Source organism: Sebastes umbrosus, chromosome 18 (genome assembly GCF_015220745.1).
Source record: "Sebastes umbrosus isolate fSebUmb1 chromosome 18, fSebUmb1.pri, whole genome shotgun sequence".
Taxonomy (NCBI): domain Eukaryota; kingdom Metazoa; phylum Chordata; class Actinopteri; order Perciformes; family Sebastidae; genus Sebastes; species Sebastes umbrosus.
The window spans coordinates 4,201,382-4,458,147 of record NC_051286.1 but is presented as its reverse complement, the minus strand read 5'-3'; the positions used below and the strand labels follow the sequence as shown (position 1 = coordinate 4,458,147).

The 256,766-nt window shown below is 39.2% G+C and overlaps 8 protein-coding genes and 1 long non-coding RNA gene across 13 annotated transcripts; 2 read left to right on the top strand and 7 right to left on the bottom strand.

Annotated features, from left to right (window-relative positions):
• Positions 1 to 2,257: 2,257 nt before the first annotated feature.
• hlx1 (H2.0-like homeo box 1 (Drosophila)) lies at positions 2,258 to 8,118 on the bottom strand. 3 transcript variants are annotated; one of them, XM_037751609.1, is made up of 4 exons: positions 7,482 to 8,118; positions 5,653 to 5,898; positions 5,372 to 5,556; positions 2,258 to 3,026 (listed from the first exon to the last, which is right to left on the bottom strand). In XM_037751609.1, the coding sequence occupies exons 1-4, from the start codon at positions 7,906 to 7,908 to the stop codon at positions 2,649 to 2,651; spliced, it is 1,236 nt and encodes a 411-aa protein (XP_037607537.1). In that variant the 5' UTR covers positions 7,909 to 8,118; the 3' UTR covers positions 2,258 to 2,648. The 3 variants fall into 3 exon arrangements, with proteins under 3 accessions (XP_037607537.1, XP_037607538.1, XP_037607539.1); XM_037751610.1 differs by having other exon boundaries at positions 5,713 to 5,898; positions 7,482 to 8,115; XM_037751611.1 differs by lacking the exon at positions 5,653 to 5,898 and having other exon boundaries at positions 7,482 to 8,115.
• Positions 8,119 to 21,001: 12,883 nt separating this feature from the next.
• slc35f6 (solute carrier family 35 member F6) lies at positions 21,002 to 27,733 on the bottom strand. The gene is made up of 6 exons (XM_037751409.1): positions 27,532 to 27,733; positions 25,218 to 25,290; positions 24,448 to 24,619; positions 23,939 to 24,154; positions 23,609 to 23,719; positions 21,002 to 22,486 (listed from the first exon to the last, which is right to left on the bottom strand). The coding sequence occupies exons 1-6, from the start codon at positions 27,606 to 27,608 to the stop codon at positions 21,993 to 21,995; spliced, it is 1,143 nt and encodes a 380-aa protein (XP_037607337.1). The 5' UTR covers positions 27,609 to 27,733; the 3' UTR covers positions 21,002 to 21,992.
• A 20,874-nt stretch (positions 27,734 to 48,607) lies between these two features.
• Positions 48,608 to 88,742, bottom strand: kcnk3a (potassium channel, subfamily K, member 3a). Its single transcript, XM_037750723.1, has 2 exons — positions 88,269 to 88,742; positions 48,608 to 50,702 (listed from the first exon to the last, which is right to left on the bottom strand). Exons 1-2 carry the CDS (start codon positions 88,549 to 88,551, stop codon positions 49,783 to 49,785), a joined length of 1,203 nt encoding a protein of 400 aa, XP_037606651.1. The 5' UTR covers positions 88,552 to 88,742; the 3' UTR covers positions 48,608 to 49,782.
• A 19,135-nt stretch (positions 88,743 to 107,877) lies between these two features.
• Positions 107,878 to 146,993, top strand: enpp1 (ectonucleotide pyrophosphatase/phosphodiesterase 1). The gene is made up of 23 exons (XM_037750722.1): positions 107,878 to 108,262; positions 113,891 to 113,963; positions 120,407 to 120,470; positions 122,391 to 122,488; positions 122,576 to 122,655; positions 124,436 to 124,555; positions 126,433 to 126,542; positions 126,654 to 126,719; positions 126,811 to 126,883; positions 128,199 to 128,307; positions 129,226 to 129,357; positions 129,466 to 129,497; positions 129,639 to 129,766; positions 131,522 to 131,591; positions 133,411 to 133,498; positions 135,091 to 135,275; positions 136,774 to 136,813; positions 136,891 to 137,051; positions 139,038 to 139,173; positions 140,754 to 140,828; positions 142,386 to 142,518; positions 143,965 to 144,109; positions 144,234 to 146,993. The coding sequence occupies exons 1-23, from the start codon at positions 108,137 to 108,139 to the stop codon at positions 144,384 to 144,386; spliced, it is 2,397 nt and encodes a 798-aa protein (XP_037606650.1). The 5' UTR covers positions 107,878 to 108,136; the 3' UTR covers positions 144,387 to 146,993.
• On the bottom strand, positions 117,270 to 123,427 carry LOC119476986. The gene is made up of 3 exons (XR_005204147.1): positions 123,024 to 123,427; positions 121,070 to 121,074; positions 117,270 to 117,281 (listed from the first exon to the last, which is right to left on the bottom strand). It is a non-coding gene; the product is annotated as an uncharacterized LOC119476986 (long non-coding RNA).
• A 196-nt stretch (positions 146,994 to 147,189) lies between the features above and the next one.
• sytl3 (synaptotagmin-like 3) lies at positions 147,190 to 162,606 on the top strand. 2 transcript variants are annotated; one of them, XR_005204029.1, is made up of 15 exons: positions 147,190 to 147,244; positions 151,679 to 151,953; positions 153,259 to 153,468; positions 153,717 to 153,784; positions 154,251 to 154,302; positions 154,393 to 154,456; positions 154,550 to 154,622; positions 155,061 to 155,182; positions 155,438 to 155,560; positions 156,390 to 156,562; positions 156,668 to 156,764; positions 156,851 to 157,021; positions 157,828 to 157,909; positions 160,561 to 160,705; positions 162,329 to 162,606. XR_005204029.1 is itself a non-coding variant. In XM_037749870.1 (13 exons), the coding sequence occupies exons 2-13, from the start codon at positions 151,856 to 151,858 to the stop codon at positions 157,975 to 157,977; spliced, it is 1,401 nt and encodes a 466-aa protein (XP_037605798.1). In that variant the 5' UTR covers positions 147,190 to 147,244; positions 151,679 to 151,855; the 3' UTR covers positions 157,978 to 158,225. The 2 variants fall into 2 exon arrangements, 1 of the variants encoding a protein (XP_037605798.1); XM_037749870.1 differs by lacking the exons at positions 160,561 to 160,705; positions 162,329 to 162,606 and having other exon boundaries at positions 157,828 to 158,225.
• A 2,880-nt stretch (positions 162,607 to 165,486) lies between these two features.
• On the bottom strand, positions 165,487 to 210,942 carry ezrb (ezrin b). Of its 2 annotated transcripts, XM_037750981.1 has the most exons (14): positions 210,757 to 210,942; positions 208,143 to 208,237; positions 198,034 to 198,117; positions 189,337 to 189,432; positions 186,029 to 186,303; positions 183,842 to 183,925; positions 183,599 to 183,745; positions 177,010 to 177,106; positions 176,273 to 176,436; positions 173,809 to 173,939; positions 171,361 to 171,521; positions 168,747 to 168,839; positions 168,126 to 168,383; positions 165,487 to 167,024 (listed from the first exon to the last, which is right to left on the bottom strand). In XM_037750981.1, the coding sequence occupies exons 2-14, from the start codon at positions 208,152 to 208,154 to the stop codon at positions 166,860 to 166,862; spliced, it is 1,767 nt and encodes a 588-aa protein (XP_037606909.1). In that variant the 5' UTR covers positions 208,155 to 208,237; positions 210,757 to 210,942; the 3' UTR covers positions 165,487 to 166,859. The 2 variants fall into 2 exon arrangements, with proteins under 2 accessions (XP_037606909.1, XP_037606908.1); XM_037750980.1 differs by lacking the exon at positions 210,757 to 210,942 and having other exon boundaries at positions 208,143 to 208,353.
• A 2,996-nt stretch (positions 210,943 to 213,938) lies between these two features.
• Positions 213,939 to 218,331, bottom strand: rsph3 (radial spoke head 3). Its single transcript, XM_037750086.1, has 8 exons — positions 218,140 to 218,331; positions 217,385 to 217,466; positions 217,148 to 217,289; positions 216,914 to 217,059; positions 216,430 to 216,633; positions 215,717 to 215,879; positions 215,443 to 215,529; positions 213,939 to 214,048 (listed from the first exon to the last, which is right to left on the bottom strand). Exons 1-8 carry the CDS (start codon positions 218,247 to 218,249, stop codon positions 213,987 to 213,989), a joined length of 996 nt encoding a protein of 331 aa, XP_037606014.1. The 5' UTR covers positions 218,250 to 218,331; the 3' UTR covers positions 213,939 to 213,986.
• A 4,899-nt stretch (positions 218,332 to 223,230) lies between these two features.
• Positions 223,231 to 255,118, bottom strand: tagapb (T cell activation RhoGTPase activating protein b). The gene is made up of 15 exons (XM_037751214.1): positions 255,003 to 255,118; positions 250,632 to 250,748; positions 246,224 to 246,309; positions 236,688 to 236,858; positions 232,944 to 233,108; positions 230,183 to 230,224; positions 229,472 to 229,556; positions 229,321 to 229,374; positions 228,881 to 228,950; positions 228,487 to 228,644; positions 227,444 to 227,605; positions 226,622 to 226,731; positions 226,137 to 226,323; positions 225,783 to 225,864; positions 223,231 to 225,102 (listed from the first exon to the last, which is right to left on the bottom strand). The coding sequence occupies exons 2-15, from the start codon at positions 250,704 to 250,706 to the stop codon at positions 223,982 to 223,984; spliced, it is 2,568 nt and encodes an 855-aa protein (XP_037607142.1). The 5' UTR covers positions 250,707 to 250,748; positions 255,003 to 255,118; the 3' UTR covers positions 223,231 to 223,981.
• Between the last annotated feature and the right edge of the window lie 1,648 nt (positions 255,119 to 256,766).

Genomic DNA, 256,766 nt, shown 5'->3' with positions numbered 1-256,766 from the left:
TTATTTACATTTACAAACATTTGAGTGCAGGAAGACGATCACTTGTAATAATTGTTACCCTTTTATACTTTCAGTAAATCTACATTCTTCTACTGGTGTTTAGGATACGATGTGATGGTTGTTTATTTTATGTAAACCCGATTAAAGCTGAGTGAAAGCTGCACTAAAAACTCCATCAGAGTTATTCTTTTCCATTAACAAACCTCTTGGTAGCCGAGGCAGATTGTTACAGAGTGACCTGAAAATGATGTATAATATTCTGTAGAAGTCATTGCAGCTTTTAAATACATGCATACACACACACACCTCTTCACTTACACAATCTGTATGTTGTCTGGACTGCAGCTGGGATTTATCTGAATAAATCATCATGTTTTTGCACCAGAGATACTTTTACATTGGGCAACATTATGATATTGATTGATGAGTGATCAATGAAAAGCCATCATGTGTTACTCCAGCTTCACGGGGCTCTTATAATAAAACATAATTCCTCTGACAGACACAGTAATAGACATGTAAAAGGAGGGAGTGAGTCATGACATCATGTCATTAAACATCCTTTAACAGGTTTAATTGTCCTGCACATGCATGTGTGCACGGTTTGGGTGTGTGTGTGTTGCAGCAACAGATTCCTCCTATCTGATCAATCTTGAGCAGTCACCATTGACCTCCATGATAAGGCTGATTGGGAAACGACATTTCAACACAACACTGTCCTCTCACGCCAGTCTTTCTCTGTTAGTCCTCATAAAAAGGAGCAGATCTGAAGTCTGCAGAGGGAGGATATGAGCAGCACTATAAATGGAGGAGATTGTTGATTGTATCTGCGTCTGGATACATAAAATATACTCATCCGGGTCGCCGTTGCTATCTGGAGCCAGTAAATGTATACAAACTATAAATTAGGCTTCTTCTTCTTCTTCTCTCTCTTTCTGCTGCTGCCAACATTCTCAGGAGGAATCTAGTTCACTGAGTTACATTAATGTGCTTATAGGAGAAGAAGATGTATATGTATGTTTATCTAGGAGGTACGATTTGGTCCACTCAACCTTTTAGACTGTTCGTCCGTTGAAAAAACAACTCAGTTTTTCCTGGTTTTAATTTTAATTAATTAATTAATTTCAAATATCTTGGTGAGGTATTTATTAAAGCAATATTCTGTTGTTTTTAATGCTATTAGAGAGAGTCTTGTATGCAAACTATGTTACTTCTACGTGTTTGTATTGTGGATTTAACCACCACATGTTGTACAACAACTACTGTTTCCAGTTTTCACTATATTTATATTTGTTTTATTTTTTCATTATTCATTTTGTTACATATTTATGTGCATGCAACTATTGTTTGTATTGTTGCTTAGGCTTTTATTTTTCCTACTCTATATGCAAAAGCAAATAAAAAATAAAAGCAAATAAAAATATTATTAAAAAATAAAATAAAAAATAAAAATATTTTTTAAATAAGTTGACAAAAAATAATTGACTTCTGATGAACTCTGCAAATTCCAACAATTATATAATAATAATAATTAAAATACTACTACTACTACTTATAATAATAATAATAATAATAATAATAATAATAATAATAATGCATCGTAATCCGATTTTCAAAGTAAGAAACATTTTATTTACAATATTTTCAGTGCAAATTATTATTAACAAAATAGCACAACTATATATCCGGACAAACAAATAATACATGAACACTGCTGTGATGTTTTATCACGTGAAACGAGTGGTTCATAACCTAAAAAATAAAATTCACAACCGCATTATTTCCTCCAGATGAGGAAAACATGAAGCACACTAAAACTCTTGAGAGGAAAACGACAGTAATGAGACACTGCTGGAGGAGGGGGGCCAGAAATACAATATTTTAAATAAAAAAATAGCCTGTTTTGTCATTTTAGAGCTTTAAAGAGCGCAAGAAAAAAACTTGACAATTTTTATAAAATTAACAAATTAATTAGGGCTATGTGCTGTGTGTCTGGGCGAAAATAATGTAATAACAAATAAAGGCCTTATTATTTGTTCACATTATTTTAAATCATTTTATTATTTAAAATTAAAGATTTAATAAAAACTGTCTTGTTGCTCCATTTGTTCCCAGGAATTAGACACAAAATAAAAATACAATATTTTAAATTAAAAAAATAGCCTGTTTTATCATTATAGAGCCTTAAAGAGAGCAAGAAAAAATAAAAAATAAAATTAATTAAATTAACAAATTAATTAGGACTATGTTCTGTGTGTCCAGGCTAAAATAATGTGAACAAATAACAGGGCCTACTGTCTTGATGCTCCACTTGTTCCCAGGAATTAGACACAAAATAAAAATACAATATTTTAAATTTAAAAAAATAGAAAAATTTAAAAAAAAAAATGTAATTAAATTAACAAATTAATTAGAACTATTTTCTGTGTGTCTGGGCTAAATTTAATGTGAACAAATAACATGGCCTACTGTCTTGATGCTCCACTTGTTCCCAGGAATTAGACACATACAGGCCTGACTTTATGGTGTAAATGTCTCATAGTGTTACTGAATTGAATTGAAGCTCCAGGTGCGTTTTAACATCACTGTCGTTCTTCTGTCAAAAAAAAAAAAAAAAAGAATATAATATTGTTCATAAAGTGAAGTCTTCATATGAGTATCTGAGAGGCGTCCTGCTCTGTGACTGAGGCCGCCTCCGGAGCGCTGCTCGCCGGCGTGCTGCTGCAGCCTCCTCCGGTGCTTCCTCCGGTTCCTCCTCCGGTGATGATCACGCTGGTTTTATTCGTTTGCTCACAAATGTCCAAATGTCCGTCAGAGTGTTCCTCCTCCTCCGGAGCCTCGTCGGAGTCTCCCTCGCTCCGTGCATCGCTCCACATCTCGGACTCCTCCGCCGGCTCTTTGGTCTCTCTGCTGCCAGCCTCTGAGGCGCTCTGCTCGGGCTGCGGCTCCTTCTCTTTGTCCTTCTGGGCCTGCGCCTCTTTAGAGTGTCTCCACTTCATGCGTCTGTTCTGGAACCAAACCTTCACCTGCAAAGCACAAACACACATGTTAACACCGTTAAATCAGGCTGGTTCTGTACGTAATTTAATGACACATTACTGTAGCTTGTTTGCATTACATGGATTTAATTTCTTTGCATTTTCAGGTCAAATTTGAGCAGAGTCGTATGAATAAGACAGGTCTTATTATAGGAAATGTAATATAGGAAGTATAAGTCACATTCTTTTACATATTTTGGATTTCCAAACTTTTTTCCTCTTCTTTGCCATAAGAAAAAAAAGGCTGCACTCATTATTTTACACACTTTACACATAATCCATGCATTTAATTTCCTTACATTTTCCTTGAATTTCCAGGTAAAATTTGAGCAGAGTCTTGTTAATAAAAGAGCCTAACAAAAGGCTTATATATATATTATATAATATAAATAGTCACATTCTTTTACATATTTTGCAATAAGAAAAAATATATTGCACTCATTATACTTTACACCTCTTTTGCAAGGGAGGCCAAGACAGCAGCATAAAAAAGTGTAAATAAAGTGCAAAAAATACTTGTAGATGAAATATGTTGCTACTCTGAGTATAATAAAAATTTGAAAATAATTACAAATGTAATTTTAGATAGAAAACACATGGCACCGTTAAATCAGGCTGGTTCCTCGCGTAATTTAATGACATACAATTAAAACTTACATGTGTTTAATTTCTTTAAATTTTCCTTTAATTTTCAGGTCGAATTTGAGCAGAGTGTTATGAATAACACAGACCTTATCATAGGAAATATAATATAGGAGGTATATACTTTCTTTTACATATTTTGGATATAATGCTTCCAACACTACCTTTTTCCTCTTCTTTCATTCAAATCACAATTCAAAACTCACCTTTTTAGAACTGCTTTTAATGTGTAATTAATATTATGTGTTTTATATCTTTTTTATGATGTCCTTGTTTTATGATCTTTTTATCTATGTAAAGTGTCTTTGAGTTTTTAGAAAAGCGCTATATAAATAAAATGTATTATTATTATTCTTTGCAATAAGGAAAAACAGGCTGCACTCATTATTCTGTACACACTTTACACATATAAGAGAGCTCTTTTGCAAGGGAGGCCAAGACAGCAGCATAAAAAAGTGTAAATAAAGTGCAAAAAATACTTGTAGTTGACAGGAAATATGTTGCTATCCTGAGTGTAACAATTTTTTTTTTTACAACTGTAATATTAGATAGAAGTTGTGATGAAATGAGATGATCTGTCAGTTTTCATTAAGGTTGATGTGTTGCTGGGTGACATTAATTGACTCTGACGTTGGTACAGTGTGATGAAATGTAAACAACAGCTGGGTTTCACTGAGTTGTCTCTCAGCCAATCAGGTTGCCAACTTCAATTTAAGGTCTGGATCTTTTGTCAATTATTATTATTAATAATTCATTTTAAAAATAAAGTTCTTGTCCTGAGTTTAATCTGAGGAATGCAGGTCGCAAACGTCTGAGTTTCTTGTATAAGAAAATTTAAAATTTGAGGCTTATGTGTGTTATAATAAAGCTAAATAATGTGACTGCAGCCGTCCCTCAAATATGGAGGCACACATTTTAATTTCATATAATTGCATTGGTTTGTGAGAGCCAGATCTACCGCTGAACATTGTTCACTGCAAGTTTTTCTGGGGATTTGTAGTTTTAGCAACCTGTGGCTGATTTAACACACGGTACGTATACTTTATGGGCTGCGTCAAGTATTTTTTAGAACTTGAAAGAGTCCAGACGGCAGCAATTAGACCATGTAGGGAATTAAGAATATAAAGAAAATATAATTTATAAAAGACTGAATTATTAAATATGACAAAGTCTAAACAATAAGAAAGAAAATGGAATTATTTTTGAAGGTCTAAATGGGATGTAAGGGAGCTCATGAACTCAGTATTTCTATAATCCTGACAGCGGCCCTGTGGATTTATTGATTTATTGCTCACTTGGATCCCAACAACTACTCCAACTGAGGTCCATAATCAAAGAAAATAAAACAAATTGCACTATCACACAGTAAATAATATAGCTGCATCACCACGGCATCCAACAATATTACATCAAACTTAAATCAAAACCTTAAAATATAACAATTTAAATGGGTTGACAGGTAAAAATAAAATAATCTGTTTATCTGATCATGCAAAGAAATGAAAGGAAACCTTTCTTGCTTATTTATTTTGAAGGCCTGTCTTCACTAATATCCTCTTTGGATGTTTCTTAAAACCTTTTTTCTCGATGTGATTTATGCCAAAAATAATAAAAATCATTCTTGCTAGATGTCATCCTATAGTAAGACCTGCAGTGCAGGGGGTTGACCTTTAACCTTTAAGTCCTCTCACCTGAGCGTCTGTCAGCCCGAGCATCGCAGCCAGCTGTTTTCTGTCCGGCTTGGTGACATATTTCTGTATCTCAAATCTCTTCTCCAGTCCTTTCCTCTGCAGGTTGGAGAACACCGCCCTCGACCACGACCTCTTCCTCTTGTACGTCTGTGGCATCGTGTCTTTAGTGAGGACGGCGTACGGACCTATAGAAGACACCAGGAGGACATCATGAGGTTAAACAAAAAGAGAAAAGAGAGAAGAGAAAGTAGAGGAACATCATCATTGCAGGTGTCTCACACCTCCAAAAAACAGCAGTTTCCTGTCTGTGACATCACGTCCTCCTACATGTGGGTGGCTACCTGGGAAGGTGTCCTGAAACTGATGCTGGCCTGAATGCCTGCTGCTGCTGCTGCCTAGTGAACTCATCATGGAGGACGCGTCGCTCATCCCGGGGTCTATGCAGGAGAAGTACTGGCTGGCCGGAGGCTGAATGGGGATGTGATGGATCCCTGACTGACGGTTCGAGCTAATGATGGACGTGAGATCTGTTACAGAGCGAGAGATGATGGGAAACAAAGAGTCACAACCTGGTGGGAGTGGGGGGGTCTAGTTAGATGGTCTAGTTTTTAGAGAGACCATCAGACAAAGTCAAAGCCTCAAAGTTCAAGTGTGACTGTTAAAGCTGATCCTGACCTCTGACCTCTCTGGTTAGGGCGCTAAAGAGCAGAGGATTCACACACACACACATGACCGAGACTCTTCGGGAGTAATTCTGATCCTGAGATGATGGATGGATCACTTAAAGAGAACCAACACCCATCTCAGAGACATTAAACCCATTAACTCTACTGGTAATTTCCATTTTTTTCTTTATGGGAATAAATCACACATCACTCCTGATGAGGTGGACTTCAAATTTTAGTTTAAAAAATTGTTATTGATGCGCGTTTAATGCAGAAAAGGCACCGCAATCAACAGTGGAAAAGTGCACGACAGGACAGGAAGGGATTTTAAGAATGACAAAGAAGGAAAAAGCACAATGACCCAATAAAGAAACCCACCCCCACCTATAAAAATAATAATAGCAATTACGTAAAAAAGTCAATAAATTAATAAAATTATATGTATCTAAATTAAATAAAAAAATACTAAATAAAGATCTTAAAATAAATAAATGAAAAGAAGTAAATAAAAAGAATACGTAAATAAATAAAATTATATACATCTAAATAAAATAGAAATACTAAATAAATACCTTAAAATAAATAAATTAAACCAAGTAAATAAAAACAATACGTAAATAACTAAATGTATTAAATTATATACATATAGATAAAATTTAAATACTAAATAAATACCTTAAAATAAATAAATTAAAACAAGTTAATAAAAAGAACATGTAAATAAATAAATTCCCCCACAGGGCAGCTTAAAGTGCAGCTTATGAGGCTGTTTGGGCTCATGTGAACTGCTAGTTTGCACATGATTTTGTCGTAATGGTATCATTAAGCAAGGCAGCTTTATTTGTATAGCACATTTCAGCAACAGGGCAAATTAAAGTGCTTTACATAAACATTTAAGAACATTGCAACAAAGTGCAAAAGAACATTAAGACATAATTAAAACAATTATAAAAACATTAAAGATTAGAAAATAAAAACAAGCTAAAAAAGCCAGGATAGAAGCTAAAATAGAATATAACACACAAGAGCAAAAGCTCTAGTGCTGTATATAAGATCATTATCTGGTTTAATAAAAGGCAGCAGCAAACAAAAAAAAAGAACATAAAACACTATTTATTGTTTTTCTTTTAAAACCCACTTTTATGAAATGGCTTTTCAATCAGCTGAATTATAGGGTTTTGTATATGCTTGTGTGCTGATGTGTATATATGTGCATATGTAACTGTATGGATATGTATATGCTTGTTTCTTTATTTTCCCATTCTATTGTTTTTTATTTAATTATTTATGTTTCAGTGTATTCTATTGTACATTATGTGAATTTCAAATAAACTTATTATTATTATTATTATTATTATTTGGACTGACATGACAGGAAGCTTCTCTATAAATAAACTTGTTTTGGTTAATTGAGTGCAGTAACAGTAAAACAGATTTTCTCTCACCTCTTAGTGATGACTTCTCTTTGCCTTTTGGATCAAAGTCTGTCGACAATATCCGATCGATTCCGAACTTGAGGTCTTTGCTGGAGGGTGGAGGAGCTTGCTGGGAGTTGAACGCGGTGGTTCTGGAGACAGATGTCAGCTGTAGTCCGTGTCTGCTGTACGGAGCGACGGGAGAAGGACGCAGTGGAGAGGAGCCATGCTGCTGGTGGTGGTTTGGGTGCTGGTTCTGGTGCTGGTTCTGCTGGTGGTGTCCTCCCATGTGCACCATGAGCGCAGACGACCCCGGGATGTTCTCCGCATCTCCAGCCTGCAGGATGTCCGCGATGCAGAAGGAGGGTTTCTTCATGGAGTCCACAGAGAAGCCGCAGTACGCGGACCAGAGGCTGAAGTTTGACGCGTAAAACGGGTTGAGTCCGGCTGTGTACATCCTGCAGCCTCTCTGTCTGTCTCTCTGTGTGTGTTATTGTTTCTCAGAGGAGAGTACAGGCATGTACAGAGAGCAGGGATGGTGTGTTTTAGTGGTGGAGAGATGAGATGACCGTCCTCTGTGCGTCGGTGCCAAAATCTCTCTCCAAACTCTGCAATCCAAACTCTTCAGTTCCACTCTGAAGTTCCTCCACTGACTCTGATGATTGGTCGCTCTGAGAGCCAATGGAGGGTTTTAATACACTCACATCACCGCCCTTAGAGATGAGGAGGATGTGTAACCAACACGCACACACATGCACGCACGCACGCACACACACACACACACACACACACACACACACACACACACACACACACACACACACACACACATACACACAGACACAAACAAACAAACAAACAAACAAACACACAGACACACAGACACACACGTACACACTCACACACTCACACACACACACACACACACACACAGACACACACAGACACAAACAAACAAACAAACAAACAAACACACTCACTCACTCACACAAACACACAAACACACAGACACACACAGACACACACGTACACACTCACACACACACGTAGACACTCAAACACGCACACACACACGCACACGCGTACACACACGCACACACACACACACACACACACACACACACACAATGAAAATAAGTAAGTAAAAAGAATATGTAAATGAATAAATAAATAAAATTATATATATCTAAATAAAATAAAAAAGACTAAATAAATACCTTAGAATGAATAAATGAAAATAAGTAGATAAAAAGAATACGTAAATAAAAAATAAATAAATAAAATTATATACATCTTAATAAAATACCTTAAAATAAATAAATAAAATTAAGTAAATAAAAATACGTAATATGTAAATAAATAAATATATAAATAAATTAATAAATACAATTAAAGTAGAGTACGTATATTTTCAAGAAAGTCGGTTTTCAATACAATATATATCTATATTTCCCTGCACACACGCACACACACACACACATGACCGAGTCTCTTCGGAGCAGTTCTGATCCTGAGATGATGGATGGATCACTTAAAGAGAACCAACACCCATCACCCATCACAAAGACATTAAACCCATTAACTCTACTGGTAATTTCCATTTTTTTCTTTATGGGAATAAATCACACATCACTCCAGATGAGGTGGACAAAAATTCTTATTGATGCGCGTTTAATGCAGAAAAGGCACCGCAATCAACAGTGGAAAAGTACACGACAGGACAGGAAGGGATTTTAAGAATGACGAAGAAGGAAAAAGCACAATGACCCAATAAAACAACCCCCCCACCTATAAAAATAAAAACAATGAAAGAAAGAGATTTAAAAAAAGTAAATAAATAAATTAAATTATGTGTATCTAAATTAAATAAAAATAAAAAATAAAGACCTTAAAATAAATAAATAAAAACAAGTACATAAAAAGAATACGTGAATAAATAGATTAAATGATATACATCTAAATAAAATAGAAATACTAAATAAATACCTTAAAATTAGTAAATAAACAGAATACGTAAATAAAAAAAATGTATGAATTAATTAAATTATATACATCTAAATAAAATAAGAGTACTGAATAAATACATTAAAATAAATAAATGAAAATAAGTAAAGAAAAAGAATATGTAAATAAATAAATAAATAAAATTATATACATCTAAATAAAATACAAAAGACTAAATAAATACCTTAAACTGAATAAATTAAAATAAGTAAATAAAAAGAGTATGTAAATAAATAAATAAAATTATATACATCTAAATAAAATAAAAAATACTAAATAAATACCTTAAAATTAGTAATAAAAATAATAAGTAAATAAATAAAAAAAAATTAAAGTATAGTAGTAAATAATAGTAAAGTTTTCAACACAATAAATATCTATGTTTCCCTGCAAAAAAATAAAGGAAAAAAAAATCTAATTGAAAACCATGCCATTTATATAAAAAGGAAAATCAGAATAACCCACATGTAATAATGAAGTGTACAGCATGGAGGTGTAAGCACATGACCCCGGGCTCAGGAGAGGCTCTATGAGCTCCTCTCATCCTGTTGTTGATGGGCTGTGATTCGTGTTAAATGAGCGGATATTCCTGCTAGATTCGCCCCAGAAATAGAAGCTGCTTTAGTATTTTAGGATACAGCAGAAATCCTTATTTCTTCCGGAGCGGAGGGGAGAAGGGGGGCACTTCTATAATGACTGTTAGAACTTCCCTTTTTCAATATTTGTGCAACTTTATCTCGACCTGCAAGTTGCACGGTGACGCAGATCCGTCCTCATGCTCATAATAAACAGAGGAAACCGATTCTCCCTCCGAGAGGCAAAACACAATTAACTTCAGAGGCCGTGAGGCCCCTTTAACAGTCACACCGTTGGGTCCTGGCCAACCACTGAAATTGTAGGAATAAAAAAGTATTATTCCTGCAGATTTAACATGTTGTCTTTTCTTTACCTAAAACAACATATTTTAAATATTTGCAAGTATATCTGTGTGAGGTTTCATGACCCACTCCATAGGCTATAACACAGATGTTATCCTGCAAAAATGAAGCAAACATTGCATTGTTTCTTGCTGTAAAAGGGTGCAATTCCTCTACTTATATTTCTAATTTTATAATCTACATTAAAATTAAAATAATTACAAAGTAATATTTAAAAATAAAGAGAGCTGAGTGTTTCTACAGTTTGTACAGATTATTTATTTTTCAAAACTGCAGACATACAGACGATGCAGAAGGTACTTGTTGAATTTACACCACCTACTACAGAGACAGTTTGTACCAGAAGTCATGCAATAATCCTGCAGTCTGATTGTTTTAATTTCCTTGTATTTACATTATATATATATGAGTGTTTTAATGCACCCACCACTTGACTTTATGCATGCTCCTAAGAGGGAAAGAGCCACGACATAAACATGAACCTGCAGCACAGAGTTGAGTTTATATTGATGCAGAGTCGTTTACTGCAGAAGTCTGAAAATATCCTCAACATTTGATCCATAAATCACCTGTAATATGTCTTTTTCAGCCAGAGCGCTGCTGGATGCTATTTTAAATATTTGCAAGAATATCTGCAGCTTTAATAATAAAGGTTTTTTATTTAAATGATTTGTTGTTTGTTGTTTTTTTTCTTCTTCCTGTGTGTTTTTGTTTTTTTTCTTTTCTTTTTCTGTAGCTGATTGACAATTTTGTATTGATTAGTACATGGACATTTATTATTATTTTCTTTTATTCTATTGGTGATCTATTAATCTGTAACCCCACCCTATATAATTATGCTTAAATAGCAATAAAAAAATGTATCACAAAAAAAAAAGAATATCTGCAGCTTTAATAATCATGTTAAGCTCATGCACTTCCTATATTTTTCTACATGTCAATAAAAATGAACTCTTTCTCCTCCTATCATGCTGTTTCTCTCCCTCCTCTCCCTCCTCCTCCTCCTCCTCTCTCTCTCCTGAGTTTGAACAATGGCTTCTGAAGCCAGCATGCCTTCATTTAAGTCTTGATTCATGCGTCCGGAAGCCAGGATGACCCTGGCTGCCTCCTATCATGCTGTTTTCGAGTGACACTTTTCCGGGTTAAATTTAGAAATGGAGATTTTAACGTTTGCCCTCCATCACGCAGTCAAAACAATCCAGGGAAGAGGATGAAGAGGATGTGGAGGCCGCAGCAGCACGCCTCAAGTTATTTCAGGTGCTGCTGATGAGCTTTTTACAGTGGGAAGCAGTGTTAGAAAACACATACTAAAACACACACACACACACACACACACTGGCAGGCCTCAGATCAGCCTTTACTGTACACACACACCAGTCTGGAGTCATTTTAGACTCAAGGTTGGACTTTCTCAGCTGCAGTATTAATATAAATCAACAGTTCAGGAGAGTATTTGCAATCATAAACCAAAGATAAATATGTTTTATTGCTGTTTTGGGAAATTTAATTGTGTATTTTGTCTTGAATAAATTGTGGAAATTGTGTTTTACTGTAGAAAAAAAGAAAGAAATGCATGCTGCACAACACAAGAGCCAAATATGTATTAAGATCTTTTAAAAACATGAATAAGTTTGCTATGAATTCTTGAGGAATTATGATTGAATGCATATGTTAATGCTAGAGGGGATGCTAATACAGAAAGAAAGACATCAGAGAAGCAGACATGTCATAATTTCCTTAAACTCCCTGCAGCTTTTTGTGCCAAAAAGAAACATCAAACTACTTGATTTTGAGAGGATTTAAACAATATAACATATTGATTTAGTGTAAAGTTTCATGAGCCACAACACAGATTTTATCCTGACAAAAATGAAGCAAACATTGTGTTGTTTCCTGATGTAAAAGGTGCAATTCCTCTACTTATATTTCTAATTTTCTAATTTACATTAAAAATAGTTACTAATATTTCAAAAGAAAGAGAGCTGAGTGTTTCTACAGTTTGGACAGATGATTTCTTTTTCAAGATCGAAGACAGAAGGTTCTTGTACTCATGAAAACATCTGAATCACAGAGACAGTTTGTACCAGAAGCCGTGCAATAATCCTGCAGTCTGATTGTTTTAATTTCCTTGTATTTATATTATATATGTATGAGTGTTTTAATGCACCACCACTTGACTTTATGCATGCTCTTCAGAGGGAAAGAGCCACGACATAAACATGAACCTGCAGCACAAAGTTGAGTTTATATGGATGCAGAATCGTTTACTGCAGAAGTCTGAAAATATTCTCAACATTTGATCCATAAATTCCTTGTAAAAACTGAAATATGTCTTTTTCAGCCAGCGCGCTGCTGGATGCTATTATTCACCTTTATTTCCCCCCTTTTCCCTCCGTGGAGCTGTATAAATGATGGCAGGTGGGATTACTGCCAGTGCCAGCGGCTCCTGTCTCTGGTTAAAACGGGACTGTGAGGACTCCAGACTACAATCTGTCTTCAACAATAGAAAAACTCACAGTCGTAAAATCCTTTAAGTTGTGTTTTTCTGAAGTAGTTTGGAGACAGAATATCGTCACTGACATAAAGGCTGTTGACCACCATCGTAGATAAACACAGTCATGCTTTATAATCCAGTGGTGGAAAAATACATTTACTCAAGTTTACTACTTAAATACAAGGAGTATTTCTATTTGATTTATATAAAAAGCATGATAATGAATTGTTAAAGATTAAAGAAACCACGTCCACATTTCCACACTGAACTTCTAGTTTGTAACAGTTTTAGGCCCAAAGAGGTAAAATGATCCAATATTTTGCAGAAAAGCAAAGATTAGAGTAAAGTGCAACGTATTTTTCTTTTTTCCTATCACATTTAATCATCTCACGACCTCCCAGATTTATCTTGAAACCTGCTAGAGGGACCTCACACCTACAATATAAGCTGTGGAAAAACAAAATTTTGGCGAGGAAAAACTGTCATGGCCGTTTTCAAAGGGGTCCCTTGACCTCTGACCTCAAGATATGTGAATGAAAATGGGTTCTGTGGGTACCCACGAGTCTCCCCTTTACAGACATGCCCACTTTATGATAATCACATGCAGTTTGGGGCAAGTCATAGTCAAGTCAGCACACTGACACACTGACAGCTGTTGTTGCCTGTTGGGCTGCAGTTTGCCATGTTATGATTTGAGCATATTGTTTTATGCTAAATGCAGTACCTGTGAGGGTTTCTGGACAATATCTGTCATTGTTTTGTGTTGTTAATTGACTTCCAATAAAAGCAGCATATTTCCCCACTCCCATGTTGATAAGAGTATTAAATACTTGACAAATCTCCCTTTAAGGTACATTTTGAACAGATAAAACATGTGCAATTAATCGCAATTCAATATTATAATCGATTGACAACCCTAATTAAAACATTTGTATTTATATCTGGGACTTTAACCTTTCATTTCCTGTTCGTTAGAATATTGTAACATAAATTGTGTCAGAGAAATACGGCGGAGAGTGAAAAGTGTACCAACCAATCCCCTATTTTACTTCGATAGGCTACTTTAAAAGTACACTTTGCTGATTATACTTCTGTACTGTGTTTTATATTGTTGTAATGTACTTTTACTTAAATAAACCACCTTTTGCAATCTCTTAAAATCTAGAGTTTAATAAAGACCAAAACATGTTTGTTGTGAGAGAGAACTAACGGCGGTACCTGTTAAAACATGATAAAAATGACTAAATTCAGCTGGAACACTAATGACTGATTAATCAGCTCTACGTTTTCAGAGTTTTTATGAGTCACATGCCCACCGTGGATGAAAACAAAGGCGTGCTGCTGCTGTGCACCGCCGGCTACCTGGCGTTTAAAGCGTCTGACGGAGCCCATTGTTGTGGCCTGATTGCTCGCTGTGTGTTTTTCAGGAAGCGTTATCAGGCGGAGGAAGACTGAATGAGCGCCGCGGCCCCGTAGCTCTGCTGGATCAGAGGCTGCAGCCACCGGACAGAATGAAATGATTTCCATTATTACACCCAGAGTTATTGCTCCCCCTCTGGAAGACTCCAGCTCCGAGCCAAGATTACTATTTCTGGCAATGTTTGCCTCAGGAAGGAACTTTCGCAGATTTAATGGGACCTGGGCCATTGTACACAGCCTTCTGTATGGCTCCCCGCCAGCATTTACACAGAAGAAGAAGAAGAAGGAAAAGAACTGAGGGATGTGTATGAAGTCCAAACAAGACCGTCTCCGTTTATGTGATCCTTCAAACACTGAAGTCTCTCTGAGGTGGAGATCAACTCACAGGAGTTTTAATTTGCATGTCAGAGGTTAAAGGTCAATCGTCCTGTGAGCTGCTTTGTGCGTTTTGTATGAAACACGACTGTCTTTATGTTCTGAGCAGTAAAACATCATCTTTGCTCACCATTATCCTAGACAATGGTGGAAGAAGTATTCACATCTTCTACTTAATAAAAGTATCAATACCACAAAGTAAAAACACTCTATTGCTGAAGTAAAAGTACAGAAGTATTATCAGCAAAATGCACGTTAAGTATCAAAAGTACAACTAGTCATTATGCAGAAAATGGCCCCTGTGAGTCTTATATTATTATATATTTTTAGTATTTAATCAACATTACAGTCACATTAATATGAAAGTAGCATTTTACTGTTGAAGTTAGACGAGGTGGAGCTAATTTAAACTACTTTTTAGACCTACAATCTTATATTTAAGCTGTAAAAATGCATGCATTTTGTGTTTAAGTTGAAATTACGTGTTTCTATGTAGGATAAGAGTGGTAAGAAAAGGATAAAATAGAGTTATTTTAAATAAAAAATAAAATAAGAAATTAGAGAGGAGAGATTTAAAAAGCTATATACAATATATACGTTACAAGACACTGGAGTATATAAGTGAAATGTGCATATATGAGTGCAAGAAAAGTTAAATTTTAATATATAAAAGCAACCAAAGCTGTGAAATTGTGTAGTAAAGTATTAGAAAGTAAAATTTTTCCATCTGTAATAGAGTATAAGTATAAAGTACCATGTAATAGTAAAGTATAAATACTCAAAGTAATCTCTTGTTGCATATTAAACACATATTGTTTCAATAATATCATCAGGTTGTGATCAGGCTGTTAAACATTGATGAACATGTGAAGTCAGTAAATGTACGAGCAGCTCCCCCCAGTGACTAAACGTTCTCTCTTCTGGTTCTCGACTTATTTTTTTTTATACTACAAATAAATCTACAATTAAACAAAAAATGAATTAAATAACTTTATATAAGTACTCAGTATTCAGACCCTTTACTTAAAGGTCCCATATCGTGCTCATTTTCAGGTTCATACTTGTATTTTGTGTTTCAACTAGAACATGTTTACATGCTGTAATGTTCAAAAAACCCTTTATTTTCCTGTCTGCCTGAATATACCTGTATTCACCCTCAGTCTGAAACGCTCCGTTTTAGCGCATTTCGACGGAATTGCAACAGAATCGCGTTGCTAGGCAACAGCTTGGGTCCATGTGTACTTCCTGTCAGCTGATGACATTCACATACACTGCAACCAGGGATAAACTGGGACACATTAGAATGTTTATGTTTAAAATTGTGTAAAGGGTCTAAATATTGTATATTTGTGACATCACAAATGGACAGAAATCCTGACAGCTTGTTTCAAATGCAGAGTTTCTGAATACGGGCTGTGTGTATTTCCCTGTGGAATGAGCGTTTCGATACTTTCACAGTATTTATATAGGACTTAAGCCTGCTTTATAATAACAAAACATGAAAATCTCACTTTTTTTTATTAAATGGGACCTTTAAAGTTTAATTAATTTGCCAAATAAGAGACAACAAGCACAATAAAGAAAGTGTAAGATGAATTTGACAGATAACATTATTTATTTTTTCTAATTTTCTACAGATAGCGCGTCATATTGAACTCTTTTGGCCACGATAATCATGTAGTGAGAATCTGATATTGTGACAGCTCTAAGTGGAGTAAAATGAAATAGTACAAAAAGTAAACTATTTCCCTCTGAGATGTGGAGGGGTAGAAGTATAAAGTGGCATAAAATGGAAACACTTAAGTATAAGTAATTGTACTTACATTCCACGACTGCTTGTGTTTCTGTTTTCAGTCCATGTTGAGCGACGGCAGCAGCTGCACACAGACAAATAATCAGTTAGCAAACATTGAGCTTCAAATGTGATCACAGGAAGATAAAATGTAGCTCACAGTTATTATTATTATTATTATTATTACAGCCTGGAACTCCTCACATCTATCTACAGTTTTCAAGTTTTAATATGTTGATTTTTTAATGAAATTACATCTTTCTGCCGGCTGTAAATACGTTTCACTAAGTCAAAGTGGATTTACAGAAACACATATGATGAGCTTTAAAATCTGGAGAGGTTATTATTATAATAACCAGTGGTGGGAAGTAACTAAGTACATTTACTCAAGTACTGTACTTGAGTGCAATTTATTTACTTTACTTATTTCCATTTTCTGCTGCTTTATACTTCTACTCCTCTACATTTATTTGATACCTTTAGTTACTTTGCGGATAGAGATTAATAATACAAATTCTAATCAACAAATAAATTATGATAATTATTATAGGTTAAGATAAAACTTTATTGATCCCCTTGGGGGGTAAATTCACAAGCTATCCAATAATACATGTATATAAAATAATTAAAATTAGCTCCATCTTTACCAGCTGCATCATTATAGTGATGTAGAAATGAATTAGTAATTAAATAATTATTTTTAATTTTAATTTAATTTAATTTTAATTATTATTATTTTTTAATTATAATTAAATAATATAATAAATATTATTCTGAAATGGGCCATTCTGCATAAGGAGTACTTTCACTTTTAGTAGGCTTACCTTAAATATATTTTGATGCTAATACTTTTAGATTTTGAATGCAGGACTTTGACTTCTAACAGAGTACTGTGGTATTACTAGGCTACTGTTAGGTCTACTTAAGAAGGCGAATTAGATCTGAGTACTTTCTCCACCACTGCTAATAACCCACTGATAACATAAATGAGAGGCTAGAACTTCAAAATAAGGACCAATATTGCAGTATGGACTTATTAAAATAGACTCTGATGATGATGATGAGTGAATGGCTGCCTTGTGTTTCCTTTTGTGGTGTCGTACTCTCTGCTGCAGTCCCAGTTTAAAGCATTAAGTGGTCATTATCTGGACACTGAATAGAGACTGGATAGAGACTGTAGAGACACACTGGAGAAACAGACTGATCCCTCTCACCCCGGCCTGCCCTCCGCTGTAAACAAACTAAAGGAGCCGCTTTAATGGAGGCTTTTAAATATGATGGTGCCTCGGTGCCTTTGAGCAAAAACCTGGTGTTTACACGAGGACAGATTAAAGTCGCCTCTTGTGCGGCGGGTTCAGGGCCCTTCTACAGCTCCAGTGTGCAAATGTACACACGGTTAAATCACAGATACTGTAAGCTAAATAGTGAAGGAGGAGAGAGAGACTAATGGAAACACAAAAGGTCATAATAACAAACCATTATAGGCCTGCTGCTGCTGCTGCTGCTGCTGCTGCTGCTGCTGGAGGAGCACAAACCCTGCAAAAGAAACACACAATTATGTCAGATATATTTGAAAGAGACTTTTTTTTTTATTAAGTGAGCATGCATAGTTCCAATTTCTTTTGTTTTGAATTAAATTTCCTGGTTAAAAAATGTCTTTATGCAGAAATAAATGTGCAAAAGCTGCAAAAAAATGTGTAAATTTGTGAGCATGCAGAATTAAAGTGACTAAATGTTTCAGGTGATGCATTTAAGGACAGTCATCAGGCTGCAGAAGTCTGAAGCAGAACAGAGAAACTCACCCTGCAGCTTTACTGGTTCACATCATCACTCTGCAGCAGCAGCAGCAGTAGAGGTGGAAAAACACGATTCATCAGCCGAGAACAAACTCCAAACAGCAGCAGGTCTGAAGGTGCAGAGCAGAGAGGTTTAATCTCCTGAAAACGTGACAGAAGTTATAGAAAATATGCAGATTATATTCAAGAAAACATCATTATTGTGTATTAAATTAAAAAAATATATATGCACAGGGATTGTTAAATAGATCAAAATAGAACAAAAGTGAATGTGACTTCCTTTAAGGGCCCTATCTATCTATCTATCTATCTATCTATCTATCTATCTATCTATCTATCTGTTTTAGTATTTCACAGGCTTATTTTCTGCTCTGGTATTTGACAGCATTTGTCTCAGGGGACTCGGCTACAGATCACATCGGGGGACAAATTTGTCCAGAAAACAGCTACTGGAACTGTTTTTCCACGCTGTCCCAGGAGCCTCTTCTGTCCTGCTCTGACTTATTTTATTTTAGTATAGATAGATAGATAGATAGATAGTAACTTTATTGATCCCGAGGGAAACTCAAGTTTCCAGCATCACAGTTCCATAGTGCAAAAACATGTTAGTAAAAAGACACGTCACAAGTTAGTAATACAGAGAATAAAAACATATACCAGATATAGAAATACCAGGAGATGAAGAAAACTGATAAAAATTAATATAGTGCAGAAAGTGATATAGTGCTGGATAATAAATTATAGGAGATATAGATTTTAAGAAATGTTAAATATGGAATATAATGCGATATAAGAACTGAGGTAGAGAGTATTTAAAAAAAAAAAAAAATAGACTAAAGTGCAGAATAAAGCTGTACATTGTTTGAAGAATACCATAATATATATAAAATAAAATAAATAAAATTAATTGTTCCTAAAAGAAAAAAAAAGGTATTCTAACTATATAATATTTCTATATGGTTATAATAAGTTTGTGGTAAGTGACCTAACGGAAAGTTACAGTAATATAATTTGTACTATAACTCTAAATTGCAATGTTCCTATAATATGATAATAATATATATAATATATCCTAGAAGATATTGTCTCAACATATTTTTTTTTGTGTAGTTTAAGTTATTCAGAGCTGCAGATATTCAGCTTCCAGAGGGTTGTGCATCACTAAAAATCCTACAGCGTATTCATAGCCATTTAAATATATATCTTTATCTAAACATACAATGGCATCATTCTGCTTTATAACCATAATAATACTGTTTACAACAAGATTCAAGATGTTTATTGTCACGCCGGTTGTACAGGTAAAAACGTGTGACATACTTTTTGCTGGGAAGCTCCATTAAAATAATAAATTATATTACATTTACATTACAATTATAAAAGGAAATACTTTATACAAGGGCATATTAAGAACATATGTATTAAGAATATATACAGTATAAGATATATTTTAATATAACATAACATAACATAACATAATGTAATGGTATTTTTCCTTCAGTACACTGACAAGGTAACAGCAGCAGATAAACTGCGACAATACAGCCTATGGTTTTTAGAAAATTGCTGCCATCTAGTGGTCAGGTTGTGTTTTACTGTGACACACAATGTGTTTATGTGTGTGCACGAAGATTTAGGATTGAAAACATAAAGAAGTGCAACAAAAAAATAAAAAAATAATTAAAAATAATATTAAATAAAATGAAACAAAATGAACCCACGATGTTTCTCTTCCAGCCGACAGCCACACTGATTATTGAATTTAAATGATTAGTCAACCAAGTGAGATATTACATGAGATTATATAGTAAACCATTAAAATAGACACTCTTCACATCCGACCTATCAAATAAAAAACAAACTGATAATTTAGGATTTTGTTTCAAAGTCAACAATCATCTGCAGATGTTTTTACCTGCAGTGACATTAACGTCTTGATCTGCATGTTCATGTGTTTTTGGTCAATTAACACGTTTCCTTCGCTTCCTGCTTGTTCCTGGAGCTGCGACGGGGGTCGTGTTTTGAGATCTCTGGGGAATCCTGCGTTTAACCTTTGACCTCCATTAAAGCACCGGGCCTTTAGGTCTTCAGGGAGGAAGTTACTCAGGAAGTGAAGGCAGGTGTCAGCTGCTGGTGTTGGGACGTTGGGACTGGTGACACTGGAAACTTTACTGGCTTAGCTGGTAGTTTTCTGCTGCTGAACGTCATATTTTCATTTTATTGGAGCCAGTGAAGCTGCAAGGAAAAGAAATTTAAAGTCTAAGGTTATGTATATTTATCATCTATGCATTTAAAAACATTAATTTAAAGTGTTCATTATATCATCATTCCGTTCCTTTTTCATCCACTGATGAAAAACCGGATCCATCCAAACTGTATTAAGAAGCAAACAAGTAACAAATGGTTATTTTCATTATAAATTAATATGTTGAACATTTTTCAATGAACAGATTAATCGTTTAGTATAAAAAAATGTCAGAAAATAGTAAAAAAACAAATGACCATTGCAAGTTCTGAAGGCCCACGATGACGTCTTCAAATATTGTTTTGTGCAACCAACAGTCCAAAACTCAAATATTTATAATTAACGACGTTATAAAGTGGAAAAAAGCAGCAAAATATTCACATTTCAGAAGCTGGAAACAGAAAATATTTGCCATATTTGCTTCAGTTAACAACTGTGGCGATAAAACGAGATTAACTTGCAGCACAAAACATGATGTAAAACTTTGAGGGTTGTTTCAGAAGTGTATTTTCTTATTAAAAAACATCTCTTTTTTTGTCATTACATTACATCCCATCACATCCATGACCAGCATCCTGCAGGTCAACACAGAGCCTGCACGAGTAAAAATACTAATCCACCATTTAACAAGTGTGATTTAATGACAGTTCCCTTTTTTTCCTTAGTGTACATTTCACCTTTAAACTACTAAATAGAGAAACTGGATTTACGATAAGAAGTGCAAATCACTTTTCATACATGCCCACCTGTACAAATAAAACTGACACAAATTTAAAGTCTCCGAGAGCAAATATACAAACGTCTTCTTTTAAAACTGAGATTAAGAACATGACTCTGCAGTTTGATTAAATGTTGAACTGCCGTAACGTTGACGTTCAGTGAAAAAACACTTTGGCACAATCACACTGCACAGTCAGAAACATTTAAAACAATCAGTAACCCCGTTCTTAAAATCTTCATCGTAAACAAACCATTTAAGAAAATCTGCATAAAACTTAAAAAGCGATGTTGACATTAATTTTCATTATTGTGTGACAGTATTATTTTTCATAAACCCGTGCTATAGTGGTGTAAAAAGAAAAATCAAGTCAGTTTAAGTTTGTTTTTTAAGAATAAAAAATATGTGAGAGCGTCAGGAGCAACTGGCTATAAACTGTTTTTGTTTTGTTTCAGAAGGAAACAACTAAACTGTCCATTTCTAACTCTTCTAATCCTTTAATAAAGCCATACAGTGATATAAAAGCTCCTTCAGACAGCCCTCTCTGCCGTGCAGAAATGTACAGTTTGTACAAATTTGGGAACTTATTTGCGTTCTTGCCCAGAGTTAGATTAAAAGATTTATACAACTTGTGCGTTAAATGATTCCTTTAAAAGAGCTTCCACACTCCCATGTATTATAACGTTGTGTGAGGTCAGTTAAAATCTGAACACATATTTAAAAAGAGACTCAATGACAGGTTCAGTGTCTTTTGTCAGTCCTAGCTGTCGTCGGCGTTCTGCACGCTGCCGTCGCCCAGCAGCCTCTCTCTCTCTCCCGGACTGTTCCCATCCACCTCATCGGTGTTCACCAGCGCGGCGCAGCACGGTATCCTGGCCAGCAGGGGGCGGTGCAGTCCGTTGTAGAGTGCCGTGCCCACCAGCAGCACCAGGAAGCCCAGAACCTGCAGCCCTTGGAAGTGCTCCCAGCCCAGCGCCAGGCTCACCACCCAGATGACCAGCGTGCGCAGGCTGTCCAGCACCATGCGCGTGGTGGCGCTGATCTCTTTGGTGACGCTGATCCCGGCGAAGTTGAAGAAGGCGATGCTGACCGTGTTGCCCAGCAGGGCCAGCAGGATGAGAGGCTCGTGCCCGATCTGGCAGAAGGCCTCCAGCGCGTCCTCCAGGACCTGCCGAGGGTTGTCACTGAAGTCGCCCACGTGGATGAAATACATCGGGATGAGGAGCAGCGACAGGACGACGAACCCGAAGAAACCTGGGAATAGAGGACAGAATTTAATACGACATATAACAACCTTTTAACTTGTGAAAATCAAGTCTTCCGTGTGTGACCAGTCCAACCAAACAGTGATTTACCTTGCTGTATTTGAAGAAGTAAAACTATCCAGTTATTCACAAGACGGGTTTGATGAGTTTGAAGTGTGTTTCAATGATCAGCGAGGTAAAATGACTGTTTCTGTCAGTGGAGTCTGGTGGCTTTGAGGAGCGTCTGTTTCTGTTCACGTCTAATTCCATGAATTAAGGGCTTATTTTGACCAAACTGCTGCGTTTGAATGAAGTACGTGTGATGTTAGTGGTTTTTTTTGTCCACTGATAATGTAAAATATTGATTTTAGCAGCTTTAACAATTAGAATTTTAGGTTTTAACTCTTTGTACCCTGTGGATAGAGTCCCTCTGTGTTTGTCCCTCAGTACTTCTCCTACTTTATTCTTTTAAATATAGCCTAAAGGGTCAGTGTAACTTTTGGACATTTGCATTTCCTTTCACAAAAGGATATTAAAACACAAAAAAAGAGTGGTTATTTGTCTTTCATTTTAAAATACAAATTGAAATACAATATCATCATAGGCGCTCTTACGCAACTTCCGGTCGCAGAATATGAAAAAGAAAACATGCATTTTTTCGTTTCTGTCTTCTAGTGATTTTATTTTATGTTTTTAGAAATAAAAAATTAAAATCAATTTTAATTTTAAAATGAAAATCAAATAACCACTCATTCTTTGTATTTTAATATCCTTTTGTGAAAGGAAAATCAAATGACCAAAAGATACACTGACCCTTAAGTGCACCTAATGTCACCGTCACAAGAATATCTAAAACTCAATACTCTATTATTGATCTTCCTTCCTCATACAAGACGACTGGGATCTGTTCAGGAAACAATGATAAAACTGCTGTTGTTGTTATTTGACCTTTGACCTTTGTATTCCTCGTTGGAAACTCAGGACTTTGGCTCATTCTACTTGAACACTTCTCCCCTCCTTTAGTGGGTTTGTGGTTCATGACTAAAACCAGAGTTTTAGGTCTAAATGTTCCTTTTGGTGTCCCTAAAACAAATGTTGATATGTGACAGGTGCAGATGAACAACTGCTGTACCTTCAGTGCCAACGGCCTTGAGAGGATGGACGTCATGTTTGTAGACAAACTTTTCCTCCAGGACCATCTGCACTGCAACGATGATCTGAGCCATGATGATCAGGAGGTCGCCTGCAGAACACAAGAGAGAACTGGTGTTTAATTTACTGCTTTTAGGAAGATAAAATACAGTGGACATTTTCAGTGTATTTTCATATTGTACTCTACTGTATCATAAGAAAACATTTAACCATATAAGGGCGACACTTTGTTGAATTTTCCTGCAACACAGTGGATTGAACACAGAGTCGATTACTGCTGGATATAAAGCACATAATAAATCCAGCTCACCTGTGATGACGTCGCTGAGTTTGTGCGAGTCGTCTCTGTGCCCGCTGAAGAAGTCGGAGAGGCCCACGATCACCAGGCCCAGGATGGTGGTGAAGATGCCGAGCCACTGGCTGGGCTCCAGGCGTCGCCCCAGGAACGCCACGGAGAGCAGACCCGTGAAGATGATGACGGCTCCGCGCAGCATCTGGAAGCTGGAGGCGCTGGTCATGCTGAGAGCTGCAAACCACAAAGTCGATTTTGTACATTTATCATCTAGAAATACACGCTTTCGTTTCCATGATCCTGCTCAATAAAGCTGCATAACACACACAAGTGACCCTGACAAAAAGCAACATGATCTTTGACTCTATTATCTCTTTTCCTGACGAAAGGACTCTTCAAACACAAGTAGATAATTCTGTTTGGCCAGCGGGACTTAAGTCGTCACATTTGACCTTTGAAGGGCCGAATAGATCTGGAATAAAACAAGCTTGTGGAGCGAAGGCAGTAGATACTAAAAGGTCACTTACCAACATACATGAGGGAGGTGGCGGTCATGTCACACATGGCGGGTGGGAAGAAGAGCAGAGGGTTGAAGCTCCGGCCCGGGTTCATCTTGGGTTCAGGCCTTCGTCTGTCGTAGCAGAGTAAGATGTAGAAGACCGCGATGCAGCTGAACTCGCCCAGAAACATTCCCACCGCCTGGACACGGAGGAAGACACAGATTATAATCTACTTTTTCATTTTGGAAACAGCAGAAAATAATTATTTTCTATTTCTATCTCGATTCTGATTGGTCCATCACAGAGTTCTACGGTCTGTTATTTCTTTATAGCAGACCGTTGCTATGTATAACAGACCGTTGCTATGTATAACAGACCGTTGCTATGGGCGCAGTTCTGATGTCAGACTCTGGCGGACCGTTTTTGTGTCAAATTATTGATTTCTTCAGTGAGTAGCCGTGTAATAAGCGAGATAACGTACAGCTAGGGGGTCATTGTTGTGAAAGAACTCCCTGTTTATTGTGTGTCGCCCTGTTGGGGTTTATTTCACAACAATGACCGGCTCGCTGTACATTATCCCGCTTATTACACGGCTACTTACTTAAAAAAAATCTATAATTTTACACAAAAACAGTCCGCCAGAGTCCGACATCAGAACTGCGCCCATAGCAACAGTCTGTTATACATAGCAACGGTCTGTTATACATAGCAACGGTCCGTTATAAAGAAATAACAGACCGTAGAACGACAATTAAGATGTGCAATTCAATACGGTCACTTGGAGTTCATTACTTTACCTGGACAAATGGGTGAGCAAATGCACGTTCCGTGTCGTCATGGCAACCCTTCGCTTTGAACAAGTCAGCCCATCTGTCGGACAAAAGAAAACGTTATTACAACTTAATTATTGATATTTTACACAACCAAATATACACAGGAAACACCAAGATACAACAGGGGTTTGGTATACAGCTAGAGCTGCAAAGATTAGTCGATTAATCTGCAACTATTTTGATAATTTATTCATTTTGTTTTTTAATTGATAAACTTTTACTGGCTTCAGCTTCTCAAATGTGAAGACTCGCTGCCTCTCTCTGTCAGATATAATATTAAACTGATTATGTTTGGGGTTTTTGGATCTGAATGTAATTTATAGGCTGTGGGAAATTATAACATACAACATCATTTCCAACTATTTTCTGACATTTTATAAACAAACTGATTAATCGAGAACAACTTTGTGTGTCTAGAACTGAGATTTGTTTGTTTCTCATTTTAGATTCTTTCATATTAGGAAGATATTCAGTTTCCTGTCATAGAGGAGTAAAGAAACCAGAAAATATTCACATTTAAGAAGCTGCAATCAGAGAATTTTTGACTTTTTTTTCTTAAAAAATTACAGATTAATCAAAATAGTTGGCGATTAATTTAATAGTTGACAACTAATCGATTAATCGTTGCAGCTCTACTTCATATTACACCTGCGTTTGACCAACAACCAGCTGATTAATACAGAAGATTTCTGCATTTAAAGTTCATTTGTTTCACTGTGCCCTCACATAAAACACTGCAGACTACAGTCAGAGATAGTGATTTGATGAAGTTACTCGTGAAGTTAATAAAACACTGACTTTTACAGTCAGAGGAAGCATGACCAGCATGTGAGCGTCCCGTCTGTCTGCTTCAAAACGCAACACAAGGGAATGTGGTGATGACTCGGCACTTTCTACAAACGCAATCACGTCTGAACTCATCAATACAAGAAGGAAGGAAACTTGATCCAGATCTGCTAAAGACTGGGTTAAATGTCTTCTTATGGTTGCATGTCTGCATGAAAGGGAAGAGGGAACTTAAACCAAAACTATCAACCTACATGTTGTATCATCTGATCTGAAGTCAGTGACGCTGTGACGAGGCCGGCGTCAGGTGACTGTAGAGAAACCTCACCTGTTTAGTTGCTGACATTCGTCTCTGAGCAACGTGACACACGCTCCGTCTGACACTTTGGCACTCAGACTGTGATTCATTCAACATTTTTGTTAAGCTGACAAAACCAACAAAAGGACAAAGAAGTGAGTGTCAGGCAGCACCGAGCTGACATCACACATTATTGGAGGGGAAGTTAAAAAAAAAAAAAGCTGACTTTCTTGTTTCACTAAAACAACACACTTCCTATCGTGACGATAATGAGAGGACTTAAATGTATTAATAAATCATTCATCTACCAAGAAAAAAAATACCAAATGATCTGTCCAGCTTCTCAAATGTGAGGATTTTTACAGATTTACAGAATTGTAATTGTAATATCTTTAGGCTTTGGACAGTTGGTCGATCAAAACAAGTGATTTTAAGACATTAAAAGGGAATTTTTCACTATTTTTGGATGGATTTAAGACCAAAATGTTAATTAATTAATTGAAAAAATAATCTGCAGACCTGAAATGATTGGTGGATTCATCAATTTTGATAATCAATTAATGTTTTATGCCATTTATCAAGTGAAAATGCAAAACATTCACTGTTTCCAGCTTCTCATGTGTGATGATTTTCTGCTTTTGCCTGTTTTAACTCACTGTAAACTGAATATCTTTGGATTTTGGACTATTAGTTGGACAAAAAAAGCTATTTGAAGTTATAATAAGCTCTTTTTTTTTACTATTTGCTGTTGTTTTTAACACCAAATGATAGTGAAAGTAACAACTCTAAAGTAAATAACAGCTAATTTGCATTCACCTGAGACCTAAACATGGTTTCCTGAGTGCATGTTGTGTGAAATGCATGTTTATTAAACACATATAGCTCCTAATAACAACATTATACAATCACAGAGAGTTTATTTAGATAATTGTTGTTATTTGACTTCACATAAACCTCTTTAACTCACACACACGCACACACACGCACACACACACACACACACACACACACACACACACACACACACACACACACACACACACACACACACACACACACACACACACACACACACACACACACACACACACACACACACACACACACACACCAGCTGGATAAGGATGTTTATATATTAGCTGCTTGTGAAGCCAACATGCTAACAATAGGTAAAACATGATTAAATGTACTCACTTTGCAGATAAAGTGTTGATAGATCCAGTTGTTAGCATCAGTCCCGCAAGGAACAGCTGGTATTTAGTCCAGGCCATGCTGCACGGGACAAACTAAACCGGTTAAAAGACCACAGAGCTGTTTGTTTGAGGAGAACTCCCAGGTTGTTATTCATACACTTGCTTCTCCGTGCTATCTGACTGCCAGTAAACGCCACATGACCTGCTCACAGTCAGCTGACCTGCTGCGCAAACTACACGCTGCCTTCAGGGCTGTCGGAAATTATGCAATCGACCAAATGTGCAAATTCAGCAAATCCCTTGAATTTATTTTTTTAAGGTTCAACACAATATATAAGACATTTTTTTCTAATCAAATCACATTATCATTTTTATTTTTTCATTTCATTATTATTTTTCATTATTATTTTATATATTATATATATAATTTTTTAATTTATTTTAATTTTAATTTTTTAATTTTTTTAATTAATTAATTAATTATTTTGTATTATTTATTTTTATTTTTATTTTTATTATTTTTAATTAATTAATTAATTAATTAATTAAAAAACAATGTATTTTTTTTTTAATATATATATATATATTATATAAATATAATTTTTTCATTATTATTTTTATTATTATTATTTCATTATTATTATCCTATTATTATTATTATTATTATTATAATTAACCTGCAGATTATTTTTTCAATTAATTGATTAACCGTTTGGTCTTTAATACATCTGAAAGCAGTGAAAGATTCCCCTTTCATGCCTTTAAATTACTTGTTTTGATCAACCAACTGTCCAAAACTCAAAGATATTGAATTTGCAATGATTTAAAATGGAGTAAAACAGAAAAAAATGTTGAAGCTTTCAACACAATATATAAGAGAGAGTATTTTCTAATCAATCACATAATCAAAATTTTACATTCATAAATGTAAATTGAACCATTTAAATAAAAGGAAGTATAAAAAATAGGAGCAGTATATACAGTATTGACAATAAACAGACTATTAACACATTTGCACAAGTGGAAAATGATATTGCACAGTGAGAATGAATGAAATTCCACCTTCTGTCAGTGTTGTTACAACATATATTATGTGTTACATGGTTTGTTATGTCATTATTTCCCACCAATATAGCCTTCTTAAATACATGTTGTTATTTCAGCAGATAAATAAAAGGATAGTTTACGAGGGGACCTTGAAGGCAGCATAGTAGCATCATAGACAACCAGCAGGGGGCATTAAAGACCACACAGACCATCCAGCACTAGAGAGTGGGACCACAGGAAAACTTCCCCTCTGTGGCCTCACAAAGCTTAAAATTAGAACATGCAGTCCACTTTTCATGAGGATGCTGTCCCTCAGAGCTGATGATGTCAATTATAGGCTCTTCAAAAACCTACAAATGAAGGGTCAATATAAAAATAAATAAACCTGATTTCAAGGGATGTGCAGGTTAATCATATAGATGAAAAGATATTAAAAAATGAACTGCAATTTAGTGATACCTGCACTGTAATTACCTTTTAATCCTCTGTTGCAATGCACACAACAAAGGTGGAGGAAATTAACATTTTTCTTTGCAGAAGAAATGAAGCTTATTATGAGCTATTCTGTATGTTACAAGGTGTTACAGGGAGTTATTTTTCTTCCTTCCAGACAGTAATGAGATCAACGAGTCTCTGTGAGACTCTTTGTGAAACATCTCATCTCTCTCCTCTCACTGCACACAGAAGTAAAAACCACTTAACATGTATCCATCATAACTCTGTTAAAGTGCTGTTATGAATGCAGAAACATCTTCTTCTTACTGCAGTAGATTTTTTCTGCATGTGTGTCTCAAAGGATGAACTTATAATGAAGATACCTGAGAATTAGACTGCAGGATAAATGTATTGCAGCAGAACAGCAGCAAAGCTTAAAGAACTTTAGGCCTATAGAGTATCTATAGGCTACTACAAGGGATGCAAAATGATGAAATCAAACGTATAACACTATATTATTTTGTCTAAAGCTCCAGATATTGCTATAAATCTGCAGACTTTATTCTCTGGGTGTAGTGGCTTTAAATGTTTTACTCACATTTTATGGGACTTGTAGGCTCTTGGTTGTTTGTGACTGATGCTGATGAGCAAGGTGAAACTCAAATTAAACAAAAGAAAGCAAATAAATTCCCCCAAAACCAAATAAAACAAATAAATCAAATAAATCAATCCATTTCGGTTTCTTCCACACACACCTGTGGGTTAATTCATTTGGGCGGAGCAAAAAAAGGGTCACATGTACCTATTATATATTCCTTTTGTGTTAAACTACAAGACAACCACTAGGTGGTAACAATAACCTATTTTTTAAAAACTATTATTTACTCCCTTTGTAGCTGTGGAGGACAGAATGTGCCAAAATCAAAAATAAATATATAAATTAGTTGATAAATAAATACATAAATATTATATTAAATGTAGCAATAAATATTAAAAATAAATGTAGACATTAATTGATTAATTGGTATTTTTTGCTTCTTTATTTATTTACCATCATATTAATTCCTCTATCTATCTATTTATGATACTATTTATTTATATATTCACTTTTCAATGTATTAATTTATTTTTGCATTTTTTTTTAATTTAATTTTAATTTTACTTTTAAATCTATTTCTTAATTATTAAATTGTATGAACCTGAATAGCAAATTTAATGGAAATGTAATCAGATTAGGAGCGATCATGTGCGCAAAGTTGATTTTTTTTACCTGAAAGTGGCCCAAAAAAAATGATGTTACTGTAATAAAGAAAAAAGGATTCATACTCTGCATTAATATGCTTGTTATATTTGTATACTTTTTGTTAACAATTTGAAATTTTTGTTTGAGATTCAGCCTCTAAAACAACCTAAGAACTAATAGAACAATGGCCAAACATCAGGGAGAAGAAAACACTGAATTTGTAAAAAAAAGAAAAAGAAGTAAATAAATACATAATACAGACATTTGTCTTAAAACTTCCTAAAAATAACAGGAAAACTCATCTCTGATTTAATATCCACAAGAAATAATCTGCTAAAAATTCATCCAAAACGCTCGTTTTGCACAAACTTCCTGCAGTTACTGCGTTCATTATTTGAGTTAATTGCACAGTTAATCAGTTGTTCTGCACTGTTATTGTTACACATTGAATATAATATGAAATATCCATAAAATATGTCACTTAGTCAGGGTTCATCAGTTTACTCAATGATAGAAAAGGGATCCCTTCTATACTCTCATTATCAATACTTCTGTGGTATCGTACAGATGGAAGTATAAGGTGAGAATCAGCTACAATAATGTTTCATTAAATGCACTGCAGGATGCTAAACATCATCTTCAGTGAGCCTGTAATTCTTCAAATGTGCCCTTGAAGAGTCACAACATCTGTGGCAGCCATGAAATAAATATGAGTGTGCAGGAGCATCATCATTTCACGCTGAATGGCCCGGAAACATTTGACTGACAGCCAACCTCCAGTGGTGTGAAGTTGGACCTGCGGGAGGGAAAAGGTGACGGACCGGCACTTCATGTACACGCAGCTCATCTGATGGCAGGGTCAGCTGAGCAGAGCGAGGCGGGTCACAGCTTGTTAAAAAGCTTCATGTGAGAACTGTTCACCTCTCTGACCGCAGGATTATTCACGTTGACCGCTCAGCGATGCTCACCTGTGCATCCTCTACATAGATATCACTGGTGACCCCGTGACTCCGTGCTGTTACATAACATGTGCATCTGCTCTGTGCACAGCAAATGTTCACATCAAAGATCACCTGCAGCCAAATGTACTCAGCAATGTAATTCTCTGACATAATCTAATTACCTTTCATTACTTCTGACTGATTTGAAGTCACAATATTCAGATCTGTGATGCTATTCTGAACATTTACGGGGTTTTACTCTTGCACACTTTAATGAATTGCTGTCAGTTGAACAGCCTGCAGACTAAAACACCACAGATAATGTAAAGTGAAAACAAAAACAAGCCAAGATGACCGGCAAGCTAGCTGGTTGCTATGCCAGCTAGCTCGACTCACCTTGGTTCAGATGAACTCACCTGTTCTCTGTTCGCTCCTCGTTGGTCGACGGTGGAAATTCAGAAATTCGCAAGTTGAAATCGGCACGAAACAAAAAACGAGTTTTGTGATTGCAGCATTTGGAATTTTTTGTTTTCTTGTTTGGAGTGTACAAATGAAATCACACATATTCATCACACACACACACACACACACACCTGAGTGATGTTCCTCGGTCAGGCTTCTAACCGCGGTCCCCACGTTGCCAGTTTGTGTCCTTAACCATTGGACCACCTTCAGCGTCGCTCAACACAAAGAAAGAGAAAGATCAGACTGAAGCTGCAGAAACTTCACAAAAGGACACAAAATGACTACAAAGAGACACAAAATGACTAGAAAGAGACACGAAAAGACTACAAAGAGACTCAAAAAGACTACAAAGAGACACAAAACAACTACAAAGAGACACAAAACAACTACAAAGAGACACAAAAAGACTACAAAGAGACACAAAAAGACTACAAAGACACAAAATGACTACAAAGAGACACGAAAAGACTACAAAGAGAAACGAAAAGACTACAAAAGATACTCAAAAAGACTACAAAGAGACTCAAAAAGACTACAAAGAGAAACGAAAAGACTACAAAGAGACTCAAAAAGACTACAAAGAGACTCAAAAAGACTACAAAGAGAAACGAAAAGACTACAAAGAGACACAAAACAACTACAAAGAGACACAAAAAGACTACAAAGAGACTAAAATTACTACAAAGAGACACAAAGCAACTACAAAGAGACTCAAAAAGACTACAAAGAGACACAAAACAACTACAAAAGAGACACAAAACAACTATAAAGAAACACAAAAAGACTAAAAAAGAGACTAAAATGACTACAAAGAGACACAAAGCAACTACAAAGAGACTCAAAAAGACTACAAAGAGACACAAAATGACTACATAGGGACTCAAAATGACTACATAGGGACTCAAAATGACTACATAGGGACTCAAAATGACTACAAAGAGACCCATTAATGACCAAAAATGTAGAATGCACTGCAGTTCCTTTGGCTATATTACCAGTGATTTGCAGCTCTCATCATAAAGTCTGTATATGATTCACTACAGTATTAACACACTTCTGAGGTCTTTACATTAATATTGAGTGAATAAGAAACGTGCAATCCCCAGGTGGGTTTCTCTTCTGTCCTCCTCTATACTGAAACTTCTCAAAGGGACAAAACTACTTGATTATTCCTCTAAAGCCACGTGTGTTTGATGTCCTCTTCAGGCCGCGCAAAGACTTTTACTGCAACCGGTTCCAGCTACGAGCACACCAAGCACGGCTGGAGAGAGCGGTTGCGTAACCGATGACAGCCCTCAGCGGCTGATGCATAATCACGGCGGTGACAGCCACTGTCCTGGTGTGTTGCTGATACAGTGGATAATAGTTAAGAGAGGAGACGAGTGGACAGGGGAGACAGCGGGATCGCAGGTCAAACGCGTCTGCGTCAGAGATTTTGTCATATTTTATAATACACAGCATATCCAATTTGTTTTATTACCATTCTGCAAAGCCAACAGAAAAGTTGCTGTGTGAAATAAAAGGTTGCAGTTTGTGTCACAGATGGAAAAAACATGCAGTTAATCTGAAGATTTTAATTCATTTTCTTGCCACAGACACTGATTGTGAAGCCCTTCCTGCAATGATTCTCATCTGGTAGTTGTATTCAGAAGTACTCAGTATTCAGACCCTTTACTTAAAGGTCCCATATCGTGCTCATTTTCAGTTTCATACTTGTATTTTGTGTTTCTACTAGAACATGTTTACACGCTGTAATGTTAAAAAAACACATAATTTTCCTCATACTGTCTGCCTGAATATACCTGTATTTACCCCTCTGTCTGAAATGCTCTGTTTTAGTGCATTTCAATGGAATGGCAACGGAATTGCGTTGCCTGGCAACAGTTTGGGTCCATGTTTTACTTCCTGTCAGCTGATGTTATTTACATACACTGCAACAGGAAATACACTGGGACACATTTAGAATGTTTACGTTTAAAACCGTGTAATGGTGTAAATATTGTATATTTGTGACATCACAAATGGACAGAAATCCTAACAGCTTTTTTCAAACGCGCAATTTCTGAATACGGGCTGTGTGTATTTCTCAGTTTTTTGAGCGTTTTGATAGTTTAACAGGATTTATATATAGCACTTATACCTGCTTTAGAATGTAAAATACATGAAAATCTCGCTTTTTACAATATGGGACCTTTAAGTAAAGTTAATTCTTTAATAAAGTTGATTGCCTTAAATCCGTGTGCTCCAGCGTGCTTTAGACCTGCTCTCTGAAGTCTCTCCTGTTACATGCCCTACTTTTATTTGGCACCTTTCTAAAAGCTCTGTAGATGTATATATATTATTTTTTATAAATATTTGTCTAAATAAAAATGTTAAGTACTGTACTTGAGTAAATGTACTTAGTTACATTCCACCACTGGTTGTATTTTTCTTTTAATTCAACATTAAACACATTAGTTTCTGTTCAGGATTTGGTGACGCTATAAATTAAAGAATCCTCCTATCGTTGAATGTTTGTAAAACACCACTAAAATCTGACTGGTCCTGGTTTTTTGGAGGCAGATTTACGGTCCAGTGGTTTCCGTCTCATCCTCACACAAGGAGAACCTGTCCTTGTGTTACTGTGGCCAAATATGGACTCAGGCTCCTGACCTCACTCGTGTTGCTGCGAGCTCTGCTCTGTCCTGGAACAATGGTGAATAATATCTCAATCATTTGAATTTCAATCCCCACGAAAAAATATGTATATATAGTTTGGTTACAGATTTGCTATCCTAATTTGACCTTCATTCCTGAATTAACTGCTGTCCTATAATCTCCTGTCCTTTCCACCGACACGCGAGAATTTCCGAAATGGAAAGAATGATATTTAGACAATAGCTCTGCCTGGAAGTCTTGCTTTGTGTCTGCAGAGTTCATGGTTACTGTTGTTTATTCTCTTCTGGTATAAACAATATATATATATATAAATATATAAACAATACCAGTAATGGTGAGCCACTTTCTCAACAGGAAAGGCCGGTCACAGGGTGAATGGAAACACCTGGAAGCGATCGCACGAACTATACAACAGATTCAGATATTTCATAAATTATGATGCAACTACAACTCAACAGGGGTACGTGGAAAGCTCAACTCCAGCTAAGCTTACAAAAAATTATAATTAGGGTTTGATTTAAAAAAGTAATTTGCATATTTGCTGTCATTGGATTGCTTATCGGATCGCTATATATATAAAAAAGTGTAACTGAAAGCATGCAGATGAAGGCAGGTTTACAGTATAATCTGTAATATGCAGGTGAAGGTCACATGATCAGCTCCTCTATCACCTGCAGAGTCAGTTGAACAGCCTGCAGATTAAAACAGTAATGTAAAGTGATAACAAGAACAAGCCAAAACGCCTGTCAAGCTAGCTAACTCAACCCACCTGTGCTCACCTGGACTCACCTGTTCTCTGTTCCCTCCTCGCTAGTTGATAGTGGAAATTTGAAAATTCTCAAGTTGATGACAAACGAGTTCTGTGATCACAGTGTTTGAAATGTTGTTTGGAGTGTACAAATGAAACCGAGACACTACAACACGCTTTAAACAAATCCAACCCGTGACGGGAGACTTTGACCAATCACAGGTCAGTTCACTGAGAGAGCGTTCCTATTGGCTGAGCTCCGGTCATGTGACCAGAACTTGGCGTTCCTTCAGCAGATTTCACACAAACGTTCTCATTTTACATCTAAACCGTGCACTACGAGATGATTCTGAAAACATCTGAGGAGAGAAATATGCATTAACGTAACATAATATTGATTCATATTTGATCAGCGCTGCCTAGTTTCACCGTTTGGTCGGAGTTCAGAGTGATTGACAGCTGGCTGTCATAGACGGCAGATGGACAGCAGACCTCAGATCAGCTCTTACTGCTTGTTTTTCTCCGGTCTGTGAAATCTTGCAGATGCCGTTAGGAGCACTGGAGGACGCAGAGGCACATGATTTTTTTTTAAATACCGACCAGTAAAACGTGTGTGTGATTGTTCTTGCTCATGGTTTCTTTAGACATTAGCATATTGCATATTGCTCTTATCGGACACAACCACACCGATCCTAACGGTTAATTAACTTCTTTGCTCTTAATCAATACGGCTCTCCAGTGACCTGAGGGCCGGAGGGTTGAGATGATTAATGACATTATATAAGATCATCAGAATCACATTAACACATACAGTAAAGGCATGAATGTGAAACCTTCAGGTGCTTTAGTGCCGTTGATGTGGTGGTGAAGTTCAACAGCAGCACAAACACAAAGCTCTGTATGCATCTTTAATGGAGCCTTTATTATATTATTACTATATCAATATTTTATGGTTAAAGTGGTTTTGTTCTTGTTCTGTGAGAAATATTGTTGGGTATGATAATAATGATTTAGAGGACAATCACAAACTGATTATCAGTAATATCATCATTAATCCCTCTACACATCTCACCGTCCAGACTGTCACATTGCTGTGTGTGTGTGTGTGTGTGTGTGTGTGTGTGTGTGTGTTTCACAACAATCACTTCGGCTCATATCTGGGCTGATTATCTAACCGTCGAAGGAGCTTGGCGACATTGCCGGGGTGTGCGGGGGTACGCGGGGGCCTGGCAAATTTTCCTGCAGATCTTCTTGGAGGACACCTAATCACAAGTGACACGGGAGCAGCACTGCAGATTTGACGTTAATCCATGCTGAAGTCAGAAACATTTCCAAGGCTCTCAGCGCTTCTTTCTAGATAAAAGGGCACAATTGAAATTGTGCCATGAAGCCTGCGATGTGATACCTATTTCAATCATTTACTCACACCGTAGGCCAAGGAGTAAGAAAACCTGGACTATAAGCATCCAAGTAATTTACTGTCAAGCTTTGAGATCTGACGAAACACACGGCAGCTTGAATAGAAGCTTGTTCTCTTACAATATGAAGTATTAACATCCTAAAGATGCCCTTTCCTCACCTGAATCTCCTCTTTACTTCTAAAATTTGTATGCACATAATAACGAGACAGGTGGCAAGGATGTTAGGGGGGAAAGAAGAAGAATGAAACTAAAACACAATGACCTATTTCTTATTTATCCGTCAAAGCAGAGTGGAGGCTCCGAGGTTGACGTGTAATATGACAAGACGCTTCCTGGAGCTCTATCTACTCTTCTCTGAAACAGGGTGTTGCTTTTTCAGGTTTCAACTCAATGCACCGCGACGATGGAGAGAGAAAAAGTCTCTACAGGAATAGGTAGGAAGAACATTAAATATATTACAGTAAGACTGGATGGAAATAAAAGATGGAAAAGAAAGATATTTGATGATGATTTGAGTCTCTTTATAGTCATATTGAGTCTCTTTGTAGTAATTTTGTGTCTATTTGTGGTCATTTTGAGTCTCTTTTTGTAGTTGTTTTAAGTCTCTTTGTGGTCATTTTGTGTCTCTTTGTGTCTCTTTTTAGTCATTTTATGTTTTCTTTGTAGTCATTTTGAGTCATTTTGAGTCTATGTAGTTGTTTTGAGTGTTGTTGTAGTTGCTTTGTGTCTCGTTGTAGTAATTTTGAGTCTCTTTGTAGTTGCTTTGTGTCTCTTTGTGGTAATTTTGTGTCTCTTTGTAGTTGATTTGTGTCTCTTTGAGGTAATTTTGTGTCTCTTTGTAGTCCTTTTGAATGTCTTTGTAGTTATTTTGAGTCTCTTTGTAGCTGTTCTGTATCTTTGTAGTTCCTTTGTGTCTCTTTGTAGTTGATTTGTGTCTCTTTGAATTCATTTTGTGTCTCTTTGTAGTTCCTTTGTGTCTCTTTGTAATCATTTTGAGTCTCTTTTGTAGCTGTTCTGTATCTTTGTAGTTCCTTTGTGTCTCTTTGTAGTTGATTTGTGTCTCTTTGAATTCATTTTGTGTCTCTTTGTAGTTCCTTTGTGTCTCTTTGTAATCATTTTGTGTCGCTGTGTAGTTGCTTTTAGGCTCTTTGTAGTCATTTTATGTGTCTTTGTAGTCATTATGAGTCTCTTCGTTGCTTTGTGTCTCTTTGGTGTTCTTTGTGACGTTGAAGAAAGAAAAAGTCTCTGAAGGAATAGGTAAGAAGAAGATTAAATATATTACAGTAAAACTGGATGTAAATAAAAGATGGAAAAGAAAGATATATGATGATATAAAACATAGTGAACCATTTGAATTCTACCTGAACAACCTCGATCCTGAATGGAGATATGAAATGACTGTAAGGCTGGTGAACTCTACTTTACTGTGAGATTGTGTTACAGTAATGCAGCACGTACGTCTCTTCTGATTGTCCCTCTGCAGAGCAGCTCTATCAAATCAACCTGGCAAACCTCCCCATTAGTGGTGTATTACCTCTGATCAGACACAGACCAGCTGATGATCCAACACCAGATAATCAGCACATCAAGACCTGTACGTACGTATATATTTCCACAGCTCTTCACCACCAGGTTTGATCTGCTGGGACAAAGGATGTCTTACTTGGCAGCACATTTACAGACAACACGTTTATAGATAAATAAAAGATTATTGAAAAAGGAGAAAGGAGAGCAGCAGCAGCACACCTTTAACAGTTTTACAATTGGTTGTTTCCTAGTGTGATGATGATTTCAGTCTCTTCATAGTCATTTTGAGTCTCTTTGTAGTTGATTTGTGTCTCTGTAGTCATTTTGTGTCTCTTTGTAGTTGCTTTGTGTCTCTTTGTGTCTCTGTAGTCATTTTATGTTTTCTTTGTAGTCATTTTGAGTGTCTTTGTAGTTGTTTTGTGTCTCTTTGTAGTTGCTTTGTGTCTCTTTGTAGTCATTTTGAGTGTCTTTGTAGTTGTTTTGTGTCTCTTTGTAGTTGCTTTGTGTCTCTTTGTTGTCATTTTGAGTGTCGTTGTAGTTGTTTTGTGTCTCTGTGTAGTCATTTTGTGTCTCTCTGTAGTTGTTTTGTGTCTCTCTGTAGTCATTTTGAGTCTCTTTGTAGTTGCTTTGTGTCTCTTTGTGGTCATTTTGTGTCTCTTTGTAGTTGATTTGTGTCTCTTTGTAGTCATTTTGAGTGTCTTTGTAGTTGCTTTGTGTCCCTTTGTGGTCATTTTGTATCTTTTTGTAGTTGCTTTGTGTCTCTTTGTGGTCATTTTGTAGTTGATTTGTGTCTCTTTGTAGTTGCTTTGTGTCTCTTTGTGGTAATTTTGTAGTTGATTTGTGTCTCTTTGTAGTTATTTTGGGTGTCTTTATAGTTGCTTTGTGTCTCTTTGTGGTCATTTTGTATCTTTTTGTGGTCATTTTGTGTCTCTTTGTAGTTACTTTGTGTCTCCTTGTGGTCATTTTGTATCTTTTTGTGGTCATTTTGTGTCTCTTTGTAGTTACTTTGTGTCTCTTTGTGGTCATTTTGTATCTTTTTGTGGTCATTTTGTGTCTCTTTGTAGTTACTTTGTGTCTCCTTGTGGTCATTTTGTATCTTTTTGTGGTCATTTTGTGTCTCTTTGTAGTTACTTTGTGTCTCTTTGTGGTCATTTTGTATCTTTTTGTGGTCATTTTGTGTCTCTTTGTAGTTACTTTGTGTCTCCTTGTGGTCATTTTGTATCTTTTTGTGGTCATTTTGTGTCTCTTTGTAGTTACTTTGTGTCTCTTTGTGGTCATTTTGTATCTTTTTGTGGTCATTTTGTGTCTCTTTGTAGTTACTTTGTGTCTCCTTGTGGTAATTTTGTGTGTCTTTGTAGTCCTGACACGTTTATAGTATAAATAAAAGATTATTGAAAAAGGAGAAAGGAGAGCAGCAGCACACCTTTAACAGTTTTACGATTGGTTGTTTCCTGGTGTATAGACACTTTTAGTGTTTTGAGAAATTTAAATAATTTGCAGTTGCATTAATTTTTAAAGACTTTCCAGGACTGACTCGCCGACACTAACACGGGCACATAAAGTCAGTGAGGGAATGAATTATATATTCCATAGAAAGTTCAAGAGTTCAGATAGTGCTTTACTATATAAAGACCAGCGTATGTCACTGACTGTTGTGTCTTAAAATATAAAATATGTTTAATAAAATGTATTGCTGCTCTGGGAAATGTAGTTATGTAATTTTGTGATCTCCTTGTGCACATTCTACATTTACTGCATCACTAGCAGAAGGTATATTAGATGTATTAGAGCAGTGGTTCCCAAACTGTTTGGCCTTTGACCCTTTAAAACAACGTCTACTTGCGACCCCTTGTCACTGTTTGTCGGTGTTACACCGAAATCTGTGACCGCAGAGGAACCAGCAACATGAGGTCAACATTTCTGACGGCTGTTGTCAGAAATTGTGACCCCACTGTGCCTATCTTTTGCTTTTCTTTTAGAGTTTAGAGTGAATATATTTTAAAGTAAAAACAGGTAACAGTGGGCTCACATTTCCTGATGACAGCTGTCAAAAATGGTGACCTCATATGTTGCTGGTTCCTCTGCGTTCACAGATTTAGGTGTAACACCGGTTAAATCTGAACCACAGATTGTTTTGTGACACAGAACCATCTGAGACGCCGTCATTAGAAACTGTTTGGAAAAGGGCAGGCACTTTCAAACAATACTTAGCAGGTGATTGGAGGAACTACCTGTCAATCAAAGAGAAGAGCGAAAACATCTTTTCCATCATGAAAAAACATCAGTGCCGTTCTTTGCTCTTCTTTCACTGAAGAAATACTCTCCAGTTCTGATATAACTGATGCTATTGCAGCTACGCTTAACTCTTCAGGAGCCGCCATCGTTGTTTAGAACGAATAGTCACCTCTCTGTCGTCGCGTCTCTAAGCCGCGCCTGTATCTGCCAGTAGCTCCTCACAGGACGCTGATTGGTACGTGCTCTGGCTTGCCGCCCACAAACGTATTACTTGAGGCCTGACAAGGTGCAATTCTTGCGTGATCTCGTGACATCGCGATAATTCAGCTTCTGTGCAAGGTAAGGTTATGACCAGTTCAACCAAAGACAGATTTTTCCCCCCATTGTTTTATTTGGATTATTTCTAGAGGTAAAATTATCCACCAAAAAAAAAGAGGAAAGTCTGAAAATATAAACATAATGAATGAAGCAGAAATATGTTTGTGTGTTAATCTTTCTTACCCTATTCACCTGTAGTGTCTCCCCTTAAAGGGACTATTTGTATCTTTCAGAAATGCTTCTTAACAGCGACACCTGTGGCCGTGAAATCAACGAAAGTCAGCTTCGGGCTCGTGCCTGTGCTCGCTCTAAATAGACATGAACGAGCATCGCTGAACACAGTGAGGCGACACACGTCAGCTAAAAGCACAATGTCACTCTATATTTCAGCTGCTTGGCAGTAATGTTAGCTGACCAGAGGAAGGTCTCTCCATGAATCAATGCTGATACTGTGTTTGCTTCTCCGGGGCTCTGCAGCAAAAAACTCGTCTCCCTCCGCCCGCAGCCGGAGTGAACAGGGAGATACCGGCACCCGGTCGGTAACAAGATGATAACGTGTCTGTCTGGAGAGCTCCGTCACTTCCCAAGACACGGGAAACCTCTGTTGGTCTAATGAAGCTGCAGCATTTATTTCTGCACAAACGTCCACTGTACATTCACTAGATATTCTCAGAGCTAAACTAACTCTTCTGCAGTGTGGAGTGAGCGCGCGTTCACGTCTAGAGGTGGAGCGAGTATGCGAGAACGCGCGCGCTGTCTGAGTGAAGGCAAGCAGGCAGAGGAGGAGACTACAGCGGCCACACGCGAGCGCATATGTGAGCGCGCATGTGTCCCGACCCGGTACATTTATACGCTTAGAAAGTTACAAACAGTGCCTTTAAAGGAAATCAAACATAGTGATATGAAATGATCTTCTGGCTCAGAGAATGTGACTTATAAAAAGGACACCAGTAACAGCACAAGTGAAATAAATCGTACATTTTCTGTATCAAACATCAACTCATCAATCAAAATAAAACAATCTTCTGTATAACAGCAGCTGCTTCATGTTGTCACAGACTGGAGATCACAGTTCTTTACAGTTCGTCTGCTGCACATCAGCGATTTGCAGTGAAATCAGTAACATGGCTCCGGGTCTGACTCGGCTCTGCTCTCTCTAGTGTTCCCGCTTGTTCCCGTCTCAGCTGACGGCATCAACTGATCAGAAGAACATCTCGCCAAGTGCCAACAGCTTGTTTGGCCACAAAGCCGGCTTCATGTCTGAAGCCATGCGAGCAGAATGATTACAGAGGAGATGGGAGGTGGAGAGGAGGAGGAGGAGGCTGCAGAGCCGGAGGTCACAGTTATGTAACACCACTAATGTCAGACCATCACATAAGATGAGACCCTCCCCAGCATCTCTGTTGCTGGATGCCATTTTCTCTCTACGTCAGTGAAAATAATCAGCCGATCTGAAACGTGGAAGCCGGCCGCTGTTGATTCAGGTGTAAACTGAAGACTGAACTGGGTCAATGTGTTCTGACTTTTATGGAAATGTTTTTAATATTTAAAGAGCGCCATTAAATCCCATCCATCATATGTGTAGCGCACTATTTATGATTGATTTATAACGGCAAAAGTGAAGCATGTTTTCTGCATGTGGATTCCTCTTGTGATTGTGCTCACATTTCACAAATAACACAAAAACAGAAGAAGAAATCAGAGTTAAATAGGAGAGAAGGAGTCATTATGACAAACATCTGCTGACAGAGAGAGAAAAGCTCCAGGTGTTACTGCGAGAAAAGTGTCAATCTTTCTTAAATCTTGGTCTTTAAATGTCACCAACTAGGAGAGAAATGAGCCCCGCTGAGAATACGTGTACAAATGTTGACTCATATTTGTCTCACTAAAAAAAACACCCACTTCTCTTCTAACATCACATATTGTTATATATTTATTTCAGTTGTAATGGATGGATTGATTAACTGCTTTATTTAGGACTCAATTATTTGATTTCATTCTTAGAAATCATGTTTTGGAGACATAAATCCTTTATCATCCTTTTCCAGTGAAGTCGTCTGAACTGAATAGAATTGAAATTCAAAGAGAGACAACAAAGAGTTAAAGGGACGGTATGTATGTTTTTACATGTATATGTATGTTTCTTATTGCCAATGTGTGAACAGGTTGTTACCTAACCTAAAAAATGAGACCTTCTGCAACTTTCTGGGTTTCTTTTATCAGCTTGTAGATTGATTTTATTGTGAAGAATGCAGGACGTTTGTGACGTCATGCACGCTCATGGTTGCATTTACTTTCAGCTCCGCTTCAGGGCTAACAGTGTGCAACGATAGCTAACGTTTGGTTAAAAATGGAGTCCGCTAACGCCAACAAACGACCAGCCGCCACCACAACTCAGACTCCAACGCAAACTCTATGGAAGCACAAAAAACCCCCCAAAGTTTTATCCAGTGAAGCACAACAGGAATGTGACCGACGTCGGGTGAAAACAAGTGTTGGGCGTTCGATTCATGGAGCGACTCTCGTTTGGTTTTCGGGTATCAAAACGGACCCCAAGAGGACACTGACTGTCGTTGACTTAACGGCCACAGGTGTCACTGTTAACAAGCAATTTCTGATTCTCACATCTAGCCCCTTTAAGGAGCTTTTTGGCTTTCTGGTGAGACAGTAAATGTTCAGTGAGATCGCAGCAGCTACTGAACATCAGGAACAGAAAATATTCATGTCCTGGCATTTTAAAGCATAAGGCATTTGCATGTGACTTATAAGCTGCTGTTTCGCGGGTCAAGGATGAATCTTAAAGATAAAATAAATAAATTAAAATGTAAATGTAAACAAGGACCTGGTTCATGCTGCGAGGAAGGCCTGTGGCCGAAACATATCTGCAGTGATATTACAAGAAGATGAAGCTCTACGGGGTTTGACTGCTTCGATAGAGCGCCACGCCTTTTCTACTTTTCAACTGGTTTGTCTCACAAATGCTGTGATGTTTATGTGAAACAGAGAAGAATTGTAAGGAAGAAAAAGTACAATAAAGAGAATAATTTTTTTTTTTTTAAATGCATAAAACGTTCTAGATAAAGACACAGATAAAGCTAAATTCACATTTTACGGATTGGGCTTGACGTGTGAAATCTTGTTCTTTTTTTTTTCATGAATGGCGACAATTTGTGTGACATTTAAGTTTTTCTTTGCTGTCAATCTCAAGAAAGCACATTTTGACATGTCAGTAAGTAATACACACCATCTTGCTTTCTTCAGGAGAGATGGTTTTCAGCACATTAAAAGGCATTTCCTCTCTGTGTGATTAACAACAGAGAGCGTAGAAGTTCATTAACGGCCTGTTCCTCTCCCCGTGAGATAAAGGTCCTGGCAGTATTTCCAGTTTCCTGTGAAAAATGAGGTTTAATTCAACGCGATGGGACCGAGGTTTCAAAAAGAAGTGAATACTGGAAAATGAGGTTTAATTCAACGCGATAGGACCGAGGTTTTGAGAAGAAGTGAATACTGGACATTCAGAGGTGGAGGCTCCGGAGAGATTAGAAACCAAACCACCGCCATCCTCTCCACTTTCATTTATTCCTGTGAATATGCTCCGCTACCTCTGAAAAGGAACTCATCCAGAGATTATTCCGAGGAATAATGACTGCGTTTTTCTACAAGTTGCCAATCTCAGTAGACAAAAGAGTGACAGGAAAAGCCTGAAGGAAATAAAAAAGGAAGATGTGGTTGTGTGTTTGCGAATGTTGAAGAAAAATGATGACGGAGAATTCAAACAGATAACTCAAAACGCCCAGTTTATGAGGACTGTTTCTTCTCCTCCCTTTTAACCTTCTTGTTGAGTTACAAACACTCGAGTGGCTTCTTCTCTCAAAATCAATGCCTTGATTTGACAGCACGCTCATGACTCAGAGTTCGACTTTAACAAGGTAAAGATCCAGCTGGTTTCTGGGTGCTAGAGATAGAGGCTTTTTGAGTGTGATTAACACTCTGCTCTATATAACTACTGTCTAATTACACTGGAAAACATTCAGTCTATGTGACCTTGCATATTGTTTTTCCACTCATCCGTCACCTCTAAAAATCTTTACTTTGATCTGAAAAGTCTTACATAAGAAGAGAGGCAATATATCTTTGCATTATATATTCCTTTTGTCCTCTCTTGGTGTTTGTACGTTAAGTTAAAAAGGGTTTAACATAAGCATCACTTCAGATTGAATACTTCCCCACTTTATTTTGTAATGCCTGGCCGTCCAAGCATGAAGAACTGCAGCCTGTCAGATGTTATTTGTGTCCTTAAACTCATAGATCCATGCATTTTCTGTACTTTACACAGCTCTAAAAGAAGCGCTCATCAGGGGCTTTTATACAAGACTGAGAGTGACGTCTTCACAAGTGTTTGGATGGCACTGCACACAGAACCAAAAAGACTGAATGCATCAGAGGACCGGAGCTACAGAGGACAGGATGTTCTCAGTATCCTTACAGGGAATTTGGTAAAGAAGGAGAAGCTTTCACTGAATTACACAAAAATGATTCTGTGAATGTTGTTAAAGTTGTCTGTTTTAGGCAAAAAGCTTAAATATGCCAGTTTCTTCACTAGAATTATATGATGATTATTATGATTATTTGGTGGCAAAAACTTCCTTACGAGATAGGATTGCACTGGGCTGTTCTCATACATCGTTCGTAGCTATGTCTACGAAAAGTAATGTACTGTAATTCGTATATACCCCCAAAAAACGACTTGCTTGTAATCCAAGTATTTGTCGTTTAAAGAGCAACAAATGTCGTGTATGGAGGAGATCTGGGTAGATTGGTGGGTCAAAAAGCACCAGACTTTCACAGGGGAGACCGGTGTTTGTACCCCGTGTGAAACCAGTTGTGTGAAGTTGTTTTGTTTGTGTTCAGTTTCACATTTGAACGTGTTGCTTTTAAGTTTCGCTTTCACTTTTACAACATAGGTGTAGTAGACCCCTACTGAGCCACATCTATGATGCTTATATCGACTGATAAAGCCCATTTAATGAGCTGATAACAGTCAAATCGGGTGGTAGCATCCAGGAGTGTCTTCTTTGGTCATATACAGTATGTTCACACTTTGGGTCAGAATATGTGCCGAACAGAATATCATTGAGGTTATCTGAAGAAAAACTGGAATATACAGTTGTTGATCATCTGCATAAAATCAAACGCATAATGTTGCTGATAAGATGAAGAAAGTAGGCCTATACAGAAAATAAAATAGGGCCAAGCATGCTTCCCTGAGGAACTCCATCATCAATATCACACACAACTTTTGTACTGAACAAAACTAATCAAGCACTCAATACCAGAGATATCAGGTCCCAGTCTCAGGTCATTGTTTACCATATAGGTCAAACATTTATATATGATTATATTACTTGCATTTAAAGATAAAGACAAGTTCTACAACTCTAAAGCTTGTAACTCCTCCATGGTTATACTGTATGTGTGTGGTTGTCGTATACATCAGACTGACAGGTGATGTAAAGATAAAGATGAGCTGTAGAGGAACACCGTGTCTGTACGTCAGGACATCAAGATCTCAGCTGAGTGTTTCTCCTTGGAAGTGAAGTGGAAGAGTTGATGGTTTGCAGCTATAAAGGTGCGAATGTGACAGTTATATAATACATATCATAACAGGGGTGAGTAAACCGAGAGTCACCTCCTCCTAACTTTGGTTATGTAATGCGACATCGAGGCCTCGCTGAAAAATCAGTCATGATGAAAGCAGCGGTGACACAGTCACCAGAGATTTGCTGCAACGGTGTCCGAACAGGCCGCACACATGGCAGGTGTGTTACATTCTTTACATTTCATTTATACAGCATGTTTTACAAATTAGAAAGCAAGTTCCTGTGTTTTAAATGAGCATAAAAACAAAAATTATTGAAAAGAGGAAGCAGAAACAGAAACATTTCTGGCAACCAACAATGTTTTCTGAAAGATTTGACTGATCAGTGTGATCAAAATGCATGTTTTTATGAAGCGATCCTTCACCTTTAGTCTGTAGCATAATGAAAAAATATTCTTTCTTTGGTTTGTGAAAAGTTGTCTCCTGTTATGAATGAATGTCGGCTCTGTAATTGTTGTTGGAAGGCATCTCTGTTTGTCAAATATTAATTCTCTGATGGTAAAAAGGGATGAGATTGCTAATTTTACCTGCAGCCTGTAAAACATTGAGAGTTGAATATATATAGAATTATATATGCCGTATCTGCTGCATTAGATGTATTAAGAAAAATCAACTAACAGATGACGGAATGAAAAATTATTTAAAGGTCCCATATTGTAAAAAGTGAGATTTTCATGTCTTTTATATTATAAAGCAGGTTTAAGTGCTTTATAAATACCGTTAAACTATCAAAACGCTCAATATACGGAGAAATACACACAGACAATATTCAGAAATTATTCGTTTGAAACAAGCCGTCAGGATTTCTGTCCATTTGTGATGTCACAAATATACAAATTACACGGTTTTTAAACATAAACATTCTAAATGTGTCCCAGTTTATTTCCTGTTGCAGTGTATGTAAATAACATCAGCTGACAGGAAGCAAACATGGACCCAAGCTGTTGCCTAGCAACGCAATTCCGTTGCAATTCCGTTGAAATGCACTAAAACGGAGCGTTTCAGACAGAGGGGTAAATACAGGCATATTCAGGCAGACAGTATGAGGAAAATAAAGTTTTTTTTTAACATTACAGCATGTAAACATGTTCTAGTAGAAACACAAAATACAAGTATGAACCTGAAAATAAGCACGATATGGGACCTTTAAACTTATATAGAATTAATGAGTATTAAAATGATTCATTATTTTAGTGTCACCTGACTTTTCATTTAGTTTTCATCATGCCTCGACTCGATTTTATACCAACATTGCCATATTCAATACAGCTAAAGTACAGTAAGCCTTGTCACGAATAATAAGATCATAGTTATTAGACCAGTTGACACTCAAATGAATACACTGTTGTTTTAAATTAAATCATATTTTATTATGACTGAAGAAAAAAAAAAGACATACTGTAGATGTAGAGCCACACACAGAGCCGACTGCAGCCCCTCTTTCAGTTCACGAGAGACGCTGAACAACGTTGATAAGATGTTCCAGTAGAAAAAGAAAACGTGTGATGGAAATGAATGTGATATGACAATAAAATAATGATGACAGAACAAAAAACGAACGCTGCGTAAAGACCTCAGTTGGCTGAATCAAGTAAGTAAGTGCATGAGGTGCAAACTCTGAGGCCATTTATTAGTGAGGTGAACTGCTATTAGAGTTTGGAGTCACACATCTCAAACTGATAACACAAGAAATAATTAATCAGGGCGTACCAATTTACATAACAAAACATGATGTGATTCCTTTAAATAAAAAATTTAAAACAGTGCACTGAATGCCCTAAAGCATAAACAACTGTCTCCTAAGGTGCGGCAGTGAATAAGATACGACTCTCTATATGCTCTACTATCAGAATATAGTTGTGCTATATGAAAAGATATGATGAGCGACGAGAACAGAAAATAGTTTGATGTACAGGAAGTAAAGAAATGAGGTCTGAAAGGGTCGGCAGGGAGGCCTAGTGGTTAGAGACGCTGTCACAGGTTTGATCCCCACAACCAGCCGATTAGATTGTTATCAGGCTATTAAATAGGCGTTATCGGTCGCTATAATCACCATAGATGTGGGTCAGTAGGGACCTACTACGCCCAATAGTAGGTTTTATCATCTATTCACATGCTAGATCACCGAAAGAAGGTATAAAACAACAAGACAGCGACCTCTAGTGACCGTTATGACAGGAGCAGAAGCGGAAGTCAGGTGCTGTATATAGAGAGCCAAAGTCCCGCCCCTTCCAGTGGACCAATGGGACCTTATTTCGGAAACTGTAGTCAACGGCGAGAGACAAATCATTTTTTGATCCCGTTTGAGTTGTGCCACGAATCACACATATGATGTTTGTCAATTTAAAAGATCATTTTGCGAGTCAAGAAAGTTTGTTGTAAAACTGTCGAAGTATCAGACTGTGAAAATGTGTAATTAGAAAGACGACACACCCTAAAGCGCGTCTCTCTCTCTGAAGCTACAATGCCTGTGTGTTTTGCACTGGGATGAACTCACACCATCAATAAGGTCCCTATAGAAAGCATGAAACTCCTGTTTCGTTAAACTTAAAGTGGTTTTGTTACCTAAACTTAAAGAAGCTTTTTTGTTTGTGTTCAAAACATGACGTTTGACATCTTAGAACGTGTTGTTTTAACTTTCACTTTCATTTTTACAGCTTAGTAGGCATAGTAGGCCCCTACTGACCCACATCTATGGTGCTTATAGCGACCAAGAACGCCTCTTTAATGGCCTGATAACAGTCAAATCGGGTGCCACAACAGCTACAAGTGTCTCGTCCTTCAGCCAAACATTTAAGCCGAACCTGCTCAATCATTCTCGATCAAAACTGTCATTTAAGTGCCGTCGATGTGAGTTTTCTCCTGGAAGGAAAGAAACAGAACAGAAAGTTTGGCTTGAACCTGAACTTCAGTTACAGACACACAGGAGAAGACACTGAGAATATTTCTGATATCTTTCACTGAAAAAATAAGCTTTCCCAACTAGTGAAGTGTCCAAATATATATATATATATATATACTTACACACACCTTTTCATTTCACTGCAGTGAGTATAATACTTACAACCAAAGGTTCCTTTTCGGAAAAAAGTGTATTTAAGATTATTCAATAAAATATTTTGGGGTTATTATATACAATCCCTCTTAAAAACTCACAGTGTACTTTGTCCCTTTTCATATTAGGACATGAAAGTCTGTCAAATACTGAATTTAATATTATGATATTTAATATTAGAATTCAGAGGTGCAGAGAGATCTGCACACGTGTCCTCCAACAGCAACAGTTTCAGAGTTTGTGTAACGAATGCTTCTCGAACAACCATTAGCATTACTTCTCAGTGACATCAGTAACGATGTTAGTCCTTAACGGTTTGTGCTTAGCTAATGGAAGTTGGAGTCTGGAGGCTCTTCAGTGCCAGAAAGAAGCAAACATCAGGAGCACTGCGTCTCTTTAGGACTGGACTTGTGTTCCCCCCGATGTCCTCGGCTAATTTATTACCACAGAAGAAGAGCCCTCCCGTGGGATTTGACCGTAAAGCATGAAGTCCTCCAGGTTTAGATGGAGCTCCTACGTTTATTGAGTCTTCTGTAGGTGTTGATGCTGTGTAGACCCGTGGAAACGGAGCTGATGCCCGAGTGGCGCTGCAGGCTGCACACGCAGCCGTTGGAGTGCAGCGGGTTGGAAAACGCCTCTCCCTGCTCCATGTAGGTGTCTGAGGTGGAGAGGTCACGCGGGATGATCATCGGTATGGAGTATTGCAGCTTCTCCCTGCTCTTGTACCAAAGGCAGGAGCACATGGATTGGAAGTGGAGCACTTCGGCGTAAACGTTACGCAGACCCCGGCTCGCCGCCCCACCCCCGCTACCTCCGACTCCGCTCCCTCCGCCGCATCCAGTCGGCGTGGACGAGGAGGAGGCCTCGTCTATGGAGCAGTGGATGTGTCCGCCCGCCTGACCATTGTGAGCGAGGAGCGCCCTCTGCTCGGCGTCGCGCTTCTCGTCCTCGGCGTTCATGGTCATGAACCGCAGCACCGCCAAGTTGAGGAAGGCTCCGATCACCGCCAGGCCCGTCAGGATGTAGATGAAGCTGAAGGCCACGTACTCCGGCTTGGTCTGCAGGGCCTGCTTGCTCTGCAGCGCCACGTAGTCCCCGAAGCCGATGGTGGTGAGCGTGATGAAGCAGTAGTAGTACGCGTGAAAGAAGCTCCATCCCTCGAAGTGCGAGAAAGCCAGCGCCCCCATGCACAGCGTGCTCATGCAGGATATGAAGCCGAAGGTCACCATGTTGACCATGGAGACCTCAGTGCGCCTCATGCCGACGCACTTCTTCAGGCGGTGGAGCAGGAACCTGACGAAGGTGTTGATCCGCTCACCCACGCTCTGGAACATGACCAAAGTGAGAGGGATGCCCAGGAGGGCGTAAAGCATGCAGAACACCTTCCCTCCATCTGTGCTGGGGGCTGCGTGGCCGTATCCTGAGGGGAGGAAGGAGAAAGGAGCAGGGTTACTAGGGCAGAACTAATTAAATCTGCAGAGCAGAGGACAGGGGTCTGAGGAAAGAAGGCTGCAGGCGGGGAAAGATATAGTCAAACCCAAAGCAGACAGATAGATTTGTATTCTTTGAGCAGCACTTCTTATAAATTCAAAGACTCTTCATTTCACAGCGGCAATTGAAGATGAGAATGCGCAGCAGTGTGGCGGGAATGGCCAAGTATTGATGTCGCGTATGGGAGAGCGAGCCTGAATAATTCATTGACAATTGGTCTCTGCAGAGTGACTTCAGCTAATGAGTACATTTGCACCTAATTAGTCCTCTACATTTTACCAGATCAAACAAACAGAACAGTACAGGAAGCAAATATTGGTCCTTATTTTGTTTATTTAGTAAAATCACTCTTTGTCCTTTGGATTATAAACTCCCTACAGCAGAACAGAATAAGTCAGCAGTGTGGTTTGTGTTTGCTCCACTGAGTATACAAATCTCAGAGTTAATGAAGCAGCAAACATGTCATGTCAAAGTTTGAAGAAGGAGCTTTTCAGTAGTTTATTTCCCATAAAACAGACAAAGCTAATAAACCATTTACTATACAGATGTATTGTATTGTCTGTGGTTGAAACGGCCGTGTGGAGAATACTAGCGAGTGCTCACCACCAGCCAATTTCAGACACGGCATGACTCATCCCGACTCTGAGTGATTCTGTATGCACTCACACTGTAGAGCTCATGAATTTCAGGATGGATTTGAGCTTCCTTCCGGCACATTTCAGGTTAAGCGCCAACCTTTTGTCTCATAACGTCATCCCTCTCTCTCTCGCTCCTGTTGTCCCACAGGATATGGCGCCCTTGCGTGCAACATCATTACCGGCTGAGATATATATTCCCCACCATGCGGACCTGTTGCGCACATGCAGGAGCCGAGAGATGATGATGATGTCCCCGATAACAATGGGATCAGCAAATGGAAAAGGTTGACCAATAGTTTGAATGTAATTACTCGCGGGGGTTGATTTAATTCTTTTGGGCTCTGGTTTTATTGTCACGCTGATCCTGTGCGGTTGAGCCATCTGTCTGTCTGGTGCCAAATCTGTTTAAAGCGTTCCCAGTTGGGCCGCCAAGATGAGAGCCATTACAACTGATGTATCTCCTTGTGGAAGGAAAAACCTGACCCCAGCAAAGAGACGCTTCTTAGCAGCGTTGTCTATTTTTAATCTCATAACTACAAAGACATTTATCCCATTTCCTGATGACAGATGAGTACTCTATTCTGATTAGTAGTTGATTTATTATCCATTTTAGTCCATTTTACCAGAGAGACTGATTCCCTTGGTGTTTTCAACTACTACAATTGAACTCTCAGTGTTGGTCAAGTTTGCATTTCGTACTACTACGACGTGGGAAAACTGGACAATTCAACCATTTATCCATTACTTAAAGGAACAGTGTGTAACATTTCGGAACGGACAAACCAAACACTGGATCTAGACAGAGCCTTTCACGATTTTACGTTACCTGAATGCCACCGTATAGTTCTCCGACACACTTGTGAAACTGCGGTAACGTGAGCCGCAGATTGCAAAAACCGTGGTACCGCCAGCCGCCATCAGCCGTCATTATGGTGAGGATGGTCTCTGAGCGAGGCGAGCGGCGTTATCACTGTTTTGCACTTGACAGCTCACGTTACCGCAGTCTAGGAAAGGGAGGAGTGAGCGGAGGGTTACTCAGTTGGTTGCAATCTGCAACCACACCACTAGATGTCGCCAAATCCTACACTCGGCACCTTTAAGCTTTCTGTTTCATTTGTTACTTTTAGCTATCCATTAGACCATTAAGATAGTTATTTCAACTGTTTATTCAATACTTTTATCTATTTCAACCATTATATCATTAGCTAATGGCCAATCATGTATACTTTTAACTATCAATTGCAGCCATTTATTGGTTACTTTTAGCTAGTGAACCATTTATGCATTACATACCTAATTGTCCCAACGGTTTATTGATTACTTTTCAATACTTTTTTTTGTAACATTACTTTTAGCTAACTATTTCAACATCTCTTTCACTCGCTAACTAGTTTTCATAATTTCATATTCCTATTTTCTTCGAATTAGTTGAGCTACTCGTTGAGCTACTACTTTTCAATATACCATATACCAATGTGAATCACTGCCGAATGATATATGTTCAATTCTTCAACCAGTACAACAACAACAACAGCAACAACAACCAAGCACCTCTGGCCTTTATTATAACCGACCACTGGCTTGCTTTTTCTCCAGAGTGAATACGGCTAATCAGAAATGCATAAGTCTATATGGTCAGTGTGCTCCTCCACATTCCAGCTCAGGTCTGTGAATATTAATGTGTCCTATTGATCCATCATGAATATATATTAAAATCACAACTCTCTGGAGAAAATTTGCATTATTGCTTCAATTTGAGAAGGTACAACTTTCCCCTCGAGCTCCGCATCAGAAAATATTATAATCTTGAATTGCATTCACTTCAACATTGCACAAGTATTTACTTCTGACTAGACTCCGGGCTGAATCCAACAGAAATATTGTTTGATATGAAAACAAATTTGCAGCATCTTGAATTGTGTTCTTTCATTCACGTCTCATCAGGGAACTTTTGTTAACAACAAGCAGTTTTTTCAACAGTGCATGTTTTGCCCAACAAAAAAGTCCCATTCATCCGTAACAAAAAAAAATGCTTTTCATATCATATCCCATACCAAATTACAGCCCTGTTTAGTTTACATTTTGGGTTTTGAGATTAGCGTACGCTAGTATGGTTAAGTGAGGATACATTTTGGTTAAGGCCTACAAGATCTACAACTTTTCCTACAAATCACAGAAACATGATTATTTTTCTATTAGACAGACCAAAAAGATCCTGCACACTGTTGATGAAGTTTATGTACCTGATGACAACGTAACGTAACAACATAACATAACAACGTAACGTAACAACGTAACGTAACAACGTAACGCAACAACGTAACGCAACAACGTAACGCAACAACGTAACGCAACAACGTAACGCAACAATGAACGCAACAATGAACGCAACAACGTAACGCAACAACGTAACGCAACAATGAACGCAACAACGTAATGCAACAACATAATGCAACAAGGTAACAACGTAACGCAACAACGTAACGTAACAACCCTAAAAACTTAACTAGGGTAAATAAATAACCCTAAATAGCTCTTAGTGGACTTTCTTACATTACGTAACAAGCGTAAAGTCAATGTTTACTTTTGGTTTCACACAGGACACGAACTGGGTGAAAGTCCAATGTTTGACCCATCCAAAGTGGACTGTCTATCATACCACGTAAACAAAATTCAACATATAACATTCAACGTACGACATTCAACGTACGACATTCAACGTACGACATTCAACGTACGACATACGACATTCAACGTATTCGTGGTTTGCAGAGTTATAGAATTACATAGAGAAAACTGACTCAGTAATGTCAGTTACACAGCAATATCTAACTTGGGTTAGTAGCTGGTAGCTACGTTAAGCTACTGGTCATACCAGACTGAGTGAGCTTGTAGGGGCAAAACCCCAGAGTGTATTAAATTGAGCATGAGTGAGTATTATTCCCCATGAATTTAACTTTTAGATTGTTATTTCCCATTTAAAATGTTACTCTGGTCTGACTTTATGTCCAGCCCTGTAAGTAAATAAGGTAAATCCACTTATTGACCATTCATTACAGAAAGAGCAGGACAGTGTGTTCAGGTGAGCACACAGGACGAGCTGCAGGCCTGTCAGCAGCTGTCAGCAGCAGGGAGCAGCTGATCCAGACACGGGGACGACCGGAGTGACAGCGGCGCTCGTCACCAGCAGACGCAGGAGCCGGAGGCGACAAGGCCAGCGGTCCCACCGCCGTGTGAGGGAGCGGAGAGAGGCCCGCATGACAAGCTCATCCTCCCCGAGCATCACCCGATCCTCCACGGCAGTGACAAAGTTATCATGAGACAGGACGTCTCCGCGGCTTGTCCTGGCACGCAGGGGGGGAAGCCACCAGGGCCACTCGCTCTGTTTACACGGATTACAGTCATTGCCTCTGGCAGAGGAAAAAGTGCTGCCTCACTGCTATGAAAAGCGAAAAAAAAACAACCAATGGACCAAAGAGGTTTGATTGACATCTGAAGACTCTTGCAGCAGCTGAAGCATACACTGAACACATTGGCTGCAACTATTTGCACATATTTCATGGAGAGATGGGGGGGAAACACAGAGGAGACATCTGGGAAATTACAGGCTATCAAGGAAACAGTAATTCCCTCTAAAATTAGCTCAGTTTCTCAATTTGTGTATGGATTGTTGCGACATATAAAAGGAAAATCAAAGACTTTTCTGCAACCGGGGGCTTGATTGTCTCCTAACCTAATTCCTGTAATTATCGTGTGAAAGAAAATGTGAAAATTGCACAACATTGAAAGGCGATAAGAGCTTTATAAAGACTTATTAGGCAAAACTAACAAGCAGGGGAGGCTTGGGCTTAAACATGTCAGCAGAACGAACACAGGTGCAGCTTAACTCTCATCCCCCTCCTCGCTGCTGCCTCTCATTACAGAAACCATCATTTACAGCCACATAGTCATATAAGTTAAAGCCTCCAGCAACAGGCTAATTTAAACGCTTCAAAAAACTGGTGCTGGCTGTTGTTTCACCTTTTGGTCCTGTTATTGCCTCCAAAGATGTACAGTTCCTTCCTGGTGGCGTCTACCTCTAAAACACGGCATCACCCGCTGAATCCAGTGTCTTCATTAAACGGATTAATTAGGCGAGGGATAAAAACAGGCTTTGAAAATACATCAAAGAATGGCATAATGTGCCTGTTAGGGGCTCCGGTTCTCTGTCACTCAATTACATTTTCATTGATTACCAGGCACAATTTGTTCTCGCCAAACGAGATGAGGAGCTCCACCTATTCATCAAGCACATCACCTCAGCTAATGATTCTCAAAGAGGCGGCGCATTTATCAGGAATTTGTAAAAAAGAGAAAGGAAGGAGACGCTGTTGTAGGTTATGTGTGTGCAAAACAAAGAAACATCCACAGCATGCAAACAAAAAAACACAAATATAGTCTTTTCAGATGAACATGAAATATGTGCACACCAGTGGGACCGGGATTACAAATCATGTTACGCAACATGGTGTGTTGTATACATCGAACAAAGAGTCATCACAGAGTCTCTGGAGATGAGACTTCAGGATGAGGACTCGGTAACAGAAATGCTGGTGGCAGCGTTGCTCTCTGGGGTTCAGCAGTGACTGATAATGTCCTCAGACATCTCTGCACCCTGGAGACCAACCAGTACAATACACCCACCAGTATGTGTGTGTGTGTGGTGCAGGGTTTCACTCCAGACTGAGAGCCAAAGGTGAAAACAGGAGCCGACTGGAGACTGTTGTCTCTGCGTAATTGCTCAGGTATAATGATCAGATCTAATGTGGTTAATTACTTTCGGAGAAATTCACAAAGTGTTCGCTGTTGTGCATAAAAGAGACAAGGTTTGGTCTTTTTTTAAAGGGCTCTAACTAAATTGTTAATTAACAAATCATTATGTGAAGCTTTTTGACATATATATGATTTATCTTTTTAACAATCCCTCGTGTATAAATGTGTCTTTTATTATTCTGCTTCTTAACCCATTACAAACTCGTGCCGTGCAACTGACTTTAAATCTTTCCAAAGACACCAAATATATGTGCATTATGGGGATTAAATGGTGCAGCCATTGCAAACTGTGGAGTATTAAGTTTGAAAATATGTCACTCAGTGAAGAGCTGAAACAAGCTGATCAAAATATATATGATGCAACCATGTCATACTAGTTTGTCGCGAAGGAGGCTAAATAACGCTCCAAAGTTAGGCAAAATTTTGGCAAGGAAAAACTGACAAGGCCATTTTCAAAGAGGTCCCTTGACCTCTGACCTCCAGATATGTGAATGAAAATGGGTTGTATGGGTACCCACGAGTCTCTATGTTTACAGACATGCCCACTTTATGATAATCACATGCAGTTTGGGGCAAGTCATAGTCAAGTCAGCACACTGACACACTGACAGCTGTTGTTGCCTGTTGGGCTGCAGTTTGCCATGTTATGATATGAGTATATTGTTTTATGCTAAATGCAGTACCTGTGAGGGTTTCTGGACAATATCTGTCATTGTTTTGTGTTGTTAATTGATTTCCAATAATAAATATATACATACATTTGCATAAAGCAGCATATTTGTCCACTCTGAGATTATCGAGATTGTAACTTTAAATATATTTGAAAACACCACTGAAATATAGAATACACACTTTCAGGGGGAGTAATTGAAATACAAGCACAAACTGTCCTAAGAAAGTCCTCACGTCAGCAGTTAAAACCTCCTATTGAAGCTGAGTAACTGGAGTAGTTGTAATCGTTTACAGCTCTGCTAAGAGGACATGACTGTCAGCGTGTATCACGCTGGTGGTCAGTAAACAAATTCCTTCTGCACCGCTGAAGTGTGCTCAGAGGTGTTACACACAATCACAATATCCAGCCGTATATGGCGATGCTAGTTCTTCACCGTAGAGGTGGCCCCTCGCAGCCATCCCGCCGTGACGTCACTCTTATCTGCGTTTACGCCATCCCCTGAAATGCCGCGCAGATAGGGGAATGTTCTGTAAACCGTGCAAATAAACAGCACTGTCTCTGAGCAGCAGCCCACCCCGCTTCCCAGCATGCCCCTCTTCTCCACAGCTGGCCACAGACATCATTACACAACCCGACAAACTGTAACTCTTGTCCACTTGTGAGCATCGAGGATTTCCACAGATGACACCCAAAGATGTTACATCAAAAAGTCCTGTATTTCCCACGAATGATGTCCCATCTCTGTCTAAACCGCAGAGCCGCAGACCTCCATCAATTCTCCGTCACAGACACCTCAAACTCCAGACGACCCCGTCATTGTTTATTCAGGCACTCAAACACGAGCTCTGGTCCTCCCGCCTCCCTCCATTACTCCGTCCGGCTTTTGACCCCTACGGCCTCGCTGACAGCTGCTGTGTAATGTCCGTGTGTGTGTGTGAAAGCAAAGACTTCTAGGAATACGATTTATTGGAGAAAGAATATCAAGTTGAAGTCAACGAGTGCAGTCATGAATCCAGAAGGAAAAAAAGAAGCACAGTTGCCTCATTCGTGTTCAATGGATTAGAACGAAAGCATTTTCTGCTGTTTTAGTCATTTCAGTGCAGTATTATTCAGGTGCAAAGCTGAATAGCAACATATGGTAGATGTGTTAATCAAACAAGAAGTACAACTCAAAAACAACTCTTTTGTTTAACATTAGGTATCAATGCACCAGACTGTCATATCTAGCACCAGCAGCCCAGTCGTGTATGAATGATACGATAATTCACAAGACATTTAGTGTGCAATAAGAACACCGTTCTTGCTGTACTGACTGCAATGTGAATGCATCCATGTAAATATGCTACGCTCAGAGCTAGTGACGTAGAATAAAGAGTGAGACTGCCTACGGTGGGCAGGAGGGGAGGTGGATGGGTCCAACAAACACAGGTTTGAGACCGGTTCTTTGTTTTGTAAGATACATTAGTGATGTTTTTTTATTAGTTTTCTGTACTTATGTTACGTTGTTTTCGTACATGTTTTACCTCGTTTACATACTTATTTTAAGTCCAACCATGATGTTTTTCCTGAACCTAGATAAGTGGTTTTGTTGCCTATACCTAACTGCGGATGTTAGCGTAGTTTTGGTGCAAAAAATTACACATGAAAAGCCTAAAATACGTCCTCATGACAAGCAGAATATCCTTGTAATGTCGTGCTATTTATACGCCTTCCCGTGAGATTGGGTTGAGCATGACTGACATAACAGGTTGTTTGTACCATACAAATCATCCATATAACCTCTTTCTGATCTGCCAGCTCTATGGTTAAGGTTTGGTTAAGTTTATGCAACTATAACTTGGTTAAGATCAGGGAAATATTGTGGTCATAGTTAAAAGAAACCAATGTAGTCTCCCGCCCCTTGTTGACCCTACTATCTACCCAAACCTTCTCTCTTATAACAGGGTAGGTAGGTCCCTTATAACTGATGCAGAGTTTGCCCCTATTTGCTTTCTATGTGACATGAGTGATTTGCTTCGCTAGGCATTGTGGGATAGCAGGTGACGCAATCCAATGACGACACCAAAAAAAGGAAGGGTCAAAGGTTGAACATGTCTTTATGCATGTTTAACTTTTAGCAGGTGGGGATAAAGTAACTTGACCCAACAGATGGTTTGTTACACTGAACCATCTGAGACATCATTGGAAACTGTTTTGGAAAAAGGGCAGGAACCTTAAAATGATACTTGGCAGGTGATTGGATGAACCATCTGTCAATTAAACTCGGCAAGTCGGACTCGGGAGAAGAGCTTAAACATCGAGAAAAAGCCTTCAGTGCCGTTCTTTGCTCTTCTTTCAATGAAGAAATTCTCTCCAGTTCTGATATAACAGATGCTATTGCAGCTACACTCTTCAGGAGACGCCATCTCACACTCCTAAGTCACGCCTGTAGCTGCCAGTAGCTCCTCACGGGACGCCGATTGGTCCGGCTTGCTGGCCACAAACGCATTACCTGAAGCCTGACAAGATGGATTTTCGTGTGAGATGTGATAGCGCGATCTCGTGACATCGGGAGAATCCAGTAATGTTATCAATCCCGGCTCCTCCTGTATACAATGTGACAGTGTCCTTGAGCAAGACACCAAACCCCAATTGCACTAATGGTTAAGCCAGCGTCTTGCATGGTGGCTCACTGCCATCAGTGTGTGTGTGTGTGTGTGTGTGAATGGGTGGATAAGGCAAGAGTTAATTAATCGTGATTAACAATCATGTGATCAACTTAGATCAGAATACTTGCAATATTTGTTATATTCAGTACTTGTAACGATGTCAGCTGTGTCAACTCCGACATCACTTTGTTGTTGCTGTCAGCAGACTGTAAAATAGTAAGAATAATCTCCCTAATCAAACTCTCATTATCAGCCCCGACAGTGAACGACGAGCCCGTCCAGCCAGAGAGAGAAAGCGGGGGACGTATTCATCACAAGCAATCTGATGTAACACCAGAGGAGACAGCACATTGGCACAAGCGTCTGTCTGGGTTCACTTTAACTCGGTTACCCCTGTGTGGGCTCCAAATCGGGCCTGGGAGCATGTGCTCTCGTCCAGCTCGCACAGCTGCGGCCCAAAACATTAAAGCATCACACAAGCCTGAAGACCAAAGCGACCAGCGGTCAGAGAGCTGTGACTCTGCTCCCCGAGTGTACCTGTGTAATAAAAAAAACCTCTCATCCTCCCACACAATACATTCAAACGTTATCTGTAGAAGCACTTCCATCGAAATCTGTCTCTGTGGCCCAATTACAAACCACCCCCTACACCCTCTCCCTACCCACTTCCACGCCGTTTGCATGTTCGCGTGGAGGGTCCGCCATATTAAGTACCATCCCAAACCATTCACGGGGAGTGGAGGTGGGTTATATGAAACCCTCCAACAGCGAGCCTGCATCGATGCTGACTTAACCAACTGCCCTTGTGTTCGTCATGGAACACGCTCCAATGTCAGTTCTACCAGTACAAATATTTACTCGTACACCGGTCAAACTAAGACAGACATTTAATTTATTCTACTTTATTGCCATACCGATAGAATGAACTTCAAATAAATAGATTGTATCTAGGATCAAATATACCCTTGTCTAGCCTAGACAACGGTAGACATTTCAATGGATTGAAAATTGTTATCCCTATCAGGAGCTATAACTCCATATTTATTATATCTTCAACTGTGCAATAATGACTTAACAATACAATCATTTAGTGCATTAATTCAGCTGTGCAATAAGTAAGGGATAATGTACAGCCAGCCGGTCATTGTTGTGAAAGAAACCCCGACAGGGCGAAGCGGAGGAGTCTCTAATCGCCCTGAAGGGGTTTCTATCACAACAATGACCCGCTGGCTGTACATTATCCCGCTTATTACACAGCTACTTACTTAAGAAATCAATAATTTTACACAAAAACTGTCCTCCAGAGTCCGACATCAGAACCGCTCCCATAGCAACGGCCTGTTATACAAAGCAACGGTCTGCTACACATAGCAACGGTCTGTTATACATAGCAACGGTCTGCTATACATAGCAATGGTCTGCTATACATAGCAACGGCCCGCTATACATAGCAACGGCCCTTTATACATAGCAACGGTCTGTTATACATAGCAATGGTCTGTTATACATAGCAACGGTCTGTTATACATAGCAACGGTCTGCTATACATAGCAATGGTCTGCTATACATAGCAACGGTCTGCTATACATAGCAACGGTCTGTTATACATAGCAACGGTCTGCTATACATAGCAATGGTCTGCTATACATAACAATGGTCTGTTATACATAGCAACGGTCTGTTATACATAGCAACGGTCTGCTATATATAGCAACGGTCTGCTATACATAGCAATGGTCTGTTATACATAGCAACGGTCTGTTATACATAGCAACGGTCTATTATATGTTGCATCGGTCTGCTATACATAGCAACAGACTGTTATACATTGCAACGGTCTGTTATACATAGCAACGGTCTGCTATACATAGCAATGGTCTGTTATACATAGCAACGGTCTGTTATAAATAGCAATGGTCTATTATATGTTTCATCGGTCTGCTATACATAGCAACGGACTGTTATACATTGCAACGGACTGTTATACATTGCAACGGTCTGCTATAAAGAAACCGCAGAACGCAGTGTTTGACCAATCAGAATTGAGTATTCAACAACACCGTGTAATAATTTGGTTTACTCCGGCATTAACACTGCATTTATTTACACAGTACATTTAAACTAATATTCTTATTTTACACTATTCTTGCATTTTTATAAATGCATTCATTTATATTATTTGCGTAGATCCTATTTTTCAGCATTATTATTTACACTGTTGTTATTTCTTATTTATTTTTTCTAACGATTTTTCTATTTTTTATATTGTAGAACGGGAGCAAAACGTAACTCACTTCCCCCCGGGGACCAATAAAGTATTTGTGAGTCTGATATTTATTTCCTTGTCAGAGAGAGGGAAGTTTGTCCCGAAGTGGCTGCTGTATCGATACCTTTCACCTTAAAGAAGGGTTCTTCATTCAGCTGACTACAAACAGAGTTTACTCCATCACGGAGGGGATTGGAATTGGGTCTGTGTGTGTCCGACTATCTTATGTTTTCCTTTCACTGCGAGAAAAAAAAAAATCCCTATCAGGGTCTATTTCCAAAAGTACTCCGTAGGTTCCTTTTTAGGGGATATGAGAGGAAACCTTGGCAGGCCGCAGTTTTCCATGAGGTCAGTAAGCAAGGCATTCCAGGCCGAGTGTGAGATCTGTGGGAGGGTTAGCTAATTAAATAAATCACGTGATTTATGTACCTGATACACAGTTGATATGGACTTGTTTTAAAACTCACAACACAGCTGGACTAAAATGGGGTTCACATACACAGATACTGTACACAACGAGGGAGGAAGAGGAGGAGGAGGAGGAAGAGGAGGAAAGGGTAGGAGAGGACAGGAGGGATGAAATATAAAGTGAGATGAAAGGATGAGAAACAAAGCTGAAGGGATCTGAATACATAACTCAATGCTGTACTCTGTAGTAAATCTATAAAAAAAAGATCCATTAGTGAAAGCACATTCAAAGCTTTAATTTAGATGGTAGGAAGTCTTTCATTTGTAGTCATTGCTAATGTAGGATTTCTTTCCAGGCTTTTAGGAGGTCAACTCAAATGACAGACGTATCTGTTTCAAGTGCTCCATTTGGGCTTTAAAAGTGTTTTCTCTGTGTTGTGGCACGAAGAGAGACAGAGTGAAGAGAAAGCACGTAATACGATACAGGAATTTGTTTCTATAGGGAATAGATGATAAAACCCTGTAGTAAACAACTGGTAGGAGTACCAGACATACTTTCCTCTAACTGCAAAGAATGATAACAAAACGAGCAGAGATACACAGAATTATGACGTGATAGCTAAGCCAATGTTCCCTTTTAGGCCTATCTGACCACTATATCTCCATAATGAGTCAAGGCCAGTGATTCCCAACCAGACATACTTGTACCCCCGGGGGGTACGTGAAAGATTGTGGAGTAGGTCAGCTACTTAGAAAGGTTCGCACGAAAAGGCATCTAAATGCCACGATGATGCACAAGGCATTTAGCGTGAAATGAGTACGCCGTTCTTGATTTCTGCATGTCTTCTGTACGCCGTGTATCCTGTACTGACTGCAAAGTAAACACAACCGCGTATAAATGCTACGGTAAGAGTTAGTGACGTAGTATGAATAGTGAAACGCCGGATTTTTAACCAGGAGACACGTGTTCAAGACCGTTGTTGACCGTTGTTTTGTTACGTTATTTGTGACGTGTTTTCCTTAGTTTACTTACTTGTTTTGAGCTCAACTATGACGTTTTCCCTTATCCTGACCTCCTGGTTTTCTTGCCTCCTGTGGACGTTTGCGTCGTTTGACGTTTGACTCACTCAGACACATATGTCCGTGTAATGTCGTGGTATTTATAAGCCTTCCTGTGAGACCGTGGGTTGGATAAAATTACGATTTAAAAAAAAAATAAAACCACATATTAAGCTGTAACCCTTGTTACAATTATGATATTGTGAGTTAACAAGAGAGCGGAGAAACTGAAAGAGTTAGGCTATACCTAAAAGTAGGCTAGCCTTATCGTTAAATGGTTTAGAAAGCTAAAAGTAGGCTAACGGATACGTCCATGTTCTGTCACTCCAAGTGGTAGTATAGTAGCCTACTAATGCAAAATTGTCCAAACTGAACTAAATATTGAGAGTTCAATTGTTGTAAAATCCACTTTTGATAATTAATAATGTTGAATATCATTCAGTTTATTAAAATCAAGTACCAAAGAACAGATTAGGAACATGAGTGTTGATGACGGAGTTCATCTGACAGACATGAGCTGTGGGGGCACATCAGACCAAAACGTTTGGGAAGCGCTCGCCGAGTCCTAGACTACAGTGTGCATAATTAGTCACAGATGTCACTGCCGATGACGGCGCCGAGGATGACGAGGGTAATTTTCCGTGGAATATAAAAAGAGCCGAGACACACTTACATCTAGGCTATAGGAACTGGGCCAAGTGTGAATCAGGAACTCAAATTCACACACTATTAACTGCCTTTGATCCGTTTGCTCTCCAAACGGGCGGTTTTGTTTTTTTTGCACGCACGTGGCGGCGGAGAGACAGCTGATGCTGTAGCGCATATAAACAACATTTTATGGTTGTTAATCCTGACACACTGGAGGGGGGTCTCTGTGGTCCAGAAGAAATAGCATGTGGAAATAGTCCAGCTTGGTGTCATTAAAAAACAAAGCATATGTGACAAGCCTGCTATAATTTGACATGCTTATTTCGCGCCTGCCGTGTGATTTTTTGGTGATTTGGTCTGCAGATGCTTATGTTTTATTCAGTTGAATGCTATTTTTTAAAAATAGCTGCTGCTTGTCTTGCTATCTACTTCTTTTCCCACATTTATTTTCTGACTTCCCACCCTCCTCTCTCTCTAGATATGTCTCTGTCCCATCGGTCTCTCACTCAAAGAGATGTATTTGCTCTTTTTTTGTGCAGCCTCTGCAGCACAGTCACCTGCCTCTGACACCTGATTCCTCTGATGTATGCGTACACGCTCTGGCCTCGGTTCAGCTCGTTCAGCTGCTCTCAGCGAACAGATGCTGTCCTAAACTGACATGTGCTGGCCAAAGGGGAGGCACCACATAACACACACACACACACACACGCACACACACACACACACACACACACGGATCAGTTTACAAAGCAAAAAAAAGGAAGACAATATGGAAAAAAAAAAACCTGGATTAAATGAGAGGAACACGCGAAGGCACGATGATAAACATCAGTGTCTGGTTACACAAAGAGTTTTAATTGCAAAATGCGAACAGAAATTACATCCTTTACATATTGCAGTGCACTTTATATCCTTATTATCATCATTATGTTGTTGTTTTTTCACTGCAACTCAACCAGTTAATCAAACCAATTTATATATGTTTGAGGAAATTTAGAAAGAGTTACATGTTTTTTCTTTCTGTTTCAAGTGTGTAATATCTTTAATAACCAAATTTAAGGTATTCATATGAAGAAAATGTTGATTTATGTGGTGTGTTTACATTAAAAACATGACATATATTGATATATTAATGACCCATGACTGGTATACTTTTAAGGAATATTGCAACACGATCTCACTCCCAACTCGTCAAATACAGACGCTTTGTCAGTGACGCTCTAGGTTCCCCTCTAGCACCAGTTTTGGAATACAATTTCCGCTATTTACCAGTGGTCGAATCCGCGGTCTGAGAAGTGAAGCCAATGATGAAGCGCCTTAAACTTGCATTCTCTCTAACAGCCAGCAGGGGGCGACTCCTCTGGTTGCAAAAAAGAAGTCTGGTTGTATAGAAGTCTATGAGAAAATGAGCCTACTTCTCACTTGATTTATTACCTCAGTAAACATTGTAAACATGAGTTTATGGTCTCAATCGCTAGTTTCAAGTCTTCTTCAATACAGCATGATGTTCATTTAGTAAATTATGGTCCCATTTAGAGTCAAATAGACCATAAAGCAGGGGATGCTTTAAGGCGGAGCTACCTTGTGATTGACAGGTCGCTACCACGGCGTTGTCAGGTTTGTGTTTTCATCTTACAACTTTAACCCTTTCACAGTGTGTTTTCAGTTCTTGAAAGTTAATTATAACCTTTTTGGTCACCTAAAAAATGCTGAAATCGAGGCATCAAAATTGTCAGTCCACAAACCAATGGGTGACGTCATGGTGACTATATCCACTTAATACAGTCTATGCTCGTTACATGCATACAGTCCCTTTTCAAAATAAACTTCTGACGTAAGCTTGCTTAGTTCTTAGGCTTACTTCAACAAAACTTGGTTTAGGCAACACAAGTACTTGGTTAGGTTTAGGAAAAGATTGTGGTTTGGGTTAAAATAACTATGTTTGTTATGTAAATGGCGTTAGTTAAGTACGAAAGTTATGTGACAAAACTAAGGTAAAATAAGTCAGAGTTGATTTGGTTTCACATGGGACACAAACAGCAGCCTCCTGGGTGAAAGTCATGGGTTTGTTCGACCCAACCACCTACGCAGACTTACTCTTTATACCATGTCAGTTGCATCTAATAATGACGCAGATGGGTTTACATTAGAGTTAGTTGAAAGCTTCTTGCTAAAGGGGTGTCTCGGTGCGTCGGTATCAGATGCCAAGGAGGGGTTGGAAGTGAGAAGGGGTTGAGTATTGAGACATTTTGGGAAATGTCTAGCCAAGAGTAAGATGAGAAGATCGATGCCATTAGTTAATGAGAGAGTGGTATCGAGTGGAAAAGAATAAGTGTACTTCCCAAAATGTCAGGATCGACTGAAAGAATTAATTTAGCTTTTGTTTTAAATGAGTCGAGTCGAGTTGATAGTTTTACATAAATTGTTACAGAAAAGGAGGCTGACATTAAACTCTCACTGACGACACACATGCACAAACCCATATGAGGAAATGTGCACACATCAACCCTCTCACAAAGACAGAGAGTGTGTGTGTGGTCCTTTGACAATGGCTTTCTATTGGAGACATGAGTGCCCATCAACGTCCCGTCTCACAGTGTAAAGCTATCATATATCATGTCATGCATGAGGCGAATGCTGGCACCTGGCTTCATCACCAAATGCAATTAAATCAAGTAATGGATCTTATTAAGACGTTATATGAACCCTCTAAATGCACCGCATGCTCCTGAATCTCCTCTGTACGGAACAAAATGTTCTTTATTTTCTGATTATTTTATTGCTGCAAAACGGACAAAATAGCAAACAACAGAAGCTGTTTGACTTAACGCTGTTTCATAAGAGGGACTCGACTGTCTTCCACAGCATGTCTTGATTGAAATGGAGACACAAGGGGCTTCAATAGCAACATATATCTCTTTCAAGTGCAAGATTTTCTGTGCTTTTCCTTAAACTTGCATGCAGTCTTAAGTGCAATACACTGTTCGTAACTATACTTACGAAGAGTAATGCACTGTAGTTCGTATATTAACCCACATAATCAATTCATAATTCATGCAATCGTGAACCAGAAGTATAAAGAGCGACAAAGTCCGCCTAGGGAGGACGTCCGGGTGGCTGGGACTACCCATTGTTCCGAAAGCCCGTTGCTCCGAAAATGCACACTCTCCATGCAACACACAGAAGCACATGGCTCATTATTATGTAGAATGAAACCATTGGACCTTTCCCGTCTCCCGAGACAGAGTAGTGCGGGTCATGCCTTCGCAATGGTAGGAAAAATAATATCACGACTGGGAAGGTAAGATGACGTCATTTTGCATAATAATTAGCCATGTGCTTCTGTTCAGGATAACGGGCTGTTGGGACAGTTTTCGTACTATTTGTTTTCGGAATAATGGCACTGGGATGGATGAGTGGCCCTAAAAACACCAGACTTTAACCCATTAGATCGCTGTTTGTGTCCCGTGTGAAACCAGAGGTCAAAGTTGATTTATTTGTCACGTAAATTCCGTACTTAAGTTACGCTACCTCTGTAGTTATTTTTACCCAAACCACGATCTTTTCCTACATTTAATCAAGTAGTTTTTGGTATATCATGTAAATATACTGTCCGTAGCTTACAGAGACTTTTGTGTATCTGTAAGGTCAAAGTAATCTCCATAACAAGCAGTGTGTGTTCATCCCTGTTGATGTGACCTTGAAGCTGCTGTTTCTTCTGCCTTTCAGTACATGTTCTGTACATGTGAACAAACTCCCTAACGTAAGAGTGTTATAACTTTGTCCAAACTATATGACTGAATGACATATCCAGTTTTAAGTGTCGGGTCTCCTTGTCACCTTGGTGAGGTAACCGCCGCCTCGGGGCTGCCCATATGGCGCGAGCAGACAGACAGCGAGCGTGAGCTCCACCTCCGCTCAATCTGCAGCCTTCACCTACCAGACCGGGGTCACACAGTATCTGCACACCCATCCGTAGCATTTCTTTTAACCTACTTGGAGAAGTGGATGGATGGAGGTTTATTGAATCAGCAGCGTCATTGTGATTTAGATATATTTTACTTGATCATTTATTATCCTGCATCTTATACGTACTGTGGTGTCAGGGAAATGTGCGTAATTGGCTTCCGTTGCTTCAAAGGATGTCTTAATTTTTTTTTCTATTCGGTGATATTTCTTATATAGCAAACTGAGACAGTCTGGAGGATAAATTCACGATAATAAGGACATGCAAATGTCACTTCACTCGAGTTTATGTTCCAGCCTGATATTCATTAGGAGCCCAAACAGCCAGACTGTCCCACTGACTCATTAGATCATATTAACGCACTAACAATGTGTCTAATATGAGAAGATAGTGTTGAACTTGTCTCGTGGCACACAGCGGGTATTATTTGTCTATGGACATGCTGTTTGTACTTGAAGGCTACGGTGGGTTATTGGCATCTTTTCATTCTAAAACTAGACGTAAAAACGGTTTATGGTTTTCTTTCTGAAGGGTGACACGGTAACCAAAGACCATAAACAACACTAGCCATTACTTTTTAATGCTGCAATGACACCCAGCAGGTTCACTGGCGGGCTAAATGTCTTTTAGTTCAAACACCAAAGAAGGAGTTCAACAGCTCCCTGCTTTGTATTTGGATATTAGTCCAAAGAGGGAGGTGCTGCCTCATTAGTGTGGTAAAAAGAAAATACATAGGATTACTCAGAGGCTTTATCTATCAAATTTGACCAAAATTGGACAGAGGAAAAAATATCCTGTGTTTCTATAACAGTAAATAGCTCTATTCTTAGTCCGTTAAGTAATCTGCCGTTTACAGGAACAGACATCCAACAACCAACGCTGCTCAGAGATGAGTCAACTTTCTGTAGCCGAGAGGACGTTCGTCACGATGTGGACGGAAATGAAAATCATCAGTATACCCACGATCACAGATAAGAAGAATGATCCTTCACTGTTGAGTCAACATGTTCTCATCCCAACTCGTCTTGTCACACCCCCTTGGCGTCATTTTAGGATTAGATAAACAAAACCACTTAGTTAAGTTTAGGAAAGAACTACATGGTTGGACTTAAAACTGCTACGTTTGTACAGTGAAAATGACGCTGAACATTGTGAACATAGGACACGAACAGCAGTCTCCTGGATGAAAGCCTTGTGTTTATTGGACCCATCAACCAAAGGTGTCTCTTTTCGATCTTTAAACTACGTCACCGCACTCCCGGCGCACCTTCTCGGAGCGTTTACTGTTGCCGCCGATGGGTTTACATTACAGTTAATGGAAGGCGTGTTTCATACCGTCGCTAAATGGTGCCATGTGGGGCGGTAACACACGCCGACGGCCGTGACGAAGCCTCGGTATTTAACGCCCTGGGAATGAGATCGGGCTGGTTGTGTTCATTGTAACTTAATCACCGGACAAGAAGGTGGATACTGGACAATTCTGCAAGATATATATCTTAATATATTCATTGGGAACAATTCGTCCGTTCTTTCAGAGACAGTGGGGGAAAACAGTGTGTAGAGCCGCCACATTTTCACATCTCACTCGTGATTTAAGGGTTTATTTTGACCAATTTGTAGGAACAGTGGAAAGACTAACTGTAGTCCCACCACCCTGTACTATAAGGGGCAGGTGTGTTGAAGAACCAGGTGGATAAGCAGGAGTAGTGCAAAAAAAAGTGGCATTTATTAATGCAAATTTTTATGAAATAAAAGGCAAAAAATGCAATCCAGTAAAATGTAATAAAACTATATTTAAACTGAAGCAAAAAAACACCAAACATAAGAAAGTTGCAGCCTCATAGCAAGCTGCCTTTCTCCCCTCCTCTTACTCCAATGAATGGGGTTTTATCTTCTTAGCCTCACCTAACTGGAATGTACCACCTGACCAGGTACGTATAGGGTGAGCTAAACCGAGCCCGCATCCAAATCACACAGAATACTGAATATATCATTAATACAAAATCTTTTGTAAGTTACTGCTGACATCTCAATCTATCTACTGGCACCCATGCAAACCAATGAACCCACCAAATACTATAGAATATGTCATTTACAGCAGAACTATCTCACCTATCTTCCTACATTATTAACAGGCCCAGCCCGTCCCTGCTTAGAGGACATAATGAGATAAACCTGTTTGCACTTCACTTGATTGAGGTGCTGAGCAGCTGATCCAACCTCCCCATGAACCCATAAAACTAAACAAACTAAACAAGCTTGTGTCATTTATACACTTTAATTGATAATGTATCAAATAAACTGAAACATTGGACTGAAATGAATCATTAAGCAGAACACAAGAACACTGTTAATGTTAATGTTGGGGAGCAAAGAGAGAAATGCAACCTTTGAAGTCTAACTGTGTAGAAGTCTATGAGAAAATGAGCCTACTTCTCACTTGATTTATTACCTCAATAAACATTGTAAACATGAGTTTATGGTCTCAATCGCTAGTTTCAAGTCTTATTCAATACAGCATGATGTTCATTTAGTAAATTATGGTCCCATTTAGAGTCAAATAGACCATAAAGCAGGGGATGCTTTAGGGCGGGGCTACCTTGTGATTGACAGGTCGCTACCACGGCGTTGTCCGGTCTGAGAGTTGTCCGTGTTTTCGTCTTAGAACTTTAACCCTTTCACAGTGTGTTTTCAGTTCATGAAAGTTAATTTTAACATTTTGGTTGCCTAAAAAATGTCTTATTCAGTGTTCGGTTGTACTTAGCTCCACCCTCTCGTGTCACTTCTGGTTGCAAAATAACAAGATGCCGAACTCGAGGCTTCAAAATGTCATTCTACAAACCAATTGGCGACGTCACTGTGACTACGTCCATTTCTTACATACGATCTATGGTGCATAACTACTTCCTTCATTGGCACCAAATGCTGCCATTAGACGTAAATTGTGAGGTGCAGAATCTTCCGATATCGACAACATTTCTAGGAGTACTGGGCTGATTCCTTCTGGCTGATTTTCTCTATTGTGGTTCATTAAAAAAAACAGGAGAATAGCACCAGACAACAAACGTACTACTTGGTGATCGCAAACGTTTGCACGAAAAGGAATGACACGATCTGCAATGTCAACGCAACCGCTTAAATATGCTATGCTCAGAGCTAGTGACGTAGAATAAAGAGCCAGAAAGAGGCGAGGGAAGGGTCCAACAAACGCATGACTTTAAACCAGGAGACCAGCGAGAGCTGTGTTTTGTTTTGTAAATTTCGTTAGTGACGTTTGTGACATGTTTTCCATAGTTATGTTACGTTGTTTCTGTACAGATTTTACTTAGTTAAGGTACTTATTTTAAGCCCAACCATGACGTTTTTCCTAAACCTAACTAAGTAGTTTTGTTGCCTAAACCTAACTGTGGACATTACCGAAGTTTTGTTGCATGGACTACAAATGACTTGCGTAAAGCCTAAAATGCGTGATCATTACACACGCAGAATGTCCTTGTAATGTCGTGCTATCTATACGCCTTCCTATGAGACTGCGGGTTGCATTATTGGACAACACAGTTGCTTGAAATGCTCCTTTAACCAATCAGATTGCGTCAGTAGTGCAAATTGCCCTGAACAACAAATACTCCAGCACTGTTTTCCACCACACAATCAGCATGTGAAAGAGGAGCAGACACGACACGCTGACAGCTGCGATATCAGGATTATTCCACAGAAAAGAGGTTAGCAGCCTGTTGTTTTAGCCCAAGGTTCTCACAGGGCGCTTTTTTTTTTTGTATGGATATTAAATGTGTACTCATAAGCTCGCTCTCCGATAGCAGCCCTCGGGGGTAAACACGACTCACCTATCACTGTTATTGTTATTATCATTAGGCCCCAGTGTGTGACAGTCCACTTCATCCAGGTTGGCTTGTAGAGAGATTAAGCAGATGCTGGAAACAAATTGGAAAACAAATTCCCCTGGGAGACAGTATATATGCCAGGCGAGCTGGAGTCGTTTGGCACTGTCTGACCGAATCATTCCAGCGCTCTGAGCCAGTCGGAGTAGCGTGAAGCTAATACAACACACACGGGTTACCAAAGCATCCAACACGAGGAGGAGAAGGTTGGAGCCGTCAGCAGCCAGTGAGTTGTGAGAAAATCACTTCAGGTTGTTATGATAAGAGCGGCGATGAAAGCGCCCCGTTTTGTCCGTGAAGCATAAACATACAGTATTAGCTCCTCACCTCTCACCTCTCAGTGTTTAGACGCTTTCCACGTCGCCGAGGAGCCCATGCTTGATGTGGAAAGATTTTTCTTTTGGCATGTGAGGCGACTGAGGCAGCTCAGTGCTTTGGGCACATGATCAACAGTCTGAGAGAAACGTGTGTGTGAGCGCTGCGTTTCATGACATTGTGAGTTCCTGCAGGGTGAGTTTCTCTGGTGCTGGCTGTGTGACTATCTGTGTATCGGCTTTTTATAGCAGCAGAGGCTGGTTGTGGTTTTGTTTTTTGTTCCCCCTCAATGCAGCTTCAAATGGTATTTTGATTAAAGCCCCCTTCCAGTGTATTTTAGCATTTCTATGATATTTCATATTAATTGAGTCATTTCCTGACTGAGTTGATAAGGGACATTTTGTGCTCACAGTTAAAAAAAGGTTGTTGGTAAAATAGGAATATGACGTCTGACTATCGTAGAAGCTGCAGGTCAGACATCATCCTCCAAGCTGCAGGTCAGACGTCATCCTCCAATCGTTAAATCCGACAGAATTAACACAACACACTGACTGTCTCTCTCACTCGCTCTCTTCTTTACCGTCTCCTCCTGCCGGAGATAAATTAACGGAAAGGAGCCGATACCGGAGGTTTGCGGGCCTCTAACAGGTTTGAACGACGGGGAGTGCACAACTTTCAGCCCAAAAGAAAACAAGAGAAAAGTCCCGTAAGAGAAATAAACAAATCACAGGGCAGTCCGGTGCGGTGTCGGTGCTGAGAGCTGAGGCGAGAGCGGCCGGTGCTGGTGGACGGTGCACATCCAAAACGTCCCGAAACTGCATTTCAAACGGCAGCTTCTCGGCGCAGCAGTAGCCAGCCGGCGCCTCCCCAGGAGGAGACGGTGAAGAAGAGAGTGAGAGAGAGAGAGTCGTCGTGTTACGCTAATTCTTGTCTCATTTGTGTTCTGATAAACAGTAAATTAATCTAAACTGGGTTGAAAAACGATGCAATCTGGTTGCCGTGGTGATGGATTACGTCTGACTATTAACCACACCCCCATTCTCTGCTTGATAAAGAACGTTAACTTAAAAAACAGGAAGTAAAGCTGATAAATCATTTTTGTTTGTCAGGTGATCCTTTTTCAGATATTAGTTCTCAGAAACTTGGCTTATACACTGAGCTGTGTGTGTGTTGTGCTGTGGGATTATATATAATAAATCCTGTGGCTCTATACAGTCGCTCTAATGCTTATCAAAGAGAGGGTAAAAAGAGTTCAAACATACAAGGACACAGACACACACACACACCACACGCATACCAATGTACACATAATGAGCTTCTTGTTGCAGATTCCCATCAGCATCATCAGACATTTTCTCGAAGAAATAAACGCAGACAATTTGCGTCTGAGTGCGGGACATAATGTTGTGTCTCTTAAGCATCATTGAGGAAAACGTCGAGATGCTTTTGTCGGTGCCTTCTCTTTCATTTCTGCATAATTTGCCAAACACAATGAAGGTCCTTTCAGTCAGTTCACATGAAATTGCCCGCATGGGTTTGTATTAGTTTAATGCTTTCATCACAGTCGATGAACTGCAGCAGCGTGGACAATGAAAACATTTAATATCTCTGTGAAGACATAATGTTGTAAGTCCAGAATGTGTCAGCGCTATTACATGTGTGTCACGGTCTGGCTCAGTGTCCAGATGTCCTCAGGACTTTTTGTTGACTGGATTGAGTTGTTTTCTAGGTTTTGCTGTGTTTTTCCTCCTCTGTTCCTGCACTACCTTTACCCTCTTTTGTCCATCTAACACCTGCCATTAATCAGCCTCGTTAGTCCTCCCTGTTCCCAGAGTTTCCTCCAGCCAATCAGCTCGCTGCTCGTTTTCCTGATCATCCTCATTCACCTCACCTGAGCTTCTCCACCCATCTCTACACCTGCACTTCATCACCTCGTCAGATTAGCTTGTATTTAAGTCTTATAGCTTTCAGTTCAGTCTTCGTTGGAGCTTTGATTTTATTCTGTGATGTTTGGGTTTGTCTTGTCTGCACAAACTGTGAATAAAGATAAGTTTCTTCAAGTTCCTGTTGCCTGCAGGTCCACCTGCTCCACTCCTCATTAACAACTACTGACCAAGATGTTTATTCAGACATGAGACGACATGTTACATTCTTAGGGCTGCCCCCTGTTAGTCGATTAATCGGTCATTTTGGTCTTAGTTGACGAAGATTTCTTTAGTCAATTAGTCATTTTTTATACTTTTTTCATGTTGAATAACTTATTTCCAATAAACTTATGAGCACATCCCTGGTAAACACAAGATATAAAGTGGTGCTTTTGTGTGAGTCTTTGTGGAGAAACTCAGTTTCACAGATCTGTCGATTAAATCAACTAATCAATTAGTCGACAAAATCACGAGTGTTAGTCGACTAAGAATTTCTTTGTTCGAGGAAAACCCTATACATTTCCATCAGATTAACGTAAAAGGGTGCATGGTTGAGGGGGGAGAAGAGGGGCCAGTTAATAGAATGAAGCCTAACTTTCAGTGGCAAAAACCGCAACCGAAAATGGCACAAAAAGTAGTCCAAAGCTGCCAAATCAAATAAACATTATCCTATTTTGGTGGAAAACTTTCCAATGTGGCAACACTGACTGAAAGGTTTGCATGAATCCTGAACTTTCCCTGTAAAGAACTTCCCCTCTCATCTCCAAAGAGCAAAGATTCACAACAGTCAGAGCCTTGTAACCAGCATTAGTTCCTGGAATCACATCCCAGCTGAACTGTGTGCACACGGAACAAGTTTCCAATACCTTTCCTTTTCAGGTCAAGGGAAGAGAAACACGGTGACACAGCCGCACACAAGAGACCGCCCCATGACACTTTAACAGCCATAGAGGTGCATGTACTGGAAAATACAACTCTTCAGTATGAGTGGTAGAAAAGCACAGTTTGAAAGCACAATTGTCTCGTATTCACTCCTGTGTGTGTGAGTTCTTATCTTATAGGTGCAGTATTGACCTTGATGCTTTATATGACAATGCAACAATTACAGAACTCTGTGTACTGAATATATGAGAATATTTACCAAAATCTATCATAACACAGCTGAGAAGTGTCTGAGCCTACCTGGCACACAAAAAAAGATTGTGTTCTAGTAACTCAACACAGCGTTACATGGATTAATAACTAATATAATTACTGTTTTGGAAATGATAATCCCTTACACTACTCGTCACGTTACCTAGTAACGCGTTACTGCCCAACATGTGCCATGCCATTGTTCCAACAGCCCATTATTCCGAAGTCCCAATAGTCCGAAAAATGGCCCATTGGACCAGGAGCCCATTCCGATGGTCCATTATCCCGAAAAACAAACGTCCATTGTTCCGGTCTTGCAGACCAAGTCTGTTTTTTTTTTTCGTCCAAAATTGTGACACGTTTAAAAAGAAATAAATCACATTAACTCACCGTCTCCGAAACTTTCGTCCATCGTTAAAGTTTTCGGAACATGTTCTAACGATTTTCTGTGTTTTTTCACATCAGTCAAAAGGAAAAAGACGATTGTTTGATCATCCAAAATTCACTTTGTCTCCCAGCACAAAGCACTTTACGATAAAGAAATAAAAGAATACAGAGATGAACAATTTAAAGATCGATTGTTACAGCTTGGAATCGAGGATCGGTCGCAAAACACAAAAGATCAGACAGTAGTGATTGAGCTCTATGCAGCTAAACGATAGCTTATTGCTAATGTCATTCATTCATTGAGCCCCGTTTGGAACTAGCGCTATCCATTGCACCTAGGTAATTAATTCAGTTTTGTCTCGTATTGTGAATTTTCGCGAAAACGCATCCGACTCAGTGTGCAAGATTTCTCTCTGCGTAACGACACATACGAAAAATACAGACTTGGCGTGCGAAGACCTTCACATGTTGCTGGTTTTGCTCTTGTCATGGGCTTTGTAAACAACAAGAAAAATGTAGAAATAACACCTTAATTAGCTTTTAAAAGATGTAATTGTATAAATTCTCATATATTTCCTTCTATTAATTAAAGTGTTGATGGAGTTGTAACACATATTTAGCGTGTGGAGCGCTGGGACACATCTCAGTTAATCTCCAACTGGAAGAATCAGGACGTTAATGGAACGACTGTGTCCAGCCCTCACTAAAAGCTCTGGGTTGTAAAGAGCCATATAATTCAATATACAAGGAGACGAGGTTATACAGGCATTCTTCCATTCTCATTTCTGGCCAGATAAACCTCAGTTGGTCACAGTATAGCAGAGCTTTTACACGTCATTCAGTGTATATTTATACTGCGGAAGAGAATCAGAAGCAGATTCAGATCTCACTACTGTGTACTATTTTATTTGGTTAAACTCCAGTCAGCCCCCGCTGGATTATGAAGTCTAATAAATACAAAGTCATGTTTTGTTTAGTGAGTCAGGCAGGCACTCAACTTTCCATTGAGGCAGCGGAGCATAAAGCAGACGTACAATAGGTAAACATTGGCTGGTCATGTGAACGGAGCAGCGGCAGCAATGAGAGTCACTTCTGTCAACTTTCTCAGACGTTAAGAACAGCAACAAGCTCTCTCTCTCTCTCTCAGCCAATAATAGCTGTGGATGTCTCAACATCTCCCTCCGAACGCTCTCTTTGTACCCACGGTGAAGGGAAATTGGGGCCTTTGATGCTAAAATCTCAGTATTAATGTTAAGACGCTTTTAATTAAAGAGGCTGAATGGTGCAACCGCTGGAAATAACACGCAGAAATCCATTAAACACGTCGACACACGGAGGATTTGTTTTCTTTGAGTCTAATTATTTATACAACTGTTGACTTATGGATGTGTTTTACTTTCCCCAGTGGCTCTGTAATATTTACCCTATTCAATAACTTCAGCACAATAATTACAGAGATCCCATTAAAATCCACTTTATTGGGGCGCTGCCGTCTTCATTAGACTTTGTGGCTCATCACTTAGTAAACTCAGAAACTTTACTGAACTTTTAACAAAGAAATCAAGTTAAAAGTCGCATTAGCCGATAATTTCCTTTATAATTATATAAGTATACGTCTAAGTATACATAAATATATGTATATACATATATATATATATATATATATATATATATACAGTATATGCATCACGTGACAGCACTGCAGCATGTACATCTGACAGGGGTTTGTGGGGACATACGTAGGACAGAAGTTTGTGGGGACACATGTCTGACAAACGTTTGTGGAGACAAGTCTGACAGAGGTTTCCAGGTACATATGTCTGACAGATGTTTGTGGGGACATACATAGGACAGAGATTTGTGGGGACATACGTCTGACAAGGGTTTGTGAGGACATATGTAGGACAGAAGTTTGTGGAGACATAAGTCTGACAGAGGTTTCCAGGTACATATGTCTGACAGATGTTTGTAGGGACATACTTAGGACCGAGGTTTGTAGGGACAAACGTCTCACAGAAAGTTGTGGGGACATACATAGGATGGAAGATTGTGGGGACACACGTCTGACAGGGGTTTGTGGGGACATACATCTGACAAAAGTTTGTGGGGACATACGTAGTACAGATGTTTTTGGGGACATACTTAGGACAGAGGTTTGTAGGGAGAAACGTCTGACAGAGGTTTGTGGGGACATACTTAGGACAGAGGTTTGTAGGGAGAAACGTCTGACAGAGGTTTGTGGGGACATACTTAGGACAGAGGTTTTTAAGGATAAACGTCTGACAGAAAGTTGTGGGGACATACGTAGGATAGAAGTTTGTGGGGACACACGTCTGACAGGTTTGTGGGGATATACGTAGGACAGACGTTTGTGGGAAAATACGTGGGACAGACGTTTGTGGGAAAATACGTAGGACAGACGTTTGTGGGGACATACGTAGGACAGAAGAATGAGATGTTTTCATTTCGTACTCATAACGTCTTTCAATCACATTACATTCTCCATTCTGACCCGAGTTCACCCCTTCTCGTGGAAGACGAAGAAACAAAAGATCACAGCACAATGCCTTCCTTTGCATCTCAGCATCTCGACATGTCCCCGTCTCGTGTGCGTGCGAGAGGTCGGTGATCTGTGTTGTCCCTTCTGACCAGATCAAGTGGCACAAAGCTGAGGCACCCTCTTTTCTTTTACCCCCGGGACAACAGTTTGTAGAAGTCTCCCCTTTCTGTTGTTGGACACTTTGTTCTCCATGCATAAACAAGAGAATGCTTTATAGCTTATTGACTAGAAACTAGAATATATATAGATAAATAATTTGTATTTCTTTAAACCAATCACAGTGGTGTTGGGCGGCGCTGAGCACAGGATGCAGCGACGGTGTAAAATAGTGTAAAATTGTAATCTAAAATTGTAAACATATTGTCAGAGTAGCCCAGTCCTATGTAGGTCAATTACAGTCCAGGCTGAATGCACTTCCACATTCACTAATTGCCATCTGGCCTCATCACACCTAGACTGGTTTTAATGATGATAATTAAAACTTAATTTACCCCAGATAATATTTAAATAGTTTTTGGTTGTTTGGTCAGACTCAGACTCCAACACAAACTACACGGAAACACCAAAACCTCAAAGTTCTATCTAGTGAAGCCCGTCTGTTAAACAGTGTTGGCTGCGGTCGGAGGACGCGGGGGAGACCGTAGCATTGGTCTCCAGGACCGGAGTCTCTGCTGTACTCTGCTCCTCTGCCTGCCTTCACTCACACACTGCGCTCGTTCTCGTTCTTTCGCTCCACCTCTCACGTGCATGTGCACACTCCACACTGCAGAAGAGTTAGTAGCTCTGAGAATATCTAGTGAATGTACAGTGGACGTTTGTGCAGAAATAACTGCTACAGCTCCTCCAGACCAACAGAGGTTTCCCGTGTCTTGTGAAGTGACGGGGCTCCGCAGAGAGAAACGTTATCGTCTCCGACCAAAACTCCGGCGTCTCCCCTGTTTCCTCCGACCGCAGTCGGGAGGCTGAGGCAGGGAAAGCCAACACTAGGATCAGCAGTGATTCATGGAGAGACCTTCGTCTGGTCAGCTAACATTACTGCCAAGCAGCTGAAATATAGAGTGATATTGTGGTTTTAGCTGACGTGTGTCTCCTCACTGTTTTGAGCGATGCTCGTTCATGTCTATGTAGAGCGAGCACAAGCGCGAGCAACAGGATGCTGACTTTCGTTGACTAAACAGCCACAGGTGTCGCTGTTAACAAGCAATTCTGATTCTTACATAGAGTCCCTTTAATGTAACGGTCCTAAACAGCAGCGGAGGAGAAGCTGACTTAACGACACAACTGAACCTCTCTGATCTCCTCTATATGTATATATTGTGTGCAGTGACATTTACCATCATTACAGCACATTTCATAACCTCTGGGTTATTCAGGCCTACCAGCATGTCAGCTAGCTCAGAGCTGTTTTAAATTACTTCTGAAGAGGATCGCTACCTCCCTCATCCCTCCCTCGCTGACCAGCGTGTCTCACTCAGCTGCACACGTCCTGTATATCTGTCTTTGTTTTGAAGTTTGTGATCTTCTTGTAACCTCAGTGACACAAACACTAAGAGGGCAAATCAAACAAAGAGTCAATCAAACATTAGTCATCCTATCAGCTCGTTAAGTTCTCGGCGTCGGCCCCAAGGCGGCGCTGACTCAAACGACTGTCCAGTGCTCCTTCTTAAATAACGTGTTGTTAACATGCACACAGGTCATTTATTGTGACCTTAAAACCTGTTTAAAGTCTGTTGTGTAATTTCAGAAATTCAGCTCTGTTGTGTAATTTCAGAAATTACACAACAGAGCTGAATTTCTTTCCTTTCGTGATAAATTAATTTTTTTTTCAAACAGCTTTATGTCACATAACATCTCAGTGTGTCTGCATGACGAGAGAGGAGGGCACGACGCTGGGTTATGCAAGGTGGTTTTATGCAAGCACCAGGGAGAGTTACAGTTACCTTATCTCCCAAATCACTTAAAACACAGCAGCAGCAGCTACGCAGCAGCTAGGGATCAATTCCTCCCCAATTCAATTAAACTGTAAACTGAAACGGCTCTGGCTGATTATACACCATTAATTCACAATTGATTCGTCAGAGATCCAGCAGGCTGCGGGAAGCATTTGCAAGTTATTTTTTTTTACAGTTTTTGAGTTAAATACTGAGATTTGAGAGGTGCCACTGACATGCTGATATTAATATTAATATTATGAATTGGTCTTCATCATGGAGCAACATAACAAACTGCAAAGGAAACTTAAAGGTGTTATAATATTTAAAAAAAAAACAATAGCAATACATGCACAGAGCTTTTAGAAAGGTGCCGAATAAAAGTATGGCTTTACCTGAAAAAAAATATTATGATTGTGAATTAGTCACGGGTCCAAAATGAATGTTTTGTTTACATCTGTGGAACACATCTGACGTTTGGTTCCCACTTCTAACGAGGCTTGTGAGCCGACAGTAAAACAACGTTGGTATCTCTGGTATCTCGCTTTGAAGCCTCGAGTTCAGCATTTTGGCCGTCGCCTTCTTGTTTTTTTGCAACCGGAAGTGACACAAGAGGGCGGAGCTAAGTCCAACTGAATAACATTTTTAGGCGACCAATTAGCTTTCATGAACTGAAAACACACTATGAAAGAGTTAAAGTTGTAAGACCTAAAGCATCCCCTGCGTTATGGTCTATTTGACTCTAAATGGGACCATAATTTACTAAATGAACATCATGCTGTATTGAAGAAGACTTGAAACTAGAGATTGAGACCATAAACTCATGTTTACAATGTTTACTGAGGAAATAAATCAAGTGAGAAGTAGGCTCATTTTCTCATAGACTTCTATACAATCAGACTTCTTTTTGCAACCAGAAGAGTCGCCCCCTGCTGGCTGTTAGAGAGAATGCAAGTTTAAAGCATTGGCTTCACTTTCCAGACCCCGGAGGTTGGCCACTGATTTAGGCACAGTGTTGCTTTGGTAACGCTAGCATGGCAACATGCTCACAATGACAATGCTAACATGCTTAAAGGTATAATGGTGAGCACGTTTACCATCGTACTTCACAAAAATGGATATAAGCATCTCTATCGTGTCACTACTGATCACCAATATATGCTTAACATCTGTATATTTATTTGTATTGTTGCCATGCCGACGCTCCACCACCTCCCCTCTGTCTGCCTGGTGATGACGGGAGCCCGTGTGGAATAGCTGGTATAAGAGTTATATTCTTTGTGCACTCAACCACTTACTGCGCTAACCTCTTAAGCTGACTGAATAATAATGATGATACCAATGTAAGTAATTAGCATTAATAATTCAAGATCTGACCTCTAATTATGCACCGGGCAAATGAAAATGCATTCACACACCTGGTGCAAAAATCAAAGTAGAAAATAGATAAAATGATCAGATATTTTATTCATAGTGAGTCCACATATAGAAACATTAGGTGCACTGACCCAGAGAGGATTCGCTGCTCTCTTTTTCAGCGACATCCTGCTTCACATTCACACGCTAATGTGCTTCCAGCATTACATCAACTACTGATGATGCACTGCTGCTGCTAAACCAGAGCTGGAAGGGCCTCGGCTCTCTGATCCAAGCCACTTTTAATGTGATGGAGGAGCGCTGCCTACAAACCAACCAGCAGATTTCCCCCTCACACACACAGCTTTACCACCGACTGGATGCTCTCTGTTGGGATTACAGCGACTCGTACAGACTGCATGCCCTGAATGCATCTGTGTTCCCTTCCTCTCTCTACAATTACAGAGTCACAGACTACAAACGATGAGCTCTTCTATCGAAAGCACTGAGCTCATGTCTGCCGAAATCTGTAACATCAACAAAAACTATTTAACAAGAGGTGATTCACAATAATAAAAAATCCAGGATGGAATTTTCTTTTTTTAACTACAACCATATGGTGACTTTAAAGGGTCCTATCTAAAAAAAGGTTTTGTTTATGAGCGTAAGAGGAAGGTTAATGACTTCAGAGATTAGATATTAGACGAGAAGTCAGAAGTCAAAATGTAAGATTCATTCTCCACAACTTTAAAGAACTAGATCAGTTAGTAGTTAAAGGAAGGCCATAATTATAATATATATTGGGGAGGACACACATCCCCCTCAAAAACCACCTCAATATATTGATAAATTAACAAATAGATAAATGTTTGCTATGCTACAACATGTAACCACGCGCCGCTATCTGGAATAATCATTAGAAAATGCAATCATAAATAAACTAGGGCTGTCAAAGTTATAATAACGCTTTAATCACACATGTTTTTATCTGTTCAAAATGTACCTTAAAGGGAGATTTGTCAAATATTTAATACTCTTATCAACATGGGAGTGGACAAATATGCTGCTTTATGCAAATATATGTGTATATTTATTATTGGAAATCAATTAACAACACAAAACAATGACAGATATTGTGCAGAAACCCTCACAGGTACTGCATTTAGCATAAAACAATATGCTCCAATCATAACATGGCAAACTGCAGCCCAACAGGCAACAACAGCTTGTGACCCCCAAAACTGCATGTGATTATCATAAAGTGGGCACGTCTGTAAAGGGGAGACTCGTGGGTACCCATAGAACCCATTTACATTCACACATCTGGAGGTCAGAGGTCAAGGGACCCCTTTGAAAATGGACATGCCAGTTCTTCCTCGCTGAAATTTGGCGTAACTTCGTAGCGTTATTTAACCTCCTTCACAACAAGCTGGTATGACATGGTGGTTTGGTACCAATGGATTCTTTAGGTTTTCTAGTTTTGTATGATACCAGTAACTTCACTCTAGCTTTTGAGATCACTACAACCTCCGAAAGATCGATTGTGTCAATGAGTTAAAGAATATAGTGACGAATTTGCGTTATTATAGCCTTAACTTTGATTTATCAATTGTTGTTGTTTTCATATAGTATGTAATAAGAAAGTATGAATTCCCCAAATAGTCCATGAAATAAGGCATATTCCAACAACATTATTCATTGTTTATGTTCAACATTAATTATTATAAGTTATTCTCTGACGGATATCGCTGTTTGTTGTGTGTAGAGATGCGTGTGTGTATAGTAATATGGCTGGTTTTCCTATTCAAGATGATATAAGGTGATGTGCAATGGCAGTAAAAAGTGGTCAGGAACATTCATTTATGCATAAATTTGATTTATAGACTATAGACTGTGAATTGTGTCACGATGGATTGTCATTTTTAAAAAATGGGTCCCCATAAAACAGAGTCTGGGAAACGCTGCTCTACGTGGTCTAGATGACCTTGAACTGCAGCCTGGGCGGGCGATGACGTGGCAATGACAAGACGTGCACCCTGGAGATGGGTGACTGTGTTTGTACCCACGAGGAGAGACTTTTATCCACTCCCGCTTCCTCACTCAATCTCATTTAATTTTCCCCTTGTGATGTTTTTCCCTTCACCCCAACCTCCCCCGCACCCTCCCTACACTTGGTGTGTAAATGGACACCGTGCCCTCCGCTTCCCCTTTCCTCTGTGGAAAGTGATGACTGATTGCTGATTGCGGCGTCTCCTCCCTTCTTCACTTATGTTAAATTATTAGTAGAGCGTGCTGCAGCCAGATCTTGTCATGTGTCCGCTTTGTTTCCACTGGCTGTGCAGAAATATGAAAAGTGTATATTTATTCATAGCTTCCCAGGAAATGCTGTGCTCTCGTATCGACAGCCTACGTGTTGTATGAAATTCAGACTGACTTGTTGCCTCTTTTACTTGATTTTTCATACATCTTCTGTGGCACGCTGGTCCTTTGGGGATGTCCTGTGTTGGATCTGAATGTCCCGAGGCCTCATTTCTAAAATGACTTGACTAATTTTCAAAGCATATGACAGGAAATAAGAGGATCACGTCTATTCTTGTATTAGTTGGTGACATAAATAGATTTAGCCTCTTCTTTTATCATCAGAAAATGTTCAATAAACCACAGCTTTAAAATAAAAGACAAATTAAAGATGTATTGTGGCTCAGCATTTACAGCGAGTCGTGGCTACGTGATATATTGTGCGGTACAGTATCTACAGTGTTAATGTCGTGTGCCAGGAGGCCAGCGGAACAGCGAAGGGGTCTGGTGTTGTCATTAATACTTAATGGCAGGCTGAAACACGCCAATCACTGTGTTTGCAGCAGCCTCTGGGCTCACAATTACAGAATGCGGTTACAGACACCCGGGGTTGGGTTAGTGTGCAATTAGTCGCCTGCATCTGATAGGGTTACAAAGTCACAGGTCACCGCTGTGACAACTGCCCCGGTCACTAAACACAGCAGGACGACTCAGATAAGGAGGCGGTGATAAGGATGGCTTCTTAAGAAAAAGAAGATGTTAAAGCCAGACTGTGTGACTTTTATAAGAATAAAAAACACAATCTCCCTCTTGCAGATGAAAAGTTGAAATTATAAACAATAAAAAGCAACATTTCTCAACTCAAAACAATCAAGTGTTTTGCCGCTACAGCCTCACTTGGTGTGGTATGACCAGTAGCTTATGGTTGCTAATGCTAATGCTTTATGACTTGTGCTCCTGTTACACTGTGTTTTAGTACGTCACAGATCAACGTATCCTCATACAACGGTTCATATGATATCGTAGGAAAAGTTATTCCTCATTTTTCACGTGTTTTCCTAAAATGTGCAGCAACCCTTCAGCTTGTTACATGCATACAGTCTTTTCAAAATAAACTTCCGTCTTCATAGGAAACAACTTGGTGGTTAGGTTTATGGTCCTGACACACGGGGCCAGTTTGGGTCGGCCTAGTTTTTGCGGTGTGTCCCGCACCGTCTGCTCTAGTCTGCCTCGAGTTTTTTTCGGCAGATTCAGCATGTTGAATCAGCGGCGGCATCCGTCGGTTAGAGAAATCACTCTGATTGGTGGTTCAGCTTAAACGGATCAGTGCAGGAGAAGAGAAACGGAAGTGAGGAAAGCAAGCCAACGAGTCAAGTCAAGAGGAAAAAACACAGAAGGCTCTCCTCATTTTTCATCTTCATCTCATCTGATCATTCCAACACACGGATATTTTCACAGCGACATCTGGAATGAAGCTAAGTGGTGAGTGAGAGTGGTGTGAAAGTGGTCGGCAAACGCTGCTTTGCTTCATGTACGTATCATAACAACGGCTTTTATATCCGCCGTTTATATCATCTTTTTGAATGATGAATACCGACTACCGCCGTCTGTTGGTGTGGAGAGTTATTTCATCTCACACAGGCGCAGAACGTTCGTGCTAACTGGCCTTTGGCTGTCATCTTTGCGGTGTGTTCGAGTGCAACTTTTTGGCCAAGACAAAGGCGATGTGAGGCGACGCAAATGATGGCCTTCGTCGCCACTGGTTCTTGGATGTTGGGTCGGTGTGTCTGGGGCTTTAAGCAACAAAACTATGTAGTTAGGTTGAGGAAAGTGTTTTAACTTAAGTACGGAAGTTACGTGAATATACCGGTCTTCTGGGCGAAAGTCCGCTGTTTTTTGACCCACCCATCCACCCCGACCTCCTCCCTACAAGGTGTTTGTCGCTCTTTATACTTCCTGGTTCACAATTACATGGATTTAATGGGCTAAATACAAATTACAGTGCATCACTTTTCATAAGTATAGCTACGAATGATACATGAGAACAGCCTGCCCTGTTACACTGTGTTTTAGCACGTCACAGACAAACATGATGTCTTCAAAGCAACTGATTTAAGAGAAATGAAAGTAAATTCAATGCCTGTAATTTACCACTTGTGACCACAGATGTCGCTGTTGTGCAAAAGTTACATGGAGCTGCTTTAAAGGCCTCAAAAGTGACAAATTCTGAGACAAAGGTAAACAATGCATCCTTTTCTTTTTTCATCTTTCAATAATTAAAATGCCAGACTAACTTGAGCCTGGAGTTGTAGCTGTACGCAGAGTGTTGTTGAAATTAAATAAGATCATTGTGAAGGCTGTGTGATAAAGTGGGTAAAGAGCTCGGGGGCCTCGTGGTGTTGCGGGGCCTTTTGGAGCAAGGATAATGAGTAAGAGCACAACAACAGAAGAGGCAAATGAATGTCTCATAACTCAAGTTTCCTGGAGCATCGTCTCTAAAAACAACCTTCAGTTATGTGAGCAGCAGAAATTCATATTTGGAGAGAAGCTCGTCCTTAACAGTCCTTCACTTTACTGCTGCACATTTGACTTTGAAGCGACCCCCCTTCCTTCTCAATGCAATTCAATAAAATGCTGAAGAACAAAAGGCTCTGATGACAACCTGTTTGTCTGGTTGGGTTTAAATAAAGGTCTCATCTGTTCTGTGTTAACACGGCGGTATAATGGAGCTTCAAGCTGCCGACAACACCTCGTGCTGATGTGAAAAACTTCACTCAGATTATGTAAGATGATCTTCTCATTACTGGTATTTTTAATCTTCTTTGCTGTCACTATGAATCATATAATAATACTGTAAATGAGAAGTTTAAAAAGACTTTATGTTAAATCTTTTTATGTTATAAAATAAAATTGTAGGGGATTTATGGTGCACCTGTTGTACTTAATACTGAGTTATGACATTGTATGGTATTACCTCCATCTGTGGTATCATTATAACATATCATATTGTGTTATAAACCTATAAGCATGCTTTCTATGTCTTCAGCTGCTGTACTTAAGTAAGTATCTGACATACTTGTACTTTATTTGAGTATTTCCTTTTCATTCTACTTTACTTCTACACTTTTCATACATTTTGATTAATTTATCTGACAGCTACAGGTGCTGGTTTCTCTGCAGGTTTTGCACACAAAACACATGATGATCTTATAAAATAAGATGCATAGTTATAGATTAAAGTACAAAGTATATAAAACTGCAAGCGGACAAACTAAAACAGCAAAATGCTGCACATGAATTATCATTAAAACACTAATATATAATGAAGCAGATGGTGATTTCTGCACCACTGTTCACCTGTTGTAGGCTGCTTAATTCTGAGTTTATAAATAATATGACATGTTATGGTATTTCCTCCATCTGTGGTATCACTATAGCATATCATATTGTGTTATTAACCTATAAGCAAGTATCTGAGGTACTTGTACTTTGAGTGTTTCCTTTTCATTCTACTTTACTTCTACACTTTTCATACATTTTGATTCATTTATCTGACAGCTACAGGTGCTGATGATTTCTCTGCAGGTTTTGCACAAAAAACATACGATGATCTTATAGAATAAGATGCAGTTATAGATTAAAGTATATATAAAACTGCAAGGTAACAAACTACAACAGCAAAATACTACACATGATGTACCATTAAAACAATATAATATATATAAAACACTCAATGAAGCCATTTTTTCTGCATTGTACTCTGCATAAGTACTATTATTTTGTATATTTTGCTAATATAATGTTTTTTCAATGAAGGACCTTTACTTGTAATGGAGTATTTTATATTGCAGTATTGCTACTTTTACTTTAGTAAATATCTAATAATCAAAGTATTTATCTGAATGAAGCATATGGGGATTTGTGCACCACTTTTCACCTGTTGTAGGCTGCTTAATACTGTGTTATGTACCTATAAGCATGTTTTCTATGTCTTCATCTTCTGTACTGCAGTATCTGAGGTACTTTATTTGAGTATTTCCATTCCTACTTATACTTGTTATAGATTAAACTACACAGTATATAAAAATGAAGTGAAGTAGCATTAAAACAATATAATATATAACAAGAAAACTAAATGTTTTCTGCATTATGAGTACTTTTATTTTGGTATTTAAAGTAGCTGATAATGCCTTGTCAATGCATGACCTTGACCTGTCATGGAGTATTTTATATTGCAGTACTGCTACTTTTACTTGAGTGAATATCTGATAATTAAGAAAGTATTTATCTGAATGAAGCAGATGGGGATTTGTGCAGCACTGTTCACCTGTTGGGCTGCTTAATACTGAGTTTATTATTGAAATAGTAATATAATGTTCCTACAGGTGTTTATCTTAAATGTCTTGCAAGCATGCTTGGCTGACCTACAGGTTATTTCTTATGGGTTAACAGTCATGCATCTTGCCTCAAATTAAACAGAAACCAACATATAACCTAACATATCAACTTTTTTTTTTTCTGTCGCAGTAGAATAAAAGTTGCCAGTCATGATCAGTCAGTCTCTCTCTTACCTATGGTGGTGATCACAGTGATGGCGAAGTAGAAGGAGCCTGCAAACTCCCACTGCACGCCTGCTTTGTGCGGCTTCAGCTCCAGCACCACCTTCTCCAGCTGGTCGAAGTCCTCCGCGGACAGGTTGAAGGTGTGCAGCAGCTCTTCTCTCCGCAGGTCCAGCGCACTCGTCTGGCTCGTCTCCTCCCGAGACTCCAGCGCGTCGAAGATCGCAGCTCCGACTATCAGGTAGGTGAAGGTGCAGATGATGAGCGCGAGGGTCCGCACGTTCTGCCTCTTCATGGTGTGTGTGTGTGTGTGTGTGTGTGTGTGTGTGTGTGGTCAGGAGGACGCTCTGGAGGACGGAGAGCTCGGCTGGCTCCTCATGACTGAATGCTGCTGCTGCTCTGACGGAGCGGAGAGACTCTCTGATACTTTATGATCCGAGGAGCTGTTCATTCAGCACCACGCCTACCTGCTCCATCTACTCCACCTCCTCCCTCCCTCCATCACCATCACCTCCTCCCTCCTCCCTTCAGCACCACGCCTCCTCCTCCTCCCTCCACCTCCTTTACCTCCCTCCATCACCTCCCTCCTCCCTCCATCACCATCACCACCTCCCTTCATCCTCTATCCCTCCTCCCTCCATCACCTCCATCCTCTATCCCTCCTCCCTCCACCATCACCTCCCTCCTCCCTCCACCATCACCTCCTTCTTCCATCACCTCCTCCCTCCATCACCTCCTCCCTCCTCCCTTCAGCACCACGCCTCCTCCTCCCTCCACCTCCTTTACCTCCCTCCATCACCTCCCTCCTCCCTCCACCACCTCCATCCTCTATCCCTCCTCCCTCCACCTCCTTTACCTCCCTCCATCACCTCCCTCCTCCCTCCATCACCTCCATCCTCTATCCCTCCTCCCTCCACCATCACCTCCTTCTTCCATCACCTCCTCCCTCCATCACCTCCTCCCTCCTCACTTCAGCACCACGCCTCCTCCTCCTCCCTCCACCTCCTTTACCTCCCTACATCACCTCCCTCCTCCCTCCATCACCTCCCTCCTCCCTCCATCACCTCTCTCCTCCCTCCACCATCACCTCCTTCCTCCATCACCTCCTCCCTCCATCACCTCCTCCCTCCTCCTCCTCCCTCCATCACCAGTACCTCCCTCCTCTCTCCATCACCTCCTCTCTCCTCCTCCCTCCCTCCATCACCTCCCTCCTCCCTCCATCACCTCCTCCCGCCATCACCTCCCTCTCCGTCCATCAGCTCCTCCCTCCCTCCATCACCTCCCTCCCTCCATTAGCTCCTCCCTCCCTCCATCACCTCCCTCCTCCCTCCTCCCTCCATCACCTCCTCCCTCCATCACCTCCTCCTTACTGTACTTGCTGTTGAGTATTTCCATTTTTGGAGGCAACATTAAAATAATAAGAACGTTAAGACCAATAGAAAAATAAAAAGGATTTAAAAAAGGCAACTCTCAATGCGACATACATTATTAAACATACATTTTGTTTGTTTTCTATATTTTAAACATTATTTCTATATATTCTGAGCTCCATCCATACTTTTGAAAACTAAATACAAATGTATTTTATTATACAACTATCTAATGATAATTTTTTTAGCAAAAAATGGGGTTTAAAGCTACTAAAAGTTGAGAAACCCTTCTGCACTGTAGCATAAGGAGAGCTGAAACAATTAGTAGAGTTCAGTTCAGTTCAGTTCAGCTGTATTGTCCCACTGGGGGAAATCAGCCAAGCAGTCCATATAAAAACAAAACATAACAATACAAGATCTCATTAAAAATAACTTTCCCATTATTAATCAGTTCATCTGTAACTATTTTGATAATCAATGAATCATTTAAGTCATTATTCATGCCACATATTCTCCTGTTACAGCTTCTCAAACCTGAGTATTTGCTCTTTTCCTCTGTTTAATATAATTATTTATTATAAAACAAGCCATTTTAAGGTATTACCTTGAGCTTTAGGACATTGTGATGGATTTTTATCTCTATTTTCTGACTAAAACTTGGCCAAAAAAGTATCACATAGCAGGAAGGTCACTTTTTAGTGGATATAACATAAACTTTTGGAGTATAAATCCTATAAATTCCTTTGAGACTATACTGTATATGTGGGACTACACAGCAGCTTTGTTTTGGTGACCACTGAGCTAGTCGAGCGGAGCAGCTGGGGGTAGAAAGCCCCGTTCTTCATTCACATTCACTGCTGTGAGAAGGTTTTTTTTGTTTGTTCTCTCAAATGAAAGGAAACTTCTCCGTCTATGAGTGATGCTCTGAACATGACTCACCACTACATTTCTACAGAATCCAGCTGTTACTTTGGCTACGAGGAAGTCTCAAATGTCCGCTCTTTGACCTCGTCTTTTCCCTCGTGCACCACTGAGGCAATACCAGAAGCCATTCCTCAAACTTTAGTAAAAAAAAGAAAAAACCTCCGAACCTTGTTAAAATATTGTATGTTTATGTGTGTTGTATGTGTGGAGTGAGTTTAATGTGTGTTTAAGCTGAAACAGAAACACGTGATGATGATGATTTGACGCAGAGAGACAAAATGTCAAGTGAAAGTCTAACTGGGGCCAAATTTTGATGACCTTCAGTGTCACTGGTTTCCAGTCGGTGGTTCCCTGATGTGTTGTGCGACAGTGGGAGACGGAGACGCTGTTTGGCACGGACACTTTGATGACGTCGAGGCAATCCCGATCAGATTTCACGGCTTTTTATTCCCTCATTATTGCTAAACAAACGGGGTCACAGACATTTTCATAGTTTTGTTGTTGCTCTACTGAAACGTCAGATTTCATGGGTAATAAAATGTTTTTATTTTCTACTTCTGAGTGATATTTTCATCTACATCCTTACTACCTATCTATAACCGTACCTCTACCGACCTGTGATAGAAATCTCACCTGCTCTATTTTGGATTGAGAGATCCTGGCCAATCTTTCCAATCGTTCCACACTGTGATCCCGGCCCCAAAAATAGCTCTGGCTTCAATAACCAGGTCAGTCAAGTCAACTGTGACTGAGCCTGCGTAAATCCTCCCTTCACTAACGGGAGTGCTTCAAGGCCTCGGCCCCACGATCAATACATCAATTAATCCATGACACTTTGATCAAAAAGGTGGCCTTTCATAAAATGCTCTTTGGAAGGTAAAGAGGACGTTTATAAATAGCATCTATAGCATGATGGACGTATGAAGAGAACTGGGTACAGCGTTGAAGGCGGGGCCGCCGTTAATTCCTCTGAGAGTTGCTCGGTGACGCATGAAGACAAAAAAAGTTCAACTTCAGAGTATAAAGGACCCAGATCTTCCAGCGATCTTCCACATCCATTGGGCTTGTAACAGATACAGCCTGAGCAACACAACCTCCTCTCCACGCCAACCAGATAGAGCTAGAGCAACACAATGTCTTCTCCACACCAAATAGATAGAGCCAGAGCAACACGACCTCCTCTCCACGCCAAATAGATAAAGCCAAAGCAACACAACCTCCTCAATGCCAAATCGATAGAGCCAGAGTAACACAACCTTCTCTCCACACCAAATAACTAGAGCCAGAGCAACATGACCTCCTCTCCACGCCAAACAGATAGAGCCAGAGCAACACAATCTCCTCTCCCGCCAAAACAGATAGAGCAAGAGCTATACGACCTTCTCTCCACACCAAATACATAGAGCTAGAGCAACACAACCTCTCTCCACGCCAAACAGATAGAGTCAGAGCAACACGACGTCCTCTCCATGCCAAAACAGATAGAGCAAGAGCAATACGACCTTCTCTCCACACCAAATACATAGAGCTAGAGCAACACAACCTCCTCTCCACTCCAAATAGATAGAGCCAGAGCAACACGACGTCCTCTCCATGCCAAAATAGATAGAGCATGAGCAACACAACCTCCTCTCCACTCCAAATAGATAGAGCCAGAGCAACACGACGTCCTCTCCATGCCAAAATAGATAGAGCATGAGCAACACAACCTCCTCTCCACGCCAAAACAGATAGAACCAGAGCAACACGACCTCCTCTCCACCATGGAACCTAGAGAGAGGACCAGATTATAGGTTTTTAGGTCACAGCTGCTTGGTAATGTAAACGTATGTTTCCCATGGCAGTAAGCCCATTTGGACTGAATTAAATTGATAGAGAGGCTAAATCTCCTCTCTGTGTGAAAGTAGTAACAACAGTTCAAAAATATATATATATTGACGTGTGAATTAATCAAATGAAAAAATACGACTCCAGAGTGTAAAGGTCTTAAGAGGTGTTATTCTCATGAGAAACAAGTCACCCATTGCCAAGGTGGTCAAAGACAAAGGAGGAAGCTCTGTAAAGAGGAAACTGTTGGTGCTCTGTTTTGTGTTTCTCATGTTGGTTCTGTGTCTGAAAAAAAAGTGTTGGTCTCAGCTGTAGAGTCCCGCAGACCTTCGGGGCTTCAGCTGCAGGCCGCTCTGATTCTATGACTGCGTGATCACCGATACATCCTCATGAGCGTGAGCCCTTCCTGCAGCCACTGACCCATCACACAAAATTTTCCGGTGGCAGGTTCTGACCTCACGGCGGTTTTAAGCATGGGGATCCAGCCTGGACCCTCATTACTGTGATTTTTAAGAGGCTGCGAAGTCCACACGGAAGCTTTGATGTACTTTGAACCTCGTGGGTGTTCAGATTGGAGAATCCTCCGAGGGGATGAAAAAAATAATAAATAAGTATTGTTTTTATAGTTGTTTTATTCATGCTCTGGTGCTTTAAAATAGGTGCCTGAAAACTAAACATTAATTTTTAATGGCTAAAGACTGCACGCTGTAAATCACGTGACTCAGCATTTACTCATTTTAAACCCCTTTGCTATAGTTATTTGAGACTTTTCATCTGAGACCACACAAGTGAAGAAAACAGGAAGACCCAGCAGACATAATGAAGTGTCATTGTGTGTTTGTTGTACGTCTCTAAGCTGATGATTCATCGCCTCTCACATGAACAGGCCTTCGGTTTCATGACGTACTGTTCTGAAATGTGTCCTCTGCGATTTGCAAAGACATTCAGGTAATAAAGCATTCAGCGGAACACGTTAAAGAGGAGAAACAATAGATAGAGGCAGGTCACCGGGCTGGTCTAACTGAGCTGGAAGAAAAAGGTGAAAATATGCAGGTGTGTCCACAAATAATATAAATTCTCCTCTGCTGAATAATTCAGCATCTTTGAACCGATCACTGACGATTGATTCGTCCTTTTGTGACATGTTCTGTCAATCAGAAATACTAATGTAATATAAATTATGACAGTTGCTCTTATATAAAAGCATGAAGAAAGGTAAGAAAGTAGAAATAAAGGAGTATGTAACATGTACATTTTGTACATAATGCTACAAAATATAACAGAATATATGTAGAAAAATATAAACAAAAATAAGAATAAGAAATTAGAAATATGTACAAATATGTGCATCATATACAACATATAACCACAAGTAGGGCTGTCAAAGTTAAAGCGATAATAACGCATTAACGCAATTTCGGAGGTTGTAGCGGGCATTTAAAGCTAGAGTGAAGATACTGGTATCATATGAAACTATAAAAAACCTAATGAATTCATTGGTACCAATCATGTCATACTAGCTTGTGGCGAAGGAGGTTAAATAACGCTCCAAACATACGCAAAATTTTGGCGAGGAAAAACTGGCATGGCTATTTTCAAAGGGGTCCCTTGACCTTTGACCTCCAGATATGTGAATGTAAATGGGTTCTATGGGTACCCACGAGTCTCCCCTTTACAGACATGCCCACTTTACGATAATCACATGCAGTTTTGGGCAAGTCATAGTCAAGTCAGCACACTGACACACTGACAGCTGTTGTTGTCTGTTGGGCTGCAGTTTGCCATGTTATGATTTGAGCATATTTTTTTATGCTAAATGCAGTACCTGTGAGGGTTTCTGGAGCATATTACATAATGCCATGATATGAGGACATCATTAAGGCAATGCACAGGGAGACAGGGGCCGTCCAAAAGCCCCCCCCATAACCCACCCACCCCCAACCAGTCTGTACCCCGCCTCCTCCATACCAGCAAAGCATCCTGGGAGGGGTGCCCTTCAGCTGCCTACATCTCATTACACGAGGTTCAACGTGGCCTGCAGATTCCCGCTGACATTCAATTAAAGTCTTTCATTTCGCCATCATTTGCTCTGCCTCCGCGACTCCGCCGCTGTCTCCTGCTGTCGTTTGATAATTATTCTAAACATCCTTCCAATTAGAGGAGAATCTATTTTCTAGCTTCACCCCCAGTGAGTGAGATACACCTGCTCTTCAGGACGAGAGGACGGCAGACGATGACGTACTGTACTGGGAAAGTGAAGCGGTATAACCAGACTGGTCAGAAGGTTCTGGTTCACGAGTTTTCACCTTTAACCTGAAGACCTTTGGATATTTGGTTCTGGTTGAGTTGGGCCTCTGGATCATGTGACTTATGGGTCAAACCTAAAATCATTAAGCGTGAAATTGGCTAATTTCAGAATTGATTATCTTTATCTGAGAGGTTACAAATCTGTCTAATTAGGAAAATGATTGACTTGTCAGACTATGGATGCTTAACATCACAGACACAGTATCACAGTCCCGATTCCATACTGTTCCAAACATACTTTATTTACTAATCGTAGTTGCCGATTATATTGCGCCAACATCCCACGACTCCGAGGACACGCTTGTTTTCCATACAGTTAGAAGAACACGTCTATACTTCTGACCTGTCTGTCTCAGTCTCCGTCATCCCGGCTGCCTCCATTAACGCCATCCACTCTAATCAACACTGTCACATGGCTGTTGTGATATTACGTAACACTTGTCTCTCTATATGAATATTTCAGCAGTGATTACCCGCCCTGTCACCAGCTTTTCTTCCATATAGATCCACAATAGACATTGACAGCATGACCCTCATTAAACCTAAAGTGAGAAAGGTTGCGTATTGTGTTAGCTCTGAGCAATCGATTTAGCTTCACATGGATCAATGGCACTTTAAAAATACCAGGGACACATTTATAAGTCAGGAGTTTTCAAGACTCTTGATATTTTGAATTCAAAATCTAATATAGCTCAATTTAATAAAAAAAAAGAAAAAAAAAGCAGGATGGAGTGAGTGACAACCTTTTCACCATCTCATACCGAGGTTGCAGCGTTTGATCGGCGGCCCTCCTGTAATATTGATGGGTGCTAATGATTGAGAGGGTAAATTCGGGGGCTCTTGCTGCAGTCGGGCGTCCCGCTGAGTGACACATCATGACACACATGATAATGAGACACTTAACAGCTCCTTAGATCTCCAGCTGAGCTTCCCGTGGACTGGACATGAGACCGTCTGTCTGTCTGTCTGTGAGTGTCTCTCAGGTTATTATCTTTCAAACTAACAGAAATGTTTTTGTTCTTGTTTTGATGTCCCCTCAGACATTTATTGTTAAGAGGTTATCAACACAGTTTATGTAAGATTTTACATTAATTAAGGCAATAACAGACCATTTATCCTCTTTTAACCACAAGGTCGAAGTGTCCTTGAACGAGACATTGAACAGCAGCCCGCTGCTAGTCAATGTTTAGGATTTGTTAAATGCAGAGGTCAAATTTCATGTATGTATGTATATGACGATTGTAATAAAGGTAAAAGGTCCCATATTATGCTCATTTTCAGGATCAAACTTGTATGTTGTGTTTCTACTAGAATATTTTCACATGCTGTAATGTTCAAAACGCTGTCTTAAATGCTGTGTTTTAGCACATTTTGACAGAATTGCAACAAAATTGTGTCAAAATTGCAACAAAATTGCAACAAAATTGCAACAGAATTGCGTTGCTAGGCAACAGCTTGGGTCCATGTGTACTTCCTGTCAGCTGATGACATTCACATACACTGCAACCAGGAATAAACTGGGACACATTTAGAATGTTTAAGTTTAAATCCGTGTAAAGGGTCTAAATATTGTGTATTTGTGACAACACAAATGGACAGAAATCCTGACAGCTTGTTTCAAATGCAGAGTTTCTGAATGCGGGCTGTGTGTATTTCCCTGTTGATTCAGCATTTCGATACTTTCACAGTATTTATAAAGGACTTAAGCCTGCTTTATAATTAAAAAAAATTTGAAATCTCACTTTTTTATAATATGTGATGACCACTGGTGGTGGATTCTGGGGCTCCAGCCCTGAATGTCTCTCAAAAGCCCCAGTTATGGGGAGATATATAGTACATACATTTCTGATCCCACCACCATATATATATATATATATATATATATACATATATATATATACATACAGTTTAACTTGACATAATCTCCAAAGGAACAACTTTATTAAAATGAAAAAAGAGGGTGTTTTCAACATTGTGCTGAACTTCCAAAAACTGTACAGTCAGCTGTGTCACTGCTCGTTTCCACATTTTCTGTAAGATAGTCAATCATCCTCCCTCTGTGGTAGCTTCCTGTAAATGATGACAACACATCTTTCTCTTAAATCCAACAGAAAACATCTGACACAGCTTCTCTGTCTGTCTCTCACTTGCACTCAATGGCAGCAAAAACTGCTTAAAGAGGAACTGGGTGGTTAGCGTCGGCATGACAAACGAGAAGCGTGACTGCGGCCAAATGAACTTCATATACCGTCAATGTGTAACTAAAAAAGTAAAAAAATGTGATAAAATGGTAAATGCAAAATCAGTTGAGATGTCATCAAACTAAAGTGAAAACCACACAAGTTTCTCTGGAAAATCTTTTCAATATTCGCTTTGTGTTTAGAGATAAGATTTCTTATTTTTTTTCTTTTTTAACTGACCTCTGTTCCTACAGTCTCCTCTACAAAAAATAAGTTTATTCAAGTATGTATTAGTATACGTCGAGTATACGAGTATGCTTTCAGTTTACTTTGTATGTACTTTTCAGAGATATACTTAACAAAATTATACTTAAGTATACTTGGCTTATACCGACAAGTATACAGAAAAGTCTAAGTATACTTGGCTTATACTGACAAGTATACAGAAAAGTCTAAGTATACTTGGCTCATACTGACAAGTATACAGAAAAGTCTAAGTATACTGACAAGTATACAGAAAAGTCTAAGTATACTTGGCTCATACTGACAAGTATACAGAAAAGTCTAAGTATACTTGGCTCATACAGACAAGTATACAGAAAAGTCTAAGTATACTTGGCTCATACTGACAAGTATACAGAAAAGTCTAAGTATACTTGGCTCATACAGACAAGTATACAGAAAAGTCTAAGTAAACTTGGCAAGTATACACAAAAGCCCAAGTATACTGAAAGGTTTACAGAAAAGTATATTTGGCTAAGTACTATAAGTTCACTTAAAGAAAACTTACAAGTATACTTGCAGTAAAAACTATTAGTAGTTTACTGAGAGTATACTTTAAAGTGTACTTTCATAAACGAAAAAATGGGCTACACGTAAATAACTAGTAAACTAACAGTGTAACTATAAGTTCACTTGTAGTATAGTTCATATAATAGTTGCAGTACAAAATACAACTTGGATGTAGACTAGTTGTGTACTCAAAGTTTACTTAAAAGTATACTTTTATAAACTAAAAAGTGGGCGAATTTAGTCCCAAGAAGTATCCAAGTAGTACACTTACAAGTATACTAATAGTACATTGATATTAGTATACTTATTATATAAAGTATACTTTGGATAATACTTGAATTGTACTCAAGTTTACTTCATAAAATAAACTTGAAGTATGCTTCTTTTTCATAATGTCTGGATGTCAATCTTCTTGCATGTTGTTCACTTTTAGATGATCCACATACTCGGGTCATAAGGGACCGTATGAATGAGTCACACTTGCTGTCATGTTCCCCCTCATGGCAAACAAGTTCAACACGTCGCTTTTTTTAACAGCATTACCAAATATCCAGAGGTCGCATTAAAGAAACACCACGTTGAACTTTATTTCATTAATGTAGCTCCACCCGTCCTTCATTCCAGACAGTAAAACCCTCATGTGACCTTAAGGCCACCGCTGCTTTCAGACCGCTGATGCGATGGAAGAAGATGGCTTAACCCAGATTCAAGTTCAAAAGAAAGACGAATGAAGAAGATGTACTAAGAAAAAGAACACAGAGCACCACTGCAAGGTGTAAAATAAAGAGAGGGTACATGTTAGTCCTGATCAAGGTTGGCAGGCCGCATGATAGAATCTAATCCTGAGCTGAAAATGTTGCTGGAGCTGCAGACGCTGATCAGAACTCCTCCATAGATACAGTCATGTGTGGAGAGATGTGGGAACACCACTGTCTGCTAGTATCTGTCCCAAACTCTCTGTACTGTACGGACGTGGTGTTCTGCTGTTCTCTCTGCACCGAGGTACATTTACCAAAATAGATCATAAAAAAGTATACAGGTATATATGTGTGTGTGTATATATATATGTATATACTGTATATACTGTATATACAGTATATAAGCCAAGGGGCGTGACGGCAAGGCCAAGGAGCATGACGGCAGGCCAAGGGGCGTGACCGCAAGCCAAGTGGCATGACGCCAAGGCCAAGGGGCGTGACAGCAAGGGGCGTGACGCCAAGGCCAAGGGGCGTGACGGCGAGGGGCGTGACAGCAAGGGGCGTGACGCCAAGGCCAAGGGGCCTGACAGCAAGCCAAGGGGCGTGACGGCAAGCAAGTTGGGAAGAGAAGGTGTTGAAGCACCTGTGCCTATAAGTACAGCCTCAGAGCCACTAGCACGGCTGTATAGACTCGTTATAAACATGTCAGTAAACTCTAAATAACATGAAACTCAAACTCGACATTAAGCATAAAACTGAAGCATGGCAAAGGATAAAAACACGAAAAACGATATCAGAGTCCCGTTCCAATTAAACAGAGAAGCGAGGAGGCAAACTTTTAAAAGGACGCCGGTGGTTATAAAAGAGCAACTTTGGCAACATCCACAGCTTTGTCTTTTTTTAAACTGTCAGATGCCACCTCAGCATATTCACAGCATCATTAGGAGAATAAAGCACCAGAATTCACTCCCCCATCATGTTCGCAAACAGACTGATGTAGGCGTGAAAAAGCTTTTTTGGGACTTCTTTTCCCGTTATACAGAACAGTCACTGTGTAAAATATATTTATAAAACAAAACAAAACAAATCTTTGCACCTTTCAAAAAATGCTGTGAATCCTTAAAGTCAATAAATGTCAAAAACTAAAAAAAAACTCATCTAAAGTCCGTAGGTGGGCAGCAGTATTTAATGTTCCAGTTGTGGGTGAGTGCATATCAAAAGCTTTGAAAGGTGCTCATTATATCAGGACAACAACAAAAGCAAACAGACGCTCAGCTCTACTGTAAATCCTGGTTGACAGGTAGTCAGTGGCAGATATGTCTGAGGAGACTGAAGCCTTCAATATAATGTGCTGAGGATTGTGTCACGCTGAATGAATAATTCATGGCAGATTTACAAGCGCCTACAGTAAATCTCATGGGGCAGATGTGCCTATAACTGTCAGCTGATGAATTCTTTAAGCACACCTACTGCTGCTCTCCCCCGATGGGTTATTCATGAGTCGTGGCTCAGTCTGGGTTCAAGCCACTGTACGTCACTTCACATGTTGCTTTGAAGGCTTTGAATAGTTCCAACAGTGATGCTTAATTTGATTTGAGAGCTCCAGACTCAGACGGCAGACTGTAAAACTGATAAAATATTGCATCACTTGTTGCTGTCGCTGGTAAAAGAAAGGTTCTATATTATGTATTTATGATGGGTCTTCTAACTTATTCTAGTCTATACAGTAAATAATTAAACCATATAAGAAGTGGACGTCACTCATTGGTTTGTGGACTGCCGTTTTGAAGCTTTGAGTTCGTCATTTTGGCCGTTGCCAAGTGAGACGAGAGGGCAGGGCCGGCTTAATGCATAGGCCATATAGGCGGTCGCCTAGGGCGCCACCTTCTGGGGGATGCTGGTCTCCCTCTAATAATAAAATTAAATTAAATTAAATTAAATTAGAAAAATTAAAATAAAATAAAATAAAATAAAATAAAATATTTTTAAAAAAATGCCAGTGTGCGTCCTTCCTCGTTTTCTGCATTAAGGTAACAAATGAACCAATAAAGAAATACACTTTTCACCCCTGTAACTCTCTTTCTCACATCTTCCCGGGCCACTCTTATTTGTAAATAAAAGTGTAAATTGTAGTACACTGTTGTACACTTTTAAGCCAACTATATCAGGAACCAATTGTTTATTTATATTATAATAAATACAGTTATTTATGAATATAAAAATCTTGGGGTTGATACCATTTGTTACACAGATTTGGTGCTGAATTTAACCATTTTTCACCTATAGAGGATTGATAAAAATGATCAATAATCCCTCCAGAATACCACAGTAAGACACCAAGACCTTGAGGAACACCATAGAAAAAGCCATGCTGTGATTTGGTTTCAAAAACTTTTGACATTTGGAGATTTCTGCAATAATTGCATTTTTTGGCGATTGGATGGCGAGCACTTGACTGTTCTGGAAACTGCTCAGAAACCGCCTTATTATCAGTCTACCTAGGAAAGCCATCCATCCTCTGAATGCTCTAGGTCTCTAGTTTGTGGCTGTAAAGTTTCATGAGGCTGTGATTATCCTAGAGGTCACCACAGGTCATTTTATACAGTGAGGTCAAGTTTCAGTGTCTACTATGGGGACTAACATCATCACACATGAATACAGTTGGGCTCATTGGATCCACGAGAGTCTCAGCTTTACAGTGATACCCAATTTATGTAATTCCAAGACTGTTTAGGGACCCCAGTATGCAGAAATATTCAAACATGCAGTACCATTTTAGAATAGGCAAAAATAACACATTTATATGCAGAAAACCTGCATGTTTTTTGCCCCCAAAACTGCATTCACACGAATCTCCGAGGATTTTAACACGTCTCCTTTAGATGCAGAAGTGAAACCATAAATATTTTAAGATTTCCCTGGATATACATGTAAGCATGATGTACTAGTTTCAGTGATGTGCTGGAACAAGCAGATGCAGAGTATAGAGTATATATGACACAGTATATATGTCACATGCTGTGGGGAGGAAATCTAACGTTGATGCTCCTCAGGGGAGAAACTGTGTGGGGGCATTCAGAGTTCAAGGGGTTACTTTAAGGTCCAGCAGCTTGAAGCAGCTTGAAGCAGCTTGAAGCAGCTTGAAAGTCTGATAAATCATGTTTGTTCTCATATATATAGTATATTATCTATTATATTATTTCATCTTTTAGAATAGATTTTAGGTTCTTTTACTTGATTTTAAAGTTCTTCTTCATAGTTTGGGACTGGCCAGCTGAAACCTATTTATTTAATTTGGCTTATAATTAATCTATCATCAATCAGTCATTCTTTATATTATTATATATATATATTTTTTTTTTACTAATTCTCTCATTTTTATTATTCTTAATGGTCTCTGTTTTTAATTTCACAAATATATTTTAGCATCTACTGTCCTGTTATTGCCTAATTTTATTATGTATCTGCCTATGTTTGTAATGTATTGCATTTTTATTTTATTTTGTTAAACAATTTGTGCTACATCTCTTGTATAAAAAGTGCTCCATAAATAAAGTTCTTATTTTTTATTATTTTTATTTTTATTTTTATTTTCATTTTCATTCTTTTTATTATTATTATTCATATTATTATTCATATTATTATTATTATTATTATTGTTATTGTTATTATTGTTATTATTATTATTATTATTATCACTGTTATTATCAATATTAATATTACTGTTGTTGTTGTTATTATTATTATTACTTTTCTACTTGTTCTGAGGATTTTTTGCAGCTATAAAATGCACATTAATTAATCAAATCTGAGAAGACCGGAATGAAATATTTTTCTAAATTTTCCTGATTTGGACTCAAATGTAAAGTTAACTTCGGTAGGTGTGAAACATGCTCTGAAGCTCAACATGCCTTCGGTGCATCTGGCAGTGTTTCCAGGCGGCGGATTAGTCACACGCTCGTGGAAAGTGTTTCTTGAAAAGACTGTAAGAAGTCGGGGAGGAACACGTGACGAGGACAGTAAGTGCTACATGTGTAGGTCAACATTAAAGGTCATATTGTGAAGTCCAGCTGGGCTGGGGACAGCTGTAGGGAGACACACTGCTGAGAGACATGCAGTTCACTGAGCAGCACACACATAGTGTCTCACACAGTCACTGCAACCAGACACACACACACACCCTCGTAGCTTAAAAGGACAACAAGAAAAACAGGTTTATTTTCATATTCAGGCACACACAGTACAGTACACACACACATTCACAAGAAGACAAAGACGAGTTAACCCTGGGCTGTTTATGAGTGCAGGACAAGCCAAAGGTCAGAGGTCATCAATTCCAGCCACATGTGATCTCCATTATCACACCTCACATGACACAACTGGATCTGAAGGGAACCTGGACCTTACAGAGCTGACATGTGTTAAAGCTGTCAGGGATCAGGAGCAGTGTTATGTTATATTAATAGCACTTCTTTTAGCTTCATGAAAATATCTCTACTAGAGGGAAGGACGTTTAACGTTACTTTAATGGTGTCGCAACATCACCATCTTGTGGATGCTTTTTAAACTGTATTATTATGAACAGATGTTTAATGACACGTGAAATGTAATGAGTTCCTTTTACATAATCACTAATACAAACATTCCTGCAAAATAAAATATGCTTTCATTAAAGTTTCATGGTGTGGCAGACAAATAGACAGGGGGAAAAGGTGCAAAAATTAAGAACTGGCATATTTTGTGACACATTGTCATCGGATAAAAGCGACTCTCAGAGAGGGTTTGCACTGAAATTTTCACTTATAGGTAAATTTCATAACAGTTTTTCTCAGCATTGTCGTTACTGGAACGAAAAGTATTGGAGAGGATCCACAGAAAATCCAGTAGGATTATTTTAAAGAGCCAGAATTGAGTCTAATCTGAATATACATTGGCAGAACTGATCAGAAAGCAGGTTTAATTTGAACTGGTTGAATATGTGGAGCGTGGAAACCTTTTCAACAGACTATGATGCTTGTGCATGAAGCTCAAAAGCAAAGCTTTCTATAGAACTGAGTGTGCACGATAATGTCATATCACTTTCATGATAAGTGACAGGAAAGAACAAAACTTCATAAATATTCATGACTGTTGTGTCATTCAGTGAATAATGTCGCTTTCAGTGCTCTCAATGCTGTTTATGACAACTTGACATTTACCAAGGGAACAAATAACCTGTCATAAAAATGACACATAAAGCTCAAACTGGGGGTGTAAAAACTAAACTGTCATATGTGATTGATATAGTTTGGAAGCATTGTATAGAGATATGTACACTGTCTAACCCTAACCCTTACCCATACAAATGAAGCATAGCGAAAACATAAACAAAGAGCTGTGCCAAACATAAAAGGAAATGAAACAACAGAAATGAAACAAAACCAACATAAAATTAAAATAAAATAAAATAAAAATAAAAAAAACATAATAAAAAAAATAGATAATAATAATAAGAAAAGACCACGTGAGAGTATGATAATAATTTCACTCAAAAACTTTAAAGATCTTGCATACATTCATTGTTTTCATTGCTTTTTTGTTTTGTGAGGAAGAAATTGTTGACAGATATAATTCCATTTCTTTCATAAATACAAAGAAATTAGGCTTTTTTTTTGTTAAATTTACACTTGTGAATGTGGAACTTCTCAAGAATTAAAATTAAATTACTAAGAAAAAATGCAATTGACTGTCTTTGTCACTGTAACCATAGCAACCAAATATAATATTTCTATAGTACAGTGCAAAATGTTAACAAGTATAAAATCATTGACATCTTTCCACAATTCACATGTAAATTTAACAGGACCAGAATAAATGAGAGCAAGTTTCAGGATGTGATTCACAGAAGGAACAATTTACATCTATATGTCACTCTATAACTTCTGTAAGAAATGTTTCACTGGATAGAATCTGTTAATCAACTTAAATGACATCTCTTTCACCTGATTTGTTAGAAGGAACTTTTGCAGTAAGGACCAAACTTTCTTCCAGTCAATATCACTAACAAGATTAATATATATAAATATATATATAATAATAATAATAATAATAAATCAATATCACTAACAAGATTAATATATATATATATATATATATATATACATATATATATATATATATATATATATATATATAATAATAATAATAAATCAATATCACTAACAAGATTAATATATATATATATATATATATACATATATATATATATATATAATAATAATAATAAATCAATATCACTAACAAGATTAATATATATATATATATATATATACATATATATATATATATATATAATAATAATAATAAATCAATATCACTAACAAGATTAATATATATATATATATATATATATATATATATATATATATATATATATATATATATAAATGAACTATCTGTGTTGTTGACAGTTGGTCAGACAACAGAAGCTGGCGGACTCTTGACCACTAGTGAAGCTAACGGAAGATGTCGGTGTTCTTAACCTCCGGATTGCGCTCTCTCGATTGTTTGACGTGTTTTACTGTTTCCTGGCGGTTTGTATTATAAATGATTGAACGGTTAGATCGGGAAAAACCCATATTGGTTTTCTGGTGGAGAGTTAGCTGATAAAAATGTATACCAGTCTCCTTTGACTAACTCTCCTAACTAGCTGCTAACGTTATAGAAAAAGAAACAAAACAAAAACAAAGTAAGGGAATGTGTGAATACTGATAATAGTTCTAATACTGATAATAGTTCTAATACTGATAATAGTTCTAATAGTTCTAATACTGATAATAGTTCTAATACTGATAATAGTTCTAATACTGATAATAGTTCTAATACTGATAATAGTTCTAATACTGATAATAGTTCTAATAGTTCTAATAGTTCTAATACTGATAATAGTTCTAATACTGATAATAGTTCTAATAGTTCTAATAGTTCTAATACTGATAATAGTTCTAATACTGATAATAGTTCTAATAGTTCTAATAGTTCTAATACTGCTAATAGTTCTAATACTGATAATAGTTCTAATAGTTCTAATAGTTCTAATAGTTCTAATAGTTCTAATACTGATAATAGTTCTAATAGTTCTAATAGTTCTAATAGTTCTAATAGTTCTAATACTGCTAATAGTTCTAATAGTTCTAATAGTTCTAATAGTTCTAATAGTTCTAATAGTTCTAATAGTTCTAATACTGCTAATAGTTCTAATAGTTCTAATACTGCTAATAGTTCTAATAGTTCTAATAGTTCTAATAGTTCTAATAGTTCTAATAGTTCTAATACTGATAATAGTTCTAATAGTTCTAATAGTTCTAATAGTTCTAATAGTTCTAATACTGCTAATAGTTCTAATACTGCTAATAGTTCTAATAGTGCTAATAGTTCTAATAGTTCTAATAGTTCTAATACTGCTAATAGTTCTAATAGTTCTAATAGTTCTAATACTGCTAATAGTTCTAATAGTGCTAATAGTTCTAATAGTTCTAATAGTTCTAATAGTGCTAATAGTTCTAATAGTTCTAATAGTTCTAATAGTTCTAATACTGCTAATAGTTCTAATAGTGCTAATAATTCTAATAGTTCTAATAGTGCTAATACTGATAATAGTTCTAATAGTTCTAATAGTTCTAATAGTTCTAATACTGCTAATAGTTCTAATAGTTCTAATAGTTCTAATAGTTCTAATAGTTCTAATAGTTCTAATAGTTCTAATACTGCTAATAGTTCTAATAGTTCTAATAGTTCTAATAGTTCTAATAGTTCTAATAGTGCTAATAGTTCTAATACTGCTAATAGTTCTAATAGTTCTAATAGTTTTAATAGTTCTAATAGTTCTAATAGTTCTAATAGTTCTAATACTGCTAATAGTTCTAATAGTTCTAATAGTTTTAATAGTTCTAATAGTTCTAATAGTTCTAATAGTTCTAATAGTTCTAATAGTGCTAATAGTTCTAATAGTTCTAATAGTTCTAATAGTTCTAATAGTTCTAATAGTGCTAATAGTTCTAATAGTGCTAATAGTTCTAATAGTGCTAATAGTTCTAATAGTTCTAATAGTTCTAATAGTTCTAATAGCGCTAATAGTTCTAATAGGTCTAATAGATCTAATAGTTCTAATAGTGCTATAGGGGTTCTCTGTAAGGTTAAGGTCCTCAACTAACATTGAAATTTCTTTTCCTTCATATGTTTCAGAGATGAAAAGTAAAGACACAGCTCCTGATGAAAAACAGAGACATTTGCTCTTGATTTCAGGAATCTGTTTTTATGTATAAAAAACTTTATTATTATTTAATGATTATGGATTATTGATTGCCAGGTCATGTAACGGGATCTGATATAACTGTAAGAGCCAAAACATGATGCTGACATACTGAGGTTGGGATGTAATTCACTTTTAGGAACACTAGGTGGCACTGTGTTAATTGACTGACCCAGTCACAGGTATATACCCGGACAGGTAAGGAGGTGTGTTGTTGGCGTGAGGGTTTAGCCCGGAAGGGTAAAGGGTTTTGACCGCAGGGACGCTGAATTGTTTGCTGTGTTATTATTGTGTACTCGTTGCTATGGTAACTGGACTTGCTTCCTTAATACCATATTAAGAATAAATGAACTATTATTGTAAAACCAACGAGCGGACTCAGGATCAGTGTTGTTCAGCACAACAGACAACTAAAGGACCATCTACAGCGAAAAGCACCTCAGTAGCTACAGTAGTAGACTTTAGCTCCTACAATAACATTTCCCTTTGTTAGATTAGAAACATTTACAAATTTAGTGGACTACCAATAATGCAAATCATCCCAGAAAGCATTAGCAAAAATACAATCATAAAATAAATGTTCTGTAGTTTCAATGTGTTCATCACAGAGAGCAGTTATTGTGATCAAAACCAAAACGGTTTCTTAACAATTCAGCAGATAAGAGGGGTATATTATATATATTTCATTGAGAACCTTAAAGTGAACCTCCTTTGCTTTTGGTGCAATAGAAGAATTTCGATCTTAGACTCTCAGCATCTTTTTAGAGAACATTTTTAGAATTGAATTTCTGTTTGAATAGACACTAGCTGTCAATTTCAAACTATCTAATCACGCTTAATACTGTGAAACTTCCCTGTTTAAGAGTTATGTAGTTAATTCTCTAACGTTATATCAAAACTAAATATCAAATTGTGCTTTATTGTGTTTTTTTAATGGCAGTTAAAAGACTTATTGCACCACTCCAGTCTGACCACCAGATGGCAGCAGCACTCATCATCACTCTACAGTAAGTTATTATTGAAGTTCCAGCTGCTTGTCTGTTTGTTCTCATCTTGCAGCTAAGAAATTACATGTGATTAGCACTTTTGAAGCACGTATAAACATAATATGTCTATTGTCTATTTTGTTATTACACAGCTCCAACTCCTTTCTAAAGTGGCCAAACATCTGATTTACTGGTGAACAGACTCCCTGGAAAATTACACTTAAAGCCAAAATAAAATAGCAGACTGTTGAGGTCGACTCTGCTTTCTTTAATCAGCCTCTCTCTCTCTCTCTCTCTCAGATCAATCACATGCTGCTGCTGTTGCTGTAAACTTGGAGACGTTAAGAAACAAGGCGGTGCTACAATGGGAGCAGAGGGGTCATATCCTACACAGCAGTATGACGTTTACTCTCCTCAACACTGGGTGAAGCTCTGCCTGTCCCTCAGTCCCTCCTGGAAAACACTGGCAGGAGGTTGCAGCTCAGCAGCTCAGCAGCAGCAGCAGCATGGAAGTAACCAAAGGAGAGGAGCGCTCAGCTGAACAGGCTGCTTCTTTGTTTGGGTCACCAGAGCTGGAGAGTCAGAGGAGACACACTGAGAGGGGAAAGAAGAGGAAGAAAATCATTATTGTGGTATGTTCAATACAGTTAATACCTATACCTCCATGTCCTGTCTGACCACCTACATAACTCCTCTCTAACTCTACACTGAAAACTATAATTGAATGCCACTTTCACACTCTTACAGTAAAATATTACAGCTGATTCTTTTAGAAAAAGTGCTTTTTTTTAATCACAAATTGGGTTTTGCTGCAACCATATTATCGAAAACAACTTTATAAAGTCACCTAAATGTTATTTGTATCTTCAAAAGGCTTTATAGTGTTACTGTGGGACTATAAAATGTGTCTATAAACTTGAAAGCTGTCCATAAACTCAGTGACATTCTGAGTTTACAGTTTATATTTGAGCTGGAAGAATTAGTCCATCATCAACAACAACAAGAAATCATCAGAAATTATAATTGATTCATCGTTACAGTCATTTTGCAAGCAAAAATATGTATAACCTTTATTACTAGGAAGTCACATCGAGATTAAAACCTCTCTTACAAGTGAGATTTAGCCAAGACAGGCTCAAATAGCAGCTTCACATGCATAACAAGACCACAACATTGAATCACCGCAGCAACAATAGATATGACAAAGTACATTACATCATACAGTGCAAAATAGTGAATAAGTGCCACATATTCTCTGCTTCCATCTTCTGGAAATAGATGATTTGCTTCTTTTCTTTATCAAATATGATTGTAAACTGCATAACTTTGGGTTTGGGACTTTTGGTCAAACCAAACAAGACATTTAAAGATGTCACTTTGGTTTTATAGGGAAGCTTTTCTACATTTTATTTTACATTTCTTCGACTAAATGATTGCTCAATGAATCGTGAATGTATTGATAATGAAAAGGACCGTTAGTCGCGGCCCAAGTTACTGTATCTGACTTTATCATAAGGGGAAGTCATTGATCAGCAGGAACAAAAACACATAGCCTCAGGTTTACATTTCCACATTGTTTACTCTCAGTGAGATTAATCCAGAGTTGTCAAACAGTCGAGACTGTCAGTGCTGCTCGGTGTGAATGTGCAAACCAAATGTTTTCACTCCGGTGCAAAGAGACAGAGGCCAGAAGTGTCTCTGCAGGTGGAAAGATGACATGATCTACAGATATTAAGCAGGACTGAACCTTTTAAGGCCACGCTGGGGAGAGGTTGCAGGGGAGGGACACATACTGTACAGGCAGTAAACACAGAGGTGTTTTGTTGTTTTATTATTGAAGAATGTCAGCAGAAGTTTAGTTTTAGAGCTGCAACATAACGATTATTTACATTACCAACTAATCCGTTGATTATTTTCTTGATTAATTAATTAATTAATTACTTAATTGTTTGGTTTATAAAATGTCAAAAACAATGAAAAATGGCGATCACAATATCCTAGAGCACAAAGAGTTGTCCTCAAATAGTTTGCTTTGTTCGAGCAACAATTCAAAACCCCCAAATATTACATTTTATTCTAATCTAAGACCGAGAAAATTCCCATATTTGACAACCCTGAACCATCAATCATTAATCGATTATAGTATTCGATCTTTGTTTTGACATTTTTTAACCCTGCTAAGATCAGAGAATCAGTTCCCATTTGACATTATGGCACTTTAAGGTTATTTGGATAAACGTGGCCTCCATGCAGCATGTGTACAGGACATACAGTATACTGTTTATGTTGTAGTTAGTCACATTTCAAAGGCAAATACGGCTGTTTTTGGATCAAAATTAGCTGTAAATCAGTATTCTCCCTCACTGTGTCTGTCCATCTATCTGGATGAGAATCTGCCTGGACCACAGAATGAGTATTTTGGTTGTATTCCTCAGAATTGTATTCTCGTCACAGAGGAAAAGTCTCAGAAACAACAGCAGCCTTTATTGTCCACAGCTCCTTGAGGCATTGAGTCAAACCACACACACTCTACAGAAAAACTAAATCTGGGATACATTTCAGGCTTTACGTGAAGACTAAAACCATAATTGAAAGAATTAAAAAGAAAAATGTGACTTTTCGTATTCTGCCTTTACGTAGCTGTGGTCAGAGCTACGTTATAAAAAAATGTACAGTAAAAGAATTAAATAAATTATATATTCTACCTCGAAATATACCGTCAGAAATCATGACAGTAAACACACCTTTCAAACTATTTACTAGGAAACTCCAGTTTAAACCACAGACACTATAGTGTTTTCAGCTGCTGTCTGCTTGGAGCTGATTAAATACACATGTGGTAAAGTCTAGACAATAAAATACTCCGTCCTGACACACATCAGCCACCAAGCAGACAGCAACTAATAGCTGTTAGTAATATTGGTACTTATTACACTGCAGCGTTATTTAAGATCTTGCAAAAAGATGATTGCAGCATCTTTGGATTAAAGACAGAAAACAGGGCTGACATGAGGATTACTCATTAGTTTACTCATTAGTTTATGTTTCATGCTTGAGTCTACATGTAGACTTTGTTGTGCTGTCACAGTTTGACTCCCAACAGTCCAAAGGTTATTATACTGTATAGATAATACAGACAAAACTGAAAGTAGTCGTGTGTTTCAGTGTCAGACAAGAAGGTTTCCACCAGACAGACTGTTTACTTTCACAAACCACAAAGACCACGTCTCTCCCAATCCAGGTCTCTGTCTATTCTCCCTCTCTCTTCACCTATAGCTGGAGAAAATAAGTGCACGTACTCAGACAGCACGTTTTCATACCCGTCTACTAGGAATTCTTGAATCACACTAAATGGATTACTCATGGGTGATGATTCCCACATTCCTGCTTTTGAGACAGCTTTTAAAATGAATAAATTAAAGGGCACGAATGAGCACAGCATGAAAATATATATAATCTAGTGTTGAGTCAGAGGGTTGGATTTGTCTCAAAACAAAGAAAAATAAGCCACAACTTAACTTGTTCCCTGTGTATATCAACCATGGTTTAAACTTTCTCCTACAAGTGAGCTTCTGTTGGATTCATATGTATTATTTAGCTTTATTTTAAAGAGGACCTATTATGCTTATTTTCAGGTGCATACTTGTATACATTAAAACATGTTTTTTTATGTTCAAAAAAGGCTTTATGTTTCTCACATCGGCTGTGCTGCAGCTCCTCTTTTCACCCTCTGTCTGAAACGCTCTGTTTGAGCTCCTGTCCCCACCTCTTGAAAAGCCCAGTCTGCTCTGATTGGTCAGCTGGCCCACTCTATTGTGATTGGTCAACTCTTCAGACTCTGCTCCAGCTCCGCTCTAACTAGCTTTGTTAGAGGGCGTGCCAAACTAGCCGCTAGGCAGGTATTATGTATTGTGTTACTTGGTGACATCACCACTTTACAGAAGAAAAGGCGGGACTTCAAGCGAGGCGTTTCAGGCAGTTCAGCAGCAGTGTTTCAGTGGGGGAGAGTAACTACCTTTGGTGTGGACTTTGTAACTTTGCAGAACTTTTACATGCACAAAAACTATATAGCACACTAAAGGAAAGGGGGAAAGCTCAAAAGTGTAATAGGTCCTCTTTAAGTGTTAGTTTTGAAAACAGAGTAGAGATACGTTTGTTTGCACTGGAAAAAAAAAGGAGGATTTATATTCTACATTTTAATTGAAAACACAGGTGAAACGATAAGGACAGAAAATATGAATAAGCTTCACTACTATAAATCAACTTTAATGGTACCTGTGCCCTGTCAAGATTCAGTGAGATAAGATACACATTTGATGACTCCTACGAGGAAGTGGGATTCTTCATAAAAGGGTGTGCGTCAGAGAAACGTCACGATGCAATGTTTTTGTAGAATGAGAGGAGAGAAAGACGTCAATGTCATGTGATGAGGAAGCATTTACAGCTCCACTTCCAGCAGCCTTTCTGGTCGGGTCCCAGTACAGTACAGTACAGTACGTGCTCCCAAGATAAGACTGAGGGGTCACAAGATGGTTAAAGGGATAAAACACTTTTTTTAAATACCTGCTTTCAAACTCCACACTAATTAAACCGCTGCAGGCCTGGTGTGGGTGTTGCAGGGGCTTCAAAATAAGCAGCAATGATAAGACTGTTGAACACCCATCTCTCTAAAGAAACTGATTCAGACTTCTTTGAAACGCCCCTCTAATTACAAACCCGTCGCCCCCCAGAGAGCAGCCATCTCTGGGCAGATATGAGCCGAGCAGCTGATAAAGAAGCAGCTCGGTCTACGTCCTATTTTGACTTTTCAATTACAGACAGCCAAGACCAACACTTAGACAGTTGGAGATGTTGTATGGAGGAAGGTGGGAATGATTAGGTTATATAGGGCAGGGTAAAAGAAATAAATAACAGCCCACCTTCGCTCAGTGCTGCAAGATCCTTATCCCATCTTGAATAAAGTCTCACTTTGAAGTCTCTCATGAGCCTGCTTCACAGGCTTTGAGCTAAATGCCAACGTGAGCATGCTAAGATGCTCACAATGGTGATGTTTAGAGGGGTAATGTTCACCATGTTAGCCATCTCAGTTTAGCATGTTGGCATTTGCTAATTTCTAGTAAGCACACAGTACAGCTGAGGATTATGGGAATTACATTCGTTTTTTAGGTATTTGGTCATAAACCAAATTTTGTCTTGATGATGGCTCTAGATGAGAAGTTGGGGGATCACAGCAGCTATTACAATATTCAATAGTTGTCAAAACAATTCACTAAAAACACTACTGTAACTAGAGCTTCAACGATTAATCAATTAAGTTGTCAACTATTAAATGAATCAGCAACTATTTTGATAATCTATTAATCAGTTTGAGTAATTTTTTAAGAAAAAAAAAGCCCAACTTCTCTGATTCCAGCTTCTTAAATGTGAATATTTTCTGGTTTCTTTCCTCCTCTATGACAGTATACTGAATATCTTTGAGTTGTGGACAAAACAACATATTTGAGGACGTCATTTTCTGACATTTTATAGACCAAACAACTAATCGATTATTAGATAAAATAATTAAAACAATGAAAATAGTTAGCTAGAAGATGGTCCGTTGCAGCCATAATTGTAACCTCATGGTTGTGCTGAAGGAAAAGTCAGAGGATCACCAAAGTCCGTAGGATTCATCCTCTGGGGAACATGAATGTTTGTACTAAATTTCGTGGCAGTTCATCCGATAGTTTCAGTAGTTCCAAAGTGGTGGACCGATCGACCCACATTGCCTTCTCTAGAGCCAACATGGTTAGCGTGGATAGCTCTAATAAAGTTGCAGCACACTATCTGTTGTTTATGACTCCTCAGAGCGTGCTGATTTATTGCTTCTCTCGAGGAGCCAGAAGTCGGTTGCAGTATGTTTATATTATGGTCACGAGGCATGTAGCTGACACTAGAGCGTGTCTACAGCGCCAGGAGAATCCGCTTTTTGCCAAGGCCGTAATAAAATATCATCATGTTGAAATCTGATGCTTGTTTGTTCAAGTTTGGAGGTAGTTACTAACAGCTACAAGGTGAAATGGTGTCATTTGTAACAATAGCACATTGTTGATCATTATTCAACATGGAGTGTTTGACTTTTCGTTTCTTTTACCTTCTACTCACCAGAGTTAAATCTAAACACCTTCAGTCATGTTTGATCGCTCAGCTGCATGTTATTTATAAATAGTTATCTTTATTAACTTCAACTAACATCCTGACATTTGTTCTCTGGATTCTAGGTTCTCCTGCTGTGCTTACTGGTGACCATCCTGGCTCTGGCGATCGCACTGAGCAAGAGCAGTGATGTGAAAGGTAGGCACTGATGACCGTTTCACTGTCTTGATTTTACAGCTATAGCATGTTTTTGATTGTGTTTCCAGCAAAATACAGCAAGAGGAAGACTACAAGCCAGGAAGGTTTCAGTTTGTTTGCTTTTTTAAATGGTTTAGCAAATGTTTTAGAAGTTAAGAAATGCATTCAACCCACTTTTTAGACCTCAAGGATACACATTGTTTTAAAGACAGCAGTGTTCTTATGATAGGTGTGAGGTAAAATTACTATTTTTGTGAATGGAATCTGGTCCAGTGGCTTTGAAGACAATGAATACATTTGTCTGCAGCCTCTTTACCTGACAGCCCTTTCCAACGGGGAACTAAAGCTTTTATATCGCTCTCTTCAAAGCCACCAGACTACATTCACAAAAACAGGAATTTTACCTCGCAGAACACGGGAGTACAACCGCACTTCAAAAAATCTGAGCTAACCCTTTCAGTTATTTCCAAACTTAGCACAGCTAACTTTGACTCAGCTACTGCTAGCATTCACATTATTCATAACCATATTGATAAGCTGACTTTGGTAACCTACGTCACTGCTTTTTGCTAACAGCTGAGTGAGTGTTTCCATTTGGAAAAAAAAACGGCAAAGAATGCAGAAGCACCCGCCTTTCAGTTCTTGATTGTTGGTGATGTTTCTGAAGAGCACATTGCGGTTAAATGTCCCTTTACACTGTAATGTATCTTGTTGTGGTTGTATTTGTTTGACAGTTGTCTGACCGTTGTCACGGACACAAAGGGATAATAAATGAAAGAAACAAAATAACAAAAACTTGTTGATTTGATCGGGGGGCACTAGAAAGCATTTTCCAGGGGGATCATCTTATGTTTCTGAAGACAAAAACATATACTATCAAAATAATTGGAAAGATAGTCACATAAAAATATACAAATATGGGCTTTAATTTGTAAAATCTTTGAAGCGCTGCTCCAGGAAATGGAAACAAACAGTTTGAACCCCATCGCAATGCCAATTTTTGCCTTTTAAAAAATTACAACAATTCTCACAAATGTAAGATTTCATACCCAAATCTCAAAACATTCATCTGCTCTTGCTTTTACTTAAATATCACTGATACCATATTATATTTTCTGTGAGCCGCGGTCTTCACTGCACAACGCAGAGAGTGAATGAAGATACTTTAGCTGCAACAAGAGAGGCAGACAGAAATAACCACCTCAGGTTACATTTTGGAGCACTTATTCTGTAAAGGCTGGTGAAGATACAAGTTGTCAGTTGCTTTTCTGAGGCTACAAATCTGCTGTTTGGGCCACCAGAAAGTGTAGCTATAGAGTTTGCTAACTCCCTCGGAAACTCTAAACTGGAAGTATTTAGAGCAGCAGTGAAGGAGGGTCAAGTTTCCAACCAGCCAGTCGGTGACGTAGAGATACAGAGGTGAATGTGAGACTGCATTTGATTTGTTCTCAGGATATGTTTCTGTCAGGGTGGTGCGATCCAATCTTTTTTTTTTTGCCTCACTGTTGCAAAACGCGTCGGAAACACACATTTAAGCGAGACAGGAATGTTCACCCGAGCCTGGCATGTTTTCTGCAGCTATAGATTCCCTCTGGTTAGACGTGGGCAGCGGCGTCAGTGTGCTCTTTGTTGCAAACCGCCGTGCCAAAACACCCCTCTTCCATTTCTGGGGCAGCGGTGGTGACTGTGGGCTGCTGTCCCCAGCCCTGGGCGGGGTGCTCTCTCTCTCTCTCTCTCTCTCTCTCTCTCTCTCTCTGCTGTGGCATTTCCCTTTAACTTATATTTCCCACCCAGCTAACATGAAAGCCATATGGGAAGAATAAATCTTGACTCTGCACTCACCCAGACTCTTATTTTGGCACATGTATGCAGCTTTGTTGGAACCTCTACATCTTTCGTAACGCTGCTTTCTTGGTGAGGCCTTTGGAAGCAGATTAAAAGAAATAAAAATATCCCAGAACTCTACTTCCTAGAGGGCTGACAATATGTAGTATTTAATGCTGAGAGCGGGTTTTCCCGTAGATTACAGACCACAGCAACTTGTCTCCTGAGACAGAGCATCCCCGTGTTGGGTCCAAACCACACTGCTGGCCTCGAGAGGCGGTGAGGAGGGGCTTTCTCACCGACATGCTAAGACTCCCTCTGTCATGTGTCCAGTCAGCAGCAAGACTTGACAGATTATATTGGGAGGACGGTTGCTTGAGAGGTGAAAGAGGTGGTCCAAAGCTTCCTGCTTATAGAGTCGCCTTGTCTGTGGGAATGTCTTGAGCAAGATATAGTTTCTTTCCAAAAGCTTTTATTTGTCCTTGACAAATACTTGAGGATTTACTTTCAAATCACACTTTATTGCAACATCAAAAATGAGACACACTCGTCTCCTCCGGGTCATTTATTTATGTGACTTTTATCCCACTTTTCCTCACCAAAAACTCAGCATCGTCCTATGTTTACATCCCTTATTTGTGTGGACCTATTGTGCGGACCTATTGTGCTTATTTTCAGGTTTCTACTAGAACATGTTTACATGCTTTATTGTTCAAAAAACACTTTATTTTTCTCATACCGGCTGTGCTGCAGCACCTCTTTTCACCCTCTTTCTGAAATGCTCTGTTTTAGCTCCTCCGGCTTTCACACAGCATGACTGACCGGCAACAGGGGGTCACACACGATGAGATCTTTCACCGGGAGGAATCTCCGATGAGGTCTCCAAACTATGTTTTCTCACGAAAACACACACGAGAACATATTGAGGCTTATTGCTGATGTTGTTGTTGGCACATGTGTTCACAAAATATCCTTTTCCACCGGTTTCCACCCTCTTTTTTTACTATTTATTACTCTAGGTGCAACAAAAACTTTGCTCCGTGTTGCAAACACTGTTGGAAATTAACTTTTTTGTCTACCTGCCACTGTGGCTGGTCGATTCCAAAATCAACCAGCCAATCAGTAGATTACCATTGTTTTTATGGCTGCTGAGTGAAGCAAATCTTGCAACCACTTGCATATTTTACCAGCATTTGGCTGGTGGCTGGTGCTAATTTCCAACCCTGGTTGCAAATGCAACACATACAGTAGGTTCCTATTGTTACAGGCGACCCCTCCTCCCCCAGGTTTCCCCCTCAACCCGTGTTTTGCACTCTCATTGGCTGTAACTCGTGGCCGGAGTCCCCGACAGTTCCAGATATTTAGCATGCTAGATATCTGGAACGATGACTGCGAGGCATCGGCGAGCGTCGGCAAGCCTCTCGGCGACTGGTCTGGCGCTCAAGGAACTATGTTGGAGCGACGAACCAACACCGATTTGCCTCTGATCTGGGGCTTTTGTCTAGGAGCTACAAAAACTGTCGGGCAGCGGATAATCAGGGCTAAAGTCGTGTAGTGTGAACTAAGCATTACTTGGTGACATCACCACGTTACGGAAGAAGACTTCAAGCGAGGCGTTTCAGGCAGTTCAGGAGCAGTGTTTCTGTGGGGGAGATTAACTCCCTTTGGCCTGAGCTTTGGGTTTTGTAACTTTGCAGACCTTTTACATTCACAAAAAAACTATAAAACACACTGAAGGAAAGAGAAAAAGCACAACAGGTCCTCTTTAATACATCATGATACAGAGCTGTAGACAGCTTCACCCACATTCTTAGACCAGAAGGAGGAGGATGGAGGTGAAATATATAATTTAGACCTCATTCTTTGGGAATGTAAACAAAGTTTTTGCCAGCTGAAATCTAAACACACACCTCTTACTATGATGTTGCTCTGCTAGCTACCCACTAGCTAACGGTTAAGTGTGGTTTTATATGATTGGTCGGGTTAGCTAGTCACCCCAAATTGTATACATTCATGTTACCGCCCCTGAGTTTAAGATCCGAGAGGCATTTTGTTACATGTAGTGACGACCCAACAGAGATTTATCACCTGACTCTGCAGGCTGACACAGTTAGTGACTAGTAGTTGGTGAACATAGTGGAGAATTAAGCAGCCAAAGAGACAGACATTTCCTTCAGGAGTTGGTGGAGAGCTATTAGAAGTGTAAATATTGGATTTAGATTTGTCAAATGGTCAGAAACACGACTCCAAATAAATACTAATGTCCGCTGGATGTGTAAATAGGCAACTGTTTACTAAAGCGTTCACCATAACATATATTAGTTTTGTGTTTACTGCCATAAAGTGTTAAAAAAATGTATTAATGCATGTTTAAAAAATCTGTAGATGTTGTAGTTCCCTCAAATTAAGTAAATTAAATGAGTCTAATATAATGACTCTCTTATTTCAAGTGGTCTCAAATGATCACAGTTCTTTATGAAAAGCTATTTTAGTAGTTTTTTTCTCCCTGTTTTTGTTCTGATTTAAAAATGTGATGATTGAGTATTTAGTCTTTGTTCCTGGAGTCTGTCTGTGCTGTTATTCATTTAAGCCTTTACGCAACATATTCATGTGGTCCGCAGAGATGTGCTCTGTTCTAGCTTCAAAAAAACAGTGGAAAGACTTCACAAGGAAGTACACAGGGAACACTCAGTCTCTCCCGGTCTTTAGTCATCTTATGATGTCAGTGACAATGTGGCATTTCTGCACTTTCACTTCCTCTTCACTGAGATGACTCAATAATTCCATCAACTTATACATTAAAGGCCCTGGAAACATATTTTCTCAGTCAGCTCGTTGCTATGACTACGACATGTAGACAAGAACTCCTGACAAAGTTTACAAAGTGTTTTTACACGAGAGATTTTTGTCTTCGTTTTTCTCACTTGTTTGAAGTGGGCAGCACTCAGTTGGAAAAAAGGTGATGTCATGTATTTGTGTGTTTTTACTCAAAATCGGATGAGAGTTCTGTCCAGAAGGTAACACCTAAATTGCAAAACTCTCATGAGATGGTTATGGTTACGCGGGCAGCGTGTCTTGTGAGAGTTGGGGGTTATCTTCTAGACACAGCCGTGGGAGTGTTTCCTTCCATTGCCAGCACTGTCGATCAAATCGGGTCAAACCATATCTACACAGGCCTGATGAACTCTTAAAGGAACAGTGTGTAACATTTAGGGGGATCTATTAGCAGAAATGGAATATAATATTAATAAGTATGTTTTCTTTAGTGTATAATCAACTGGAAATAAGCATCGTTGTTTTTGTCACAGAGCAGGTCCTCTTTCTCCTCCGCCATGTTTCAACAGTAGCCCAGAACGGACAAACCAAACACTGGCTCTAGAGAGGGCATTTTCGCATCGGCCTTCGTAGTTCTCCTAAACGCTTGGCACATGGGAGAAGCTTCAGTTGGTTGCAATTTGCAACCTCACCGCTAGATGTTGCCAAATCCTACACTGGACCTCTAATAAATAATAAATAAGGATGTTTTTTTTCTTCTTAGCTTGCATCTTCCTGCTTGGATTTAGAAGTTTGGTCCAGTCCTTTCCAGACCCCTTTCTGACCGTGATAAAATAAGCAAGACTCTGAGGTTTAGTACGTATGTCGACTGTGGTAGCAACTGTTGCGTCAGGTATAAAAAGCAGAACACTGGCTATCCGTAGGCGTAGTCCCAGTTGTTGCCTCACACATTGCGTTAGCATTAGCAAGTCTGCCCTAAGCGCCTGCAGAAAAACGGCATCATACATGAACCAAAAATGTATTCCCTTGCAATGGATTGTTGCTTATTTGGTCATGAATATTTAATGTTATAAAGATATATTCTTATGTTGTTTGTTTTAGAGGGGACATGTCATGAAAAACTCACTTTTTCAATGCTTGTGTACATATATTTGTGTATCTAGAGTGCCTACCAACCCACAAACTGTGAAATAAGACAACCCAGTCAGTTTTTTTGTGGGCTGTCTTGATCAAAAAACATGTGATTCAACAAGTCATTCAGATTTGACTCCCCTTCCTATGTCACATGCAGGCTCATTACAATATAACGCCCATAGTTTGAGAAACTACGTTTGCAAAGGTGCGCTATATTTTTCTCGCAAGCCAATCAGAGCAGACTGGGCTTTTTCAGGACCGTCCTTAAAGAGACAGGCGCTAAAACGGAGCGTTTCAGACGTAGGGTGAATACAGGTATATTCAGACAGACAGTATGAGAAAAAGCATGTAAACATGTTCTAATAGAAATCCAAAATACAAGCATGAACCTGGTAATGAGCATGATATGTCCCCTTTAACTCTTTTGCTTTAAGTCTGTTGTTTGTTCTTTTAAGTGAAACTTAATATGCTGCCGTCTTGGCCAGCACTATCTTGCAAAAGAGATTTTGAATCTAAATGGTAAATTTCCTGGTAGTTTTCAGGGGCTTTAAAGGTTTCTCTGCACAGTCCTAACACATTTTATCTTCCAACAGTCTGGTTCTTTAGTCTGGTGTTTTGTTGGCATCAGTATTGTGTGTTACTGTAGGTCATAAAAATATACTAAATGCAACTGGAAACCTTTTTTTACTGACAACTTTCCTGTTTTCCAGCTGGAGGCGATGTCTGGCTGCAGACAGGAGGTGAAGAAATTCAAGAGTCAATGTGTCCACCTGGGTAATATAATACTCTTGTTCTGCTGGTGTAATGTGAGAACTGATGTGGTTGTAACAGAAAATAATCCCTCAAATCTCAGCTGGGCTAGTTTTGATAACCGCCTCTCCTCTCTCTCTCTCTCTCTCTACGATATCTTTCATCACGCTTCGGTGCTGAGAATGAAGCTGTAACTCCCACAGATTTCCTGAGTTGAGCCCATTGTTCCCAGTAGGGAGTTCTTAGTGGAAATAAAACTGCAACCACAGAGAAAAATAGAAAGGCTTTTCTGTCAGTGTCAGTGTGTAAATAACCCAAACACAAGATTCTTGTTTTTTATGACGGTGTTGGTTTTGTGGGGGAAAGAAAAGTAACTATCTCTATGGAAACCAGACTAATGACTCTGAGTAATCAGGCTTGTGTTGGTGAGTGTGAGTGTGTTTGCGTGCATGAGTGTGTGGTCACATGTGTGTGTGTTTCTGCTTTGGTAAGGGAGTAACCCCAGACAGAGTCATTAGACGATGGAAAAGAAAACCTGTGGCTCCAAATGAAGCTATTTTTGGCTTGAAAATATCTTAAACAAATGAATTATGTCTGCATTTTTTTTTTTATATCAAAGTCACTCGTTCTCTTGGTTTTGTTTATATTGTTTCTGTTGGCAAACCCCACTTTTATTCTGATGCGTGGTTTGGCCTTTACACGCAAAGAGGAAACTCCTCTGGAAAGTGCTGATTGAAAACATACTTTTACGTGTTCGTTTTTTAAAATAAACAGATTAATTTTGCAAGTTATCACATGAACGGTAAATGAAAAAGCAAATGGAAAAAGGAATAGCCTGTATTATATATTTATTATTATTATTTATTATCTATTTTTAAATTAGATGTTTATTAGGGTTGTCAATCGATTAAAATATTTAATCGCAAATTATTCACACATTTTTTATCTGTTCAAAATATACCTTAAAGGGAGATTTGTCAACTATTTAATACTCTTATCAACATGGGAGTGGGCAAATATGCTTGTTTTATGCAAATGTATTATATATTTACTATTGAAAATCAATTAAAAACACAAAACAATGACAATTATTGTCCAGAAACTCTCACAGATACTGCATTTGTTATTAACGTATTAACTTTGACAGCCCTAGTATTTATTGATTGTTTTATGTCTTTTTTTTTATATATAAACCCATTTTTAATTAGACCATTTTATTTACTTTATTTAGTTAATATATTTTATTAATAATTCTTATTTTTGTTCCCCATTTGAATATCAGTCAATTTATTTATTTATATATTTATTTATTTATTTATTTATTTATTTATTTATTCATTCATTCATTCATTCATTCATTCATAAAATATTTTATTATTTCCTGATTTCATAGTCCAATTAGATATAAATTAATGGAATGCTTTAAAATCATTTACATTGACACATGTTGTCCTACATTTTATTACTATACAATATATTATACAATGTATTTTTATATTAACAATATATGAGTGACTATGTGTAACATGAGAGGGATCGCTCGTAGTTTTGACCATCATTTAACGCCAGCCTGCGTTACTTGACTGGGATACTTCTGGTCGATATTCCCAGTGTTGAGTTTTAATACCCAGCCCTCTGTAGCTTAAGTTATGCAGATAATTACACTAATGTAGTGCTCCCAGAGAAAGGAGCCATGTCTCACTTTGGGGAACAACAGAAGTCTCTAGTCTCTGAGTCACTTTCCTCTTCCTGTCCTCCTCCTCAGTGTGTTTGTGTGGTCTCTGATTTCTCCTCAGTCAAAGAGCTGCTTTGTCCTCTCTCTACACTGACCTACTGTACAACACTACTGATGCCAAAGATATCCATGTCTCCTGTTGAGTAATTATTCCATTTCCCATTCACAAACCTACCTCACTGTCCACTCTTCCTCTGTGTCCCACCCAGCTTCTCCAGGCCTCCTCTCATCCTGCTGTCCTTGGACGGTTTCAGGGCCGAGTACCTGAAAGATCACAGCAGCCACATTCCTGTCATCAACAAGTTACGTAAGTCCACCGACGATGTTGACTTCGCAGCTCTTCGTGGTTTATACTGAGCATCCCGGTGTGACTGAACGTTAAACTGTGTTGCAGGAAACAACGGAACAACGACGCCACACATGAGGCCTGTTTATCCCACAAAGACTTTCCCCAACCACTACAGCATAGTGACTGTAAGTCTCCTCTGGTCAGCTCACAGAGTCACGGGTTGATTTATTGGACAGATTGTTTTGTCTGACTTGTTTTGTCAGTGGTGGAAAAAGAACTCGTAAAAGTCCTTCATTGAATACAGAAGTATTTACAGCTAAATGTACTGAGAGTAAAGTATCAAAGAGTACTCGCTCTAAAGAGAAATAGCCCCTCTGACTGATACATATATTATATACAGTATTACATAATTGGATTGGTATTTGTAGTTTAGATTGATGCAAGAATCCACAAGTAGTAGTGGTTTACTGTTGCTAATTGAGGTGGAGATAATTTGAACTACTTTATGTAAAGTCGTTTAGTCCATAGGTTCCCAACCTAGGAGTCCTGACACACCAAGGCCTCACACCGTCCACGGGCTGAGCCTCAATCAGAAGGACTCAGGCCCCCGAGCGACACCGGGCAAGCGGTCTTCCGTACGCCACATTTCCCCAATCCGCCCGTCGGACGGGGATTCGGCGCTGGGCTCTTCCCTATTCGCTCGCCGCTACTGAGGGAATCCTGGTTAGTTTCTTTTCCTCCGATTAGTAATATGCTTAAATTCAGCGGGTTGTCTCGTCTGATCTGAGGTCGTAGTCGAATGGCATATCCCGAAGGCCCCGGAGGGACGACGAGAAGGCTCGTGGCTCCCCCCGCCGAAGCGAAGGGAGGCTCACGGTTTTACTTGTCGCCGGGTACCCCGCTGTGGCGGCGATGGAGGGCCCTCGACCGAATGCGCCGCCGTCCACCCGCAGAAGGCTCCGCTTCCCCCTGAAAGGCCCTGACACACCAAGCCGACGGTCGGCATTCAGACAGCTTGGTGCATCGGTGAGCGTCTGTCAGCCTAGTTTTTGCGGTGTGTTCCGCCCCGTTGGCTCTAGTCTGCCCGTGTAGGAGGTTTTTCGGCCGATTCAGCATGTTGAATCGTCAGCACCGCCCGTCAGTGAGAGAAATCACTCCGATTGGCGCATTCAGCTTGAACGAATCAGTGCACAAAAAGAGAAACGGAAGTGAGGAAAGCAAGCCAAGCAGAATGTACAGTGCGTGCTAACTGGCCGTCGGCTATAGTCTTTGCGGCGTGTTCGGGTGCAACTTGTCGGCCAAAACAAAGGCGACGTGAGGCGACGCAACAGGCGCCCTTTGTCGACGCTAGTTCTCTGATGTCGGGTTGGTGTGTCCCCAGCTCAAGGGTCACAAGATAAATCTGGGGAGTCGTGAGATGATTAATAGGAGAGGAAAGAAATGAAAAACAAAGTTCTGCTTAGAAGTTTAGAGAAGAAATGTGTCTTTGGTGGAACTGCTTAATATGTACCTCTTGGACTCATGGATGAACTGATTTTGGTGGTCAAAGGTTAATGTTTAGCTGTCATAATATAATGGGGTAAAAAGTACAATATTTCTCACTGAAAAATACCTCAGCATTCTACTTTAGCACATACTTACTTACTTTCCACCACTGCTGTTAGTGTACCAGTTCATCAGGCAACTGTGAAACTTGGGGCTTCTCCCTCAGCGCCTCTTCTCAGGAGTATAGAGGTTACTGCGGAGGCTTAATGGCTTACATGTGCTGGTGGAGAGGAGCAGCAACAGAAGAGCTGAGGGGCTTACAGAGCGGCTTTCACCTCTCTTTGGTTGACAGCAGAACCTGCAATTAAAGTAAACTGCTGTGGTTACCATCAATATTTAGGTTAGAAAGACCGGAGAGAGGACGTAATCACTTTAAATCCCTGAAGCTCACCTTGACTCTGTGTTTTTTTTTATCTGCAGGGTCTTTATCCCGAGTCTCATGGGATTGTGGACAACAAGATGTATGACGTGAACCAAAACGCTTTATTCAGCTTGAAAACTAACGAGAAATTCAACCCAAAATGGTACCAAGGAGAGCCAGTAAGTGAATCTCAGTGAATATTAGTCCCATGGCTGTAACCTAATAACCACCACGTTGGGAGAGTTTGTTGAGCAAGACCACAGCAGTCTGAGCCAGATGGTATTGTTCTGCAACATGTGAAAGTTAACACGCCCTGATTTTGTGGAAAACCTGACATGAATCAAGAGAAGCCACTTGTCTTGTGTAAGAATTATGAAGCATTGTGCTCAGCTCCCCCCCGACGTAATGAGCTTCTTGATATAATTATGGATCGTGCCGGGGCTAAATGACAGCTTGTTTAGACGCTTTGTGGTTCCCGTTTAAACGGGAGGCCTCTTAAATCTCATTCCTCAGCTGTGTGACAGGCGGCTCCTCTTGAAAATACACTCAGCAGCAGCAGCCACATGACTTTCCAGGAAGGAAGGAGAAATAAATGACTCCTGGAATGAATTCTTTTCATAATGAACCAATACAACTAAGTGCATCTGCCAAAACCACGCGTACAAGCCTGCTGCATAAATAAAACACTTCTACCTGCAGATCAGTCTAACGGGTATCGATTTAACATCAAGATGTGCAGTTAGACTTCCATCAGTCTTCTGGGCTGTGAGGGATTACTCTTTAATCCTAATGGACTAAACACGGCTGCTGTGATGGACTGAGATGAATGAAGTATTAGTCTACTGCAGATCAGTCGGTCTGAATTATTCATGAACTCAGATCACACCCTCATCTCCTCTCCTTTTGTTTTGTCTCCTGTCTTTTCCTTTTCTCTCCTTCTGTTTCCTTTATTTTCTTCTCCTTCCATTTCCTCTCCTCTTTCTCCTCTTCTTTCCTCTCCTCTTCTCTCATCTCCTGTTTGTTTCCTCTTCTTTTCTTTTGTTTCCTCCCCTCTCATCTCCTTTCCTCTTCTCTCCTATCTTCTCCTCTTCTTTCATCTCCTCTCCTCTCCTTCTGTTTCCTCTCCTTTTCTTTTATCTCCTCCCCTCTCATATCCTTTCCCCTTCTTCTGTTTCATCTCCTCCCCTCTCCTTTTCATTCATCTCCTCTTCTCTTTTTACATCTCCTCTCATTTCCTCTCCTCTTTCTCCTCTTCTGTCCTCTCATCTTCTTTCATCTCCTTTCTTCTCCTCTTCTCTCATCTCCTCTGTTTGTTTCCTCTCCTCTTCTTTCATCTCCTCTCCTCTCATCTCCTTGTCATTTTGTCTCCTCCCCTCTCATCTCCTATCCTTTCCTCTTTCTCCTCTTCTCTCCTCTCCTCATCTTCTTTCCTCTTCTATCATCTCCTCTCTTCTCCTCTCCTCTTCTCTCTTCTCCTCTCATCTTCTTTCCTCTTCTCTCGTCTCCTCTTCTCGTCTTTCATCTCCTCTTTTTTAATCTCCTCTCCTCTTTCTACTCTTCTCTCCCCTTCTTTCATCCTTTCTCCTTTCCTCTCCTCTTCTCTTCTTATATCTCCTCTTCTCTTTTCCTTTTCAATTATTTCCTTCTTCCCTCATCTCCTCATTTTCTTTTGCCTTCTCCTCTCCTCTCCTCTCCTCTCCTCTCCTCTCCTCTCCCCCTCCTCTCCTCTCCTCTCCTCTCCTCTCCTCTCCTCTTCTCTCCTCTCCTCCTCCTCCTCTCCCCCTCCTCTCCTCTCCTCTCCTCTCCTCTCCTCTCCTCTCCTCTCCTCTCCTCCTCTCCTCTCCTCTCCTCTCCTCTCCTCTCCTCTCCTCTCCTCCTCCTCCTCTCCTCTCCTCTCCTCTCCTCCTCCTCGTCTCCTCTCCTCTCCTCTCCTCTCCTCTCCTCTCCTCTCCTCTCCTCGTCCTCCTCTCCTCTCCTCTCCTCTCCTCTCCTCTGTTCCTCCTCCTCCTCCTCCTCCTCTCCTCCTCCTCCTCCTCTCCTCTCCTCCTCCTCTCAGGTCTGGCTCACTGCGATGCGTCAGAAGCTGAAAGCAGGAACTTTCTTCTGGCCCGGCTCAGATGTACCAATCAACGGCACCTTCCCAGACTTTTACAAGCGTTTTGACAAGTAAGAGTGATGCCACTACATTACATACTTTTATGACAAGAACATTAATGGCATAATATAGTGGTGTATTAATGTGTTCATAAATTACATGGAGCCTTTTTTTGTGCACAGGACCATTACATTTGAGCAGAGACTGTCCACGGTGTTTGAATGGCTCAGTTTACCTCAGGGAGAAAGGTATCACACGTTCTTCATTATCATTAATGAATATCATGTTGTTGTGAGTCGCCTTCAAAAATCACACTGAACTGTTGTCTCGTGATTTTAGACCTGACTTCTACACTTTGTACCTGGATGAACCTGACCAATCAGGACATCGTCATGGGCCAGCGAGCTCCCAGGTTAGTCTGTCACTGAACATTAAACCTGCTATTATGAGCTGGTTAACCTTTTACACCCCATCCCTCTTCACCATAGACACGTTTTTGTCCTTTTTAGGTTGGTATAGGGGGTCTTTAGGGGGAGATAGCAGGTCAACAGTAGATTTCACATAGAAGTGGTGTACATCATCTGAAAACTGGAAACCTGGAGATTCATTTGAGATGCAGCTTGAATTAATTAATTAAAATAAATAATACTTATGTCTCATAAGTTGTTGCAGCCATTTTTGGGTTGATACACAGATTTGGTGCTAAATTTAACCATTTTTTACCACTCGAGAATTGATGAAAATGATCAAAAATCCCTCCAAAATACCACATTAAGACACCAAGACCTTGAGGAACACCACTGAAAAAAACATGCTGTGATTTGTTATCAAACACTTTTGACATTTGGAGATTTCTGCAAGAATTGCATCCTCTGAATGCTCTAGGTCTCTAGTTTGATCCATCCATCCTCTGAATGCTCTAGGTCTCTAGTTTGATCCATCCATCCTCTGAATGCTCTAGGTCTCTAGTTTGATCCATCCATCCTCTGAATGCTCTAGGTCTCTAGTTTGTGGCTGTAAAGTTTCATGAGGCTGTGATTATCCTAGAGGTCACCACAGGTCATTTTATACAGTGAAGTTTCAGTGTCTCCTATGGGGACTAATATCATCACAGATGAATACAGTTGGGCTCATTGGATCCACAAGAGTCTCAGCTTTACAGTGATACCCAATTTATGTAAGTCAAGACTGTTTAGGGACCCCAGTATGCAGAAATATTCAAATACATAATTTTAGAATAGGCAAAAATAACACATTTGTACTGCAATGCAAAAAAACTGCATGTGATTATCATAAAGTGGGCATGTCTGTAAAGGGGAGACTCGTGGGTACCCATAGAACCCATTTTCATTCACATATCTGGAGGTCAGAGGTCAAGGGACCCCTTTGAAAATGGCCATAACAGTGTTTCCCCGCCAAAATTTAGCACAACTTCATAGCGTTATTTAGCAATCTTCCCGACATGCTAGCATGACATGGTTTGTACCGATGGATTCCTTAGGTGTTCTACTTTGCTTTTACTTTTGCTGAAGCCAGTATTTCTTGAGGTGTTTACATGATTTCAGAATCAGAATCAAATAAAAACAGCAATAGCAGAACTTAAATTTGAATTTACAAATTTACGGAGGTGGATGTTAAAGATAGACGTTTGTTTAAGCTGAATATTGTTCTCCTGCTGCAGTAACACGTTAACTATGTGAAAGCTTTAAATGCTGTTGTGCCTTCAGGTCGTTCAGGCCTTGGAAAATGTGGACAAGATTGTGGGCATGCTGATGGATGGCCTGTTGGAGAGAAACCTGCACCGCTGTGCCAACATTATGATCATATCAGATCACGGTGAGATAACCACACAGCCTGGACACAGCATACTGTTTACAGTGTAATTTTACAGAACAAAAGTTCACCAAACAATCAATAATACAAAAGTAAAAGGTAAACTTTCATAAATTCTTTAAACTGTACAATGAGAGAGAAATAGACACCTTTAAGCAGTTCAGAGGAAGTGCTATTTTCTGTCCCTTCTTTGTCTTTCAATTAAAGATGTGCATTTGAATACAAACAAACATGGTGCATCCCTCCTAAACCTCTGTGGTTTCACAGTAGTAAGACATGGCATCGTTGTAGAGCCTGTGTACCACTGAGGGGGGACTTTAGAGGCTTAGTGTCATCTTCAAATGTTTGACTTGGTTGAGTCACTGCACCTGTTACAGGAGGAAACTACAGGCCCTGCCAGAGAGAAATCGGATGAAAAATGAGTCTGTTATCTGGGAGTAAACTGGGAAAAACTGTTCTCGGTTGTCTGTTAGGAGGATAGTTTGTGACAAGACATTTCTCTGGACATCTGGAGACCATATGTTTAGTCGTGTAATTAGGTATATTAAAGATCAATGCGCGGGAGTCAGTGTGGCTCAGGGCGATGCCCAACTATCTTCATCAAAGACATCATTTTGGCGTGCAGCAAGGACAAGAAACAGGATAGGAAGGATTCATCGGTGTTCACATATCACACAAGTATAAATCTATGCATGTGCTGTCAATTGTAAGGGCTGTTAAACCGTGGAAATGAAGATAAACATTAAGTTAAACAACGTCAGCATGGGACAAAAACAAGAAAAAGTATACACATAGAGTCATGGATTTAAAAAAAAGTTCATTTCATGCTATCATAGCGACATTCGTCAAGTTTTTACAAATTCAAACATTCATCTTCACCATTTATGAAACGACCTGAGGACAATTTCATATTTTCTACAGGCATGGAGGAGGCTTCGTGTGAAAAGGCAGCATATGTGTCAACCTACTTCCCCGAGGCCGACGGCTTCAGCGTCATCCAAGGCCCGGCTGCTCGCATCAGACCCACCCGCCTCCCGGAGGATTTCTTTTCCTGTGAGTTCCTGTCGATAACTTCTCCTTCATCCCAGCTTTGCAGCATCACTCAGTGTCAGTTTGTTTGTAACCAGCGTGGCTGACCTCGTCCTGTGTTTCTCTCCTCAGTCGACTACGACGGCGTGGTGAAGAACCTGTCGGTATGCGAAGTATTCCAAATGCCACTTTTGTATTGATAGGAAGAATGAGAAATTATCTGCTTGCTTGGCTTCACGTCAAACAATCCCATTCTCCCCCCGTGTGCTGTGTGTTGATTCTCCTCTGCTGTGTCTGTTCTGAAGTGCAGGATGCCTGACCAGCCAATGAGGCCGTACCTCAAAGAACACCTCCCCAAAAGGTTTCACTTTGCTAACAACAAACGCATCGAGAGAGGACACCTCTATATGAAGGAGGGGTGGCAGGCGGCGCTGTAAGTCACCGATCAGTCTTTACGTTTTCGCTGTGTTGGGTCATCAAACTGTGTCACTTATTGAGAGCAGTTATTTATTAACACCCATGTCAGTCAAACTGGTTTGGAAGTTTGCGCAAAACACTCAGTTTGAGCTTGGAAATTTATTCTTATTTTGGAAAATTCTTTTTATTCCTTTTTTTTCCAAACATTGCATAACAAACATAACAGAACATAATACAAAAAATATATCTTACATTTAGCATTTAATATGTACATATATATACACACATACACATCCTTCCTCACTCCCACACAGAGACAGGTACAGCCTTCCTCCCACCCCGAGAGTTAGAGTTATAGAAAAAGTTAAGTTACAGAAAAAAATAAAATAAATAAATGAATAAATAAAAATTAAAATATGTTTTTAAATAATTTAATTAATTAGTTAAAATTAAAGGTAATAAGTACTACAATAATATAATTCATGGTAGTAAGATAGAAACCATGAAAAAATAATAAATTAATGAATTATTTAATTGTAAAAAAAGAAAAAACAGCACATAGAAAACAATAATTAGTATTTAAATAAATACCATAGAAAGGTTAGGTTAAGTAGATTCTATGTAAGTAATCCATGGATCCCATATCCTATAGGAAAACTGTGGGCTACCTCTTTTAGCATAGCTTATTACCTCATCAATCCACTGGTTATATTAGGGGGATCCTCATGATTCCACTTAGATGCGATACATCTATTGGCAGCTGTAATTGCCAAGTAAACAAAACCGCAGTTATCTTCTGGGAGGGAAGATTCAGATCAGTCAGGTCCCCCAACATAGTAATCACAGGGGGAAGACATATTTTCCTTGATAGGACTTTCCCAAGAATGTAACCGACCTCCAGCCACCACTGTGGTGACAATAACGACGCAAATGTTTCAAATGTTTTCAGAAACATATTTCAGCGTACTGTGTTTAGCTGTCGGAGCAACGCACTACTGTCAGGATATAGTGACAGATTTATAAAAATAACTATCGATCATATTTGCTCAAAGTTACCAACTACAGCTTTAACTGAATTTTAAGAGCAGCAGTGATGTTAAACTAGCTGCACATTTAATGTAATGAAACTCTTAAAATGACGACCTGAGACTGTTTTCCTTTAGCTTAGTAAAAGACTATAACGTCTTTAAATGCAGCACTAATGTAGTTATAGTGCTTGTAATTGCATTTCACATGATTAACATGGAATACTTGAAAGAGCAGACTGACAGTATAAAGTAAGATCAGATTTAGTTTATATGTAGTGAAACATACCAGCGCTGTTACAGTAATTGGAGTTGGCCGGTCTTACTGTGTGTAGATTATAGTACAGTAGGTGTCATGGACACCAATGTGAATGTCTGGTGATAAAAAAAGAAGAAGAAGTTGTCTTTGGCCACACAGAAGTTGAAGCATTTACAGTAATTAGTGTTGGCAATCATTTATAATGAATAAGGGATGGTATGTTGGAGAGGATCTTTGATGGATAGCAACCGTGTAATCAGGGAAAATTGTTTCAGGCTGAAGAATTCAGTCCACTTCAGTTTAACGTAGTTTCAGTCGCTCTTTAGGTTTCTATAGACTTAAACTCGCCTGACCTTGAAATTGAGATTGATAGTTATTGACATATGTTTTTGTGGTGTTTTTGTGACTTCCACTCTTTATTTCTCTCTGTCTCTGTGTTTATTTTGAACACTTCTCAGATAAAAATGTGTTTCTTCTATTTTGACAGCAACAGCCAGCAAATCAAGTACTGCACCGGTGGATTCCACGGCTCAGATAACCTCTTCACCCACATGCAGGTCAGAGGAAGGAAGATGAATGTTCAAAGCAATATCCTACTTGGATAAAAAGAAACAGGATGTGTGATAACTCATTGACACATTGAGGGAGAAAGGGGGGTTAAAGGAGGCCTGATAACTCCTGAAAGCTCGGTTTAGTCTTTAACTTGTAAGATGCAGAGCTTAAAGTGGCCTCCAGAAAACCCAGATAAATTAAAGAGAAGATATTTTACTCAAAAACAAGTTTCTGCTGTAATTAACATTTTCTGGATGCTTCAAAATCAGTAGATTATAAGAAGATTGGCCGCTGTTGTCACTAGATTTAGGAGTTAATGTTTAAGTCTAAATACAAGATACATCTCTGTATTTGCCGTTATATTTTTGGGAATGAAACTAAAAAAATTAAAAGCTGCGAGCAGCGATGAACGGGCCCTCGCCCCTCCTCGCGCGTCGGGGGTACTGGTGGGACGCCAACTGACGCGGCCGGGCACGGTGAAACCGACACTCGGACGAGCGCCACGACACCTCCCACAAGACTCTACGACAAATGGTTCAGTAGTTATGAAAGTGGGCGTGGCTAACGTCTTTGGGCGGGGCTATGAGTATATTTTACATGTACATGTCCTCAGGACTGGACCACCATCATGCCTGAGAAATCTGGGGCAGATCGGACTATGTACATTTGAGTTACAACAACTTCCTGTTTAATGGCGAATGGCTCAAAATGGCCGCCACGCCACGGTCAGGTCGTTAAGTGAAAACTCACCATTTTGATACATTTTCATCCCCAAGGTCTTAAGATGGTCCTGACCAAATTTCAAGTCGATCTGATCAAATCTGTAGGAGGAGTTTGTTAAAGTACACGGCCTATAAAATGCCAAAAATGGCGAGAAAATGGGCAAAATCGCACATAAAATTCAATATGGCTGACTTCCTGTTGAGTTTTGGGCATATTTCCAAGAGGCATTTTTGTGCGTCTCCACATGTTACATCTGTCTGCCAAATTTCATACATATAGGTGAAACCGGAGCGCGGGGCTCAATTTTTTCTAATTTTCTAGGGGGCGCTAGCGAGCCATTTTGCATCAGCTAAGCCCGAGACCCTTAAAATATCAAATTTTTCACCGCATCTGATAAGTCTGCCAAGTTTAGCAACTTTTTGAGATGGCTAAGGTCGTCAAAAAGGCGATTCATTTGCATGAAAAAGAAAAAGAAAAAGTATAATCCTTACAGTTTCAATAGGGCCTTCGCTGGTCCGACGTTGTCGGTGCTCGGACCCTAATTATTAAAACAAGACTCCTGTGAAGCTCTTAAACTCTACTCGAACACAGTAAGTATACTTTTGAAGAAGATGTTGGTCTCCACCTACAACTTCTCTGCCTTGGGTTGAGTTTGTTTGATTTGGAAATGTATTTGTCTGCCCACCTTCATGTTAGTCATCACAACACGTCAGTGTATGTTTCCGGACGTGGTTTAGACTGGAATTTGACCCGCCGTAATTAGCTTACAAGGTTGCTGACTGGTCTGTGAGTAAAGAAACACACAGCAGAGAAAATAGAGTTTATTCACCTGCAAATATCCCCAAAACCCAAACAACCAACCAACCAGTCTTTCCTAGAATTGAAATCCCTAATATACATTTTCAAGGTTGTGTAAGGTCAGTTTACAGCTTTAGGTCATTTCAAATATTTACACGTGTTTGACATCTTGTTATTTACAGAGAGAGTTTAAATTAAGGTTTCCATTGCACAAACTGTTTTGTTTGCATAGTTCACTGTACTCTCTCATCTACAAATGAGTGCATGAAAGTCAGTATGTTAATGTGTGTCTACTTTTTCCAGGCGATCTTCATTGGCTACGGTCCAGCATTTAAAACGAACACTGTCGTGCCGCCTTTTGAAAACATCGAACTATATAATCTCATGTGTGGTGAGTGATCTGTACTTTATCCTCCCGTACCTGTAGCTGTAGCTTTATTCTTTTCTTTCAGTATTTACTCATGTCCTGAAGTGTTGTCATCACATGAGGTTGCCAGGCAAGAGGAGACTTCAGGAAATAGTCCTGTGCATATTCATAACTCCTGTAAAACCACAATGGATCGTTTTTACACTTTGTTTTTTTTTCAGATTAAACAAAATACGAAATGTTATTTAGTGAGTTTTAATAATCTTTACTGTCCACAAATGTGGAAATTTGCCTTCTGCTTCATAGGTTGGTTAAAACACATCATAGTAAAACACAATACATACAAACAAATAGCACAACATGCAGCACAGTACAGATAACAATAACGCACATGGACCCAGTGTGTAAAGTTAAGTTATTGCATTTAGTATGAAAGACTACTGACAAGCGGAAATGAAAAGCAGCCACAAGAAAAAATCCCCAGTTTAACCCAGGTGTTTAAACCTAAAGAGAAACACACAAAATCTGCTCACGATTACAGTAATGTCGAGTTTTAGTCAAAGTAGAACCAAGAACAGAAACTCCCCAAAATTCAGTTAATATGGTTCAATGATGGACTGTTACATATGATTTATTAAAACGAAAAAAGCCTTATATATGAATTCAATGGACATTTCCTGTCTGGTAGCACCTTAAAGCAGTAGTTCCCAAACTATTTTCCTTGAAGCCTGCCTACTTGCATCTAAGAAAAGCTGAGTCCCCCCCCACCCACCCATATTGTGTGACGTCATTACCGTTAAAAACATTATGAATCCCTCGAACAAAATCCTCAATTTGAATAAAGTGATTCAGTGTATTAAATTAGTTTTATTAAATAAACTTTCTTTAATGAATATAACTCAACAGCAACATAAAGTGATGACGTCTTGACAGATTCACTAAGCGAATGCAGATACATGATATTCATTTTAATTAATTTACTACAATAGTGTTAGAGCCAAAATAGATTTTTTGTAAGGTTTCTGACCGCAGTGAAAATGTACTTCTTGAAAGGCTAAACGCCAACAAATATGGATTGAAGCAGAATATTTTGTTTAAATAAAAACATGTAAATTATTATATTTATCTTTTTTCAATAAATTGACTATTGGACTTTACAACGCTCTGGAGTTGTTGGAAATGTTTGGATCACATGAGTCGGAAACAATCCTACGCAGCCAGCACGGAAATCTAATTCTACTAATAGTATAATACTAATAATATTAGTGTAGCCTAATCTTTATCTGCTACTGTGCAGAAATACCAGGTTTAATCAGAATGTGGCCTACTGAGTAGCAACAAAATATTTTTAAATAGTTTTATATAAAGACTTTTGTATAAATGATCCAGTAAGAGTGTTATTATGGTTTTAGTTATACATGTGCAAATCTAATTATGACAACCTCAGAGCAGACAAATCCTGAATCTCTACTGTATGATTACCCCATGGAATAAGATGTTATTATAACTGTCAGTAATGATTAATGAATTAAAGGTTGTTAAAATGTTGAATGCTGCCATGCTGTTTTCACACCGTCCAGTGTTTGTGATAACACACTCTTCTCTTCGTCCTCCAGATCTCCTAAGTATTCGTCCCGCTCCGAACAACGGGACTCACGGCAGTCTGAACCACCTCCTGAAGCGTCCCCTCCACCTGCCAGTTCACCCAGCGCAGCTCTCCCATGACACCCCCTGTGAGGCCAGTGACCCCGTCCGCGCTGACGACCTGCAGTGCTCCTGTACATCCCAGAATAAGACAGCGGTATGTGCCAACAAGTTACTGAGGTCATGGTAGTGTTTGTCTGTCTGTCGGTGAGTCCACCACTTTGGTCCCGACTGAAATATCTCAACGACTACTGGATGGATTACCATGAAATTTGGTGCAGACGTTCATGTTCCCCAGAGGATAAATACCACTTACTTTGATGATCTCCATGCTTTTCCTCTACCGCCTCCAGCAAGTCAAAGTTTTCACTTATCCAGTGTAAATATCTCAACTTCTACCAGTAGACTTTTCCTTTAGCACCACCTTGAGGTTGGCATTTGTAGTTTTGAGTAAAATGTCTCGACCACTTTTGGATCGTTTGTCAGAAATTTGTGCACAAACATTCATGATCCCTTCAGGATGAATCATAAGGATGTTAGTTTTCAATTAGTGCCTCATCAGGTCAACATCTTTATGACTAAATACCTGCAAAACTAATGACATTCCCATCAGCCTCAGCTGGATTTTGCGTTTAGTGTTAGCAAACATGCTGAAACTTAAGGCCTTCACATTTTTTACTACGATTTATTCGCACGTCAATATATTTTTGCGAACTGTTGTTTTTGTCATGAATTCTTTCACACAGAATGTGGATATTACGCAGCGAAAAAATGGACTTTTCCTTTTGGAATGAGGTTGTTTTTCTGAGCTTTCTTACCGCAAATCCGCAAAGACCACATTCACGTTGTACAGAATGAGTTGAGCTGCGGCTATTCACTCACCGGCCACTTTATTAGGCACACCTGTTCAATTGCTTGTTAACACAAATAGCTAATCAGCCAATCACATGGCAGTAACTCAATGCATTTAGGCATCTAGACGTGGTGAAGAAAACTTGCTGAAGTTCAAACCGAGCATCAGAATGGGGAAGAAAGGGGATTTAAGTGACTTTGAACGTGGCATGGTTGTTGGTGCCAGACGGGCTGGTCTGAGTATTTCAAAAACTGCTGATCTACTGGGATTTTCACGCACAACCATCTCTAGGGTTTACAGAGAATGGTCCGAACAAGAGAAAATATCTAGTGAGCGGCAGTTGTGTGGACGAAAATGCCTTGTTGATGTCAGAGGTCAGAGGAGAATGGGCAGAGTGGTTGGAGATGATAGAAAGGCAACAGTAACTCAAATAACCACTCGTTACAACCAAGGTATGCAGAATACCATCTCTGAACGCACAACGCGTCCAACCTTGAAGCAGATGGGCTACAGCAGCAGAAGAACACCCGGTACTAGCTCCGGCCACTTTATTAGGTACACCTTGTACTAATAAAGTAATAAAGTTAGAAGTCAAATTACCAGTTGATCAGAAAGTAAAAGTACAGTTATCCTCAAACTGACAAAAAGTCAGAATCAGATCTTTTCTGTTCTATAATGTGTAAAAATCCACTTGACACCAGTGCAGATACTTTGAAACTTCACAGGCTTTATACACTGAATGGTGAAAGTGTTGATTTTAATGCATTTAACACAATCATACTAACAGGAATTTCTTTTTCAGGAGGCAGATATGAACAGAGATCTCATCTCAACTAACTCCAGTGAGTATCTTTTTATTTTTCTTTACATTTCTCTGGAGAAAACTTTGTGTGACGTTTATACATTTTCCCTTCTTTAGCTGTTAAAGCCAGCTTACGTCGCCTCCACCATCCCTTTGGCACCCCTCGAGTCGTCCAACCAGACGCCAAGTTTTGTCTTCTCCACCAGTCCAGCTACCTCAGCGGATACAGCAGAGACCGCCTCATGCCCCTGTGGGTGTCGTACACCATCCAGCCTCTGGTGAGTCCGCTGCTTGGAGCCGTCTTTCATCTCTAAACATAGCCTGCACGGTTGAGTTGTCCCGGCTGTATTTCTTCTGTGGTCAGGGTATGGCAGGAGATTGTAAGAGGTTGTTTAGTATGTGAATCCCATCTCTAAGCAGCTGTTACTCATCTTCTGTGCTCATGTTGGCTCAAACACTTCTTGTCTTTCTCATTATGCGGTTGAGGTTTAGTGTAAATCATGACTTCAGGCAGAGTGTTACATTCCCGGGAGAGCTTACACTGTTGTGCTATTCTGTCTGAATGATGGAGCTAGTGAGGATTTGTTTTCATTCAGGCTTTAATCAAATACAAGCTAAATATGGTTGTCCCGTATCCTCTGTGTTCACTTTGGCTTGGAAGAATCGTGGTTTCGATTGTTTTTTTTTCATGTGTATTATGCTCAACCCACTTGTACGCCCACGGAAAACTTCAATTTCACAGCTTGTCAAAGTTAACAGCTCCATATGAAGCTAGCTTCAAGCTAGTTTGCCCACTAGAAAATCAATCCATCACTGAAAAGCGTTGAAGGCCATGCTACATTTCTATTCTTGTGCATCCAGGATGTTTGAAATATGCACAGTTTTTCATGCTATATCTTTCTGCCTGTGATAAGAGACAATACCGGCCAATCATTTCCTAATATTTTCACGTTTCCTGTAAAGATCTATATAAACTAGCGCTATCTATAGGGGGAATGGGAATGTCCTTGAAAGAAAAGCTTCATTTAAACACACGTAAATATGAATTAGTCACTGGATATCGATTTATTCACCATTGATTTAGAATTGTATGCTTGCCTGTTAACAAATTTTACATTTTTAGCCATGCTAGCAGCGTGACTCTTATTGATGGTGATATTGGTCCACCACTTTGGTCCAGAGCAGAGTTGTAGTCAAGACCACCTAAATCGACCAGAGTGTATCGAGACCGAGACAACATCAGGACTTTGATGGGTTGAGACAAAGTCATGATCAGGGTTGGAAATTAGCACCAGCCTCCAGCCAAATGCTGGTAAAATATGCAAGTTGCTGCTAGATTGTCTTCACTCACCAGCCAAAAAAACAATGGTAGTCTAGTATTGAGTGGCTGATTTTGGAATCCACCAGCCACAGTGACAGGTGGATAAAAAAGTTCATTTCCAAGTGTATCGAGACAAGACCAAGACTTGTGGGCTTTTGTTCCCAGCTTCCAAACCAGAACCAACACGGCGGCTCGTTTGGAAACTTTCTTCTCTTATATCACAAAAATGTGTTTCTGAAAACATTTTATGTGAGAAATAAGCCACGCAATTTCTGAATCTGTGTTTATTTTGGATCGACAACGGTTAGTTTAAAAGTTTCTCGGGGGTCTCCATAGGTGCCGAGTTGCACACCCGTGATTTGCATAAAGTAGCCTAGACATTAACTTAATGCAAATGAGGAGCGGCCAACGTGACATCCCGTTTCTCAAATCGCGCCGCCACGCTGCCAGAATGCATTGCACGGCTGCTTACATAGACAATGAATGGGAAGCGTGGAAAGGACGGAGGCTGTGGACATGTACCATAAGTAGTTCAGCTGACCTGCTATTCACTGAGTTAAAGACTCTCTACGTTACGCTCGCAATTAAATAGAATTAATTAACTGGAAGTTTACAAATTGAACAACGTCTATGTTTTCCCTACAATTAGCACCAAATTTCTTTCGTCCTTGCCGGGAAAGTTCTTGGAAATTATTTGGAAATTATGAGCCCTAAAATAAAGAAAATTCAGAAATAGCACATTTTATTTTAAGAAAATCTATCTATTCTTCTATGACAGGGGAGATGAGTGAGCTGAGATTATTATAATTAGAGAGCTCTCCAAACAGAAACAGAGCAATGCGCTCACTGACCCGTATACACGGGCGAAGCAAAACAAAGCCAAGTGATCTTACACAACTCTCTCTCTCCACACTGTCCACCACTGACTGATCCTCCCTCTCAGACCGGCGTCCGACCCCTGAGCCCAGCGTCGGAGGAGTGTGTTCGTGCTGACGTCCGCATCCCACCGGCCTCCAGCCAGCTGTGTCTGCGCTACAGAAACGACCCCGCTCTGTCCTTTGGCCTGCTGCATCCCCCCAGTGAGTGTGTCAGTTAGCGAGTGAGTGTGTGTGTACTGTATGTGGTGGAGGGGGTCATAGCACGCCGTCCCCAGCCGGGTGTTGAATTCAAGTTGACGTGTTTCAGAGCCACATTCTCATGTAAAAATGCACGCATGCTTTTGGTTTGCAACAGTAAAAAGGCGCTGCTAATCTAGACGCTGTAGATTCACTGTACTTCTAATGAAATTCAGGTTGCAGGTGGCTCCACAAAAGGAAGTGACAGACTGAAAGAGAGAAGAGAAAGCTCCTCAACAGCTGCCAGAAAGTTCTCACCAAAATTAGACGTTTTACTTTCCTCTTAGTGGTCGAAAGTGACACCAGACTGTGATTTGTGCTCAAGAGCTGTGACGATTAGTTGATTGGTCGATCACCTGAAACAATTTCGACAACTGATTTATCATTTAAGTCATTTTTAAAGCAAAGATGCCGCATTTTTTTCTTGTTCAAGCTTCTCTAATATGACGATTTGCATATTTTCTTAGTCTTACATCACTGTTAATTGAATGTCTTCGGGGGGTTTGGACTGTAAAAACAAGATATTTGGTGATATTACTGAGGAAAATGTGATTTCATTTTTCAATATTTTCTGACATTGTTAAACTAAATTATGAATAGATTAATTGAAAAAATAGGCACATTTATAAAATAATAATAATATAATAATAATAATAATAATCAATAATGAAAATAAGGTTAGTTGCAGCTATGGATAATAAGACTGTCAATCGATTAAAATATTTAAAAAACAAATGTATCTGTTCAAAATGTACCTTAAAGGGAGATTTATCAAGTATTTAATCCTCTTCTAAACAATGGAGTGGACAAATATGCTGCTTCATGCAAATGTATGTATATATTTATTATTGGAAATCAATTAACAACACAAAACAATGACAGATATTGATTGTTTGGAAACCCTCACAGGTACTGCATTTAGCATAAAACAATATGCTCCAATCATAACATGGCAAACTGCAGCCCAACAGACAACAACAGCTGTCAGTGTGTCAGTGTGCTGACTTGACTATGACTTGCCCCAAACTGCATGTGATTATCATAAAGTGGGCATGTCTGTAAAGGGGAGACTCGTGGGTACCCAGAGAACCCATTTACATTCACTGATCTGGAGGTCAGAGGTCAAGGGACGCCTTTGAAAATGGCCATGCCGGTTTTTCCCTTGCCAAAATTTTGAGCAAGTTTGCAGCGTTATTTATCCTCCTAGTATGACATGGTTGGTACCGATGGATTCATCAGGTTTTTAGTTTTATATGATACCAGTATCTTCACTCTATCTTTAAAACTGAGCCCGATACAACCTAAAAATCACAAGTTGCTTTAATGCGTTTAAGAAATTAGTGGCGTTATTATTGCGTTAACTTTGACAGCCCTAATAAATAACTTTACCTCTTAGTATTTAGCTCCACCAACATGTGCAGTTAGTACTTTATTCCTTCTTTTCACAGCAGACACATCAGACTTTCATAACATGCAGTTAATGTTTTGAATCCAAAACTGCAAACACATCAAATTTTTCCTCACTGCTCATTTTCTCTCTTTAGATCTGAGTGCCAACGGACCCGAGTCGGACTCTCTAATCACGAGCAACATGGCACCGATGTTCCCTGCATTTAAAGGTGAGTCAGTCTTCCAAATATGTATCGGCTCCCGGTTTTCTAGCTGCACCCAAAGCTGGAAATGTAAAAGTTAAAGTTCAAAGTGGTCAGAAGGGTTCATTTGCCAACTGAATAAAAGCTGAACAATTGAATTAACTAGTGAATTAAAGAGATACTCTGGATCAGAGAGCAGGTATTGTGGTCTGTCCGTTCTCGTGAGCCATTTCTATTGCTCAATATTATACTTTTATTCTAAAAACAAGCTATACTTTTGGTTTTTAAATACACATAACAGTAGTCCAAAGATCTAAGCTGTGATTATACGGGACTACTGTACTTTAATTTAGTTAAACTCGTTCTGTAAAGCACAATTAAAGGTTTAGTTAGAGGAACTTTCCATAGTTAATCCTCCTGCCATTTTACTGTAGGCACTGCTGCTTTCTTCACAATAAGAGTCACTTTTAAGGTGATTCACCAGGCTGTGCTCTAAAAAACAGTAGATGGGACGACACATGAAATCATTCTTTGAGTTGTAAATGATTTATGTCATGTGAAGTAGAACGGGATGAATGTGCCTTCGTGTTCTTTCGCTCATCCAGATGTGTTGCTTAATCCTGCTGATGAATAAGTCTGTACCTGCACTCTCAGCACGACTCAGCATTACAAAATCTCATGTGTCATATGAAAGATTTGGTGTAGTGACGCTGCGGCGTGCTCGGCTGCACGGATGAGCCCTGCTTGTGTTGAAACTTGTTGATTGCGTTGGGAGATTATTGATGTAATGAAAAGTTGAGAGTTTCCAAACAACACGGCTCTGGCCGGGTTTCCAGTTTTCCACTGGGGCCACCCACACTACACATGGAAACTCTCTCTCACCAGAGTGAGGTCCCATTGGAAGGTTAGTGGTGTTGTTTGTGTATGTTGGAAGCCTCTATATTAATCAGCTAACAGATGCTGCCCTCTGGTGGCACGTCACTGTGTCTGCACGTCACTGTGTCTACCTCTATGGATGAGTTAGTTTATTGACTTAAATATGACAATATATAAAACAACTAAACATGATCCAATAAAAACAAACAATACAATTCAGTCAACACATAAATAACAGTGTTGGACACTGCTTTGCATACAGTGCACTTTAAATGAATTACATTTTGGAAAATAAGCTTATTCGCTTTCTTCCTGAGAGTTTAATAAGATTAATAGCACTCTCTAATGTCTGAATATTAAATATAAAGCTACGGCCAGGAGACTGTTTGCAGGCGGTTAGCTTAGCTTAGCATAAAGACTGGAAATAGAGGGAAACAGCTAGCCTGGCTTTGTCCAAAGGTCACCAAAATCCACCTGCCAGCACCTCTAAAGCTCACTAGTTAGTTAACGCTTTATATCTCTTTTTTACAGATTGAACAAACAAGATGAATCTTATTAATTAGTGAACCTTACAGGTGCTGTAGGCGGATTATTCCTTTCAATTTGAACTTGTAATCACCGGCTTCTCTCTTTAGACTACAGTATCATCAGTTGTATTGTATCTTTGGAGAACTAAGAAGTTCTTGTGTGTGTTTTCCTGAACTGCAGATGTTTGGACCCACGTCCATGATGTCCTGCTTCCAAAATATTCACAACAGCTGAACGGAGTCAACGTCATGAGCGGCCCGATATTCGATGAAGACTTTGATGGAAACGTTGATGCTCTCATGGCAGTTTCAGGGTAAGTCAACGGCACAGGCGATTGATTAGGGCTGCACCCAACAATTAGTTACGTGAGCATTAATCTTCCTATTCATTTCTCGAGTAATTGATATAAAGAAATGTTTATATATTCAGTTTCCTATCATCAAATCCTCCCATCTGAGAAGCTTGAAACAGTGAATATTTGGCATTCAAGGTACGGTTGAAGAGTGTTGAAAGCAGATCTCAAATCAATGAAAAGCAGCCGAGCAGAAGCTCTTCTGTCCTCAAGATGTTTTAAAACCATCTTCCGTACTGCGTCCCCGTCTGCACGCTAACTGTAAGGGGTCTAATTTGTCGTTCGTGTCCGCTTTCAACATAGATACCACACACTTCTTAAGGAATGTCATCACAACTGATGGAAGAGCAACTGATCTAAAACATTGTTCTCAGTTGGATGGGCTTTCTTAGAGACAGGAATAATTACAGAGCTTTTCCAGAGAGCAGGAACCTTTTGAATAATAGGGCACCGTGCTTCCCAATGTTTTTACTTTCATAATGAATTAACGCAGTTATATTTAAATTAAAGTATTTGAATGGTAAATGGTATGCATTTATATTCACACACTTATTCATACACCATGCAAGGCGCTGGCCTGTCCTTCGGGAGCAACTTGGGGTTTGGTGTCGCCTTCAAGGACACATCTGGACGGGAGCATCAAACCTCCAACCTTGTGATTAAAACACGACGCGCTCCACCTCCTTAACCAAAGCCGCCCCATTTATACTGCTGTTACACCCCCCACACTGATCGATCTCACACTCTCAATCATCTTGTTATTGTGAGCGATGAGCTCCTACATGAACACGCAACTTTCTTTAGCAACAGTTGACTCAGAATGTGATGACAGTTGGTGAGTCGTTTCGTCACTGCGAATCAAATCAAATCTGCGAACGAGTCACATCTCCGTGTCGTCTCATACTATGGTCTCACCGGGTCTGCACACCTAATCCACGCCTGTAGCTGCCAGTAGCTCATCACATTGCGAGAATCCAGCTGCCGTGCGAGGTTAATTTGTACCACGACAGAGTGGAGAAGGAGGAATCACTGCTTTTTCTTCTTGTAAATTTCCACCAGTAGCAGGATGGGAAGTGATCTCAAAGGGAATTCAGTTGTAGTCTTGCAAATAGTGACCCTGCAAGATCCCTATTCTTTGCAAAATCTTATAGTCTAGACTAAAAACTCTGACTTATGACACATCGTCTTTACATGTGAGAGGGTATCAGACTCTAGTCTTTTTAAAAGTCTTTTCAAAGTCTCCTAGTGTTTGGTAGGGGCTTTAACATAACCTGCATGTAATGTGTTTGAGACCTGGAGTCCAGGTCCACCTCGGCTTAGGTCTTTAAAACTAAGCACACATTAAATGAGAGCTTTCTGTAAAGGAGGCAGCAGTTTCTTAAACCCTGTGACCTCATGTTTCTCCAGGCATGAGGCTCCCATCCCGACACATTTCTACATGATCCTGACCAGCTGTGGGAACTCGGCCTTCAGCCCCGTTAGCTGCGAGGGTCCCCTGCAGGCCAAGTCCTTCATCCTGCCCCACAGACCTGACCACACTGAGAGCTGTGCTGTGAGTAACACCAATGACTCCTCTCCTACTCGTCTCTACACGTCAGTGGAAACCTGCTGACAGATCCTTCAGTGGAAAAAATGATCAAACACATCATTTTCTCTTCTTTCTACTTCCTCTTCAGGACGGGTTGGACTTGGCGTGGGTGGAAGATTGGCTGCAGTTGCACACGGCGCGAGTCCGAGACATCGAGCTCCTGGCCGGACTCAGCTTCTACCACGACAGGTTATCGGTGGAAGAGACGCTACAGCTCAAGACGTTAATACAGACTGCTTAAAATCAGAGACATTATGGAATGAAGCTTTAATTTCCAAAGGAAGCCATAGTGGTCTGCACAGCAGGCCTCAGTCCGCACAGTTAGAAACGCTCCCTGTGTTCAAACACAATCGATCCCAACGTTAAGTTCCATCCAAGTTTTTTTGTCTGATGTCTGATTACCAAAAAAAAGAATAATTAGTCAATGTGTGCTAGCTGTATATTTGTTTTTGATGATGTTTTGTTGTAAATGATTTTATAAAGAAAAGAGGGCATTTTTATAAAAGAGGCTCCGCAGCTCTGAACCAAAGACGCCGTCACATCTGCTGAGTGGCTCCAAAGCATTTCCTCCGATGGGAACGAAATAAAAAGGGAAATGAAAGAATCTATTTTTACTACAGTTGCTTTTATTGCCAAGGGGGGAGTGGGGGTGCACTTCAAGAAACACATGACAATCTGGAAACAGTTGTGTCTGCTGCCACACATCTGGAGAGAAAAACACCCGACATGAGAATTTAAGAAAGCAAACAGAAGTTTCACCTGCCAGATGTTTCAGCTGCCAGATGTTTGTCATCGTTTGTTCATGGTTGTTATTTTTGTATTTTCTTTATACGGCACCAATGTTGTTTTAGTAGTTTGTAACTTTTTGGTTTGTTTAATGCCATTTTGGATCAATTTGTGTGTGTTTACTGTATGAATGGATGGATTATGAGACAGTTTGCCCCTGAGCACAGACATGTCAAAGGCCTCCCACCTCTCCTGCATAGGAGCAAGACACCCAGACTGAAAGAGACACAATGACTACGAACAGCGTCTCTGGTTCTCTTTGAAGTTCTTTGGCGCCTTTTTGTTGTCATTTTGTGTCTCTTTGTAGTCGTTTTGAGGTTGTTTTACATCCTTTTGTGGTACATTTTGCATCCGTTTGTTGTAGTTTTCTGTCTCTTTGTACCCATTTAAATATTTTTTCTGACATTTTACACCTCTGTGTTCGTTTTGTGTCTCAAAAGGCAAAAGAATGTGACTTGTTTTATAGTCATTCTGTGTCTTTCTGTGGTTGTTTTCTCTTTGAAGTTCTTAGGCGCCTTTTTGTTGTCATTTTATGTCTCTTTGTAGTCGTTTTGAGGTTGTTTTACACCTTTTTGTGGTACATTTTGCATCAGTTTGTTGTACTTTTCTGTCTCTTTGTAGCCATTTACACCCTTTTCTGTCATTTTGCTTCTCTTTGTGGTCGTTTTGTGTCTCAAAAGGCAAAATAATGTGACTCATTTTATAGTCATTTTGAATCTTTCCGTGGTTGTTTTCTCTTTGAAGTTCTTCGGAAACATTTTGTGTCTTTTTTTAGTCGTTTTGTGGTTGTTTTACGTCTCTTTGTGATCCATTTTGCATCTGTTTGTTGTCATTTTGCATCTGTTGGTTGTAGTCGTCTGTCTCTTTGTAGCCATTTATATATTTTTCTGTTATTTTGCATCTCTTCATGGTCGTTTTGCATCTCTACAGGTTAAAGAATGTGGCTCGTTTTATACTTGTTATGCATCTTTCTGTGATTGTTTTCTTTTAGAAGTTCTTTTGTTTCTTTTTATTGTCAGTTTTGTCTCTTTCTAGTCATTTTGTAGTTGTTTTATGTCTTTCTGGTCATTTTGCATCTCTTTTATTGTTGTTTTGTCTCTCTGGAGGCGCTTTGCATCCTCTTTTCAATTTGCATCTGTTCGTAGTCATTCTTTGTCTCTTTGTAGTCGTTTTGTGGTTGTTTTATGTCTCTGTGGTCATGCATCTCTTTGTTGTCATTTTATATCTCTTTGTAGTAGTTTTCTGTCTCTTTTTAACCATTTATGTCTTTTTCTGTTAATTTTGCATCCCTTCATGGTCGTTTTGCATCTCTAGAGGCAAAATAATGTGGCTTGTTTTATACTTGTTATGTATCTTTCTGTGCTTGTTTTCTCTTAGAAGTTCTTTTGCGCCTTTTTGTTGTCATTTTTTGTCTCTTTGTAATCATTATGAGGTTGTTTTACATATTTTTGTAGTCGTTTTTTATTTCCTTGTCAATTTGCATCTCTTTTTTAGTAGATTTCTGTCTCTTTGTAGCCATTTGAATCTTATCCGGGTCATTTTGCACCTCTTCATGATCGTTTTGGATCTCTTTCTTTAGTCATTTTGCACGTCTTTACTGTTGTTTGGCGTCTCTTAGAGGTGCTTCGCATCTCCTGATCTATTTGCCTGTCTTTATAGTAATTTTATGTCTGTTTGTAGACATTTACATCTTTTTCTGGTCATTTTTGCGTCTATTCATGGTCGTTTTTCTTTTAGTGACACTGCAGGTGAAGCAGAACTTGTCAGGAGCAGCTGTTGATTGAAAAACTGCAGCTGAACTTCAGTATTTTGTTCAAGCTGGAGATAAGGGGAGGCTGTCTGTGCTCAGTAGTGCGTGCATGCGTGTGTGTGTGTGTGTATGTGCAGCTGAAGTTATTTCTGGGATCAACACAATTTGTGTTCGGTAGTTTGCAGGAAATAAGAAAAGAAGTTCAACAGATTTAATCATTTCCATCATGTGTTCCAGCTTTCTTTTTTTTTTTTTTTGTATTGTCAGAAACGGTCAAATACACAATTTCATATAAAAACTCTTCTACACTGACCTCGTTACTTGTATTCTTCATTCCTAACCCATTACACCTCGACATCAGTGCTGCACAGCAACACTTTCTGTACAGTGTGAAAACAAAATGTGAGACATAACCAACTAGCAGTTGCTGTGTTTGCCCTCCCCAGATTGCAGCAGTGTGCATGCACTGAGAAAGGAAGGAAACGGCACTGTACGGTTCCCTCCGTGTATAAAATCTGCCACTTCCTCCGGCTGACCACTCTGTCAGTGCAGCGAGCCTCAAGGTAAGATCTTGCACCTTTCTGCTCTGCACCACTTTAACTCTGCAGCGACCTAGTTATCATATCTCAAACCTGAGCAGCTTTCTTGCTTTCATTATGAAGTTGTTGTAGCCAAAGTGATGTGTCAGTTGAGATTTAGCAACAAAGAGGTGGTGTTGAGTAAGTGTTTTGTAATCACAGCTCACGTTTTCATCATAGTCAAAAGAAAAATCCACACTGTTTATTACTGTAAGTCTGTGATTGCACTGTATAAGTGGAAGTTTCCTGCTCTCTGTACAGTTTAGTGTTGTTTGCTTCTCTCTTGATGTGCTGGCTGCGTGAGGTGTATTGACAGTCTGCATTCTTGTGTCACATGTTGACAAATGCAGATGTAGAAATCAATCTTTAGCCCTCTGAGACCCACAATAGACCTGTTTCTGTCTTTTTTTAGGGGGGTCTTTAGGGGGAGATAGCAGGTCAACAGTAGATGTCACATAGAAGTGGTGTACATCATCTGAAAGCTTGGAACCTAAAGATTAATTTGAGCTCAGCAACAGCCCAGCACTGTGTGTCCAAGACCTTGAGGAACACCATAGAAAAAGCCATGCTGTGATTTGGTATAAAAAACTTTTGACATTTGGAGATTTCTGCAAGAATTGCATTTTTCGGCGATTGGATGGCGAGCACTTCTGTTCTGGAAACTGCTCAGAAACCCCCTTATTGTCAATCCAGCTAGGAAAGCCATCCATCCTCTGAATGCTCTAGGTCTCTAGTTTGTGGTTGTAAAGTTTCATGAGGCTGTGATTATCCTAGAGGTCACCACAGGTCATTTTATACAGTGAGGTCAAGTTTAAAAAATTGGTCACCCTACAATGAAATGGCTACTATGGGGACTAACATCATCACACATGAATACAGTTGGACTCATTGGATCCACAAGAGTCTCATCTTTACAGTGATGCACAATTTATGTAATTCCAGGACTCCAGTATGCAGAAATATTCAAATACACTGTTTTAGCCACCATTTGTACTACATTCAAAAAAAATGTGATTATCATAAAGTGGGCATGTCTGTAAAGGGGAGACTCGTGGGTACCCATAGAACCCATTTTCATTCACATATCTGGAGGTCAGAGGTCAAGGGACCCCTTTGAAAATGGTCATGACAGTTTTTCCTCGCCAAAATTTAGCGTAACTTTGTGGTGTTATTTTTTTATTTGCCTTCCCGACAACTTTACGTGACATGGCACCAATGGATTTTCTAAGGATTTTTAGTTTCTATGATATCCGTACCTTCACTCTAGCTCTAAAACTGAACCTGCTACAGCCTTTGAAAGTGTGTAACACTTTATTATTTTTCTTTTTTTACTACCAAGTCTGGTATGAATGTCGGGGCGCTGCATACCTCTCTCAGAGCACAACAGTTAAGATTAAACATGTTTTTGTCACCAGTGAGTTTCCATGTTACTCCCACTTTGCTGTGCTTATTTTTAGCCAATGTGAAATTTTGGTGACCGTAAAGAACGGCACAGACGAGCTGTCGAAATCTATTTGGAAACCCACTGCATGGTTTTAGAAATACGCAAGATGTCAACACCATGCAGATGAATTCATTCAAGGTATTTTGAGATGCTTTCAGCTCATAGCAGCGGTTTGTGTGACCTCGTCAGGTTTTGGAAGAGGAACCCTCGTGGCGTGCGAGCGTGACCGTGACAGTCGCTGGTGTTTTTATTTGGAATTTGTGGTGATGATGAGTCTGGCTGTGAGTGCAGACGTGCTGCCAGAGCTGCCTCGAGGTATGCAGTCGCTCGCACAGGTCTTCCAGGAAACTGCGCCCTGGGTGGGAAATGTATCTGAGACCCCGTGACTGGTTTCTTTCTCACGAATTTCAGACTCCGTATTTGGGCCCCGGTGTAATCAGTCAGGTGTCCTTTACTGTCACTGCTGTGGTGGGCCGATACGAGCTCTCACCCTCTCTTCTCGGATGTTAACTCACAGTCACCACTGAACCACGGCCTGAATGACAGCCTGTGTCATTATGGTCCGTTGCATAGTAGAGCAGGGTGTGAAATGACTCGCACTGACGTGATGATGATCATTTTCTAAACGAGTAAAAACCTCCTATCAAACTGTCAAACTGAGAGCTACAGTATTGTTTCTTCAATTGAGGAATCATGATGAAACACCCCGCTGCATCACAACCTTCCTAGTAGCATAATTCACATCTTGCCTCATTTATTTTTGCAACTTGAGAGAATCCCTTCCGGCGCGGAGCACGTCAGTAGAGGACAGATAACAGCTGTGTCCCTCTGTGAGACACAAAGCCGTAATTACAGCTGACGCTGATTGTTTTCTCCGGCCTCCTGGCAGCTCTGGATAGTAACAAGGACAGGCTCTTATCTATCAACACAGGCTGGCATCCAGCTATTCAGCAGGCCTCTTCCTCTCTACTCCCCATGCCTCATTCGTCTGCTCCTGAAGAGGAAAGAAAATGAGACCCTCTATAGAGATAAATGACAGCTTAAAGGAATAGTTTGACATTTTGGGAAATTTGCTTTCTTGCCGAGAGGTAGATGAAAATATTGATACCACTCTCATAGGTAAGGTAGCTTAGCTTAGCATAAAGACTGGAAGCAGGGGGAAACAGCTAGCCTGGCTCCGTCTAAAGGTAGCAATCTGACTGCCTGCACCTCTAAAGCTCACTAATTAACACATTATATCTTAATTATATGTTTGTTTAATCTGTACAAAAGCCGAAGTGTAAAAAAAAACTTGTCTTGGTTTTATTTCTATTTCTTGGCCGGGTGCAGTGACTTTTTGGATTCTTATCAGAATAACACTAACGAGATAAAACATGCTCAGTCGTCAGAGCTAGTTTCTAGCAAGGAAGGTGAACGATTTCCTTTTGCATTCTGTCTGAAAACACCTTAAAGCTAACAAATTAACATGTTTTATCTTGTTTATGTTATTCCGATAGACTCTAAAAAGTCACTGCACCCGGCCAAGAAATAGAAATAAAACAACGACAAGTCTTTTTTACACTTCGGTTTTTGTACGGATTAAACAAACAAGATATAACGTGTTAATTAGTGAGCTTTAAGCCCCGGATAAACCAACCCGACATCAGAGGACCAGCGGCGATGAAGGCCGCCTGTTGAGTCACGTCGCCTTTGTTTTGGCCGTCAAGTTGCACTCGAACACACCGCAAAGACTACAGCCAGGATGGCGGATATACAAGCCGTTGTTGTGATACGTACATGAAACAAAGCGGCGTTTGCCAACCGTTTTCACACCACTCTCACTCGCCACTTAGCTTCATTCCACATGGCCATGTCGCTATGAAAATATCCGTGTATTGGAACGATCAGATGAAGATAAAAAATGAGAAAAGCCTGTGTTTTTCCTCTTGACTTTACTCGTTGGCTTGCTTTCCTCACGTCCGTTTCTTTTCTCGTGCACTGATTCGTTTAAGCTGAACAGCCAATCAGAGTGATTTCTCTCACAGACGAGCTCCGCCGCCGATTCAACATGCTGAATCGTCCGAAAAACCTCAGACACGGGCAGACTAGAGCCGATGATGCAGGACACACCGCAAAATTATGCCGACAGACGCTCACCGACGGTACCAAACCTTCGGACAGAGCCAGGCTAGCTGTTTCCCTCTGCTTACAGTCTTTATGCTAATCAATTTTGGTATCAATTTTCTCATCTAACCCGATAGACAAGAAAGAAAATTACCTTTTTTCCCATAATATTGCACTCTACCTCTAAAATAAAGCATTTAAGTCTGTATTTCCATTTTACAAAAACAGACCTCTAATCTTTATTTACAAAATGTTAAACTTCATGGTGATGACTTTATTTTTGAAATTCATATTTAGCCGTTTGAAAAAGATTTGAAGTCTAGTGACCTGCAAAAAAAAAAGAAAAGAAAACAGAAACTAGAACACGGACGCACGTCAGACATCAATAATGCAAGGGTTGGCATTTGGTTTGTTTTGCAGCTCTGCCATCAGTGAAGCGTCACTGCTCTTCCTGCAGCTGAGGAAGCAGCGGTGGTGGAGGTGGTGGTGGTGGTTTGCCAGAGGAGGAGTTGAATAATGATGCTGACATAGGACGGGCAAGATGACGACATGTGCAGGCTGAGAACATCAGGATTCAAATACTGTCCTAATGTAGTAGTTTGTTTCAAATCTCATCAGATCCTGTGTTGTAAAGGGTCTGAGGTTCAGTTGACTAATATTTGCGTCATCAGATTGCAGACTTATAGTTCTTCTCTGGCCTTCAGAGAAAAGAATATTAAAAGAGGGTTTTTCCACATTTTACTCATCCAAGTGAAAACCCTCTTACTATCTGCTCAGGAGGTCTATACCCGGCTCTGACGTGGATGGGGACTCCCATTTGAGATCACAATCAGGACAGTAAAATAACCTTTACTATCTCACTCTTTTTTCAGCTCCAGAGAACTAAAGAGGAGGAGGTCCAGTGAAGGGGGAGGGATTAAGAGGAGAGGAGGAGGAGACAGACAGGCATTTAAAGAGAAGACAGTGAAGCAGAGCGAGACAGAGAGAAGAGAGAAGAGAGGACCAGTCAGAGTGATACAGATGATCAAACTGGAGACTGGTATTTAAATATGGATTTAAGTTCACTTCAAGCTTTGGAGAGAGAGCGAGTCCTGGAGGTTCTTCGGAGAGACAAACAGCTGCGAATCATTGAAGAGGACAGGATAAGGTGAGTCATTTTGACCACTTTCATAGTGTGACATAAGTTTCAGTGATGCTGAAAGGAGACCGACAACAAATGAGGTTAACAGAAAGCAATCATTATGTCAGAAAAATAAGATTTTTTCCTGTTACCTAAAGCTACTTTATGTTTGTTCCTATTATTTCTTTCACTATATTTTATGCAACGATGAATCCTCTATGCACGCCAAAATTAGTCAAATTAGGTTTGACCAATTCTGCTTCCTTTAATGCAATGTTATTAGAAAACACTCCTTAGACTTTCATTGTTATGCAGATGATACCCAATTATATCTGTCGATCAAGCCGGACGACACTAACCGGTGTCCTCCGGTGCTCCTAACGGCATCTGCAAGATTTCACAGAGCGGAGGAAAACAAGCAGTCAGAGCTGATCTGGAATCTGCCATCCATGAGAGCCGGCTGTCAATCACTCGGGAACTCCGATCAAACGGTCGAACTAGGCAGCGCTGATCAAATATGAATCAATATTCTGTTACTGTGATGCCTATTTCTCACCTCAAATGTTTTCAGAATCATCTAGTAGTGCACGGTTTAGCTGTAAAATGAGAACGTTTGTGACGCTTTAGCCATGTTAAGATCAAGTTGAGGAAATGCCAAGCACCACCCACCAGTCGGAGCACAGCCAATAGGAACGCTCTCTCAATGAAATGGCCTGTGATTGGCCAAAGTTAGATTGTTTTAAAGCCTGAAAACAGAGCCATGAGGAGCTGCAGAAGTCTAGTTTTCTCTCCGAACACTTGAATTACAATATGCTGAAAGGTTATTATGGGATTTTTGCCCAATGATGCCAAAAAATGTTCTGGCTGCATACTGAAGCTTTAAAGACATAAAAACCTGGATGACCTGCAATTTCCTGAAGTTATTGTACTTAGCCCAAGAACACCTCCGAAACAAATTCTGTAAGGAGTTACTCTAGTCATCTTTGATCAGGATTTGTCCTTTAACTCCCCCATAAAACAAACTTCACGAACTGCATTCTTTCATCTACGTAACATCGCAAAAATCCGGCACATCCCGCCTCAAAACGACGCAGAAAAATGAGTCCATGAGTTTGTTACTTCTAGACTAGTTTAGACCGGATTAGAAGAATGGATGCTCATGGAGGATCTCTTGTTGGGTCTCTAGATTATAGAGTACGGTCTAGACCTGCTCTAGACCTCTGGATACCAAATCATAAAGAAATGTTTGCAGATGAACTGAAAGTAACACTTTAATGCTGACAGAAGATTTATTTGTGATGTTTGTGATCCCCTCCATCTTCTTCACCTCAGGAGGATGAAATATGAGCTCCAGGAGCTTCGGAGGAGAGGCGCAAAGAGCTTCGCCCGGCAGTACGGCGAGCGGACCTGCGCCCGCTGCCAGAGGCCGCTGGGGAAGTTCTGGAACTCGGGGGCCGTCTGCCACGGCTGCAGCCACCGCATCTGCAGCAAGTGCCGCGTGGGAGCGGCGAGCTGGAAGTGCACGGTCTGCCACGCCTACAGGTACAGTAGAGAGCCACACACACCTCAATGCACAGACACATCTGACTCAGTACAAAATGACTGTATGTATCGAGTTGACTTCATCTTAAAACTGTAATGAGATATTTCATATCAACTCTTGTTTCACCGCTTTAAACTTTAAACTTTAAACTTTAAACTTTAAACTTTCTTTAAAGCGTCTATTATCTAGATTTTAATAATATAATATGAGTGCTAATAATGTAATTGTGTGTTTTTCTTGTTCACAGGGAGGTGAAGTTCAGGTCTGGCGAGTGGTTCTTAGAGGAGAGGGCAAAGAAATTCCCAGTAACCACAGGTTTGTTTACATTACTGCATGTATTCACAATCGGTTTCCTTATTGTAGATTCATCATTATTCATTATTGATACTCCCTTGATATCATCCAGTTTAACTACATTGATTGATAAAATATGGATGAGCCGGATTGAGCTGTATGTTTGGGGCTTAAAAGCTACTGAATTATTCAGTATTCACAGAGCGGTAAAGTATTACACATACATATTATATTGTTTGTGTGGAGGTCTTGGACCAATAAGGATATTTAAATGCTCCCTTTTTGTCTTTTAATCTTTATAATATATATATAATTGCTAATTTGGCCACATAAGAGAGGATTTAATGACCGACAGGCTGTTTAAACAGTCACAGGAAGTCATATTTAGTGTCACTGTATAAACTGTCCTCTTTGACAGTGTGTCAACATGTGGCTTTCACGCTTGTGGCGCCATGTTTCATTCATTATATTTGTGTTTTGTTTGCAGACAAATACGAGATGGTTGGAGAGAAAATATTGCAGTCCTACAATGTGTTGAGGTACGAGGAATCTCAACCTGTTTATTTTCAACGTTTGAATGAAATACTTAATATATATAATAATATTTTTTCTCTCGATGTTTTTCACAGTTATATATCCATTGTGCCTCCCACTCCTCCACCCTACTCGGATCAGTTCCTGAGCAGATCTGGGGTAAAATACTGACACATATACAGCATTATTTACGTTAAAAAGTGTAAAATGAACTGTACGAACTGAGCGCCGTGTCATGTTTTTGATCTGCAGGATTGGAAAAACTCCAAAACTTTCACCAAATCTATGGAGAATCTAATGGTTTCCTTCACCAGTCATATTAAAAGTAAGTTCATGCGTCACTAAAGATGTTCTTTTTATCAGTTAAGTGGTCAACTTTTATGAGGAATTCTTTACTCAAGACCAAATTCCTGGTATCACCGGTGCGCAATTAAGTGAGATATTTTCAGAATTAGCAGCATCACTTCCTCTGGACGTTACCACAACATAATCTGATGAGCTGAATATACAAGCAGGCGCTGTAGTAACCACAAAGGAAATGTACTTGAAATAAATACCCGTCGCAGCTCATCAACCTTGCTGCACCAGCAGAAGTTGCATAAGATGATGGGCCAAGATAGCAACAGCATATTGCACGCAGCGTTTGGAGAGGAAGTGGACAAACCTTGCTCTAAATAATGTTTTGTTGTGTTTCTCTGGAAGTAAATGTTCACTTCTTTTCTCTGAGGTTTTAAACGTCTGATGTCTTTTTTTCTCAATGCAGAAATTTCCACTTCTCAGAACGATGTGCGAGGAGACTTGCTGAGCGTCAACAACAGCCGGAAGGGGTCGTGCTACAGCACCCAAAAGAGCTTCTCTGAAACTGACATCAACAAATCTAGCCATGTAAGTCAGCTGCTGATCATTCAGCTCTAGGGCTTTAAAGATGTCCACATTTACTGGCCAACAAGTCCAGATCCCTCACCTGATTCATCTGCTTTAGACTGAGTTGAGGCAAACTTTTTTCTCAATCCAAACAGGCCGATGAGTTCAATGAACGAGGCCATTAAAGGAGCTTAAAGTAATACATGACCTATACTGGTCCCTGCTGGTGCTGAGAGGGAATAACTATCAGTAAAGGAATGATTCTCCTTTTTTCAGCTCTTTAAAGGCCCAAGTCTTCCAAACCTGTTCAAGAAAAGCAAAGACAGCGACCATGAAGGCTCCTCCACCGGGGCGGAAGAAGAAACTTCCTTCGGTTCTGAGTACTCGGGAGGAAAGAGAGTAAGTAGAAGCTGATGATAAGATAAAAAACAAAAATAAAAAAAATCAAGCGACATCCTGTGACGGTTGAATTATCACACTAATAAAAACATTGTAGTATAGTGCGTCATTAAAAAGTAAAAAAAAAAAAAAAAAATACATTTATAGTATGTTATAAAAAAAGTAATAAAAAAAAGTAATAATATATTATGTCAAAAAAATAGAAATAAAAAAAATTGTAAAGTATGATGTGAAAAAGTAAAAAAAAAAAGTTTGTTTTTTTTTAAACATTATATAGTATGTCATGAAAAAGATTTTCTTAAAGTTATATAATAGTATAGTATGTTAAAAAAAGTTAAAAAAAAAAAGAAAAATTGTATAGTATATCATAAAAAAGTTTTTTTTTTAAAAGTAAAGTCAAAGTCAAGAAAAGTATAATAAAAAAAACATTGTATAGTTTGTTATAAAAAGGTTTAAAAAGTTATAGTATGTCAAAAAAATAAAAATTTAAAAAAACATAGTATGTCAAAAAAAAGTAAAAAGAAAAAACATGCCATAATATAATAAAAAAATAGAAAGTCATAGTATAGCATGTCATAAAAAAGTTAAAAAGGTTGTAATATAGTATGTAATTTTAAAAACAATTAAAAGCCAGAGTATAGTATGTCATAAAATCTTTTAAAAAGTCAGAGTATAATATGTCGTAAAAAAGTTTTAAAAAAAAGAAGTCATTTCAGGTTGCGATCATTTCAGCATCCTCACTCATAGACAAAGTCCCTACTGCTGTTAATATCCATCAGATAGTGTCTTTCTGCCCTTTAAACATAATGTAATCGTGTGACCTCCTCAGGGCAGCAACAGTAGCAGCATCAGCACCGACTGCAGCCTCTTTGAGAGCATCAGCGTAGCCGGAGAGCTGGAGCTGGCTCTGGCCTACAACACCAACACCTCTTGTCTGGAGGTCACTGTCGGCGCCTGCAGAAATCTCACCTACGGAGACGCCAAGAAGAAGAAGTGTCACCCGTAAGCATAATAATTAAAACTCTCTGCATCATGTTCAGTATGACCCCGTTTAGTTGTGTGATTCTCCTTCACAAACCTCATCATGCTGTTACTTCTTTGTCGTAGATACGTCAAACTCTACATGATGCCGGGAAAGAGCGGCAAAATGAAGACGACCGTCAAGAAAAACACGACCGATCCGGTTTATAATGAAGTCTTAAAGGTAAAAAGATACATTTTTGTTGTGACAATCAATCTGTGTCGTATCATGTTCAAATTAAACAAAGTTCTTTATGTTGTTCTTGACAGTATCGCATAGAGCGCCACCTGCTGTTTGGAAAGAGACTGCAGGCCGCTGTGTGGCATTCAGGGTCCCTGAGGAGGACGGCTTTTCTCGGCGAGGTCCTCATCCCGCTGGACGGCTGGAGATTTGAGGACAAGGACTCCCAGTGCTTCAACTGGTACCCACTTTGTCCGAAGGTAAAACAGGTTCAGATGTTCTACAGATGAGGAGAAAAGCATTTAAGGTTCTGTTGACACCCAAAGGGTTCAATATTAAAGGGATAGTAAAACCACAAGTAGTTATTTACCAAGCGACAGCCTCCACAAACTGCAGTTCTTCAAATGGCCACTAGAGACTGTCAATCCCCATTGACCCCTGTGTTAAAACCCCCGACTTTACAGCAGATATAAACATGTTTACAGTCTGGTACAAACAATAGTTTTGGTCTCTATAGCTAATTTCCTCGTTCATATGAACTGTACAGGGGGTACATTTTTATATAACTCACCGGTTTAAATTATATTAGGGCTTAAAGTTCGGCATAATTGAGGGCGTTGCCGCTTTGAGTTTGGGGCAAGTCATAGTCAAGTCAGCACACTGACACACTGACAGCTGTTGTTGCCTGTTGGGCTGCAGTTTGCCATGTTGTGATTTGAGCATATTGTTTTATGCTAAATGCAGTACCTGTGAGGGTTTCTGGACAATATCTGTCATAGTTTTGTGTTATTAATTGATTTACAATAATAAATATATACATATATTTGCATAAAGCAGCATATTTGTCCACTCCCATGTTGATAAGAGGATTAAATACTTGAAAAATCTTCCTTTAAGGTACATTTTGAACAGATAAATTTGTGATTAAAGATTTTAATTGATTGACAGAGCTACTTTTTTTTGTATAATATTGAGCACATGAGGTCTCCTTAGTTGTGTGAGGGATTGTTTTGTTTTTGATGGTGCCTGAGAGCTCATCTTCTTCTTGTATCTGTGTGTCCATCAGGCTGAGGGTCCAGCGGGCGGCGCTGTGGAGCCGGACGGAGGAGAGATGCTGGTCCGAGTGAAGTTCAGCTCCACCAGTCAGGGTGAGCTCCTGCAGCTCAGCTCCTTTAAATGTCTGCAAGAAAAAGACGCACGGCGCCAGATAATCTAATATCCACTTACTGTAATAATAATATAATAACACATTTGCATTTTCACCTGGTAAAACGTCTGTTGGTCTTAAATTTGAATCAAATTTAAAAACACTACATAATGTTTAACTTGCTTTTTTATGTATTTATTTATTTATTTTCTAATTTAATTTAACTTTCTCAAACCACACTTAAATCTTTTTGTATTGTATGTGAAATTTGGCTTTACAAATAAACTTCATTAAACTGCAAGATTTTCATCCACCAACAATGTTTTATTATTTATAAAAACAATAAAAATGCACACTAATAAGAACACCACGGCTCGTAACACACATCGGCTAGTAAATAAAAGAATACTGTAGTTTCTAGTGGTAACTATGTTACTTATAACAGCTTAGTTACTTCCCAAAATAGTAGATTATAATGTATTTTATTATTTATTGTGGTATGGTTATCATGTGCTTTAATGTCTTACAGATGTGCTGCATGCGATAAAATAAAAATAAAATCAGTGCTGGAATGTAACTAAGTACATTTATGAGGAAGTTGTACTTTACTTGAGTATTTATATTTTATTTTCCTTTATACTTTTACTCCACTCCTTTTACTTGACAGCTTTAGTTACTTTGCATATTCAGATTATTAATAGAAAACCCAGCAGTATATAAAGTACTTAAAATTAGCTCAACCTTTACCAGCTGCAACATTAAAGTGATGTACACATTAATGCATCAATCCAATAATATAATATATATATATACTATTCTGCATAATGAGTACTTCTACTTTTGATACTTAAAGTATATTTTGATGCTAATACTTTTGCACTTTTAATTAAGTAAGACTTACTTGTAACAAAGTATTTTTTCACTGTAGTATTGCTACTTTTACTGAAGTAAAATGTCTTAATATACTTCTTCCACCACTTGATTAAATATGAGCTTTTACAGATAAAAATACATTAAATTAAAGCTCACATTTTAAGTTCAATGTTACAAAGCATTCATTGAAAACCAGAGTGGAGGAAGTACTCATAGAAGATATGAGTAATTAAGTAAAAGTAGCAATACCGCTCTGCAAAAGTACTGTTAGAAAGTCCTACATTCAAGATTTCACTAAAGTATTAACAGCAAAATGTACTTAAAGTATTAAAGTAAGAGTACTTGATGGGGAGAATGTTCCCATATTACTATTACTGATTACTGCACATTTGATCTACTTTATACTGTTGAATACATTAATCTGTAGTACAGTATCATAGTTTCTAAATTGATTCATGTGTTTTGTTTAAACAGAAGTAACTCCATCTATCAGATAACTGTCGTGGAGTAAGAAGTACTCTGAAATGCAGAAGAGAAGTATAAAGTAGCATCAAATTGAAATACTCAAGTGAAGTAAAAGAACCTCAAAATTAGTACAGTACGTGTGTAATTAAATTGAAGTGCTACTTTACAAGACATTAATTGAAAACCAGTGTTGGAAGAAGTACTCCTACTACTAAAAGATATGAGTACTTAAGTAAAAGTAGCAATACCGCTCTGCAAAAGTACTGTTACAAGTAAAAGTCCTACTTTCAAGATTTCACTTAAGTAAAAGTACAAAAGTATTAACAGCAAAATGTACTTAAAGTATTAAAGTAAAACGACTTGTTTGGGAGAACGGTCCTTTCCAGAGAGTTATATCATTATACAGTACATCATATTATTGAAATACTATTACTGATTACTGCACATTATACTGTTGAATAGTTTAATCTATTGTGTAGTATCATATTTTCTAAATTGATTGTGTGTTTTGTTTGTTAAATCTTAATCTGCAAAGTAATTCCATCTGTCAGATAAATGTAGAAGAGTACAAGTATAGAGTAGCATCAAATTGAAATACTCAAGTGAAGTAAAAGTACCTCAAAATTAGTGCAAATAAAATTTAAAAATGTGTGAAATAAACCCCTTCAGGGCAGGGTTTATTTCACAACAATGACCAGTTCGCTGTACATTATCACTCACATACAGTATATCATAGTATAGGAATACTATTACTGATTACTGAATAGTTTAACTACTTTATATTGTTGAATAGTAGAATAGAGAAGTAACTCCATCTGTCAGATAAATGTAGAAGAGTACAAGTATAAAGTAGCATCAAATTGAAATACTCAAGTGAAGTAAAAGTACCTCAAAATGAGTACAGTCCGTGTGTAAATGCACTTAGTTTCTTTCCACTACTGTCGTTGTTTAAAAGGGATAAAAGGCACCTGGTTCCGGCACTAGAGGTCAGATCTCTTTTTAAACGCCTCCATGACAGTCATCTTTACAGAGGTTACCGCTGAGCCACATGGCAATGATCGACTAACTGTCCTTATCAAAAGGTGCCAAACACCTTCCCATTAATGCAAACACAGGTCAGAACACATGCGTCAGAGTGTAAATACACCTCATTGTGGCTCTGCGTGGCTCTTTGTGTGCGTGTTTCAGTGTCTGCAGGCCTGCGAGGTGTGCTGTGTGTGTTCTGGTGTGTGTGTTTACGGATATCATTAAAGAGTGTAAGTGTTTAACAGGCGTCAGGGTGTGTTTATAGAGATATTTGTGTGTTGTGTTTAGGTGTCTGACTCTGGGAGCAGAGCTCATCCAGACGACGCCCATTTCTGAGGGGTGAGACCGGGATCGGGCCGTCTCTCTGAACCCGGAGCTGTGGCCCCTCCGGCCCCTCAGAGGGACCCCTGAGGAGGGGCTCAAACTGACCCTGGTAACGTCCTCCATCACATCCTAAATAACTAATACTCTGGTTACTCTTTAACTCCGCCTATTTCACATTAATAACTACACAAACAATGAATAAGTGGCTCATAACACGCTTTAACTTAGCTGTAACTGATTATCAATGTATTTGTCAACAACTATATCTGTGGAGCATTTCTAACAGTTAATGAATGATTGAGAATCATTACTTTAGCAAATGGACAACTGATGCGCTAATGAAGGCCATGACATGCTGCTGAAAGCTCAGGGAGAAATCTAGGAAGCACATCTCTGAGTTAGAGGTTCTAAATTTCGATATCCAGAGCATTAATATAGCAGCAAACAACTATTTGCTATGTAAAGATATAGAGGAGTAACGTCTACCTGAGTTTCTCCGTGCTTTGTTGACATCGCCGGGCCGCCCATTATGTGCTTTTAGTGCATTTTCCTGCATGTGAGCGTGCCCTGTTGGCTAGCTCACGGCAGCAGCTCTGCACTGAGCTCATACAGCGATTACCGCTGATAACGACGTTCCAACCGGCGGCGTCGTCGTGGAAGTGTAGCACCCGCTCTTTGATTTAGTCGTGTCTAGAATGTAACACGCAAATTGCAAAACACTCGTGAGATGGTTAAGGTTAGGCATTGACCTTGAACAGCTAAGGTTAGGATAGGTCATCGGGCAGCGAGTCTCGTGACAGTTTTTTGCAAGTTTTTGCTAGTTTTTCGCAATTTGAGGGTTACCTTCCAGACACAACCCTCCGGTTCCCCCTCAGCTAAACACCGTTATCTCTGTCAGCACTTTTGTTGGTGTTTGCACTGTTAGCACTATTAGCTGCTAGCCGCTGACTCACCATGTTGAGAGCTGTTTAGAAGCAATAGAAATCCCGTATTTACCACCTTTTAAGAATTTTTTGTTAAACCAGCATTAACCGCTGATGAGAGCTGTGAGAGTCAACCAAAAAAATTAAAGTTAATGAGCTGAAAGATGCTGAAAAGCTCCGTAGAGATGAGAATTACAGAATTGGGTGATAATTAGAGAGTGGCATCAATCTTCTCATCTTACTCTCAACAAGTACTTCCCAGAGTATTGAACTATTCTTTTAAATAAGAGTACAGCTATGTGAATCATTTATTAACTGTTTATACACCAATTGCTTCATAGAAGTTATAATTGTCAATGAGCCTATTTCAACTTCAATTAACACACAAAATGTCCTTTTTACAACACAATAATAGTATGTTAAAACTATTATTAAGCCTCTATATACTGTTTAATAATGTAAAGTAAGTGGGGTTAAAGTGTGTTCTCAGCTGCAGCGTTCAAGACATCTTTCTAATTAGATTTCCTCCTCAAAGAGACGTCCTATCAGAGGAGTCAAGCAGCTCAACATCCATGCAAATTAAATCACTGGAAAAGAACACTGGGATGATATTTCTCACAAATTAAGTTTTCTCAGGAAGCGGTTTGACTTATTTCAGCGTTTCCTTCTGCACAATGAAGCCTTTCTTGTCTCAGCCTGAGCAGCGTGTGAAAGACATGCTCAGTCTCTGGTTTCACTGTCAGACTTCCTGTCGAAGAAGCGGTGATGATGTCACTGACCTGGAATTCTCTGTTGACCTCTTCCTCCAGGGTCACCATGGCAACCAGTGCTGGACGCCCTGACAGGTGGGAGTGATGTCAGCTTCCCGGTTTTCGCCAACGTCAGGAGAAGATGACGACATTCAACGTCTCTGCCCAACAGCAGACTCAGCACTTTAACATGTTCAACAGTGCAGTATTTATATTGTACGAACTGTGAGATAGTCGTCATTCTTTCTGTTTAAAATAGCACATACGTTTGTTAAGTAATGCTTTTTATTTATTTATCTGTCAAACTGAATCACTTTATGATTAAACATATTTATAAGTCTGGAGCTTCAACATCCCCCTTTTTTGAAACTCACTACATGATGTGCAGAAATATTACACTTTGAGCTAAAATTGTATTCAACTGTGTTGAATACTCGATTCTGATTGGTCAATCACAGCGTTCTATGGTCTGTTATTTTTTTAAAGCAGACCGTTGTATTGTATAACAAACCGTTCCTATGGGCGCTTCTGATGTAAAAAAATGTCACAAAAAAGTCAGTTTAATATCTTGAAAAAAAGTCATAGTATAGTATGTAAAAAAATCATGAAAAAAAGTCAGTATAGTATATCGAAAATGTTATGAAAAAAGTGTTCGTATAGTATGTCGAAACATTTATGAAAAAAATGTCAGTATAGTATGTCGAAAATTTCATGAAAAAAAAATTCATGAAGAAAAGTGATAGTATAGTATGTCGAAAAATTTTATGAAATTTTTTTTTATGAAAAAAAAGTCATAGTATAGTATGTAAAAAAAATCATGAAAAAAAGTCAGTATAGTATGTCGAAAATGTTATGAAATAAAGTCATAGTATAGCATGTCGAAAATTTCGTGAAAAAAAGTCATAGTATAGTATCTCGGAAATATCATGAAAAAAAATGTCATAGTATAGTATGTCGAAACATTTAATGAAAAAAAATTTCATGAAAAAAAGTCATAGTATAGCATGTCGAGAATTTCATGAACATTTTTTTTGTGAAAAAAATTATAGTATAGTATGTTGCATATTTCATGAAAAAAAATTTCATGAAAAAAAGTGATAGTATAGTATGTTGAAAATTTCATGAAGAAAAATTTCATGAAAAAAGTGATAGTATAGTATGTCGAAAATTTCATGAAATTTATTTTTATGAAAAAAAAGTCAGTATAGTATGTCGAAAATTTCATGGAAAAAAATTTCATGAAAAAAAGTGATAGTATAGTATGTTGAAAATTTCATGAAAAAAAAATCATGAAAATAATTTCATGAAAATAAATTTCATGAAAAAAATTTCATGAAAAAAAGTGATAGTCTAGTATGTCGAAAAATTGTATGAAAAAAGTCATAGCATAGTATTTCGAAAATTTCATGAAAAAAAATTTCATGAAAAAAAGTCATAGTATAGTATGTCGAAAATTTCATGAAAAACAATTTTATGAAAAAAAGTGATAGTATAGTATTTCGAAAATTTCATGAAAAAAAATTTCATGAAAAAAAGTGATAGTATAGTATGTTAAAAAATCATGAAAAAAAGTCAGTATAGTATTTCGAAAATTTCATGAAAAAAAATTTCATGAAAAAAAGTGATAGTATAGTATGTCGAAAATTTCATGGAAAAAAATTTCATGAAAAAAAGTGACAGTATAGTATGTTGAAAATTTCATGAAAAAAAAATCATGAAAATAATTTCATGAAAAAAAGTGATAGAATAGTATGTTGAAAATTTCATGAAAAAAAATTCATGAAAATAAATTTCATGAAAATAAATTTCATGAAAAAAAGTGATAGTCTAGTATGTCGAAAAATTGTATGAAAAAAGTCATAGCATAGTATTTCGAAAATTTCATGAAAAAAAATTTCATGAAAAAAAGTCATAGTATAGTATGTCGAAAATTTCATGAAAAACAATTTTATGAAAAAAAGTCATAGTATAGTATTTCGAAAATTTCATGAAAAAAAATTTCATGAAAAAAAGTGATAGTATAGTATGTCGAAAATTTCATGAATTTTTTTTTATGAAAAAAAAGTCATAGTATAGTATGTTAAAAAATCATGAAAAAAAGTCAGTATAGTATTTCGAAAATTTCATGAAAAACAATTTCATGAAAAAAAGTGATAGTATAGTATGTCGAAAATTTCATGAAATTTTTTTTATGAAAAAAAAGTCAGTATAGTATGTAAAAAAAATCAGGAAAAAAAGTCAGTATAGTATGTCGAAAATGTTATGAAAAAAAGTCATAGTATAGCATGTCGAAAATTTCGTGAAAAAAAGTCAGAGTTTAGTATCTCGAAAATGTTATGAAAAAAGTGTTCGTATAGTATGTCGAAAATTTCATGAAAAAAAAGTCATAGTATAGTGTGTCGAAACATTTATGAAAAAAAGTTATAGTATAGTATGTCAAAAATTTCATAAAAAAAAAAAAAAATTCATGAAAAAAAGTTATAGTATAGTATGTCGAAAATTTCATGAAAAAAAAATTCATGAAAAAAAGTTATAGTATAGTATGTCAAAAATTTCATGAACATTTTTTTTATGAAAAAAAAGTCATAGTATAGTATGTAAAAAAATCATGAAAAAAACTCAGTATAGTATGTCGAAAATGTTATGAAATAAAGTCATAGTATAGCATGTCGAAAATTTCGTAAAAAAAGTCATAGTATAGTATCTCGAAAATTTCGAGTCATAACAAGGAAAAAAGTCATATTACGAGAATAAAGCCATAACTTTACGAGAAAAAAGGAAAATAACTTGTAAAATTACTACTACTACTATACTACTATACATATACTGTATAAATACTAATATTATGACTTTATTCTCATAATACTACGACTTTTATTCCCGTAATATCATGACTTTATTCTCGAAATCTCAGATTTATTTTATTTCCGTCAATGTGGCCCTAATACTCCGTCGTACCGTCGTACCATAGACCTACAACAATGATAAATACAAATTTAAATGTAAACATCAAAAAACAGTTATTAATTTCTACTAATTTCTACTAATTAATCAACCTGCGGCCACCGCATGTTGCTCCGGAGCCGCAGGTTGCTGACCCCTAATATAGCCAGTATAGGATGTCGAACAATTTCATAACAAAGTCATAGGCTACATCTGAAAATCGCCTACTAGGGGTGTGTTGGTCATACAGAGTACAAAGCAAAAACACGCTGATGTTTAATCATAGATTTTTTCTTTATTGCCAATATGTTGAACACCTCATTATAAAATCCTGTTCATATACAAAGGCCAGCAGAGCTGAGCGTTTCCATTACAATGTCAGTAGATGCTACTCTAGTCCATGTCCAGAGAGAGGAGAGTGAGATGTTGGTGTTGTCCTGTCTGGGTCAGTCCATCGTGACCAAAATGAAAACTCCTCGTAACGATCACCTCAACCCTCGTTAGATTTAACACTAAGAAAGAGAACTAAAGGCTGCCGTATTATTTTGTGACTAAGCACCTTGGCTACGAAGTGAAGACCAACTGTCTGGCACTGATCCCTGCAGAGGGCCAGCCAGAGAGAAAGGCCACTTAGGAGGGTAAAAGCACTCAACACAAGCTCATCTCTCACTCAACAGCGACATGACACAGAACAGAGAAATAAAATATATTAAACCTAAAGTGTCCCAGTCAACACAGAGCTCTGAGGATAAAGACATACCTCAGCGATACTGTGAACTGCATGGCAAAAAAAACAACTAATCAAAAGTACCAAGATAGATAGCAATCTCCTTAACTGATTCAATGACATGCAGCTGGATATTTACTACAGTAAAAAATAATAATTTACAGTTAAATCTCTTTAATTTAGTAACCTAAAGGAAAACGTATGGAACATATAAGACTGCTATTATTTTGGTGAATATATAAAACCTTTTTTTAAAACATTTTAAATGTTTATTATTAGTAGATAGCAAAAATATACAAACCAAGATGAAATACCCTTTTTAATGTCCCATATACAGTATAAATATCAAACTAGGGATGATTTTTAAAACTACCATATAGCAATATTAAACATAAATGGAAGTGTTCAAATATAATGGAAAACAAAAACAAAAGTACATTTTCCTGCTTATACTGTTTTCCCCTTTCTGAGTGGTCGCTATCGACGACTAACTGTCCTTTTACTTTCCTACACGACAAATGACAGACATCAAAAAGAAGCGAGGCTTTGATTAGATATTATATGTGCACATCGTGAAATAATAATAAAATTTGGCTAGTCCCACTACTTCATCACACCTCTGGATAAAAACAATAATGATTTGGTCTGAATTTGATCAAATTACACACAATCAAATACACAAATAAGATCTGAAACACTAAGAAAGAGAGAGGTTTTGGCACTAAGTTTTTCTTCGAAGGATTTGCAAAAGCTCTGCACACTCACGACAGGAGCGTGTCCTCTCTGTAAGTGATGCTTATACTGCTCCAGTTTAGTCTGCAACTGATGTGTGTTATACATGAGTTTTTATAGCGTGTTTGTGGGTGTCCATGTGTCTGGATGTAGTGACCATTCAGAAAGGGCAAGGGGCCGAAGGCTTTTTTATAAGGCCTCAAACTCGTCGATCCTCTGCTTGGTGTTGCCCGACCTGATCTGTCGCAGGGTCTTGTATTTGTCTCGGCCGGCCCGGACGTTGTCACTGTGAAGAATATCGTTCTGGGTATTCTTGGATTCATCACGAGCCTGAGCCAGCTCTGAGGTCAGGGCCTGAGGGGACAGAGAAGAAGAGGAGGCATGAGATGAAACCTCGAACGAACCCGACAACACTGCGGCTGATACAACTCTAGCATTAAATCACACATTAGACGTGCCACTGTGTCACTGTGACGTCCCTTATTGTGTCCAAAATCACTGCCTCTTTTACTACTCCCTAGATAAAAGACACTCTGTAGTTTACTCTGTAGTGAGCAGTAGTATAGTGTATCAAAAAGGTCCTTATATATTATGTTGAAAAAGTCGTAAAAAGTCATAGTATAGTATGTCGAAAACTTTATGAAAAAAAAAAGTCATAGTATAGTATGTCAAAAATGTTATGAAAAAAAAGTCATAGTATAGTATGTCAAAAATGTTATGAAAAAAAAGTCATAGTATAGTATGTTGAAAATGTTTTGAGAAAAAAAAAGTCACAGTATAGTATGTTAAAAATTTCATGAAAAAAAATGTTTTTATAGTATGTCGAAAATTTCATTAGAAAAAAGTCATAGTATAGTATGTCGAAAATTTTATGAAAAAAAAGTCAGTCTAGTATGTTGAAAATGTTTTGAGAAAAAAAATGTCATAGTATAGTATGTCGAAAAATTCATATTATAGTATGTTGAAAAATGTATGAAAAAAAATTCATATTATAGTATGTCGAAAATTTTATTAAAAAAAGTCATAGTTTAGTATGTCGAAAATTTTATTAAAAAAAGTCATAGTTTAGTATGTCAAAAAATTTCATTAAAAAAAAAGTCATAGTATAGTATGTCGAAAGTTTTATGAAAAAAGTCATATTATAGTCTGTTGAAAAATGTATGAAAAAAAATTCATATTGTAGTATGTTGAAAATTACATTAAAAAAAGCCATAGTATAGTGTGAAATGTGTCAATTATTTGGCGGCATACTGAAAGATATCTGTCATATCACACAAAATAAATGTGAATAATGTATCTGTATCTTTAGGATGACTGACTGTGTGAGGTATCTGTATCTTTAGGATGACTGACTGTGTGAGATATCTGTATCTTTAGGATGACTGACTGTGTGAGGTATCTGTATCTTTAGGATGACTGACTGTGTGCGGTGCTCATTCAGTTTTCTTTTCTTACCTTCAGCTGTTTCTGGACGCGCTCGTTCTTCTCGTACTCAGTCAGGCGATCCTCCTCGTAGGGGTGGTCGTTGATGCCTTCAATCTGCAGGTCGGCGCTGTGGTTGCTGGCGTTCTCCTCGCTGGTGTTCTCCTCGCTGTCGCTGTTGTCGTCCAGGTTGTCGTACATGGGAGGAGGTGGAGGTGGTGGGGGCGGCGCCGTCATCACCATCTGCAGCTCCTCCTTGGTCTTCAACAGATCGTTCTGGGCCTCCTCGGCCTGTAGAGAACAATCGGTAACACACAGACAAACCTCAATAAATCCACTTGTTTGAAGGAGATGTTTTCACAGGAACATAAAATAGATAATAGAGAGGTTATTATGACCTGTTTAACTTCATAAAAACAACCAGCATGCAAATGGTTATTAAAAGGAGTGGATGTTGAAGTACAAGATTTATTGTTTTACTTTGGTTTTTTACCGTGGTAATCGATTTGGTGTAGATAATAATGGAATTACACTGGAATTGGTATTGACTAGTAAATATTGTGACACCCCTATCTACAGTACTTGTCTGCTGTGAATGACAGAAATAAGTGAATGAGCCTCAGTATAATGTAGACTGCAGGTTAAAGCTCTCACCCTGAGCTGCCATGTGTTGGCCTCCGCCTCCTTGCGTTTCTTGGCCTCCTCCAGCAGGCTGATCCTGGCTGTGTGCTCTGCCAGCTCTGCAGCCTGATACAAAACAACAGGAGAAACACAGATTTAATACATGTAGGTGGATAAAGATATACAGTAGAACCTTTATTTAATCTGGTAGTCTCAGTGAGATCAAGATCTCTTTTGCAAGAGAGACCCGCAGAGCAAAAATAAAGAAAACCAAACATAAAACATGTTGAAAATGAACAAAGAGAGAGTCCTTGTCTTCATGTAATGTAATCCTGCAAACGAAAGTGTGTTTCCATCTGCTACAGTTCTGTGAATATTAAGAGTTGGTTCATCAAGATAAACAGTTGTTGCCGCTAATTCTTCGGTCAGGTGTCATTAAACCACAGCAGAGGAAGAGGGCGCGACGAGATGGTGTAATTAAAAGAGCGGAAGTCAAACCTCAAACCAACAAAAAACGATGTGGAAAATGTGATGAAATATGGCATTTATGTTTGTTTCATGTATTAATGATATTTGTTTTGATTAGAGCATGTCTTTTTATGCTAACTGCAGTACCTGTGAGGGTTTCTGGACAATATCTGTCATTGTTTTATGTTGTTAATTGATTTCCAATAATAAATAAATACATACATTTGCATAAAGCAGCATATTTGTACACTCCCATGTTAATAAGATTATTAAATACTTGATAAATCTTCCCTTTAAGGTACATTTTGAACAGATAAAAAATGTGCGATTAACTACGGACAATCATGTGATTAATCGTGACTAAACATTTGAATCGATTGACAGCCCTAATTTAAATAATTTTAGATATGATAGTTCAGTCATCTTAACTGTAAAAGCATTAAGTTCTATCAGGAAAATGGAAATCAATAGTAGAAAGTAGAGCCTCCTGGTGAAACGGTGTTGAGGTACATTCCTTCTGACCACCACAACACTGTGAACAGTTCGTCTTTCACCAGACTGAACTCACTGGCGGCTCCATATTAAACGGTGCACCTGCTTCAGTTGTAAAGAACACACTGAGCAGACGCCAGCCTGCAGAGGAGCACTTGGCCATGAAATTGTTGTGTTAAAGGTGTTCAGCTGGAAAACTGGTCTCTCGGTGACAACACGGGCACACAGGGTGAACTATTCTAAATAAGTTACGTGTTGATAAGACGACTCCCACGTGTCTTTTTTCAGTCAGTGGAAATTGCACGGAGACTTAATCCATTGCACAAGCGTCTTAATAGGGTTTAAGTATAAAGGGTGTCACAGCAGCTGCCTGCGCGGTAAAACTGTGAATGTGAGAGAGAGAGGGAACCACAGCTTTACTGTCCCGGTAGTTAAAGTGAAAGAGGGAGAGCCGTCGTCCTGTGGGTGGTCCACAGACGAGTGGCTCAGGGGTGAGGGGGGAGCGGTTAGTCTGGAAGTAACGGGGTGTGGTCCAGCTGGACGCTACAGTACAAAGTGGTTTTGTCTGGAGCTACAGTAGCCAGGCACTGCTGAATACACCACCCTGCAATGTGCCTAGTACAGACCTGGACAAAGTACTCGCTGAACGTAGTGAGAAAAGGTTTCAATTTATCTTATCTTGCACTTTGGAGAATTTGCTGATGGACACGCAGGACTTTTAAAGAGAAAGCAATCAGACAGCTTTTTTATATCAGTTGTGACGTATAGAGTACCTGGCATGGATGCTGATTTCGATTTTCTTTTAACCCATAACCGACCCTCGTTAACTGATTATTAACCGTTAAGTGACAAGATTAGTGCGTTTCTGGCAGCGGTGTTGTTTTTAGTGCCTAACAAGCCGCCCAGCAGTAACGATAAGCCGACGCACTAACAGGTTAAATCTAGGGATACTAATTTTGAAAAAATGTTCTTAACCGATAACCGACCCTCGTTAACCGATTATTAACCGTTAACAAGATTTTTGCGTACCCGCTGCAGCGTAGGAGCACAACAGACAGCTGAGTCCCCAGTTCACCGTCCGGGAGCGTTAACTTAGCAGCCACGGTGCTGCGTTCACTGCCGCGGACATGCAGCCACCTTCCCAGTAAAAGTCTCCATCACACATTTAGTTTAGTTTAGCAGGTTGTCAGCTGTGTGTCTGCCCGGTGCAACGACACTTTAGTTCAGCGATTGTCAGACAAAACAATGTGCGTGTTTGTGCTACGTGAGCATCTGTAGCTCTGCTGGTAGCTTCGTGCTCCCTGTAGTCACACACATACGGTCTGCCAGCACGGCGTAACTTCAGCAAGTTTTCCGACAGACCGTGTGTGTGTTGTCGGTGGCGTTCTAGCTGTGAACGTAGCTGTAGCAGACCGTGTGTGTACAGTTTATTTGTCGGTGAATAAATGCTACGAAAACTCCTCCGCTCAAGCAAGCTATAGATGGGAGCCAACTTCCTGTATCTGTAACGCCGGCTCAGACTCTCTTAAGGTGGACCAGCTTTTCTCCTTAAACTGACGAGTTTTTCTCAGCTTTTTCGGTTATCGGTTAATTATTAACATCCCTAAACAGCTTTTTTTTTTATATATATATCAGTTACGCTACAAGCTATAGAGTACAGAGTATTTGAAAAGTGTAAAATACTGACCAGCTGCTCCTGACTCTTCAGTCGGTCCTCAGCATGGCGAGCGAGCTCCTCTTTATCCCGCAGGGCGTCCTGACGCTCGGCCTCCAGACGAGCTGCCTCCTCCTCGGCTCTCCTCCGCTCCTCCTCCAGCATCGTGGCTCTCTGGCACTGGTCCTCCAGCTCTGCAATGAAGACGCGTAAGAGATATGAAACAAAGCTCACAGCTACTAGCATGTAAAAGGAAAAAAACACTGATTTTACAGCTATTTCATAAAGAGATATTCCAGCTACAATTCACAACTTTACTGTATCATACATGCACTTTTTCCAAATCTAGACAACTTGTTAGTAAATACATATTTGAAATACTATCTGCTTAGTGTCTGGGCCCCTATTCTCTTATTCTAATCAGGGTGTCCCATCTCACATATCTCTATTATGTCGTATGATTGTAGTTGTATCTTAACTGTGTTGTGAATAAACTGAACTGAACTTTTTAAACCAGAACCACGAAGCTCTGGGATTTTTCTCTCTCCATTTTGGCATTCTTTGATATTTTTCTTATTGTTAATAAAGACCAAAACCAATGCAATCTCCCAACAACATGTCAATAAGTTTCTAGCACATTGGTTCCTACTGAAGACGTAAATCTTCAGACAACACAAATTTATAGTTTCATTTTTAGGCGATTTTTTTTTAAGTAATTCCTAAAAACATCTGAGCATTGTGGGTTCTAGCACACATTCATATTTTCAGTCACAAATTAATTCACATTTGATGATTCAATTCAGCTTTCATTACAATCTTTGAGCTTAACGGCATATCATTTTTGTAATACATATCAAGAATCTAATACATATAAAAAATGAATAGCTGTCACTTGTGACAATATGACGATATCAAAATGACTCTAAAATAACTGTAAAAATATATATATTAATTTTCCAAATAACCACTAAGAGCCTCAGAATATTGCTACAGAAATATTACCTAGAAGTCTATACATTAATGCTCTGCAGTAATGTAGAAACCAGAGTGCTTCTGAGAATATAAGTCCGAACACAGATAAAGTCAAATTACAATGTGTAAATAGATATGTCCAATTTAGTGCTTCTACTGCGGGATATTCCCAGTGTTAAAATAGAGATATTGCAGAATATTTTGTAGGTGAAGTTATAAAAGTAATATTATATTATTTTCATTATCGCTGTTGTCATTATTATTATTATTACAGTTTTGTTTTTTATTATTATTATTATAGTTTTGTTATTTATTCATTTATTTATTATTATTATTATTTATTATTAGAATCATTGTTTTATTTCTTTATTTTAAATATTGAGAGGTATATATATTAATTGTTTTATTCAGTATTTATATATTTTCCTTTATGTATTTAGTTATTATTATTATTTGTATTATTAATTATTATTGGAATTATTGTTTTATTTCTTTATTTTAAATATTGAGAGGTATATATATTAAATGTATTATTCAGTATATATATATTTTCCTTTATTTATTATCATCATTATTATTATTTGTATTATTATTTATTATTCGAAATATTGTTTTATTTCTTTATTTTAAATATTGAGAGGATTATGTATTAATTGTATTATTCAGTATTTATATATTTTCCTTTTTAATTATGTATTTATTTATTTATTTTTCTTATTTTTGAAGAGTGTTCTTCTCGTGTCTTTCGACATTATGTTTGTTTATATGGAAAAGAAGCATGGCAATACTATTTTTTGCTATTTTTGGAAAGAGTATGCTTCACAATAGAAACATTTGAAACGAAATGAAGATAATGTAATGAGACCGAGGATAGAGACAGTGCTCTAGTTAGATGCAAGTTTAAAAAACGTACTGGGCGATCACACTCGTTCCCATGACTGTAGACTTCCTGTTATTTGTATTATTCAGGCTGTGAAACCACAATCAGCTGTAATTTGAAGCATTCAAAAACAAACACAGGAAATCATTTGGCACTAATTTATGAGCAGGAAACGTGTTAATGATTACTAAAGAGGAAGCCACGCGGAGTCACTTAATGATCTTGTTATTATTAGCCTTGTTTCTTACTGTACAGTCCGTTATTTTGTCATCAATAAAAAAGCTTTTTTAAAGAAACGCTGCTGGTTTCTGATTTACTTCCTGTCACGAGCAGAAACAGGTAAAACTAGAAGTAAAAGAGCCTCACAGATGTTTTTTTCTGGTTTGGACAAAAAATATAATCAAACCACAAAATGAAGAAAATGACCAACCATCAAGCTTCATACTGTAAACACAGATTACGTCACCGCTAACAAGTAAATAACAGACATTGTTTCGGTTTACCATTCGTCTTCCATGTTGTTTACAAAACAAGTAACCTGCTTTCATAACCTGTCAGCCTCGTGTTCACCTCCCCGCATGTACACACACATATTCTAACTATTTTCACCCCACCGCCCGCCGCCTCACCTTTCTCTGTCTCTTTGGTCTTCTTCTCAAACTCGTAGAGCTTCATCATCAGATCCTGCTTCTCTCGCACCATCTGCTCCTTCTCCTTCTCGATGCTCTCTCTCTTCTTCTTCTCCTTCTCCAGCTGGTCCCTGCAGATAACACACAGCCGTCGTGAGCTGACATGGTTGATGTGTAGTTACGGCTGACAAACGACAGTCGGTGAGCCCACACACACACATTTGTAAACACAACACACACACACACACACACACACACACACACACACACACACACACACACACACACACACACACACACACACACACACACACACACACACACACACACACACACACACACACACACACACACACACACACACACAAGCCCAGATTCACCACATGATTATACAAGCTGCTCAATTACCACTGTTCAATAAACAAAAAATAAAACATCTCATGCATCTGGCATGGTCACATGCAGTATACTGATCTTTCATGTAAATACAATTTATCCCAAATGATGAACACTTGCAGTTTGAAATTGCACCACGTTTACAACCATGTTTTATCCTGTAAAAGCTGCAAGATGTGAATGCAGTCATCAGTAACAGGGACTCTTTAAAAGGTTTTTACCTACGTTAAAGGGACTGTTTGTAAGAATCAGAAATGCTTGTTAACAGCGACACCTGTGGTCGTTAAGTCAACGAAAGTCAGCGTCCTTTTGCTCGCGCTTGTGCTCGCTCTACATAGACATGAACGAGCATCGCTCAACACAGTGAGGAGACACACGTCAGCTAAAACCACAATATCACTCTATATTTCAGCTGCTTGGCAGTAATGTTAGCTGAACAGACGAAGGTCTCTCCATGAATCACTGCTGACTTGAGCTGCAGCAACTAATCAGTTAATCATGCACTGTCCAATCAGCCTTGTATCTACATTGATATCTGCAATAGATTTATAAAATGTAAAAAAGATTTAAAGTAAACTAAGAAAGGAAAAACTTGTCAAATATTCTGTTGGATTTGCCTCACTGTCCTATTTGTACTCCAGCTTTATTAATAATGATTCTATAACCTGTGCTGCAGTAACAACCGGATGTCTCCCTGAGGGTTTCATTATGTTTAAATGATCTGTCTTAAGGGACTCATCACCAACCATCCAGTAACTCTGTTTGGACACCAGCCCGGCCTCTGTCTCACTGTGAGCTACTGTGTGTGTGTGTGAGTGAACCCTAACTCTGTCTGCTGGTGATCTAATGGTTCACTCACTGGTATTTACTGTGTTGTCTGCTCGCCGTTACATCACCATGTTTGAACAGCTGTACGGGGCAGACAGTGGGCCGACCAGCTGTAGCTGAGCTCGGGGTCAACATCCATTCGCTTTCAGTTCAGCCAATTCAGGAAGCACATTTCCCTTACTTGAAAAAGGAACGCTGTGTTATTGCCCAATGGGAGGTTTCATTTTACATGCTGAACTGCGTGAATTGAAAGTGGCTTTGAATAGTATATCTGTCAACAGTGAAGCTGGTTCAGACATAAAAGAACAAGGTCAAACTGCCTGATTCTGCTTCATGCACTGTCTTGTGGTGTTCAGCATCATAAAACCAATATCTAAAGAAATTAACAAGTCATCTTAAAATGTTAGCGTACTGTACGTTTAAGCCCACTAAAGTGTTCTTTCCTGAGGCCAGCTCATGCTTTTAATGCTTTGCATATTTACGCTATGATAAGATGCCAGTAGCGTGACGAGGCGCTGTATGTTTGGCATTTTTTTTTCAGGTCGCCGAGAGTTGAAAAATGTTAAACTTTAGATAAAACGTGGCACTCATCACTGTCACTTTGTACCGAGCTGTCCAATCACAGGGGAGGAGGGGCGGGATAAATAGCCCACCACAAAGATGTGATCAAATGTGTTTTGTGATGAGTATTGGTCTTATTCTCTATGTTATGCTATGTTATTGTTTTTTTATTGTTTTACTGTGGACTTTATGTTGTCAGCCTAAGAAAATAGAAAGTGGCTAAAATCAGAACTTAAAGCTGAAGTAGGCGATGTCCTCCTGTGCTCCTAACGGCATCTGCAAGATTTCACAGACCGGAGGAAAACAAGCAGTAAGAGCTGATCTGAGGTCTGCTGTCCAGCTGCCGTCTATGAGAGCCGGCTGCCAATCACTCGCAAACTCCGACCAAACGGTCAAACTAGGCAGCGCTGATCAAATATGAATCAATATTATTTTACGTTAATGCTTATTTCTCTCCTCAAATGTTTTCAGAATCATCTTGTAGCGCACGGTTTAGCTGTACAATGAGAGAGGTTGTGACCCGGCAGCCATGTGAGATCAGATTGTGATGGCTTGAAGGAACGCCAAGTACCGGTCACATCATTTTGGGATAGTTTTTATGTTTTATCGAAATGGAAAACTGATTTTGGAAGTGACCAAACTACATATCACATATATGTGTTTCCAGGCGTCTGCGTACCTCTCCCTCTGTTTCTGTTGCTTCTCCTCTCGGGCCTGGGCCTTCATCTGCTGCACCTCGATCGTGTCCGGCTTGCGGCGACGCATGAACAGCTCGTGGTTGCCCATGCACAGCTGCAAGATGCGCTTGTTTATGCGCAGTCTCTTTGCGTAAAACACAAAGTCCTGAAATTTGGAGAAGAAGAAAGAAAAAGAAAGAGAGAGAGAGGGAGAGAGAGAGAGAGAGAGAGAGAGAGGAGGAAAAAGAAAGAGAAGAACAAATAAAGTGCTCAGCTGCCTGTTCATTGTGCTTTGCTGATAAAAAGGACAAAGACTCCAGTCGTGGCTCTGAGCAGGTGCAGGGAAACTTTTAATACAGATTACTGCTACAAATAGAAACTGCTCCACTTATAGTGAAAGGTAAAATAGCCTGAGCGACACAGATAAGGTATATAACTCTTAGTTGTGAGTGTTTGGGGTCCATCACTAATAGCATTGTCTGGAAAGTAGCCCTGGCTATTCTGTATGCTAGATCAGACTGAGGATATGTCTAATGGTTTTTCTCTTCGCTGCAGAGAAACATGATGCCACAGGTAAAAACGAAAGAAGAGAGCTAAAGTATAGACACACACTGCAACTTAATACGCTCATTTTATCTAACAAGAACTCTTAAACTGGAGAAGACTGTTAAGGAAAAGACGTATTTCAGGAATAGAAATGACAGCATGTGTAACAACTAAAAGCTGAAGTATTACTCACTGGAGATTTTCTGTCGATGGGCTTGATGATGAACTTCTTATCGTTAAAGGAAATGTTTCTGATCTCACTCCAGGGGAAGCCAATCTTAGGGGTCAATCTGAGGAAGTGAGCACATGAACACGAACGTTATACTGTGATACGAAACTGCTGTATGAGGGCCACGATTTAATAAAGACGTTGAATGGCACAACCAAAAACAAAAATCCTTTATAACCCTGACAGTATTTGCAATGGCACGATGTAAATGTTCATAGCTACGTCGACGACATACAACTGTACACATCACTAATGGCAGATGATCCCAACATCATTTCACAGGTTGTCCTAAAAATATTTATAAGTTTGGATGTGCAACAATTACTTGAAATTAAATGAGGACAAAACCACAATTATAGTTATTGGTGCTGATCCTAAAAGGGACAAAATTATATGTAGACTTTAAAGGCAAAAAGCTTTGGTGTAATTAATTTGTGCCCAAAGACTATATTTAGTATGATAAGGACAAATGACACAACATCTGTTCGAATTGGTCTTCGAAAAGTCTTGAAATTTGGTACAGACATACACAACAATGCAACTTTTACATTTTTTAGATCACATGAAATATCACACTTTAATTAATAAAGTAAGGATTTTTTTTAAAAATTAGGAAAAACGCTGACATTGTAAATGTTTTCCATATGAAATATGTTTTTTACACTGCATATGTGTGCATATCTTTGATATTCAACTTGTTATAAGTTCATTGATACCAAAAAATACTTGATTGTGCTCCTTGTGGTTTCTGAGATGCAGTCACACTATAAAGTATATAGTATTTATCAAACTTTCTTGTTTGCTGCTGCCTTTTATTAAACCAAATAATTATCTTATACTGCACTATAACTTTTACTCTTGTGTGTTATACTCCTTTTTAGCTTTTATTCTAGCTTTTTTTTGTATTCTAGATTTTTAGCTTGTTTTTATTTTCTAATCTTTAACGTTTTTATAACTGTTTTAATTATGTCTCAATGTTCTTTTGCACTTTGTCGCAATGTTCTTGAATGTTTGTGTAAAGCACTTTGAATGCCCTGTTGCTGAAATGTGCTATATAAATAAAGCTGCCTTGCCTTACTATATCTAGTATTTTGGCACAAGGGACTACTGTTTTTTCAGGCAGAATTGGTGTAATAGAGAAATGTAAGACTACATATTCCACCTGAGAAATCTTTTCTTTCTGATGCAAAGAAATTGATTCATGCTTTGGCTTTCTCTCTCTGGACTGTTGTTACTTTTCAAGCAAAAATGTCAAATATTATCTGGTTTCAGCTTCTCAAATGAGAGGATTTGCTGCTTTTCTTTGTCATATATGACAGCAAATTTAATATCTTTGAGTTTTGGACTGTTAGTTGGACAAAACAAGCAAATCTTTTCACTGTTTTTTTAACATTTAAAGGTGCAGTGTGTAGGATCTGGCGGCATCTAGTGGTGAGGTTGCAGATTGCAACCAACTGAAACTTCTCCCGTGTGCCGAGCGTGTAGGAGAACTACGGTGGCCGACAAGAAACATGGAAACGTGAATGACCCTCTCTAGAGCCGGTGTTTGGTTTGTCCCTTCTTGGCTACTGTAGAAACATGGCGGCCGGCTCCCTATGTAGATATAAACGGCTCATTCTAAGGTACGAAAACACGATAATTCTTATTATCAGGTGATTAAACACTAAAGAAAACATACTTATTTATATTATATTGCATTTCTGCCAATAGATCTCCCTAACTGTGACACACTGTTCCTTTAAAAACTAAAATATGAATCGATTAATCAAGAAAATACACGTCAGATTAATCGATAATGGAAATAATCATCAGTTGTAGCTCTATTTATTATAGTAACACAGATATTTAAAGTGTTATGTAGACATAATCAAACACCAAACAACTTCAGACACGTCATTCATTTCAATCAATCCCACTGCTGCATGCTTTGGTGTTATGAATAAACCTCTCAGGCTGGATTTCGGTATCCACTGTTCGAATGAGGGCTGAATCTCGGGTGTGGCTCGCTCGTTCTATTGTGCCAGACAAACTGAACGGATGCCAATCTCATTCAGCACAATTCAGAGTAGCACAGTAAACATTGACAAGCCGATAGTGTTGTAATCTAGAGAGGCAGGCATCCACCACGCAGCGAAACTACTGCTGTGAAACTGCACTGCCTAAACTGGAATTTCACTCAATTACTGACCCTGACGCATGCTTGTGGAATTGAGAGAACAATGTGGAAGTTATCTCAGCGATTGAATAATTCTCCTTGTGGTTTATTGAGCCGTGCTCTATCAGTGGATTCATGCTTGTAGAAATTATTGCTGTAGTGATGCGGTTTGTAAAATGTCGCTGACAGCTTGTAGTGATTTAAAGGAGAGTAGAGACACTGTGGTTGTTGAAGATTTCATTAGCAAGTCTCATACTAATGTATGAGAATAAACCTATTAGCATTTGATAGCAACGGCTTGTGGAACCAGTAGGTATTTTTCAGAGATGCGACAATTAATCGATTAGTTGTCAACTATTAAATTAACCAGCAACTGTTTTGATAATCAATGAATCGGTTTGAGTCATTTCTAAAGAAAAAAAGTCAAGATTCCAGCTTCTGAATGAAACACATTTTTCACTATTTTCTGACATTTTATAGACCAAACAACTCATCGATTAATCGAGAAAATAATCTACACATTAATCAACAATGAAAATAATCGTTAGTTGCTTTTAGTTGTAGGTTCCAGCTTCTCAAGTATCAGGATTTCTTGTTTTTATTTCTGTTTTATCTGATTATAAACTGAATATCTTTTGTGTTTTGGACAAAACAAGACGATTGAAGACGTCACCTCAGGCTGTAGAAATGGTTGACATACATAAGACAAATAAAAGCAGCCAATCCAAAAACATTTCAGAAGCTGAAACCTGAAAATATGACAATTAATCGATAATCAAAATAGTTGCAGATGCCGACGTGTGCCGGGATGTCAAACAAAAAACATGAGTTTGACCTATTTTTCAGTTATTTCTGCAGCCTGATACCTGATAACTTTGGCAGCTAGATACTAAAGTTACTACTGAGTTAGTATAAAATGAAAAAGAAAGAGGATATTAATTACTAATATGTTTTTGGTATATTCATTTTTAATCTGTTTTGTGTGTGTGTGTGTGTGTGTGTGTGTGTGTGTGTGTGTGTGTGTTTGAGTAGGATGGTTGCTAAGATGAAACTTTGGCTTAAAGAAACCTCTAAAAAACTTCCATAGTCCTATAAAATGAGCAGCGCCGTGGTCAGCAGAGCAGCGCTGCGGTCGAAAAGTCAAAAAATGACGTCCTCCTAATGTCTTTTCCTAACCACTTCTCCTTGACCTCGATGGAAAACGTCATGAGGTCAAGGAAAGATGAGAAGGAGACTTCATGAGGACTTAGGAAAAGACAGCCGCAGTGATGCGACGGCGGCGGGTATTAGTGACGCGCATCTGCCGTGGTAAAACTACAATGTCCCAAAGATGGACTACAAAAGGCGGTGCTTCCACCCCGTACGTTGTTTAATAGCTCCTTCAGTGACAGATTGCTTCATCCGCGGTGTGTGAAAGAGAAATACCGCAGGTCCTTCTGCTGCTGGAACACTTTACGTCAACATCTAATAAAGGATTATCTGACCTTAAAACGTGGACAACCAGTGAAAAATATCACTTCATTACCAAGGCTGGAATTGGAATAAAAAAGGAATAACCTCCAGGCTACCACAGAGTTTATATGATAAATAATGAGGTATTTTTTGAGTTATGGTGAAGGAATAGAACCATTAAATGTATATTTCTTCCCACTGTTTTTCGGACGTAATATTTATTTATGTTGATTATGTGTTTACTACATGTTTACTGTTCATTTTATTTGTTATTCTTGTTTTGTTTTTTTTACTTTTTTGAAATAAATACATATAAATAAAGTGAAATGAAATGGTTGTCACTGTCCACTCATATTTATCAACATGAATCCCAATTATGACTGTCTGAAAATAATATGCATATTGTTTGTTTTCATCAACGGCAGAATGGTGTGTTGCTTTAAAACTTGCAGCTGCAAGGAATTGTGGGGCGGCATTATCTCCTTTCCTTTGGTAAAGGATGGTCCAGTGTATCCTATATGCTAAAGGAGATAAGAAAGGAAGCATTGAAGCACCTTTCCTTAGTATTTAGAGGATTCAAACAGCTCTCATCACGGCTGCTACTGAGCAACGTCTGGGTCATTTCACCTCGTTATGAAGGTTCCTAAGAGAGAAAAAAGGACTTGTCGACCTGCAGCCCAGGAGCACCTAAGGAGTTAAACCAGCACCAGACTGTGCCTTGGCAAAGCCTCGGCCTGCACTGCTGCATTGTGGGCCGGCTGCCCTCGTTGGAGAGACAGTGTTGTAGTTTAGCCTCGCATTCTTAAGTGCCGCACAGCTTGAAAAACCAGTCGGCGTAGCCATGGCTACAGCAGAGGGCACCGTGGAGGAGAGGCCTTCTCTTTGCTGATCCCAGGGAGCACATAAAGAGACAGACTCACACGGGGACACAGGGACCCGGTGTGCTCTTTAACAATGAGTTTCTTGCTCTTGTCAGGGGTTTCATACCACAGTTAAGATATAATAAGTCTAAATGAGAGACTGTATGAAGTTTAACACAAAAGCAGTTACAGTAATTAAATCATTTAGACGCCTAAAGCTGATGTAAGACAAAGAATGAGACGGTAAAGGTTCAATTAGAGGCCTGACATGCTACACTTTGTCATTACCCCGTCACTGACTTTCTGTGCTCATTTCTTCCACAAAGTAGACCACACTGCTTTCAATAGATGCTGCCATGACAGCTGACACAGCCACTTTAAAATGGGAAGAGCTACAAACTGGTAGTGAACAACACAACTCAGCCAGAGCAGAGTGCCGCTTGAAGGATTTCCAGCACAGGGTGAGGTGTCTATAAAAGGCACCTGGGATGAAGTGCTCCTTTAACACACTTCAGTCCAGTAACCCCACAGACGAGGCCACCAGCAGCCCAACGGGAGATCTCAGGACTCATTTCACCAAATAGATGGTGATTACCTCCCACACTGCCTTGCAATCTATAAACTGAGTGACAATCACGACCAGGCGTAATGGTCGGCTGGAGTCTGGCGACACCCTTTCACATGTCTCAAAAAGTAGGTTTCCCTTCAATGCCCAAACAAAGATTCATCAAAACAAGCAAATATTACTTTTTTCTGTCATGCTGTCTGCAGGTAAACAGGAGCAATAGGTAGTGATTAACTGCAGGTATGAAACTGGACACGTCTGAGGTTAGACCCAGCACTAAGTCAGGGGGAAATAAAACCAGACTTCCAAGACAAAAATGGGAAAATAAGAAATGTACAGAAGGGATTTCATGTAAATCATCATCAGTATAAATGGCACACTAAAGCTGAGCATACACTGTACGATTTTAGAAATGTTGTTGTGTAATTCCTACTGCTACTGTACGAGTAGATTGTTTGCGATGTAAAGCCAAAGCTCGCGATTTATGTACGGTCCGATCGTCAGCCATGACCTGAGCGCTCACACTTTACATATAAAATAGAAAAAAAAGCTCAGAGGCAGATAGTGACCGGGGTCACAGGGTCACAGTAATGCTAAGAAGGCAGAAACGTGCGGCGGAAAATGAGGCGCCAGCGTATATGGACTCTCAGTTGGCTAGGAAGACGTGGACAGCATGGCTTGTCCAGAGAGAATTGGAGGTAAGCTAACTACGTTTTACGATATCTATTGTAGCCTACATTGTTATTTTGATAGCTACGCTCTGATTACTGTAAAAAAAAAAAGTAGAAAAAAGGCACTTGGGGACGTTGGGGAGTCGGCTCATGGCTCTGCTTCAACTGTGTGAGAGCCTGATGTCAGAAATTTATCCGACTGTCCGACGGCCGGTCAGGAGGAGTTCATCAGTCCTCGCCCCCCCCTGTACACTGCATGGCAAACGACGTCTGACGAAGCTGACATCAGGTCGACTCAAAAACGAGTTGTGCGGCTCAGAATTTGGGCAAGAAACGGACTAAAATTGTACAGTTTGTGTCCAGCTTTAGTGTACTTCAGCGGATAGTTTTTTATCATTCAGCAGTATGTAGAGTAGTAATTGTACCTCTGTAAGCGGAGGAGTGAACAAAAGACGTCCTATTTATCTGATATATTTACAAGAGACGATGATTATGCACAATTATGTGCAGCAAAAGGCACAAATTCTAAATCATATTAGGTGATTGGTGTACAAAAACCTCAAGATAAAACAGATTATTTCAGCTGAACTCTGGAAATAATGTTAGATAATAAAGACACATAAAAGCTGCTGAGTTTTAATTATCAAATCAGTCTTTAGAGATCCTCCTCCCTAAGACTGTGTTCATTTGGCCTTCATTGTTATTCCTGTCATACTGTCTGCAGAGAAACAGGAATAGTGATTGAGTACAGACATGGACCTGGCCCAGCCTGTTTAGCTCTCAGAGCTGCAGCGTCGGTAGCAGCAGCCAGAGACACACAGAAACAGACACTAACAAACACAGTGCTTACTTGTCGCTCTGCTCATAGATGTTGAGTCCCAGGGCGTCCACTCCCAGCCACAGGTCCGTTCCCTTCTTGTTCTTGATGTCAAAGTAGTTGACTCCGTACATTTCCAGGTCCTGGGCAATCTTCAGGTACTCCAGCATGGCGTCCTCCCTGCAAGAACGGACAGAGGACGACATGAAGTTATTATTATTTCAATGTATTCTTATTGAACTCAATGAGTGAGATTATATATAAAAGCACACTCACTTTAACATGCTACGGTGCTCCTCGTGCCACACCTGGATCCTCTCCTCCCACTGCTCTCTGGATAACTTGTGCTGCTCCTGGACTCTACAGACAGAGAGAAGAAAGCAGCGACGATCAGCGACATCACCACACAGAGACCACTAACAGACAAGACAAGCTGATATCTTTGGCTTTGGTTTGATAAGTAACATTATGGGCTCTGTTGTCATGCAAGCATTGCATTGTGTAAAGTCAAACTTTGCTTTGGTTAAGTGTGTTTTTTACTTGTCTGAATTACGTTGGTATTGCTGACTTTCCTCTTTACTGTGACTGGCTGTGCGACACATTGAGAGGAAAAGCACAGTAGGGTGTGTGCTGCATTCCAGCAGAGCAACTTGAAGTCAAGATTGATGCATTTTGTGCACCGTCAGACATCTAACCCTTTCTAAAATCCTATAAACCCATTCTTATTACCGTCATTAGCAGTTTTATTGTTGTTGATTTATTGTTTCTTGTAGTTTGTTTGTTTTTTTAATTTGTTTTTTGTTCCTTATTTGACTTGTAGTCATTTGTTGTTATTATGTCATTACTAATTGTCATTAGTAGTTTTATTGTTATTGATTTTTTTTTTTTTTTTGATTTTGGTTGAAGTGTGTTTGTCTTGCTTTTGATTCTAATACATATCAGTTTTTACATTGTGATGTAGTGTTTTTGTTCAGACTCCAGGAAGAGAAGGGTCCAACGTGGTAGTAAATAATGGGGATTCTGGGTAAATAAATAAATGAATAAATAAAATTGTATTCGTATTTTGTGTTTCACTTTCATTTTACATTCCCAAATGAGCAGGAAAAAAATCTGTTTACAAACAGCTACAGTATTACGGCGTATTAAGCCTCATACAACCATCTGAAGGTGATGGGAAGTCTACAATAACACAAACTTCTGTACTCATGTTTATGTAAGCATGGGACGATATGAAAGTTAACCAAAATATGGTTAAAACTCATACATTTTGTTACGAAACATAACTTTATTACATCACAGATAGGACAGGCATCTCTTTTTACTGAACATTTAGTGAAATCAAACAATCTTAAATGAGGTAATCATAAATCATAAGGTCCCCCTGCATAAATAAAGGATAAATAAGTACAAAAAAAATATCAATACTGTGTGACTCAGGTCTTTCTTACATGATAATATCTGTATTTTTTTTTTTTTAAAATCAGGCTCTATTTTTCACTTCTCTACGATGATCGCGGGCGAGACAGCTTTTTCAAATCACTCAGGGGAGGATATTCACGATTATTCCAATGATGTAAATTCACCACGATCAACTTATGAGTGTTTTTTTAATCGTGATAAACTCCTATATCGTCCCATCCCTACGTCTGTGCACATCAAACTAGCTGTTGGTGCTATCCTACACAGTTTTTTTAGTTTGTCTAACGCAAATCAACAGCAATGCTGGAGATTGTGACAACCTCAGGACAGACACAATTCACATGGTTAAACACAATGACCTCCAGACTTTCAACATGTGCAGACATATCATGAATTTAAAAAAGAGACGTCATCATGTACTTGACGGCATATTTGAGCTGCTGTTTTTCCACATTTCAAAATCATTGCATGTTCCTGACTTCTACAGGCGATGACAGGAGCCGATACGATTGTACATGCTTGTCACCAGTCCCTGACACGCCCACCCAAACCCTCGACTGCTTCAACCACGAAAATACCTAAAGAACGCAGCCACTGTCTTGGCACACTGTTCCTTTTATGCATAATTAATGATGTAATAAAAGTTTGGTCTATAGCTCTTGAATGCTCTGGTGCAACTAATGAGATACTCCGGTATCTTAAATTATATCACAGGTATGTACTGTATGTATGCCTTGAAAGCATGAATTGGCAACTCTATACACTGACAAAGGGAATAGATGACATACAAACACCCACACAAATGATTAAAATGCTTTAGACTCATCACTATCTATAAATCAGGGTGGAGATGGTCCCTGTTAATGTTCTTCTTCCTCTTAAATGTCTCTAATTATTCAATAATGACCTTATGCAACAAATTACTTTGCGCCAGTGCCAAAGCGTATTGCTTCAGTATAATAAGCCAAGTGCATTACTACATAACATCTTGCCTTTTGACCTAGGTGCTAACACGACAACAAAGCTCGACTGTTCTCGTCTCACCTGGTTGGCAGCAGGCGTTCGGTAAGCAGGTATCCGGGCTGGTGGACTTCCTTGTTGTAGTCTCCAAACTTGGCCTGAACGGAGTAGGAGGCGAGCAGCACGGCGGTCTCCGGTGGACAGTAGACCTCGTCGCTCAGGATGCCTTCCTTCACCTGCAGGAAGAACAGCTTCTGGGTGATGTCCTGGATCAGCTCCTCGGACACATCCTCCGGGAAGAACTTGGCCCGGAACTTGAACTGCAGCGGGTTCTCCTTCTTCATGTCCTGGGACGACACCTGGAGAGGAATTACAACATAGTTAACATACGGTATCAGGTGGGCATTGAAGGAAGAGTGGGACATTTGGGGAAATAGGCTTTATTGTTTCCTGCCAATGATTAGATGTGAAGATTGATACTAGAGCTAGACGTGACAGACGCACCAATCTTCTCATCCAGCTCTTGGCAAGAAAACAAAGAAGCGCACTTTTCCTAGAATGTCAACCAGCTGGTAAAGCTGGATTGTAATTAGTTGAGTATTATCAGGTGTACGTGGGGTATTTAGCCAGGATATGATCAACACGGAATCGTGACGGTTTATAAAGTGCATTCAGTTTTTAATAGTATAAATCATAGGGATGTAACAATACATCAATCTGGATCGACTCAATGATAAACAATCCAATACATCGATGCAAAAGTGAAAATATCATTATTGTGCCATTATTTTGAAATTCCCACTTGATATTTATTATTTTTATTAAAAGGTTTATTAAGTTTGTGAGGTGATATAAATGTAACTGATTGTGTTAAATGGGAATATGATATCATCTCATATCGATCTCAGGCCCCTGAATTGAATCAAATCGAAATCGCATCGTGGCAGACTTTCAGCAAATATCGTATCATTGTCCAAAGAATTGATATAATATTGTATCGTGATGAAACTTGTGATTTACACCCCTAATAAATCATAAGTAATGTCTCAAACCTGTAAACTGTGTGTCAATGTTTAATAAATTAGGAAACAGCTTACAGTTCTGCAGTTTCATGGGTGCACTGCTCTTAACCGAAAGGGGATTTACCACTACCATTCAGTGGAAATACACTTTAATTACTCCGAGGTACAGTACGTGTTTACACAACGTGCCTCTTCCTCTAATTTCAAAACAGGAACCAAGCGGTCTTGATGGAGAGAATGGGGCTGGGAATATTCCAGTTAGAGCGAGGCATTGTGCTGGTGAGCTGCAGCGTCAGCGTCAGCACACAGTGTACAGTTTACTGCTGCTGACTGAGGCAGGCGGAACCCTTTCTCTTTCTCTCACTGACCCGTGTTTATGATTATAAAGTGCAAATAGGACACTTTTGAAGATTCTCTAGATAGATTAGCAGGGTTTCCTACCTATTTGTTTCAGTCAGGTAATTATTCATCAGATAAGAAAGAAACAGACCGAATCTACTCACTATAGTTTTTATACCTTCAGCGACAGCGATAGCCGCGGCCATTATGTTTCTTCAAATTTGGCACAAACGTCCACTTGGACTCAAGGATGAGCGGATTAGAGTTTGGTGGTCAAAGGTCACTGTGACCTCAGGTCGTGTCAAGAAGGTATCCCGCAAATTGTGAAAACGTGCAAAAACTCACAAAGACTAACGAGACTCGCTGCCCGACGACCTCTCCTAACCTTAACCCGTCTTGCTATAGTTTCGCAATTTGCTGGTTACCTTCTAGACACGACGTTGACCTCACGTCCGCCCAATTCCTGTGAACGCGACATCTCGGGACGCCTTTAGCAAATTCCACTTGGACTCAAGGATGAACTGATTAGAATTAGGTGGTAAAAGGTCACTGAGACCTCACAAAACACATTTTTGGCCATAATTCAAGAATTTATATGCTAAAATGATGAAGTGAGGACATTTTGGACAAACATGGCTGTAAACTGTAATTTGGCATGTTGACGGAGGCATACAAACGTGAAGCGGTAATTCTAGTTTACAGTCTGTAGTTAATGCTGCACTATATGGCTTAAGAGCCAGTAGAGTCAGGTGCACATTTTTAAGAGCATTCCACCAATTTAGCATTGAACTCCTGTCACATTGTCAAACTCATGATGGACAGTTTAAAAGATAAAGGGTCTAAATTGCTGCAGCAGAACCAGAGATATCGTCTTTTTTATTCCATGCATTCTTCTTCCTTGTCAAAACCTGGCGCACAACGTAGATGCTAGTTCAATTTGGTTTCGTTTTTTTTTTTGCACAATAGGGAGAAGAAAAACATAACCATTTCCAATGTCTTTGAACTCCAAAATATATAAATAGATAGATTGATAGTAATTAATACTAGGTCTATATTTTATGAAGCCATAACACTGATTGTATACATGAAATAAGGCGGGCTACTTAACGGTCAAGTGAGCCTATGTTCAGATAATTACCTCTTCTATGTCTCTGGCACGTCATCAAATAATTAGCAGGTCTGTATTTAATAGCGATGCATCAGTTACAACAAGCCCAAGGTTCGGTTTGAACATCGTTGCACGGTTTGTTCTTTTACAGTTCGGTTTTGCATCCCTAGTAGATGCTAATGTAGCCTCGAGCTAGCTGATGTGTAAAATCTGTGTTCCTCTTCAAGAGACTATTAATGCAGAACTATCTGGTGTAAAGGGCTGCAGGGGTCGGTAGGTCATATACAAACAGTGATACCAAAACAATCTTAAACATCTGGAATTCTGCTTATTTACAGGCATGACTTCATCCCTCTGGTTGATTTGCTTTTTTGCATAACAGATTACACGAGTTAGATTGCGAGCAGCTCCAGGAGTAAGAGTTAGAGAAGCTACAGTAACCGGTGTTTACTCAGGGATAACAGAGAAGAACCAAAAGCAGTTCTGGTTCATAAAGAGTTCACGCTCTTGCTCTCGCTGCCACGTCGGAAGTGAAACCACAATACAGCATCGTGAATATATACATACTATATATAATACGGTGGCTACTGATTGACTGGAAAGCAAACAGTGGAGCTCAGAGAAAGAATGCATCTCTATTGTTTATACACTTTGAATCCACAGGAAGAGGGAGAGACATGGAGTGAAATGGCCATGCAGGTATGTAGGTGGGAGGTATCATGAACAAATTATACAACTTAGATTGTGAAATAACTAGCGTGACGGTATAAATGACATTGTGTGCGAATGATGAAGCATTGCAAGGCACTGGAAAAGTATTTCCTCCAACCCTAATGACCTAATAATGTGAGCATTTATAAGATAGGAGGATTATTATGAGATCAAATCAAACAAAAAAATATTTTTTTTAAGATGGATCTTACCTTTTTGTCCAGTTTTAGCCAAGTGTAGTAACCTTTGCTATCCATGTACTGAAGTCCGAAGTACCAGACCTCACGTAAGCCGATGGTTTTCACCACCTGCACAGAGAAAAGGAAAGACAAAGTCTTAAAACACAGTAGGGCTGCAACAAATGGTTATTTTCATTATCAAATAATCTGCTAATTTCTTTTTTATGAATCCATTAATCGTTTCATCTATGAAATGTAAAAAAAGCTCAATCACAACTTCCCAGAGCCCGAGGTGACGTCTTCAAGTGTCTGTCACTTTTCACCAAAAATCCAAAACCCAAAAGTACACAACGGCGTAGTAGCAACCTATCAATCACAGGGTAGCCACGCCCTAAAGCATCCCCTGCTTTATGGTCTATCTGACTCTAAATGGGACCATAATTTACTAAATGAACATTATGCTGTTTTGAAGAAGACTTGAAACTAGTGATTGAGACCATAAACTCATGTTTACAATGTTTACTGAGGTAATAAATCAAGTGAGAAGTAGGCTCATTTTCTCATAGACTTCTATACAATCAGACTTCTTTTAGCAACCAGAGGAGTCGCCCCCTGCTGGCTGTTAGAGAGAATGCAGGTTTAAGGCACTTCATCATTGGCTTCACTTCTCCAAGATTTGACGAGATTTATAAAATTCACAACCGGCACTTCCAGGAAAACAGTTTATGAGATGATGATGTAACCGTAGTAGCCAAAACAAAGAGATCACACCTCAAAAGTCAATTGAAAAATGTAAATGAATCACTGATGGTTTCCTTCCAGCAGAGCGAGGAGTTGTGAAAAGGCCTTTGAAGGCTTTGCAGACGCTGGCGAGGCCTGAAAAATCTAACCTTAAGGTGGCATACTCAGGTACCACACTAATCTGCTGAACAACCCTCATAGTATTACACATTCCCAGGCCTGAGTATGGACTTGGCTACGGTAATGATACAAACAGTCAACTACTGCCAGGACAAATAAAGATACACTTTAAAACACTGCATGTTGGTTGCAATTTGGGGAACAAATGTATCTGGACAAGGAGACGGTCACCACTGTCACTGAGACTCAACCTATCCTTGTAGTGCAGACGTAAAACACAACGCAAAGGAGTAGCAGCTCTACTCCGAGTCCCTCACAGATGACTGAGCTTCTCACCCTATCTCTGAGGGAGACGCCAGCCAGCCTCCTGAGAAAACCCATTTCGTCCGCTTGTACCCGGGATCTAGTTCTTTCGGTCATGACCCAACCCTCATGACCATAGGTGAGAGTAGGAACGAAGATTGACCGGTAGACCGAGAGCTTTGCCTTCCTGGCTCAGCTCTCTTTTCGGCACAATGGTGCGGTAAAGCGAATGCAATACCGCCCCCTCTGCTCCGATTCTCCGGCCAATCTCACGTTCCGTTGTCCCCTCACTCCCCAAGGTACTTGAACTCCTTTCACTTGGGGTAAGGATTCATTCCCATGAAATATCACCTGTGAATATTATATGTCTAAAGGGCTTTTATTGTGAAACATAGAAGAGAAGGAGTGGATCTCGCCTGATCTGCCTTTGTCAAGGTTGAAAGGAGTAATAAAGTTCACCGCCCTGGTTCAGACTACGGAGCCTCTGTGTTGTTGTTGTGTCATAAATAATATAAAGCAATATCAGCATATTTAATTAAGGGTAATTCCTAGTAATGGTGAAATATTTAAATAACACTACTTGAAGTAACACTTAGCTCACATCTCTCGGTCTGTTGCAATATGCAGCACTCACGAGTATGACAACTCTTTAACAAAGCGGTCCTATTGTTTGACCGGTGAGGAGGAGTGATACTGTATAACGTGCTGCATGACCAGCATCCTGTCTCTGACTCAAGGAACAGACTGAGAGGGCCAGAGCGAGGCTGCTGTTACTTTCTGGCAAAACTCCTCATTACTAACGTCTAAAAGGCACATTATGAGCCCGGCTTTAATTTCAACCGCACTGGAAACACTTCTTTCTAAGAACAGATCAGCAATTTTAAGATTTTTTTTCAACCAATATTTGACTGTGCAGCTGAGGCAGAAAGTGAAAACCCAGTTATAGATCTGGAATAATCACTTGCGCTGCAGGAGGAGGAGTTTACCATTTTCCACTGGAGGAAAAAAACCTCAACGACCAGTCAGAGGCTCTTTATGGTCTTAAGAGAGGCAGAGAGCAGTTTTCCAGCAGCACCGTGTAGAAATTCATGTTTTTGTGTGTGTGTGTGTGTGTGTGTGTGTGTGTGTGTGTGTGTGTGTGTGTGTGTGTGTGTGTGTGTGTGCGCTGTTAAGTGGGACAATCCCTTTTTAAGTGCATCGCTGCCAAATTCCCCACCCAGTCACCAGGTGAGGTGTTAAGTTGCCAGGGTGAATCAACACGTTGGCACTCCGGCCAAGCCCATTCCCGATGATAAGCTCCAGCCAAGGTTCAAATTAAAATAAAAACTGCCATCTTTTTGACACAAAATACAGGGCAGGCTGACCTGTAGGAGTACAGATGAATGCTTGGCGAACTCTTCTGATGGATTGTATTTAGTGCAACAACAACAAGCCCTGGAATGAGGGCCTGAAATGAGAGAGGCTGCATCTCACCTGTAATGAAACTCATAAGGCCTCAGACAAACAATCAGCCCTTTCATGGTGGTTTTGCTTTGGGGGTCTACAGCGTGAGAGGCAGAGTGGGCTACCGCTCAGATACCTAAAGGAAATCTCTACTGCAGAGAGGCTTGGTACAACCTCGACACCGACAGGGAGGTAACAACTTTAACCTTTAAAACAACACTGTACTTCCCTTGATCGATAGATAAACTAGCTTTAATAACATGTTGTACATGCTATGTACACCCGCTGACAAAGGATACTTAAAATAGTTCAGTTCATTAGAGGAGGATTAGATCTGAATCTGGGGACGCAGGTTTAGTGAACTGACATCGCAGCAGGTCGCTTTGGCAGGGTGCCTCGACTTTAATGGGTTGCTAGGTCGTGCCGATGTAGGCTCAGAGCTCCTAACACCTCGATCGAAGTAAGATTAATGACAACAGAACACTCCGATGCAAAATAGTTAGATTTAAGACTTTCAAAGATTGTTTTAATACCACATAGAATATAATTTAATACCTGTTTCACAGTGATAAAGTATGATGGTAAACCAGTAGAGACGATGAAGCCTGTAATTATTTATTATCACATTTGTTCAGTAGCAGTAAATACCATTAATGATATATTATAAAACAGGTAGCTCACATCAAGCAATCTGATTGGTTCATAGCCATATCATCCCTACATACCACTGCTATTAACTCAATACTCAAATACTCAGGGTACTTCCTGCAGATTTAATTAGGGGTGTCATGATTTCGAATCTGAATTGGAAATCATTCGAAATTAGCCTCCGATCTCGATCATTGAAAACAAAAGCAGGATCGGCGATTATTTTATTTTTCTCTCCGCCCCGCCTACATATGTGCCTCCCAAGAAAAATACAGCTTGACTGAACCAGAGCAGCTGATGTTGGTAGCGAGAGCAACAAGCTTGACTACAGACTGTCCAAACCCTCGGTGACAAAGAATGATCAGAGGAGAGAGGGAAAAATGAGACGAGAGGAACAATCGTGACTGTATATGACGACAAAGTGTGCATTACAGCACACTTGTAATGCACTGCAGAAGGATTTATGTTGTGTTTTTGTAATGATTATGTACTGAGGTGGGTCACACAGATACAGGTATTGAAAATGGCATGTTTAAATCAAATCGAAATGTGGATTTGGAGAATCGTGACACCCCTATTAGTAGACAAAACAGATGTTGACAAACTGCATAATTTGCAGTTGAAAAAAGGTAATAATTGCAATATATCTTACCACAATACTCAGGATATCATAAAATGTTTAAAATCTCAATAAGATCGTATCGTGACTTAAGTATCGTGATAATATCGTATCGTGGGGCTTCTAATAGATATGAATAAAACTTAGGGGCCACACTCTTTTAACAAGCTCTTATAAGCAGAAACAAAATTGCTTCATTTCGGCAATGATTATAAAAAACCTCAGTGAAACATTTGCAGTCAGGTAGTAACTAAACCTTTCAACAAATTCTTCAGCGCAGCGTCACCACCCACGTCGGACTCGTTTTAGGTTGAAAGAAGGTTGAAAAGTTGCAGCGCTGAATAGGTTAACAGTTAGCATGACTTGAGTCTGCGGCTTCATCTCACAGCAATCTGACAGAGAGTGAAAGTCTCTCCGTCTGGTTTATGGGAGCTCGGGCACTGTGGTGAGAGAGAGGAATGCCACTGGGCTGAAACAGCATTACTCACTACATCCTCTGGGCTGAATAGCGTGGAGTCCTCCAGCGACGGAGGAGGGGAAGGGAGGGGTTCACCAGCACAAAGATGAAGGAGTGTGCTTGGTGGTGGTGGTGAGGGGGCCAGAGGGTGCTGCTGGCCCAAAGGAAATGGGTCTACTGCTGTCAGACCACACATTCATTGTGACAGAACAGTAAAGGGAGTGTTACAAGTTGAATATAGTTCTGCTACAATACTATAGCGCAGAATAATAGCCATCAAGCAATAAGTTCCCTCTCTTGACTTGGAACAGCCTTGCAGCGATTTCTGAATGCGTCTTTGACATGTTGGGTTGGGTGTATATGTGGACTAGTTTCATATTTTGCTCCTGGCACCTGTCAGCCAGTTATTTCAGACTTGGATTCAGTTCAAGACATTGTTGAAGTGTTTAAAATGTTGCTATGTTTTCAGCTGTTTAACACCAACACTTCTTCTGGCTTTTAACCAATCCAAACCAGCTCTCAAGAGCTGAATACTAGCGTTGTTCCGGTACGATACCAGTATCGGTTAAGCCAGTTTTAACCCAGAAAAAAATCAGGAAATCAATTCTTCTTCACCGCTCCAAAACAGTAGCCTTCACTGTGCTGTCGCCATGGATGTACAGTATATATATAATGTTTTATAGCAGCAAAGAAGAACTGATTGCAGGTAGTTTGTCACGTGACGATAGCAAAAAACAGTGCGGTGCTAGTGGAGAGTGTAACGGTAGTCAGAGCGAGGAAAATGTCAGCCATTTGGCAATATGTACAGTATGTAAAGCCTGGGCCACCCAGGGGACATCAGCAGCACGTAGCGGCTGTGGAACTTGTTGTTTTTTATTTCCGCGTCCATGTTAACAGGTTAGAGCAGCCACACAGCCTGCGTGAGCAGCGCGGCTCGGCTGCGTCTCTTCTAGAGATTCGAGGTCTCGCCTATTTTTACCGCGAGCGGTTCACAGGAACAACAAGAGAGTGAACGTGATCTTTTGACAGTATATTGACATAAAAGCAACATTACTACAGTTTTAATGTCTAGACATCTGTAGAATATGTCACGGACATGACAAAAAGTAAAGATTTATTTTTAAATCAACACTTCCTGCTTCCATTTCAAAATAAAAGCACTCAATCACTTTTTCTGTGGACAGAATTCCTTCATTTGTTAACACAAGGCTTTTATTCTGAAATATTTACAGGACAGTGTTGTAGAACATGCAGTGACTTGCAGAGCTCCATGAATGAATAAAGTACGGGGTTTTAATTGTGGATTATTACTATTATTTACAAATTACCACACGGTTCTTAACCTTTTTCTGTCTGAAGTAAATATAAATGACATTTATAATTAAATGAAATGGCCATTATGAACGGTAAACTCTATGTCGAAAGAAAGAGCTGGTAGCAGCAGCAGAAACGCTGCCAGTGAGGTAGCCGTCACGCACTGCTCCTGCGGGCAGCCTGGCCCAAGAGTTAGGCTTCTGTTTCGAGGGGTGGCACTAAGCGTTGCCAATTTCAACACCAGCAATCTTATAAAACATTTGAAGGAATGGTATCCTTCCCGAAAAATCTCATATTGGAACATCTGTACTGAATACAGGAGAGAGCATCTGGAGATTGGGATGATGAACACGACAAACACACTGAGGACAGACACAACTAACCAGTACGTCATCTACTGTAAACCACTGAGTGAGAACCAGACTGCTGGGATTTTTCTAATTCAGGCCCAACTCAAAATGAAACGAGCAGCAGAGAGCAGTTGTATGGAAGTGAAACTGAGCGAGGGTGTGTAGGGGAGCGGCAGAATAAGAACAGCATGGCAGGGAGACTAAGGTTATGATCAGTGCCGACCACACAGGCCACGCCAGGCCTCACACTCGCCCTGGAAATGAGCTCACTGCTGTTACTCAGCATTTCCACAAAACCTGTCTAACACTGTGTGAGTGTACTCGTGTCTGTGCAGCTGATTACTGACACAGCACCCATTTAAAACTAAATCAGGCTGCTGACGGACTTCAGGGACCGCTAAATGTCAGCTGCTCAGACTTCAGACAAGGTGTGAAGCGTCGTAGACCTCAAATTAGTAGATTGTATCTTTGAGCTAAAATAGAGCAGTGAGCCGTCTCTGACACTATCACAGGGAGTGAGTGATTATCTGTGGCACACCCCACCGAGAGCCATTCTAACAAGTAGGCGGGGGAATTCACCCACACCTATAAATAGGGAGATGTCAAAAGGCGAATATCTGGGTCCTCGGCTATTCCTTCCTAGAACAAAACCACGCAGCTTTAGAGCAGAAGCCCCGCTGCTTTATTCCTCAAAAAACACGTGTCATAAGCCAAAAGACATCCTTAAACAAGCAGTGACATCAATATCACCAAAATATTATGAATATGGCTCTTATTCTAGTGGATTTTTAGGGATATTATGCTTTATGTGGTTGTATTTTTTGACTAGAATGTTCTCAACATGAAGTTTGAATCCCCTGACACGCAGCCATAACACACACACAGCCGGCTACACTTGCTATTGAAAAACGAGTTATACAGGAAGTGGCTAAAACAATGCCTTTCCTCCCTCGGTGCTGTCACACAGCCTCAGAGGAGGCTCAGGCTAATGACATGTCATCTACATTTGGATTTCAAGCACTGAGCTTCACAATAGAGTTTTACAACAAGAGGAAACATTGCAAATTAAAAAGAAAAAGCCCTCCTCGCTTCACAATAATGACCGGTAAAAGAAGCCACAAGGGTCATGGACAAAATGCCACGCCACATATATGACCACTTTTAGTTGTTACATAACCACATCCGGTGTCATGGACAAACATGAACTAACTTCAACATTCAATGCACACCTGATGAAAGAGATAATCAATTGAGGTCAAATTATGGTGGCATTCATTTATAAAAAGTGTGTAAAAGTATTATTTTACGAAAAACAAGACTTGTTTTTCTATATAACCATATATAATAATAAGATATAACAAGAAAATGTGACTGAGATTTCCTAAAAAGGTTCCAAACACCATAGGGTTTGTTATGTTTCCATGATTGCAGCCACACCTTTTACTCTGCACTGTGTGACTTCCTCCACTAATGCCATCAATCATGAGTTTAATTAAATGTTTCAAGTTCTCTTTGTTCACTTACGTATATTAAGTTGCAATTTTTCATCACAGGAAGTCATTCATAATAATCCCTGAACCTCAGCAGCGGGAAGACAAGAAACTGATAAAGACACTTGAGGTCAAAAGCTCCTGTAACCTCGTCTGTAGGAGATAACTTTTCAGACCTGGATGCAACGAATGGAAAGAGCTTTGGAGGGATGATAATGAGGGCAGACACTTTCTCCTTTTACTAACACAGACCTCTGGCAGTGACGTCAACCCGGTCAAGGCCCAGACACACCAAACTGATATCAAAGAACCAGCGGCGATGAAGGCTGACTGTTGCGTCGCCTCACGTCGCCTGTGTCTTGACCAAAATGTTGCACTCGAACACACCACAAAGACTACAGCCGACGGCCGACTACCACGTACGTCCTGCGTCCGAGTGAGATGAAATAACTCTCCACACCAGCAGGTGGCGGTAGTCTGTATTCATCATTCATAGAAGGGAAACCGGAAGACCGAGGACTGCGGATATACAAGCCGTTGTTATGATACGTACATGAAGCAAAGCGGCATTTGCCGACCATTTGCCAACAGTGCGGGCCACACCGTAAAAACTAGGGCCGCAGATACTCACTGACGGCCCGACAGTGTCAGGACCTTTAGGCTAGTTAGGTGATGGAGGATGTAGCAGTTTATAGTAGATATATATAAAGCAACAGCATCGTGTAGCTGTATTTAAAACACAGATGTGAAAAAAAAATAAAAAAATCACAGTTTTATTTAACTTGTGAAACACATAATAGATAAAAAATATGTCCAAACCTAATGGGTGGCAACGGGCGGCAGCTGCTGCCCTTAAAAAATGCCTTGAAACCCAAGCAGCAGGCCCAATTTTGGACAATCTAATTAAAAAATATATATATATATGAAAAGTTGTGGCTGGTCTGAAATTTACAAGAAGAATTCTGCGTGCAAGTGAATGCAGCGTGAGATGACGTTCCCTGCCCCTAAACTCCAAAATGTGTAACTATTACTTTAACTCTACAAATAACTTTTTGTGTATGTATTGAATAAGTACATTGGCTTTTATAAATACCACTAGAGTGCGATTGGCTGACTTGTATTGATTGTTTGTGTAAAACTTTATTCAAAAAATGATTCATTTCCACATAATTTTGTTTCCAAAAGTGATATTGATAACATATTTATAGGTCAACACTGATGCTAGAGAACTGATATGCACCGTACCTGGTCAAACAGCTGCTTGCCGGTGGTGCTGGGCTGGATGGCAAACTCCAGCTCAGCGTCCATGGTGGTGACGCGAACATTGACCTGTGGAAAAACATGAGAAAACGAGAGTTCAAACGCCGACCCAGAGCAACAGAAGAGGTTCTCATACTGTAGGTATTAGGGCCTATACGTGGTAAAGCATGCCAGACTGCACAACACTGCTTCGGTGTGTGTTTGTGTGTGTTTGGTAAGGGGGTGTATTTGCAGAGTAAACACATGTGGCTCTGTGTTTATCTCTGCTTTCTCAGAGCCAGACGGGCTGATTGAAGGCAATTCTGCTGCAAAATCGGAGCTGTTTTTGGTACCCATATTCAGTGAACTTTTGATTTTAAGGAACATGTTAGAAACACTAACTCCACTTATAAACTACCAAGCTAAAAAAGAGGCATCATGGATGTTATTCTGAATGGCCAGATTGAAGAGAGGAGGGCTAAAATAAGGTAGCTACTTCAGTCATTCACTCCCATTCACAGAAAAAAAAAAAGGCTTTCATTTCTCTGGTTAATGATCCATCAGAACGGCCTGTGCACACAAAAAAAAAGAGGTGGTCATCTAACTGAAACCTGCTTTATGAGCCGAGAATGTATTCTAGGATCCACCCCAGTGATTAATGTGCGATTTCAAAACCATTACAAATACCATGACTGGTGCAGAATAATGAAAACTGACGTCAACTGTATCCCATAATGGAGGGGGAAACAATAATCTGTGTTGTAGGTTAGATTAGTAATCAGCAAAATGGCATCACAAAAGGCCCATGCAACAATGCACAAATATTTACAATAGCTGCTTTGAGGTAATGCACATACTGATTCTCAGTGGGTTATAATGTCAAATGTCTCTGGTATTTGCGGGGGTTATGAAAAGACCCTCAAAGTATTGACTGAACTTATTAATGCTCAGTGAAAGCAACACAAAGAGGTTGGTGGACACGGAGTACAGAGAGAGAGAGAAAGCCCCGCTAACAGAGCCCTTCAGTGACATCTTTCATCTCCAGCCCATTGTGAGCAGCGCTGAACAAATTCAATGACGCCTACAGGAAAAGGGGATGTCTGGGGCTGCAGCAGTGACTCGTCTGGTGATTCAGAGTCCCACTGATTCCTAGGAAGCTACAAAGGCTGAGCAACTAACTGACAGGCTTAAATCCTAAAGAGAGGGTAAATCCAATCACAGCATTGGATGCAAAGCGCCTCACCACAGTGCTGTCCAGGATATTGTAAGAACACAGTAGTCTAGACAGTGGATTTTCAAGGATGCCACATTTTTTTCACCCATGTGTCTCCTGCTTTCAAGTAGATTCACTTGGGGTCAAAACCCAGGATCTGTGGCAAGGTTGCTTAAAGCCCCCCTCCAGTGTATTTTGGCATTTCTATGATATTTCATATTTATTTGAGTCATTTCCTGACTAAGTTGATTAGCCACACTGTTTGCCAAATCGCTCTTTGGACAAATAATTTTGTGCTCAAAGTTAAAAAAAAAAGAAGGTTTGTAAAATGGCAATATGACGTCTGACTATAGTAGAAGCTACAGGTCATAGGTCATCCTCCAAGCTCGTTTGAGTCTTAGCAAGACGATAAATCTGTTTATCTGTCTGTCAGTTTGTCTTTCTAGTTAGTTAGCTAGTGAGGTGCAGTTAGCTAGCCCAACTCGTTGCATTAGCTAACTGAGGGTTTTCATTTCATTTTTTAGTTTCCTCCACCTTACTTTAGTGTTTTTAATCAACTCAGTGAATAACATAAAATCCCACCGTCAGATTTAACACAACACACTGACTGTCTCTCTCACTCGCTCTCTTCTTTACCGTCTCCTCCTGCTGGAGATAAATTAACGGAAAGCAGCCGATACCGGAGGTTTGTGGGCCTCTTAACAACTCCGAACGACTGGCAGCGCACAACTTTCAGCCCAAAAGAAAACAAGATCAAAGTCCCGTTAGAGAAATAGACGAATCACAGAGCAGCCCGGTGCGGTGTCGGTGCTGGGAGCTGAGGCGAGAGCGACCGGTGCTGGTGGACGGTGAACCTCCAAAACGTTCCGAAACTGCATTTCAAACGCCGGACCTCAGCAACATGTCTATCCGTCCTCCGGTGCGCTTTGGCCGGCATGCGGCGGTGCGGTTCCTCGGTGCAGCAGCAGCCAGACCGCCGCCTCGCCAGGAGGAGACGTTGAAGAAGAGAGCGAGAGAGAGAGAGAGTCGGTGTGTTTCGCTAATTCTTGTCTCATTTGTGGTCTCACAAACTCATCTAAACTGGGTTGAAAAACGATGCAATCTGGTTGCCATGGTAATAGATTACGTCTGACTATAACCCACAACCCCATTCTCTGTTTGAGAAAGAACGTTAACCAAAAAACAGGAAGTAAAACTGTCTGGAGGGGGGCTTTGACAAAACCTCAGAGCCACATAGAGTTTGCTCTGTCCCACAGTGCCACATGTGCATATGATTTGAAACTTTTGGGACTCTTGTACCAGCTTGAAGACGCTGCTAAAAAGCAGGGGAAGGAGGGGAAGCAACTGCATTTACTTTACACAGCAAAACAAAGATCCCCTTTCAGCTGCAGCGCCCCAGCAGCCCCCCGCTATCATCATCTAGAGGAGCCAGATTACCAAAAGAAATACCACATAACTGCAGCAGAAGTGATCAGAAAACTGCCCTAAGAAGTGACATGTTGTTGAAAAGTGATTCTAGGATTTGGCAGAAGCAGCTCTGACAGATTCTGGTTGCTTCTCTCAACCTCACGGTCTATATTTATTTACAGCAGCTACAGATGGAGCACCTAGAAAATGAAAAAAAAAGCAGCAGAGAATGGAATATGTGAATGTGTGGAGCAGACGAGCCAACAGAAACCACTGAGTGAGTGATATCTGATCTCAAAGTTGAATCCTCCAACGGTAACTCACAATAAACTGAGCCCATTCAGAGCGGTAAAGAAAACATGACACATATGCTAAAAATATACCGGGCAAGGACCCAGAGTTCCACAATGAGCAACTTCAGTCAGAGGAAAGTACAGGCGTTCATATTAACCGTCTAAACCCCTGCTTCACAAGGCACACCAGTAAGAACTGACTCAGTCCTTTCAGCTACAGGAGCAGTGGTTCAAAGCTTCTACACATTTTCATACTATTGGGAAGTACAAAGTTTTGGTAACCAAGAATGAATAACAACAAGTACGAGCTTGATGGTAGAAACAGTAGATTACAGTATGGAGGACCAAAGAGTGATCAACAGTGTGAAGGATTTCTTGGTTCTTTCTTGGTGAAACACTTTGAAATACTTTTTCTTACGTTAAAAAGGAATAGTGTGACATTTTGGGAAAGACGCTTATTCGCTTTCTCGCCAAGAGTCAGATGAGAAGAACGATACCAAGGTCACGTCTGTACGGTAAATACTGTATGTAGCTACAGCCACCAGCTGATTAGCTTAGCTTAGCATATAGACTAGAAACTAGCCTGGCTCTTTAAAGAAAGTAGGGCTGGGACGATACGTCTATCTCCCTATTCGATACTATCACTATACTTGAGTGCCGATTCGATATGTATTGCGATTTTTAAGTATTGCGATTTGACATTATAATTTACTGCGATTTTTGTTAACTTAACAAGACTCGGTCAATACCGAGTATATGTCTGGACCGTGTACGGTCAGTCTGCGAATTTGTGGCTAAATTGTTATACAAATAGTCAGTCGTCATGTCTATAATGTTAAATTCAGTGGTACATGTTCACCAAAGCGTCTAGGTCAGTCCTTCTTGCTGGTAGCCATCAGGTTCCACAACCAAGGCTGACCCCCACATGAAAAGTGCACTATCTGGACTATCTGGACCATCTGGACTATCTGGACTATCTGGACCATCTGGACTATCTGGACTACCTGCAACCACCTCTCCTAACCACTAGTGCACTTTAAACTTTAAACTTACTTTACAGTACATCCAGGTTCATCTTATCTTATCTTATCTTAAGTCCGGCGAGGTCCTCCTGTTAATTAATCAACCAATCATTCCTCAAGAATACCAAATATTTCCTGATTTCACCCTCCCATATGATCATAAACTGGACAATCCTTCCTTCACACTTTTCATTCTTTGGGGAGGTTAAGGAGCTGCTCTGGGTCACGTTAAAGAAATGAGGTAGTCATCACCTAGCTAGTTAAACTGTGAATAGGTTGCACCGCATTCTTCAGTGAACACCATTCAATATTTAACCCTCTGCATAGTTTGCATTTCTTCACAAGAGCCTTTTGCAACAGGAGTCACCATGGGGATTCCACTGAGACGGTCTGAGAGTAATATAACCATAAAGGACGGCTACTACTGAGAGAGAACAGGCCCATTGTGTCTTTTATTATGTTTTTAGGAAGTGACTTATCTTGTAAGTGTATTTTCTAGAGGTGGGGAAAAAATTTATTTACCTATGTATCGATTTTGAAAATTATTTTTGTAAATGCCAGAATCAATATTTTTGCTTCATGTGAGTCTATGCGGAGGTAGAAGGAAGTTACCACTATTATTGTTGTAGACTGAGTAACGTGATCTGTTCCGTATCCGTAAATCAAAACAAACCGCAGCTGGCCGCAACGAGGAACTGTAGAGCACCCTGAACTGACATCTATGTTAAATGCATTCAAACGGCCCCGATGGAGCTGACCATGGATGTATAAAGAGAACGGAGCTGACAGGAGAGCTAGAGACGACCTTGGTGAAGTTAGAGGAAGTATACACGTGGGACTACGTCCGGTTTTAAAAATAAGGTGAACTGTATATACAAAATACATATATGGAAATAAGATTGATTGGATGATATTCAACAGAAGTATAAAACATTACATGTCCCTTATAAATGAATACCACTAATTTGTGAGGGGAATGTCTTTATTCTTTGATTTTTGGGTTGCTGGAAAAAATGTAATAAATAATTCCTAACAATGACTGATATATTTGATTTCAGGACATCTCTGACTACATACATGCTGAAAATCAAACATTTTAATGTATTAATTTAGATATTTTTCAAAGTAAAAGTCCCTAAAAGTGTATGATTCAACTTTTTCCCCATGGTCCAGTGTTAAAAAAAGTTAACAAAAATCACAATAAATCATAATGACATGAAATGATTGGGTTATCAATTACTTAAAAGGAACAAATACTAACAATAGGATTGGACATGAAAAGGAAACACCCATCCATGTTGATCGTGGCCACGCCTTGTATGGTTTGTGTCACTGGGCTGTGACCGCGAGGAAACAGGATTCTGGGAGAGCCGAGGAGCGCTATCCTTTACGTCTGACAATGTGTCATTCAGATAAGTGAAACATGAGTCACACAAGCACCAACACAGGAGTCTTAACTACTCCTCAAATCTGGCCCAACGTCCTGCCGCCGCCGGGCGCCTTGGTCCTCTGTCGTAAAAGTCTCTCTATTCCAAACAATGTAGGAATGTTTGAGTTCAAGCCAAGTATCTGAGCTTGAAATAAGTCTTGTAGGTTTCTGTGCCAGTTAGAATCGAATCTAAAGCAAGTTGGCACTTTTATCCTCTTTGATCTTTGGACTGCAGTTACTTTAGGAAGAGATTAATAACCTTGTATTAGGTTTTCATGACTGCTCAACCTCATTAATGCAAAGCAAACACATTTAAAATGTTGTTTTAAAGATTTTTGGGGGGCATTTCATTGTATTAGATAACAATTAGTAGTTAAGAAAGAAGACAGGGAAGGTCAGGAGAAAGAGACGTGGGGTGAGGATGCTGGTTTAGGACATCATGTACAGTATATGGCAGGTGTCTAACACCCAAAAATGTATGACTCAAACCACTTGCCTTGAAGACATAGGTGCATTTTGGTGCATTTTCCACTATTACACTTGTATGTTATAATCTGAAACTTCTTTAAGACTTTCCTACAGGTTTAATGACAATTTAGTTTTCCCAAATCTTTACAAATTAAAATGACATTAGAATGTATTGGTCAATTAACAAAAGGTACCTGGTGTCAGGTGCCATCGAACATTAACATCACCATGATATTGTGAGTCCAAGCAGATGAATAAGATGAATGCAGGTAGTTTTAGAAGGTAAGACATATGGTGCCTTCAAATGGGGTCGTGTTTACCGTGTTCATATGAACGCCCCCCTCTTGTCGTATTCACGACCTCGTAAGTGGAAAGTTTCTGAAAGCTCCGAGTTCAAGAGTTGTGACGTGTTTGTTGACGTTGTCAGAAATGGCGGAGGTTCATATGGAAGTTCATTTTTCGGTGCATAATAAGTGAATATATTGTAATTTTAGTCGTATATTGTTTTTCTTCATAACTGTATAACATGTCTGAGGAAAATGTTGATATTCCCAACGGCTTCATCTTTTTCCTCTGCCATTATTTTGTCATTATGTTACCCACTTGCTAGCTTGCTAAATTGTCAGCCTCTGTGGCTTCTAGACGCCGACAGTAACGTTAATATTTGCTGTTGCTTAGCAGCGGTATTCTCACGACTTAACCGCTTGAACGCCAACTTCCTATGTTGTAAACACGAGTTCACCAGTTCCATTTGAAGGCACCAATTCATGTATGTATTTAATATCTCTATCCCACTTACTGTATATATCAGGTTTAACATGATGCTAAACAAATGGGTCGAGAATTAAAATAGAGCTGCTATTCAATTCTATTAAAAGATCAACTATTTTTTCATTTTTCAAGCCAAAATGCTGAATAATTTCTCTCTCAAATGTGAGAATTTGCTGCTTTTCTTTGTCACATATGACAGTTATTTGGATTATATTTGGATTTTGGACAAAAACAAGCAAATTGAAGATATTTTTTAACAATGTATATAGTAAACGATTAATGGATTAATCGAGGAAATAATCAGTAGATTAATAAATAATGAAAATAAATTGCAGCCTTAAAGTAGCATAAGGCTTACGTTACTATAGCTTTGGGTGTTGTTTCCCGTCTCCTGCCTCCCACACTTGTAATATGTTTCCGACTACAGGCTTGACCCACTGACACTCGTCAAACTAGTAATCCAATGACACGCTTTTCACAGAACTCAAAATATAAACCCTAATTTACATATCTCACCGAGGCTAAAAGTGAAAGTCAGCATTTGCAGGATTACTTTGAGAGGATGAAGCTCTCTGGTGGAAAAACTTAATTAAAATAGACTTAGTGTCATATTGATATTATTTAAGCTATATTTCAAAGCTTGCGTCAGTCATGAGGCCACATATTGAACAGTCCAGAGGATTAAATTTAAAAATCAAGGCTTGTATTCATTTCTTGATGTCATGGAAAAAAAAGAAATCTGACATTTACGTCCAAAAAGGCTGTTTTGTGGGACTTGGTGTGCTGCCGCTATCAAACAGTAATGATGTCATTTCCCAGGCGACGCTCATGACAACCACAAGGCCATTATAAACAAACCAACAACACACTTTATGACACCGACCGGTGCTGTGGTCATTGTCATCACAATACGCTGCTCTGTTTAGCAGCAACCTGTCTCTGTCACGATCTGAGCAGCTTTTAAGCACCAATTCATGCTTCTGTTTTTGTCTTTTTTACTAAAATCTTTCTTTAATCCTGTCTGATTTGTTACTTGTCAAACTTTAATAACTGTTTTAGGCATCTCTGGACTTTCTATTCTACTTTTTAAATAAAGAACAAAGTTTTTTATCCATGTCTGACATTTCCATCACATTTTCCTTAGAGCACACACAGGCTGTTATGCTAGAAATTTCCAAACAGCGAGCTGAGGGAAGGACACGCTCCATGTGCGACTGTACACGATGTAATAGCTGGGGTGGGGCAAAATGAGTCGAGAATAATTGAGGGCAAAAAAACCTGTTCAAATATATAGGACAGCTCCATCAAACAATGGCTCTTTTTTGTCTTTTGTTTTGCTTTCTTTGAAGATGAAAAGTCATTAATACCCTAAATACTTTTGTCACATTTATACCTAGAGTCCAAGATGACTTATGGGAACATTTAAGTGGGCAGCAATCCCTTAAATTTCAGCCTGGAAAACAACTTCAAGAGACTAAGAGAGAACCCTGTATTCATCGCAAACTCCTGAGGATATAAACAAGACATTTTCCACCCCCCCTTGTTTATGATGATGGACGAGTGTGCAACATTATAGAGAATGACGTCAAAGATACAGATCCTGTGACTATGACTGAAAGCACATTGAAATAGAATATAAGTCTCACTATTAATGTTCCTGCAAAGTGGATGATGAAACATATGGGACACCCGCAGGATATGAGAAGAGCATGTGAGTTTTCCCCTTTAACACAGACCCTTCTCATACTGTACATCTCTATGACAAAACTGCATCAGTCCAGTAAAAAAATGACATTGTTCTGGTTGTTATTAAGTCTATAAATGTTTTTTTCCTCACCAATTCCTTTGATTTTTACTTTGATTTTTTATATATTTTTATATGAAATTATGATTTCAGATCCAGAAATGCCATTATTCCACATGGAGGGGGTTATTTGTTTTTGTGTATTTGCATATATGTATATTTGTATGTATGCAGGATACGCTATGTGTCTCCTAGTTCTTTTTAAAGACTCTTGTGACAGTTCAGATGTGAGTGAGAGGGAGACGTTTTGTGTTTTAAGCATTATTTATATGAAAAGAGGACTTACTGCCACATTTGGACAGTAGGAAACCCAGCATAGCTCACGCTATGCTGGGTTGTTAAGAATTAACATAAGAATATTTTGTATCTGGCTCACTGACTTGAGAGTTTAACAGAAGTTAAATACATGTAATTAAATGTGACAAATGTCTCACAGTGATGATCACTCAGCCTGGAAGTTACTCTGATGATAGTATCACTTTAACATCCCAGGAAGTGATTTATTTCTCAAAATTTACAGCCAAAAATAAACTATTATGTGTCAGCAAATTAATTATGATTCAAAAACTCACTCAGTTGTGACATTTTCACACTAAATACAATATTTTGATAAAGTATTAGCATCAGTTAACAGTTTACTACAGTATAAATTAGCTAGTTAGCTAGATTAATGTGAGACAATCTCTGGCTCACTGACTTGAGAGTGATGATCACTCAGTCTGGAATTTATACTCTGCTAACATCACTTTAACATCCCAGGAAGTGATTTATTTCTCAAAATTAACACAAAAAAAATCTAAATTTACAGCCAAACATAAACTATTATGTGTCAGCATGACAAATCTACATCAGTCCAGTGAAAAGATGGCATTGTTCAGGTTGTTATTAAGTCTATAAATGTGTTTAATTTAGTTTAAACCCCTATATTTGGTTTCTGGCTCACTGACTTGAGAGTTTAAAAGAAGTTAAATACATGTAATTAAATGGCAAATGTCACTCAGCCTGGAAGTAGCATCACTTTAACATCTGTCACTCCCAGGAAGTGATTTATTTCTCAAAATTAACACAAAAAAAATCTAAATTTACAGCCAAACATAAACTATTATGTGTCATCAAATTAATTTTGATTCAAAAACTCACTCAGTTTTGACATTTTTACACTAAATACAGTATTTATTTATTTTTTTAACTCTATTCTTTCTTTTTATCATTATTATTATTATTACTATTATTATTTATTTTCCTAATTTTATTTCAATTTTAAATGTTGAAGTTGTTTTCTCTTTAGTGTACTTAATTAGTTTATATATCTATCAGCTCATCTACTTAAAAAAATGTTTTATAAACTATTGTAACTGTAAATTGCATATATAAAAAAACAACCTTGAAAAAAGGGAAGAAAAAAAAAGTACTAAAAATAAAAAAATCTAGTATGTTTGATAAAGTATTACATCAGTATGTTAGCATTCACTGTATCACAGTTGACCAATCACCTAGGTAACCAGGTAACCTGCTCTTAACAGTTAACAGTTACTACGACATAAATGAGCTAGATTAATGTGAGAAAATCCTTCCACAAACAGAAGATTATACTGAATTTAGGAGGTTTAATCCTTCATTAATGTGACCTGTGATGTTTCAGTTGAGTGACACAACCAGCAGTGAGTGTAAATGATGAATAAATGAATAAATCAGAGAGTTTACTCACCGCTTTAGGCATCTTTCGGTCTTTCGGTCTTGTTTCCTGTTAATTTAAATATAAAAGTGTTTCCACAGAAGAGAGCTGAAGCTCCGTGTGTCTTCCTGACGAGAGAGAAAGAAGAGAAACGAGTTTCAGTCACTTCGGTGTTACTTAAACCCGCCTGAGAAGCAGCTCGACACCTCCTGCGAGGCGAGGAGTCATCAGGATGAATCACCGAGACGACAAGACAAGCTAACGGCTGCTAGCGAGCACAGCACCGGAAGAGACCCGCTCTGGACCTTCACAATAAGAGCACCAGTCTGGTCACTGCTGATCATTTTGTATTCCTTACACTTTACAAGTCCTGAGAAGATTCTGACCACAATCATGACCAAAGTAAACTCTTTTCCTGACAATGTGTGAAACCCAAAGTGTTTCCATACTTTACTGGATGTGTAGTGTTTACCACGTTGGATTTAACATGTGAGGGTGCAGGTCATATCCACGCTGACCCTCCAACGTTTTCTGCTTCCTCATTGCGGCCAGCTGCGGTTTGTTTTGATTTACGGATACGGAACGGATCACGTTACTCAGACTACAACAATAATAGTGGTAACTTCCTTCTACCTCCGCATAGACTCACATGAAGCAAATATATTGATTCTGGCATTTACAAAAATAATTTTCCAAATCGATACATAGGTAAATTGTTTTTTTCCCCCACCTCTAGAAAATACACCTACAAGATAAGTCACTTCCTAAAAACATAATAAAGGGCACAATGGGCCTGTTCTCTCTCAGTAGTAGCTGTCGTTTATGGTTATATTCAGTGGAATCCCCATGGTGACTCCTGTTGCAAAAGGCTCTTGTGAAGAAATGCAAACTATGCAGAGGGTTAAATATTGAATGGTGTTCACTGAAGAATGCGGTGCAACCTATTCACAGTTTAACTAGCTAGGTGATGACCACCTCATTTCTTTAACGTGACCCAGACCAGCTCCTTAACCTCCTGAAAAGTGTGAAGGAAGGATGTCCAGTTTATGATCATATGGGAGGGTGAAATCAGGAAATATTTGGCATTCTTGAGGAATGATTGATTGATTAATTAACAGGAGGACCTCGCCGGACTTAAGATAAGATAAGACCAACTTTTATTAATCCCTGGGGCGATATTCAGGTGTCAAAGCAGCAAAGCGCAGATGCAGAGTTACAGGTGTACAAAAATATTATAAAACAATAAATAGAAATACAGAATATACATAGTGAATGAACATAGTGAATGAACATAGTAAATGGACATAGCGTGTACCGTCCATCAATAAAAAATAAAAAAGTTTAAAGTTTAAACAAAAAAAATACACATAAATAATAGAATAGTAGACTAAGCAATAAATAAAAACACATTATAGATATTAAATGCATTCATTTTAGCTATGAAAATAGAATTATATTGTACACAGTAAAAGTATATGATTAATAGCCTACTAATGTCCACAAATTCTCAGAGCCCATGATGGCATTGAAATGTCCAACCAACGGTCCAAAACCCACAAATATAAAATTTACATTGATATTTAAGAGAGAAAAGCCGCAAATTATAACATTTGAGAAGCTAAAAGATGAAAATGTTTGGCATTTTTGCTCAATACATGACTTACATGATTAATCAAAAAATGTCTTTCAGTCAATTGAGAAATCAATTAATCTTCAAATCAACAAAAATGGTTTGGTCACAGTACTCCTGAGTAGAAACTAATAACTTTGCAATAATAAAAGACCTAGTATGTACCTCTCTAGTAAAACTAATTCTTTCCATCAAGTATCATTTATTTATCATCATCTCTTTTAATAGAGTATATTCCAGCCCAACCCTACTCTAAATGATTTTATTCTGAAATTTAACACCAGAAGTCTCACAGCTCTATTCTACCTTGACTCAGTTGAATCATCCAGGCAGGTTAAATATGGTCCTCAACATGCCTCACCCACTAACTATGATAAAGTTATAGTTCCCACCCTGCCCTGACCTTTTATTTTGACGCCTTCCTGTTGCTAACAATACCCACATCTCAATTTACATTAATTAGATCCATTAATACACCTGTTCTGCTCTGTAGGGCTTCATAAAGTCACTTTAAAAGGCAAAAAACACTGTTTAATTACACTACAGATAATAATAAATGATCAAGGCTACTGCTCCAGTTGCATGTAACATTTTGAGGTTGTAATAGTATATATATATAATAATATATCATAATATAATGTGAATTTCAGGGTGTATTTCCACTGGAGGGTTGAGTCTATGTTATGTGTACACACCCACAGAGACAGTGAAACCACTCAAGCTCAGCAAACGAGAAATTCCAGATCCACCGATAGAGACACATTATATTTAATATAAACTGTTAAAAGATAATAACAATGTTGCCTCTTTGTTGCAGCAGCTTCCTCTCAGTGCTGCAGACAGTCTCTTTATAATCCCACAGACACCTGTTGGGAGATTTGTCTCCTTTGTGCAGCAGAGCAGCAGAAAAGTGCGCAGAAAAAAAGTGTGTAAAAGTGTGTTTTTGCACCACTTAAAGCTCATTTTACTGCACTCAGAGTAAAAGAAACAAGGAGTGCATTATATTCAGAGTGTTACCTGAGCTTGAAGAGGTTTGCAGATGAGATGATTGTCCGAAGCTCGCAGCAGATTTTCTCTCTTCCTCCTGTTCAACCTGCTGCAATATGGCGCTCATCCATCCCCACTGTGTGTGTGTGTGTGTGTGTGTCTGCTGATGGTGTTCCTGCTGTCACCGGTAGGCTGGAGGCTGGAGGAGCAGCAGAGCAGGTTCACAAACCGGGGTCCGGGGACCTGCAGGGGACTCTGAGGGACTTCCCCTTTGCAAGACATTTCAATATTGTAATAAGGGACATTTTCACTTGGTATTTCCCCACCTACTGCTGGACATTTAGAAGTTTTCAATCTAGAACCACATCAATTGGCATGGAAACCAAAAGTCTTGCATCACTGGGTTTAAGGGCCCATAAAATACCCAAATAGGTCAAGATTGCAACCCAAAATGTGAATTATGGAAACATATTGCACAACTTTAAGTCAATAAAGGTTATGGCTAATCGCTGGTAATTAAGTTGGATTCTCTGTGTTCATTTTTAAGATTAAAATCAACAGTAAATGTGCCAATTAATAAGATATCAATATCAATCATATACTTTTACTGTCATATTTTATTTCAATTTCATACTGATAATCACTGATACTTGGCTTATATTTAACCCAACTACAGTAAAATATTTCAGCTGTTGTATGTTTTATTTTATTTGTATGTTCATCTTAATTAATATTTATAGCTAAAATGAATGCATTTGTTATTTATAATGTATCTTTATTTATTGCTTAGACTACTTTTTATTATTTATTTATTTATTTATGTATGTATTTATTTATTTGGAGTTTATCTAATTTTTTTATTGTTTCAATCACACTTTTATTGATTACACTATTTTATTATCTATGTGTATTTATTTATTTATTTATTTATTTGGAGTTTATTTAAACATTTTTATTGTTTGAATCACACTTTTACTGCTTAGACTATTATTTTATTATTTATGTATTTTTTTTTTGTTTATCAAAACATTGTATTATTTAAATCACACTTTTATTGCTTAGACTACTATTTTATTATTTATGTGTATTTATTTATTTTAGTTATCTTAATATTTTATTGTTTGAATCACATTTTTATTGCTTACACTACTATTTTATTATTGATGTGTATTTCTTTTATTTTTTTGTGTAGTTTATCTAAACATTTTATTGTTTGAATCACACGTTTATTTTTTAAATATATTACCTGATTTTCACAGACAATAAGTGACAAACACATTCACATTAAAAACACAGAGTACATACAGTATTAGCCTGCTGTACATAATGTAGCTTATAATGTCCATATCCTTCTTCTTAAATCAAATCATATCATATACTACTATCACACTTTTAAATTTAATTGACAGATTCTGCACAGTATTAGGCTGAAAATGATTTGTTTAAAGAAACATTGTGGCTTTTATTTGTATAAGTTCATTTAGCTGAGATATCTAAATTAATGTGAATAATATTATTTGAATAATAATTGTTAATACAATCTACAACTCTGGATAAATACATTGAGACCTCGTGTATCAGCTGATAAAGACTGATCTGTCACCTGTCACCTGTCACCTGTCTGATCAGGTCCTGATGCATCACAGCTCAAACTCTCTGCTTTCACAGGAGTTGACTGAGGAAGTGCGCGTCATCCGCGTCATCCGCCCTCCACTGAACCAAACCAGAGTGTTGACGTCACAGGTGAGCTGACCAATGAGGTGACAGGATTAAAATAGAGCCGTATATATCAGAGGTTAGACCTACTTCTTCTCACCACAACACGAAACCAGAGTGATGGGACAGTCCTGCCTACTTTCTACTCCTATTGTTACCACTACCATTATCTTCATAAAGCCTTCATTAAGTATAATAGCTTTTGAGACTATTAGAAATAAAAAAAAAAAATATGTTGGAAGATGTCCTTGGTGGTTATTTTACAAAACATTTTAATAATTTATTGGATAAAGTAGGGTGAGTTGCCGTAAAGTGGGACATCTAAGCTCAAATAAATAAAAGTCAATAAAATGATTGATATTTAATGTCTTTCTAACATACCTAAATGCTTCAAAACTATTATAGTCTTTATTTTTGTATTATTATTTATAGTCTTATTGTTTGTTTGATGTTGTTTGATTCTCCGTGTGACATTTCCTTTTTTTGTGGTTTGATTAGGACACGTCCTGGGGATTTCAGAGTGGTACTGGGTGTGGATTTAATGTATTGGCTTCATATCACAATATATTCCAGAAATCTGAAATGCAAAAAATGTCCCACAGTGGGCTAATTCACCCTACACACAAACAAAACATCTTTAAAAAGAATGAAGATAATAAAACAGCCATCAACTTAAATAACCTTAGTTAGGGTGGAGAGCTAAATTTAGCAGAGTCTTTGAGAGCAATGCAAAACATTGTTGGATTTGCCTGTTACTGCATCTGAATGAACTGTTTACCGAGCAAAGCCAGATGCAAATTAGATCAAACTCACAGGAAGGCAACTTTGAATTCAATAGTTGGAGTTCCTTTAAACCTGTTGCTCACCTCCTCCGTGGCTCATATGTCCTTCTTTGATTCATTCTTTCTAAGATAAAACTTTGTTTTTGTCAGATTTGCTGCGTTTGGTGTTTTGAAAACCCGGCAACAGGCAGGAACTTTCTTGTGATAAGTGGTAAAATGGACACTGCATACCTGAGAGGAAAAAAAAGTTGTTTTGACTGGCTATCACGAAAATGAAGTCAACGATAAAAGACTGGGATAACTTTTTTCAAAGCTTCAGCAGACAACATTAAGGAACAGCAACATTTTTGTGTTTAAGGACTTCAGATCTTCCATTGATTGGCTGTGAAATGTAGATTTTAGATTAACAAATCCCTGCACGCAACGCTAGCCAAATCTTTTCATACCAGTTTTATTGGTTTTGCAATGACTGAAACTTCACACTGCTGTAAGAACCAGATAGTTAGTAGAAGAAAATAAAAGGCCCTCTATTATGGGATATTATGACTGGACTGTTGTGTGTTTTATAGTAATCTGTTTGACTAGTAGCCATAAAACTAACAAAATCCATCTCCACCTGTTGATGAAGGCCACAACATAGGATGAAAGCTTCAGCAAAATTCTGACAAAACAACCTTCGGTTTACAAAACGACAAAACGCTAAAGACAGGGTTCGTCATTTTGAACCAATTATATTGTTTTTTTTGGGGGAAAAAAACATTATCACTGTGTCTCCGGCTCTTTGAACGCCTCCAGTCTGTTCTGGGCGACATCATGGATGATATCTGAAAGACAGAGAAAGAGAGAGAGAGAGAGAGAGAGAGAGAGAGAGAGAGAGGATGAAGACGTTTCTGTGTTCAATATGTTTGACATTAGTTACCTCTGTAATGTTTAAAAGGAACCACTAGATGGACCTCCAACAATGTCTATGACCTGATGACCCCTGGAGGAGAACTTGTGAAATACCTTACAGCCAGAGGTTCTCAACCTTTTTCCTTAAAGGGCCCCTTTCTTATCATTGAGTAAACTGACTAAGTGACATATTTTATGGATATTTCATATTATATTCAATGCATAACAATAACAGTATAGAACAACTGATAAACTGTACAATTAACTCAAATAATGAACGCAATAACTGCAGGAAGTTTGTGTAAAACCAGCAATTTAGATGAATTTTGAGCAGATTATTTCCTGCGATTATTGCCTCAGAGATGGGTTTTCCTGTTATCTTTAGTAACTTTTAATACAATTCTCTGTCTTTTATTATTTTTAACAATCATTCATACTTAATAGGCTTCTTTTTTTTGACGAATTCAGTGTTTCCTTCTCCCTGACGCTTGGCCATTGTTCTATCAGCTCTTTGGTTGTATTGTTCTTTTCTAATGCAGGACGAGGCTGTTCAGCAGAGAGAGAAGTCTCTGCGAATATAACTTGTGTTCAGGTCTTCACCATCAATTTCATTTAGTTCTGTTCACCGAAATGAATGAAATGCTGAGATATAGGCCAACTGTATTTTTTTTTAAAAAGAAGTTGTCTTACACCCCTTAAAATCAAGAATTCCTCGCGACCCCCTGTGAAGCTTCGGCGACCCCTTGTGGGGGTCGGGACCCCCAGGTTGGGAACCAGTGCTCCTGAACATGTTGATGACCTCCAAAAACTTAGAAGAGGTCATGTTTATACCTGTAATGTTTTGGGGTTTTTTTAGCAGGAAAGCTCAAAAAGTTAAAAGTAGATTAGCAGTAGTGGTACATTTTGGGGCAATAACTAGTTAATAAGAATTTGTGGTGACTCATATCTGAGGGGTTTCTGACCATTTTCAGTGTTTATCCACAACTACTATGGAGGCTGGTAGGATTTTTCTTCCCCCTGCTGCTTTTCCATCAAGTAATGTGTTGTGACAGATTGCGGTTTACACAGTTTGTGTACAATTATGTGCTGGCAGTGAACACTGAAGTGATAAAAAATAAATAAATACTGATGCTGAATGATGGTGTGTTTATGGCTAGTGAGAAGTCTGCTGGTTGCTGTGAAGGATTTGTGTACAACTTTGCCAGAAAATCAATCCTGGAGGAAAAAAAATTGCTAAACAAGCATGAAGCAGGTTTCAAATTAGAGCATTGCTGAGCTTAAACAGAGGGATGTCTTCTAAACAATAAAATATACTGTATTCCCTTACTGTCCAGCAGCGCTCTTGCTGTGTATCTCCTCTCCAAACTGTTGTTGATCTCTACCGTCAGACTTGGGAAGAAATAAGTCTCAATATCTGGAAATCAGCAATCACAAACATAAAAGGTTAAACACTCATATCAAAAGATCCATGTAGAGACAATCAATGAGCTCAGTATTAGTCACAGATCACACTATAGATTTGTGTGCAGTGACGCCCTCATGTGTCAGGAAGGTAAAATGGAAGCTGATGCTGTAGAGCGACCCAGCAAAGGAAGGCTGACCTTGCTGCACGGGGTCATAAAAGAAGCCGTGGGTTCTCAGCGAGGTAAAGACTGCAGGTAGGAGGTGAGCCAAGTACTGCTGTGTGTACGCCCGGGCGGCGATCTTCTCTGCAGTCTCTCTTTCTTTCTCCAGCATCTCCTTCTGCTGGGCAATCCTACGCTCCTGAGGTCAGAAAGAAACTTTTTTAAAAAAGCACAACCTACAGAAACTCAAATAAAAAACACACTCAGAAAAAAAGACAGTCTTAGTATGGACACACTGTCATCCATCCATATAGGTCTATACAGTCTATGGCAGCAACACAGATAGGGACAAGATTTAAAAAAAATGATAATTTCATAGATGATATTATTCCTAAATTATTAGGATTATTCCTAAAAAGGCCGGAGATATCACACTGATGTAGCTTAAGTCAGTTAAAGGACCAAAAAACTTAAAATAAAGGTATTTTCTGTAACATGAAATATTTGTGACTAAATAGGCAAAAATGTAATTTGGAGTTAGGGGAAAAAAACATACTTTTTTATAAATCAGTAAAAGTTTGACGCTCAAAAAACATAGCTAATCTGCTTCATCGGGACTATAAAGTCATGATTTGATCAGATTTGGACCGTGTCAGGATGATGTCTTCACAGCATCACTGGTTTTCCAGCTTTGGGACAGACTTGTTCCTATATAATGATTTAAAAGTGAATTTCTAGAATTGACATACTTTCTCCTCACAGTGGCGTCTCTCCTGCTCCTCAAGCCGCCGCACCTCTGCCAGCTCATTATTTCTGAGCTCTTCGAAGGCCCTCTGCTGGGCCCTGAGACAGGCCAGCTCCTCCTCCTCCATCACCTCCTCCAGAGACTGTTCTATTGTCTTACCCACCAGGACCTCCAACACTGGCTGCACCTCCCTGTCGTAGTCAAACAACTGCAGACAATACCAGTAATAAGTATCATTAAATAACATTAGGTTTCATTTGATCAAACCATTGTAAACGTTGTTTGCCATTAACATCCTACATGACTAGGGATGCACCTGATACCAGCCAAAAAACGCTACAGAAGACATTAAACAACTATAAACTGGTCTTTATGTATAGAATAGGAGGAGTTTACCTTTTAAATAATGTCTACAATAGGTCTAATATGTTTTTCTAAGGCTATTAAGTGTGGAAAGTGTGGCCAGACCTCCCACTTGGATCACCTACCTCTCCCTCCTCTATCTGGGTTTCAACATCTCTGCCAGATTTGGCCGGTATGAAGAGTGGAGAGGGTGGTCTGTCCAGGAAAGCATCAGTCTGGCACTCGATATTTTTAGACACTATAATGTTACTCAGTTCTTCGAGGTAACGATCTGAAGGTCAAGAGTATGATAAAACAGCTTGGGTTTCCAACAGCACGTTTGATAATGAATTGAATATAGTAAAGATGTTGTGACTTACCTGTTTGTACGTCGATGTGCTTCCTGCCCTGCAGGGGCTCAGGAGTATTGGGTCTGTACTGCTCCCTGGCTCGTTTTCGAGCAATGGCTTTCCTCCTGATCTCCTGTTGTCTCTGTATTTCAACAGGGTCCGGCTGAGCCGTCTGTCAAAAGGTAGATGATAATACACATTTTTAAGATAAAATATCAGAAAGAGAGTCAAGCGTCAAGTACAGTAAAATGGATGTTTCATACTTACAGTTGGTATGATGTGTTGAGCATAAGTGTTTCCTCTGACAACGCGGCGGTCATACATGACATTCCCGTAAGGGCTGTGTGTCCTACAAACACAATGCAATCATGCAGGCAGCTCGTTAGTAGCTGACCTCGACACTAGTTTGCTTCAGAGGTGATATGTTGATCCATGTTGTGCTGGCATTTGACGGTTTAATAAGGTAACATTAGAGGTACTTTTTAGGGATTTTCTTTCTGTCTGGTAACACAGTGGTGAAGGGAGCACTGTACTTCAGTAAATAATGATGCCACAGTATAAAAATACTCAATTACAAGTAAAAGTCTCGCATTCAAAATTGTATTTAAATAAGTGTTTTCAGTAAAATGTAAAAGCATCAAAACTACAAATAACCATTGTGCAGAATGGCTCTTTTCAGATGGTTACATCATTATAACTCTACATTATTGGACTTTAATTAATGTTAATGTGCAAGTAGCATTTCTATGTTGTTTGTGGTAATTTAGTGATGATTTACTGATGGGTAGTATAATCTATAGCACTGCATCATATTTTATAAGCTGATTATATGCTTTATATTAACAATCTTAACTAGTAATGACAGCTGTCAAATAAATATGAGTATAAATGTAGAATATTTTCCTCTGAACTGTAGTAAATGTTGATTATCTATGCTAGCTAGGTCTCTCTGCCTTCATTTAACACTAGTTGCACTGAAGCATCGTTAGCACCAACATAAACATCATCTAGCATCAACGTACTGTTCAGATGGAGGTTGTCTGTACTTGGAGCGGTTCTCTACAGCTCTGGGCCGACTGGAGAAGATGTAACTTCCGTTTGGATCTCTCTGACTGCGTTCAACAAACGCCATCTCACTAACACAAACCAACACAAACCGTAGAGTGAGTTGTTGTTGTAGTTAGTTGGCTAAATGTTTGGTAGCGGACAGGCTGCTACCATGGCAACCAACAGGAAAGAACTGTTGTAGCAACCGTCTCCAGGAAGTGCAATACAACTGCCGTTACGTCACTTCCGCTTAAAAATAAACAATAAAAAGAGTTTTATTTTTAAAAGTTTTAAATATATTTTATCAGTCTAATACAGTCTCTGAAACATACAAATAATGAAAAAGGCTTGTTTACTATATATTATTATTATTATATCCAATTATTGAAGTCAGCCATAGCTCTGTGAGTGATTTAGCTAACTACCATTCTACACATAAACACAACATTTATAACTATATCACATTTTTTAAAAAAAATTTTGATTCAATATATAATATAAAGTATTTTTACTTTTGATACTTTAAATATATTTTGATTCTAATAATTTATTTTAACTATTTATGTAACTATACCACCCGCCCTCCCCCTAATACTACTACTACTATTACTCATCCTACTACTACCACTAATATGTATTAATAATAATATATTCATCTATTTTAACTCAAACAAAAAGGGCTGTTCTGGAGCTTTTCTGTCATTATCATACAATCTTTTTCAGCAGATTCAGTTTGCCTTGTTGTGGAGGTGTAGATGTTTATTATATTCAGCCCACAGTATTCATCTATATTTATTCTGAACACTCGAAGGACTTCTCATTCATGCAGGTCTAAGGATTGAAAAGTTTATTCCTGACCTTAGAAATTGTACAATCGAAATCAAAAGAGATTGTTTTGTCAACAGTGGTTTCCAAGGTAGACTATACATAAACAAACCTTTTCCAAGTGTTACAGAGAGAACACATAGAGACATATAGTACTAGTACTAGTACTAATAGTACTAGTTTACTGTCACCACATCTAGTGGTTTTCCTTGTTCTGGTTCAACACATTTCAATTCTGAGTATAACATGTTGATGCAGGGACCACTTCCTGTTCAGAGACGTCAAAGGGTTGTATTTCACTCATTTAGGAGCTGCATCAAAATAACTTGAGAGTTAGAAAATATTTCTAAAAACTAGTATTCTATTTGTATATTTCCTCCAGATATTACAGTGGTGATTATATAGTGAGAAATAACAAGACAAAATGTTTTTATGAGTTGCGGTGCAGGCGGGACATCTGTTGCCACCTCTACACCACATCTCTATTCTTGTGTACCTAAACATTGTACAAACAAAACAAAAACTGTACTCTTGAAAACAGATTTGTTTTTGCTCACAGGCAACGCTGAAATGTGGGTGACACGAGGCAGAAAGTCGACTCAAGATGATGTTAACCACAGAGAGCATTTTCAGCTCTACAAAAGGTCTGAAAGTGGCAGAGAAAAAATAGGGCACTGCGATTTAACACTAAACTGTGTGAGTGTAAAGGTGAGAGCTCTGTGGTCAGAGTGACGAATGAACTGACTCTTTGTTTTCCATTTCACAGATTTCAGGGGGAAGATCATTCTGCCAGTTTTCACCTGTTTGATCTGTGACATAACAGACGACACTGGATCACATTAATGGAAAATTACAACTTTATTCACAACACAAACAGACAAATATACTGCTAATACTACTAATACTACTATTCCTGCTGTTATTGCTACTACTACCATCACCACCACTACTACTACAACAGTACCACTCATACCACCACTAATATTTCCATGACCACTACTACTTCTACGACTAGTACCACTACAACTACTAATACTGTTTGCTAATATTGCTAATATTGTTTGCACACCGGCAATATTTGCATTATCTGTTTATATTATGTTTATTGTTTGTCTATATCTTATATTGTATATTGGTAGAATTTCCATTTTTTTATTCTTATTTTATTCTATGATTTTAATTATTCTATTGTTATTTTTACTGCTTATTAGTACTATGACCCCTATTATAACTACTACTACTACCACTACTAGTCTATTAATACTATAGTATATTACTACCACTACTAGCACCAATACTAATACTAAGATGATATATCCATCATAGTTTTGCATATTTAATAGCTGCCAACCGGAGCATCATTATGTAACATTTCATGTGTAAATGAAACTGTAATCACAACAAAGACGGGTAAATATAGCCTCAGCTGGAGGAGAACACCATGTTGGAGCTACGTCATGTGTTTTTGATCTCTTTTTTTTCAAAAGGAATAATGAATGTGTGTTTTTGTGTGGTGAAGGGCTGCGATTGGCTCTCCTCTCTGCATGTTCTATTGTTTACGCTTCAGCTGTCACAAATCATTAAGCATTATTAAAGCTTGTGTTAAAGCCTCCTCTCATTAGTGTTGACTGTACGCCACCAGATTACGCAACGCATTCATCTCTTCTCAGCGCAGTAATGCACTCACAACATCATCTTTTTTCTTTATTACACACTTGTAGCCTTGACTCACTTTTACAAATCCACAAACTGAATTAATATAGGCTTTTTTTAGGCATTTATAATTAAACAGTGTAGGTGGTAATTAAAATAACGAGGCGTCCAAGTGGAAAAGGATCTATTAGTGAAACAGTAATGTACAGTAAGTAGTAGGAGATAATGGAGGCAGTTAGGAGCAGCGAAATGGTAAATGGTAAATTTACTTGCATTAATATAACGTTTTTCTAGTCTTCCCACCACTCAAAGTGCTTTACACTACATGTCATCATTCACCCATTCACACACACATTCATACACTGATGGAAGGTGCCATCAGGATCTAAGCTAAATATTCATTCACACACCGATGGCTCAGCCTTCAGGAGCAATTTGGTGTTAAGTGCTCAAGGACACACCAAAACAGAGGCCATTACTGCAGGCAAAGAAGTAGCATGCAAAATAATTATTTTAAAATGTACAATGTTAATGGGGTTGACACAAGAACAGGGACAATTGTGTATTTTAATGCAAACCAACACACTAGGCCCTTTGTAAAGCTTATAATGCTCAGTTTTTGTTGAGACTGTTAAAGGGACTGTTTGTAACTTCTTACACGTATAAATCATTGTGGGTCGGTGTCCCATGCTCACTCACGTGTGGCTACGCTGTTCAGACTCAGACTCCAACACAAACTACACAGGAGCACCAAAACCGCAAAGTTCTATCTAGTGAAGCCCGTCTGTTAAACAGTGTTGGCCGCGGTCGGAGGACGTGGAGGAGACTGTAGCTTTGGTCTCCAGGACCGGGGTCTCTGCTCCTCTGCTCCTCTGCCTGCCTGCCTTCACTCACACACCACGCTCGTTACTCGCTCTCTCGCTCCACCTCTACACGTGCATGCTGCTCACTCCACACTGCAGAAGAGTTAGTAGCTCTGAGAATATCTAGTGAATGTTCAGTGGACGTTTGTGCAGAAATAAATGCTGCAGCTCCTCCAGACCAACAGAGGTTTCCCGTGTCTTGTGAAGTGACGCAGCTCCGCAGCGAGAAACGTTATCGTCTCCCACCAAAACTCCGGCGTCTCCCCTGTTCCATCCGGCCGCGGTCGGGAGGCTGAAGCAGGAAAAGCCAACACTAGGATCAGCAGTGATTCATGGAGAGACCTTCGTCTGGTCAGCTAACATTACTGCCAAGCAGCTGAAATATAGAGTGATATTGTGCTTTTAGCTGACGTGTGTCGCCTCACTGTGTTGAGCGATGCTCGTTCATGTCTATGTAGAGCGAGCACAAGAACGAGCAACAGGACCAGTAAACGTTAAAACCGTGGTACCGCCAGTCACCGTCTGACTTCCATTGTTCCTAAAGTAGTGTTATTATGGTGAGGTCGACCTCTGAGTGAGGCGTTTTCACGGTTTTGCACTCAGCGGCTCATGTTACTGCAGTTTTAAAAAAGGGAGGAGTGACCTGAGGGGTACTCAGTTGGTTGCAATCTGCAACCACACCACTAGATCCCATCAACTCCTACACACTGCACCTTTAAGTTGAGGCTTGGAAATTCCCGTGTTTGGGCGAAGGTCTTTTTTAACAGATAAATAACAGATATGAGCTGATGACTCAAGTTCCCTCACATTTACTTTTCAATAGGTTGGTAGAAGTCTTTTTACAGAGAATAACATCAACTACGTATATTGAGTCATCTTTGTCCCAGTCGTGGCATCAAAACAGACCTTTCAACTAATGATTCAAATCATTTGATATCTCAGTTTTCTTTTCACACTTTAGAGTTTGTAAATGTGATGCAGATGGTGAGAAACGATAACTTGACACAACACTCCTGCAATAAATAGTCCCTTTTTGCTGATGCTGTCAGATAGATGCTAATTAAGTCCCCTGCTTGTTTTTGAGGCTTGTGGTGACGTTGTTCTGCATTATATTATATAAAATCTTCCTGTTTTTTGTTGCCCCTGCACATAACAAGAATGAGTTTAACAAATGCCTCTTTGATTCAGGTTTCATATGCTTCACAAATGTAGTCATTCCTGCAGGTCTTTGTTGCTTTGGCCTGTGTAACTGATTATGTAACATGATCAATATCATTCTTTATCTTAAATTACACCATCAAATGTTGCTAAACGCTCAGGTTCAACCTCACTGCAACTTCTTGAAAGAATTAAATCGACTTGTAGAGGAAGGAAACGACTGCGTTTTAAACGCTTTAGAAAGGAAGGAAGCGAGGTGGCATCGGCTCATCGAGCAGTCATGAGACCAGAGCAGCAATTCAGAGAAAAACCAAATCCGCCCATGTGACACGTCTGGTTTCCTTCTGTTTCAGCATATGTGCCAGAACATGCTGTTCTCTCAATGACGCCCGTTAGCTTTGGTTATGCAACGCATCTAGCAAAGAGAAGTTGAGCCAAACGAGTTGCTCTCCTCCATTTTTCCTCATTACTTCTGCCGCTAATGGTTTGACTGGGGAGCGATTCAGGACCACGACATCCATCCGTAACATGAGCTCTACAAAAGGATTCATAGAAACAGAGAAGAAATAAACTTTTTCACTTTTTTATTGCATTATTTGTCTTCCATTTTACCTAAAACCATTCATGGTGCACTCTGGAAGACACCCTTGACAAAGGTCACACATCTATATCTATCTATTTACATTTCAGCATACAAATAAAAGCATAGTCTATCACGAGAAAAGTGCTTTAGTGTAGTGGAAGAAGAAGACCATGCAAGGTGAAGAGGATTTACAAAAAGCAACAAAAAAAAAAACTGTGCAACGAGCTATAGCTACTGTACAGATCACATATCTCAACAAACATTAAAAACTCATAGCATATTTTGTGTTTTCATAGCTTCATTGTGACAGATATCTATCATAATATCTACATATCTTTTACATGTTGTACTCTAAATAGTACTACTGAGAGAAGTGCAACCACATAGCTGACTTTCATTCAAAGTGTAACAGTGACTTTATGTACATATACAAGAGCTGCTCAGTGGGCAAAGCCGCAGTTTGTCCGTCTAACCGACCACAGAACAATGAAAAAGGGAAGAAGTAGAGGAGGAAGTAGCTGCTATTATGAAGCCAAAGTCTCTTGCTATTGATAGAAAACATAATGCAGCTTTGTTCACTTCTCTAAGTCAGCCTAAGATCCTGAATGCCGTGTCTCTGGATAAATGAATGAAAACAAAAGAAGCTTTTCTAACTGGTTCTTTGACTTAGCCCACTGATGATGCACTCAGATAAATGTTTTTCATATCTAAAATTTGATCTGTGAAACAGTTCAATCACACATAAGACTCCTTGGCGTATGAGAATTCCTCGAACACCGGCTGGCTGCACCTTCGCGACACGACCTCGCGACGCCCTGCGGACTCCGACATGGCTCTCTGGCGGAAAGGCAGCCGCCGCTCGATAACGTTGGAGTTGTCCAGTGCTCCTTGAGCGAAACAGTCTGCGTACTGATTGACCGAACAGGTCGGTGGGAAGTCATAATTTACAGAGGACGGACGGGACCTTCGCTGCTCTATGGCGTCGTGTACGGTCATCGATCCGTACAGCGGAGGAGGACCCGCGAGCTGCATCGCATGCTGGTACGACGGCGGCATGCAGATGGCCGACAGAGGGCGCGGTTTGTGCAGAAGCTCGGCCGGTGGATCTGCTTCGCTCTGAGAGTCCTCCTGGAGAGTCTCGCAAGGGAAGGAGTTCTCCTTCTGCGAGTCTTTCTTCAAGCTGCTCCTGCTGAAGGCTCCTAAGCTCCGGGTCCTCATTAGGACTTTGCTGGTAACTCTCATTGACTGTGAACGTCTCTTCTCCTCTGGAATCGGCCTGGCAACGTCCTGCTGAGCCTTTGGAGGCTGGTTGGTGGCGTTTGCTCTCCTGGGGCAGGCTGGCGACCCCACAGGGGAGCTGGTGAAAACAGAGCCCTCAGACTGATTAGAGGCGGCGCTTTCGAGGGAAGAGCACGAGCAGTTGTTTGCCATGTAGGGCAGCGGATCCATGTTGGAGCTGCTGCTCAATTTTGAAAAAGACGACAGCGGTCTCGCTCCGCCTCGTCCTCTGAGCAAGAAGGAGTCGTCAGAGATCTGCTTTTTCAGAGGCTGCTCCTCGAAGTCCCTCCTCTCCAGCGAGCAGTCGTCGTGGCTCCTGGAGTGGCAGCTCAGGCTCTGCAGGTCAGTCGAGAGGAAGATGATGGGCTCGGAGCAGCGGCGGTTGAACTCCGGCTTTGTGCTGAAGATGGCTTCAGCTGGCCAAGAGGAGGAGCAGGAGGACGCGGTCAAGCTGGGACTGAGAGAGGAGGACGAGCCATTCTCTTCGTGTGTGGAGCCGGTACTCTCTCCCGCCTCTCCGTCTCCATCTGGGTCGGTGCTGTCGTACGCAGAGTCATGATGCTGAGAGGACAGTGAGTCTGCAGAGTGGGGAAAGGAAGACACGATTAGGATCTCTACATTTTACAACAGTTATTCTCATTTACTCTATTTGTGCAAATACCAATTAAATTTAACTTGAGTCAGGGACTGTACGAAAATGATTAGGGGGAAGGTGGTGTTAGAAAATGAGGAGGGTTATGTATTTATTTATTTTAGGGCTGTCAATTGATTCAATATTTAATCCAGATTAATCGCACATTTTTTATCTGTTCAAAATGTACCTTAAAAGGGAGATTTGTCAAGTATTTAATACTCTTATCAACATGGGAGTGGGCAAATATGCTGCTTTATGCAAATATATGTATATATTTATTATTGGAAATCAATGGACAACACAAAACAATGACAGATATTGTCCAGAGACCCTCACAGGTACTGCATTTAGCATAAATGACAGTTTTTCCTCGACAAAATTGAGCCTAACTTTGGAGCGTTATTTAGCCTCTTTAACGACAAGCTAATATGAAATGGTTGGTACCAATGGATTCATTAGTTTTTCTACTTTCCTATGATGCCAGTATCTCCACTCTATCTTTAAAACTGACAGCCGTGAGCGGCTCACGGGAAGTTAAACATAAAGTTCCCCACCCAAATAATTTGTGTACAGTCCCTAAAGGGAGACGATAACAGAGATTTGACTGATGTGAAAATAACGTACCTTCATCAGCATCCAGCAGATTCGGGATATTCTCTCCAAGTATCGTATAATGCTCAATCAGGAACTGAGTTAGCTCTGTGACCTGCAACCAATCAGAAAAAGAAACGTGATGAGTAAAATGTATCTGAAAGTTAGATAAAGAATTCAGAAAATCAAAGCTGACAGTCCAGACACATCGCAGCGCTTCATTCAGTCAACAGTGTGTTTTTTTATTAGATCTTAACTAAACAAACAGCAAACAAAAGTGTCGGTGCCGATGTAACCTTTGAAACCTCTTGAGGTTTTCTGCACCGAGAAACCACAAAGCTTCAAAAGCACCGAAAGTGAGAGTGTATTCATAATGAGACTCGTTACCTTCATCGTCTTTTCCTTCTGCTCATCCAGCGGGGTGCCGTCCAGCTGCAGCAGCGTGGGGGCGATGCACACCGCCAGGTTGTGGGCGCCCATCATGTTGGTGACGGCGTTCTGCACGATGTGATGGAGGACGCAGACGAGGTGCTGCAGGAGGAGCTTGTTGTGCCCTGGAAGGTCGTCTATCACCCTGTAGCAGAAAGGAGGAAGGAAGAAAAAGAGAACAGGAAGAACACATTAGCTTGGCGCTCTTTTTTTTTTTTAAAAGCTTCTTCCTTCTTTTAAACCGAAGAGACTAAAAAACAGAAGTGGTTTGTGTTCAGCCTGCAGATGGAGGACACTGGGAATGTTCTGCAAAACTCCACTCAAAATACCCGTCTGTTTACGTTTCATGTAAATATCATATATTCAGTAAATACACTGTGAGGGTCACAGTTGCAGGTAAATGGCAGAGTGGAGAGACTCATTAGCAGGTATTGATTGCTTACCTTGTGACTTCCACAGCTCTCTGCTGGTCGTCTTCATTGTCCAGAGCCGTCATCCACTTGTCGTAAAGTTCAGACACCAGCAGGCTGCCAGGAAGTTCCTTCAGAAAACTCTGCAACAACAACAACAACAAGAGACGCTGATGAGACACAGTGCTTATAAATAGACATGATCTTTAGGACTGGGTGGGAAATAACACAAAGGAGGGACCTCTTATTGTACATATTGGCATTATTATTTATTTTTCTCTATAATTTCGCTTAAAATGATGGCTGTCAAAGTTAATAAATAAGCGATTATAACACGTTAACGCTAATTTGTATTAATGCCACTAATTTCTTTAACGCATTAATGCAACTTGCAACTTTTAGGTTGTAGCGGACTCAGTTTTAAAGATAGAGTGAAGATACTGGTATCATATGAAACTAGAAAACCTAATGAATCCATCGGTACCAACCATGTCATACTAGCTTGTTGCAAAGGAGGTCAAATAACCTCTTAAGCAAAAATTTGGCGAGGGAAAAATTGTCAGGGGCATTTTCAAAAGGGTCCCTTGACCTCTGACCTCCAGATATGTGAATGAAAATGTGTTCTATGGGTACCCACGAGTCTCCCCTTTACAGACATGCCCTCTTGTCCCACCACTGTGGTAGTAGTAGTAGTAGTAGTATAGTAGTTTTAGCAGCAGCTGCAGCAGTTGTAGTTGTGGTGGTAATGGTGAACTAGAAGTTCAGTTAATGCTAACGGTGTAGCACGCACTGTAGCGGTACACAGAAGTAATACTAACAGTGGTATTGATGGTACAATAGAAAACGGGAGCGTACTTTGAGCAGCCCGACGAGCAGGACGACCGGCTGCCTCTCCAAGTCCACCTCCAGGCCGCTGTTGAGCTGATCTTTGATTTCCTTCATGACCTTGTTGTTGCACGGTTTACGAAACACGCCCTCCGTGGACGGCCCTCGCTGCTTCAGCAACCCCAGCACCTCCTGGTGAACACACGGAGGGAGGAGAAGGGAGGTGAGGTTAGCATAGTAAAACACAGAAACAAGCTGCATGTGTGTTGGGTGCATGTAAGGGCTGAGACTAATCAACATGCAGATCGTGCACTTGCATGGTTTCCTGCCCTCATTAGCAAATTCTGAGAACCGTCAAATGTCAGCTAAGTAGGTGACAGTTTACTACTCAGCCTTCAGTAGTTATATTCCTTAAAGGTCCCATATCGTGCTCATTTCCAGGTTCACACTTGTGTTTTGTGTTTCTACTAGAACATGTTTACATGCTGTAATAAAAAAAAAAAACTTTATTTTCCTCATACTGTCTGCCTGAATATACCTGTATTCACCCTCTGTCTGAAACGCTCCGTTTTAGTGCATTTCAACGAAATTGCAACGGAATTGCAACGGAATTGTGTTGCTAGGCAACAGCTTGGGTCCACGTTTACGTCCTGTCAGCTGATTTTATGTACATACACTGCAACAGGAAATAAACTGGGACACATTTACAATGAATTTACGTTTAAAACTGTGTAATGGTCTAAATATTGTATGTTTGTGACATCACAAATGGACAGAAATCCTAACGGCTTGTTTCAAACGCATAATTTCTGAATACAGGCTGTGTGTATTATTTCTCCGTATATTGAGCGTTTTGATAGTTTAACAGTATTTATAAAGCACTTAAAACCTGCTTTATAATATATAAAGACTAACTTTTTACAATATGAGACCTTTAAAACAAAAGCAGTGACATCATTTTTAGGAAGATTTGTTCTGGATAGAAGCAGCTCAGCTCTTCGTCTTCAGCATAACAGAAACTGGCAAGAGGAAGTGATGCAGATCTGACATTTGAAGGTGGAAAGTCGACTTACTGTGACTGGTTTGGGAAGTGAGCTCTCGTCGAGACATATCTTGCAGAGGGGCTGTCCAAACAGCTGCGTCTTGGTGTTGCTATCTGATCGCTTCTCTTTGTTGAACGCTTTGAAACTCGAGCCCTTTCTGATCTTCCGCACCAGGTTCCACTTGGTATCTGATGGAAAACAATCAACATTTTATATTTTTTCTCACAGGTGGAAGCATTTATTTAACGCAACAATGAGTGCAACAAAACCAGATGTGTGCAAGATGTGCCAACAGTTTTATCAGTAGTTAGATTTCCTCTTTCCGTCTCTGTGGTCGCTCTCTGTGGTTGCGTCTCTACAACACGGCACAATTAATAAACGAACCCCTCCCACCTCCCTTCAAAAGTGCCACTTTCAAACTCACCATTGGCGTGTGTCGGCTTGTCCTCCTGGTTATTCAACTGCTTTGACACGGGGGCGATCTTTGCGTCTCCCTGGCAACAAAAGAAAAAGAAAAAGTGATGTTATAATGAGTATGTAAGAGGAACACCAGCATGCAAAGAAGGACAGAAGGAAGAAGGGTTGTGTGTTTTTTTTTTACAACCGCCCCAGCAGCGCCACACACACACACACACACACACACCCCCCTCGCAATTCACACCCACGAACATGTGAAATAATCATGCGACAAAAGAAGCCAACAATCAAATCATATGAAATCTTTTTACAGCTACATTTAACATTTCTTCAAATGCATCAAATGTCCTTTCAGCGTGAGTGGAAAGGCGCAGGTAGCTTTCACAAACAGTTATTTCGCTTGAATATCTTTAAATCTCAAGAAGCCAGAGAAATGTTTCTACTTACATCAAGTGGAAACTCAATGAGTTGTTCCATGCCACCTCCTGTTAGAGTTTTAGTCTAAACGGGGACAGAGAGAGAGAGAGATGTTATTCAGTAAAAAGCTCCTCTTTCTTCATATTTTGGTTTGTATTGGACATGGCAGAGAGAGACTTACCGTGACGCTGCCACTCAAAACCTTCATGAGGACGTCTGGAGGGGAAGAAGCACAACCAGCTCTCGCTTTTGCGTCTTTAATTTTTCTGCGAGGAGAAAAAGATACGCATAAATCAAACACTTTACACCCTCTTTTTACACTTTTTAGTCACACAAAATGTTTGTTATTGGATGTTTTCATGCAACAGTGGATCAATATAACGCTGTCATATACTTCTCTTAGTATTAGAGACAAAATGAACACTGTGCTTCATTATTTGAAGATGATATCTTGCTGTAATCGACACCACGTTATCTAAAATATTCATTATGAAAGCGTTATATTTCTAAATTCAACTTAAACTGACTCATACTGATGTTTATTATGTAACAGTGGATCAATATAACGCTATCATATACTTTATTTATTAGATTTTAGAGACAAAACGAACACTGTTCATTATTTAAAGATGATATCTTGCTTTAATCGACACCCGTTATCTAAAATATTCATTATGAAAGCATTATATTTCTAAATTCAGCTGAAAGTGACTCATACTGATATTTATATGGATTTATCTCATACATAATTGTGCGCTCCGTGCAGCAACACCATGTTGTCACATGGCTTTACAATGTAGCTCGAGTACTGTCCAACTCTTAATATGAGAATTAAAAGGATATTTTGTTGATAATATGTAGATTAGATCTGAGAATAATGTTTGTTTCTTACCTGTGAAGAGTATCTAACCAGCGTTCTTTCACCTCAGGCGAGCTGCGGCAAAATAACAACCATGGTATGAGTTACTAATCCACAGAGAGACTCAGACAGGCCAGCAGATACAGAACAGTGGGAGGAATGAAGCGAAGTGCGCACCCACGGCCTCTTTTAACAACTCTGTTGGAAACTGTAACTCGTGTCATGGGGACAGGAAGCAACGTCACGGCGGCCCCCAGCCCAGACACCTTCCACTTCCTCCTCCTAGACGAGGTTCGCTGCGGCGGCGTCCACGAGTGGAAACATGACGACGAAACAGATACGTGTGCACCTGTAAGGGCTTCACCTTTCTGACGACCTGTTATTCACCGTGGTTTTCATTAATGCCAGGCAGTGATAATAAACTGAGGGCACACCTAGTGTCAACAACAGAGCACACGGTTTCTAAATCATGTGAGTGAGAAGGAAAGTTTCACACGCCGACTCATTACTAGAGGCAAACAATCATATTCAGAAAAATAAATGGTTTTCAAACTAAACTTCTTGGAATACAGAGCGAAGTCAAAAACAAAAAGTTTTATGGTTGGATTAATTTGCAAGAAACGTGGGAGTCAATGAATAACGTATATGACAGATGAATTCTCCTCTGGTGTACGTTAACGTCTTTGATGAGACATTTACTGTCTAGACTTAAAGCATGAGACGTGTGTTTCTCCTGCACTTCGTCTTTATTGTAAAGGCCGGTGTTTCTAGATAAAGTCGGTTGCTGTTAATCCCCTCACATGAACGTCGGTTTGCTGGCCAGCTCCGCACTTCCTATTTTGCAACCTCTGGTCTTGTGATGCTGCATGGAGGACTTTCTCTTTGTCACTTCCCTGTTTTCATGAAGGCCACAGATCATATGACCGTTTACTATATGTGTAAATATTCCATGAACGGCCTCAGATTCCATTTATCTAATAACAGACGGAGAAAAACAAGAAACAAGAAGCCTGTGTTTGTGTTTTATTACGCTGTTCCATCACATGTGAAAACCAGTTTGACTTCAAGACCTTTAAAGGAATAGTTCAACATCAGGGAAATACGGAAATTAGCTTTACTGCCAAATAGTGTGATGATTTGATACCAATCTCTCATTTGAAAGTACAGTCAGCAGCCAGTTAGCTTAGCTTAGCACAAAGACTGGAAACAGGGGGAAACAGCTAGCCTGGCTTTGACTAAAGATCACAACATCCAGCACCTCTAAAGGCCGTTACACACCGGGGGGGGGCGTGACCAATAAACAACACGAAAATGTGAAATACTCGCCTGCGAATATAATATATGTCATGGGCTTTTATTGTGAAAGGTCAGAACAGAAGGAGTGGATCTGGTCTGCGCTGCCTTTGTCAAGGTTGAAAGGAGTAATAAAGTTCGCCGGCCTGGTTCGGACCAAGCCCCGAGGAAGAGCGCCGGGCATTGATGCAATTTTTCGTAGTGGCCAAACAGCGGTACTGCAACTTCTGTCAGTCATGTGATGCCATTGGGCCCAAAAAGACTTTTTCCCATCGACTTACATTGAGAAAGAGACGTCTGTAACTCAGCGGATAATTGTTTTTTTTAGGTCCTAAAAGTTGTAAAATGCTAAGCAACGGGAATATTAACGTTACTGTCGGCGTCTAGGAGCCACAGAGGCTAACGATTTAGCAAGCGAGCAACATAATGCAGGAAATGAAAAGGCATAATGACGGAGGAAAAAGATGAGGCCGTTGGCATTATCAACATTTTCCTCAGACATATTATACAATTACCAAGAAAAAGAACATATGACTAAAATAGTATATTAACCTGTTACGCTACTCATTATCCTCCTCCGTTTCTGTCGTCAACGAACACGTCACAACTCTGAGCTTTCAGAAACTTTCCACTTACGATGTTGTGAATGTCACAAGAGGGGGGCGTTCATATGGACTCATCTCGTCAACACGGTGAACACCACCCCGACAGTTGAAGGCAGCATTTGACAAACAGACCTGAGAGTGGTATCAATCTGATGTTCAATCAAATGTTTGTTTAAAATGTCAACAAAATTGAGTTATTCCAGGTTTAGTGCTAAGTCGGTTTCCACATACAAGGAATTTGTCTTGGTATTTTGTCACAATAAACACAGTAAGAAAAGTACTGAAGGTTACTCTTGGTCAAAAACAATCTGGTAAACTGTGATGTGATTAAATACGAGTGTCTAGCTGGCTCTGGCCGTCTCATAGTGAGTCAAACACTTCACTTCTACAACAAAGACAGTCTGAATAAAGACACTTATCTGCTCTCTCACGTTGTGTCTGTTGATTAGATTTTATCTCTGATTACGAGATGTGAAGCCACAGATGGTGCAGGTCTGTACTGCACAGTAAGAACTAAATATAGGACATTTTAGTCATGTTTTAGTCTCGCTGAGTTTTGCAGGAAAAGAAGATAAAACCCATGAATCATCTCCAATCTTTCTTTTTCTGCTAATACGCACATTTCCCATTATGTCACACTATACCTTTAAAGAGAAACCTCCTCCACATCAGATGTCAATTTAGATCTTGGGAGTGAAGGATTACAGTAAAGAGCAGGATTAGTGTTTAAGAGGAAGGATAACAATGAACTGAAGATCCTCACAGCCATACATTAGCATGATCATACTTGTACATGTGTATTCGGGCACGCAAGCACACGTGAATCAAAACACTCGACACGCTGCCCTTTGTGTGTGTGTGTGTGTGTGTGTGTGAGAGAGTCATCTGCCGCTCACCGAAAACACACCATACAAAAAGTGAGATCCCAGGCCAAGACGAGGGTCACTCTGAGGTCGATGTCTCCCGTCGTTCCCTCTTCTTCCTCCTGTTCATCTTCGAATCCGTACAGCCAGGCGTCCTCGAGGCTCACCCTGTGCTTCAGACGGTAGCTGGTGGTCGACCTGCGCCAAACAGGAGCAGAAAGAAATGTGATAGCCGTATATATAAATAGTCCTTTCTGTTTCCATTCATCACAGCTTCTTTTTTCCAAGACTGAAATGCAGGTTTCAGTTCCATAAGTCTCTTTTCCCTTCTACAAATCGAGTTTTGGGAAAGAAAATCGTCTTTCTTCTCGCAACATGTCTTATTCCTATATTTATGAAATTGTTGGACCTGAACAAAGTTATAATTTATCGTGTGAGAGCTTCTTTTGAAAAGAGCACCTTCACAAAATCAAATGTATAGAACAGTCACCTGCACAGACAAAATAACTCCTGTTGACACTTGAATGGAAAATTGATTTCTGTACATGGAAATATCTCAAGGAATAGTCTGTCGAGGATGAAGAGACAAAAAATAGCTCTTTTTCAGTACAGTAAAATCATTACAAGGCATGCTCGCTCACATTTCTGAATAAGAAAAGCTAAAACTGAACCTCATATCTTAAATATGCTGCATTCAAGGTGACTGAACTCCTTCATAAATAACGCTGCGCTCTTTGTTTCCTGAGAGGTGGGCGTCGAGAGAGTAGGTGTTGTTGGAGTCTGAATGAAAGGTGCTTCAAAAAGAGCATCCACAAAAGGTGGCTGGTAAATAATTAGAGGAGGAATCATTCCATACGACCACACGTCAGATGTCAACAACATCTAGTCGTGACCCCCGCTGACCTCTGTTTGTTTGCAGCAGCAGAGCCGGCTGATTGGACCCCGGAACGCCGAATGATTGGACAGGACAAAGAAAAGGAGTCAGAGAGGGATGAAGACAAAAGGGAGTGACGTTGAGGATTCAGGAGGTGTTATTGTATAGAAATACAGAGAGAGAAGTGTTGATGCTAGAATGGATGGTCCGGAGGGGATGCTTGCCCCATACGCTTCTGATCCTATCCGAACAAATAGACTAAGTAATCACGGAGAGATTGAAACACTGGGGGGGTCGTAGGGGAAATATGAATTAAGGTTTATGTAACAGTCAACTTGACGTGTAAAAACCGGTGAAGTCCCTTCAACAGCATGATAGTAGGCGACCATATACATTCATCTGTAGAAGTAATAGATGGATGCTCATTTATATACAGTATATATATAGAATCAAAAGACTCCAGAGTCTGTTTACGCTGTCGTACTGTCGTCCCAGCTGTGCTTCTACTGGAACAGTGGGCAGGTTGTGGTACACAGATGACTGTGATTGTCCTCCCACTCAAGCTTGAAAACTTCCACCGGCTTTGACAAACAGCTCTAATGTGACTAAGACGACAACTTGAAGCTTGTTTATAATAATATATTCTGTTTAAAGCTGCAGTAGGCAGTATATATATTTGGCATCATTACGCAAAAATTCCATACTAACCTTTCAGCATATTGTAATTCAAGTGTTCTGAGAGAAAACTACACTTCTGCTCCTCCTCATGGCTCTGTGTTCAGGCTTTAGAAAATCTAGCCCGTGACGGGGGACTTTGACCAATCACAGGTCAGTTCAGAGAGAGAGCGTTCCTATTGGCTGTGCTCCGGTCATGTGACTGGAACTTGGCGTTCCTTCAAGAGATTTCACAATGGCGGCGGCGACACAAACGTTCTCATTTTACAGCTAAACGGTGCACTACAAGATGATTCTGAAAACATCTGAGGAGAGAAATAGGCATTAACGTAACATAATATTGATTCATATCTGATCAGCGCTGCCTAGTTTGACTGTTTGGTCCGAGTTTGTGAGTGATTGACAGCCGGCTCTCATAGACGGCAGCTGGACAGCAGACCGCAGATCAGCTCTTACTGCTTGTTTTCCTCCAGTATGGGATATCTTGAAGATGCCGTTAGGAGCACCGGAGGACACAGAGGCACATGATTCTTTTCAGGTTACCTGTTTCATGTACTACTGTCAGGATATAGCGACCGTTTTATAAAAATAACTTTTTTTAAATCATAATTATATCTCGCCTACTTCAGCTTGAACGCCATAACGCATTAACGCAACATGCGATTTTTAGGTTGTAGCGGGCTCAGTTTTAAAGATAGAGTGAAGATACTGGTATCATATAAAACTAGAAAACCTGATTAATCCATTGGTACCAGTCATGTCATACTAGGTTCTCGTGAAAGAGGCCAAATAACGCTCCAAACTTGCACTTCATTTTGGCGAGGAAAAACTGTCATGGCCTTTTTCAAAGGGGTCCCTTGACCTCTGACCTCCAGACATGTGAATGAAAATGGGTTCTATGGGTACCCACGAGTCTCCCCTTTACAGACATGACCACTTTATGATAATCACATGCAGTTTGGGACAAGTCATAGTCAAGTCAGCACACTGACACACTGACAGCTGTTGTTGCCTGTTGGGCTGCAGTTTGCCATGTTATGATTTGAGCATATTGTTTTATGCTAAATGCAGTACCTGTGAGGGTTTCTGGACAATATCTGTCATTGTTTTGTGTTGTTAATTGATTTCCAATAACAAATATATACATAAGTTTGCATAAAGCAGCATATTTGCCCACTCCCATGTTGATAAGAGTATTAAATACTTGACAAATCTCCCTTTAAAGTACATTGACAAATCTCCCTTTAAAGTACATTTTGAACAGATAAAAAAATTGTAAATAATTGCGATTAACTATGGACAATCATGCGATTAATCGCAATTAAATATTTTAATCGATTGACAGCTCTATTCAAATTTAATTCAGTCATGTCTCTAGGTATGTGTCGTGATTCACCTCATTTCAAGATTGATTTTAGATGTATTTAGAAGCATTTAGAAGTGAAAATTACATGCTTTAAAATGTTGTGATCTAGTTGATCTCAAAACTGCAGAGATAATGTACAAAGCAAAATAGGTACAAAATACGTATGTTTAAAAGAACAAGGGTAAGATATAAAGATATAAAGAATAGATGTTTATCTGTCATGGGGTAAACTTGTGGAATGGTTGTGGTAAACGCATAAAACTGAAGTTATGATTGTTTTTGTGTATGAAACGTTTGGAGCTCTGTTATCGTTTCTGTTTTGTTTTGTCTTGTTTTTGTATACAACTCAAAACTTTGTACTTGTTTTGTTTTTTTCCCTATTTAATTTAAGGCCTTATTGTTATCTATTCTTTATTAGGTGCATTCCTTACAAAAAACGGTTAATAAGGACCGAAATAAATGACTACTACTACTATTACTGTAATTTGTTTGTTTTTAAAAAGGCGACAGAACTTCTTCTTCCCCTCATGTGACACTCATGTGAGGGAAGCACCATGCTTTCTTCTTCTACTGTCAGAGTGACTAAACACAAACAGTTTTTGTTTGCTGGGAGATTCCCCAACAGTCCAGACGAGTATGTGGTCCAAAAATACAAGTTTTGCTTTTGCTTCCTCTTTCTCTCCCCCCCTCCAAACTGTACAAACATGTGACATCTTTCAACAGAAAGTTACTTAAACACCACTTCAGCTGTATTTCCCAACGTTTTGTTTTTTATTTCCTCTCAGTTGAGTCAGTAGTTTCCCAACGTTTTGTTCCGTGGACACTTTTCTGGGATATATATATTAATATCTACGCTTCTTACTTGAGTTTAGCGAAGACGATGACGTCGCTGAAGAGGAACAGGTGTCTCTCCTTGGTCTTCGAGCCCTCGGTGACTTGAACGCACTCGTCCAGCAGCAGCTCTCCGTTCTCGCTGGCGAGGCCGAGGACGAACGGGCTCTGCTCCACGGAGACCCAGCAGGAAGCCTCCTCCCTGAGGGGGAAAGGGACGCGAGAAGGAAAGGTTGGATGACGGGACAACTCATCAGTCTTATTTTGGTAATTATGTGTCTTGTTTACATGCTTTTTAATAGGTTTGAACATTTCCAACCTCTTATGGTCATAACACTGTCAGAGGCCGTTGGAGAATCTGATTATTTATGTCACTAACTTTAAACTGTGGGGTTTTTTATAATTCCATTGACATTTTGGTGTTACAGGAAATGGCTTTTAATGGAAAACAATGAGACAAAACATCCTCTGAATCTGCATTTGATGGGAAACCTTCAAGAATCAGTGTTTGATTGAAGAAGTGGGATTAAAAGAAGTAAACTTTTTAAACACAGAGTAAATTTAGAGATTTTAAAGGTGCTATTGATAACATAGATAACATTCAGCCACTAGATGTGACATTCTCCCTCCCCCGTTCTATTGCATTTACGTCACAACAAGTCGTTGCCATGCACTTAGCAGTCCATCTCAGCCCTTCATCCTTTTTTTTCCACACTAACTGACGACCCAGAGATACCAACATCGTTTAAGCCTCGTTAGAAGCGGGAACCAAACGTCAGATATCTTCCACAAACAAAACATTCATTTTTGACCCACCAACATTTTTAAAATGATTAATTCACAATCATATATATATATCCAGCACCTTTCTAAAGGCTCCGTGGATGTTTTATTTAAAAAAAAAATATTCGTCTCCATAAAAATGTTATCAATAAGACCTTTAAAGGGACTGTTTGTAAGAATCAGAAATGTTTGTTAACAGCGACACCTGTGGCCGTTAAGTCAACGAAAGTCAGCGTCCGGTTGCTCGCGCTCGTGCTCGCTCTACATAGACATGAGCGAGCATCGCTCAACACAGTGAAGCGACACACGTCAGCTAAAACCACAATATCACTCTATATTTCAGCTACTTGGTAGTAATGTTAGCTGACCAGACGAAGGTCTCTCCATGAATCACTGCTGATCCCAGTGTTGGCTTTTCCTGCCTCAGCCTGCCGACCGCGGTCGGAAGGAACAGGGGAGACACCGGAGTTTTGGTCGGAGACGATAACGTTTCTCGCTGCGGAGCCCCGTCACTTCACAAGACACGGGAAACCTCTGTTGGTCTGGAGGAGCTGCAGCAGTTATTTATGCACAAACGTCCACTGTACATTCACTAGATATTCTCAGAGCTAAACTAACTCTTCTGCAGTGTGGAGTGAGCGTGCATGCACGTGAGAGGTGGAGCGAGATAGCGAGTGAGAACGAGCGCGGTGTGTGAGTGAAGGCAGGCAGAGGAGCAGAGTACAGCAGACGCCCATGGGACACCGACCTGCAATGATTTATACGTGTAAGAAGTTACAAACAGTTCCTTTAAAGAAGAGTTCAACATTCGGGGGTAAAAATGTTTATTTGCTTTCTAGCTAAGAGTCAGATGAGAACATTAATCCCACTCTTTTATGTATCCGTAGGCATAAAGACAAATCAAATCAGTATAAAGCCCTAAAATCTGCATCTCTACAGCCGACACCACCTGTTTGTGTCGTCCTCCTGCAGGTGCTATATAGGAAACCACTAAATTCTCAGTGAAGATGCTGTGCAACAACTCAAAGGGCAGAAGTTTTTTGGTGGCTTTGGTGGCTGAAGAGAAGAGCGACCTGAAGAAACCCCCACATCTGTTCTGCAAAATAAATATATATGAATATATCACTGACTAATCAATACCCTCCGACACTGTGATCCTTCATCAAATACCACATAGGGAGGAATTAGGCTTTAATTTGAAGAAAAATGTCAGATCTGTGTGAAGACATCGCTCACCCTTACAGATCAATATCATGTCAATAACCTGATATGATTTTATTATAGGCATCTTTCTTTTTTTCTACAGGACAACAGACAAACAGATTTAATCATAAATAGAAAGCAAACTTTGGCCGCAGTTCTCGATTTTTTATGAGAGGATTACTTCTAATCTCACATGATATTTCACACCGTTGTTTACCGCCTGACTAAATCATTTGATATCTAACAATAAAGTCTGGGAATCAATCTGGTTATGTCACTGCGGCACAGTGAAAATGTGCATCAACTCAACGCACAAGTCGAGGTGTGCACGAGAAGTAAGAGTTGTTTGTTTTATAAGGTTATGAAACCAGTTTTTGGTCATCGCTCTTCCCACTGACTCAGAGTTCAGGGTAGAAATTCAAATCGTTGCTGCTGAGGTACTTTCCCTGTTACTCTTCTGGCCCACTTCAGGTGACACATAAAATACCGGCAAATAAAACAACCAGAAACTCCCAACTGGTGGTTATGATTGTGTGTAAACGCAAACAACAACTAGAACGGCACTCGGAGAGCGCAGACCCCCGCCAAGGTTCCCGAGTACGGTTGCCGGATCATGATCTGGATTCCTCTCTTCTAGAGAGTCGAGGTCTCGCCTAGTTTTGCCACGAGCTGCACGGCTCACAGCAGCAACACACATCTTTTAAATTTGGACGGAGTCAGGCCAGCTGTTTCTCCCTGCTTCAAGTCTTTATGCTAAGCTGAGCTAACTGGCTGCTGGATGTCGCTTCATATTTACTGTACAAACATGAGAATGGTATAAATCTTGATTATCTAATTTGGACAGAGTCAGGCTAGCTGTTTCTCCCTGCTTCAAGTCTTTACGCTAAGCTGAGCCCAAAATGTCATACTAACAAGCTATTTAATAGCTAAAACAGTATGTGAGATATTTTAGTATATCAGAAACCTGAGTATGAAACTAATAGTACACGAATTGCATACTATTTCCAGTGAAATATTACAGCATGTATGTGTACAGACATAAATATCCCACAATGCAATGCAGGAGTGACGACGACGTTCATAACGGACGTTGACGAACAGCTCAGTAGCATCGATAACACTCTAATTTAAGTGTAAGTATAAGATTTCACTTTGCTATAGGAGTCAGACTTTATGGTTCTCACAAATCATCGTTTGGTCACACAGGTTACCATGGTTACGCAGCCTGTGAGTTACACTAATATTAAATAAGTGCAGTGGTTCACACTGCCTTAAAGAAATAGTTCCACATTATGGGAAATTTTACATTCACTTTCTTGCCGAGAGGGGGCAAATTTGCGCAAAATTTTGGCGAGGAAATGTTATGATTAGTATGTGTGTTATGATTTGAGCATATTTTGTATGCTAAATGCAGTACCTGTGAGGATTTCTGGACAATATTTGTCATTGTTTTGTGTTGTTAATTGATTTACAATAATAAATATATACATACATTTGCATAAAGCAGCATATTTGTCCACTCCCATGTTGATAAGAGTGTTAAATACTTGACAAAGCTCCCTTTAAGGTACATTTTGAACGGATAAATAATGTGATTAATTTGCGATTAAGAGAGTGGTATTGATCTTCTCATCTAAAAAACTATCAAACTATTCCTTCAATGTAACTAACAGTTATATTCTAATTAGTAGGCTATAATGTAGAATAAGACTATGTTGTAAACAATCACTTGTTTGGTTCTCTCTTTGCACTACATCCTTGATATGAATAATCTTCTCATGATATAGTAGTATTGTTGTGGAATAATTATATCACCATATAGTATATGCATCAGATGGCGATTAAACTGATGTAATAATGTTTGTAGTATTTGTGTTGTTGTTTGGTTAAATGTTGTGTTTTGTGTTGCTGTGAAACTGTGTTGAGATGCAAGACACATAATATTCAGAAAAGATTCCGATGATAAAATGAAATAAATTAAATATTTAACTAAATATATAGGCCATGTATTTGTTTTATGATGGTGGGTTAACTACGTACGTCAGAGTCAGTCCCACTACAGTGAAACTACCACCCACGTACAGTCCACCGCCTCAAGGAAAATTTACTAAGTGTGTGTTTGAGCGCTGAATGGGTGGAATTGTTAAGAGTGGGACGTGTCTGACATTTCTCTTATTTGCTTTGTTGGACTCGCCCACTGGATGCTACGGTGGTCTATAAAAGGTTAAGAGTTAACAATCAGACATGGAGGAGGAGGTTATGAAGAGCTAACACATGAAACGGTAAATTAACTGCTGGAACTGCCGGACAGTTTGCCTCTCATTCAAACACTCATTCATTGAACAGACACAGAACAGACTGTAGGTGTTTTATGACGTTACGAAGACAAAAGATCAAACCGAAGAACGTTTGACTGTTGGCAAGAGCCTGTGAGCAGGTACTGCTCCTTCAATCATACGGGAGTTGTTAGATCAGACCACTAAAGCAGCACTCAGTCCTTGAAAATATGAAATAATCAGGGCTTGGAGCCTGGTTTTAAGAAACACTGAGGTCATGAGTTCAAGTGCCCTTCATCTATTCCTATTCTTCAACAACATAAATAACAGCAAACATACATAATATTTGGACTTTTCTGCTGTTATCACATTGAAGATGCAGTTTTAAACCTTTCTCAACACCGCTAGGAATTCAATTGTGATGGGGAAACGCTGAATCTTTCACCTTTTTTATGTATTTGTTGCCCTACAATTACTCTAATTTTAATATAATGTGTGTAAACAAGGGAATCAGCCATTAAAATACAGATCAAGTGTGTTAATTGGAAGTAAACATCTTCGGGTTGTAAAAGCTGCAGATTCCCAGAGGACATGACCTCAGCGTTTTCATTGGCTACAGCCGTAAATCAGATTTTCAGATTAAATGATGCTAAACATTATTTTAAAGAGGACGTATTATGCTTATTTTCAGGTGCATACTTGTATTTTAGGTTTCTACTAGAACATTGGACTTTGCTCCAGCTCTGCTCTAACTACCTTTGTTTGATAGTGTGCCAAACTAGCTGCTCAGCAAAGTGTGTTACTTGGTGACATCACCACGTTACATAAAAAAAGGCGGGACTTTAATCAATGCATTTCAGGCCGTTCAGGAGCAGTGCTTCTGTGGGGGAGAGTAACTCCCTTTGGCCTGGGCTTTATAACTTTGCAGACCTTTTACATGCACAAAAATCTATATAACACACTAAAGGAAAGGGGAAAAGCACAAAGCATAATAGGTCCCCTTTAAATTGTAGAACAAAACATTAAATATGACTTATGTGAACTACAGCCTTAAGAAAAAAGCATTGTACAGATCGTAAGTACCCCATGAGGCAAATTTGTGATATTGGGCTATATAAAGCCGTTGTGTCTATGCTCTCGCCAAAGCCACCAGACTCCATTCAATAAAACAGTAGTTTTACCTCACAGAACACGGGAGGGTTTCTGGTCTACCACTGCCTCAATCAGTTAGTTTGTTTTTGTTATTGAGTGACTTTGATGAGTCCGAACTAACCAAAGTCACACAATAACACAAACAAACTAACCAATCGAGGCAGCGGTAGACCAGAAACCCTCCCGTGTTCTGTGAGGTAAAACTACTGTTTTATTGTATGGAGTCTGGCGAGAGCATAGATGGATACAACGGCTTCAGTTCCCCGTTAGAAACATAGACTGTATAGTTGTCTTACAGCAAAGTAAAGCGGTGAAAATATTCGGAATATATCGTACACTTTAACTTATATTGATTTTTTTAGGTGAGCTTTTCTTTTAGGTGTCTAAAATATGTTTTGCTGCCGGCCCCGTCCACAGCAGTACATTGCTTTGCTTCTGTGCAGTAACTCGTCTGTTTCTCCAAACTGGGAGCGTGCCGACCGCCATCTACTGTAGATAATACACCGACTATGGAGAAGTCCCTCATACAACCCAGCTTCAAAACACCTGAACTATCCCTTTATTAACATTGGACTGAAGGTCAGCAATCAAGACAAAATATTTATGAAGATGCGGCTACTGTAATGTTAAAAGTTTTCTTTCTACAACAAACAAACAAAAAAACAGCTGACTCTCAAATACAAACTAGTACTACTAACCAATACAAGGCATGTCATTGGACATCACGGTATTTAGTATCTTTTCTGGCATAAGTTTGTTTGAGTTTGTACAAAAGTTTGATGAAAGTACCTTATAATATGATGCAACCAAAATTGCAGCAGAGGTCGGGACTTCCCTTGAGTTACCGAGATAAACACACAGGGTCACAAGATGATAATGAAACAAAATATATATATTTCAGTTACACATTATTGTTATTTTTTTTACAGCTTTTCTTTCTGTTTTTGTCTTTGATAATACTCGGATACTTTAATGTCTTAATGTCTAAAAAATCCTTCAAATGTCACAATCTAACAGCCGATTACAGCGTGGAAACTTTCTCACTGGCTGAACGTGACGACCTGTTGATTAGTTTGGAGATAATGATTTGAAATGGAAGGCAGATCAATATCAGTCGGGCCGGTCTGGTCCTCAGAGTGAGGTTCAAGGAGTTTGATCTATGTGCAGGTCGTTGTTTCGAAACCTCGCTGTGAAAATCCCCCACAGGAACATCTGTTTGTGGCCTGAGCCGAGTGGGCTGTGTGGCCTTCAGGGTGACTTCGAGGTGACATCACGACTGTTTCTGTTCGACACGTGGTGGGAGCGTGATGGGGGCGGGGAGAGTAAGTTTCTTTATATGGTATGTCAAATGCTCCTCTGTGTCGACGACGACGGAGGTGATTTCAGATTGTGTTTCTCTGTGCTGCCATCTGAAGGCCGGAGGCTGCAGTAAACTGGAAACTGGATATGAGCTAAAAGGGTTTATATAAAAACTTTGAAACTGGTATTTGAAGGATGAATCTAATTGCTTTGTGTGCAAACCGTTTTTTTCCTTTTAAATAATTTAACGAAATAGTCCCAAATGTTCAATTCATCAGTGTCAAATAAAGAACTTTGCTTAAATATACAACAGCCTAAAGCAGTTTGTGAACCTTTAAAGCAAACTCACGACCCTTTTTCAAAGGGAACATATCTTTATGAGTGTAACGGGGTCATTATATACCTCGTTATCTTGTTCTCTGGTTGTTATAATTACACAAAATTGACTTGGTTACAGTTTATTTTGACTGGGAGAACCTCCAAACTCCAGAATAAGTGAAATTCAGAGCCCCTCGTCCTTCATTTCTTCTTCTGTGGTCCCTACTATAAATCCCTTTTGACCCTTCCCCTCTCCTCTTTTATACAATCATCTCGTATGAGAGGTGGGATCATTTCTTTTGGCTCATTTATTATCCTAATCCATCTTATTATTTCTCATACTGTTTTGTTTATATTTTTGTTTCCTACAATGTTAAAACGTCGATCCCAACCTGTTGAGTTATTGATTTCAACGAACTGGCATTTCAAAATAGTTGTTTTAAAGGGACTATTTGTAACTTTCAGAAATGCTTGTTAACAGCGACACCTGTGGCCGTTAAGTCAACGAAAGTCAGCGTCGGGCTCGCGCTTGCTCGCTCCAAATAGACATGAACGAGCATCACTCAAAACAGTGAGGCGACACACGACCACAATATCACTCTATATTTCACCTGCTTGGCAGTAATGTTAGCTGACCAGACGAAGGTCTCTCGTTATCACCTCCCGACCGCAGTCGCAGGAAGACACCGGCACCCGGTCGGAGACGATAACGTTTCTCGCTGCAGAGCCCCGTCACTTCACAAGACAGGAGGAGCTGCAGCATTTATTTCTGCACAAACGTCCACTGTACATTCACTAGATATTCTCAGAGCTAAACTAACTCTTCTGCAGTGTGTATTGTGCGCGCATGCACGTCTAGAGGTGGAGCGAGACAGCGAGAACGCACGCGGTGTGTGAGTGAAGGCAAGCAGGCAGCGGAGCACAGACTACGGCCACACGCGAGCGCGCATTTGCGAGCGCGCATTTGCGAGCACACATGGGATCCCGAACCGGTAGATTTATACATGTAAAAAGTTACAAACAGTCCCTTTAAGAGTAAATGCTGCTATCTTAAAGTTACGGCAGACTAAGCTAACTTCCGTTTTGTATACTGTAATCGTTTGTGTAGGAGCTGGAGCGGGCATTAGATTAAACATGGAGGTTTTGTTTCCTTGTGTGTTTATCAGAATAAACCAACAATAAAGAGATCCCAGCGGCATACTTACTATCTGACCAACACAACGTAGAAGTCCACCGGTTACATAATCACTCCAGGCAAAGTGTGACTATTTTTTTTAAAAGGGGCTGCCCCCTAATCGGTCATTTTGGTCTTAGTTCGACTAAGGTTTCTTTAGATGATTAGTCAGTTTTTATGATTTGTTTCATTTCCAAGAAACGTATGAGCACATCTCTAGTAAACACAAGATTTAAAGTGGTGCTTTTGTGTGCTTCTTTGTGGAGAAACTCAGTTTTACAGGTCTGTTGATTAAATAAACTAATCGATTAGTTGACTAAGAATATCTTTGGTCGAAGAGTCTCCTATTTTATTTTTGCTTGTTAGATTATTATTTCGAACAGGCCTGCAGAGATAAATCTACCCAGTATTCCACAGGTTAATAGAAAATAGCAAAGACAAGTGAAATTTCTGAAGAAAATATGTAATTTTATGTAGCAAACATGTTTTTTTTTCCATCTCTCCTAACTTGTTAAACATCTCGAGACCTCTCACATCTCTCCAGGTGTGGAACCACTGGTTCTGATCAATGAATAAGCATCCAGTGGAGCGCTCAAAACTTGACTCACCAGAAGATTCAGTGATTTTTAACACATTATAAATGTCATCGCGGTTGATTTGAGCAAACTTACAAATACCTCACAACTTCAGGAAGAAAATACACACAGTGAAAGAAGATAATTCCTGCTGAGAGCTGCTGTGAACACCTGCTGTATTATTATGTTTTTATTTCAGATGCCCCACATTTACTATCTGCGTCAACACCTGTCGGATAATAAGGTCTGCAGGTTAGAAGTAAACACTGATTGCAAGTGTGGAAACAACTGAATATAAAAGATTAAACAACCTGCAACTATGGGGGTGGGGGGATTGATGTTTATGTTACATCACTGACATTAAGTCATCTTACTTATCCACGTCCTTATGACACAGGTTTGACCTTTGACCTTTCTGATGTTTTCAAAGCTCAAAATTCTTGAGTCTGAATTTTCCCCCTCTCTCTCTTTGGTTTTCTACCTTCATTTCTTCTCTTCATCCATCATGTTACGTGTTCTTTTAGCTGCCGTGACTGAATATTAGATCCTGACTCTCAACGGGATCACATTTGGTTCAATTTGAATAAAATTATAAACTTATTTTCGCCATTTTGCAAGTCAAAAATTAGAGGTATGCGTCAGTCACATTGTACCCCTTTTGAATATTGTGATTGTACTTCCGCTCTCTGTTTGTATGAAGAAGCCACAGGGCATCACAGCTAATTATCATTTATGTTCAGCTAATGTTGACTGGATGGAAGACGGTTTAAAACAATGATGCACACACCTGATAGGAGTCCACGGCATCCCCAACGCCTTCCCAAAGACCAGCGACGGGGCCGAGCGTCGTCTCTGAGCCAGGTGTCTGAGGTGCTGTAAAAAAACAGAGGACTTGTAAGAGTGAAACTATATATATATTTATCTATGCATATATCTAGTTATAGGGCCTTTCTTTAATTTATTTCATTAATGTGATGTTCAAACACTTAACACTACTAACAACACGTACCATCGTGTCTTTTTCACACTCAAACCAGCTGTAAATTAGCAGCTTTGAGGTCTTTGACACCTCAGTTGTTTCTATGGTGAAGGTGAAACATCTGTCTTCTTATTTTCCCACAGATGACTGTGAACATTTAGACGATAAATGTGACTAGGGCTGCAACTAACAATCTTTTTTATTATTGATTAATCTGACAATTATTTTCTTGATTAATCCTTTTGTCTATGAAGAACAGAAAACAGTGAAGCATCACAGTGTCCTAGTAGAGCAACCGCTGTCGTCATCAAATATCTGTCAAAAACACTCAATTTACTACAACGTTGATGGAAAAACAGCAGAAATATCACAATTGAGAAGCAGAAACCATCAAATGTTTGGTGTTTTTGCTTTGACAAAAAGCTCTAAACGTGTCTCACATTTCTCCAAAACACAAAAATGTCAACATTAAAACTTGATGTTGTAGTATAGTATAAAATGAAGCATGACCTACCGTATGTTGTACCTACGTTTTGTTAAGAAATAAGAAGTAGCTGCTCTTTAACAGAGGCGGGGAGGTTAACAAGACATACAGTAACCAAAGCAACCAATTAGTCATCATCCTTGAAGTCTTTTTAAACTGAAAAATAAAGTTCCGATAAAGCATAAATCTCCTTTACAAACCTTTGTGTCACTTTTCTAAGTACATTTTCTAGCGGAAAAAAGCGTCTTCTTCTCCTCATTGTGGTGCGCCGTTGTCAATGTTTGGCACAATACAGACTAAAGAAATACAAATAAAATAATAACTAAATCCTCCACCATTGGTACCGTGTGTCATTATGCTTTTATATTTACATTTGTATGTAGTGTCTTGCCCTCTTATCAAAGTACTCACTACAATCCATTTTATCAAAGTGCTCATATAGACTGTATTAGCAAAGTGCTCATATAGACCACATTAAAGTCGGCTACTCATTACAAACCAAGATCAAATTACTAGGAAGGAAGCAAGCTTGATTGTCTGCAGGAAACAGGAAATGAACAGTGGTCTCCGGTAGATCAGAGATCTTTGACCTGTCAATAAAACGGGGCTTCTTCAGCCGCCCGCCAAGCACTGCAGTGACATGTGCATGTTGTTTGTCTGACTAACAAAAGCAGCAAGAAGGATTTCAGCCAACAACAGAACAGATGGTTTGCTGTGATTCATACTAAAGATATACTAAAGACATCTTGGACAACAGCCAGCGAAGCACCTACAGAGCACAGTGTACCTTTCTGAAGAAATACCTGCATATTTAAAAGATGAAGCAACCGTGAATGGAGCAAAAATACAAATAAAAATCCTGCTTGAAAATACCAAGTAAGTAAGTAAGTAAGAGATAATGTACAGTGAGCCGCTGGGTGATTCAAGAAGACCCCTCCGCGATCCTGCATCACCCTGTCGGGGTTTATTTCGCAATAACGACCGGCTCACTGTACATTATCCCGCTTATTACACGGCTACGTACTAAAGACATCAATAATTTGACACAAAATATTGATTTAAAAAATGATTTTATTGATATAAAAATGATCTGATTGCTTCCGCTAATAAAAATAGTCCGTTCGACACGGTTGGAACCGAGTCCATAGCAACGGTTAAGATTAGCTGAGAGGGTCGCACTGTAAAAGGATATATATATATGTATATATATACATATATATATACATATATATATGTGTGTATATATATATGTGTATATGTATATATATATGTACATATATATACGTATATATATATGTACACATATATATACATATATACATATATATATACGTATATACATATATACATATATATATACACACATATATGTATATATACATATGTATATATATGTATATATATGTATATATATATACATATATATGTGTGTATGTATATATGTGTATATGTATATATATATGTACATATATATACGTATATATATATATACACATATATATATACATATATACATATATATATACGTATATATATATATACACATATATATATACATATATACATATATATATACGTATATACATATATACGTATATATATACACACATATATGTATATATACATATATATACATATATATATACATACATATATATGTATATATATATATATATATATATATATATATACGTATATACATATATATATATATATGTATATATATACGTATATATATATATATACGTATATATATGTACATATATATATACATATACACATATATACATGTATATATATATACATATATATGTATACACACACATATATATATATATATAAAGATTAATTGGATTATATTCCCCAGAGGTATAAAACATGTCCCGTATAAATTGAAAAGAAAATACCACTAATTAGTGAGGGGAATGTATTTGTTCGTTTATTTGACTGACAGCTTGAAGACCCCTGTTTTAAAAAAGTTAACAAAAATCACAATAAATCTTAATATTGAATCTCAATTCTTGTAGAATCGCAATACATATCAACCCGGCACCCAAGTGTCGTGACGGTATGGAAACGGGAGATAGTAGGTGAATCCTCCCAGCCCTATAAAGAAATAACAGACCGTAGAACGCCGTGATTGACCAATCAGAATCGAGTATTCAACAGAGCCGTGTAACAACTACACATAATGAGGTTTTAGAAGTCCGAGAGTTGCACGGGGAAAAAGAGATCCGAGCCCTACGCTCACTTCATTAAACAAAACAGATTGCTTCGGATACTGTTTGTGTTTCTGCTCCGTTGAGACGCGACACCATCACGGGGGAAAAATATCTGAATCTCGCTAAAGCCACCCACGCATGACAATAACATATGGAGTCGCAGCAGCCTGTGATTTTGATTGCCTGAACGTATATCGGCTCTTGTACGCTTATGCATCATCTCACCAGCTCAGAAGTGATTGACGGTTAATGACATGATGCCTAGCAACAACAAGGCCTTCACTCTGCAAAGCTTCAGTGTGACTTGAATGAGAGTCACTCACATACACTGAGACAGATTGTGATGTATATAAAGGGAAAGTTTATCTTTACAACTGGAAATGTCAAACAGAAGAGCTGCACACTGGATAACAAAAGCTCCCAGGGAGTTTAATTGTGCAATGTTTCAATCTAACAGAGATCTTCGTCGTATCTTTACAACTGTGAAATACTCTTATCAACATGGGAGTGGGAAAATATGCTGCTTTATGCAAACGTCTATATATGTATATATTTACACAAAACAATGACAGATATTGTCCAGAAGCCCTCACAGGTACTGCATTCAGCATAAAACAATATGCTCCAATCATAACATGGCAAACTGCAGCCCAACAGGCAACAACAGCTGTCAGTGTGTCAGTGTGCTGACTTGACTATGACTTGCCCCAAACTGCATGTGATTATCATAAAGTGGGCATGTCTGTAAAGGGGAGACTTGTGGGTACCCATAGAACCCATTTTCATTCACACATCTGGAGGTCAGAGGTCAAGGGACCCCTTTGAAAATGACCATGACAGTTTTTCCTCATCAAAGTTTAGCGGATGTTTGGAGCGTTATTTAACCTCCTTTGCACACGCTACTATGACCAGGTCAACACGTCATTTTAGGTGAACTAACAACCACTGGTGTCATTTTCTGACTTTGGAAAGCAGAATTTCCACTTTCCCAAATTTCTTCCACTGGTATTTTTAAAGTATAAATACATTATTAATTATCTGGTCCTGGTACACAGAGGCTACAGAGAAGATAATGGTTTGTATCTGCACTCAGAAACCTACTCATAACCCCCTCCTTAATTACCATCTCTGAAAACTCAGGGGTGAAAGGTCAACAACACTTGAAGGACCTCATTACCATCTGCCAATTTTACCTCTGGATACTTTTCAATCTCATCGGCATTAAGAGGACAGAAATCCTTCTGACAACAGCCCTGTTTCCTTTCACCTAATTACTCATCGTGGCTGACGATGATGTCCCTCGCAAAGTCCTTGACCTTTGCTGACCTTTTCTCACCCCTATTATGTAACACAGCCTTCAAACCTCTCCCTCATGCATACAGCAGCTGATAAACAACATGTTGATGTTCATTTTCATGAGTCTGGAACAATTAAAAAAGCAGCGTCACTCTCGCACTGAATCCCACTCCGACAGGATCTTTTTCACCTTTTGCGTTCTATCAATACTCACGGGATGTAGAGAAGCTGCAGCGTCATCATAGCTTCCTCTCCTCATTGCTGCAACTCCATAATCTGGAGAGTCCATCCTGGTGTCTTGGAGCTGTCCTGAACTGTTGGTTTCAGTGTCCTGTAAGTAGAGGAGAAGCAGTTTGAGGGGCTCGGCTGTGAACGAAACAGGGAGCGGCTGCAGAGTGACGCCTCCTGTCCTGTCCTGTCCCGCAGAACAGCTTCTTCTAACTGGTGCTAATGAGGGCAACAACAAAGGAGGCTCGGCTGGCACACACAACAGGAGAAAGAGGGGTGGGGGGGTTTGTGTGCCTGACCTGGACCCGCTCTGATCCGAGCCCCATTCCTCCCTCCCTGCATCCTTCCATCCCAGCCTGTCCTGTACTGTTCCGCTCCAGTGGGGCAGCTTCCTCCCATAATGAGATCGCCGTGCGTCCCATCAGGGCCTGCCGCCTCGTCCCCATTTTTCAGGCTAACGAGGGTGAGATGCCGTGCCTGCCAGGGCCTCCGAAAAACAGGGTCTCCCACGGATTCTCCCCATCCCCACCCCCTCCTGTACATACATGAATAGCTATTTGAGATTTTAAGGTCTTGCTCTGACCTGGCATTAACATGCGTCCTCAGTGATCGGATCACAAGTGGACAGCTCTGAGTACAGGTGTGAACGCACTCAAGACGCATTGAGATCTTTCAGACCACAACTAGAGGTGCTCTGCGCCACATATGGCCACATTATTTTAGCAGTGTGTACGCAAATGTGTCCTGGGTCACATTAAGCACCGCCTACTCAACTGACATCCCGCTGGGATCTGTGGGTCTCACTGCGCTCCTCAGGTGAATAGACAAGCAGACGTGAGCGCTGATCTGCCTCACAGCACGGAAACGGCCTCTGTGCTCTACTGTATTCTGTCGGTACAACTGTATTTTATTAAAATACATCTTATCTATAGGCTACATATCTAACGACTATCAGACCAGGCATGCAAAGTGCATTATTATCATACTGTCAGAGATGTGCCGGTGTTTTTGTTCCCCTGCTTTGCACGGAGCTGACACCGGCCCGTCAGCTCGCTCTCTCTCATCCCCGGGTCTCTGAAGCTCTATATGCCGCTGTTGCCTGGCAAAGGCGACGGTGCCGGCGGCATTCGTGGACCGCCCAATAACCTTTATTTTGATGTTAATAAAACGTCCCCGAATTCACGAATATGTAGGATTATTACTACTGACATTCATGTAATATTACGTCACAACGTCTGCTGTATTAGCCGTGTGTTTACTACGGGTTTATTTGCATATAGAGCGGGGAAGTGGGATCAGATGTGATTTATTTATTTATTTATTTATTTATTTATATATATATATATATATATACACACACACACTCAGTGGTCACTTTATTAGGTACACCTGTACAGTCTAATGCAGTCACAATACAGCAGACTTCAACACGTGGTTAACGTTACGTTACATACGTGACATAAGTAAAGTACGTTACGTTACTTGGTTAGGTTTAGGAAAAGATCGGGGTTTGGGTTAAATTAAGTATGTTTGTTTGGTAACTTAAGTTGAGTTCGTAAGTTAAGTATGTTACGTTACGTACGTAATATAAGTTAAGTACCTGACATAAGTTAAGTACGTTTACGTTACTACTTGGTTGGGTTTAGGAAAAGATCGTAGTTTGGATTAAAATAAGTATGTTTGTTACGTCATTTAAGTTGCGTACGTAAGTTAAGTATGTTACGTTATGTACGTGACATAAGTACGTTACGTTACAACTTGGTTAGGTTTAGGAAAAGATGGTGGTTTGGGTTAAAATAAGTAACTTAAGTTACATACGTAAGTTAAATATGTTACGTTACGTACATGACATAAGCTGTTGTATTGGACTGTATTAGTGTACCTAATAAAGTGGCCACTGAGTGTATATGTATGTATGTATATATATATATAAATATATATATACACACACACACATATACATACATATATACATGCATACTCTTGTTTACTTGATTTCTCCATATAAATTGCTTCCTTATTCATCATTCAAGTTCACCAATACTACCATTTGTGTGACATAACTAAACTAATCTTGCTTGCAACAGCTGGAGCTGCTGTTTCCTCAGCTACAAATCAAATATTCAAGTTAATGTTTGTGTCACAAACAGACAGACAGACAGACAGACAGACAGACAGACAGACAGACAGACAAGTAACTACGTCATCATAACTACTAGGAAATTCAGGGCCTCCATTCCACCTGACCTGCAACTATTTGGACAAAACATGCAATCTCCAGTGGTAACTTGTCAGCGGGGGGACATTAAGACAAACAAACAGCCCTTTTGTTATTAGTGTTTTTGCTGGCCGCGGTCCCGGAGGACTCCATTTAGTCCTGTTTAGGAAAGTTATTGGTTTCCATCCAGTTGTCAAAAGCTCAGCGTGAAGCCAGTTCTGAATAGGTTGCTTGTTTACATGACTGGTTTGATCTCGGCTGTCTGCCGGCAGCGAAGGGCGACTTTTACTCAATTACTGTCCCGAGTGCAATTCATGCCATTTCACATGTGATTTTCTCAGATCTCTGCTTTGATTGGCAGTGAAAAGTAATTTAAGATGCCACAGATTGGTGTCTCTTTGTAATTTTTTCTCATGGCCAGACGCAGCTTTTTCCTTTCAAAACTGGATGATTGAACACATTAACTAAAGCACAGCCTTCGATTGCATATTGATGTTCTGTTCTTGCTTTTCACATCATTTTTTAAACTTTGTCGAGTGTGAGTCACCACGTGTAAAATGCCCGATGAATTCAGGGAGTTCTTTCAGGGAAATGTAATTAAGTCTTGTTGTTGATTTGCACAATGGAGGAAACACTCATCAATGCAGCCTATTGTCAAAGAGGTTACATAATCTGTAGCACAAAGCCGGGCTGAACACTCTCACTGCTCATCTTTAAAGATCTTTCACAGTAATAGTCTGATGCACTATCTATAAAACAGACTTTAATCTCGTGCTTTGGTGAAATCAAATTGAAATGGGACTGTCTTTGTCGTGTTTCTTGATTCAGTCTGTTTGTTTTGCCTGCAGTTCAGAGATGAATTGTGGATGTTAATATATAGGGGAAATACTCTGGAGGTCTTCACACACGTTAGAGGAAGACCACGTGAAAAAACTGGAAGCGTAAAAAGAGAGTTTGGGTTGTATTCAATATTCACTCTCCTTTTAGCTCCGTTTTTGGTCTCCACCAACTCCTGAGGGAAATATCTGTCTCGTTAGCTGCTAAATGCTCCACTATTCACAAGCTAGTAGCTAACTTTGACTGTCTGCTGTTTGGTGCTGGCTAGGGAGCGCACTGTTGGTTTGTAAATAGTGCTATACATACAGTCGGCGTCGTGTCATAGTTGGGGGCGTGGTTTAGGGAAAACAATCCTTTTCTCCTACCCGGATATGCTAGGAAAGAGCATTTTTTAATATCATAAATTGACGTACAAAGGCGCCATGTCTTATATATAGAGTCATTGTCTTACAAACAAAAATTAGACCGTATTGAAGGTCATTCCGTCACTGGACACCGACAACAACAGTAATATCAATATCATGTGCAATACTACTTTTTCCATTCTCATGTGCAATACTACTTATTTTTCAGGTTTTTTTAGCTTACTTTACCTTTTTTTATTTTACTTATCTTATTTACTCATTTTACTAAATGTATCTTACTTAATTGTTATTCTTTTAGGCACTGGTGCTAGAAATAGTGCTTTTTCTTTTTATACACTTGAACTTGTTGTAATTTTGTTGTTCTATCTTATCTGATCTCATATGATTAATTAAACTTACCTTTATAATATCAATACCCTACAGCCATATAATGTTATGATGTAATACACTTGAATATTTGTGTTAACTCCATGCAGTTTCAAGACAGTAGGAGCGCTTATGTTACTCAATGTCATTAGTTTATGTTTTGACATTAATGCGATATCATGCAGGGATTTAACACACAGTGCAACCTCAAGAACTACCTTCTCCAGTGGCTTTGTGGGGGTTGTACTCCATCACAGAATGTCTCTAGGTCAGACACTTATCTGTTTCTTTGTGATGAAATCATCCTGATGAGGCTTTTCAGATTCTGTCTCTCTGTTGGGTGAAATATAAAACTTTAAGTCCAGATTATTAAGTTTATTTGACTTACAGAAAGCTACACAGCAGTTTTGGAGATGGTAGGGAAATGCTTTGTTTTCCCCCACGGTGTGAACCAAATGTGACGTCATGAATGCCGACTGTATTGTATGAGGAGCAGTGAGAGAGAATCAAAACGGGCTAACAGCTAACGCAAAACAACGGTAACAGTGCTGACAGAGGTAACAGTGTTTACCTGAGAGGGAACCGGAGGGTTGAAGTTACTTCAGGGTGTTTTTATCAGCTGTAACTGCTGGATGAGAGCTGTGAAGAGTGGAGGCCATTAACTATCCAGCAAGGCCTCAAGGAACACTCATAAACTAATTAACCTGACAGGTGAAGACATGACCCGCCCACCTCAGCCTCTGATTGGCTGGCAGTCACCGCCTTCTGTGGTTTGATTGGTTAGCTCAGAGGTCAGCAACCTTTACTATCAAAAAAGCCATTTTAGGCAAAAAAAATAATCTGTCTGGAGCCACAAAACATTTGATCATTGTGATGAAGGTAACACAGTTTATAGTCTAAGTAAGTCTAATGCAGTGAGGGCCAAAGAGACAATGTACTACGGAGTATTAGGGCCACATTACGAGAAAAAAGTCGTAATACTACGAGTTATGACTTTATTCTCGTAATATTATGACTTTTTTAATGTAAAGTTATGACTTTATTCTGTAAATCTCAGATGTTTTTCCCCTCAACGTGGCCCTAAAACTCCGTAGTACATTTGCACTGTGGCCCTCACTGCATTAGACTTATATACTATATTCTTAGACTATAAACTGTGTTACCTTCATCACAATGATCAAATGTTTTATGGCTTCAGACAGATTTTTTTTTTTTGCCTGAAATGGCTCTTTTGATAGTAAAGTTTGCCGACCCCTGAGCTAGACAAAGAAACTCATATTACAGCACACACAGAGTGATACTTATACATACTTTTTTTCCCTCCTCACATTAATGCGCTCTGTAAGTGCATAATTGCAGCCACAACGGGACTACAAGGAGCTCATTAAACCAATGAATCAGTCTTTCTGAACATGCATGAAGCTGTTAAACGACTCAGACTGAGCATTAAGAAAGTAAATGAAAGTGGTCTTATTTCTTTCCAGTTATGCAGCTGTGTAATCATCAGAGAATGAGACCGCGGGATGAATAGAAATGTGAGAATATTAAAGCACTTTACAATCAGAAAAGTACGACGAGTATTAGGGCCACATTGAGGGGGGAAAAAAATCAGAGATTTAGAGAATAAAGTTCTAATATTACGAGAATAAAGTCATAACTTTACGAGAATAAAAGTAATCTCCTCGACAAAAGAGGCAGTTTAGTGGTTCTTTCTTCAGAATAAACGCAGTTTCTTGCACAATCTTTTCAAGGTCCTGATACTGATGATAATGTGGTGCTGATGTGCCAAAAGATGAAGTATTTTGTGATTTGTAAGACTTAAACTAAAGTATAACTTCACAAGATGCTCCACGTTCCTCATTTTACACAGGCGCTGCTCTATTTCCCCTCTAAAATAACACGTAAAATTACTACTTTAGAATATTATGACTTTATTCTCATAATATTACGCCTTTTTTTCTCGTAAACTTCTGACTTTATTCTCATAATATTACGCCTTTTTTTCTCGTAAACTTCTGACTTTATTCTCATAATATTACGACTTTTTTTCTCGTAAACTTCTGACTTTATTCTCATAATATTACGACTTTTTTTCTCGTAAACTTCTGACTTTATTGTCATAATATTACGACTTTTTTTCTCGTAAACTTCTGACTTTATTCTCATAATATTACGCCTTTTTTCTAGTAAAGTTATGACTTTATTCTCATAATATTACGCCTTTTTTTCTCGTAAACTTATGACTTTATTCTCATAATATTACGCCTTTTTTCTAGTAAAGTTATGACTTTATTCTCATAATAATACGCCTTTTTTTCTCATAAACGTATGACTT

Bases quoted from the DNA above. Each gene is read 5' to 3' on its own strand.
- enpp1 (XM_037750722.1), top strand. From the start codon at position 108,137: ATGGAAGTAACCAAAGGAGAGGAGCGCTCAGCTGAACAGGCTGCTTCT. The intron at 139,174-140,753 runs GTGAGTGTGTCA...TTCTCTCTTTAG, and splicing joins TGGCCTGCTGCATCCCCCCA to ATCTGAGTGCCAACGGACCC. The intron at 140,829-142,385 runs GTGAGTCAGTCT...CCTGAACTGCAG, and splicing joins GATGTTCCCTGCATTTAAAG to ATGTTTGGACCCACGTCCAT.
- tagapb (XM_037751214.1), bottom strand. From the start codon at position 250,706: ATGGACTCTCCAGATTATGGAGTTGCAGCAATGAGGAGAGGAAGCTAT. The intron at 230,225-232,943 runs GTGAGCGGCAGA...ATTTTGCCGCAG, and splicing joins TTTTGTATGGTGTGTTTTCG to CTCGCCTGAGGTGAAAGAAC. The intron at 225,103-225,782 runs GTACGTTATTTT...CCCACTCTGCAG, and splicing joins TCTGCTGGATGCTGATGAAG to ACTCACTGTCCTCTCAGCAT.
- slc35f6 (XM_037751409.1), bottom strand. From the start codon at position 27,608: ATGGCCTGGACTAAATACCAGCTGTTCCTTGCGGGACTGATGCTAACA. The intron at 24,620-25,217 runs GTAAAGTAATGA...CTCCGTGTCCAG, and splicing joins TTGCTCACCCATTTGTCCAG to GCGGTGGGAATGTTTCTGGG. The intron at 24,155-24,447 runs GTAAGTGACCTT...TGTGGTTTGCAG, and splicing joins CACCTCCCTCATGTATGTTG to CTCTCAGCATGACCAGCGCC.
- kcnk3a (XM_037750723.1), bottom strand. From the start codon at position 88,551: ATGAAGAGGCAGAACGTGCGGACCCTCGCGCTCATCATCTGCACCTTC. The intron at 50,703-88,268 runs GTAAGAGAGAGA...TCCTCCCCTCAG, and splicing joins CACTGTGATCACCACCATAG to GATACGGCCACGCAGCCCCC.
- sytl3 (XM_037749870.1), top strand. From the start codon at position 151,856: ATGGATTTAAGTTCACTTCAAGCTTTGGAGAGAGAGCGAGTCCTGGAG. The intron at 153,785-154,250 runs GTTTGTTTACAT...TTTTGTTTGCAG, and splicing joins GAAATTCCCAGTAACCACAG to ACAAATACGAGATGGTTGGA. The intron at 156,765-156,850 runs GTAAAAAGATAC...TGTTCTTGACAG, and splicing joins TTTATAATGAAGTCTTAAAG to TATCGCATAGAGCGCCACCT.
- hlx1 (XM_037751609.1), bottom strand. From the start codon at position 7,908: ATGTACACAGCCGGACTCAACCCGTTTTACGCGTCAAACTTCAGCCTC. The intron at 5,899-7,481 runs GTGAGAGAAAAT...GCTCTGTAACAG, and splicing joins AGAGAAGTCATCACTAAGAG to ATCTCACGTCCATCATTAGC. The intron at 3,027-5,371 runs GTGAGAGGACTT...TGTGCTTTGCAG, and splicing joins TCGGGCTGACAGACGCTCAG to GTGAAGGTTTGGTTCCAGAA.
- rsph3 (XM_037750086.1), bottom strand. From the start codon at position 218,249: ATGGCGTTTGTTGAACGCAGTCAGAGAGATCCAAACGGAAGTTACATC. The intron at 217,467-218,139 runs GTACGTTGATGC...TTGTGTTTGTAG, and splicing joins AGACAACCTCCATCTGAACA to GACACACAGCCCTTACGGGA. The intron at 215,880-216,429 runs GTATGTCAATTC...TTCTGACCTCAG, and splicing joins GACGCCACTGTGAGGAGAAA to GAGCGTAGGATTGCCCAGCA.
- ezrb (XM_037750981.1), bottom strand. The intron at 183,746-183,841 runs GTGAGTGTGCTT...CCGTTCTTGCAG, and splicing joins GAGCACCGTAGCATGTTAAA to GGAGGACGCCATGCTGGAGT. The intron at 167,025-168,125 runs GTAAGAAAAGAA...CTGTCCCCTCAG, and splicing joins GCGTCCAGAAACAGCTGAAG to GCCCTGACCTCAGAGCTGGC.